Source organism: Artibeus jamaicensis, unplaced genomic scaffold, assembly GCF_021234435.1.
Source record: "Artibeus jamaicensis isolate MK-2021 breed Jamaican fruit bat unplaced genomic scaffold, CSHL_Jam_final contig_426, whole genome shotgun sequence".
Classification (NCBI taxonomy): domain Eukaryota; kingdom Metazoa; phylum Chordata; class Mammalia; order Chiroptera; family Phyllostomidae; genus Artibeus; species Artibeus jamaicensis.
In genome coordinates this window covers 9,685,215-9,973,572 of record NW_026521826.1, presented here as the reverse complement: position 1 = coordinate 9,973,572, position 288,358 = coordinate 9,685,215, and the positions used below count along the sequence as shown (strand labels likewise).

General features: G+C 40.9%; 2 protein-coding genes and 1 long non-coding RNA gene across 15 annotated transcripts; 1 reads left to right on the top strand and 2 right to left on the bottom strand.

Annotated features, from left to right (window-relative positions):
* Window positions 1-72,980: 72,980 nt before the first annotated feature.
* BEND7 (BEN domain containing 7) lies at window positions 72,981-162,617 on the bottom strand. 7 transcript variants are annotated; one of them, XM_037143520.2, is made up of 9 exons: window positions 161,925-162,615; window positions 159,629-159,712; window positions 131,102-131,401; window positions 127,901-128,023; window positions 124,207-124,472; window positions 112,356-112,581; window positions 86,718-86,837; window positions 79,002-79,052; window positions 72,981-77,412 (listed from the first exon to the last, which is right to left on the bottom strand). In XM_037143520.2, the coding sequence occupies exons 1-9, from the start codon at window positions 162,577-162,579 to the stop codon at window positions 77,399-77,401; spliced, it is 1,839 nt and encodes a 612-aa protein (XP_036999415.2). In that variant the 5' UTR covers window positions 162,580-162,615; the 3' UTR covers window positions 72,981-77,398. The 7 variants fall into 7 exon arrangements, 5 of the variants coding, with proteins under 5 accessions (XP_036999415.2, XP_036999413.2, XP_036999416.2 ...); XM_037143518.2 differs by having other exon boundaries at window positions 79,002-79,055; window positions 161,925-162,613; XR_005082241.2 differs by lacking the exon at window positions 112,356-112,581 and having other exon boundaries at window positions 79,002-79,055; window positions 161,925-162,614.
* Window positions 161,992-282,679, top strand: LOC128627522 (uncharacterized). Of its 5 annotated transcripts, XR_008391740.1 has the most exons (7): window positions 206,703-206,876; window positions 249,163-249,250; window positions 250,731-250,819; window positions 261,231-261,304; window positions 262,292-262,507; window positions 267,792-267,875; window positions 272,280-274,062. It is a non-coding gene; the product is annotated as an uncharacterized LOC128627522 (long non-coding RNA). The 5 variants fall into 5 exon arrangements; XR_008391739.1 differs by lacking the exons at window positions 206,703-206,876; window positions 272,280-274,062 and adding an exon at window positions 161,992-162,080 and having other exon boundaries at window positions 267,792-270,466; XR_008391742.1 differs by lacking the exons at window positions 267,792-267,875; window positions 272,280-274,062 and adding an exon at window positions 282,093-282,679.
* On the bottom strand, window positions 243,345-282,911 carry LOC119048004 (sperm-associated antigen 6). 3 transcript variants are annotated; one of them, XM_053665840.1, is made up of 11 exons: window positions 282,852-282,911; window positions 282,676-282,771; window positions 269,223-269,389; window positions 265,089-265,272; window positions 262,275-262,480; window positions 261,226-261,399; window positions 259,738-259,890; window positions 255,286-255,477; window positions 250,749-250,865; window positions 247,420-247,565; window positions 243,345-243,495 (listed from the first exon to the last, which is right to left on the bottom strand). In XM_053665840.1, the coding sequence occupies exons 1-11, from the start codon at window positions 282,874-282,876 to the stop codon at window positions 243,426-243,428; spliced, it is 1,530 nt and encodes a 509-aa protein (XP_053521815.1). In that variant the 5' UTR covers window positions 282,877-282,911; the 3' UTR covers window positions 243,345-243,425. The 3 variants fall into 3 exon arrangements, with proteins under 3 accessions (XP_053521815.1, XP_036999407.2, XP_053521816.1); XM_037143512.2 differs by lacking the exon at window positions 250,749-250,865; XM_053665841.1 differs by lacking the exon at window positions 247,420-247,565 and having other exon boundaries at window positions 243,371-243,495.
* Window positions 282,912-288,358: the final 5,447 nt, after the last annotated feature.

The following is a 288,358-nucleotide window of genomic DNA, read 5'->3' as shown; positions in this document are numbered from 1 at the left end:
ACAAGGCCCAGCTATGTCATGAAGTGGAGGCTGTGCTTGGAACTGCTCATTGTGCTGTGGCAGCCAGCATTGTCCTGGTGGGCAGGTTTGGGAAAGGAATAAGACCCCTACGTCAATTTTAGGCTGCATCTGGATCTTGTGGGGTCACTCTGTGTTTTTACCTAGGCCCTTGTCTAAGCTTATTCTCATAACCACACATCTTTCCCAAGGACTAAGATTCCAGATCCTGGTCTATAAAGAGAAACTGTCTCATTTTCATGCTGTGGAATTTCCAGGTTATTCACATCCCAGTAAAAATGGAAGCAGCTGGAAAGGCCAATACATTTTGTTTTCTTGAACAACATAAACATGCTTTCTCTCTTCCTCTAGGTATCATTTCTTTCCTGCCATCACTGTTGCCTACAAAGTTGTGTTAGCAAGACTTTTGAACAACTGGAGTTTTCAGGTGCTGTGCTCAGTATTGGGACCCTGTAAACAGGTCCGAACCCCAGCCAATGAAAGGGAATTGCCATAATACCAAGTGCTAGGTCAAGGTCCCAGGGTTTTTTCTTTTTATTTCTTTTTTCTTGAGGGGAGGAAAGGAATCTATGAATCTTTTGAAGTTATAGGCAAAATTGTGTCGACTTGTACATTTCTGGCAAGAGAGTTCCTAGTTTTTACTGGATCCTCAAAGGGGTCTGTGACCCCAAAAGTGAGTGATACAGTGGCAAATGCTCTGTGAGGACAGAATTTGAATTTGGAGGAGAAAATGTGAAATGCAGGGGGTGCATTTTTATTCCATTAATTTATTAATGCTTCAGTAATTTCAATAATAATTTATTTTCAATAGTGGTATTTTACTTTGATAAAAATTATAGCTTTTTGGCAAGGAAAAAAAGTGAGTCCCAATAATGGCAATGCAATGTTTGATTTCAGAAGGGTTGAATTTTTCTAAATGAAGGACACTCAGTGAATGAAGGACACTCAGTGTTGACCATAGAGACTTGCAGGTCTTTTTTTTTTTTTTTAAAGATTTTATTTATTTATCTTTAGATGGGAAGGAGAGAAGGAGAGAAACATCAATGTATGGTTGCCTTTCATGGCCTGCAGGGAACTGATCTGCAACCCCGGTATGTGCCCTGACTGGGAATTGCACCGTGATTGTCTGATTTGCAAACCTGTGCTCAATCCACTGAGCTGCACAAGCCAGGGCTGAGACTTGCAGGTCTTTCCTAGGGTGTTCCTCCTCCCCACCAAACCTGGGCTCCTTCTGAGGCCTGCTTCTTGCAGCATCCCCCAAATGTGGCTCTATGGTTGGGCTCAGGTGGTGGCAGAATGAGACTCTTCCAATTCAGTCAAAGCAGTAAGTCAAAGGGTCGTGTGCTAATGAAGCTAAACAGAAACGCCCTCGTGTGGTCAGTTGAGGGTGGTACTCTCCATTGAGCCACTGTCCAAATTCTGGCTCTGCACCTCCCCAAATGTAACCACATTCCACAAGATCCCACCATGCTGCGCGATTTACCACAAAAGTGATTAATTTGGTGCTATAAAGTGAAGAGAATATCAAAGGCTACAAAATTATCATTCCCGTTTGTCTTTTTGGTACATGAAAGATAGCAGCAGGAAAAACACCTGGTTTATTTTCTCTACTGCGTTTTCACATCCCTTGTTCTTCTTGTCTTTAAAAAGAGTAAAGTTTTACACATAATTTTTTAAAATGCAGACTACCCCCTCCCAAATCCTGTGACCTGTATATCCATCCACTCCTGATTACTTATCCTGTTCTCGAACATTCCATGTTCTCTCTTAAGGGAGGCTGGTCTTGCCTTCCAGCCAAAGATCCTGTCCCAGCCATTTCCAGCTTCCTGTCCTCCAGGGATTCTGCAATATAATAAATGAAGAGTCTTGAGTAACTTGGTTTGGGTACATTCTTCACATTTTTCTGAATTATATGTAATTGGCTGTCTGCCCCCCAGTGTTTAAGACCTTCTGCACATGGTCACATTGTAATGAATCATAATTGTTAGGAGCCAAACTCTCCCTAGTATTTGGTGGGAAGAGAAGAAAGGCAGGAGTGAGGAAGGAAGAGGTGCAAAAAAGAGAGATTGGAATGACATGTATATGTGGCTGTATGTTTCAGGCTTACTGTCTTTTTCTTGCTCTAATAATTTATTCAGTAAAAATTGGTCCCAGAACTAAGCCCAAAGTGAACTAGAATTCACTGTTCTCCAAACAAAGGAGCAGCTATTTATTCAGTCTTTGTCCCCACTTCTTAATCCCTTTGTCTCCAAATACACCATATTCCTTAATATCTCTTCCGGTCAGAGTCCACTTAGGAAAGGACTATAAATGGAATCTATCCTTCACACTGGTACTGTTTTTTGTTTGCTGCTGATTCTGTGTTAGCAATGTGCTCAGCATAGGCTGACAATGGCTCAGGAGGGGACCCATCCTCAGAGTGTCCAGACTTGAAACCAGAGAGACAAGGTGTATGATAAAGAATAAGAAATAAGTAACAGCAGAGGCAAAATGGGGTTTATTTGAACTCTCTCAGAGCATCCACATCTGGAACACAGAACCATGCATGTCTGGTCTTGGATGTTATTCAGGTTTGGTCCTCCTTGGCTCGAATTTCTCTGTGTACAGCCAGTCCCCTGTCCTTGCTGGGAATCTGTTTTCCTCAAAGAGAGTGAGTGGGAATGCTTCCATTTCTATGCTTGGCAGGCAGATACAAGCAACACATGGGCGCTTGGACTGGATAAGCGTTAAGATCCTTTTCGCCTGGAGAATCTGGGACTCATTTTGGGGATCACCATGACAGGTGTTGTTGGTGATTTCCTCCGCTCAGTCTGGCCTCAGGTGGATTCTGCTTTTCTGAATGTTGCTGAAACCCATTCATTTTTGTTCTCTACCAGTTCTTCCTAAACTCATTTCATTTGCCTGAATGGCTTACAATGGTTTTTGCTATGGATTGAATGTTCATGACCCATAAAACTCATATGTTGAAACCCAAGTCCCCAATGTGATGGTGTTAGGAGATAGAGCTTTAGAAAGGTGATTATGTTTAGTTGCAGTCTTGAAGGTGGAGCCGCATGATGGGATTAGTGCCCTTATTTAAAAGGAAGAGACCAGAGCCTGCTCACTCTCTGCCATCTGAAGATGCAGCAAGAAGGCAGGCATTGACAGGTAAAAAGAGGGCTTTACTAGACACCAAGTCTGCCAGCACCTTGATCTTGGACTTCCAGCCTCCAGAACTGAGAAATAAGTGTTCGTTTAAGCCACTGGTCTATGGTATTTTGTTGTGGCAGCCTGAGTTGATTAAGACAGTCTCTAAAATAATTTCTTTACTTCCAGAGTTTTGTCCCAACCCTCTTACATATCTGCATATCTCCCCCAACTTCCATCTTGAACACATCCCAGCCTGTAAACCTGGAGGGCCATCCCATTACCCATGGAGTCAAGGCCCGTATCTTTAAACCCAAGTGGCCATGCTTGACCAATGGCAAAGCACTCATTACTGTATTTTGCTGTGTATAATGTGCACCCACGTTTTTAGCCCAAACTTTCAGGAAAAATATTTTTGTTTTAATTTTTAATTCATTTTTATTTATTTATATTTAGATACTTTTTTATATTATAAAGGAATTTTAGCATTTATTTTTGAACATATGGTACAAGAAATTTTTTTAAATATTGCTTTTTGCAGTTGCCTTTTTTCTTTTTTTCCCTTTTCTTATTGTTCTGCAATTACAGTTGTCTCCATTTTCCCCCTATTACTCTCCCCTACCCTAGCCATGCCCACCTCCAACATTCAATCCTTCCCTCCCTGTTGTCTTTGTCCATGGGCCCTTTTTACATATTCCTTGATGACCCTTTTCCTTCTTTGCACTGTTATGCCCCTCCCCTATCCCCTCTGGTTACTGTCATTTTGTTCTTTATTTCAATGTCTTGGGTTATATTTTGCTTGCTTATTTGTTTTGTTGATTGCTTCCACTTTATATGGTATTTGTCTTTTACCACCTGGCTTATTTCAGTTAGCATAATGCTCTCCAGACCCATTCATGCTGTTGTGAAGGGTAGAAGTTGCTTCTTTTTTTCTGCAGCATAGAACTCCACTGTGTAAATGTACCATAGCTTTTTGAACCATTCATTTACTGATGGGCACTTAGGTTTCTCCCAGCACTTGGCTATTGTAAATTGTGCTGCTATGAGCATTGGGGTGCATAGGTTCTTTTGAATTGGTGTTTCAGGATCCTCAGGGTATAATCCCAACAGTGGTATTGCTGGATCAAAAGGCAGTTTGATTTTTAGGGTTTTTTTTTTTTTTGAGGAAATTCCATACTGTTTTCCACAGTGGCTGCACCAGTCTGCATTCCCACTAACAGGGCACTAGGGTTCCCTTTTCTCCACATCCTCTCCAATACTTGTTGGTTGATTTGTAAATGATGGCCACTCTGGCCAGTGTGATTGTGGTTTTAATTTGCATCTCTCTGATGGCTAGTGATGCTGAGCATCTTTTCACATGTTTCTGGGCCCTCTGTATGGGCTGCTTGGAGAAGTGTCTGTTCCAGTTCTTTGCCCATTTTTTAATATTGGGTTGTTTGTCTTCCTGGAGTAGAGTCGTGTGAGTTCTTTATGTATTTTGGAGATCAAACCCTTGTCTGAGGTATCATTGGCAAATATATTTTCCCAAATGGTTGGATCTCTTTTCATTTTGTTGATGTTTTCTTTAGCCGTGCAGAAGCTTTTTATTTTAATGAAATCCCATTTGTTCATTCTTTCCTTTATGTCCCTTGTTCGACATATCAGTGAAAATAATGCTCTGTGGAATATCTGAGATTTTCCTGCCTGTGTCCTCCTCTAGAACTTTTATGATATCATGACTTAAAAATTTAAGTCTTTTATCCATCTTGAGTTTATTTGTATGTATGGTAGAAGTTGATGGTCAAGTTTCATTTTTTTTTGCATGTACTTATGCAGATCTCTCAATACCATTTGTTGAAGAGGGTATTTTTACTCCATTTTATGCTTCTGCTCTCTTTGTCAAATATTAATTGACCATAAACACATGAGTTCATTTCTGGGCTCTCTGTTCTATTCCACTGGTCCATGTGGCTGTTCTTATACCAGTACCAGACTGTTTTGATTACAGTGGCCTTACAGTATAGTTTGATATCAGGTATTGTGATCCCTCCTACTTTGTTCTTTTTTCTCAAAATTACTGAGGCTATTGAAGCTTGTTTAGGGTTATATATAAATTTTTGAAATGTTTGTTCTATATCTGTGAAATATGTCATTGGTATTTTAATAGGGATTGCATTGCATATAAATTGCTTTGGGTAGTATGGACATCTTGGTGATGATAAATGTTCCAATCCATGAACACAGTATATGCTTCCATTTGTTTGTGTCTTCCTTAATTTCTTTCTTCAGTGTTGTGTAATTTTCTGAGTACAGGTCTTTTACATCCTTGGTTAGGTTTATTCTTAGGTACTTTATTTTTCTTTATTTTTAATTAAAAAATTTTTTTATATATTTATCTTTAGAAGGGAAGAGAAGGAGAGAGGGAGAGAAATATCAATGTATGGTTGCTTCTCGTGCATCCCCTGCTGGGAACTGGCCCCTCCTGGGAACTGGCCTCCAACCCAGGCATGTGCTGTGACTGGGAATTGAACCGCAATCCTTTGGTTCACAGGCCTGTGCTCAATCCACTGAGCCACATCAGCCAGGGCTACTTTATTTTTCTTGTTGTTATAGCAAATAAGATTTTTTTCTTGATTTCTGTTTTTGATATTTCATTGTTGGTGTGCAAAAATGCCTTCAATTTCTTAATATTGACTTTATATCCTGCCATTTTGCCAAATTCACTTATTAGGTCAAGTAGGGTTTTGGTGGAGTCTCTAGGGTTTTCTATGTACACTATCATGTCATCCTCAAACAATGACAGTTTTGCTTCCTCCTTTCCAATTTGGATGCCTTTTATTTCTTTTTCTTATCTGATCACTGTATATAGAGCTTCCAGTACTATGTTGACTAGAATTGGTGAAAGCAGATGTCCTTGTCTTGTTCCTGATCTTAGTGGGAAAGCTTTTAGTTTTGCCCATTGAATATGATGTTGGCTCTAGGTTTCTCATATGGCTTTTATTATATTGAGGAATTCTCCCTCTATTCCCACTTTGCGGAGTGTTTCTATTATAAATGGCTACTCTACTTTTTCAAATGCTTTTCTTGCATCTATTGATATGATCATGTGATTTCTGTCTTTGCCTCTTTTTGTGATGTATTCCATTTATTGATTTGTGCATATTGTACTATCCTTGCATCCCTGGGATGTGGTACAAGCACTTTTTTTAAAAAAGATTTTATCTATTAATTTTTAGAGGGGAAGGGGTTAGGGAAAGAAATATCAATGTATGGCTGCCTCTCATGCATCCCCTGCTGGAAACTGGCCCGCAACCCAGGCATGTGCCCTGACTGGGAATCGAACCATGATACTTTGGTTTGCAGTCCTACGCTCAATCCACTGAGCTATACCAGCCAGGGCAGTATAAGCACTTTTATGTAACAAATGATTATAAAACACAAGAAGAGCCCTGGCTGGTATAGCTCAGTGGGTTGAGCATGGGCTGTGAAACAAAAGGTTGCTGGTTTGATTCCCAGTCAGGGCACATGCCTGGATATCAGGACAGGTCCCCAGTGGGGCTGTGTGAGAGACAACCACACAGTGATGTTTCTCTCCCTCTCTTTCTCCTTCCCTTCTCTCTAAAAATAAATAAAATAAAATGATAAAATAAATAAAATACAGATACAAAGTATTTCAGGTATTACCCATGTATAATGCACATCCTCATTTCCCCTCAAAAATTTGAACAAAAGGTGTGCATTGTACATGGCAAAATATGGTAGCTCATAATTATTAATACCAGTGTCAAGACTCTGGCCAACGAAAGAAACCCTGCCCTTGGTGGTATCTCCCTCTTTGAAATTCCTGCACCTGTGCAAGGCGCTTACTTACATGTCCTGCAAACCAAGCCTAGTTATCACACTGTGGCCCATTACGCAGCCAATGCCAGATACTGTTGTCCTCACTCTTGCACGTGAAAAGTGAATGCCAGTGACCCACAGAGGTCAAGAACAGTTAGTTCATCTTCCTTTCTTTTTGAGCTTTAAGTTAAAAAATTAGAAGTGCCAAAAATTACAAACAGAAATAGGATAATTAAAGTGTATATATTAGTACATTAGTACTTTTTACACCCAAATATCAATGCAATGTAATCGTGATAGTGATGAGATAACTAGAAGTTTTATACAGGAAAAGCAAATCTTTACACTCAGAAAAGAAAGTATAAGAGTTTATGTCCTCAAAGCAAGAGGATTTTTTAAAAACAAGATGCCAAAAGCACAGATCAGAAAGGAAATTATCAATAAATTTGGCTATATGAAAGCTTCTGTGTAACAAAAGCTACTTAAACCAAGTTAAAAGACAAGCCACAGACTTAGAATAAATATTTGTAACTCATAATCAACAAAGGAACATTCTGTGGACTATGTAAAAAACTACAAATCAATGAAACCAATTGGATAGAAAACAGGAAAGCTCTGAACAAGGAATTCACAAAAGAAGACCTTTAAGTTGCTTATAAATAAGGGAAAGGATGTTCAACCTACCAGTGATCAGGAGAATGCGAATTAAAACGAGAGGCCATTTTATTTCCACTGGATTGGCAAAAATTAAAAGTCTAGTGAGACCAAATGTCAGGAATGTGAGGAAATTGAGGCTTTCATGTTTCAGGAGCAGAAGGTATTTTGGATGCTCTTTAGTGCAGCTGACAATGCACATGTCCTCTGACTTCCTCCTCTTCTAGATGGATGTGGGCACAATGAGACATATACAGGAATATTTGTAATGGGATAAATTGGAAATAAATGTCTATCAGAAAGGGAGTGGAAAAATAAATTCAGATTGTAGAGTACCATCTAGCAGTTAAAATGATAAAAACTAAATGTCAACATGGAGAAATCCTAAAACACGATGTCAAGGGTGTTACTGTTTAAAGGGTGTGGAGTTTTAACTCAGGAAGATGACAGAGTTCTGGGGATGGGGGTGGTGATGGTTGCACAGCAGTGAATGTACTTATGCCACTAAACCGTATACTTCAAAATGGTTAAAATGGTGAATTTTGTGTACCTTTTACCACAATAAACCCATACAGAACAGAGTAAGTACACCATACAATGGTACGATGCATTCGTGACATGTAAAAACATTAATATTCCTACATACTGAATATCTATTATTGAGTATATGTGGATGCACGTATATACACATATGATAAATGTAAAAAGACAAAGGATGAGGAGGAATCACACCAAATGCAAGATGTGCTGACTTCTAGGAAGGAGGGGAGGAGCCTCTGAGACAGGCGCTGCATAAATTCTGTGACATTTTTCTTGGTCAAAAAAACCCCTAAAAATTCATAAAAATTTTAAGACAAAAATGTGTGTTTGTTACACTAGACTGTACTGAGGCAGGAGCAATCTCTCCCTCCTGTGAACTCATGTAATACAGGACTTTATCTCTCAAGCTATCTGGTGTGCAGTTGTTATAAACAGACCTTATCCATATGTTTCTGGAGGGCCCCCTATGTCTCAGTTATTTTGTGAGGTGCTGGGTACTCTGTGAGAAACAGAACAGCGAAGGGTTCTACTCTTCACATTTTCCTCCAGGGGATGTTCTTGTACAATATTTTTCAAAGAGTGGTCCCTGAACCAAGAGCATCAGGCATCAGCCTCACCCACACCCAAGAACTTAGTGGAAATGCACATTTTTGTCTGTCCCCCCCGCCCCCAGACCTGCTAACTCAGACAATATGGGGTTGGGGTAATCTACTTTCATAATCCCTCCAGGTGGTTTGGGTACACACTCAAATTTGGGAGCCATTGCTTCTGTGTAATGAAGAGAATGCACCCAGTCTGAGGTGGGATGGGGAGGGGTGTCTCTGCAATAGCTGCCTGTGTTCTAAAGTGTCCAGAGAGGAAGAGAATACTCTTGGGATGCTGTGCACGGTTGCATGTGCCACCTCACAATGAGCCCTGCTGTGCTCACTGCCCTGGGGGACCCCTCTCCCTTCCTTATGCACAGACTTAAAGTTCTGCCTGGTTCACCAAGTCACCTCCATGGATTGTCTCTCAAAGCTGCCCACCCAGATCATATGTCTGTATGCCCCAATTCCAGGAACAGTCTTTTTCCCAGAAGTACTATAGCTTTCATGGAGAAGTGGGACACAACTGGATACCTGGTGTCTGTGCTCCCCTGGCCCACAGATGCTCCACCCCAGTTTCTGTCTAGTCAAGATACCATACTATCCTCCTTATTTGGCTTTTAATGCCCTCAGTGTCCTGACCCCATCTGCATTCGTCCCTAAAAGCACCTTAGGCTCTGGAAATAATAGCACTTCTCCTTGTTCATAGAAGATACACTTCCCTGTCTCAGAGGCCTGTATTTGATCTTATTTGTATTTCTTCTCCCTGGAATAATGTCATATATAACACCCCCATCCCCCAATATACATAGCTTATCACTTCAGATCAGTCTCAAGACTCCATTTCCTCCTCTAGGCGGAGGCCATTGCTTCTTTGTTTCTTTGTGTTTGTGGCTTTATCGGCTCTGCAACCTGCCATTTATCTCTCACCTTCCACCTTGTGTTCCAGTTGTTCATGCCTGTGTCTTATTAGGTCATAAACCTCTGATTCAAACATCGTAGTCAAGATGGTTCCTTTTATAATGCTGAGCATATTTTCAAACTCAAGTGATATAAACATGTGTGTTGTTTTAAAATGTCTATGACCTGGCCTTGCTTTCTTAAATTGCTGGAGGGCTAGGGAGTGAGACAGACACCTATAAAGGTGACAGCAGTTACCATCGAGCCAAGGACAGGGTGACGTGGTCGCCTGGAGGAGAGAGCGGCTGCTTTTGCTTGTGAGGAGGTGGAGGCGGAGGAGTGTATGGAGGTGATACTGGAAGCTGTCGGAGTGAGGAGATCTCAAAACAAGGGAGCGGCAAAGGGCAGAACACTGAGCCAGCGAAAATATCCGTTTGGGGGGAGGGGCACAGGGGAGACAGAAATGCAAATAAGGCGAGGAAGAGAGATACGTACAGTTTCACAGAAACTAAGGCACGAGTATGTTTCTGTAAGAATGGCCTGATAAACAGCACCAAAATTAAGGAGAGAGGTCCCTGACAAAGGGTCTGCATTACTGCAAGATTTGTTTGGTGACCGCAGGAGGCACCTGATCTCGAGAACAAAGGGGACGTGGGTGCTTTGCAGGCTGTCCCACAGGCATGTAAACCACCTCTTAGGATGTAACGCTAGTTGATGTTTGAACTTCCCCACTTGTGTGATTTAGAGCGGTGTTTTTCTATCTGGGGATTGCGGATATGTTTAAGAGATTATTCGCCCCTTTAAAACGAGTCCGGGTGTTGAGGTGAGAAGCACTGAATTACAATTTTCCTGCCTGTGGGTTTTGTGCACACTCTCATTCTGGCCAGTAGGAGGCAGCAGAACCTAATGCTCTGAGGATCCTCGCCGGAGTCAGCTCTGGCCCAGGGGAGGAGAAGATGCTCATCAGTTCTGTAAGTAGCAACTACTAATAGCCAAACATCTTCAAACATTAACTTCTATGGGGGTGCCAGGCATCACTGCAGAAATCACAGTTGAATATAACACCAGCCATTCTCTCTGACTGGGCCCTGAAAGCTGAAAAGCTCAAAGCTTTCTCCAGGTGAGTCTTGTTCCCATTTCTGCAAATGGAAAGTCTAGTATGTAAATTCCCAGGAGACATAAAACGTACAGTCTGGTAAAGATGCCTGGCAGGTGTCCAGTGTGTCTTCGTAACTAAAATTAACATCACAGCAAACTTCCACCTGTAGGTATGAAAAAAATGGCAAAGCAAGTGTTTTTCTGGCCATTTCCATTTTCGTATTATGACCTTAGTGCTCTAAACTTGTTTAAAATAACTATATGACTCTTTTGAATACGTTACGGCAGTCATCTGTCTAGTGCAAACACTACGTATTACCGTTGGCAATGGCTGGAATGGTATGTCTCTCTGCTTGCCAGGGGCAGCAAAGCAAGCCAAGTCTAGTAGCCCCTCCCTCTAGACGTGTGACCTCAGAGAGGTGGTCCAACCTCTCCAGTCTTCCTAGCACCTATGAAATGGGACTGGTCATAATAGTGCTAACTTGGTAAGCTTGTTGGTGAGGATGAAACGAGTGCCTGGTACAGAGTGGACACAAGAGATGTTTGGTGTATTAATTAGCAGCTGGATATTTGCTCTCTAATCACAGAACTGGATGAGATATCTTCCAAATATTAGTTCTGTGATTCTATGAGATTTGGTGAAATGATAAAATGGACTCTCATTTTGCTTTTAATTTTTTAAAGATTTTATTTATTTATTTTTAGAGAGAGGGGACGGGAAGGAGAAAGAGAGGGAGAGAAACATCAGTATGTGGTTGCCTCTTGCACGCCCCTCACTGGGGGCCTGGCCTGCAACCCAGGCATGTGCCCAGACTGGGAATCCAACCAGCAACCCTTAGGTTCACAGGCCTGTGCTCAATCTACGGAGCTGCACCAGCTAGGGCACTGTATGCTTATTTCGGTTTTTGCCCAAACTACTCACACACTGAATGCCCACATGGAAATTGCTCCTGCTGATCTTGACTATGTCAAAGCTGTCAGAATAATAAGGTTTGTCCTCAGAGGGCCTCAGCTGCTTTGCTTCTATCAATTATCGGGTTGGCCAAAAATGCCCGTTTAGTTTTTTCCATAAAATAAAAGACACATTTTTTATTTTCACCAATAACTTTATTGATTTGGATATTTTGGGTATATTGGCTATCTCCTGCTATTATTGGCTTCTAGTGGGTGGAGGCCAGGGTGCTGGTAAACACCTTTCAATGCATTAAATGTTCCCATGGCAAAGAATTATTAAGGTAAAATGTCAACAGGACCAAGAAACTTCTCAAACCACTTTTGACCTGTTCAGTCAGTCACACGTTCTTCATACACTGCACAAATCTTTTATTTGTGTTTCAGTTGTGTTTTAACCTTTCTTTTATGCTAAAATAATATAGCATGATATGCTGAAGATGTGTATTTTCTTCCATCTTCGATAGTAAAATGGCTGCACAAAAATTTACCAATTTTGATAAGATTTTTAAAAATGCACCCTGATGTGATAGCTGTCAATACAATCTAACAAAGTTGTTTTAAATGAAGTCAAAGACAACGAATCATGACTTAGAGCCATTGTATGGAAAAACTAAATGAATTTTTGCCAACCCAATAGTTTCCAGGGGAGTCAGACTTCTTGGCGGAACACTGAAATTATTGCCATTCACTAAATAGACTCTAAACAGCTTGAAGGAATTAATGGACTTGATTTGTGTTTGGACCACACAAGGGAGATAAAGTATATGACTAGAACAGGATGTTTTGTGAAAAATCATTGTGTGGTTGTATGTGTTTGGAAACCATGCCTACTCTTCTTGGTCATAAGGTGCTTTTGTGTATTAAAAGCTCAGTGGCTCCATCCCATAGAAACAGAATGTGAGCCACAGATGTAATTTTAAATTTTATACCAGTCACGTTAAAGTAAAAAAGGGACAAATGAAATTAATTTTAGTAATTTATTTAACCCAATATACCCCAAATGGTATCATTTAAACACGTAACCAATATTTTAAAATTATTTAAAATATATTACTAAATCTTTGAATTACGGTGTGTACTGTACACTTAGAGCACATCTCAGTTTGGATTAGTCACATCTTGAGGGCTTAGTTTATTGGACAGCTGGGGCTCAGAGGATCTGTACCCTAGAGGGAACCACAAGTAGAACCTGGAAAGTTATGGAAAGTTACAGAGGAAATAATGAAAAAAGAATAGAAGATGAATTTAAGTTCATTTAAAGGCCAAGATCTCGGAAGAGAGCCTGTATGGGAAAAGGCTTAAATGACACTAACTTAAGTTAGTGAGTTAAGGCATGTGAGTTAATGGCCACTCTCAGCATTTCTCTAAAACCCTGGGCAGAGATTAGCAGGGGCACCTGTTCCAGAGGCCAGGTGTCAGTATCGCCTTAAGTTTATAAGCTGAATTCTAGTTTTGTCTTATGTGTATCTGCCTCTGGGTGACTATAAGTTGAGGCCGTGAAGTGTTGGGTGATATTTCTAAATTTGAAAATCAGGTATATGAACTGCAACTGCTTCTCAAACTCTTTTGCAAGAGACCGTTCTTGTTGCTGTCTCGTCCCCACTTTCTGTGCCCACACTTTGACGGTGTCTGTGTGCTGACCTTCTCCTCACTCCCTGTCCTGTTTCTGCATCTGTGGTTCCTCTCTGAGCAGCTTTCTTCCTCCAGAGAGAAAGTGACAAACTTGAAATACTTGGTTCCTCCTAACCTGCTCAGAAATACTTCCTTTCACCTGCCTCTGTAAACACTTTTTACGACTGCATTTTTACCCATATGGTTCTTTATCAGTGCTGCATAAATGTTCCATGAGCCTGAATTACAAGTCAAAGACCTTCGCTCAGCTTTTCCCTAGTGGCTGCTCCGGATGGTGTAGGACGTGAGATGGCAGAAGTTTAATCAGACTGGGAGTCTTTCAGGGGGATGTCCAGCCTACCTCAAAAGTCATCCAAAGGATGTTTGCTGTTCCCTCTCAAGTATTTCCCTTGGTCCAAAGTCTGTTAACAATTTAAAAGGCAGATCCTCCTCTAGGGTTACCTAATGGATATCTCCTTTTGTTATGAAAGAAGGTGTGTAACGAGTCTGGCCAGGTTCAGACACCTGATCCAAGGTGGATCTCCTGAGGATATTCCTTGAGCACTAACTTCCTGAGTTACCTTTTCAAGTGGGCAGTGCCAGGTAACTAAGCCTGCTATCCAATTGCCCCTCTTGGAAGGCAACAGACATCTGCCAGACTCGAGGAACCTGTTTTATGTAAACTTGCACAGCTTACTCTATCATCGCGGGACTTGTGTGTCGATCCAGGCTTTGAGTCGAGACCACATGCTTTCGATAAATGTTTTGGCAAGTAACCACTTCCTGTAGCCAGGAGTTCTCATTATCCTTTCCCTTTCTTAGCTGTGAGAAAAATATATACATATTTTGTTGATTGCACTTTTTGCAAGTTACTTGTCTGTTGTTTTGGAGACAGAAATAACTTTTAAGGCAAAGAGTATTGATTTTGGTGAGTTTTTCTTCTGTGGTTGAGGTTATTTATCTTCTACAGTGGAAGAAGAAAGGTGAGCAGGAAAAATGGCCTGTAAACAGAGATTGAGAGAGCAGTTGAGGGCAAGGCGCCCCGGTTGCCGTGTCTGAGCCTGTCTGCACTGCCAGCTGGGGCTCCTGAGACTTCCTGCTGCTTCAGCCTTCCTCTCTCCTCCCAGTTAGCATTTGCTCTCAGAAGCGGGTAGGGGTAACTCCTACCTTGGGATTTTTTTTTTTTAGCTTTAGTACATATCAAAATTTACCCCTTCAAAGTGTTTTTCTGGTATATTCTAAAATTGTGCAACCATTACCATTATCCAATACCAGAACATTATTCTCACCCCAAAATAAACTTCATGTTCATTAGCAATCACTCTCCATTCCACTCACCCCCAGCACTAATCTACTTTCTGTCTGTAAAGATTTTCCTGTCCTGGACATTTTCTGTAAAAGGAATTGTAGGATATGTGACCATTGTGTCTGACTTCTTTTTTTTTTTTTTTTTTTAATTTTATTTATTTACTTTTAGAGAGTGGGGAAAGGGGAGAAAGAGAGGGAGAGAAACATCAATGTGTGGTTGCCTCTTGCACACCCCATACTCAGGGCCTGGCCTGCAACCCAGGCATGTGCCCTGACTGGGAATTGAATTGGTGATCCTTTGGTTCGCAGCCTGCACTCAATCCACTGAGCTACACCAGCCAGGGCTGACTTCTTTCACTTAGAATAATGTTTTCAAGGTTTGTCCCTGTTGTGGTGTGTCAGTGCTCTGTCCTTTTTATGCCTGACCAGTGTTCCGTTGTCTGGATGTACCTCATTTTATTTACTCTTTCGTCAGTTGATGGCCATTTGTGTTGTTCCCACCTTTTGGCTATTACGAATAATGCTGTTGTGAACATTCCTCTACAGGTTTCTGTGTGGACATATGTTTTCATTTCTTTCGATCATATTTTCACTTTCTCAACAGCTTTCTTGGAAGCACAAAAGTTTTTTGTTTTGATGAAGCCTGACTTATCTAGTGGGTTGGCCAAAAAATTTATATGATTTTCCCATAAAATGAAAAACACATTTTTCATTTTCACCATAACTTCCTTTGATTTGGGTAGTCTGAGTGTGTCAGTGCTCTCCCACCTGGCATCACGTTGACTGTTCTCAGTTAATGCCCCGCTTTGATCACTATCACCTTCAGTGGGTCTACTGGCCCGTGGAGCATCATCCAGCAAAAAATCTGTGGCACGAAACCTCGCAAACCACTTTTGCCAAGTTCAGTCAGTCACAGCACCTTCTCCACACACTTCACAAATATTTTTTTTGCATTTTGGTTACATTTTTACCTTTCTTGAAATAATAAAACATAATATGCCAAAAATATCACATGTTTTCTTCTATTTTCAATATTAAAATGGCTATATAAAAATTCACCAGTTTTGACCAGTATTTTTAAATGCATGCTGGTATGACAGCTGTCGCAATACAATCTAACAAAATTGTTTTAAATGAAGTTAAAGACAATGAAATGCTAATAGAGCCATCTTACAGAAAAAAACAAATGAACTTTTTGGCCAACCCAATGTTTTTTATTTGGTGCCTCATATTTAGGATATTTTTAAGCTATGTCACCTTTTTCAGTGCACTTATGTTCTAAATCTTAGCTTCAACTGTAGGATGGCAGCCTTTGCCTTTGGTTAATATGATATAGGCATAAGGATTAAGTCAGCAAGGATTTTGGGAGTCAGGAGAATGCTCAAACTACCTGTATGTTAGAGGTCACTAGGTCACAGGTCAGTACCGAGATGAGGGCCTCAGTGTGTGTGTGTGTACCTATGTGTATATGCAAAGAGGCATTGCTTGAGGGCCTAAGGAATATACTGTGGGGCTGAAAAGAAAGTGGACCACAGACTAGAAATGAAATGAGAGTGGAGAGGGAAAACACTGCTCTTCATACCTGTGTAGTTCACCCCATTTCCAGTTCTTCCTGTCCAGATTGGAGATGATGCCCCTAAACACGGTCTCCTGTCCCTCCCACAAATTTATCAAGTTACTTCTCCCTTTCTCCACTGCAGAGTTCCTCCTGTCCTCCCAGACCTGTCTCCTGTGCAGCCCCTACAGAGGGGCACGGAGGCCAAGACCCTCAGTAGGGCCATGTTCACACTCTTATCTGCACATTTACTACATCCTGCTGTGTGCACTCCTGTGCCCGTACGCTCCTTGGGAATGCCAGGTGTGGAGGGCTGGGCCATGTGTTTCTGCTGCTGATGCTGGGCATCAGGCCTTGAACACTGTGGGCTCTCAGTTAATACCAGGGACCTGGACCTGAATGTCATCTGCTGATTTGCTCTTAGCTTAGAGACACTTTGTTTTTAACATTTTGTGAGTCATATAAACTCGATACTTTGGTCAAATATGACTTTAACCTTTATGATCTTCTGGTTATTTTTAAATCACACATACATACATACGTGCACACATGTATATGTACACACAAATGCTTTTAAGTCATGGCAACTGTTTTAGATCATACACCACTTGGACCCATTAAAGATCAAAATTAGAATAGATGGTTACTAGGAGACCAATATGATAACCACACACTGGAGAGAAAAGGGCTGGGTTAAGTATAGCCACGATGAGTACACAGAATTCATCATTTGGCTTGTAGTAGGCACTCAGTAAGTAGTTATTGCAGACATGAGCTCAAGGACCAAGGTAATTATTATTTTGGTCAAAGTAGTGGAAAGAGGAGCAGTCCTGAATTTGGAAGGCCAGGGTTCTAGTTTGATTGGTTGACCCTGGTAGAATATATTCTGTCCAGCCCTCACATCCCTCATTGATAAAGGGATATGGGTATTGGCATGTACCCGTGCATCCGACACGTAGATTGGAGGCCAAATAAGATCCATCAGACATGGAGATGCACTCTCATTCCCTCTGTCCATCTGTCTCTCTATGTTATTTCAACTGAAGTAAAATTCATGTAACATAAAAGTAACCATTTTGCAGTGTACAATTCAGTGCCAGTTAGTACATTCTTAATTCAGAGCTAACACCATCTCTGTCTCATTCCAAAGCATTGCCATCACTCCCAACAGAAACCCCACACCCACTAAGCTGTCGTTCCCCATTTCCTTCTCCTCAGCCCCCGGCAACCACGGATCTGCCAGCCTTCTCTGTAGATTTTCCTAGTGTAGACATTTCCTGTAAGTGAAATCATACAATATATGACCTTCCGCATCTGGCTTCTTTTCACCTAGCATAATATTTCAAAGTTCATCTATGTGGTGGGCTATATCAGTACTACATTCCTTTTCATGACAGAATAATATTCCATTGTGTTGTCCTAATATTTTTAAAACAATATTAAAGTTAATTACTTGCTATCTGGAAATGAATAGACCAACAGTCTCGGCTGGCCTTTTAAAGTGTTATATAACCACAGCTTGATGGACAGAATGTTACTGCAACAGGATCGGACCTATTAGTCACGGTAGTCACAGCCATCGCTAATTCATCTGGTAATGTAAGCGGTTCCAATTTAATTCCACTCAAATAACACCATGAAATTTGGGCACTATGAAGGATCACTGGCAGAAGGAAATAGATGTGAGTAAAGCCTCTGATTCTGTTTTGAGACATGTCCCATACCACCATTTTGAACTGTCAGTCAACATAAAACCAGTAAAAACAGTCACACAGCCTTCACACTGTTCTGGTGGGAAAAAAATATCCTCTTCCCTATAGCTATTCCATCTCTAAAAATTGTGATTCTGCAGGTCCTTGGTTTACTTATGCCTAAAAGTGCTCAAATTTCCTCACAGCAGAGTGTTTGGGGAAAATCTTAATTGTGTGAAACCAGTCAGCTGGAACATCAGCTCCAAAGCACCGCTCAAGGAAATGATGATGGGCTTGCTTCCATTCTGAGGAATATTTGCAACTAATACAGGAGAGCATCACAAAAGCAACCTTAGGTTAAATCTGGGACTCGGGGATCTGTAGTACAACTGGTGCAGGTTCCAGTCACTGACTGCAAGAGCTGAACTTCCTTTGGGTCTCTCCTTGCTTCACTTTCTTTTGTTCTCCTGCGCAGAAATAATGGGAGAAGTCAGGGAGAGGAAACCAAGGGGCCCCATGATGAAAGTAAGAAGCAGAACAGACCTTCAGTGGCAGATACGTGAATGAGCAGGAGAGGGAAGAAAACTGAGATTACAGAACTGCACAAGGTTCATTTGAATGGAGTCATTTGGAGATCAGATTCAAGAAGGGAGAGGATGTGTCTCTCAAAGCCGTAGCTTACTCCACCTCGGTGGAGCCATCGAACGGGATCGGGAGGTGCAGAAGTGTGCCGTTTTGGCATAGGGATCATTTTGAGCTGAAGGCAACTGAGGATCAGCAGATTCAGGAAGAGTTCTTTGAACCACCCCCCACCCCTTATCGACCTAAAAGCAGGGCCTACATTTTCCTACGTGACAGTGTCCCTCTTTCCTGTACCAGGAAGAGGGGGCGACTCATGTCACTGGAGACAGTGAGTCAGCACTGAGATGAGTCTGCACCCAGGCCTTCCTAAAATAACCCTTATCTTCCATTAGCTCCCCCATACATATCCTACCCACCTCCCATGGTTACCATCTTTTAGAGCCCAAACCCCCTTTCCTTTGTTAAAATGGTATATAAGCCCCCCAGTCTAATCACCTCTTCGAGTTTCACTACATTTCTATGAATTCCTGTGGTTGTAAAATATTAATAACAATTGTGTCCTTTTTTTGTTGTTAATCTGTCTTTTTTTTTAAAATTTGCAGGCCTCCATGTACACTCCATGTACAGAATTTAGGAAGGTAGAGGAAACGTTTCTCTTCCCTGAGACCATGCCTACAGCATGGGTGGAAGACCAGAGGGTTGCTCTGCATTTTGCCCTTGGAGACCAGGGTGCGTCCTCACAACATGCTTCAATGCCTTCACACTGCAGGAATTTGCCAAGGCCATTTTTTAAAAGATTTTATTTATTTATCTTTAGAGGGGAAGGGAAGGAGAGAGGGAGAGAATATCAATGTATGGTTGTGTTACCGAACAAGCAGTCCAAGGGAGGGGGCAATATTTGGCCCACCTAGGGATGCCAAAAACTGCTATACAACAGGGGCCCCTCCCAAGGACAAAATACTAATATCTACTGGGCTCTTCTGTCCACCACCAATTGGAAAGACATCTCTCAATGCCAGAGATTTGTGAAAAGGAAACGAACTGTTTATTTAATGCTATTTAGGCTTAATGCCTCCACTAAAATATCAAAGTCCTTTAGGTTGTACGCCTACACCCACACAGCTCTCCCTTCTCCCACTGTCCCAACTCCGGGTACCGTAAATCAGGAAAAGAGCACACGTCTGTTGCAGGCTGCTGGCACCGGCAGCTGTGTCACCGTGCAGGCAGGATCTCTCTCGAGTTAATCCAAAGTACTGTAGTACCCTCTCATGGTCCACTGGCAAGAGTCCTTTGTACCCAGTTCCAGTCAAAGTCTCTCCTGCTTTCCAGGCCACGCGGCCAAAGGAAGCATCCCAAAGCCACGTGGGCCTCTTCTACCAAAGCTACAGGGGTCTGCACTCCACCAAAAGCATGTGGCTTTCTTCTTCACCTGGCTGCAGGGATCTCCATTCTGGCAAAGCTGCATGGTTTTCCCTTTCAACTTGGAAAGAGAGGGTCTGCACCAATGGCTCCTTCCCCCTGGGGGGGTTGGTGAGGACATCTGATATGTCTCTCCAATATTCCCATAAACTTTGAATTCTGGTCACCATTCCAAATCTTTTTTTTTTTTTTGCCCCCCCTCCTTGGCTGCACCCTGTATCATACCTGTTGACCTCGCATGCTAGCAGGAGTTAGCAGAGAACAGACTTTTTTTCTAATCAATTTCAGTCATAGACTCAGAATAGAAAAGGGAGAGGAGGCAGTGAGATAGATGATCAGGTGGGACCTGGGAGAAGGGAAGGAAAGCTGTGCTTACTGAAGAGAGTACAGGGAGGTACTGCTGGAAGTACAAGGTGGTACTGTAATTATTTTCTCTCATTTTCCTTATGAACAAAGGAAGCTTTCCCACCAACAAAGGGAAAAGGGAGTTATACAAGTTGATTGATTTGAAGAGAACCGATCTCCCAGTCATTTGGAAAGGCTGTTTTTTCATCTGAAAAATATTCCAAAGCAGGAATTTTGCTTAGAGAATTTAGAGTACAGAATCTTTCGACTGTAATCCCAAAAGGCACATTAGCGAAACATAGTTTCCTAGAATAAGTGTGTTACTACGCCTTTGGAGAAGGACAATACTGACACATCTTAAAACATGTTTAGGGGTACAAATGGGAGCCTCTGATTGAATTTTTCAATTGCACTTCACCAACCAGGACAAAAACCAAATGCTTTTACGTCTTTGGTGCGAAATAACATATTTACAGAGGCTGCTGTTTCAGTATGGCTAACAAGCAGCTACGATGCCAGTCAGAATAAAACTCTGAGCCAGACTGAGGTGGGAACAGAGGGCAGCTGCACGTGGCAAGGAGGTGGAACAGTCCTTCCACCTCTGAGAGCAAAGCCAGGTTACCAGAGCCCGGGGAGTGGCACAGCCTGTAAATACAGGTTTGATGGAGCATTTAAACTTGGGGCTCCCACAACCGACTGGCTAAGTGTGCAGGCTGCAGGAAGTTCTTCCTTGAAGTGGGGAAATAATCTCTCTGTACCCTGTGGGATTAAAGGGCATTTTAGTTTGTCCGGGATCAGAATAGAAGAGATGGGGGAGGTGGGGAAGTAGCTCACACAGTGGAGATCAAAGAGCCAGGAAAAAACAGCACTGGATTATGAGTACAGACAACTGGATTATGGGTCCAGACGTAAAAGGAGAAGTTTGGTTACCAAAAAGAAAGGAGAGGACCGGGGAAAAAAAAACCCACAGCGTGACATGTCATTGTGTTCCACAGTGAGAAAGGACTAAGGATCAGTGAAAACTGGTTATTCTTATTCTCCCTGGGCAGAAGTTCCAGTCAAGCCAAGGAATCCAAGGCTGATTGCCAAAGACCGGAGGTAAAAGACTCAAGAAGAGTTCAGAAGTTCAGGAAAATAAAGGAGGATTATCATTCAAGTGCCTGTGAGCCAGAGAAAAGGTGACGTGACAGAAGGAAGCCCTGGTAGTGGCTGGGGGTGGGGCAGTTGTGGGGGCACCGAGAGTGTGGGAGGGGAGAGGGGCCCTCACTAGGCTGAGGTCCACACGGAGGTGCAGACAGATAGGGAGACGGCAAGGAACCTAAGTGACCAGAGAGGCGGGCCAGCCCTGCTTCTCACAAAGCACCTAATCAACCAAATGAGCTCCTACGAACAGGTAAGAGAGGACAGTGGGAGCCAGTTTCTGGGCAGTTATACCTTCAAAGAGAAATCCCTGCCAAGGCATTTCAATTTTTTGGTTAAAAACTTTTAAGTGCAGTACACACACATACACACACATGCACACAGTTGCATTTTTAAGGAAAATGATGCCAGGTTTTAAAAGGAGAGACCTAGATGCGAGGAAGGAAGGCAGAGAGGTGGGAAGGTAGCAGGGAGTGCCCCATTTCCAGGGAGTGCAGGGCGATAGGTGATAATGAAAAAGCTGAAGAGGTAATGAGAAGTGTGGTGAAGGCAAGGCAAATTAGAGAACTAAATTACTGCCCAGGACAGGAGACAAATCTGCAGGAACACACTGTCAGCCAGGGCGGAGGAGGGAAATGTATGGAACGATGGGGTGAATGAAGACCAACACACACTAAGGAGCAAGTGTAAGGAGCAGAGGCAAGGCAGGTCCTGCTTAAAACCTGAAATGTGGAGGGCGGTTGAGGGAAGGGAAGGGAGTCAAAGTGTTGCCTAAAATGAGGATAAGTAAAACTAATGAAAAGAATTCTTAAAAGATACAATTTTTAGTATGCTCAGAAGTTTTAGACTTTGTTAAGATGTTACATATGGGACAGGATATTTAGATTTAAAGGCCAAAATTAGAGCTTGAAAGGTTAAAGAAAAAGATTTTAAAATGTGTTTCTTGTTCAGATAGACTTACTGTTGATTTAAAATATTTTTTCAAAAGATTTGGATACATTTTAGAAAATTTAAATGACAGCAAAAAGCGGATTCAGCAATCATTTTTAAAAATGTGTATTTGCTCTGTTTCTCGTTCTACGCACACACACCCAAAATCACTTATTCTCTTGCCAAACATTGGCAGCCATCATACTTCAGTATGCATTTCCTATGAGTAACGTTTTACATGCCACAAAACCACTATCAGGCTTAAGAAAACTAATTCCAGAATATCTAACAGGCAGTGATATTTAAATATCAGCAAAGCCAAGAATGTTTTTTATTGTAGCTGATTGTTTTTTCTAAGTAAGAATTACTTTAGGTTCTAATTAAGGTTCACCCGTTGCATTTGATTGTTTTATCTCTTGGGAGTCTATAGTCTTTTTAGCTCCACCTTATCATTTATGACCACTCCTCTCCTAGTGGTACGGAGCGCCCAGAGTGTGTCCGCGAGTATACCAGACCTTCGCATCCCTGTGATGCTTGTGCCTTCGGAGCCTCCGCGGTGCCTGTCTCCAAGGGGAAGCTCACAGCGGTCGGCCAGTCTGCCCCAGGTCAGGCAGCTGGCTGAGGACCCAGAGGGACTCTGCTGGGCCTTTCTACCACCCCACTGCCCTGATACTCAGGTGTACCCACACATGCCATCTCTGAGTGTATTTTCAGACATTATATTTGTAAGCTGTTTGTAACTTTTAGAAGGAAGTTTTAAAAACAGATGGTACACTCTCACCTCACAGTAGTTCTAGTGGTTTGCACTGAGAGGAAATCAGATGCCACTTTGGAGAAAATAGAAAGGCAAGGTAGAATCTTTAGCCTTTGATGTTTTGGCCAACCGACTGATGGGAGTCCTAGACCACATTTTGAAGCTAAAAAGAGACTGTAGACCACTTAGGGTCTCAATGGTACAAGAAAGAACAACCATGCAAGTGAGAAATACTGATTGTGCTACCAAGTGAACCTAGATTAAGAGTAGAATTAACAAAAGTGGATCTTTCTTTCTGCTTTATTATTTTTTGTAAACTATGTGAAGATGCCAGAAAGGTTGGGGTAGATACTATACTTCATTTACCCTTGCGTTCCCAGGGCTAGTGCATAATTCAGAATGGACAGAGTGTTAGGATGATACATTATTTCCTGAGTGCATTCTCTGTGCCAGGGGCTGTGCTGGTCCCTGTCCTGAGGCAAGAATCAGACAGACAGGCAGTTTCCACTCTGCTGGATAAGCTGGAGGGAAGGTTGGGGGAAGAACCTAGTGTCCAGAGCCTGAAGGAGGGTCACCTGACACAGGCTGGGGAGGGACAGGAAAGGCTTCCAGGAGGAAGTGCCATTTTAGTGACACTGAGTGGAATAGCAATTCGAGCAGGCTGAATTGAATGGGACAGTTTTCCTTTAAGTAGCCTAAAGCCACAGGGAAAACTAAAGTATTTACACAGACCTGTTTCAGTTGACAAATGGTATTAACAGTTTGGAACTGCAAAACTATGGTGGCAGTAGTAGCCTTTATGTAGGAAACTGAGTGACTGGGACAGGGAGGAATACCCTTTTACACATTTGAATTATCTACTATTTTTTTGAGTAATTAAAAGTGAATGTATGAGGGGGAACCCAAAAACCCCAGAATTTATTTATAAAAAATTGTGTATTCTTATATATCAAACTTAAGTCACTTTCAAAGTACTCTCTATTTGATGCAGTCTACCTGGGTAAATACTTCTCACTGACCTGCCAACGGCAATCAAGATTCAACTATAAGAGGAGGGTGTACTCAGCCCACATGAAGGGTATACCTCAAGTACTCAGCTTGGGCGATAGGGGAGGCCGAGCCACTGGACCCTATATGACATTGACTGCACTAGGCCACACTACCAAGACAGGGAGTCAAAGCAGCTCCTTCTAATACATAGAAACAAACACAGGGAGGCTGCCAAAATGAGGAGACAAAGAAACATGGCCCAAATGAAAGAACAGAACTCCAGAAAAAGAACTAAACAAAATGGAGACAAGCAATCTATTAGATGCAGAGTTCAAAACACTGGTTATAAGGATGCTCAAGGAACTTAGTGAGGACCTCAGCAGCATAAAAAAAAAAATCCAGTCAGAAATGAAGGATTCATTAATTGAAATGAAGAACAATTTACAGGGAAATAACAATAAAGTGGATGAAGCTAAGAATCAAAACAATGATCTGGAATATAAGGAAGCAAAAAACAACCAATCAGAACAACAAGAAGAAAAAGAAATCCAAAAAAAAACAAGAATAGGCTAAGGAGCCTCTGGGACAACTTCAAACATACCAATATTCGCATCACAGGGTTACCAGAAGGAGAAGAGAAAGAGCAAGAAATTGGAAATCTATTTGAAAAAATAATGAAAGAAAACTTCCCTATTTGGTGAAAGAAATAGACATGCAAGTTCAGGAAGCAGAGTCCTAAACAAGATGAATCAAAAGAGGCCCACTCCAAGACACATCATAATTAAAATGCCAAAAGTTAAAGATAAAGAACCTTAACAATAACAAGAGAAAAAAGTTGTTCTCTACAGGGGAGTTCCCATAAGACTGTCAGCTGATTTTTCAAAAGAAACTTTGGAGTGTAGAAGGGATTGACAAGAAATACTCAAAGTGATGGAAAGCGGGGTCCTACAGCCAAGACTGTTCTACCCAGCAAAGCTATCATTTAAAATGGAAGGGCAGATAAAGAGTTTCCTGGACAAGAAAAAACTAAAGGAGTTCATCATTACCAAACTATTATTATATGAAATGTTAAAGGGACTTATTTAAGAAAAAGAAAATCAGAACTATAAACAATAAAATGGCAATAAATATCTATCAACAACTGAATCTAAAAAAAAAAAAAACCTAAGCAAACAAGAAAAACAGACAACACCATAGTTATGGAGAGAGTTTTGATGATTGCTACACGGGACAGGATATAGGGGAATGAGTGAAGAGGTGAGGGTATTAAGAAGTACACATAGGTAGCCTAGCTAGTATAGCTCAGTGGATTGAGCACAGGCCTGTGAACCAAAGGGTCGCAGGTTTGATTCCTAGTCAGGACGCATTCCTGGGTTGCAGGTCAGGTCCCCAGTGGGGACCACATGAGAGGCAACCACACATTGATGTTTCTCTCCCTCTCTTTCTCCCTCCCTTCCCCTCTCTACAAATAAATAAGAATCTTTTTTTAAAGGAAGTGAGCAATGAATGCATAAATAAGTGGAACAACAAGTGGATATTTCTATCTCTCCCTTCTGTTCACTCTCAAAAATCAGTCAATAAAAATTTAAAAAAAAGAAGTACAAATAGGTAGTTATGGAATAGCCATGGGCCGTAATGTACAGTACAGGAAATGGCTTAGCCAAAGAACTTATACCCGTGACCCATGGATGTGAACAATGGTGCAAGGATTGCATGAGGGAGTGGGGGATGCTGGGTGGAAGGGGCCAAAAGGGAAAACGCTGGGGCAACTGTAACAGAATAATCAATAAAATACAATTTTTAAAAAAGAGTCTTCAAAAAAAAATCCACTGAAGCCGAATGAACACATCCTCTCACAACAACACCAGCTGGTACACTGATACAAATGGGTTCCTAGAACACTTACCTAGCAGTGGAAGCCTGTGCTACAAGAGTCCTCTCCAGAAGATAATTCTGGGCTTCTTTGTGTCCCCCCTTGAAGGGAACAGACAGGGAAGGGCATAAACACGCCATCCTTCAGTTTATAAAACTTGAGGATGCTGTGAAGTTGTCATTTATTTACGGGAAAGAACTGTGCTTTCCAATTGGTGGTCACTCTGTGGGCTCTTAAGAAAGAGGGAATGGAAATTAATGGATTCATTTAAAAATCTTGGCAATTTTTGAAAGAAAACATCTCTAGAAGCAGAAGTGGGGAGAAAAATCTGGGAAACAGAGTAGGAAAGAACACTGTAGGAAATATGGCAAATGTATCACTGAAATAATATTTTCAATCCTTAACCAAACAAAGGATAATTTAATGAAGAATTTCTGTTAAGGCCACACATCTAATATGTTTATAAGACAGCCTTCACATGTAGATTTTTTAATGGAGCTGTTTATTTTTGCTTTAAAATATTTGTGTCCGGGAAACACATTAAAGACAGTGTAAGTCTTCTAACCCAGTGTGAAATATGAAGGTGCTCTGTAGCATCTGGTGGCTGCCCCTGGAGAAGCAGAGGGGTTTGAGAGGGGACTTTTCAGCTGTCAGGATGAGCTGATGGACAGGAAAGGACCGAGATATGAGAGTAAGAGCTGGTGAAGAAGGCCTGGTGCTGGAGACCTTCTTGCTCTCTCCAGACTGGTGGTTTATCCCATCGTGGTTCAGGTCTAAGTTCATGATAAATCAGAAGCACTGCTCTGTATTGCCTCACCGTGGCCATCACTGTGCTAAAGGCAGATTTAGAAGGAACAGAATGAGTGAGGCAACACATTGCAGCAAGTTCACAGAACATTCCTTAGCACTTACTATATTCAAATATACTAAAAAATATTGGCAATGGCAATGTCCACTCCCACTTTACCACAGTCGATGGTGGGTAGGACCATTGAGCTTTCACTCCAGATCAGCTTTGTTTGCATCTATAAAAGGTCTTCTGCAGAAAAACTTTTGTGTTATGTTTCAGCCCATGTTTTTCAACCATCTCGCTAAAGTTCTGACCCAGTATGTTTAATACTTTTGTTCTAATTTACTGGTTTAGAAAGAAATGTACTTCATCTTACATTAACACAATTGTAGCTTAAAAAGATTAATTTGTCATCAATCTCTAGTTTGTATTAGAAAGTTGGACAGGGCCCTGGCTGGTGTAGGGGACTCATGAGAGGCAACCATACATTGATGTTTCTCTCCTTCTCTCCTTCCCTTCCTATCTAAAGATAAATAAATAAAATATTTAAAAAAAAAAAAAAAGAAAGTTGGACAGGGAGGTGAGGAAGGAAGTTTAAGGAGATTGTAATTGCCAGTAGTTGCGTAGTTGACAATGGCAGTTGACTGTGTAAGGTGCTACAGGCAGGTGGAGAAGGATGAGGTGAGGGAAAGTTTTCAAATAGAGCAGCTAGAATGTCATTGCCAGTCTTGGGGTTGAGGCGGAAGCTGGACTAAGTGTGGTTAAGGAAAGAGCGGGTGGGGAGAAGATAGAGACAACAGGTATAATCTTCTCTGTCAATCAGGTCGATATGAAGAGAAGGGAAGACACAGAATGGCGGTGTGGGGAGAAGGATTTTTTAGGATTGGGTAGTTCGAAAACAGTCATAAAAAGAGAAGGAATTAATACATCAGGAAAAACGGAAGATATGAGCAGAGAGGAAATAACTGATGAAGTAGAATCCTAGGGAGTTTGGAAGGGGGCACCATTAACAGCACAAGCACAAAGGGGAAGGAATTCTGAAAGGAAGGAGGATTTTTGCTTTCGAGAAGAGGAGAAAGATGACAATATAGACAGAAAGTCACAAATATGTTAATATGTAGTGAAAGTGTGTTGAAATAGGTCACTTCAGATGCTCTCAAATTTTTTAAAGCAAGGCAATCTGAGGATGAGGAACAGAGTGAACAGGAGAGTCCATTAACCACCCGTTCCGATGTCTTAATTGTGCACACACTTTCTGGTGCCCTCACACCCTTCACTGCCCACTGTGTTCTGCTGAACTCTACCTCTGGGTACATCCAGTGACCATTTGTGTCTATCTGTGCACACACTAGCAGCTGGATGACACTAAAAGAGAAAATTACATACTCGTGTCGGGCATACATTTTAAAGGCTTCTAGTCCTAGCTGGAATATCAGCATTACCATCCACTCTCCAGGGCCCATTCCCCGAAGCTTTGGAAGTCACTGAGAGAAAAACGAACCTGTCGTTGAATCAAGTGGGGACCTACTTTTCAAATCATTGAGTGTTTTAGATATTCTCCTTAGGGCTCTTGGTAATAGAATACTTTTTAAAACTAATAAAAAACAATGCTTAAGAGGCCCTGGCCAGGTTGCTCAGTTGGTTAGAGCATCGTCTTGAAAGCCAAAGGTTGTGGGTTCGATCTCAGTTCAGGGCACGGACAAGAACCAACCAATGAAGGCATGAATAAGTGTAGCATCAAATCAATGTTTCTCTCTCTCTATCTATCCCCCCTCTGCCTCTTTCTAAAAATAAATAAAAACTTTTAAAAATAATGCTTTAAAAATAAAATTTATGTATTTTTTCTAGGAAAAAGAAGACTGGAAGATAATACACTGTTTATTTATTCATCTAACAAATATGTACTGAACACTATTCCTAGTGTCCTGGGAGACAAATTCCCTGCCTTCATGGACTTTAATCTATACTGAAGGAGACAAACAATAAGTCACAATAATAATAATACAGAACTATAAACAAAAACAAGACAGTAAGAATACAAAGGATGTTGGAGAAGGGGGAGTGCTTATCTCAAGACAGTAGTATTACAGATGATTTATAACTTTTCTTTGGGTCTTTTATTTTCCAAATTATGTACAGTAAATATGTGTTTCTTCTGCAAAAAAATAAAAGCATTTTGGAGAGGTGTCCTATTAAGTGGCATGGACAGATTGGCATACTTCCTTTACTTTCTACCTGGTTCTTTTCGGACAAAGTTCTCTTTGGTTTGTTGTTTACTGATCCGCTGTGTATGAGGTGTAATTTTCATGGGAGAACAGGAAGGAAAGGGGCAGGTGGATTTATCACTTTTTCTTTGTTTACCTTACCCTGTAAGCAAAGTGTGAAAAACCGAAGGCTGACCAGCCAGCTCTTGGGAAGAAATAATTTGGCAGCTGCAATCCCACCTGGTCCCACTCCTCCTTGGGTATATGTGTCTCACTACAGCAAAAGAGGGCACGTCTTGGTTTGTCAGAAGAACCATTGACTCAACCCCGGGCCACTGGTTGATGACAGTTTCTTGTACCTGCCTGTGTTACTTACCACCTGAAGGACATCTGCAGCCTCTGGCATGGAGCTCAAGTAACTGAGCCTGCCGCACCTGTCCGTAACTTGATTAGCAGTTATCAAGTTCATGGAGCAAAGTCACATAAGGATTATAAATGAATAAGGAGCCACTTGGGAATTCAGCATAGGGAACCTTAGGGATTGAAATCAACTGTAGGCTGGTGTTTTTAGAGAAACACTGCCTGGATATGCTGAGGAATAAGGATCATGGTGTTAGGAGAGATGTTGGAGAGAGATGCTGGAGCCATTTATGAAAGTTTTGTAGGTTCTTAGAAGTTAATGCTGTTATATCTCTAGATATCACTTACTAGGAAGTGCAGATGCCCTTGGGACATCCTGCTTTTTTTCAATATGTTAGGATACTGTCCAGAACATTATCTGCACACCTAATAGATGATCAAATAGAAAGCTTTTCATTCTATAATCAGAAAGAAGAACAAAAAATGTAAAATCTGTGCTATGGATGTCAAGCTTGATAAGACCTGGTTCCAGCCCAGAAGGGACCAGTGTGATACAGGTTGGGCCTGATGCTTCGGGAGTACAGGAAGGAGCAAGATGTGGGCGGCAGCAAACATAAGATTGTGGTGTCTAAATACAGTCCCACTCATGTCACACAGGTATAATTTTCACAAACTATACAATTCCAATGTGCATGAATTCTCAGGGTTCTTTTCACAACTTTTTATAAAAGGACATCACTGTTTTACAGCCCAAGTCACTCGGTGAATTCCAGCCCGATCACATGGTAGTCTAACACAGAGTGTCAGAGTGGGCCCCTCCTGCCAGCTGTCAGCACTTGTACCCACGCTGGAGGGCTCTTTGATGTGGAGCTTCCGAAGTCATGTGGATCAGCTAGAAGGTGACTTAGTGCCTCATGCTTAGTGAACTATAATAATATAATAAGGTTTTACATCCATGTGTCAGTTTCCAATGGCTGATGTAACACGTTGCACAACCTTAGTAGCTTAAAACAAGACAAATATTATCTTATGGTTCTGGAGGTCGGAAGTCCAAAATGAGCTGTAGAGTTAGAATCAAGATGTTCGCAGAGTAGCATTCCTCCTGAAAGCTCCCAAGGAGAATGTTTCCTTATTTTTCTCAGCCTCTAGAGGCTGCCTGCATTTCTCGGCTTTTGGCCTCTTCCCCCAACTTCACGGTGCATTACTCCACTCTGCGTTCATCCTCTCATCTCTTTCTTCTGACTTTGAACTCCCGCCTCCCTCTTTTTTCAATCATTATAAAATATATATAACATAAAGGTCGTCAATCACTTTTTAAAGTGTACAATTTAGTGGCACTAATTACATTTACAATGTTGTGTGACCATCATCACCATTTTGTCATAAAATATTTATAACACAAAAGTTGTCATTTAATCATTTTTAAAATGTGTAATTCATTGGCATTAATTACATTCACAGCGCTGTACAACCATCACCACTCCTTCCACGACCCTTCATCGCCCAAGCATAAGTTCAGGACCATTCACAGTAAGTCCCCATTCCCTGACTCCCGGCTGACAGTAACCTCAAATCTATCTGCTGTCTGTATGAGTGTGCCTGTTTCACCTGCGTCATATAAATGCAATCTCAGACTACTTGTCTTTTGTGTTTGGTTATTTTACTTTATGGTATTATTATTACTACAACCTATGTTGTAGTATACGTTAGAACTTAGTTCCTCTTATAGCTAAATAATATTCCATTAAATGTTTATGGTACATTTTGTTTATTCATCTGTTGCAGATACTTGGGTGTTTCTGTTTTTTTTGGCTATTGTGAAGAATGCTACAATGAATGTTGCAATACAGTATCTGTTTAAGTTCGTGTTTTCAATTCTTTTGGGTATAAACGTAGGAGTGGAATTGTGGTATATCGTAAGCTATGTTTAGTGTTTTGAGGAATTTCCAAACTGTTTTCCATTGTAGCAGCCTCATTTTATATTTCCACCACCAATATACTTGGGTTCCAATTTCTTTAAATTCTCGCCAACATTTATTACTGCTCGTCTTTCTGATTACAGTTATTCTAGGTGGTATGAGGTGGTTTCTCATTGTGGTTTTGGTTTCCCTAATGGCTAATGATGCTGAGCATCCTCACTTGTTGGATACTGGTGTGTCTTCTTCAGAGAAATGTCTACCCAAGCCCTTTGTTCATTTTTCAGTGGAATTATTTCTTTTTTTTTTGTTAAATTATAGTTTTTATATATTCTTTGGATATTAATTTTTATCAGACATAAGATTTACAGATTTTTTTCTCTCCCATTCTTGGGTTGTTTTTTTATTCTCTTGATAGAGTCTTTTGAGTATAGAAGCTTTGCCTCCCTCTTTTAAGAATCCTTGTTGTTATACCAAATAATCCAGGATAATCCTTGCATCTATAGATTCTTAATTTAATCACATCTGCAAATTCTGTTTTGTGGCCATGTAAGGTAATGTATTCCCAGTTCTGATGATAGGATGTGGACATCTTTGGGGAGCCATTATTCTGTCTGCCACAATCCACTTCAAAAAATGTCAACAAGGTCAGAAAGTTTGAGTGTGTTTAGGCAAAAAGGTAAAAGCAAGCAACTTTGAAAGAAAGCATTCTTCCCTGTGTACAACTTTCATTAGGACTTTTGCCCCGAATCTCCCCTTTTCTCTGCCAGGAATGAGGGTCACTTAACTTCCCTTTTCGTTCTTAAAATGGGCCTCATTTTGCTTCCTCTCTTCCTCATGTGTGTCTTAAAGATAAGAGATAAATGGACCCAGTTTGGTGCTTTTTGTCATCTGTACGAACCAGAAGTCCCAGATATAAAATCCAGGTGTGGAAATGTTGGGAAAATAGAAGCACAGTGAATGCATAAATATAAGCCAAAAAAAATAAGGTCTGTGTTTGGATCTGTATCAGAAGAAAAAATAACAGATCTGTAAAGATTAGTGAGACCATGTCTCTGACAACCCTGGACCTCTTCAGAGGAGAGGTGCTTCATAAATATAAATGTTACTAGGCTACTCTTTACTCTTTTTCCCTACCAGTGGCTGTATTGTCTTTTTATTCCCTGTACCTTTCACAGCGCCCTGCAATTACCTGTAGGAAAAATTGTGCTTGGGTGGAAAAGTGGGCAGGGGGTGAGGATACCCTGGTAATAATATAGGACCAAATGTTAGGCCAGCATCAGGGGGAGAGCTTGAGAGATTATTTCCTGATCTGCAAAGTCGCAGAACCTGAGAGGACAGCTATTCTCCAAAAGCCTTAAAAACAAATGTATGTACATTGGACATAGCCATTTCGCTTATAGGAACCTGACCTAAAGAAATCATCAGAAATGCAGACAAGGATGTATGCTGAAGATGTTTGTCGGCATGGCTTGTAATTGTTAAAAACTGGAAACAACCTAAATGTCCAACAACTGGAAATGGCTAAGTAAATGATGGCATGAAACACCATGTGGTACTATATGCACGGTAGTTCAATATGTCAGTGAATGATTTTTTAGGATATTAGGAAATGAGTATGGTAAAAAGTAGCAAAAAGAAGAAAGACTCTGATTCTAATATAAAGGATGTTCTCACTCGTCATTTCCGCTGGGCGGCATTCGGTGATGCGAGTTGGCGCCACTCCTGAACGGTCTGCCTTCTCTTGCTTACTCTCGCTATTTGCTGCAGATGATGGTAGTATGTTGGGGGTAGCTGTCTTGCTTTGGGGATGGATTGTAGAGCTGAGGTATTAAAAAATAGGATAAACCATAGCTAACCACTGCTGAGATTTGTACTACTATAAATATTGTTTTTGAAATTTTGTTTAAAAGCTATGAGGTGAAGATTTCAAAAACAATGCAGTTTATTTGCCTCCTTTGCTAAAAATTTAGCTATTGGATTGGCCAAAAAGTTCACTAAATTTTTTCAGTAAAATGAAAGACACATGTTTCATTTTCATCAATAACTTTATTGATTTGGATACTTTGGGTATGTTAGCTGTCTTCCATACGGTATAATGTTGATTGTTCTCAGTGTCTCAACAATTAATGTCTCAGTTTGATTGCTATCAGCCTCAACTGGTCTACCTGACTGTGGAGCATCATGCAGTGAGAAACCTCCAGCATGAAACTTCACAAACCACTTTTGACATGTTTGATCAGTCACAGCACCTTCTCCACACAGTGCACAAATTTTTTTTTTGTGGTTCAGTTGCATTTTTACCTTTCTTGAAATAATGAAGCATAATATGCCAAAAATGTTGCTTGTTTTTTTCCATTTTCAACATTAAAACGGCCAGCTCTCACTTTGCTTCATAAATGAGAACTTCCAACTTATTGGTTGTTGACTTTTAACAAGTAGCCACGTAGTTCTCCAGAAAAAGTGGGTTTATTTGGTAACAACAAAGAACTGCAATTCAGAACATGGGGTCTAATGGTAGTCCAGAAACAGGAGAGCGGGCTCCTTTGTGGACTTGGAAGGGGCTGCCATAAACACAGTGGCCACTGGAGGAAACTGGAACTTCAAAGTACAGAAGCTTCTCATTGGCTGAGCTGATACTGGGCAAGGAGGAATCTTTCCTTTCTCCTCCCACTGATGTAATGGAGTAGCGTCACTTCCTGTCCAAGATGCACGTACCTCTCTTCCTGCCGAGGTCAGCTTTGTGTGCTGAGTAAATGCGAGTTCTCTCTTCCAGCTCCCAGCCTTGAGCGTTCTGCAGATGAACGTTCACATGGTTCACCCTCCTCATTGTTCCCAGTTGCAGGCCTGGCGTTTCTAAGGCAGTGGCACTGCTTCTGTCTGAGAGGTTTCATTGAAAGCATAACATGACAACCTAAAAAATAGCGCAGTGATTGCCCTCTCCAACATCAAGGAACTGCAAATCTATGCCCCACCCAGCTTTCCTGTCTGGGGACTGGAGTGCCGTCCTCCTGGCCTTGTGGGCCAGTTGCGCCCCAGCTGGATGCTCCTGAAGGCCAGGAATGAGCTTTGGGGCAATCCTGTCCTTTTCATTCACAGCAGGAGACTGTAGCATGTATTTCCGGGGCTGTGGCGGTGGTGGTCCTTTGGTCATAGAGCACTTTCTCCAGCCATGAGAAAGTGAGATCACTCATAACTGTCCTCCCTCCTGTCTCCCCTGCTGGCTGACTTAGCCCCTGTGCAGTGCCGGGCCCTGTGCTGGGAGCCATGTTGGAATATGGTGAGAGGTCAGCACCTTGCTGCTTGTGGGCTATAATTCAGCCTTTAATTTTAAAAAGATAGTTTTTAAATTATGAAACATGCATCCTTGTAGTATACAATGTAATTTCTATTGATAAACAGTACAGTATGTTTAAAAAATTAAAAGGTTGGGCTCTGGTGTAAGACTACCTGAATGCAAATGCTGGCCCAGCCAGTTAGAAGCTGTGTGAGCTTAGGCTCACTACATAACCTCTCTGGTCTGGTCACTAGTTTCCTTGTTTGGAAAATTGGGTTGATAATATTTGTACCTTAAAGATCGTTAAGAGGGTTATATGGATTTTATTTTATTTTATTATTTTTAAATATTTTATTTATTTATTTTCAGAGAGAGGGGAAGCGAAGGAGAAAGAGAGGGAGAGAAACATCAATGTGTGGTTGCCTCTCATGTGTCCCCCACTGGGAACTGGCCTGCAACCCAGGCATGTGCCCTGACTGGGAATTGAACCGTGGTCGCATGGTTCGCAGGCCCGCGCTCAATCCACTGAGCTATACCAGCCAGGGCAGGGTTATATGGATTTTAAATAAGGAAAGCACTTAGAACAGTGCTGGGCATATAGGAAGTGTTCAATAAATAATAATTTTTATTGTGGTAAAATATACATAACAAATTTTGCAATTTTAAACATTTAAATGTATAGTTCAGTGGCATTAAGTACGTTCATACTGTGATGCAATCATACCCACCATCCATCCCCAGAGCTTTTAAAATTTCCCAAACTGAAACTCTATACCTGTGAAGCAGTGATTCCCCATCATCCTCTCCTCCAAGTTTCTAGCAATCGCCATTCTATGAATTTGACTATTTTAGGTTCTTCATGTGAGGGAAATCGCAGAATATTTTTTTTATTTGTGACTGGCTTATTTCACTCAGCATAATGTCCTCAGAGTTCATCCATGTTGTAAACTGTGTCGGAATTTTCTTCCTTTGTAAGGCTGAGTAACAGTCCATTGCATATTTACATATATCATGTGTTGTCTATCCATTTATCAGTGGACATGCTAGTTGTCTCCACATTTCAGCTATCGTAAATAATGCTGCTATACGTACGAATGCACCAAATCTGCTCAAGTTCCACTTTCACTTTTTTTGGTGGATACCCAGAAGTGAGATTGTTGGATCAGATGGTAATTCTGTGTTTAATTTCTGAGGAACTGTCATACTGCTTTTCACAGCAGTTGCACCATCGTTCTCGTGGCTTTAAATACTCCCTGCAAGCTGATGAATTCCAGCTCTATACCTATGACTTTGTACTCTGTCTGAGCTGTGTATGGGTGTATACAATGGCCTTCTTGGGCTTGTCGATTAGATGTTTCACAGCCCTTATGAGATTAAACATGTTCCACAGTGAATTGTTCACCCACCCCTACTTCTGTCCCTTTTTGGTAAATGGCATTCTAAGCACCTAGTCCCTTAAGCCGGAAAACCTCAAGCAGAGTCAGCTACATAATTTGGCAGGCCTGGGGCAAAATAGCAATGTCGAGCCCCGGCCAGGATCAGGGAAGTTCTACTGCCCCTTCCCACAGGTCTGTTGTTCCAACCCACCATGGACGGTCCGCCCCAAAGGGTCTGGAGCCTCTGTGCTAAGATGTGTTCACTACTCGGACCCAGGGTGCCCCTCACTGAGGTCACTGCCAGCTCAGGGTGAGGACAGCTTTTGCACTGGTCACAAATCCATGAAGCTGGCTGTGCCCTCAGCTTTCACATTCACTTCATTAGCAAGACCTGTGAGTTCTACCTCAAGTAAATCTCAACTCTTTACCTTTCTGTACAGCAAGCCTCCATCACCTCTCTCTACTATAAAAGCCGCCCAGTTGGTCTCTTTGACTGGTACTTGCCCCTTCACACCTCTTTCCCCGCAAAAGCAGGAGTAATCATTTCCACAAATAAATCAGTCCATGCTTACGACCCAGTTTTGAAATACTCATGAGCTCCTCGATGAGGCCTACAAGCCGTGTGGCCTCAGCCTACTTCCCTGACACTCTCCTTTGCCCTGCCCTCACTCCTTTGCCTCTTCTTCTCTGGGTGTGGTGTCCTGCTTTCTGCACCGTGAAGATGCCCAGTCTGTGATTAACATTATTAACAGTTTTTCACTCTGGGCACCATTGCCATTTTGGATAATTCTTTGCATAGAGGTTTATCCTGTGCACTATAGGATGTTTAGCAGCATCCCTGGCCTCTTCCATTAAATACCAGTAGCATTCCCTCTGAACCATCACACGTGACCACCAAAATGTCTGCAGACATTTCCAAATGTTTGCTGGGGGCAACCCCACTCCGTTCTTTGAAACACATCCTTGGAGCCTTAGGGCACACTGGTCCTTCCTTCTGGTAGATTGTTGCCCACACACCCTCTACCACCTTCCTGCTTCTAGCATTTTCTTGTCTTTCAGGTATCAATTTAAATGTCAATTTCTTCAAAAGGCCTTCCCTGACCAATCAATATAAAGCAGTTACTCAGTCATACTCTTGTCTATTTATTTTATTTTATTTTTTAGCGAGGGGGAGGGAGAGAACAAGGGAGAGAAACATCAATGTGTGGTTGCCTCTCATGTGCTCCCTACTAGGGAACCTGGCCAGCAACTCAGGCATGCGCCCTAGACTGGGAATCAAACTGGCAACCCTTTGATTCACAGGCCAGCACTCAACCACTGAGCCATACCAGCCAGGGCCTCTTGTCTCTTTTAACCTGCTTTATAAACACTAGTCCCTTTTGTCTGTCTGTATGTTTGTTTTCTTTTAATTGTTTTTATTGTATTTTTTCCATTACCATTTACCCTCTTACATCATCTTCTACCTCCACTCATCCCCGCTCCCTAATTATTTATTTGTTTATTGTATCGCCTGCCCCCACCAGAATGCAAGCTCTTTGAGAGCAGTAATTTCTATAGTTTTGTTGAGTACTGCATTCCTAATGTTACAGGGAGGATCTGGCCAGATCACTGGGCAGAAGAAAGAGACCCCCAAGGCAGGTCAGGAAGTACCGAAGGCAGTGGGATTGAAATCACAGTCAGCACGTGATAGATTTCCATACCCCTGGGTAAAAAAAGTAGCACGGATCATGACACAGCAGGAGGATGCATGGACTGAAAACGTTGCAGCCTATGTGTGCTGTGGAGGTTCTCTTGGTGGCAGAGGAGGGATGGAGATGTGCAGGCTGATGAGCATGACAAATGCTGGCTGGGATTGGCTGGGAATTTGGGTGCTAAAATCCCAACGCCATGTATGAGATTATAGGCCCAGACTTTTAAATGGAGGGTGAGTGGAGACTTGCCCCTTTTTTCCTTCTCCTTAATCATCTGGTCAGGAGGGTGGAGCACTTGTGGGACCCTACTGGCCCTGGAGACTGCGTGGTCTAACAGGAACCCCAGGCTCCTGCTGGTGCAAGAAGCAGCAGACTCGGAGGTGACTGGTGCTGTGCTGCATGTTCCTGCCCAGGTGGGCCCACAGGCTACACTGTTAAGCTGTAGGCAGGTGCTGGGCTGGTGGGCAGGAGGGAAAAAAAGGGAAGCACAACCACAAGTAGGACTCCAGTGAGTGTGCAGACTCCAGAAAGGTACATGAACGTGAACTGTGACCAGGAACCTGCTAAGCCTCCTGCATTTCCCAAAAGATGTACTTTTAAATGGGGAAGGAACTCTGGGCACAGCCCAGGACTGGTCTGGCCTGGGAAAGGGTGGTAGGGTTATTTTTCTTTGGGAGTTTTAAAGGGAATGGGCTCTAAGGCAGAAGTCTGCCACTCTTCCAAAATTATGTAGCTTTGGAATAAATGATCTCTTTCCCTTTTCACCAAACCTCTGCCTCCAAAATTTGCCTGTTGGGCAGCAGTAGAATCCCACTTGCTCTTTAGTAACGCCAACACCTAGATTGGACCTGGCACACAGTAGATGCTCATCACATATTTGGTGAATGAATGAATTCACAGTACTTTGAACCCTGTATCTTGTTTCTGTGTCCTTATTAGGTCATTGTCATTGATTTCTACTTCTTCCTCTTCTTTCCTTTTTATGGCCTCCACTTTCTCTTCCTTAGCCCCTTCTGCTCCCTTTTGCCTTTTTTTCTCTCTTCATTATACCTCACATGGTATTTCCCTACATTGATTTGATTTAACATCTTTTATAACAGAAACACAGGCTAGACATACCTGACACAGATAAAGTCTTGGTGACGTGGGGCCCAAGCAGGGTCTGCTGGCCTGGGCTCCTGAACTACACGGAACAGGAGGGTCTCCCAGGAAAGAGGGTCCCAGGATTGACCGGAACCAGAGAGGACAGCCCCGGCGGGAGACTGATCAGCAGAACATCTCACCTGTCTCTTGTCTTTCCTCTCCTCTGAGGGTCGGCACCATTCCTCTCTCTTGTTACAGACTGGCCCCCACACCTCTCAGTTCACTGGTAAAAATGCTGCTAGCAACACCTCCATGGGCTTTATCGAAGAAATGAGGCAGATTGAGCTAAAATGTCTTTATCTCAAACTCCAACCACTGGGGGGAGGATTCCTTGGTACATTTAGGGAGGAAGTTGTCATCACTGAGTGTCTGCCAGGAGCTCTCTAGGTGATGAGCGCATGGTGGAGGACAAAACAGAGAAAATGCTGCTGTTATGAAACGCACACTCTGTGACACCGTACTGACTACAGATTCTGACGAAGTACCTAGGAACGACCAGGCCCTAACCTTGTACCAAAGACACAACAGTGAGCAAAACACACATAGACATGCACAGAGCTATTAATCAATTCACTTAGGCAATAGTCTAGACTGCTATATGAACATATAGCAGAGTAGACTTAATCTGGTTTGAGGGGCTGAGGAACTTTTTAAAAATGTGGATTCCATGAACAGTGTTAGATTTATAGGGAAATTGTGAAGATAGTGCAGAGAGTTCCCCCAAATTCCATACCCAGTTTCTCTTATTATTAACATTGGTTGCAATAAATGAAGTAGTATTGATACATCATTATTTTTAATTTATTTTTTTATTGATTATGCCATTACAGTTGTTCTATTTCCCCCTTCATTCCCCTCCACCCTACCTCCCCATCCCCACCATTACCCCCCCTTTAGTTTATGACCACGTGTCTCAAGTTCTTTAGATTTTATATTTCCCATACTATTCTTGCCCCCTATCTATTTTCTATCTACTGTCTATGCTACTTATTTTCTGTACCTTCTCCCCCCTTCTCCTCCTCCCACTCTCCTGTTGCTAACCCTCCTTGAGATCTTCATTTCTATGGTTCTGCTCCTGATCTAGCTGTCCTCCTAGTTTGCTTTCGTTTTAGGTGTGGTTGTTAATAACTGTGAGTTTGTTGTCCTTTCACTGTTCATGTTTCTTTAACTTCTTTTTCTTAGATAAGTCCCTTTAACATTTCATATAATAAGGGCTTGGTGATGATGAACTCCTTGAATTTGATCTTATCTGAGAAGCACTTTATCTGTCCTTCCATTATAAATGAAAGTTTTGTTGGATAGAGCAATCTTGGTTGTAGGTCTTTGGATTTCATGACTTGGAATACCTCTTTCCAGCCCCTTCTTGCCTGTAAGGTCTCTCTTGAGAAATCCGCTGACAGTCTGATGGGGACTCCTTTGTAGGTGACTGTCCCCTTACCTCTTGCTGCTTCTAGGATTCTCTTCTTCATTTTAATCTTGGCTAATGTAATGATGATGTGCCTTGGTATGTTTCTTCTTGGGTCCAACTTGTTTGGGACTCTCTGAGCTTCCTGGATTTCCTGGAAGTCTATTTCCTTTGCCAGATTGGGGAAATTCTCCTTTATTATTTGTTCAAATAAGTTTTCCACTGGTGGCTGTTCCTTTCCCCCTTCTGGTACCCCTATAATTCGGATGTTGGAGCGTTTAAAGATGTCCTGGAGGTTCCTAAGACTCTCCTCATTTGTTTGAATTCTTGCTTCTTCACTCTTTTCTGTTTGGCCATTATTTGCTTTCTTCTGGTCCACTCCATTGATTTGAGTCCCAGTTTCCTTTTCATCGCTATTGCTTTCCTGTGCAATTCCATTCATTTCAATTAGTTTTGCCTTCATATGTTTCTCTAATTTGTGGCTATAATCGACCAGTTCTGTGAGGATCCTGATCACCAGTGTTTTAAACTGTGCATCTGAGAGTTTTGCTATTTCTTCATTGTTAGATTTATAAGCTCTGGGGCTTTGAGATCTTCTTGAGCCATTTTTGGTCTGTTCGTGCCCATTAACTACGAGGAGCGGAGCCTTGGACTCCCAGGTCACTGGGTTGTGATGCTGTATGTGGGGTCGTGGTCAGAGCGGGGAAATGGCGGTGCCCTCCGCTGTCCCTTGTCACAGGGGCCTGCTGGCTCCCATCCAATCGCCCACTCCCTCGCTTGTCTATCTGCGCACAAATGCGCGACCATAGTCAACCCACAGCCCTTCTCCCTCGCTCCTTCCCCGTGGTTGCTGGGTCTCCCACTAGGTCCAACCCTGTGCCTGGATTCCATGCGCCTGAGTCTGACTGAGTTTTCCCGTGCTACCCCGCTCTGCCAGCTGCTGGTTTCGCCCCTCTTACTGGTCAGGCTGAAGAATTTGTTGTTATCAGACTTCCGAAAAGTTCAATTTTTTTGTGTTCTGGCTGTGTTTTCTGTTGCTAACATTTAGTTGTCTCTAAACTTGGTTGTGTAAGAAAGCACAGCATCTCCATCTATGCCTCCATCTTGGCGGAAGTCAAATCATTATTATTAACTAAAGTCCTACTTTATTCAGATTTCTATAGTTTGTACCTGATGTTCTTTTTTGTTCTGGGATCCCATATGGTAGTTGTGCCCTTAGGCTCCTCTTGGCAGTGGAAGTTTCTTGGACTCCCCTAGTTTTCGGTAACCTTGGCAGTTTTGAGGAGTGCTGGTTGGCTGTGTTGTAGGATATGACTCTGCCAGAATATTTCTCATGATTAGACTGGGGTTAGGGTTTCTGGGAGGAAGACCACAGAGGCAAAGTGCCATTTTTATCATGCCATTTCAAGGGTGTGTACACTGTAGCATGACTTGTCATTGTTGATGTTGACCTTGATGCCATGGTCGGTGCAGTTTTGCCAGGGTTCTCCAGTGTAAAGGTACTCCCCCCCTTCTCTGCACCACAGGGCCGCCCACATGGGAGCATTGTGAGTGTGTAATGCTTCATCTCCTTGGCAGTACATTTCGTTTTTAATGGCCTAATTGAGGTATGATTTACACACCACAAAATCCACCTTTTTTAAGTGAAAAGTTTGATGAGTTTGGTAAATTTATATTCTTGTGCTTAAGAAAACTGGTCTTCAAGGTGACATCCAAAGGGTGAGGAGTATTTAATTAGTGGAGAAAGGGAACGTTTCCACGCAGAGGTAACTGCATGCACCGGACCCTGAAGGAAGTGTGGTACATTTAGGAAACTTGGGTTAACCCTGAATCACCTAGAAAAGATAGAACATGTCAGCATTCTTCATTTAATATGCTTCATAAGTATTTTCTTTGAAACATTTTAAAGCCAACAGCATTTTATTGGCTAAGTGTAAAAATTCCAGTTCTGTGAAACACTAGGCTGTCTAGAACAATTCAGTCCCTCCCTGATGTTTTATTCATGGTTTTGCTATAACAATAAGTAATTGTGAAGATAGTAAAATTCAGAATGATCTCTGAAGGGGAATAAAATTGTAATAAAATTTCCTCCTTTTTCAGGTTTTGTTTAAACAAGAATATAAAGTACGTGCACTATTTCCTTTCTGAGAAGCCCAGATTTATTTCCCTTTGGAACAAACACACCACAGGAAAGTGAAAATGAAAATGTAATTCACAGGTAGAAGAAGGGAAAGGAACTAACTTAGAAATAAGTCCTCCTACAAACTTAGAATCTGAAAAATTCCAGTCAGCATTTCCATGGGTGAGGTATCCAAGAGGTGCTCTCAGGACCTCTGTGGGACACGGAAAATCCCTGGCATGTATGAGTGCCACATTCATCAGGATAGACAGGGCCATGGTGAGTGACAGGGACACCCCATATTCTCAGCGGCTTAATACATCAGTCATTGTCTGGTGTGGGTCAAGTTACTCTCATCGGTGGTTCTTCTCCAATAACTGATTCAGGGGTTGAGGCTCCATCTGTCTTGGAATGATTTCATCTTAGTCATATGGCCTCAAAAATTTGCCATAGAAGAGGAAGAGAGAATGTGGATGATGACATGGACATTTTATGGTCATGTCTGGAAGGGGTATACATCATTGCTGTCCACATTTCCTTAGTCAGAACCCAGTTACATAAGCCCAACCTAAGTGCAAGGGAGGCTGGGAAATGTAGTCTTCTTGTGTATGCAGGAAGAAGAAAAGGGGATTTGGTGAACACATAGTATTGTCTTTGCCACAAGCTCTTAATTTTTTTTATGTGATGCTTTTCAAAGTATAAAATAGTACATGCTGCTGTAACAAGTGAAATGGGTATATAAAGGTAAAACTAGTCACTCCCTACCATCCATCTCCCCTCACTTCTCCTTCCTGTGTATCCTGCCACACCTTTCTCCTTGCTCAAATAACTGTATTCCAGGTATATGTATGATTCCAGAGAAATGGACTCAAAGAAAGTTTTGAGTTGGAAGTCTTCATGATAATGCTTCTGAAGTTGCCAAGAAACAACTGAATGAAATGTTCACCCAAGGGGTACCTTGTGTTGACAGAACAGCAATAGAATCTTGTAGAAATTTAAAATCCAGTGCTTTTGTCCATTTTTCTTGGCCGACTGCAGGTCTCTGGCATTCACTCTGCCTATGGGAAGCCTCTCTGGTCTCCTCTTGTCACACTGGTAGGGTCTCCACCTCTGACTGGTGGGACTAGAAGGAGCTCTGGTGTTGGAAAGGTCTGGGTTTGGATCCTGTCTCTGCCTCCTACTATCTCTGTGACTTTGGACAAGTGATAAACTTTTCTAAGCAGAGATCTAATACCTATAGCTTGTGTTATTTGCAGTACTGCAAGATAAAATCTGCTCTTATTTTGCCAGGTTGCTTGCTCTCTATCTATCTATGACCTCTTCATGTCCACAACTACAGACTAAGGCGACTGGAATTTAAAACGTGTACCGTGTGACTGAGAACCTGGGGTAATCCTCTACAAAACACAGTGCCACACGATGGGGAGGAAAGGAAGAGAAAATACAGACTTGCAAGTATTGTGCGCAGAAGAGGGTTTGGAGAAATAATTTTGGAAGGAAAGACATGTAGGGAAACAAAGACTGGGAGATGTGGAAGTTATTAAAAACATGTTTAGACTGGTGAGGCCATTTTGCTACCCATTTTCCTCTTCATTAGTTATGCATGGCTCTCATCCACAGGAGCAGAGCCCTGCTGTGGCGGACTTTTTCTGTTAATGACCTCATGAAACAAAGGGTTCCGTGGAGCCCAGAGGTGTCCCCAGAAGAAGGGATGGGGCCTGTTCCGTGCTTTAGGGCTGTTTTTCAGTTTAATGTAACAGTGGTCTAAAGGTAGAGGAGCCCCCTGAGGGGCAAGCAGCAAATTCTGCCAATGTTGAGAGGGTGGTGGGAAGAAAGAGCTACAGGCACAAAACCAAGACCAGAAATATGTTGTTGAAGAACTCAGCAAAATGAGGACCAAAGACAGGAACCCAAACGCGAAGACTTGGGTATTGACACAAAGGGCCCAAAGAAAAAAACTGAAAAAGGCCCTTCAGTAAGTGTTTGGTCAAAACAAACAAACAAACAAACAAACAAACAAACAAACAAACCAGAGACAGAAACCATTTCAGGTGTTTCAAACGAGGAGGGATTTAATACAGGGGCTTAAGTCAGTGCTGGTGGGAGGGCTGGGAGAGCAAAAAGGCAGACCCTGTGTCACCAGAGACCAGCAATGCAGGGAGCTGGGGACATCCTTCTGGACATTACAAACTCTTTACCACCTGATTCTTTAAGAACAGCTCTACAGCTTCTCTGGTCTTTGTATTGCCAATAAGAATGGGTTAAATTATAACCCACGGTGCTCAAGGCCATGGCAGTGGTAATGTACTAATAGGCTAGGAGAAGTGGCCCATGGTGTCTAAAAACTTTGACCTATCAGTGACCATTTACACAAATGGACTGATAAGTCGCACCCTTGGTTTTGCCTTTATCTGATTCAGGTCAGGGGTGTGTTTGGACAATCGGCTAGTAAAGCAAGGGGTCATGTGGGCTGCCCTCTTAGGTGTGTTTCAGGGGGAGGGTGGACTGTGCTCCACCCAACAGCCAATCTGACAGCAGTGTTGGTGCCCATTTTCATGGACTGTGGGTTTCATGAATTTTTGGAAGGGAACAATTTGGGGGATCATGAAGCTGTACTGAGGGGGCTATTTTGGTTTCTAGAACATTGTGGCATTCTCTCTCCAGGATTTGCCATGCTGCAGTTTGTTTGTCAGGCTCCTCCCTCTTTCCCCTCCTCTCTGCGTTGTCCTTTCCTCCTTTGTGCCCCGGGATCTGCCCTCCTAACACCGTCACTCCAGGCCTAGGGTAGGTGAGCTGCTCTCGCACACTGGCTTACTTCTCCCATGTCGGCTGTTGTTGTGGATGCTCTGGTGTTGCCAGGGAACCGAAAGAGGACCCAGCTGCTCTCCCATTGATAATAGCTCATTTGACAGAGTCTGTGTTCCTGTGACAAGGTACTAAATGATAAAGTTTTCTGTTCTTCAGCTGCTCCTTGCTACTCTGGAGCAGGCAGATTGAGCATTTTCACAGTGATGTATATATATACCTCTTCTCGGGTCACCTAAGGATGGAGTCATTCTAGGCAGCTTCTTAAGAATCTGTTCAGGAAGCCTGGGGCGACTTCTCCTGAGTGTGATCACTGGGAACACCAAGACCCAGGAGCCCCTGCCAGGCCAAAGAAAGGATTATGATTTCTCCCATGCACTGTGATTTACAGTTTGCAGAGCATCTCATACTATAATGCACATTAATTTGGTCCTCACACACATTATTTTTCACAGATGACAAAATAGAAACTCAAGCGTTAGGGAACATATGCCCAGTCACATAAGGAAGAGTTGGGCCAGGAATCAGGCCAAGCTCTTCAGACCTGACCGGTAGGCCTTCCTCCCTGTGCTGGTCTACAAGGCCGTGGAGAGTGTGGCTGTTTATGGCACATTTGTTCTTGCAAGGCCATTTGGAAGATGAATTTACTCTTGGAGCCTGGGAAGGAAGGAAAGGAAGAAGATGGGGTCGAAGATGGAGAGGTTTAAATGTGCCCTGTGTTCACCTCAAATCTTGCTTTTCTGGGGCCTCTGTTTCACTGGCTTCACTGCCCTGAGGACATTCGGGGAGGCTTGTAATGTAGATGGGTAAGTTTGGACTATTGCCAATCTCTTCTTCTTTCTAAGCACTTTGCATCATTCCAGTGAAAGAATCCTATGTATTTTAATGTGTAATTTATTTGTCTCTCTCAGTAAAGATTGAGAGACAAAATAGTCTGATGAAAAAAGCATGGGCTTTGGAGAAATAATAATAGAGCTCACCTTCACTGAGCTCTGGCTATGTGGTAGGGAACACCTAAGTGCCTGCATGCTAAGTCATTGAATTCTTGTAGCACCCCGTGAGGTACATACGGTCATTGTCTTATTGCACAGATGGGGAAATGAGGATATAGAGAGACTAAACAATTTGCCCAAGGTCACATAGCCGAAAGTAGCGGAGTCAGGGTTTCAACTCAGGCAGTGGGATTCCAGAGCCCAAGTTGTCAGTGCCTCCTTTGTCGTGTCAGGAGATCGCCCAAGGTCTCTGAGCCTCAGGATCCTCGAATGGTCAACTGGAAGGACACCTGTAAAGCCCCTGACACATAGTGAATACTCAGACATTGGCCGTTATTATTGCTGATAAGCCCACAGTGATCATGTTTGATGCCTGCCCAATGGTTCTTCTGAGCTAAAACTGGGGTGTGGATCCTGACAGCGTGTAGAGAAATAAGCACCTCGGCCTCACCACTAGGCAGCTCTGTGATGTCGGGGAAGTCACTTAATTTCCCTGCACATGTCCCTCATCTGTAAACTGGAGAGAATAATAATACTACTTCTCTAATAGGGTTGTCATGAGGATCGATGAGATCATGTGACCATGCCTGACACATGATCCAGTATGTCCAGTAAATGTTAGCTTTTCTTTTTAAAGATTTTATTTATTTTATTTTTAGACAGAGGGTACAGGAAGGAGAAAGAGAGGGAGAGAAACATCAATGTGCGGTTGCCTGTTGTACTTCCTTAGCTGGGGACCTGGCCCACATACAACCCAGGCATGTGCCCTGACTGGGAATTGAACAGGTGACCCTTTAGTTCACAGGCCAGCACTCAATCCACTGAGCCATACCAGCCAGGGCAGTAAATGTTAGCTTTTGTTATTAAGGCTACATTTTTGCAAAGGAAGCCTCTTGTGAATGGTGGGGATTTGAAAGCAGGGGCTGGTGAGGTGAGGATCCCTTCCATTGGGGGAGCTATTTCAGCGCATTTTCCAAAGATAGTGTCTTTTGATTTAAAAAATATATATGTATAGAAAAGCAAATTTGTTGTGTGTATAATTGAAAGAATGGTTTGCCCCTAAATCCCCTAAGCCGTCTAACAAAGGTAGTTGGAGCATGGTGCGGTTTTATGCTCCCATCTCCCCAAGCAGGCTCATCCCTCTGATGCTAAAATTTGTGTATGCTCTAGTAGGACAAGGGGAGGAGGGCTGAAAATATGCTGGCACTTCTCTGCTGTGACACTCCCAGGCCCTACCCTTCTAGTGTGTCAGCCACAGCAGACCAAACTTAAATCCCCAGGATTCAGACCTCATCTGGGTTTTCCTGGAGGGCCGGTGAGGCAGATCCTAGGCCTAGCACCAACCCTGAAGTGCAATTAGTAACACAGCAAGGCTGCTTATCACCCTCCCAGACATTCCTCAAAGAATTTAGGAGTGCTCCGGGGCCTACACTATGGCCTGACACTGGGGGGAGGGGAGACTCCCTTTAGTGAGAACACGTCAGCAGCTGGGCTGTGTCCACGTCCAGGCCGTTGCAGAGCAGCCCCTGCTTTGCTGCACGTGGGTGAGTAGGTGACAGGACTGGCGTGGGGTGTCTTCCTGGAGCCACCAGGCCTTCAGAGGTTGGGGTAGCACATATCCTTGCAGAGAGCCAGGGTTCGAGTTGGAGAGAGTAGTGCATGCCACATGGTTGTGAGAGGCTCACCAGTACCCATGAGTTGTCCCCAGAGACATCCCAGAAATGATGACAGAGGATTTGAGGTGGCTAGGGAGTCCTACAGTGTAGGCAGGGTGGGAGCCAGAGGACTACGTACGACTTTAATGAGAAATGTCTAGTTCAGGCTGTGTCCTCTGGCCACAAGCACAGTCCCCCCTGCCCCCGAGGAGTGGCCACCCAGAGCCAGAAGAGCCTAAGTCATTAGTGAGAGGGAACAGCAGACTGTGGCCTCAGGGCTTGGAGAGCTCACCTTGGGACGCCCGTGCTTGGTTTGTCTCACCAGAAAGGCATTCTTGCTGCTCCATAAACCCCAGATGAAGGGGTGGCAACCTAAGGCGTGGGTGGCAAAGGTGGCTAGTGGTCGGACTTGGTTAGGTTTCTTAGGGCGGGGCTGGGCCGTGCTTGTCTTCCTTGCCTTCCCACCCCTCATCGGCACCACGTAGGTTACGCTGTTGGTAGACTCTGCTTGAACTGGACAGACGAGGTCAGACATCCTTCCTGGCTGCTGGTTGGTCCCCAGAGTTGTCTCCGTCCTCCTCTCCCCCATTATCTTTGTTCCCTCTAGTGCTCCCCTGGGGGAGTCCATGGTGCCCCACCCAACAGCTACTGAGCAGAGAGTGAAAAGGAGACCCAGTGAGGGGGAAACAGAAGGAAGGAGGTCATGTGCACAGCGAACGCCGGCCGAGGACCGGGCCTCAGGGATGGTATGTACTGTGGAGAGGTGATTAGACTATATGTGGGGAACTAACAGAAGAGAAGGATTAATTTAGTAAGATCTGTTTATGAACTCATGTCAGTGACGACTCTCTCTCCTCCTGGTACAGGAGAAGGGAGACACTTTCACAAGGGAAATTCCTGTCCTGCTTTTAGGCAGAAGAGGAGGGATGAGAACTCTTTTTGGATCTTGTCGATTCTCAGTGGCCTTCACTTTTTAAAATAATCCTTACGTCAAAATGGCATATTTTTGGGTGGCATGTCCTGATCCCCTTCAACTTGATCTTCAGAAGGCTAGGTAACAAGATGTTCTTAGAATGAGCGTGTAGTCGGAAGGATGACTTGACTCGTCAGTGCTGTGCTTCCTCACCACTAAGGTGCTTCTCATGCCCCAGGGCCGCCCTGAGTAGTCGGTGCCGGGACCGGAAGCCTTGGCCTGAGCCTCCCCAGCATCGCTGCTTTTAAGCCCAGCGCCCAGTGATGAGATGACTCACCATCACGGCACAGACGAGTTCCCAGAGGGATATTTCCTGGATCCGTGATCAGTGGGGGAAGTAAGGGGCCCTCTCCGAGGTTTCACCAAGAGGTAGGACCCGCCACACCGGCGTGTAGACCTGCTTCGGTCACCCAGGGGTAACGGCTGTGGATCTGGATGAACAGAGACCGAACGCTCAAACAATTCTCTCAATGTTTGGGTTGCTTTTAGCTTAAAAAGGGCTCTCACTTTTCTTCCCTTTTTATCTTTTTTTCCGTCTGGTTCTTAAAAATGCTGCAGCCCAGGGTATTTATCTCGTGAGCTTCAGAAGGCTCACGCTCCCCTCCCCCACTCCCTCCTGTGGCTCCTTCCCCATCTGATTACATCTTTCCTCGGTGATGGGGTTTTGACCGGTCTTTTGTGTAATGCTAAGACACAATGGGAGAATATTCGCTCTTATTTTTATTGCTGTGTTTATTTTCTACCTTGTTTTTGTAAGTGTGTCTGTTTCTGATTTTGCTCCTGGTCAGAAAAGGGGCCTGGGATTCAGGGAGAAGATTAGATGCCCTGGTGTGGCGATTGGTCTTTAAAAAAAAGAAGCAGAAGTTGATCACATGCTGAAGCTCAGGGCCAATGCAGAACTGCCTCCCAAGAGGCCAATCAATTTCAATTAAGGAGATTAAAAGCTCCAAGCACAGAGAGGCCCTGTCACGGGTTTCTGAATGCCGGCTCCTCCAGCAGCCTGAAAGCAGACCGTGGGCCCCCAGAAGCACTGGACCTTGTCCTCTGGGCCAATGTCAAGTGAGGGAGTGAATGCAAAAGAAGAAGCTGGCTGAAGGGGCTCAGCAATGCTTCACAGGGTCCTACTGCCATTTGGGGGAGGACTGACCTGTCAGTGTCCTCACCTGCTGTGAGTCTACAGACCAGTCATTAGGCCAACTCAACCCAGCCCGATGGCCCTATATACTTCCTTGGGCCAGAACTGGAGGCCTGGCAGCTGCCTCTGACCTGTTCTCTAAAGGAGAAACAAGGCTTCTGTGGCCCCTGGCTGGATAGCTGGTCCTCCTGGTCTATACCCTCCTCCTCCTGGGGCATCGCCAAGTGTTCCAGGTCCCCACCTTCCCTAACAGCTGAGGCTTCCTAGAGCCCAGACCACCATGGGGCAAGGGTTGGGTCATACCAGGAGGCCTGGTGGAAGAGAGGGGCTGTGGCCTCACACAGGCCCGGGGCTGAGACTGAGTCACCATGTGACCTCTCTGTGCTTGCTTCTTTTTAAGACCAGTTGACTCACCAGGGCATCCAGTCTCCAGCCAGGCATCCAAGTGAGCCTCGCTTTCCATGCTTATAAAAAGGGAGCTACCACCTGCCTCACAGGGGTTGCCAGGCTCACAGGAGACACCGTGTGTACATAAAGCATAAAGCATGTGACGTCCCCTAGCCACTCCCCTCTGACAGTGGCCATGTCAATGACAGTGGCATTGGGAAGACAGAGTGCTTAAATGATATTCAGTTCCCCAGATCTGGTGACTTATTGTTCAGTAGCCAATAAATCAATGGTATTGAGAGGATTCAAGGAACGTACTTTGGCCACTGTAGATACTATGTAAGTATTGAGGATGTGTTGCAGGGGACAGCAGAATGAGGCCATCGGAGAAGGCTGCAGAAATGCAGGGGAGGGACAGGTCAGGAGGAAGGGAGGGAGGCACTCCGGGAAGGGGAGGAGCAGGAGGCTGATGGACACCACAGGTACTTGTTGGACAGGAAGAAGTGGGCTGGGTGGAGGCCACACTCAGCTTTGTGGATGGGAGCAGCTTTGTGGATGGGAGCAGCTTCAAGTGCAGGGATTCTTGGCAAACTCCAGGAGGCTGAAGCCACTGTTCACCTTGCCTGCCCTTGGGGTGGGGGGAAGGCAGGTAGATGAGGCCCTCCTCAGGGACTGGCTATTTCTCACGGTGCCTCTTCTTTCTCTCTGCAGCTTATCTTGTGGCTACTTTTCTATTGACAGGACCATCTGGAGAATGAAGGAGGCAGAGGGAGAGGCTCGACTCCAGCCATCTATCTGGTTGCTTGTTTTGTTGCTTGTGGGACAGGAGGGACATGGATGGAAGTGACTACATCAGGAAGTGTGGGGTCACATAGCTCCAAATTCTACGAAGGGAGACAGCAGGATGGTTCATGGGTTTGACCAAGGTCACCTCAGTTAGTGGCAGAGCCAGGTTCCTGCTGTCCTACTGTGCCCCCAGCCTTGTGGACCTACCACTTCTCCCAATATAATTGAGAAGGAAGGATGAGAGCTGCAGGCCGAGGCTTCTTGTGATGAGCTGGGATGGCCGTTCAACTTTGAAAGCATCTGGATTTTTTTCTAAAACAACAAGTGGATTGCATTATAGAAAAATGATCTCTTCTTTATACAAATTTATTTTACAACTATGGAAAAGTGAAATTTATCATTTATATTGAAGAAGATATAAGGAAATATAGAGTTTTACGTTGTGAAGGAAGGAGTAGAAAAGTGTCTGAAAGGAATCTCCCCTGGAGGGGGCCCAGCTTTGTGGGAGGAAAGGGCCTGTGAGCTCCAGCCCCTCCTGCCCGAGATAGAAGGTTGTGGGCTGGCCAGGCACAAGGAGGCAGGTCTGGAGGCGGGAGGAGAATGCGGTGTGTTGTGCCCTGGGACCTACTTTTAAGCACAGCACCTTGGAGGAGCAGGTTTGTGTCCTGGGAAACTCGCTTTGTCTTGTCATGTCATGGGAACCACAGCTGATTTTGACAAAGACCCGAGGGAAGAAATGCTGCTGGTGGAGCAGCACCAGACAGCAGAAGGCTTTGCCTGAGCCATGGCTCCTTGAGTCGTCAGAAGCAGACAGAACCAGCGTGTCAGTCCTTTCGGGCAGGCGTAACGGAATACCACAGATTGAGGGGCCTAAAGAACAGACGATAGAGGCTGGAAGTCTGAGATCAAGGAGCTGGCCGATTCCATCCCTGGGAAGGACTCTATTCTTGGCTTGCAGGCAGCCACTTTCTCACTGTGGTCTTTTTTCTTCTTCATATAATGACACTAATCCCATCATGAGGGTCTTACCTTCATGACCTTGAGACCGTATAGTAAGAAGCTAGAAAAATTTCTTGACCCATGGAATAGGGAAACTGATTCAGATAGCTGAACAAACAGGCCCAGCAAATTTACAACCAAGTATAGAAGGTCACCTCAGAGATAACATCCAGGCCTCAGTTGTATTACTATTTTAGCTCCAGGCCCAGAGAAGCAGCAGAACCAGGTGGCTGATGCCAGGACAGTTACAGTGACTAATGACCCCCTGCCCTGGCACTGACCAATCAGTTGAGACCATGACCCTGACAGAGCACACCTGGAAAACTGATGAATAATCTGCTGACACCCTTCCCTGAGTTCTCTCCTAAGATTCCTGCCTTCAAGAGAGAAATAAACACTCAAGACAAAAACCCAGCATGGGCTTTGCCTCTGGGGAGCAGCCTCCATCACTCCCTTCCCCCTCTTTTCCCCTCACTCATTCCCCCACAGGCGTGCATCTCCTAAACTCTAAGGGTCGCCGCCAGACTTGCAGTCAGGGGAGTAATGGGCAGTGGCAACTTGGCCCAGGCTCATCTCCTGAACCTGCCCCTTTTCTCTGACTTCCCAGTGAGCTAAGGCAGCCCAGCCTGGGCTCTCTTGTTGCTTCTTCTGTGCTAAGCCCAGCTTTCACAAATGTACCCTCATAGTCATCGTGGCTCGCATTGTGAAGTTTTTCCTCCATGAAGTCAAGAACCCACACACTCCTGGCTGGCTCTAGGCAGACCCACTCAGGGCCAGGCCCTCTGTCCGATAACAACCTCATTCAAACTTAAATTCCTCCCAAAGATCCTACCTCAAAATTTCATCACACCGAAGGCTGAGGCTTGGACAGATACACTCGGGGTGGGGGGTGGACAAACACCCACAGTGCTGGGGCTCTGCCTTTCCGTTATCTTCCTGTCTCCTCAGGCAGTTTATACTGAACTCCGTCCGGGCAGTGCTTCTCAAACTGTCTGTGGCGAAGGACCCGTTTGTTCTTATTTGTAATGGGGTATGATGTGTGATGAGAAAAGTGAAATTACTGTGTGGAAAAAGACTTACAAAACGCAAACTAATTTCTTTTTTAAGATTTTATTTATTTATCTTTAGAGAGGAAGGGAAGGAGAGAGGGAGAGAAACATCAATGTATGGTTGCCTTTTGTGCGTCCCCTGCTGGGAACTGGCCTGCAGGGAACCCACCTGCAACCCTGGTATGTGCCCTGACTGGGAATCGAACCGCGACGCAAACTCATCTTTATTATTTTTTATTTTATTTATTATTTTTTATCTTTAACGCCACAACAGGACTGGTGTTAAATTGGTGTGGATGCTTCTGAATGCTCACCCCCACCTCCGTATTCATCTTGTCATGGAGCTGTGACCGAGCCTTTGAGGGCCTCCTGCATGGACCACCCTTTGGGTGGCATGTTCTGGAGCCCCATGGAAAACGCTCAGCCACTACAGTGATGGAACTCTGAAGCTTCCAGAGACAAGATGTCATGGGCACTAGAGATGTTCCCAGATGCCCATTGGAAGCTTGAAACTGTGGATATACTGAACCTTATATACCAGGTCTGTCCAGAAGGTGTCCAGCCCCGTGATTTGAAAAATAGAGACATTTATTGAAGAAGATACAAGATACAAGAAACATTATGCAAAGGACAATGACGCCTCAGTCCCTTTCAAAGTAGGCACCTTAGGACTTCACACAGTCCTCTCCATGGCCATCAGCTGCCCCATCGTATTTTTCTGAATGTCATTGACAGTCTGAAATCTCTTCCCTTTCAAAGGTGATTTTAGTTTTAGAAAAAGCCAGAAGTCACAGGGCACCAAATCTGGGCTGTAGTGAGGCTGAGTCATCTGGACGATTTGATGTTTCGCCAAAAAACTCTGCACAAGATAGGATGCATGAGTGAGTGTGTTGTGATGAAGCTACCAATTACCAGTTGCCCATAGCTGCAGACTTCTGAATCATCTAAATAGTTTCTGTGGAGGAACGTTCAAGTTTAACACAAAATCTGTTGCAGATTCATTGCTCTACTTGCTCAGTCATTTTGAGTGATGACCACGCAGTACACATACTCAATGGCATCTACTGCCTCCTACTGACCAGTACAGTGAAGTTGTCATTGTTCACACATGCACATTCCAGTCCAGTCACCTTGGCTGCCAGGTTACATTGCTATGGTGCAAGCTGTTCTTGTTACCTTGACAATGGCTGGACTTTTTCCACATAGACCTTGTATACTATGTTTTTGCCTGTACATATGTACCAATGATAAAGTTTAATTTATAAATTAGGCACAGTGAGAGACTAACAACTAATCATGAAATAGAACAATAACAATATACTGTAATAAAGGTTATGTGAATGAGGTCTATCTCCCTCTCTTTCTCTGTCTTTCAGGTCACAGACCTGCTCACTGAGATGGTTACTAAGTGTCTCACCAGCAGGACTCTCCACAGCATGGAGACCCTGGACAGACCTCCGTGTGACACAGAGGGCATATCCCGGGTGTGACAGAGCAGGGCAGCACATGATTTCATCCCTCTACTCAGAATGGAGTACAATTTAAAATTGATCCATTGTTTGTTTCTGGGATTTTCCATTTAATAGTTTTAGACCTCGATGGACTGCAGGCAAGTGCTACCCTGGAAAGTGAAGCCGTGGATAAGGAAGGACAGCTGTAACAGCATTCTATGGTGGCAAAGGTGCTGGCCTTAGAATCAGAGACTGGAAGACAAATCTGTCTCCCCCACTTGTGAGCTGTGTGATTTGGGGGTAAGCTTTAAGCTATACATGCCTCAGTTTCTCCACCTAGCAAATGGAGATGATGATATCTTCCCTCAGGGAAGTGGTAAAACGTAAAGGACACAATGCCCGGCAAGCACTTGGCACAGTGCCTTTTTCTTCTCTGTTCCCCTTCAGAAAAACACTGAGTGAAGTTCCCAGTGAAGAGGCAGGACTGCTTTCCAGGGGAGGTATCATGACCATGGGCTTTACAATGACAAAGGGGCCTTTTCCATAAAATCACTGGATGCCAGAGCAGAGGATCTGGATGGGTGCACCCCCTGGGAATACAGACATGAGAAAAGATTTCCCAGGAGAAACTTTCTCCGGCAAGAGAACTGGAGAGAGATCAGCAGGATGTTAATCCAACCTGGTTGACCAGAAGGCTCAAATTTCAAAACTTTCATTGGGATTTGCTGAAGGAGGTAGCCCTGATGGAGGAGAAGACAGAAGCTTCAGATTCCTCCTGTTCCTCCAAATGTCCAAGATAAACATGACGCTCTTAAGCACCAAACAATTGGTATGTCTCTGGCTCAGTAAGCCTCACAGGCACTGTCCTGGGGTGTGGGGCTACATGTCAGGAGACCTGGGGTCTCTGACTCATCAGTAAAGGCCCCTGTATTAGTCTGCTCAGGTAGCTGTAACAAAGTCCCACAGACTGGGCACCTTAAACAACAGAATTTACTTTCTCACAGGTCTGGTGGCTGGATATTCAAGATCAAGGTGTAGATGGAGTTGGTTCCTTCCGAGGGCTGTGAGAGAAGGATCTATTCCAGGTTCCTCTCCTTGGCTTGTAGATGGTCCTCTTCTCCACATGTCTTCACATCAACTTTCTTCTGTGCATATCTGTGTCCAAATTTCCCCTTGTAATAAGGACACTATTCACGTTGAATTAGGGTGCAGCCTATTGACCTCATTTTAACTTTATTATCCTTTTAAAGACCCTGCCTCCAAATAAAGTCGCTTTCTGCAATACTGGGAGTTAGGGTTTCAACATGAATGTTTGTGTGTGTTGAGGGGGGCAGTTCGGCCCATAACAGCCCTCTACCCAATTGTTATAAATTTCATGAGCATGGAAATGAGGGGTGAGCTGTGACCCCCATAATCCTGATTTTAAGTAGATTAAGGCTCAGAGTAGAACTGTGCATCTACCTTGCAAATGTAGCTAAGTATGTGACTGAGGCCATGTAATCTTCCCAAGTTGAATTTTATTTATAAAGCAGAAGTAATAAAAGTAACATCTATTTATCTCCCCCGCTGTTTGGAGCCTTTGGTTATGATTGAGGTGATGATGCATTGAAAAACCAAACAGATTAGTCCTTGGGACTGATGGCCCACAGGCAAATCAACCACCACCACCACCACCACAACAACAACAAAACAAACACAAGCTTTCACACCACGAGAAGAGAGGATTATGATGCCTTCTAACAATGCTGCTTTACTGATGCCACAAAAGGAAAATGACATTAGATTCTATTGATTCTCTTTGAGATCTAATAATATGCTTTATTTAGGTCTTATTCACACACCACTTTTTCCACGGGTCTTTCTTGGGAGCTGAAATTGGCCAGTTACAAACAGAATTGGTTCTGTGGTCCTTTCAAATCACTGAAGTAGACATGTTTTAGAACACAAAAGATTCCAAGCTTTCTTTGGGAAACAAGGCATAGTTGGAAAAAATATCTCATCTCTAAACAAAATTGAAAGTATGCCTCACTTTAGATTCATTTGATGACATAATCTTCCTTGAGACTAATCTGTTTTAGAATTTGTTTCTATTGGCACCACTGAACCAATAAAAAACCCAGAAGAGAAGAAGCAGTATAACAACAATTCAGAGAAACAAGGTTGTTCAATTTTTTTAAAGCACTGAATTAATGTTTGCACCACCGAGTCAAATTATTTATACACATGCCATCGGTTTTGCATCTGCAGAATTTGTTAGCATTCAGAGTATGATAAATTGTACCTGACTTGCTTGTGAAAATCTTGAGAAAAATTTTTTTTCAGTGGGAAAAGATGTAGATGACACATTGTGAGGCTTTACTGAAACTGTTCTTCAGGTGTGCAGCCAGAAAAACTCAGAAGAGAGGTGGGTTTTTAGATGTCATCATACATGGTGAAGAATTTTGGCTTTGGGGCAGTGTTATAATGCTCATCAAGTGCCTTCCCCTCTGAACCACATTTTGTCCTACTCTAGATAGGCTCCAAACTCAGGGTTTTCTGTGAATATCCAATGGGACAATGCATGCAGAAAGATCTACACGAGCCCTCCCAGGGTTAAGAATCTGGTAGAAGTTAGCTTAGGCATCATTATTATTATAGAGAATCTTTGCATGTTTACATTTCATCTGTGGGGAAAAAATCACAAAAAGGATTAAATTTATTGAGGAAGAAAAGTCTTGGGCCCCCTTCACTCATGTGATCTCTGCTGGTTCTAAGAAAGGATGTTAACAAGCTAGCAAGGATTAGAGAACGTGTGGAGAAACCAGGACCCTTGTACGTACGTTGCTGGTGGGAATGTAAAGTGTTGCAGCCCCTTTAAGAACTGCTTGGTGCTTCCTCTAAAGTTAGAGAGTCACTATATTGCCCAGAAATTCACTCCTAGGTATATACTCGGAGTATTGGAAATGTTCATCCATACAAAAACTCATACACAAATGTTCACTGCAGCATTTTTCACAATTGCCAAAAGATGGAAACAATGCATGTCTGTCAGCTGATGAAAAGATAAATGAAATGTGGTATATCCATGCAGAGGAACGGTACTTGTCAATAAGTGGCAATGAAGTGCTGATTTGTACTGCGATGTGGATAAACCTTGTATGTGTTATGCTAAGTGAAAGAAACCACACATGCAGAGGCCACACATGCACAATTCTGTGTATATGAAATGTCCAGAACAGACAAATCCACATAAACAGAAGGTAAGTAGGGGTAGCCTGGAGCTGGGACGGGGAGCGACTGCTAAGTGGTGCAGGGCTCTTTTTGGAATGGTGAACATTTTTTGGAGTTAGTTACTGAGGGTGGTTGTGCAACTTTGTGAATATCCTAACAACCACTGAATGGTACACTCTGAGTGGTGAACTTCATGGTATATGAATTATATGGGGGGGGGAATCAATGAATGCTTAATGTGGAAAATAAGAAAGCAACAAAATTGCGATTGTAGCATCTAGAGGTAAGGACTGCAAATGTCTTGATGTACATCCTCCCAGATGGTTATGAAAATACATACACCTTTAAAAAATAAAGTGGGATCATGTAGAACATCCTGTTTAGTGAAACCTTTGTTTTATATTACTGTGACTTTTTCTTTCTATATTAAGAAATCGCCCCTCTACACACTGGTGACATCCAACTCTAAGTCTTCTCAAAAGTCTTGCTCTCCACATTTCTCTGCCAAGCTATGTTCCTTCTCTTTCCAAAGGTCTTCTCAGGAGGACTTTTTAACAAGCCTGTTTACCTCAGGTCACCAGAGAACTTTTGGTGCCTGCTGTCACAGCTTGCCCTACATTATAAGACATTTCATTAATGGTATGATTTCAATGGAATGATTCCTAAATCTCCATCTTTACCTTGACCTCTATCCCATTAACTAGTCCTGGATCACCAAATGCCTCCTGTAAATTTCCACTTGGATATTCATCACTGACATTATTATATGACTAAAATCAAACTCATTTTACATTTCAATGCCACAGAGGAGGATGTGCAGAATTTTGAATCTTGAGATGGGAGTTCATGCCCACACTTACTTAGCCTTAGCCTTTCTGATTCAAGTAAAGCTTCTTGAAAATCGCAGAAAGCTACTCAGGCCAACTGAGACAGTAGAGGCCTGTATGGGGGGGGACGAGGAGTAGCACAGAGCACACCATAGGCAGGAAGGAAGGCTGTGGAACACGATTTGAAAGAGGAGCAGTAGGCATGGCATTCTAGGGGCTCCACAGCAGTTTCCAGAGCCTCACCGGGTGCAGTCTGGGCAGGATCTGCTGCTGCCCGGGGTTGCTGACACACCTGTTTGGAGGGAGGCAGGACATTGTCCCATTAGCAGTCCCCGAGAGTGAAAAGAGGAGTTGGCTGAGGGATAGCACCAAAGAAAAGCAGCACCTGTCCACTTCTCTCAGCCTTGGTTTCCTTATACTGAGAAAACAGTGATGATAATTTTCTGACCCATCTTATGGGATTGCGAGGAAGACAGAGCTGGGATTTTGGACGATTCTTTGTAAATCATGAGCTGTTTCACAGGTGTATGTTGTTTCTATTATAAAATGAGGCTTTTCTTTTCATCTCCGTCCTGTTCTTGACCATTTGTATCTCTGTTCCCCTCAGTGCTCTTGTATCCCTGTAGTACCTACACATCTCAGTGCTTCCATATCCAAGCCATACGGTCTTGGTCATTTTTCTTGCACCTTTTTTTACTGTTTTTCTGTTCCTATCCCCACTGGCATTTTAGAAGTCAGCTACAACAATGGAAACCAATCATTCCCAACCTTGATAACACCTGGACTCACCTGGCGAGTCCACTCAAGTGGACTCACCTGGGCAGTAATTGGGCTTCAGAAGGCATGTAATACCATTGGAAGCTGTATTCTTACCAGGCTGCTGAGGAGATTACAACTGACCTACCAACTGAAATGTACAAACTGAGTTCGTTACCTGGAGCAAAAGCCTGGAAAGGGGTTTCTGTATTGAAATAAGTTTGGAACATACAGCAGGCAACATCTGCCACTTGGAGATCCATAATTCAAGAATTTCTACAGGAAAGACCTGTGAAACTGTCCAACCCAGGACATCTAAGACCTTGTAATGTAACTTATAGTAAGTACACACATGCCTTGTTTTATTGTGCTTTGCTTTATTGCACTTCACACATACTGTGTTTTTATAAATTGAAGGTAAGATCCTTCACCAGCAAAAAGGTTACAACTTGCTGAAGGCTGAGGTGATGGTTAGCATTTTTTAGCAATATTTTTGTATAGCTTGATGAATTTTTATGTATGTTAAAGTATTTTGAATTAAGGTATGTACTTTAAAACATTTAAAAATATTTATATATTTTAGAGAGAGGGAGAGGAAGGGAGGAAGAGAGGGAGAGAAACATGGACTGGTTGCCTGCTGCACTGCCCCCGACCAAGGACCCGGCACACAACCCAGGCATGTGCCCGGACCCAGGGCTAAGGTAAGTACTTTTTAAAGACAGTGCTATTGCACACTTAATAGACTACAGTATAGTGTAAATGACTTTTAAATGCACTGGGAAACAAAAAACATTCCTGTGATTTGCTTTATTGCGATATTCGATTTATTGCACTCTTCTGGAACCAAACCCACAATATCTGAGGTATGCCTGTATATATTTAGTTTTTGTTCAATTGCTGGGTCAGAACTCCCCAAACCCTTTGGAATTTCCCAAGTGTTGGGAACAATAAAGCTGTTGTTTGTTGTGCTAACACGTTGGATTTTGGAAAGCACTTAAGGATCGGAGCTGGTTGCCAGGAGAACCAGCCATGTGACTAGAGGGTTGGAACTTTCAATCCTGCACCCTGAACTTCTGGTAGGGGAGAGGTGCTGAGCTTAAGTCAATCATCAATGGCCAATGATTTAATCAATCATGCCTTTGTAAGGTGGCCTCCACAAAACCCCAGAAGTACAGGGTTTGAAGAATAAACTGCTGGGCTGAGGAACATGTAGAGACTGGGGAAGGTGGTGCAGCTGGAGAGAAAATGGAAGCTCCTCACCCTTTCCCCATACCTTGCCCCAGGCATCTATCGCCTTTGTCTGGCTGTTTCTGATTTATAATCAGTAATCTAGTAAGTAAAACATTTCTCTGAGGTCTGTGAGCCACTCGAGCATATTAATTCAATGCAAGGAGGGAGCCTTAGGAATCTGTGATTTATAACTGGTCAGTCAGAAGCACAGGGGACAACCTGGGCTTGCAATTGGTATCTGAAGTGAGGGGTTGGGGGTCAGTCTCATAGGACTGAGCCCTTGATCAGTGGGATCTGATGCCATCTCTATGTAGCCAGTGTTGCAACTGAGCTGACTGGTAGGACACCCAGCTGGTGTCTGAGAATTGCTTGTCGGTTTGCAGAAATCCTCTCCCTGTGTTGGAACTGGTACCAGGCTCCATTGAGTCCCATAATATCTATTAAAATTCTATCAAGAGAATACTCTGAGAAATATACTTACACTTTGGGAAACCCTGGTCTATAGAATAAATTTCAGAATTTCATACTCCAGTTTTCAAGGTTTTGACCAATTGGCTGAACGCTTCAGTTCATCTCTTCCCATGCACCCACACATACCTACAACTTCGCCAAACTTCCTGCCCTTTGAGGTAGCAGACTTCTGAGATCTGAGCACTTGCCCTTTCTCATGTCTAGCCTTCTCCTTCTACTGGCCGCTTTGTTAAAGTGACTGCTACCCCTCTTCTCTATCTGTGCACATTCTCTTTATCCTCCAAGACTCAGTTTAAGTCCCTCCTCCTCCACAAAGCCTTCCAATGTGAGCCCACCCTCTGAACTCCTAATTTTGTTGCTTGTCTGGTCATCCTTTTGGCTAGATGTCATGTGGTACCTTGTGGCCTCTTGTTGAACAGAGTTCATGGAGCTTGTGTTCCTGCTGTAACTGTGATGGTTTTCACCTTGTCTCCTCACTGACCCTTTAAAAGCAGTGACCACATGTAGGTTCCTTCAGTCCTGGTACAAGTCCTTCTGCACAGCAGGTGCCCCATGAACTGTTGTCAATTTGTTTAATGTCTTTTGTGGTCTTGATTTCTTCTGCATCTGGTGCAGCCTGACCTCCTGGAGTGTAAGGGTCATGGGACTCTGGGCCATTCTGGAGGGTGGAATGCTGGTCAAGACCGCTGAGTGGGCTATGTGACTTTCTAGGCAACACAGCCACTGAGAAGAACTTGGGGAAGGGAGTGACAGGCTGATGGTGTGGCTTAGGGAGTGTAGGATAGCTGAAGATACAGCTCCTCCACCTCAGAGAACAGCTGGCTGCCTGGCCAGCAGTCAGAAGGAGCGAGGAAAACAGCCTGTGTCTGGAATCCCAGCCTTGTCAAGGCCCCTGTGTTTATCACAACCCTGTAGCATTTCACATGCTACTGAGGTTCCCTCCCGCTGCTACTGCTCCCTCCCTAACCCTGTGGGTAGCAACAAGGCTGGCAGCTGAAGGGTTGCTCTACACTGATCCACCACCATGGGCGCACTCCCCTATGATGTGAGTAAGAGACCTCATGTCCAGAGCATGTTCACATCTGCTGGTCCTCTGGGTGGTTTCTTATTTGGAATGTCATGAACACAAGTGCAGTGTAGCACTCTGGTGTGGAGCTCGTGAGTCAGAGTGTGTGAGAAAATTTGCGTCTGCCTCTGCCTCTTAACTCCTCTCTGCCCTCTAGAGACCTCATCCCAGCAGTCAAGAAAAGAGGGGCTGGGTCTCAACCTTTCTCCACAGCCAACACCAACTGTCCATGTTTCCGAATTTCCCCAGCTTCCACGAGTCACACGCTTACTAGAATTTTCAGTACTTCTTAATGCCCCTCCCCCTCCCCTTCTCCATTCAGAATGTAGGGAAGTGATGCTATCACAGGTAAATCTTTGAATCTGCTCTGATTCATTAAAGAAGCGAATTCACACATCGTTCACACATAAGTAACTCAGAATCCACTTCAGGGCCCCCGAGGTTGGGGCCGTGCCGACATCACATCTCGCAAGTGTTCAAAGGTTCTGGGTCTCAACCTTCACTGTGGGTCAGGCTGGCCTGCAGAGCTTAAAAGACCCACATCCCACCTCAGAGCTTCTGGGTCTGCAGGTCCAGGGCAGGGCAAGGGATTCTGTAGCTCTAACAAGTTGCCAGGTGATGCCGGTGTTGCTGGTCTGGGGACCACACTTTGAGGACCACTGGTTTTGACATCTTCAGCTCTGCTACCTGCAGCAAATCCCACCCCCCCCCCCCCGTTCCCCCACTGAAATGGGGCTTCCCCCACTGAAATGGGGCTTCCCAGTGAGTTCAGTGGCTTTCATCATTCTGTGGGTAGTTAGACTTCATTTGAGTCTGCTCTAATTCTTTTGGTGGACTGACAAACAATGGAAGGTGAGAGGGAATCAGGGCTAAACAAATACCAGAGCTAAGTAAATGGTAGAGCCAGTATTTAAACTCTTCATGTTGCAGAACGCCATCTTTTACACTCTTCTATGTTCTCTTGGAAACATTTTAATAAAAACCCATTGTCAGGTGGAAGATACCAGCTACTTCCCAGCCTCTCTGTGGCAGTCATTGGGAATATTTCAGGTGAGGTAATTAAAGTAGAACACTTACTAGGCCTGACATAGAGCAAGCACCCAGCACATGCACACGGAAGGACGTCCCGTTGCACAGAGATTAGCAGAACAGGTTCTAGGTCAGGGTGCCTGGGCGTGAGTCCTGGCTCTGCCACTTATTAGCTATGTGACTTTGAGCAAGTGAGTTAAACTCTCTGGGCCTCAGTCTCCTCATCGGTCAAGTGGTGCTGATCATGGGTTCAACTGAATTACTATCTGTCCCACACCTCTGACAGTTCCTGGCTCACAGGAGGCACTCAATAAATACGTGCTGTGATCCCTGGCTCAACGCTTTTGTGCAAACTAGGTAGAAACAGCCTTGTAAGGCCAAGCCCTCATTGGGGTTATTGTGAATGCTTCTCCCCACTGAATATGAGGGCTGGGATCACACCTCCTGGGTTCTGATCTGTCTAAAAACTCTCCTTAGTTACGTGAGCTGGAAGAAGTTGCCTCTTTTTTTTCCCATCTGTTAAATGGGGACTATAGTATCTGCTTTTTAGGGTATTTTGAAAATTGTATGAGTTAAACTGTATGTTCAGGCATCAGACTGTGCCTGGCACACATGTGTCCCACACGTGTTAGTGGGTATCCTCACTGAGCTGGTGCAGCACGTGGGCTCGACAACCACAGATCTGCTTCTCTGACGCCCATCACCTGGTGAGGGCAGTGCAGCAACGTGCTGGTGAGGACGCCTGTGAGGGACACCCTGTCATGGCCTGACTGCTTGGGTTCTTGCCCTCATGTGTTACAGCACCCCAGCCTGCGCTTTATGTTTCTTAGGCAGTCGTCCTCTCCACATCCCAGAGGCCCTGACAGAATTGTGTTTTGAACTGATGTGTTGAATACACTGATATCTCAGATGGGTTTCTTCTTGTCTTGCAACTAATACATTTTTTATAAAGCACCGTCTCTGGTTTCCTTTCAAGCTACAGAGTGGATAGATATCCTTTTTCTGTCAAGCTTCAGAATGATTTTTTTCTTTTGCTTCAAAGTAAAGCTTCAGTTTCCAGAGTACTGTAAATAGGTTCCAGGTATATATTATTGGAGTAACAAGGATGTTTACATATTAGTGAAGTAAAAAGGAGTCACATGTTAGTGGAGTAACAAGGAAGTGCATGTTATCAGGGTGATGAGGAGGTGCATGTTATCGGAGTAACAAGCTAGTTTTCACCAGGACTTACGGGATATTTCAGAAGCCTGTATCATGAGTTTACATTGATGTTTTAAGTATTCCTAACAGTATCCAAGTGGTGAGCACTACACGTATGCAAATATTAGACCACTGGAATTTTTTCTTCCTTTACATTTACTTCTTTATTTTGAAAATGGTATATGTTCATTTTAGAAAACTTACATGAATATAATCTTTTAAAATCACATGTGCCCTGGCCAGGTGGCTCAGTTGGTTGGAGCATCACTCTATACACCAAAAGTTTGCGAGTTCGATCCCCGCTTCAACGTACCTGAAGTTGTGTGTTCTCTCTCTCTTTCTCTCTCCCTTCCTTCTTCTCTCTCTCTCTAGAATCAGTAAACATATCCTTGGGTAAGGATTAAAAAAATCACATGTAACTCTATTATTAGAGATAAAAACAACTTCTTTCTATTCTTTTTCTGCACGTGCATATGAATATTTTACCAACTTGATGAGGCTTATGATTGACACATCATTTATACCTTTTTAAAGTTGTTAGTGGCTGTTGGTATGTATTTTCTTGACATGCAGTTTGTTGGTGTTTGTAGTTATACACAATTACAATTAAATCTAACTTTATAAAAATAAATGTATTTCTGAAATAAAAAAATCTGATTGGGTTGAACATACTATTTAGCAGTAAATATATCCTGAACATTTCTCTATGTCATTAAATATTTTTCTACATCATTAAAAACTTAAAAATAACTTCCTCATTGCAAAAGCAGTACATGTTCATTACAAAAAATTAATTTGGGTAAACAACAAGAAAAAAATTTTGAAGTACCGAGAAGTAGCTCACTGTCTAGAAGTAGCTATCATCAAACATTCGGGTGAATGTCCTCCTGGACTCTTCTTTTTTAAAAAGATGTATTTTATTGATTATGCTATTGCAGTTGTCCCATTTTCTCCTCTTTATTCCCCTCTGCCCTGCACACTTCCTCCCACCCATATTCCCCCGCTTTAGTTCATGTCCATGGGTCATATATATGTTTTTTTTGGCTTCTACATTGCCTATACTATTCTTAACCTCCCCATCTATCCTCTACCTACCATTTATGATACTTATTCTCTGTACCTTTTCCCCCTCTCTCCCTACTCATTCCCCTGCTGATAACCCTCCATGTGATCCTTATTTCTGTGATTCTCTTCCAGTTCTATTGTTTGATTAGTTTGTTTGTGTTTTTATTTTCCTTTAAGGTTTCGTTGTTGTTAGTTGTGAGTTTGTTGTCATTTTACTCTTTATACATTTGATCCTGTTCTTCTTCTTAGTTAACATTTCATTTGATAAGGGCTTGGTGATGATGACCTCCTTTAACTTGACTTTACCTGGGAAATACTTGATCTGCCCTTCCATTCTAAACTAAAGCTTTGCTGCACAGAGTAATCTTCGATGTAAGTCCTTGCCTATCATGACTTGGAATATGTCTTTCCAGCCCCTTCCTGCCTGCAAGGGTTCTTTTGAGAAATCAGCTGACAGTCTTATGGGCACTCCTTTGTAGGTATCTGTCTCCTTTTCTCTTGCTGCTTTTAAGATTCTCCCCTTATCTTTAATCTTGGGTAATGTTATTATGATGTGCCTTGGTGTGTTTCTCCTTTGGTCCAACTTCTTTGGGGACCTCTGAGCTTCTTGGACTTCCTGAAAGTCTATTTCCTTAGCCAGATTGAAGAAGCTCTCCTTCATTATTTGTTCAAATAAGTTTTCAATTTCTTGCTCTTCTTCTTCTGGCACCCCTATAATTCAGATGCTGGAATGTTTAAAGATATCCTGGAGGTTCCTAAGCCTCCACTCATTTTTTTGAATTTTTGTTTCTTGATTCTGTTCTGGTTGTATGTTTATTTCTTCCTTGTGCTCCTAAACCACTGATCTGAGTCCCAGTTTCCTTTCCATCACTGTTGGTTCCCTGTACATTTTCCTTTGCTTCACTTAGCATAGCCTTCCTTTTTTTAAAAATCTAATTTGCAACCATATTCAACCAATTCTGTGAGCATCCTGATTACCAGTATTTTGAACTGTGCATCTGATAGGTTCACTATCTCTTTATTGCTTAGTTGTATTTTTTCTGGAGCTTTGATTTCTTCTTTCATTTGGGACATTTTTTTTTGTTTGTTTGGAACACCTGTTACATATAAAAGGCGAGCCTTAGATGTTTACCAGGGTGGGGCAACCAGTCACTGTGTTGTAATGCTGTATGTGGGGCAAGAGTCCAAAAGGGAACAATGCTACATGCTCTGCTCTCTGCCAGTTTTCAGTCACTTCCCCCACTACCCACAATGAAGTTGGGCCCTTCTGGTGCTGATTCCTGGGTGGGTGGGCTTGTGTATGTTCTAGGACCTAGTGGGTATCTCCAGGGAACTCTCCTGTGAGGCTGAGAGTTTTTCCCATTGCTGCCTCAACCCCCACAGGTGTTTTCAATCAGAGGTTTGAGGCTTTATTTCCCCACACTGGGACCCTGGGTTTCGAGGTCTGTCTTGCTCCCCATTTGTTCCTCCCCATTTATCTGCACGTGAATGTGGGACCGCAGGTCTGCAATCCATTGCCTCGCTGGGTCTTCCAGCTACTGCCTTGCTGTGAGTCCTCTCTGACCTGCTGCCCATCTCTGCCTCTCTTACCAGTCTGGATGAATGTTTCTTCTTCAACTCCTTGGTTGTCAGACTTCCATACAGTTTGATTTTCTGTCAGTTCTGATTTTCTTAATTTTTAAATTTGTTTTCCTCGTTTTAGTTGTGTGAGGAGGCACAGTGTGTCTACCTACACCTCCATTGTGGTTGAAAGTCAGACTTTTTTCTATGAGTTTGTATATTTAAAAAAAGATCTTGTAGTATTTATTATTCTGTGACATGCTTTTTCCAATTAATTGACTGTGGATCTCTAGGTACAGCAATTAAAGTAGCTGCATGGTACTCAATTTCAAGGATGTATTATAATTTAAAATATTATTGGATGTACACATTAATTTTTAAAAACTGTTTAAATATGTTGTGATGAACATCCTATAGCTTAATCTTTGGACAAGTCTTTATTTCTTTCAGATAAATTCCTTCGAGTAGAATTGCTGGGTCAAAAGTTTTAAGTTTCATTTGTGTTGCCAAACTGCCCTCAGAAATACTGTTCCACTAACACGTCTATTAGTAATGTTCATCACAAGAAACACTGTTTCTACTTTTCTTTCAACTTTGGCCAATTAAATAAGCAAAATATTTCATGCTACTTTCAATATGTTTATTGATTTTAGAGAGAGGAAGGGGAGGAGAGAGAAAGAGACAGAGAGAGAGAGAGAGAGAAAGAAATATTTATTGGTTGCCTCTCACACATACCCTGACCTGGGACTGAACCAGCAACCAAGGTATATGCCCTGATCAGAAACTGAAAAAAAATAAAGAAATTGAACCCATGACCTTTTGGTTCATGGGGTGATGCTCCAACCAACTGAGCCACACTGGCCAGGTCTAATACTGCTTTTTAAATGAGCATTTTGATTTAATTTTAGCCTTTTAATGTTTATTGGCCATGTGATTTATGAGTTGGATAAGTATGTAGTAAGGCATATGCCTTCTTAAAAACCTTTTTTCTACAAATATTTTTCTCATTTTTGTTATTTTCTGTTTAATTTTGTAAATTTTTTTAAACTGAAGTTTAAAATTTTTAGTTAATAAAATGAATGAATTTTTACTTGATAATCTCTTCCCATGGCCTTATGTTTGGGAAATCCTTTATCTTATCAAACTTACTATAAATATGAATTTAAACATTTCTAGTATTTTTATGACTTATTTTACTTAAATCTTTTGAACATCTGGAATCAATTGCCAGATATAGAGTAAGGTAGTAGGGTCTAACTCTAATGTTATTTGTTAATAACCACATTATTGAGATATAATTCACATACTATATACCCTTTTAAAGTGTACAGTTCACTGGATGTTCATAATATAGTCATGGAATCATGCAACCATCACCACTGCCTACTTTTTGGACATTTCTTCCTTCCAAAAAGAAACTCTGCTCCAATTTACAGCCACTCCCCATTGGTCCTAGGCACCTATATTAATTACCTTTGTCTCTATGGATTTACCTATTCCAAACAGTTCATAGAAATAGGTTCATAGATTAGAACCTATTTCTAATAGATTCATGACCTTTGTGTTGTTTCTTTCATTTAGCATGTTTTGGTTCATCCATGTCAGCACGTATCAGCACGCCATTCCTTTTTATTGCTGAATAGTATTCTATTGCATGACTATCTCACGTTTGTTTACCATTCATCAGTTGATGGGTATTCAAGTTGTTTCCACTTTTTGGCTATTGTGAATAATGCTGCTCTGGACATTTGTGTACACGTCTTTGTGTATAGATGTGTTTTCAGTTCTCTTGGAGTGTAATTGTTCAATCATCTCGTAACTCTATGTTTAACCTTTGGGGGAGCTGTCAATCTTTTCCAAAGAGCCTGGGCCATAGCACATTCCCAACAGCAATATCCCAAGCTCCAATCTCTCCCCATTGTCACCAACATTGCTTATTGTCTGTCATTTTGATTACAGCCATCTTTGTGGGTTTGAAGTGATACCTCAATGTGGTTTTGATTTTTCCCTAATGATTCATGATGTTGAGTATATTTTCATATGCTTGTCAGCCCATTGGCCATTTTTATATCTTTGAAGAAAGGTATAAAAAAAGATTCCCATCTTTTTCCCATTTTTATGTTGGGTTATTTGTTTATTTCTGAGTTATAAAAGTTCTTTATATATTTTGGCTTTTCTCCTACATTCAGTCTTTCAAATAAATCCAAACTAATTTTATCAACTTCACTACCTCCTCTTCACCTCCTAAATTGCTGAATATTTTCCAACTGAAAGTCATTTCTTGGGCCCTGGCTGGTGTGGTTCAGTTGGCTGGAGCATTGTCCTGCACACACTGAAAGGTTGCAGGTTTGATTCTCGGTCACAGCATGTACCTAGGTCATGGGTGTGATCCCTGGTTAGGGTGTGTATTAGAGGCAACTAATCAATGTTTCTCTCTCTCTAAAACAATGAAAAAATTCTCAGGTGAGGATAAAAAAATGAAAAATGTCTATTCTCAGTCTTCGAGAGTTTTGTTCATTTTCTAAAGCTGTGTGTTATAATGCAAGCCTAGGCATGATCAAGGTGCATTTTGGCTCCTGTTTCTTAGTGTGATCAGCAGCCAGTGTGACATTTCAGATCTACACACTCCGCCATGACTGGTGAGCCAGTCCCGCCAGGACAAAGGGAAAGACCGAGTGTGGTTATCACTCCCAGGGGACATCCACTCAGAGGGGGAGGAAAAACATACTTCAGTAGTTCATGACACAATTCACAGAAACAGACACAGTCTTAATGGGGGTCCAAGGCTGTCATGTTACAGGGAGCATCAGTGACAGGGGCGGAGGAAGGCGGCATTGCTTCCCACCAGTGAAACATCCCTCCTAAGGATGGGGCAGTGTTACTGTGCTCATCACAGGATGGGAGTGGGGGTAGCATGGGGGCTGTTAATCCACTCACTTCTGACTTTCCCTATCTAGTGGCTAGAAGTACATCACTTTTGGAGGATGCTTAATTCAGTAATATACAGAGTGAGTGACATTTATTATGATGTATTCTCTTTCTCCCTCCATTGCCAGAGTACAGCAGAAAGTAGTTTTTTTTTTTTTACCAGAATATGCAATTGGTCCTCCACTTCATTGAACCAATTTAGGATGCTCAATTTCCTTTGTAAAATTGATTTTTCTCTCCTCAGCCACATTAAGGGCCCTCCACATTTTTTAGAAAAATATTTTATTTATTTATTTTTAGAGAGAGGGGAAGGGAAGGAGAAAGAGTGGGAGAGAAACATCAGTGTGTGGTTGCCTCTCATGTGCCCCCCTACTGGGAACCTGGCCTGTAACCCAGGCATGTGCCCTAACTGGGAATCAAATGGCAACCCTTTGTTTCACAGGCCTGTGCTCAATCCACTGAGCTACAGCAGCCAGGGCAACCCCTCCACGTTTTTAATCTGTCGTGGCATCGTGGTGGAGAGTAGGCACAACTGGAAGGCAAGAGAGTTAGTTTTGACCAGCTCCCCCATTTACCATGCTCATATCAGCTTCATCTTTGGAAAGTATTTTAAAGGAATTATCTAAACTCATTTTCAAAATTCAGGTTTAAAACATCCTCCAACTTCTCAGCATTAACAGATTAAAAATAGTACCCCCACCCCCATTTAAAAAGGCCCTCAAATACCCAGTCTGTCTGGAACATCAGTATGTGCAAAGCACAGCATACTGTGGGGTTTCCTGCTGGGCTCCAGTTCTAGACCAATCTTTGGCTTTTTCATTGATTCTTTACATGCTTCTAATTTCACTGATAACAAAAATGGACATAAATAAATAACAAATGAATACATACACATATATATCTATTTTAGAAGGAATGATCAATTTCATGCTTTTGAGAGCACAAAATACAGAATTGATTTGTGTCAATTCAAAGTGTTGCTCTAAATGATCAGTTATCAAATTCTCATGGAGCACATGGAGTACGCCCAGCATCTCTTCAGTGTTTGCTGACACAATTTCACCACCATTTTTGACAAGTGGTGGCAATATGGGGACAAAGGAAGTGCACGTGATCAAAGGCCACGGGACAGGGAAGAAGGAAGAGTGCTCCCCATCTGCCCCAGTCCACGCTTTCAGGGTGGGTTTTCCCTGAAAATGGGTATTCACCAGGGCCTGACATCTTAATGGCCTTACAGATAAGATCCCTGACGTCATCATGAGGCTTAGGTTCCAGAGGGAAAGTGATGATAAAAACCACGTAAGTAAGCAAGACAATTTCAGAGAATGACAAGGGACACTGTGACTCGGTAGAGACTGGTGGTTCCTTGAGAGCTGATAGTCATGCATCCCTGTGTGATGGGGACTTAAGTTGAGACTTGAATTATGTGGAATGAATAGTACTTCAAATCTTGATTGCCTTTAGTTTGGGACAAAGCTACCACGTTTAAGTTACCTTCTCTAGTTCATGACACAATGTGCCTTATACGATGGTGTTTCCTGGGTCACATGTCATGAATGATCACCAGAATGAGCTCCACGATCCCTGTACCCAGCCCCAAGCACAGTGCCAGGCCCACCCCAAGTGTTCAGCAAACATTTGCTGAGTGAACGAATGGAAGAGCATCTGAACCTGAACTCACGTGTCATCCTCCACATCGCTCCTCTCAGTTTTCCAGTCTCACTGAGCCAAGTAACACCCTCATGGTTCCCCCGGCAGAGGCCTGCGTGCCAGCTCTGACACTCCCTCCCCTTTCCCGAAAGCTACATTCCCGTTCTGCACCCGAAGGTGGCCTGTCACCAAGTCCCATTTGTTCTCTTTCTTTTGCTTGGGCATTTGGGGTTTTGTCCTCTTGGGTTCTCTTGATCTCTCTCTAGCTACTCCAACAGCTTCTTAATGGGGTTCCTGGCTTAGCCTTGCCCCTCTCCAGCTAATGGTCCATACTTCAGCCATATAGAGAAATATAGCCTGTGTGATCAAACACCTTACTTAGGGTGTTTCCACCGTCCCCCACAACTTCCCAGCTTCTTGGGAGGGTCCACAAGGCCTGGTGTGGTTGGGACCGGGCCAACTTCCCCAGCCATGGCTGGCTCTTACTGCTTTCTCTTGCATCCAAACCCTGGTAAGGACCGGAACCTCACCAGCAGAGCTGGGCCTGTAGGAGGGGAGATGAATGAGGCAGGTGTACGGGCTTTTACTCTATGAGAATACCCTTCCGGTGGAGCCTCCTGTGGTGGAACCGGGTCCCCACACTCTGCATTAGAAAGCCCCTTAGGACACAGTGGGGACAAAGGCATCCCAGGGGCCTTGGGCCAAATAACATGAAGTGGGCCCCTTGCAAATAATTTCATGGCACCAAGGGCTACATGAAGACTGTGGGGGTGCATTGTGGCAGGAGGGGCAGACTGGTGCCAGCCTCCCAGCTTCCAACAGGTGCAGGTATGAGAAAGGCTGGCTGTGGTTTAGATTTCCTTTTTTTGCAAGCAGGTCACCCTGTCACCTTCTCTCCCACAATCCAACTGCTCTCCTAGGGAGCTGTAACTCCCCAGCACCCCACACCCACCACCCCTTGCAGCTGTGAAACAGGTCAGGGCCCTCTGAAATGGGAGCCACCGAACTAGACCCTGAGCAGAAGCCCCAACAGTGCTGACCAGCTGGGGGTGCTGTCGGCCGGGGGGCTGGGAAAGCCTGTTGGACGTAGGAGGGGCAGGTACCCAGTGAGGGGTGGCGTCCTCCTGTGTTCAGAGAGGAGAATAAAGCAATTCTGTTATAACAGGCATTCCGCATTAGAGAAGATTGATTTGTCCTTCTGATGTGTTGTTTCCATAGAAGCAGGGCTTAACCTTTTAAGTGAAGATTATAAAGCTACCTAATTCATGTAAAAGTAGGCTGCAAGCACATCAGTGCTTAATGCTTAAGTGTTTCTGGGGGACTTGCCATGGCCATTGATCTGAGTGCCAGGCACAGCCTGGGACTTTCTACGTTTGAAGATGCTCTTACTGGTAGCAATCTAGTTTATTTATTTTAACAAATTTATCTCCTTCATAGAGGGATAGAACTTCTTGGGTAAGATCACTAGAGTATTAATAAATACCTTTTAATCAACGGCTAGCAAGGACTCTTCTTCATAAACATGGGGGGGGACCAGCACACAGGCATAAAACAAGCACTTTCAGTTAAAGTAATTTATTGCGTTCTTCCAGAACGGACACAGAGAGCATCTTGGGGACTGATATCACAACACAATGTCATACACCATTTTCACAACTAGTCTTGTGTTGAGTTTTTTTAAAAGAACATAGTAATTTTTAAAAAATCTAAATATTTACATATTAATAAAACATACAGAAGATTGAGACATTATTCATAGATACAGAATAATTTGTTTTTGCTAAGAAAGCCTATAGAAAGGATTTCTGAATAAAGTCTGAACAGTAGTCACAGTAAGTAAGCACAAATACAGTTCTAATTTACAAAGTATCACTTCACTCTTGCAGCTTTACGGCATGTATTTCCAATGTGGGGATCCATTGCACACCCCTGCGAGTCGGACAGCGCCCACCCCTCCTGCAGCGGTGGGAGTGCCACGCTGTTGCCCGGCTTGGAGGGATGTGCTTCGAACACTCGTGCTTTATAGTTAACAGACGTCACAGTGGGAAGGTGAAATTTTCTACCTTTATTAGCAACATATTCATCTTATTGTAACAGAGTTGAAAGGTCACTAATTAATCTTTTCAATTCCCTTGAGACATGTTTTCTTCTGAGAGGCAGAAGACAAGTTTTAACGTGTGTTGCAGGAAAACAAAAACCCTGGTTCATAGTATCTCACCAGACACTCGCTGAGCAGGGGGACTGGTTTCAGGGGAGGGATCACTAGCTGGCCTCCAATGTAAATGGCCAACTAAGGAGTGATGCAAACAACCATTCCAAACCTCCTGGGAGCTTCAAAAAGAAGACAAATAAAAGACACACATATATGAGATGTAGCTGTCTAGCAGTTGGGTAGATTCCACAGGCCAAACCTAGCACCAGCTTCCTGTCACTGTTGGTTGATGAGCTGGTCTTCAGTGGAAAACTGATTCATCCCAGAGCTCCCTTCCTCCCTCAGGCTTAGCCGTTCAGTGTTCTGTGGCACAAGTACCTTGGACAGGGGAGTACAGCATTTAGGTGCTGGGCCTGGCCAGGCCGCTGACGGTTACTGGCCCTGGTGGTTACTCCTCAGCTGCCTCACTTGCAAAACGAGGGGGTGGGACTAAGGGACACAATTCTGAGCTCTAACACTCTCTGACTTGGTCAGTGCTAGGGACATGCATTAAACAGAAGCACAACAGTTTTTCCCCCTGGGGTCTGGTGTTTCTGGTTCACCTTTGTTTCAAGACAAATTTTGGCCTTTGGGTCAAGTGTCAAAGATTCAAGGTAATTTGCTTTATGCAATAAATGAGGTGTAAGTGCAATGTTTCTAAATAGGATTTTAAAGTCACCATCTTATTAGAGAAAGGAATTCAGACATAAATGTTTCTGTAAAATATCCACATGGCATAATATCTCTTTAAATGAATCCAGATTTTCATTTGTTGGTTTTCTATAGTGGAATGTATGTGTACTAGGGACCAGATAAAATATATAGCATTAATTAAATATATTTGTGTCTGGTTTTCATACAACACCAAAACACTGAACCACTCACGCAGCTAAAACCATCTGTCAAAATAGTTGTTAGGTTATCATGTAGATAACCACTTACTTTGAGTGCCTTGCCTTTCAGTGAGTTATTTTGTCACCGTGCTGACACAATCTACACGGAAGGTTTTTCCTTCCCAAGAATTCATATGTCATTTGCACTTACTCAGTTACAAATGGTTATTTTAGGGAAACCGATGTCACAAATGATTTCATCTAAATAGAGCATGGATATCCTGTCTCCCAAAACATCTTTAAAAAAATTTGATTGATTTTTGAGAGAGAGAAAACCATCAATTTGTTGTCCCACTTATTTATGAATTCATTGGTTGATTCTTGTTTGTGCCCCAACCAGGCACTGAACCTGCAACCTTGGAAGATCATGATACTCCAATCAATTGAGCTACCCATCCAGGGCCTCTTTTTCATCTTTTAAGCTGATGAAGATCTAATTAATTTTGGCCTTAACAATTACTCCCTCAGGACTGGAAAGTGCCATTCTCCTTTACATAGCAACTAAGCAATTTATGTTAAAATAAATATGCTTTAAAACTCCATATATTCACATTGAAGTTCTGAAAAAAAAAAAAAAAAACAAGGAAGAGAGCTGCTTTTTTTTAATGGACAATGAACTAACTGGATCAGACACTGGACTTCAAGGGTGATGAATCAACTGTAAGAATGATTTTTAAAAATCTTATACCAAACTGGAGGCTGGCTTCTTACAGATGGTCAAAGACAGTAGGTGGAAACCATTCAAACAGGACAGCTAAACTTCACAGGACACTCACACTTTGCAGCAAACTGAAATGCTGATGTGGAGCTTTAAGGAAATTCTAAGGGAGGAGGTGCATATGCTAATGAACACCGGCACTAAATGAAAGTCTAGGCAGTGAAATCTGGCTCTGTGTCTTCCATGTTTTCTTTCCTGGTGTCAAATATATTACCTACAACATAGACACGAAATGAAGGGGGATGTTCCCCAAAGGAGAGTTGCACACTTTCCTACAGTGTGGCTAGAGGTAGCTTGGATACGTGAAGTATGATGTGGGTGAGGTGTCTGTGTCATGTTTAAATCATGAATTTTTAGCCAAGGCTTTTGTTGTGCTAAGTGAACAATTTTAGCCATTAGAAATCTGTAATGATTATTTTTGCAAAAGAGCCCTCGAATGTGTGTTACTAATAGAGTGTTATTGTGGTCCAGGAATAGAAAATGGCTAAATATGATTTACCTGTAAGGTAGAATATCATGCAGCTATTAAAATAATGTGTATGAAGATTTGTAATAAAAATGGAAAATGCTTGTTAGGTGAAAGAAAAACAACTCAGGGAAACAAAATTTTATGTATTTGATCTCCATTGGATAAATCAAGTATGGAGAAAAGTCTGGGAAAATGAAACCCAATAATGATTGTCTCTGGGTGGTAAAATTAATTTATGTTTTCTTCCTTACACTTTTATCAGTTTTTTAAAGAGATTTTATTTATTTGTTTTTAGAGAGGCGAAGGGAGAGAGAAACATCAATGTTTCTCTTGTGGTTGCCTCCTGAGCGCCCCCTACTGGGGACCTGGCCCACAACCCAGGCATGTGCCAGGACTGGGAATTGAACCAGTGACCCTTTGGCTCAGTCTGGCATTCAATCCACTGAGACACACAAGCCAGGGCTCTTTATTAATTTTTAAAGCATATGTAAAAGAATGCCAATTTACAACAAAGATTGCTAAGCCCAGGTGAGCTCCGTACTCCTCTATTTCAAATTCAGAAGCCTCCTTTTTAAGTTTTAGAAAGCACTGTTATGATTTTCCTTTCCCCTCACCACAAGCTGTTCCCAGACCCTGGATGTTTTTGTCATTACCAGGGCACTCTGCCCACACCTGGCTGCAGGGTGTCTTGGCCTCTGCCTCTCTCACCAGTCCGGGCTCTCTCAGGGCGGGCATTTGTTCACCAGAACCTAGCACGGTGCTAGCTCCTGGGAGTTGCTCAAAAATGCTCACCAACAGGGTTGAGGACAAAGAAACGAGGAAAATGTTTTTCCACTGTAAAATGTGCATCCGTTTTTGTTAAGACTAGATGCAAAAGTTTGCTTAAATGTAATGGATTCAGACAAATGTCATTTGACTGCCAGACTGTAGCCCTGACCTGTCTGATTCTGGTTCATAGAAACACTACGGAGTCACTCCTCTCCCCCACCCTCCTAAATACACATGAATTTGGAAGGGAAAAATGACCTGAAGTTGATCAAGGCATTGTTAAATCTTTAGAGAGGACCAACTGTTGCCAGCTCAGATAAATGTACAAAGAAAGTCTGGCCAGTGAGTCTCAAATCCCAGGATGAAGCTTCTTGTACAAGAAAGGTGAGGTTCCCCTTCTAGTCCTCCTGGGGTGCACGCAAGGAGGGAGGGGTCAGTAGTAGCCTAGAGTCCAGAGGAGCCACCTGATTGGGCAACAATCAAGAGACCGGCTAGTCTAATCAAGATTTCATTTCATTATTGCAAATTTGGGGCACCAACCTGGAAATCTTTTCCCCTTTTCTAACTGATAAATGGTATTAGCACGCTGTTTAGTCATTTGTGTCAAATATCTATCAGAAGTCTAGTGAAGAAACCTGCAGGGCTATTCTACTCCTGTCTTCATTACGACCTCACGGCCTTGGGCAACATTCGAGAAAGAATTCCATGAGTTCAGTGGACTTCAGGGGTTCGTACGATGGGCATTCCAGTCATGGAGACTGTGAGACAATGAGATGGAATCCTAAAGGGATTAGTACATCATCAGCTCTTGGGATCTTTAAGAAACATGCAGAGAAAAGCTGGCTTTGGCTTAGGTGTAAGAAAGCTACTCGGTGTAATGACAGGCAGGCGAGAGGCCGGGCCTCTGGGCAGGCCACCAACCAGCTGTGAGACCTTGAGAAAGTCATGTAGCGTTTCTGGGCCTCAGGCTTTTTTACCTGTAAAATAAAAGGACCGGATAAAAAGAAGGTATGGGACGAGATGATCTGTAATGTTCCTTCATACTCAGCTTCCTTGACATTCTTTTCAGTTCCACGAGGTTGTCCTACCATCCTGCGTTCAATTTTCTCATCTGAAACATCTCTTTGGCTCCATCCTCAGACAGGAAAATGCAAAGGGCAATGTTTTCCACTAATAACTTTTAAAAGCCCACTGAGTCAGATGACAGTGTGGACAGGCAGTGCAAATGCCCTGGGGCAACAGGCTGGAGAGGAGTAACCCTGGAGAGCACAACCAGAGCAGCCTGGTACTCCTCCCAGGGGCCTCCTGAAGTGTGCAATTCCAATATTAGTTGTATCTCAGGTGTCTCCTGGGAATGGGCCAGGGGTGACAGGCACACAGCTAATATGAGTCGTCCTGATATTCGGAGGACAGAATGGGAAGGAACAGAGTAGAGATCATACATTTCAATTGTGTGGACACATAGCCAAAGGAGAAGAGAAATCTCTTCTATATGATTATGTAGGGTACAATCAATATAAGCAGATCCTTTTTTTCACTTGCCCCTCAATCTGTTGCTCAGCCCTCAGTGGCAGAAAGCCCTGTATTGTGTACATGGCCGAGCTTTCTCGTTGCTCCGAAGCTCACTGACATGCGTCTGCCCCGCCCCACAGCACTGTGCCTTGCCTGCCGTCTCCGGGTAAGGGCATCGGGGCACACGTGACCCAGGAGCGTGCCTACACAGACTAGCTGCTCCATTCATCTTTGCTTATTTCCACTGAAAACTTAGCAGCCCAAATCTAGAGCAGAAAACACTGAGTTGAGCTTTTTTGCCGAGAAGGTTTTTTGGGCATCTGGGTTTTGAGGGTGGTCAATAGAGAGTCTCAAGGCCGATTGAGGGAATAAACTGTTTGCCACACGGCTCCGCGATCAGAAACCTGTCTCTCTGGCTCTCAGGCAACAACCAAAGCAGAAGCAGGAGGCAAGGGTCAGAAGTATATCACTTGAGAGTTAAACAGTGTGAAGTCAGACCTACTCTATGGCTTAACAGTGTAGCAGATGCTTCACTAAAATGTCGCACTGGGGGGATCTGGTTATAACATTAGTAATGTGCCACCCATGCCAGATGGCTCGCCTTATTCAGTCACTCAACTGAAACAGTGTTCACTGGGCGCCCCCTGTATGAAGGGGGGTGACTGCCTCTCAAAGCCCTTTGGGGCAGGTGGGAAAGGACAGAACGGACATGAATTTCATCATGAAATTGGTGGTCCCTGTTCTAAAAACAAATGTCATGTCACATTAAAATACTTTTTAATGTATAGAGGTTTGGGGAGGCAAAATCTCGTGACACTAAATCCTTAGGACTTGCTATTCTGAGGTTTTAAAGAATATGAAACAGTGTGAGAAAAATGTGGCTTTTCACATTCATTGTGGAAAATACATCGGAACAAAGGGCACCAAGGACCCCTGATGACCCGGGTCTGCTAGGGAAGCCGGCCCAAGCACCTGCATCTCTAATGCCGACATTTTCAATGTAGGTGTTTTCCTGTGCTTTCCGGCCAGAGATGAAAATGTAAATGTGTTTTACCTGTTGGAGGCAGAGAGATGCCGTCCAGTCTTTCGTCACCGTCAGCTGCCTCTGCTGGTTACAAACATAAAACACCAATCTCATTAGTTTCAGGAGCACATCCAGTTTACCAAATACAGCCACACAATTAAACCCCCCCAGTATATATGAGTTTTCACCTTTATTTTCCCTTTTCAGCTCCAGTTGGTTCATATTATAGACCTTAGTACCAATATTTAAATGAAATATTCTAAAGATGATGAAAAATCAATTTTCCTGTGCTAAAATTTTTTATATCTTATGCAGTTTGTTCTATCCATCATTGATGATTGCAGTGCATTTCACTTATTTACATAGGCTTAAATATCCACCCAGATCCTGGGGTGAATTGTTTAAATATAATCATGAAGGCACAGAGGTCAGTGAATTCCTGTGCCAGAAGTTTGCTTGTCATCCCCAGAACCATTCCCGAGGGGCAGGCTTAGGACACCTGAGAATCTTTGCAGGTGACTGGAAATTCAGATCCTAGAGCCACCAGTGCAAGTTGACATCAATTCAGTCATAAAGAAAACCAGAGGGAATAAGCATTCCTTTAAAAGCAATTCTATGTTTTAAAATGCAGACCTTTGCTCATTTCTGATATGTTTCAATCTCCTTTAGAGTTTTCCAGAAAACCTTCCACCAACTGCAAAAAAAGAAGGTGCCCATATGGCTCCTGAGAACTGATGGGCTACAGGACAGGCCAAAACATTTCATTGTGGCCATCAGGGTGATTCCGGTGTGCTCCCGTCACCCGGACCCAGTGGCCCCATGGGAGTTTCCTGCCCAAAGCCGCCACTTGGGTCCTGCAGCTGTGCCTGTGAGGCCAGTCACATGAGTACCATGTGACTGCCATTTGTATCACGTGGTAATGCTAAGTCGGTGGGAAGCAAACTATGTTCTTGTTTTTATTGTGGCTGCTTTACACATAACCAGGGGTCACAGATTTCCACTCTAGTTCACCCTCTCACATCTCGTCCTCAGACTGCTACACACTGACATCACTGAGAGACCCTTTCTCTGCTGACCTGCTCAGTTCACCACAGAGAGAAAGCACTGAAAAAGACAGAAGGGCCAAGATCAATTTGGGCTAAAAAAGGACAGACACCACCAAAAATTATGTTGTAGATGAATACTTAGCAACAAAACCATTCAAGTCAAGTAGTAAGATAAATGGTAAGAATAAAATTTTGCATATAGATTTACAGACAAAATAGAGGACAAACTAAAATGTTAACAGTGTTTCTCTGGATGGAAGACTTATACGTATTTAAATTAAAAAATATTCCATATATTTAAAAAACAACAAACATGTTACTTTTATATTTGAAAGACACTATTTTCTTCCAACTGGTTTGAGTGGATTTGATCAGGTAGCTGAACTCGTCTAGGATTTAAAAAATTCTCCAGCGATAATAGTAATAGCAACGCTACCACCATTTATTAGACGCTTTCAATTTACTGAGCACTTCACCTGCACCGTATCATCTCACCCTTAGGAAACCCCACAAGGCAGGTCTGTTATTACGTCCACTGTAACAGCCGAGGAAACGAAGACAGGGAGTTACGACGTTTACCTAGGTTGATACAGCCAGTAAGTGGCGCTGCCAGGGGTCGACGCAGGTTTCTGCTGGGGCTCTTAGCCTCTTTGCTGTTAATCATGCAAACATGTATCACATTCATCTTGTAGAACTGCTTTGCATTTAGTTATAGCAAAAATCAGTTCTGGGTAGAAGCTGATCTTCCCTTTGTAATTAAGTTATCCTCACTTGTAAAAAGCAGGCCTATGCAATTAGGTACTTTTTAGTAAGAACAGAACATATGGAAGCAAAAAGGTATATGAGTTGGTAAATGCTGGCTGCATGAACAGGGCACAGTGTCATGGAGGCAGAACATGACACTTAAATTTAAGTTATAACATCTTAAATTTAATTATAACATCTGTCTGTAATAACGGGCTCACCATCTTTCTTTCCTGGTGACAGTCAACTTGTAAAATTTGGAAAAGACTGAGCAAGTCCAATAAAAATGTAATAGCAGTGACAGCTTTACTCTTAGCTCCAACACACACACAATTGTGATTTCAGCTCGGAGGAAATAATCTAATGAAAACGATAAAAATCCACACTAGGAACAGCATCGTTCCAGTTATAGAAAAAAACATTGTTACATGTAATGAGAGCCCCAAATGAATTTCTATTTGTATGTACAACCTTTCAGACCTGTGTGAGGCACCTCCTTTTTCTAGAGGCACTGTGAGCTCCCTCAAGCAGTGAGTTATTAGCTTACGCAGGTGGAGCCTGGATCTAATTCCAGGAGCCGAGCCAAATATGATAAATAAAGTTAAAGTTGTGAAATGTCTATGAGACACTTTCTGGATTATCACTTGGAACCAACGTAGGACAAAAGACAGGGGAGCACGCAGTATTATGGAGAGGCCTCAGTTCTACCAGCATGACAATGGGAATATAAGTGGCTCTGGTTTCAATTTGCTGGGATCCCACTTGTGTTGCTTGGGGAGAAGGCAGCGCAGTGGGATGTGACAGAATCAGGAGACAAAACCTATCTGGCAGGCCACTGCTGGAGCACTGTCATTCTGGTCTGGTCTGTACGTGAGGGCTGGTTCTGCAGGTGCCGTCCACTTTTCAGACACTAGCAGACCGTGCTAGAAGGGCAGAGAGGTGTCACGGTGCCAATCCCAAACATCTAGGTGGTAATCTAAACCCAGTGGTCAAAGTCAAATACGAAGATGACTACGGAACAGGGCCCACAACTTGGGAGGCTCCCGCCGGAAGGGAAGAGTGTGTGAGCAGTCGACCTCAGAATGGGTTTGGGTCCCATTCTGCGGAAACAGGTGTGGCCGTGCGGAAGTGAGCATGTGCCATGTGATTTACTGACACACATGCTGGGTGGTTCAGAGACGTGTTCACTGGCCAGTCTGTCTGTGGGAAAGAGAAACAGCAATGTGGAAAAAAGTCCCCACTGTGTGCATGTGTGTTTGTTGGGGAAAGCAGGGAAGGGAATGGGAGCAGGACTCATTATAATTGGTCTTAGCATCTGAAATAGAAAAAAGGGTGTGTTTATGTATAAAGTATTCATATATAGTATGGGGAAACAGAATTTAAACTGAACTTCCTATTTCAGTCACATGGCCCAATTGCCAGAAAGGCTGTTTCTGTATCTCTGAGAAGAGGCCTCTCCCGTACACTCAGTAGGCACACAACATCCTCCCCACCCTGAATCTCCAATGCTTCAGGTCCTTTAGGGACTCGGAATCACCTCCAGCTGGGGACACACATTCTGACACTGATTTCTCCCCCTACATCAGTAATATCAGCATCCTGGATTTAGAGTTCTCTCCCCTCGAGCTCCCAAGGAGCTTCAAGTATTTCTCACATTTTCCTTTTACTCCTACCAGCCCCTGTGGAAAAGGAAGGGGCCAGCACGCTTCTGTGCATTCTGAGGGGAGGCATTTGCTAGAAGTTGGTGGCACAGTTGGGACACTGTGTGAAGAATCAAAGGGTGGCTGGTTTCTGAGCTACTTTGGCCCTTGCTTTTCCTTTGGGGTGAGTATTAAATTTAGGTCTCTCCACCATGACAAACTTTAGATCTCTCTCAAGTATTTAGCACTTTTTTGGGGGGGCGGTTAACAATTTTCCCCTGCAAATCAACAGGCAAATGGAAGCTCTCACATAGCTAAATGGTCAAGATCGCCAAGGCAGAATTTAGGCAACGCAAGACCAACTGAATAGTAGTAGCAAGCACACCACTCAGGAGTCATACTTGAAATTTAATTTGGGATATAAAACCTATGAGACATAGCACCCAACATGATACCAGTGTTCAAAAATGTGTTACTGTGTAAGACGACTGGGAAGTTGTCTTTGATAACACCTGTTACTATCTATAAAATATTTTTTCACCCCAATTCTTTCCTGGAGTCTGAAATCTAAATAAAGGGGCTAAAGTAATACAAGGGGCTTTTGTGAGGTGATTCCAAGCTGGGGCAGGAGACCTTTAGGATGAGAAGCGATACAAGACTCTGCTGGCAGGACTGAATCTTTGTAGTGTTACTCAGTTAACCTACCCTGAGTGAGGTCGGGCGCTATGATGTAAGACTCTTGACCTTTGGGGGCGGAAGAGAGAAGACAGGAAATTGGGAGGGAACTAAGGAGATGGGGGTGCAGAGAAGGAGGTAAGAGAAAGGGCTTGAGGAGGGAGAAAGGGCACTCTGTGATGGCCACGTAGCAGCAAGGAGCCCCAGGAGCCCTGAGGATCTTGTTCCCGAGGGCAGAGCTCAGGGACATTGCTGCCCTGTGGGTTTTGGGATAAGAATTTGAACCTCAAGGAAGGAACTGATGGAAGATATTCTCCAAGATCTCACGTGCCCTAGATGAGCTAAACAATGAGCTTTTTGTTGTGGACTGTTGGCTCTCCTTTTCCATGGACTGAGTTGGTTCGTCCGTTGGTCCCACACTGTGCCACACAGTTCTAGGTACTTGGGACAGAAACGTGACTCCGATTCCATCTCTGCTCCTTGGCTCTCATGGCCATTGGAGCACACAGGTGGGCGACTATCCTGCTGGGAGAAGACCAAAGTGCTGTGGCCGCCAAGTGGGGACCCAGGAAAAGGAACCTCAGTGCTGTGATGGGAGGAGGCGTTGTTTTCCAGGCAGAGAAAAACATGAGTTTGAAAACCTAGCATATTTCAGAATGGGGAGAGTTTGCAGAAGATGAGGCTGGTCAGGGGGTGGGGCTGACTGTGAAGAACCTTGCCTGCCATACTGGGGAGCAGGCGTGTGTGTAGAAGGGATTTTACTGTGGGGTTGACAGGAAGCTAGCGGAAGTGTCTCACCGGGGTGGGAAAGACCAGATTTCACTGGCTGAGTTACAGAGAGGGAAGTCTCGGGTCTTGGGCCTGGCCATGTCTGGGGCTCCATGCCTGAGAGTCACTGACGACGGGACAGTCCAAGTCAGGAGTGAGCGTGTATAATAACAGCACTGAGGATGGAAACTTGGGAACGCTGGGTTTAGGGGACAGGTGGCGAGAGAAAGGCAGTGAGGGAGACTGAAGTCATTGCCAGAAAAACTGGAGGAGAAACAGAGAGAATGAAGTCATAGAACCCAAGGGAAGAGAGTTTTAAGAAGGATGAGATTCCACAGAGTAAAAAATCAACATGAAGGTCAAGTTGGAGTGTTAATATAAACAGCAAGCGAAATCTGATCTTTGGGATGTGGATGCAGCAAAAGCTCCAGCAGAGGAGTGAGGTCAGAGGGCAAAGTGCAATGGATTCCAAAGTGAACTGGGATGGGGGAGGCACACTGGGATGCAAACCCTTTTGGGAGAATTTTGACCAGCAATGTTAAGAGAAAGAGAAGGTAGTGGTTTTAGGAAATGGCAAGGATAAAGGAGTTGTTTTGCTTTCGGTTGGCAAAGGGGAGGAGGACAAGGTCAAGGATGTTTTTTGAGCATCATTATATATCAGTCTTTGTTAGTGGCAATGCTTACATTGTCTAATTCTAACTACAAAAACACCCATGGGGTAGCTGTTGGCCTCATACAAATGAAGACTGCAAGGCTCAGACACATTGAATAATTTGTCCAGAAGTCCCAGGGATTTATAAATGTCAGCTCAGAGCTAGGAATTTGCACCCATTCTTACCACTATACCATACTGTGTTTGCTCGCAATGATTTGTGATGAAGAAGAAGGCAGGGAACACTGAGAGACCTAGGAGGATGACCAGGCCGTTTCTTCAAGCCTACAATCCTTTGCAAGTGAAAGGGATGTTATTAATTATGCCAGGAAATGGGTAAAGCAGCACTGTCCAGGCACAGCAGGCATGGGGGTCCCCTGGCCTAGGACAGAGGGTCCCACGAGGTTATGATTTCCTCAGTGACCTCCGCCGTGGCCAGGCACCGCTGTGTACAAACGGACATTCTCAGGATACACTAGTGTCATCTATAAAGACATCTGTGTACTGGAGCCTCACCACAACTCTGAGGCGGCTTTATTTTTATGTCCACTTCATGAGAGGGACACTGAGGATGAAAAAGATGGGGCGACCTGCTCAAGGTCAAGAGCTGGTAAGGAGCAGACATAACACTTGCAAACCAGCTCTTCTGACCTCATTATAATTTATTAGCTGAGGTAATAATACATTTTTACTATTAAAAATATAAAAAGAGCATTAGTTAGGTATAACAGAAAGCAAATGGTTAAAAAAGATGAAGAAAAATTTTTTAATAAAACATCATCTAAAGGTAAATATTTTATTTTAGTTGGACATGACCTGGGGACCTAGAGCTTTGTACATGACTTCCACAACTCTGTCACCGTTAGATCAGAGGACGCTCAGGGAGAGCGTACAGAGATGGCCCTGCAGCCATCCGTTGGTGACACAGCCTCACGCTCCTGCCCTGCTGCTCTCTCGGACCCCCGTGACATCCAAGGCTGCAACATTTCAGCGCCTAAGGTCGTCTCCTCCCAGAGCCTCACCTCCAGCTACAGAAGCACAAGAAGGGTCCGAGTAGGCCAGGCAACCGAAGTTTGATCAGGATTAAAAAAACATCTATAGGTGTCTGACCTTCAAGAGATGACTGTTTATTACTTTTTATTTTTATTTTTTAAATACCCCCCCATGGATATGTTTATTGATTTTTAGAGAGAAATGAAGGGCAAGGAAGGGAAGGAAGGAGGGAGAGACCGAGAGAGAGAGAGAGAGAGGGAGAGAGAGAGAGAGAGAGAGAGAGAGAGAGAGAGAGGGAGAGAGAGAGAGAGAGAGAGAGAAACAGACTTCAATCCAGTCTGACTAGGAGTCAAACTGACAACCTACTGGTGCACTGGATGGTGCTCCAACCAACTGAGCCACCTGGCCAGGGCTGTTTAAGTTCTGTATTTACTGATTTTTATAGAAAGAGGAAGGGGCAGTTACAGAAAATGGTTGATTTGTTGTTTCTCTTCTTTATGCCTGCATTGGTTGATTCTTGTATGTGCCCTGACTGGGACTTGAACTTGGAACCTTGATGTATCAGGATGATGCTATAACCAATTGAGCTACTCAACCAGGGCTGAGATGATTATTTTACATGATGACAGAAAACTGACCTCGAAGGGATTCCTCACTGATAAACTGGCCCACTGTCATTTTGGGGAGGTTGAGACTTCGAATGGCTAAATGATCACAATGCAACTAGTGTTCATTTTTCCTGGAAGAAATCCTAGAATCACCAAGTCCAGATTAAAGAAACAAGTCAATTTAAATAAATAAATATTGGACTTAGGATTTCTTTCTATTACACGTGGTGTCTCAGGTAGGATGATGATGATTTTTTTTTTTTTTTTACTGTAAATAGTACTTTCTGTCAGGCAGATCCGAACAAACGGAAATCAATAGGTAATGCAAGCAAATCACAAAAGAGAGACCTGCTTTCAGACATAAGATGTGCAAGCCCGCAGGTGCAGTTAGCAATCTCTCTCCCCTTTTGGCCTGACATGTTTTTCCTATCCAATCTTCAGGTGAATTTCAGAATTCATTTGAATAGAACTCTCACATACAAAACCCTAGCACATTATACAGAACATCTCCTTCAGAAGGCCAAGACGATGGAGCATCCTAGAGCAAAGCCTTGTACTTTGCAATGTCTGAGAATTCAATAAAGGGCTTCTGCAATTATTTTCTTGTAGCTTATTCATACCTGAGCCTCTTTTTAACCTTCTTCTGGCCAGTTTAATTTGATCCTGTAGAATCTGTACCCAGTCTCTCGGGCCAGGAAGTTTATCCACATGATTAGCAGTACAGTACTTTTCTGTGAAGACTGAAAAAAAAACGTGAAATATCATTAAATGCTTTTAACAAATAAAACAGGCAGATCTGAAACAGGAATATATCCCAAGAAGAAAAAAAGTATGTTGCTAAAAGACAACGGTTCTACAGTAGATACCTTCAGTATCCATATTACACCCTCTGGTGAAGGTGGAGCTTGGCACGGCCCTCACCACATAAAATGTACTGTGCTTCAACATGAAACCAGCTATGAACACTTAGCAATGCCTGTGCAAAGTGCCTTTTCTACTAGCTCCGTGTCCATGTATATATGTCTTATGAGCACAGAAAAAGTGCTTCCCGTGGGTCCACTGGCCCCATGACAAAATTCAGCAACTGTATTAAAATATTTCATTTTGTTATTAATTCAAAATCTAATGCAAAATTACACAAAAAGGTGATGTTCTCTTGGTGATTCCCACTAACTCAATCAGTCCTCAGAATAAACAGGATGTAGTTGTATCTTAACGGGAGTCCCCATTCCATGTTGAGTCAACTTCTTACAGTACTCCATTGGCTTCTGGGAAAGAGTTACCTATTTAGCATAAAAGGAGAGTCACAGAAGGCGACAAAAGGGAGGGCAGGCCACTGTCTCACTGAAGCCAGACAGTGTGTGACTGCACACACAGGCGCTGACGCTGGCATTTCTGCCTCGAGGGCCACTTCTGAGCGCTTTTCCACCTGCTCTTCATAAGGTCAAGACCAAGCATGTACTCACATCACACTGCCTTCTTGGTATTTAAAATATTGGGAGTTTTAATGTTTTAGAGGATTTTTTAAAAAGGAAAATGTTCACAGATTCAACTATTGTGTAAAACTATAAAATTTCTATTGAGTGGGAAATAAATATTTCATTGGAATGAGAAACACTACTTGGACTAAATGTGACTTGAAAAGGTTCAGTATCTACCACCATATAAAGCGCTCATTCAAACAAAAGAGCCATTTCAAAAGTCTCTATAGATAATGAACAAAGTGTATTTAGCAAAAACCATCAGGAAAAATATTCATATGTAAACCCCCAAATTGCAAAACACACTTCATACCTACTAAATTAGAAGCACAATGCTCCAAGGTGAACATACTTAATATTGATAAGTTGTGGGGCCCTGGCACAAACATTACTTTTGGCCTAAGCTGGCAAAACCCTTTTGGAAAACAAGATGGTAATATATAATGGGAGGCATAAAATTGTTTTATGTTTCGATTAGTAATTTTATTCCTAGAAACTTATCCTAAGGAAATAATTTGGAAGAAGGACCGCCCCCCCCCCCCCAACAAATGTAGTGAATCCAGTCTGAGTTAGGGCCACGCTAGTGAAGATGGAGGGGTGACCAGATCTGTATCTAGAACGGGCATCGTAACTACAGAAGAACGGGAAGGCGTAAGGGGAGAGGCAGATGTATTCAGCTTGGTTTGGGAGATGAGGAGCTCAGCGTCTGTGGGGCACGCGTATGTAAATGGCTGGCAGATATTTCTGCACAGAAGCTTGCACTTCAGAGAAGGGTCCAGGCTGATACCAGTTTCAGAGGCACAAACATTTAAAATGACAGAAAAAAAATGTTGACCGGGGAGAACATATTGAGTGAACAGAGCGCTGGGCCAAGCACAGAGCTAGAGAGAACCCCAGTGGCTGAGTGATTAAGGCACAGGAGGAGTCCATGAAGGAGCCCAGGACAGGCTACAGAGTCCAGAGATCTGAGAGGGGCCTTGCAAAGGGCGGGGAGTGGTGCTGATAGAGGCGGGGCCCAGTATAAGTGCAGAAGGGCCAGGAAGGCAGGTTCGGAAAGGACCTACTGAAGGTCATCAAAAAGTGGTGGGGATGGCCACAGATGACACTCTCAAAAAACTGAGTTCATTGGGGGAAGGAAAAGAAGGGCTGGGAGGGGAGGAGGGCTGAGGGATGGGAAACCTGAGGGGACAGGCTGGGGGAAGCAGCAACGTTGTGGGGGAGACAGGATCCAGGAAAAAGGAGACATTCCAGGGGACCACCCCAGAAGAACTGCTAGGTGATGAAATGGAGGGCTGCCCTCAAACAGGAGGAACTTCTTTCTTCTAACCCCAGAGGCTGGTGAGACTGGGTCAGGTTGAGAAGTGCTTGTAGGTTGGAGTAATCACTCCTGAGACCTCACTCAACTTTTGGTGTGGGAAAGTCTGGAATTGCCTGTGAGAAGAAAGCAGCAGACTAAGGCTGCAAGGAGAGCCAGCAGGAGTGTGGTGTTGGCAACGATTCGTAGGAGCAGGCTGTTTTCTCCTATGCCACCCTGCAGCCCTTCCTTGGGAGTGGAGACCCTGAATGGTAGGGCTGGTCTTGGGTTAGACATTTTCTGGACAGTTTTGGCAGAAAGACAGGGATAACAAAGCACTTGAAGATGTTGATGAAGATGTCACCTTGAATGAGTTACTTCAACTTTCCTCACTTCCCCTTCCCGCTCAAATCTGAGGAGGAAGTGAAGCCAGGAAAAGGCTCACAGAGTTGGAAAAACCCAGAGACCAGGGAATGCAAATATCAGCAGGGCTGGCAAGGAGCTGCTGTGCAGTGAGGGCAGTGGAGCAGATACTGCTGGAGACGAGACGGTGGTGACAGAGCAGCTCCGGACAGGAATGCTGAGGTGTGATCAGGGGTGGGGCTGAAATGTGGCTGAGGTGGAGGTCACTGTGTCTGAGATCTGGGTGCTACGTGGCCGAGGGGTCAGGTGGATCTTTCCTGTGGACAAAGAAGTTATCCAGGATGACAGCGCAATGAGAGAACAAGAGGAAGACGTGTAGCTGTACTTAGAGCCTTAGAGGAAAGGACCCTTCGCAGCCCAACTGAGTAGAGAAGTGATGGTTAGGAAGCAGAATTAAGGATGGGGGGTGGGAATCAAAGATGTTGCCCAGTATGTGACATGTGGGCCAGGCAAGCAAGGAGCCTCCACTTGGCAGAGATGCAGAGGGAACAATACCTCTGGGGGTCTGGGGTGCTTTTGAATCCCCCACACTCGGTTATAGACACCTCAGGGCCTTCCTTTATTTTGTCTCCCTCAAAGCACCTACAACAGTACTTTGTACTCATTGAGTTCTTATTCCATAAACATTTGATGAATAAATAAACACATTTTCTAGTTTTGTTTCTAATAGAAGCAAATACCACACCTCACAAATGTAGACTAATTCTGGAAGGAAGGCCTATCTGAATTAATAGGAAGCTTTAGTTAATAGACTATAGTTAAGGAAACAAGGTTTTATGACATTCAAATGCCCACAATCATGTTTACTTATCAGAGAACTGCCAAAAGATTCTCAAAGTCCTGTTTTAATGAATATAAAAAATGTGTATTTAGCACCCTATTAGGTTATGTGAAAATGGATACCACCGAGAGGATTCAATATACTGTCTAAGCAGATAAACAGCTCCCTCCTTGTAATATTATTTCTATAATTAACTTCCATAGCAGCCCCTCTTTTCTTAGATTGTGAAATGCAGGTGCCCAAATTGGAACCCATTAGAAAGTAGTGGTTCCAAGATTTGTGTTATGCCCACAGCAAAAATGACCCCCAGCCATGAAAACCAAAAGGAAGGTTCTGGAAGGTTTCTCCTACTCTGTGAGTAGCTTCTAAGCAGATCTTTTGAATCTAATCTTGAGCTCAGGCATTCTGTCACTCACTGAAAAGGCAATTATTTCTGGTTATTTTTTTTCAGTTAAAACCTATCTAGTTTCAATAAAAAGAAGCCAGAGAACTCTCTGCCTCCTGGCCTGTGTCTCAGACCACTGGAAGCATAGCACTAAGCTTCTCAAAAAATATCGATACAAACAAATATTTCCACTGGGTCTGTTTTGACATTCTATTTCATGGACTACATTCACACTCAAAAACAACTTTCAACTAGAATCTGCATCCGAAAGATGAAATCTTACTCTGTTGCACACACAGATGAGGCCTTAGGCCAAAATATTGTGATTGTATTGACCTGAAAACACTCAATATGCGATGTGAATAGAGGTATTGAGTAAGCAGAAATATTTTAGATAATCTGAATCTATGGCTAAAGGTCAAGCTATTATCCTGGTAACGGTTCCATTAGGAGTAACGATGTGAGAAGAGGTACTGCATTAATGCATTGGTTTCCTACCATGTTAATAGTGGCTCATTAAGAATAATAGTAGAACAATTTGCATTCATCCTTAGAATGTAATAGGAAAAAGAAATTTTCTTCCTTTTCTATTTTACATATTAAGGGGAAGCAAGGGCTAATGTTAAGCAAGTCCAAGCAATCTAAATAAGTGGATGAAGGCCAACAATTAAACTAAATAAAAGAGTTAAAGTAACTACATTGCTTAATATAATTTGAGGTCCCAAGGCACAAAGAGTATGTTAAGCCACTGGAGAAATGACAAATGTTCAATTTGATCTGTACATGAATAATGACTTTTCTCAGATGCCTGCATTCATTTGAGCCATGCCCTTTAATTGTATATAAATAATGAATAAGCTAGTGGTGGCTGAGCAGAGCCTTCCTTCCCTAGGAACGTGGCATTTAAAATAATCATCAATGAACACAGCAGTGTGTGGCGTGTCTGAATGCAACACGCTGAGAACAGAGCAGATTGGCCAGGTTCCCCAAAGAGCTGTGTGTTCACACAGTGGTTCCTAGAGGACTCTTCACGTAGATTTTTCTGGCTCTCTATGCTGGGAAAAGCAGAATATGGTATGGATTTTTAAAGAGAGTCACCAGACCATACAGACGTTTGAAGGGGCAAGAGTAGATAGAACAGCTTTAATTTCACTGGGAAATGCTCTAAGAAGGCAAAAACTCTGGCCAGCAGTGAACACCCACTTCTGATCTGATGCCTCAGTTTTAATTTCGGGTCAGACAAGTCCAAGTTAGGTTGCCATCAAGCAGAACTGAAAGCTGGGTCCTCATTAGATCTGCTAAACTCCCAGGGCCTGAGGGGACCAGGGAGGAGGGTGAGCAAGAGAGGTCCACAGAACCACTTGTAGCTGGGAGTGTGCTAAGGGCTGGGAGCCCTCAGACCAGACCACAGGTGCAGGAGGGAAGACCAGGTTCCCTGCAGGCTGATTGATCGAATTATCCCACCTCCTCACATCTGAGGGCATGGAAAACCAGCACCCCTCCCACATTTCCCTCTTTCCTCTTACTTGTTTAAAGCTGTTATTTGAAACTTCCCATGAGCCAAGAGCTTTTTATCTATCTCATTTAGTCTTTGTAGTAATCTGATGAAGCAGGTATTGTGATCCCATGTGACAGATGACAAAATCAAAGTACCAGCAGGGTGTAAAACTGGCCCAAGATAGCACAGCTAATAGGTGTTATTTTCCACATAAGTGAATTTTTAACTTAATGTTGTAAATGAGCATGCAGATTCGGTAAAAGACAAGTGACTGAATTCTAAATGTAAGCAAATCAATAGCTAAGGTAATACTTGCATGTGAAAGGAAGTTGTGAACGTTGGTTGGACTTTCAGTTACGCACAGACAGACGCATGGCAGGAATGGAGAGCAGACCGGGCAGGCCCTGTGAGGTCACCCCTCCCCTCCTGGTAACAGGCTGGCAGGGTGCTAAACAGGTGTTTTAGGCTGACAAGTCATGACTGCGGTCCAATTTTTATATGGTTCTAATATGATATTTTCTTTGATGATATCATGGTGCTTCATCCCCCAATTTCATAGAAAGAGCTTAAAACTACATCTTGTAGGCTTGACATCATTCTGATTATTTATTAAAATGACCATAAACCTGGCACTTGAGTCACTAGAAGAGAAAGGAAAAGAGTTAGAACAAACCTGGCTGCAGTGCCAGGCCTTAAGGTGCTCCAGAGCTTGGCACAGTTGACGCTGATCTAGGGACTGTTTTCAGCTGTGCAGGTTCAGAAATGTGGTTTTATCAGACCACCAGGGGCTCAGGTCTAGAAAGCAGCTCATGATAACTACACCTACAAGAGATTGATGAATAAACTAAGATGACAATGAATTAGTGTGTAATGGGGGTGACTATCTCTCTAGCGTCCGAAACATTTGATGTCTGTACCCAGTTCACCCACTTTTTGGAACCAAGGGACTGGAATGAAGAACTTAACAGAAGGTTGCTCAGTGAGAACCAGAGATTGCGAATGGTGTGGGGCCGGCAAAGCTCCATCCACTCCATTGCCAACGGTGTGAATGCCTACAGGCAAATGCCCATTCCTGGCTTCTGCTGCCACTGTGGGCAGAAATGTGTCATACCAGTACCCCACAAATCAGAGCCTGAGTGGAGCAGAGACAGGCAATTAACCTAAAGAAACCCAAGCTGCAGACTACCCAGAAGAATGAGCAGGACACCCTGGTGTCCCCTCAGAACAGTGAGCAGTGAGGGGATGAGTAAAGCTGTGGCACGATGACATTAGCAGGCCCAACACCCTGCGCAAACCAGAACTGTGAGGGGCAGAGGAAAAAAGGAGGGAGCCAGCTGGTGAGGAGAGGAGGGCGAGGCGGATCTGCGGAGAGCACTAGAGAGCCAGAGAAGCTGCGAGTGGCTGGTGAGGAGGGGATGCGGGGCACAGGCAGGCCTGTGAGCAGCCTCCGTTCCCACTGTTCCACACAGCGGGAATGGAGTGGCCGCCTCACAGTGCACCTGCTTCCTAAGAGAATGAGAGCACTTTGCTGAGGTTGGAGTATAGTCTGATTCTGTTTTTTTAGCCTGATTCTTAATCCACCATCAATGGCCCATCAGTGACCAACATATTCCAATGCCCTTGACTTCTAGTACTGAGTAGGTACCAACAAGTCCCTGTGCTTTCCTGTTGCAGGCCTCTGTGTACAAAGATCTTCAGGGCACATCCTGAGACACAAAGTCACAAATGACCTTTGGAGGTGCAATGACTTCAGTGCACGCTTTATTTCACCTGTGTGTGTTGATTCTTATTAAAGCAATGACAGTGGATGTTTCTGATCTTATACAGAAACTGGGGTGCTTCACACCTATCACCTGAATCCTACTTTTTTATTATAAAAATAAGATGCATTCATTCAAGAAGTATTTACCGCACACCCAGCAGACTACGCTAGGTGCCAGTGAACTGATGGTCCCTTGTCCAAAAAAAAAAAAAAAGGCTCTGAGGGAAATGGATGAAGGCAAATGAAGTCAGAAGGAGTGCAGAGAGAAGCTGCTGTTATGCAAGTGGGCAGGGGCACACAGAGGAGGGGTATTGAGCCCACTCCTGGTGGGGTGGTATCTGGGAAAGCTGTTGGATAAAGTAGAGGCCAAGCTGAAACCCAAGAAAAAGTGGAGGTTAGATGAAGAGTGAGAGAAGGAGGAGAATGTTCCAGACACATGCATTTGCCCTAAGGAGTGGGTACAGAGAGGCAGTCTCAATAGCTGAGAGGCTCAGGTTTATACACCTGTGAAGGAAGCAAGGAGGCGGCCCTGGTCCTAGAACCAAAGCCTCCGTGCGAGGCTGAGTGCCTAGAAAAACTGCCCCGCAATGAAAAGGGGGCCATCTATCCACCAGTACAGAAGCTCTGTCTAGTCTTTGGAGGGGGAAAAGGAGTTTCCTTGGAAAATTCTAATGCTTGGCTTGGACCTCTCATAGGTTTGTAATTTGAAATTACATTACCTGCATAAATGGATATACGGATTGCTGCTGATACCCCTGGGCTATGGACAAAAGGAAATGCAGAATTACTCCTACAATTTGGGCCCCAATGGATTCTTATAGCAAATAAAAAATAAACAAACAAACAAAAAATACAGGCCCAGTACAGAGGGGCTTGTATGTGAAAATAGTGCAACGCATAAGGAAAAAAATCCCCTATAAGCAAGAGTCAGCTAACCCAAGAAGCACAGGATTAAATTGTCAATAACTTAAGGCAATGAAACTACAAAGTATATATGTTTAAAATGATGAAAGATATTAAAGGACGTAAATCATTAAGAAAACAATGAGTCTGATTTCAAAAATAATTTACAGAGATTAAAAGTATGGTAACTTAAACTTAAAAATTCAAAGGACAGGTTAGCTAATACACTAGTAGAAAAGAAAGATAGATCTTGGTACCCAGAATGTAGCACCAAGAGATGAAGACATGGAAAATATAACAGACAAATTAAGAGACATGAACAGAATAAAAATGTCCAGTTAACACTAACAGATGTTTCAGAGGGAGAGAAGAAATGAAGGGAAGGCAAACTTTGAAGAGATAATAGCTGAAAAATTATCAGAATTGCTAAGTCATGAATACTTGGTTTCAAGAAGCACAATAACCAAGTAGATTAATAAAAATAAAGAAATAGCTAAATTTAAATAAAAAAACTGGAGAATGACAAAGGCAGAAATATCTTAAAGGCAGATAGAAAGACAGATTATCTACCAAAAGAAGCAGAGACATAGATTCATAACAGCAACGAAAGCTAAGAGAGAATGGAGTATTTTCACATTACTCTGAAAAAAGACCTCAATCTAGAATAAATACCCAACTAAATTCTACATCATTCAATAGTGAGGGTGAAATTAAGAAATTTTCAGGACAAAATAGAAAAAATATACCACAGAGAACCTCATTCAAAGAATTACTACAAGTCGTACTGACAAAGAAAACTGAAAGCAGAGGAAAGAGTGGTGGCTGAAGAGAAGAAAGGAGAACATGACCTGTAGATATCAAGAATTATTACAGTGCAAAGCTCATAAAAACTGTGTAATATTGGCTCAGAGGGAGAGAGCAGACCAAATGTCAACATGTGAAATGGGAGCTCAATATATGTCAGAAGTGAAATTACAATTCATGTAAAAAAAAAAAAAAGGATGATGTGTTACAATGATTGACTACCCATAGAGACACATAAATTAAATCTCTGCCTCATAGTTTAGGCAAAAGTAAATTCCAGGTGGAAGAATGATCTGATTATAAAAGACAAAGCTTTAAAATAGTTGGAAAAATCCAGTCAAGATGGAAGCATGGGTAGATACACTTTACTTCCTTGCTCAACTAAAAGAAGGACAACAACAACAACATCACCAGCAAAAAAACAAACAGAACTGCTAGAATATCCAACTGTATGGAAGTCTGAAAAACAAGGACTTAAAGAAGAAACATTCATCCAGACCAGCAGAAGGGGCAAAGATAGGCAGATGGGGCAGAGAGGATGCACAGCAAGGTGGAGGCTGACAGATGGGGCGGTCCATAGTGGTATGTGAAAAAACTGGGAAGAACAACAGGGGAGCACAGAGACAGTGCAAACCAGATTTCTAGCATAGGGAAATAAAGCCTCAAAACCTCTGACTATAATAGTCAGTGGGGGTGGCGGGAGAAACTCCCGGTTCCACGGGAGAGTCTGCTGGAGGGACCCGTGGGATACTAGAATGTACACAAACCCACCCACCAGGAAATAAGCACCAGAAAGGCCCAATTATCTTGTGGGTAGCAGGGAAAGTGACCGAAAGACAGCAGAGAGCCAAGCAAGCAGCATCATTCCCTCCCTGACCCCTCTCCCACATATAGCACCATAAGGCAGTGCAGCCAAGTAGGTTGCCTCACCCTAGTGAACACTGAAGCCTCTGCCCCTTATGACCCAACACGTGCACCAAGACAAAGAAATATGGCCCAAATGAAAGAACAGATCAAAACTCCAGAAAAAGAACTAAATGACGAGGAGATAGCCAACCTATCAGATGCAGAGTTCAAAACACTGGTAATCAGGATGCTCACAGAAATGACTGAGTACAGATGCAAAATAGAGGAAGAAGTGAAGGCTATACAAAATGAAATGAAAAGGTATACAGGGAACCAACAGTGAAGGGAAGGAAACTGGGACTCAAATCAACAATTTTAAACAAAAGGAAGAAATAAATATTCAGCTGGTACAGAATGAAAAAACAATTTTAAAAAAATGAGGCGAGGCTTAGGAACCTCCAGGACAACTTTGAACATTTCAATATCCAAATCATAGGGGTGCCAGAAGGAGAAGAACAACAGCAAGAAATTGAAAACTCATTTGAACAAATAATGAAGAAAAACTTCCCCAATCTGGCAAAGGAAATAGACTTCCAGGAAGTCCAGGAAGCTCAGAGAGTCCCAAAGAAGTTGGACCCAGGAAGCACATACCGAGACACATCATAATTACATTACCCAAGATTAAAGACAAGGAGAGAATCTTAAGAGCAGCGAGAGAAAAGGAGACAGTTACCTACAAAGGAGTTCCCATAAGACTGTCAGCTGATTTCTCAAAAGAGACCTTACAGGCAAGAAGGGGCTGGAAAGAAGTATTCCAAGTCATGAAAGACAAGGACCTACATCCAAGATTGCTTTATACAGCAAAACTATCATTTACAATGGAAGGGCAAACAAAGCACTTCCCAGATAAGGTCAAATTAATGGAGTTCATCATCACCAAGCCCTTATTATATGAAATGTTAAAGGGACTTATCTAAGAAGAAGAAGATAAAAAATATGAACAGTAAAATGACAACAAACTCACAACTATCAATAAGTGAACCTAAAAACAAAAGCAAACTAAGCAAGTACCTAGAACAGGAACAGAATCACAGAAATGGAGATCACATAGAGGGTTACCAACAGGGAGGGGGAGAATGGGAGAGAATGGGAGAAAAGGTGCAGGGAATAAGAAGCATAATTGGTAGGTCCAAAATAGACAGGGGGAGGTTAAGAATAGTATAGGAAATGGAGAAGCCAAAGAAGTTATATGTATGACTCATGGAAATGAACTAAGTGAGGGGAAGGCTGGAGTGAGGCAGGAGTGCAGGGCAGAGAGGGATAAAGGGGAGAAAAAAGGGACAACTGTAATACCACAATCAATAAAATATATGTAAAAATTTAAATAAAAGCGTTGGAAAAATTACAAGCATGTCATCACATAATCAGGATTTGGAGACTGTCTTAAAATAAGCATATAGAGAGCATAAAACATAAAATAATCTAACTTTTAAATCTAAACTTTGGTGTGATAAGAGATCATATGCAAAATTTTCACAAATTGAAAGAGATGAGATTTGTAACCCATAGAGCTGATAAAAGAATTTATATAAATCAATAAGAAGACAACAACCTAATGGGAAAATTAGAAAAGGATGCAAATTCAAAGAGGAAACTAACCAAATAGAAATAAATATGAAATGATGCTCAACTTCATTAATAATTGTGAAACCCACCACTGAGAGGCCATTTGAGACCAGTTAGACTGGCAAAAATTAAAGTTTGTTAACACTAGATGTTAGCAAGAATGAGGAAAAATACAATTTCTTACTGCTGGTGGACGCTGAATGACAGTCACCCCCTGGAGGGCCGTTTGGCAATGCTTACTGAAGCTGAAGATGGTTGTACCCCGTGGCTTTGTTCCAGTCCCTGGTGTGTCCCCTAGAGATGCTGTCACACGTGAGCCCAGCAAACACTGAAAAGACGGCACTGCTGCCACGGGTGCTTGTGAAAAAGGAGAAGCAGCCTGACTGCCTCTTCATAGAAGACGAGAAAGAAATTGCTTTATTTACATGAATAAATCTTGATTAAAAGGACACAAAGTTGCAAAAGTACAGTATGAGGCTGTGCATGTAGATTCATCAATTCACAAAATAGTAGTAAGTGGGATTTGTATTTAGTGAAATAGAAATATACAAACGAGAAAGATTCGTACCAACTTCAGGTCACTTGGGAGCAAGAAGGAGAAAGAGAAAGGGAATGGATGGTACAGGAACATTTTGAGTCTTATAAAGCAAAACAAAGGAAGATGGGCATGAAGTAAATAGAACATGTGTTTTAAATCCCAGTGATAAGGCAAAGATAAGATGCGTCTTGAAAAAATGTCTTCAACACACTGAAAAAGGAGAATAGTATAATTTCCACTTCTGACCTAAAGATGACTGCTGATGGGGACGAGTGTCATTCTTTGATCAGTGTCTGAACAAATCAGAAAATTTCTCCTAGGAGGATTCTTTGAGAATGTCAGTACTGACCAGATGTCAAGTAGGTGCCTTAATACACTCTCTGCTGGAATAAGCACCAGGAGCTATCTTTAAGAGAGAGGTGGGATTAACTGGGTGAAGACAAGAGGCCATCATCCCTCAGGTCTCATCTGAAATGTGACCTTCTTTGGCAAGACCTCCCTGAGTTTGCTAACCAGTGTTTTTAAATAATAACAACTACTAATCATCAGCCAGGGGTGTCCAAACTTTTCGTGTTTCTGGGCCACACTGGAAGAAGAGTTGTCTTGGGACACACATTAAATACATTGTGACACATAATCACACACACCAAAAATCTCATAATGTTTTCAGTAAATTTATGATTTTGTGTTGGGCCACATTCCTAGTCATCCTGGGACACATGTGGCCCGTGGGCTGCAGGCTGGAAACCTCTGGACCATCAACCCAACAAGGACAGAAATCCCGGCACTCTTGCTCATGGCTGGCATATAACAGGCAGCACAAATGTACAGTTCATGAAAGAGTAAATCTGAGAATGCTAGAGTTCCAGCCAAGATGAAGGCGTAGGCAGAAACCCTCTGCTTCCTTGCACAACCAAAAGGAGGATACCAACCAATCTAAAATCAATAAACAACCAGATATGCCAGAAAATCAAACTGCATGGAACTCCAACAACCAAGGAATTAAAGAAAAAATCAGCCAGAACAACCAGACCGGTAGGAACCTGCAGCAAGACCATATGGGCAGGGCCAGCTGAAGGCGAAACTGAGACTCAGAGCTGACTGTGGACTATGGCAGGGGTTGCCACAGTGGGAGAAGCTCCCAGTTTCACACAAGAGTTCATCGGAAAGTGTGCTAGAGACAAGCTGGCAAGCTGCATCGTTCCCTCTCTGGCTCCTCCCCCACAGGCAGAGCAAGGAGACTTACCCTGCCCAGGTAAATAACTAAGGCACCGCCCCCTTACAATTTAACAGGTGTGCTGGGACAAAGTAACGTGATCTAAATGAAAGAACAGAGCAAAACCTCAGAAAGAGAGCTAAGCGATGAAGAGATCGCCAACCTCTCTGATGGAGAATTTAAAGCCCTGGTCATCAAAATGCTCACAGAACTGATTGAGCTTGGTTGAAAAATGAAAGAACAAATGAAAGATACCCAAAATGAAATAAAGCAAAATATTCAGGGAACCAACAGTGTCAGGAAGGAAACCAAGACTCAAAGCAACTATTTGGAACAAAAGGAAAAAAAATAAACATCCAACTAGAACAGAATGAAGAAACAAGAATTCAAAAAAGTGAAGAGAGACTTACAAACCTCTGGGGAAACCTGAAACATTCCAATATCTGAATCATAGGGGTGCCAGAAGGAGAAGAACAACAGCAAGAAAATGAAAACTTATTTGAACAAATAATGAAGGGAAATTTCTCCAATTTGGCAAAGGAAATAGAATTCCAGGAAGTCCAGGAAGCCCAGAGAACCCCAAAGAAGTTGGACCTAAAGAGGAACACACCAAGGCACATCATCATTAAGCTACCCAAGATTAAAGGAGAGAATCTTCAAAGCAGCAAGAGAAAAGGAGACAGTTACTTACAAAGGAGTTCCCATAAGGCTATCAGGTGACTTCTCAAAAGAAACCTTGCAGTCAAGAAAAGGCTGGAAAGAAGTATTAGAAATCATGAAAGGCAAGGACCTACATTCAAGATTACTCTATGCAGCAAAGCTTTCATTTAGAATGACGGGCAGATAAAGTGCTTCTCAGATAAGGTCAAGTTAATGGAGTTCATCATCACCAAGCCATTATTATATGAAATGTTAAAGGGGCTTATCTAAGAAAAAGAAGATTAAAAATACGAACAATAAAATGACAATAAACTCCCAACTATCAACAAATGAACCTAAAAGAAAAGAAAAACAACAAAAACAAAAACTAAGCAAACTAGAACAGGAACAGAATCAGAGAAATGGACATCATATGTAGGGAGTTCAGTGGGGAGGGGGAAGGATGGAATGGGGGAAAATATACAGGGAAGAAGCAACATAATTAGTAGGCATAAAACACACAGGAAGAGATAAAATGGTATAGGAAATAGAGAACTCAAAGAAACTTATACATATAACCCATGGACATGAACTAAAGGGTGCGAAATGCTGGAGGGTTGGGGGGGCAGGATGGAGGGGATAAAAGGGGGCAAACTATAATAGCATAATCAATAAAAATACTTTTAAAAGAATAAACCTGAGATACTCTATTTCTCTGAGTTTCTCTGCGTGGAACTCCAACAACCAAGGAATTAAAGAAAAAATCAGCCAGAACAACCAGACCGGTAGGAACCTGCAGCAAGACCATATGGGTAGGGCCAGCTGAAGGCAAAACTGAGACTCAGAGCTGACTGTGGACTATGGCAGGGGTTGCCACAGTGGGAGAAGCTCCCAGTTTCACACAAGAGTTCAAAACAGAAGAATGACTTGAAAAACAGAAGAATTTCTTCAGTAAATAGCCACAGGTCTTGAAATACACAGAGCCCTGAAGCTCATTTCAGGTTTGATTTAACAATAAAATTCAGCAAAATTCATCAACTAATGCACCTAAAACAAAATCTTTAAGTTAAAAGTAAAGCTAAGGAAATACAGTAGTGCACACAGTAAGGTATTACTGATGAAATTAGAATATCCTATTACCAGAAGACTGTAAGGCAGCTGGTCAAGGAGAGTGAAAGCTGACCACGATGATCATCAGAAGCAAGTGCCCATCCCTGCATGGGGCTGTCACTTCCAGCAGTTGTAATGACGAGGGCCCTAAAGATCCATAAAACTGACCACCAGTCATATTTATTTCATTCTGTAGGTTTACTTCTGAGAATTTAGACAAAAATTACTGAACCACAGAAATTTTGAACTGGAAAAGACTTTAAAATTCAGCCAAGACACCCTGGTTTTTTTTTTTTCCCCAAGAGAAGGTGATGTTTCAAGATCTTAAATGGCAAAGTCAGAAGTAAATTCACATCCCATAATGTTCCTTTCACTGTCCCAAAACTGGGTGGGACCTTGAGATTTGAACAATCTTGTTGAGTCACGGCGATTCTGAAATAGTTGAGGCCAGAGCTGTGTGGAGGGAAGGAACAACATCCTTTGTCTTCCTTTATTTATTTGTTTGTTTGTTTTTGCTACAATGGCATCTCTGTCTAAAATAAAGTGCCCTTAGTGGTTTCTCAAATTAAATAAAGTTAATTTTTAATTTGTTTTAAGAAAGCCCACCGCAGAGCTTATTTATAATTCAGCTGTTAGGAAAATGATGGATACTCTACTTTGGCTAGATGAGTTCCAACGTACGTTTGTCTAACTGGTATATTTTAAGGGAATAAATTATGTTTACTAAATATTAAGATCTGGGCAACAAAAAGCTTTGATGTAATGATGCCTTACTATTTACTCCCTTTTTGGGAAAGAAACATATATCAGAATCGTAGATTTCTAGAAATTCTATCTGGAAAGCAACTTGGAAATGGTATGACTCATTTATTTTAGAGATCAGTAACTGAACTTCAAGTAAAAGGAAATTTAAAAGATTGGGAGTCATCAACTCAAACAGTTAGGCAAGTGACCTAAAACCACACTTCCCAAGGATTGTTTCACAGGACAGACAGATCTATGTTTTATCTCATCTTTACATAAACTAATGAGAAAGTACTGAGTTGTTCTGTTTTTAAAGCTGGAGTTTCTTGGTATGTGAACTTTCAAAGTCATTCTGTGAGGTACTGAGTTTACCCACTAGCTGGAAGTCTGGAAGAAACAGCCAGAGTTAATTGTGACACATTCAGGAAGTTCTGGTACCATCCTACCCCTCACAGTCACCCCAACTCCAAGCTGGGCAAGGTGGGATGAAGAAGAATGACAACCTAGGAGAGCAGTGGTGGTGATGAGGGTCTCATCTATGAGGACCAAGTCATCAGGTCAATTCACTGGCCCCATCCCTGCCACCATCAGGATGAAGGTGCTGAGTGTTAGTACAAGGCTGATGGCTTGGAGGAAGGATCTTCTTGTGTTTTTTAATGGTGGCAACTCCCTTCTAATTGAGATCAGCTCTAGGAAAAATTGAGGCTCACATTTTGAGGCTCATTATAAAAAAGTTCTCAAACATTTCTTTTATACTCCCTCTATAAGGAATGTTTTAAAAAACACATGGATGGATGAGAACACTGGTGTATCAAGTCTGGAGATGGTAAAAACAGGAAATGGCACATTAAGCCTGCTTATGGATTTTATTGTTGGTTTTATTTAAATCAAAATCCCACAATGCAATTATTATTCTTCAACAGTTTGAAGATTACTCTCTGGTATGACTAAATGAATGATAAACTATACCTCCCATACTGCATAAAGTGCATATTGCATCTTTAATAATTAACAATGACCACTGCTTTCAGAGCCCCCACTGAATACATTATGTGGGATCCCCTGGATATTTTTAATTGTCAAGATCTGTACCGTCCTTGAATGCTGTGCACCACTTGATTTTTCTGTTGCTGTTGTCTCTTCAAATCTTTAAACTTACATTTTGCCTTCTTGAATCTCAGCTTTCTTCCAACTTGTCATGGAGAAGTCATGTGGCTGTCTTGTTATTTGTGTCCTGCGTACATCAATGTAGAAGTGAGTTCTGACTTTATAAAGCGCCTTTTTTTCAGTGAAGATAAACTCACTGCCTGATTCCCTCATCCTGCTTTCCTTTCTCCCTGTATTTATTAACCATTACTTCTGTGAGTGGCACTGTTTCATATGCCAAGGAATATGCAAATCAGCTAGAGAATGGGGACTCTTCCCCATAGGAGCTTGCAGTCTTGTTGGAAGACAAGACGCCCATACACAACTCAGACAACCATATATCCTGATTTGCCCAGGACAGTCTGAAATGCCTGTTTTCCCAGTGAAATGATTAACAGGATCATTTTCACTCTCAAAAGTGTTCCAGTCTGGGAAACAAATGGTAGTCATCCTCCACATACCATGAATATCAAAGCAAAGCATTAATCAAGATTAATTGCTCAACTATGTAAAGGTAGTATGTGTTATAGGAATTTGGAGAAAGGGAAAATCAATGCATGCTAGGGGCATCTGGAAAAAGTCTCATAGTAGAAGTGATAATACTTGGGCTGGACCATGAAGAATGAGTTGGATTTGTCTACAAAGAGAGATGAGCACTGTAGCCCTGGGAAACACAGCATCACTCCAAGTTCAAAATGAGTATGTGATGCTTCGGGAGTAGTGTCAGTGCTGGGCTGGTTCACCTGGTAGGAGCACTGAGAAATACAGTTGCAAAGAGGGAAATCAAGTCATGGGACGTCTGGAAAAGGCCACAGTCTGGATTTGATTCAATGGGCAAAGAGGGGTTAGGTAGGAAAATGTCACAAAATTTGGTCTTACAAGTGCTATTTGGCTGTTAGTGTGCAGGAAGAACTGGAAGGGGAAAATGAGGAGCAGGGAGGATATTTAGAGCATTTTATGGTGATGGATGTTAACTAGATGTACTGTGGTGATCACTTTGCAATACGTACAAATCATGTCATACACCTGAAACTAATATAATGTCATATGTCACTTATATCTCAAAAAAATAAAGAAAAATAGTGCTTTGCAGAACTTCAAGGACAAGGTGATGCGCAGCTGGACCAGGATGGTGTGAGAGAAGCTGAAGAGTAATGAATGAGCAAGGAAGGACACAGAGAATTGCCTGGCTGGGTTATTAAGCGGGATTAGTGGGAAAGGATGAAAAGGCATTGATTGATGCTACTCCTGAGCTTGCAAACTTGCAAAGTAGGAGAATGTTACTGTCTTTCAAAATAATATGGTTGCAAGGGAGTGTTGGTGCCAGAAGCTGATGCCACCTTTCAAGTGATGCACTGTGTGGATAAGAAAAACCACACCTGATTCTTTAGAAAGAGGTCAGGACAGGCCCCAAGCCCTGTGATTAAGTTAGAATGACCCATACTTCTGTCTCATTTGCTCCTGACTTCTGACCACACTTCTAAGTAAGATGTGTCTCCACTTAGTTGCACCCAACAAGCTGATTTAAAGTAGTGCATGTGGTGATAAAGCTGTGTGGAGAAGGATCTACTTAAAATAACCAATACTGAATTTACTCTGTATCAAAGGGCAGGCCTGATGGGAGATGCTAAGGTTCTGAGTGATACCAGGAGCCGGCCAAGGGGAAGTGTCCAAATTCACCTAAGAGCCAGATGTAAGAAGGAACCTGGAAACACAGTCAGTGCAACAGAAGATCTGACTGTAGGGATCAGTCAGGGGGAAGACCTGACTAATTCCAAGATGCAGCACCTCCCTCTTCTAGGTGCTTTTAACAGGATTGATGCAGCCATGCTCGCTCTTATACAAAGACGTCTTTAAGGCAGCCAAAATCAGTGCATCTGTCAGTTCAATATTAAACAAAGGCCTATGGATTTTTAAGGGGTTTTCCTAATGGAAGCTGACATATATTCTTATTTTTTTTGTGGCTTTACCATTAGCCTATAGTACTACAGTGACTATAAACATTCCCTGATCATTTGCATATGCACCTTCAGAGCAAAAATATAAGCAAAGTTCAGTTCTTGAATCTCTCAGATTTTTCATGCCTTCCTTGTGTGAAACAGTCAATAACTGTTCATGGAATTGAAGCATTTGCCAAATTACAGAAGAAAAGCTACAAGGAATATAATTTGGCCAATTCTGGGTGTGTTAAAAAATTCTGCTTCCCTGCAATGGAAAAGAAAATAGGAGAGATATGGCATTACCTTAAGATGCTGGTGAGCATCTTAGAGCAGCCGAACAATTCAGGGACTCAGAGGAAATGAAGAAGGGCTGTGAGGAAACACTGCTTTCTATGATCAGGGCCATGGCTAGGCCACATGGTGCCACTGTGCCATCAGAAAGGTGCCCCTTCCTCGGGGCATTTGCCTGGCATCAGCCAGAAGGCAGTTATGATTAATGACAATGTCAACAACGGGAAGGGTGCCCGTAATGTGGTGCAGTGCACAGTCATGCTGTAGTGGCTCTGTCCGTGCTACAGAAACTCTCTCTTTGGACAGGAAGCTGTTTTTGTAAACCTTAACAGTGGTGTTAAAATGTAGGTTTTGTAAGAATTCAGTCACTAGGAGTTAGTTGAATCCTTGCAAGTTAATCCACAACTGGTTCCTGTCCATATGACAGGCTAAAGCAAGATCAAGAAAAGCTACAACCTTTTTCTTCTCAAATTTCTCCACATTTCCACTTGCTTGTTCTGTACCAAGATGGATCTGTAATACTGGGGAACATAAGATTACTTTTTTTGAGCTTAGGGAAGCCAGTAACAATGCAGGAATAGCCTGTTGACTAGCCGTGGCCCTGACTCCAAGGGTTCTGATTCATTAGGTCTGGGATGGGGCCTAGGAAGCTCAGTAGCAACTTGAAGCAACACAGCTCTGGTTGAAAATCCCTGGGAGTAAACTGTATTTGAGTCCACTTTATTGGTATTCATATTCACGAAGTTAAACACCCAAAGGTAGACAAGTTGCTGAGGACTCAAGCTCCATCACTTAGAACAGACTTTAAACAATTCTGGAGGCAATAAGCTTTTGCTCAATGCTTTATTTAAGCTTCATTAAACTTATTCTGTGTGTAAGCCCCTTTCCATTCTCTTTGCCTTTGATACACTGCTCATCCTTCAAGATCTGGTTCAGATGTCTCCTATTCCTCTGTCTTCCGTCAGAGGGATTTACATCCTCTGTGGTTCCCCCCTCCATTTGGTGACGGGCACCTGACATTTATTTTTTTCCTGCCTGGGAGTATGCTTCTCTATTACAGTCTCCTGTTCAAGTGTCTAGAGAATGCACATCCTTAAGGTCAGGGGCCACATCTTACTCATCTTTATGTTACCCGTTCCGGATTCACAGTGGGTGGACAATAAGCACTCGGGTTTTGAACAGAAAGTTCATGCCTGCTGATGATCTGTAAGTTTGCAAGGTCCGTGAAAATACTTGCGAACACTTTGGTGTTCTCATGACTCATCCAGTATCGGAAAAGCAGCAAAGACCCTGTCTTCCGTATCACACTGTTTGGTGAAGAGAGTTGGCTGATCAAGGGTTTCAAATTCACAATCAGGGAGACTGGCTGAGAGCTGGCCCAGAATGGAGATTGTATTTTTTTCAATGCTCCAATGATAAGGCTATAAGGAAAATGAAATGGCATTTGTTTGGCGATGCGTGGAGTTGGATCCAACTCCAACTTGTTTAAATTGCAACGATGTCTGGAGCTCCTTCCTTCCACCCTGGTCAACTAGGCAGTTACCCAGTCAAGTCCTGGTCAGGCACTGCAGGCACATCGGAAACCAGGCCCCTTGTGTGACACGAGAGAAGATCGTTTTAAGCCCCAGTGGCTCGAAGGACAAGGGCTGCTGACACAAGCTATCATACCATTTGCTCCAGAAGAAGTAGGGCAGCCTTCAGGAAATGGGGTGCCTTTAAGGAAGAGTGTAAGGAAGAGTTTTGCTGGAGGGCTGCCACGTGGTGCCCATGCAGACCGTGACCCTTTAGAACGGGCTGTTAGGATCAGGAGCCGGGGTGGCACCGCTTCTTAAGGGCAGTCTGAAAACCACCTGTGTCGGTCACCTGCAGTCCCTTGTTCAAAAGTCAGATTTCTGGGACTACCCTGCACCTATGAAATTACTCTCTGAGGGGGAACCCCAAAAATCTGAATTTTGAACCAATACCTCAGGTAATTCTGATGTACACTGGAATCTGAGAAGTGTTGGGGAAAAGACTGAATGTACAGTGCTCTTCATACGGAATGGCCAAGATTCAGCACCTCTTCTCTATCACTGGCTACCGTAAAAAGTGGGAATATAAAAATCATGACCATTAGGTAATAGTTACAAACAGAGCTGAGACAAGCTAGGTTTCTGATGTCATGACATAGTTGTTACATATTATTTTGTTTTTATATATTGCATAGTTCTATCCTGTTTTAAGCTGATCTGATACATAAAACCATGAACAGATAAGTTGATAATGATTATTCATCTTCCCAAAGGATTTCTGAATTAAAGCATTCATCAGTGGGTTCCAACTACCAAACAATTACATTAGAATCTACACCCTTTGAAAGACTACTTACATGTGGTGCGACTTCTAAGCTCTTTCTTTGTGGTTCTGTGTCCTGGAGGAGTCTCAGAAGTGTTTCCTTCCTACGGAAGGGGTCGCACTTCTGTTTTCCTCTCTGGCATCATGGGATCGAGCCTCACTGTCTGCACAGGAAGATGTGCCCTCGCAGCCAGTAAATAAACTAAGGCATGGCTGTACTTTACCCCCAGATTCACTCTGTATATGCTTTGCATATACAACAAATGACTGGTTGTTTTAAGTAGTTAGTATGACAGCCTGCTAGGGAAATTCATAAAGAATCCAAAAATGCTAAATTTTCAGATAGAAATTTGAACTTGGGATACCTGTCACCCTCTCTTTTTGAACATTCCTGATAAAAGGACTGAAGCAGCTAGATGGTGGCTTTGAGGTGAGAGAGGCCTGGGGTTAAACGCTGGCTCTACTGCTTACTAGCTGTTTAAGTTAATTTAAGTAAGTTTAATTTCTCATAGCCTGAGTTTCTTCTCCTCTAAGTGAAAATGAAATAAACGTTGTCAAGATATTCAAAAGCAAGCTGATGCTTCAGCCTTGTTCTCAAAGAGTTCTGAGAAAACCCAGAAGTTAACTATCAAGAAATAACAAATCATATGTAAATCACACTCGAACCAAATTAATTTAAGTCTATGTGAGATAAGATAGAAAAGAGCTATTTACTTTTCTTGATTAGATCCAAGGAAATGAACAATGATAGGCAGTAAAAATAGGAAAGAAAGTTATTCTAAAATGACAAATACGGACCCCAGAAGTCTTGAGAGTTGATGAAATGAAATGAGAGGTTTTGGTGGTCTGTTCAGCAGAGGAAGGGGGTTTCAGATGTAGTCAGGGCTTTCTACTCTGGTAAGAAGCACGGTTAGGTTTTGGGGGCACCACCAACCAAGGAGTGTTGCCTCCCAGGGCTGTTCTGACCCCTGATGTCTGTGTGCCTTGACAGACCACCACACGGATGACCCCCCAGGACAACAGGTCCCGCAAGCCTGCATTGCCTAGAGTAAAACTGAGAGCAGTTTTACTGATCAGTTCTTTCACGTGACAAGCATATATGATTTCCTTTGAATGTAAGGATTCAAGAATCTTGTGTAGTTTGATACTAATAAAACTTTCAGCTGATGTCTATAAAGCTGAATTTAAAAATCATAATCCAGGTTCTAAACACTGCTTTGCCATAACTCTATTTTCTGAAGAGCACTCAGACAGCCAATGATTCTATCACTGTTTAGCTGGCTGTCACTCAAACTCTTGGTCTCCTGGACAAGATATGCAGAATCAGATGGTCTTCAGCAGGTACAGCATGAAGCGAGTGGAACATAACTGGGTACACTAACCTCTACTGTGTTCTGGCTGTGAAATCAATTTCGAATCAGATCCAAGATGCTAAACTATCCTCAGGACTGAGACCTCACACTCCAGTTAATAAAGGAATATATTGCTTCTTCCTAGTTGAACTTAAAATGTTTGGCAGTGTTTCTTATTAAGGATCCCTGGGCCCTACCTATAAATGAAATTTTTAATGAGTTACCCATAACTGTTACCTACCATATAACAGATGAGACTCTGAAAAATGTGATCTCTACAAAGGTGATTATATTTTATTTTCAAAGTACTGTCATGGGGAATATTAATTACCATCACAGAGAGCTCTGTCTTTATTGCACATAAACTATTTTCTTTTTCAGTCCCTTTTTGTTCCTATTTATAAGCATTTTACAAGTTTTCCTTCACCATTTTCTGCGTTGTTATCTTAGCTAACCTATCATAGTCATTTTGAAACAAAATCCAGCCTCCACTGTTATTTTCACTGTAGATTTTATAAAATCTGCCCGATTTCACATATTCCTAGGTTGCAGAACTTTTCGCACTACTACAGTCTCGGTGTGCTATCTCAAAGGCCAGAGAAAGAGAGACTGAATGTTTAATATTTGTAAAATCTTTCAAAAGTATGTGGTAGACAGCAGTAGTAACGCAAGCAGCCTTGCCACTATTATGTAGAAAGAAACTATTTTATCATTTTCCAAGTTTGCTCAGATTCAAAAGGCTTGGGTTAGGGAAATAAATGTTTCTTTTTATCTCTACTAATAGCAACAAAAACTGAATATAGTTATTCTAAAAGACCTTCAATAAATAGCTACTTCTAAAAATCACTGTATATTGCAATATGTGGGTTAATAAACTTTTCAAGTATAATATGTAAAGAAAAAGTTTTAGGGAATTAAAAGATGTGCATTAAAATTTATATTCAACTTTGGTTTCCTTTATTTTTCTTTCATGGCATTTTATTAACTGGTAAAAATTTATAACTGTTTTGATGTTAATCACTACAAATCAGCTGTGAGAAGACATGAGGATTCATGTTCAGTACTAGACCCTTACTTAGGTCAATAAATTAAGACTGAAGTCAAGATGAAAACTAAGAACCTATGTGCATGCATTCAATCACCCAACATACATTTACAGAAACCCTACTCTGTATAAAACTTTCAAGGAAGTGCAACAAGTAATAAAAATATGTAAGACAAAACTTGTCTTCAAAGTGCTTACAAGAAATTATCAGAATAAGTCAGGTAAAAATATACAATACTTGTTGACTTAGGTTGTTAGTGGCTTATGGGGAGATATCTGTCTTATTTCATAGTTATTTTGTTGTTCTGAAAGAACTTTAATGCTGACTGAATTCAACAATATAAGAAGGGTCTCTATAAGACCCTTTAAGTTCTTTGATTTGAATGATTTGTTTTATTACACATTGGGAGCAGAAGCCTCATTGCCATATTTATTTCTTGGTAAAGAGTAGGGCTGTGAAGAAAATTAAGGCATTTTCTCTATTTGTTTGTAATACATTTTTTCAAACTATTGTATAATGTCCAGTCTAGATTGAAAATGATGGAGTAAACCCATATTAGTCTACTTATAAGAATATATTTCATTACCATCTATTATTAGGGCAATTTTTCTATTATTATTAAATTGGAACATGGTCATTTATGATTCCCCAATTTCCAAACACTTTTGTAATCTTAATATACCATCCTGAAAAAAAAATTCAAGCAAATACCAACTACCTTTCAGCTGTTTAAAAGCTTCAGCAATGAAAAGCATCATCAGCCTTGACCTTCATGTTCCAGAAGGCCCCAGCCATACTAAATCGAGACGGGACTGTCTTCACTTCAGCAGGTCCTAGTTACATCACTGACCATTTTTCAAGTTCTGTAATCTTGTTTTTAGTGTCACTTCAGGCTGAATCATTCTTTTCAGAAATGCCACTGACTTTGATACCTCTGTAGCTTTTCTTACTTAGTAGAACTCCACTGTTACTTTTAAGTAGAAAATATTCTGTTGGAGAATGAAAATTTTTCTGTTAATGAAGGCTTCTGTCCTTCTGGACATGAACAAAGAGTGTCTGGAGCTTGCTGACTCCATTTAAAAATTGTATTATTTTGTAAAGTTAGTTGGGGGTTTCCCAGTATCCTTTAAGTACTATTACATTATTTACTCATTCCACAGAGTGATGGGGAACAGGGGTCAGGAGAAAAGGACCTCTGCATCCAGGCCCGGTCCACAAGCCATAATGGAGGCACTGAGGCGGTGACTCTGGTATTAAGGCCTGATCCACAATTTCATTTTCATGGTAGTTGTATTTATATTTGAGAATTTATTTACAGTCATTTAAAAACAACATTTATATACTTCTATTACCTATAATAACATTTATCAGAGACCTAAGTGAGAACATTTTAAAATTAAAAAGAGGTCTAGGACAGGGAACTAGATGTAAGTGAGTATCTACTCACACATGCACCTGCATGGCTACTGTAATGCAGCAGAACTTACATACATTTCACAGGTGGGAGGGAAGAGACCCATGGTCTTCTTTGCATGTAACTGGCATGACTTCATGTCGCCAGGCCAGGAGAGCGGAGGAGCCCAGGAGAGCGTAGAGATGCACAGGGTTCATTTCACAGTGGGGTCACTTACATTTAAAATGTCTTTAGAAGCAGCGACCTTCTAAAAGCAACTTCTGACCTTTGGTGAGAACTATTTATCTTTACTTTCAAAAGAAGCATCATAGCCTTATTCTTATTTACAATTAAAAATTTAAGTTGAAATCATATTTGATGAAGTTCTTGGCTAGAAATTACTGAGAGGAAAAATACTTTCATTTTTAAAACCAATTATGAAATGGCTTCTTTCAGGTTTTGCAACAGATCAAACTAGCTCTCAAATTATGATTTTAACAGATGAACATCACCTTGATTTATCAAATTCTAGCGGTAACTGGGGTGGTGAGTCACAGAGCTCACACTCAAAAGCCATGCCAGTGGGTAGACTGCCAAGGGCCCATTAAACGAGCCTCCACTCAGTCTGCTACAATTGCAGCTGCATCTTTATGGAATGAAGCAAAGCTCAACAAAGAACCCACAAAATGAAATGATGCAGACCAACCTTTTATTGCACCCACAATATTTTGGTCTAGTCCTTTCCGGTTGTCATTCAGTCCTCTTTTCCTCTTCCCATTGGGTAAGGAGTTAGCCAAAGTCTTGTCATCAAAAAATGCACACACCAGTTTTCTAAACAGAAGGCTTCCTGAGCGAGTGTAGTTTGACAATATAGAGTCCAGCTGAGATTTAGGCATAAACACATCAAAGCCTTCAGCAAGTTGCACTTCTGGCTACCAAAAGAACATAAATATTTTATTAAAAGCAAGATTTGAAGCATTCGACTTTGGGCATATGTGCAACAAAAAAACATTACTAGCTATTTCAATGTCCACAGCCTGCAAACCACACAGTCTCAGCTTTGTGTGTCAGTATTTGCAACCTCCAAAACCAACGACTAGTTATAATTCACAAAACAAGATGCTCCAATTTCAGTGTTAAGTCTTGTCAAAAGCACAGGAAAGTAGTACACTGTAAAAGCATTCTTGTCTTTAGAAATAGTCAAGGGAAAGCTGGATAATGACAAAATCATATAATTCCAGAGCTACAGGGGACTTGAGACTTCTGGGTGAAACACTCTAATTTTTTAAATGAAGGAAGTTAGTCCCAAATGATTTAAAAATAATTTAAATGTGCTCAGTGCATTACAGTGGACAGATCAATTTCTCCTACATTAAACATTTTAATTTCATTTGCCTAAGGACACAGATATGGGGCTCTCCCACAGGACCCATGCCCTCTGTCGTGGACCAGTGGGTTTTAGCTGTGGAACTGTATTATTTTTCCCCAGTGAAAACCTATGTAAACTAATATACAAAATAGATATAAATGATGGACAGGTGCCCTAGGCAGTTTAAACCCATGCTGACCCCTGCTTTGGGGGGGAATCTGATGCTGTGCCCCAGTCACATTGTGTGAAATCCCCTGTCAGGGATTTCATGTCTGGGACACTGGGTCAGAAGACCTGTAAGGTACCTTTCAACTTGGACTCAACTGTATATGCTCAAACATCAATAGTACATTCTCTGTCATAACACCTTGGATGTTTACAACTCACCTCTTCATCTTTCCACACAGCTCACATCACTTCCTTTTCAAGGCCTTCCCTAACTCCTTCATTCCAAGGAGGCAACAGTGCATTCTTTGTCACTGCTAATTATTGGAAATGTTTACGTGAGTGTATTTACTATACCGTATTAGAATTATTTATCAGATTATGGCCCTTCCTGATACCTAGAACGCCACCTTGGTATCTCTAGAGCCTGGCACATAGTAGGTACTCAATAAATTCTTATCCAATAGATAAAAGTTAATTAATCATAATCTAAACTAGTAAGTAATCCTGTTGGCACTGTTGTTTGCTGTAGTAATGGTATTTTGTCCAACAGATAAAAGTTAATCATCATCTAAACTAGTAAGTAATTCACTGTTGGTCACGGCATGACTTTAAAACAATAACTTTAATATGAAAAAATGTAACCGGTAAGCTTTCATTAAAAAAAAGTTCAGAAGGAAACCTCACTTAAGTAAGAGGTATTATAAAAGCTTATTCTCAGTTATCCCATTTATCACTTTGCAAACCTGGCACCACTTTAGATTTTCTAAATCATTTTGGAAACGTGAGGATTCAGGATTAGCTTTTTCTCCTGGAGAAGAAAATAGAAATTATTATTTTTGTATTATTGCTTTTCAAAATGCCTAGCACATTATGGTCAGAGTAAAGAGGGCTCAGAGAAGGGCTTAAATTATTCAGATGATGTGGGAAGGAGTCTGGGCCCTGCCCCTCCCAAAAGGAATTCCCTACTGGATTGTCCAGAAAGACATCTCATTTCTCTGCTTCACTCAGCCGTTCCACTTTTGGTCTCTGAATGCTTGGTAAATATCACTGTGAAAACAGTGCTGTCAGGCTCTTTCCCGACTTTTGCATCTTGCTTCTCATAAAGGTCAGTAGAGGAGGCTGATGGGCGTTGGGGGCTGGACTCCCAACTCCCAGAGCAAGTGCTGGCACACCCCGGGCACTCAGTGCATATTGAAGTGATTCAATGTAGAAATATCAGGATTGAGAGAATTTTACCATCATAATCTCAGATGGAGTTTCATTGATAACGAGAATTTTACTTTGCACATTCTGTGGCCGAGTTTAAATGTTTTGTTCTAAATGAACTGATTGCAGATTTTTGCCAAGTGCTTCTATATCATTTGAAAGTCATGAAAAAAGAATCCCTGTGTGCTTTGTAGAAAGTTACTCACAGCTAGTTGAGAGTCTAGGGAGAAAGAGAAGGTCTTCAATTTGCAAGAGAGGGAAGGGAAAGATACTGACTTGTCTTATTCACATATCTCTGGTGTCATCACACAGGCTCTGCACACTCAGCCTCCTGACCTCTGAGGGTCCCAGAACCTCCCTTGGGACTCACCTTGTAGGACTGGGTCCCCTGACCTGAACTAGCCATCAGACAGAACCAGTCACTCCCTTCTTGATGCACTGTATTTGCTATGAGCTATGTTTACAGCCCTTTCCACACTGGATTCATCTAGTTGGGAGACTGTGTTTCTCATTAGAATGCGCACTTTTGTATTCAGTGTATTCAGAGTGCAAACTGCCGGTTAGTGCCCAGCAGTATTTGTCAGAATACACAAGATGGCTATGTAGGAATCCATTCAACATGGCTAGTATTGATTTAGCGATCTTTTTATCCCTGTATAAATGAGGAAGCGGGTTTGAAAGTCTGAGCGCCGTGATTCAGCACCCGGGTCTTCTCATAACAGTACTGCGCTGCCTCAGAGCAGAGCACCCAGAGAACACAGACCTGCCTGAATCAATACACATTACTGAGCACCCTCCGTGTGTAAGGAGTTTAAAGTCGGGCTCAGTGGATGAGACACATACATAAATACCTAACATACAAAAAGTAAGAAGTGATAAATGGTACCTATAAGAGAGCTACAGGGCACGAAGCAGCATTTGGCTGATGAGGGGTAAAGGGGTTCAGGAGGGAACAGGACAGCATTTTATCAGGGCCCTGGAGGTAGGATTTAGGAAACAGGGATGCAGTTGCTGTTTCTGGCATCTGCTGTGAGTCCTAAAACTAAATATCTAGAAGTTTCTGTGGAGCCAAGAGACTCCCTAAGTTTGGATGCCTTAGCACTGATTTCTGGGACACTATCCCAAACCAGAAGTTGTCAATGCTTCCTGTTCCACTTCCTGTTGCCAGGAAGATATTATTCTGAAGCATTCTTTCCAGATCAAGGAACACGAACTTGCCCAGTTACAGGCCCCTTACAGAGGAGTCAGTTTTGTTAGTTGAGGGAGCAGCCAGCAGCAGCAAAAGCAAAGGTAACAAATCTCTGCCCTCTTCTTGCTCTTCATGTCCTTCCACTTACGCAGAGTCTTAGTTGGCAGCGAATGGGCACTAACATTATATCTACAAGGTGCCATGAAGCAAACTAATTTATTTTTTAAAAAATAGGATAGCTTTACTTTCTGAGATGTAAAGAAAACATAATGAGTTAATTTAACTAATCACAAATTTTCACTGGAAACATTTTTATTTCCTCCATTGTATAAATATAACCACAGTGGATTACTACCATGTAATGATCTACATCATCTTTGTATGTATATTTAAAAACAGGATAAAATTCTTTAATTATATCTTTGAATCTCTTTTTCATTTACTGTCTCTAGTTTAAATGAGATCTCTCTGCCTATTAATCATGGCTATGATAGAACCACCATTCCAAATGAATATCCCCTTAAAAACCAGATTTCCTTTGACAGAATCACTATTTGGTGCTTGAATGAAGACAGCTAGCATACTAATTTACAGATTCTGTTGGTTACTGAAGTAATAATATATTGAAAAAATTCTACTGAATATTTGAGATCTTTGAATGCTGACACCCAAAGTAGAGGCAGGATTTATGACATTTATAGTTACCATCTTAAGAGCTAAGAGTCTAAATTCCCACTATAAATTTGGATTTTCATGTATGTCTTGCCTATTCCAGGTACCTCAGCCACTTAGCATAATAATGTCTCAAATGCTGATTTTTCCTTACCCAGTGGCATTATATCTTACTGAGTGAAGTTCTGGAGGCAAAAACTCTTACGGACTCAAAAACTGTTCCTGTACCCAGGCTTGCGAACATTAAATTATCTTGTCTTTCTTTCCATTTCAGTTGTGGTCTCCTTTTGCTTAGATGTAAGTTGACCTTTGAATATTACAAATTTGAAACTGCGTGGGTCAACTTGTGGATTGTTTTCATAAATTCCTGTCCCGTTTCTGATCTATGGGGGAGGTCCGAGGATGTGAGGGACCTACTGTACGTGCTGTTCTGTGCCATTTTACATGGCAGGCTCGTGCATCTGTGGGGCTGGGCATTCACAGGGGGCCCTAGAACCAATCCGCCCCCTAGGTTCTGAGGGATAATCCTGTAGTTAAGTTCCCGAGGAGTCAGAAGTTTTATGTAGATTTTTGACTGTTGTGGTGGGCACCCCTACCTGCCATGTTTTTAAGGGTCAACGGTAGATGGGGTCAAGACCTAGCTTGGGTGGAAGATCTCCTAATCAGGTAAATTCAAAAATTTCTCCCCTAAGTCCCTATGGGAATTCAATTCATGTGACTCCCGTGTATAATCTAAAGAAAAATATGTAAAACAATTGGAAAGAGATGACACAAATTAATCCCAGAGGGAACTTTCGTGATACAGGCTTTTTACATAAGGTGTTATTAATGCCAAATTTTAGTTAGACATAAAAAGCTGTATGTGGTCATAGGTTGAGAGAGTAACAACTGCATGAATATTCATACTGGGCACTGGCCCCAGATTTTCCATTGTAAATGAATAAATTAGACACAATAGTTTGTATACGTGGCAGGCCAGCTAGTCAAGTTTCAAACTGGCTCAAGCCTGAAACCTAGAAGAAAACTGTGACTGAAGAGGCAGGATTTTGTCGTATAACACTGATTGTTTTTGGACTGAAAACATGTAACAGAATTTATAAGGATATCTAAAGGCTGTGAACTTAGTCTTTCAATTCACAATATTATCACATACATTGATCCTTATTCTCACTTAATATTTACTTAGCATTATATTAGATATGTTTCTAGAAAAATAAACTTTAGTTTATAAAAAAAATTTTAAAAAAACATAAAACCCCCTATAATTGACTTGCTTTTGCTCACAAACATGATCTGTTTCTGTCTGGGGAAAAAAATGGTTTCCTATAAGCCAGGTCTGTTCCAAGTGGATTTAGCAAGAGCCACTATTACCATTCATTAAATGCTATTCCAAAATCATGGCCACAAGCAAGGCTCATCTGTGCTAGTTGATCCAGCTGGCACAGCTGCTACCAGCTCAAAACAGGTGTGACACAGGGAGGTGGCAGAGCAGAGACTCGGTGTTGGCGGGGCAGAGGCTCCACATTGGATGTGCTACACCAAGACTAACACTGTAAGGTGGCCACTCGGTAGTGAGTAAAAAATGCTCAGGCGAAAGTTCTATCAAAAAGTATGTGTAATCTATATACTAGCATGTATTTAATTTTGAATAGGACAAAAATTACAAGAAATCATTAAAGAGCCAATTCTTTATAGGTTTTTTTATTTGACAAAATCTTGGTAGAACTAAGAATTTAATGTTAGAAAAGACAATACAATTGGGCTCCTTGACAATTTCTTCATGCATGTGCATAAGGAGACACTCCCAACGCCTTTCAGCAATGTTTAGCTTTTTTCTTTGTCAGGTGGTAAGTTAATGACTCTAAAACTACAGCTTGATTTATGCTAAGAATATCTGAGCCAAGTGTTTAAAACACAGAAGACTTTGACCACTTCGGTCTAGCTTCTTCCATCGTAACTCCACCGAAATTGCTCCTCCAAGGAGACGTCCGCCTTTGAGAGCTGTCCTTGCCCCTCCAGGCTGAGGAGAGGTCTACTCTTGCAGGCCCCATGCTGCTCTGACAGCCTGCGCTAGGTCCTCTTATCACCTAATCATCGTGATGTCTTCCTCACATGCTCCTTCAAGGGCAAGAACTATTTCATTCAATTCAGCACGTCCTGGAAAATGGTGCTATCACTGACGTGATTTGCTACTTACTATACCAGGCCCCAGTAACACACATTATATGGGTTTTTGAATTTAACTCTCAACCTACAAAGTGGCTACTATTATTATCCCCAATTTTCAGATGTAAAAACTAAACTTTAAAGGTATTAAGTAACTTTTTAAGATTACCCAGCTAATAAGTGATGAGGTAAGGATTTGAACCCAGCCAGTCTAGGCTGGAACTTAACACTAACAAACATATACCATAATTAAATGTGTTAATGAATATATTTAAAAATAGCTTACATGCTTGATTTACTTTACTAGTTCCCAGAGGATTACTTTATTTATTGGGCTAACAAGAAGTTAAGAAAATGAATTCTGAATTCAGAAGCTACTTATGTTGAGAGCACCAATGCATTTTAAATTATTTAAGAATGAGCCCTGGCTGGCATAGCTCAGTGGATTGAGCACGGGCCTAGGAATCAAGCAACCATGGTTCGATTCCCAGTCAGGGCACATGCCTGGGTTGCAGGTTAGTTCCCAGCAGGGGACACACAGGAGGCAACCATACATTGACATTTCTCTCCCTCTCTCCTTCCCTTCCCCTCTAAAGATAAATAAAATATTTTTAAAAATGATAAAATAAATTATTTAAGAATGACATAAAAGAAACATTGACAGAATTATCTGAAGTTGATAGAAGCACTGATAGAAGTTGATGAATATCCATAGATTTATCCTCTGATAACTTTTGTGTCATTTGGATTATTGGAAAATATTCATAGTCATTACAATATATAGAAAAATGTTTTTAAAAAGCATTTGAAAAAACCAATCCTAGTGGTTCACCAAAGCCAAAAATCAAGACAAACAAGAAGCAACAATTAAGAAACAGACCTAAGCCATGTATATCTGCCCTGAAAAACACAAACCAATGTACCCAACTAAGTAGGAAAAAAACAGTCACTGTAAAAATTTCACAGCTGTCTCGTCTGAGTACTAGTTGAGTTTGGGTTGTGTACTCATGAAGAAGGGGTGAAAATTTTATTTAAATCTAAAATTGGGTTTTGAGTTTCTGCCTTTATGTCTGTGTAATTTAGGTTTCAATTTTATTTAATGTGCTAATTAAAAATGGGTCAAATAATCCTACCCCAAAAGAGAACATTTCTGGCCATTCTTTCATTTTTTTAAAACCCACTATTTTGTTCAGGTCTATTTTTTTCATTTATATGTACACATAAGTTTACTTAACAAATGCTTATAGTCATCCCTATAAAGGTGCTTAGCCAGGTCTGCTAAGATTTAAAAAGAATCAATATTTATTGAGCACTTACAATTCACTAGCTACTATTCAAAGTACTTTACATAGCCTACTTTAACTCTTCCAGTGGCCAACCCTATAAGGTCAGCACTGTCACTATCCCCATTTTATGGAGAGAGAGCTGAGGAAGGTGAGGGTAGGTGCACTTGCTCAGGGTCATACAGCTGAGCTTCTGGCCCAGGCAGCCTGACTTCAGAGTCTGTACACCTAACCATTCAGTTCTGCTACCCAGAAACTTCTGAGAGCAAGCACAGCCACAGCCCCACCTTTCAGTTCTCTTCTGTGTAACAATCACCCCATAAACAGTTACTGAGTGTTGGGCATGTACAAGGACTGTGATAGGACAGTGCCCGAGTCTTGCGCTCAGAGAAGGACTCACTGCCAACCTGGGTTTGAGAACCAACTCCATCCTTCTGGCTGTGTGAACATGTGCCTTAAGCCTTTTATGCCATGGTTTCTTTATTTATAAAATGACAATAATAATCATGCCACAGAGTAAGCATGAAATGTGATAACTATTTAGCGAAGGATAGTAAACAAACATTACAGACCAGTATAGAAAGTTCTATAAGGAAGATCTTTTGAAATTATATTGGTGCTTTGGGGGAGGTGGTAACAAGAGTGAGAAAATGGGAGTTAAATTGAGAGGAGGGTTCTAAATTAAAGCCAAGTCCTAGACCCAAAGTTTCGTAAGTTTATTTTGTGTATTAAACTTAATGCAAATACATGTAACCTGTATTGAGTACCTTCTATGTGCAAGGCACTGCAACAGGAGTTTCCCACATTCTCTGTATTATCTAGTGTTTACAAGCCTCCGAGGTGTCGACGCTGCAGTTGGATGTGATGAGAGCTCACTGTTGTTTCTCCTTTAAGCACAGATAACCATTATCTGTGTGCTCCCTGCAACCACCTACAGTCCCAGGGTGCTTATGTTTGTGTTTGTGCATAGATGAACAAATCTGTATTTGGGTGACTTTAAAAGGCATAGCATAAAAAAGGTAATACCTTGTGAATTTTTAAGACTGTATACTATTTTTTTACATTTAAAAAAGGTAATAAAATACCCTGGCTGGTGTGGCTCAGTGGATTGAGTGCCAGCCCGTGAACCAAAGTGTTGCCAGTTCAATTCCCGGTCAGGGCACATGCCTGGGTTGTGGGCCAGGTCCCTGGTAGGGGTCACATGAGAGGCAACCACACATTGATGTTTCTCTCCCTCTCTTTTTCCCCGTCTTCCCCTCTCCATAAAAATAAATAAATAAAATATTTATTAACAAATAATTAAAACTGATTTTTTAAAAAGTTATAAAGCATAGATTTTATGTTATTTTTTTCATTGCTTCTACCTCTAATCTTTCTCCTGTGCTCCAAATATCTAATCAGCCTTCTGAGGATACTAAACCTACTTTTACTTCCCACCCAGAGTTGAAGGCTGCTTCTGTCCTTCCTTTCCCAATCTCAGTTGAAGAAGTCAGGACAATCTAGTGACCAACCTAGTTTTCCAAGTTAGAAATTTGGAGGTTCTTTCCTTCTGAGTCACCAAGTTCTCTGCACAGGTACCTCCCAAAGGTCTCTCATCTCTTCAGGCTCACTGCATGAGCACAGACCCTCCCAGCCTCTGGCTGACTGCATCTTCCTTTGGTTTGTGTGTCTCTGTTATCTTCTTCCATCTATCATCCACAACATTGTTCCTGTTTCCATTCTAAAACAAAGGTGTGATTATTTCTCTACTTGAAACTTGCAATGGTTCCATAGTGCCCACGAGGTAAAGGCCAAGGGCACTTGCAAGTCATTCCACAGCTTTCACCGACTCGCCCCGCCCTGCTTTCATATCATCATCTGCTACCAATGCCGGCCAGACAGCTGTTCTGGCAACATTGGAACGCTTGTCAATCATACAACTTTGGACCTAATCCTCCCAGTGTTGGGTACTGTTCAGAGTCCAGCTTCAATCACACAATTCCCATCTAATCTGTTTTATAAAAAATTCCTATAATATTATTATATATTTTGTTTTCTCCTCTGCACTTCCAGCAAAGTTTAAAGAGCTCATGGCTAAGTAATAAGGAGACTAAAAGGCACCTAAGTTTGGATGCCTTAGCACTGATGGTCCTGTCACCTACCGGAGTCAGTGTCCTCCACCAGAGACTTCACAGCCCAGTCTCATTAATGCCAATGCACCATCCATGGACAAAATGTCTTTGCCCAATGATGGGACACACTGGACAGTCCCCTAGCTGCAGTGAGTTTCCGTTGAAGAGATGAATGAAATAGCTTGTCAGTTGAATAATGTATGGATAATATCCACATATATATTTTGCTTTTCTTTGCAAGTATGTTACTCTTCCATCAAGGTAATAAGCACCTAACTGAGTTTTCATAAAAAGCAATTTCATTTTGGACAATTATGAATGTGCATTAATAAATTTAGTAGCTCTTGTTAGCAAAAAATAATCATGAATAAAAAGCAAATTATATTTATTTGGTATATAAATAAAATTATATTATTGATACTAGTAAAGATAAAAAATTCTATTTCACTAAAATACATAAGGCCTTTTATCAGCTATTTCTCAATTTATCTTTGGAGTACATCTGGAGCTTAAAAAATTAAAAAGAGAATAATTCAGTTATTAGCATTAGATCAACCCATTTAAGAGATGTTTTACACAACTCAAATGATCGCTCCTGATGCATCAATGCCTATCAAAAAAGAGTGCTAAGGAAAATGTTAAAGTATTAAGAAAATTGTTTAGGATTGAAAGTACTTTGTGTTATGGAGTAATTTCCCTCTGTTTCCAAACATGTGATCTACATGGGTTTCAAAGCCAGAGCCTCAGTTGCAATAACAATATAATTGAATCAAAGGTGCTGACTGGCCCAGGGTAAAACATTATCATCATTAATGATTTTTTAAAATTAAGCTTTAAGCCCTGGCTGGTGTAGCTCAGTGGATTGAGCACGGGCCTGCGAACCAAAAGATCGCAGTTTGATTTCCCGTCAGGGCACATGCCTGGGTTGCAGGCCAGTTCCCAGCAGGGGCCAGTTCCTAGCAGAAGATGCACCAGAAGCAACCACACACTGATATTTCTCTCCTTCTCTCCCTCCCTTCCCTTCTAAAGACAAATAAAATTTAAAAATATTTTTAAAGTATTTTTTAAAAAATTCTCTCTAAAAAAATTAAGCTTTAGTCTAGAACTTCTTAACAACTATAGCATATGTTCATAAATAAAAACTAAAACAGCCCTGGCTCAAGTAGCTCAGTGGATTGAATGTTGCCCTACAAACTGAAGTGTCGCCAGTTCAGTTCCCAGTCAGGACACATGCCTGGGTTTAGGGCCAACTTCCCAGCAGGAGGTGTGCAAGGCAACCACACACTGATGTTTCTCTCCCTCTTCCTCCCTTCCCCTCTCTCTAAAAATAAATAAATAAATACAATCTTAAAAAAAAACCAAAACCTAAAACAAAAAATCTTTGACACTAAGGATTAAATAAAAGTTCAAATGGTTTTCTGGTCTAAAAAAGTCACAAGATGATTATTTTTGTTGCCTCCCTTTCTTAAGGACCCGAAGTGGATACATGCTAGCAAACTGTCTTCCTGTGCAATGTGAAAGGGAGCACTTTATTAAAACAGCGATTTATTTCTTATTTAAAAGGTAGGGCCAAACTCCAATCCCCTATAGGCCTGTGGGAGTTCTCAGCAAGATTCTCATTCTGTGCAATTTGATAATAATAGATCACTCATTCTTATTTAAGAACTCTCCCAACTAGTTGGGGTTTACAACATCAAGGTGCTTAGATACTATAAAGAGAGTATGCAATTGCACATACAGCACACTATTAGCAAAATTAGTGCATGGTCATTGAATATAAAGTGGCAAGTCAGATGGATATTGCAGACATCATCCAACATCTTGGACTTGAAACAAAATTCTGGCTATGATATTAAAATAGAAAAATCTTTGCAGAGCATTAACCTATCATTACACAGAGTAAATGACATGACACTGCAGCCTAATTAGCAGTGTAGTTCACATCTATAAAAGAGAATTAGCATTACTGCTCCTTTTTTATTATTAGTTTATGTTTCCAGAAAGGTATGACTTTATCTGTAGGGTTCAGTTCATTTACGTTCCTTTACAAAGGATTTAATTATGTTCTTTTAGCTCACTATACTGAGGAAATTGAAAATGGCCACTTCAAAATTAAAAATGTTAGAGAAATTAGTGAGTAGATTACTTACACCATAACCTTTCTTCTTTCAGAGATACAGAATGGAAGCATGCTTAAATAAATAAGGCATAAGATTTTCAGAAGAGGAAATTCTAGGCAAGCAAATTATTCATTGTCTTCCTTTCTTATTTCCCACATGTACTCTGCAAGTTTTTCCAGTTTGCCTGGGCAGCATGAGTTAAGAGGAAAGTGTAGCAATATGATAAAATTCCTGACAGTTACATCACTTTAGCGTCAGAAAAAATCAACTTACATCTGAGGAAGGCGATTCCAGAACAATGCCAAATCCCAGGACGTGGTTCTCCGAGGCGGAGGTGTGCTCAGCCGCCTGGAGGGCGGGCTGCTCCAAGGCCACAGCTGTCTTCTTCTCAGTCTCTAACACACTGGGCTTCTGTTTCACAGTAAGAGGTTCAACAGTCTTAGGGGGCACTTTTTTCTTTTTATTTCTCTTGCGTGAAACAGCAGTTCGCTGGGAGCATATAAGGGAAATCGGGGGTTGTTGTCTGTTTTGGGTTCCAACTGTGAACAATAAACAAAAATATGGTACAGGCACCCGTGCCAATTTAGAAAAAACTTAGCACCCATCTATCTGCAGACTCCACAAGCTGAGACTGCCATGGGGCTCACTCAAGGACAAAGCATGCCAGAACAAAATAAAGCATGCTGGACCTGGCTTTACCAAATGTGGGCTCTGGAGCACCTTAAAGTTCTACCGGCAGAAAAACACCCAAGGGAGAACTCTGCTGTAGATGCTGGTGAATAATTGATTGTACTGCTACTGCTGGGTTCAGTGAAAGAAAAGGATGATGAGCTATGAGAAAGCACCTGAGCGTCATTTTACAAATCATGTGACATTTTTATATCAGTGAGAACTCTGAACTTAAATTGAGGTATAGATGTCCATGCTTTCGGGTAAGCCAGTTTCAGGAATATTCCAAATGCCATTTGGAGTTAAACTGATCAGTTAGTTGCTAGCACTGAAACTGACAAAGACTGGACGAAGACGATCATTTGGGTAAGACTGAGCAGCTGAGCAAATGAACCCGTCTGGAATGACCAGTGTGTGTGCACTAGGGAGCATGTGGGCAAGGCCTGCTAGTCACTTGTCAGGTCCAGTAACTCCTTCCTCACAAACCAGTACTGTCTGCACATCAACTGTCTCCGCAGCACTACACTGCTGGTTCAGACTAGGCTGCTTCTCTGCACCTCAGTTTTATGTGGCTGAAAAGTAGAAATAATATAGTTCTATACAAGTCGAGCAAATGAGTAATATCCAGAAAAGATGAAAAGCACTGAATAAGAACTAAGTACTAATACTGAAAATTTGCTTAAAGAAACAAGGATGGTAATTATAATTTTCACAGGTGCAGTCTGAAAAGTAGTATTTGTTAATATTTACGAATGCTCTCATGGAAAGTTTAATAGGAAAATATGGCCTTGTTACTTAAATTTTCATGTGTTGATATGGCTTACTAAATGTGACCACAGGGTATGCTTGCCTTTTTACAGTCACATACCTATAAATATGTTAAATGAAAATTGAAGATCTTTAACTGCAAATAAATGTAGATTGCAAATAAAGAACAGTCATACTCTAAACCTGGTATTTTCATCTCCAGGCTGAGAGAAATTTATAACCAAGTGTTAGAAATGAACTATTGTACTTGCACTGCATGTAAACTGAAGCGTTTTTCATCACCAGTACAGGAATTCCCTGAGCTCACTGGGTTCTGAGTTCACCTGGCTGTACACTGGAATCACCCTGGAGCTTAAAAAAAGCTTCAGCACTTCAGCCTCACCCCGGACTAATTGAAATGGAATTCCATCCAGGGTTGGTGCCCAGGCACTGAGATTTTTCTAAAGCTCCTCAAGTGCTGGAGTGCAGAGCTTTTCTCTGTTCTCTCCAAAATTTCACCCAAGGCAACAAAGTATCTTTTTTGAGTATCCCCAAAGTCCAGCGGACAGCTGAAGCAACTGTCAAGTGTAGAACACACAATTCTCCAAGCCTCACTATTCTAAATTACAAGTGAAAATGTTTTTGGTTTCAAAAATACAAGGGACTGAGTTTTCTTCTCCTTTTGCAAGTCTAGACATAGCTAAAGTTTCTTGCATCCAGATCTTATCGCTCGATCCTACTTCTTGTCTTCTTAAAAATAAAACTTTCTAAATATATATATAAACTGAATTGAACCTTAAAGGCAATAAACCCTAACCACACAACAAATTCTTAAGTTAAAGAAGAGTAATTTATTCAGTTGATCCTTTCTGCCCTTCTATACACCATTGGACTCACTACTGCCCTAATCTGCAAAGGTTCAGAAAAGAAAACATTGCAACAAAGTGGCATTTACTTAAAAGTTTCTAAAACCACTTTTATAGTTGCCATTTCAGTGGTAAGGAGCTTAAGTAACAAAATAAATCATTACAATTGCCTATGCATATTTTCTTAGGTGCTAACAAATTTTTCCTCTGAAAACAGAATCTGTACACAGGGAAGTAACTTTTCTTTCTGAGTTCCTTATTTAGGAGATGTGAGCCTTTCCAGCTGGGTTAGTAAGAACACAGGTCATCATGGTGGAACAAGGTGAGGTAAATGCTTACTGACCTGACCAAAATGCTTTTCCCCCTTGCAGTCAAACCAAATTCAGCACGTAAAATTAGATGCTGCCCTTCAGAGAGCCTTTTGTTCACCTTACTTTCTTTCATGTGATCTTGGGCGACTGAGATGTCTTAAGTATTTAACTTCTTAGTATCAAAAGCACATGACTCATATTAAAATTTTACTAGAAGTCACCAAAAGGCATCACGTATAATTTCCGAACACTGACCTTTGTGAATGCCTTTACAAGGGGAGGGAGGAAATGCTCGTCATATAGGCTGGTGCTGCTTCAGGCCAGGGTCCAGAAGCAGTTTTCTCTGACAAGAGGGAAGGCTTAATAAAACGACTGCTTATTTTCTGTACCTGTAACAAGAAAGTTCTTTTCCCCCTCTAACTTTGAGGATTAGAGCCGATATCATGAAGACCTAGACTTCCAGATTTCTAGGAAATGCCCAGTGGTTTTTAGGACAACACCTACAAAATAGCTTACGCTCGTGTCATGCTTTACAGAGCTCATTTACTACTTCATTCTCTTTTGAAAACAACCCTGAGAGTGAGACAGTAATACTCCAGTAAGAGGAGAAATCTGAGGCTCAGAGAAGTCGCTCAGGTAGAGGAGGAAAAACTGAACTCCGACCCCAAACTGCAAATTTACTGCTCTTCTTTCTTCATCTTGTCTAACAGGAGTGAGGACAAAGAAAAAGGTGTCATGTAAACAAAGATGACAAGACATGTCTTTGAGCTTCTCTGTCCTGAATGCTAGGGAGAAAGGTCACCAGCAGAGAGTGAGGGCCAGCACCTCTTGTCAGTTTACGCTCTTCAGCACTGGAGCCCAGGCTTCCTAAAGGGCCCGTCCACACCCTCGTAGCCTCCCTACTGCCACGCGGCCCGATGGGGACTCGAGCAGGAGTGGCGCTGTCCAGCTGCAGGCAGCCCCAAACTGAGCGTCAGCGATGAGGCAGCCTCATTTTCTTTCCTGATCGGAATGGAACCTCTTTGTCAATTCACATCCAGGCAATGAGCTGAAGAACTTGGCCAACCTGCCTGTTTAACTGTCTCAAAATACAATGAACTGATATTTGTAAGGTGTTAGCAGATCAGGGGGTAAGATATACAGGGCACATGTACCTAAGTAGAGTAGTAGTAGTATTAACAATAAAAAACTCGATAGATTTCCTAAAGGGAAAATGGGTTGAAGAAAAAGCTGAGAAAACAGACCCTTGAAAAATCACAGCAAGACAGCACAGAGGGAAGAACTCCACAATAAAAGCCCTCTAAACATCCCAGCTCTAGATGTCAGATATGCATTAAGAATCAGAGGGCGCGATCTGAGGTGTAATCTTTGTACCTGCTTGAATTTGCATTAATTTCCGCATGGTCTTGAGTTCTTGGAGAATGGCCTGCAATGTCGACTGGCAGTTACAGGTACAGCAGTTTGATCCAGCTGACGAATTCAACACTGGAAGTTCTCCTAAGCATGAAAGAAAAGAATGACATACTCCAAATAACACCAAAATTATAAAGAGGAAAAAAAGATACCATGACAGGACTCGAAGCTGGTGCAATTATTATGAGACTGTGCCTACGGAAAATGTACCCAATATTCTTCACATCTTGAATCTGGGCATCTGACTTTATCTAATTATCTAGGTTTCTGTGTTTATTATGAGGTGTGTGTATTTCATGGGGTGGTGGAGCCTGCAAGAAAGTCCCCAAACAATGCACTGCCACGGCAGGCCTTCCTTTTGTCACGCCAGTTCATCTCGGATAACAATAGCTTAAAAATCCACTGGAAATACGCTCACGTTATTTTGCACAAAAAAAAAAAAACTAGATCTGAGAACAGCCTTACAAAAAACTGGCAACTGCATGTGTTATAAGAGTTCATATTAGGAATTAAATGGGTCTAAGTATGAAAAATAGTCTTAGTATTAAGCATGTTATCTCAAAAATTAAGAACTGTCAACCCACTAAAACTTTTAGGGTGCTCTCTGGGTGCAGGGTGGGGAAGAGTGGGGAGACAGGGTATGTATGGGAGGATACAGCTGATCTTGATGGGTCAGAAGGTGTTGATGCGCTGGCTTTTCTCCAACTTAATAAAGCAATCAGCCTATATCTTTTTTCCATTCCCAATTCTTATAGTTCCATCATTTTAGTCTCTTTTTCACTGTTTCAATCCAACATATTTTCCTTAAAATAAGTATCCTGTTCTTTTTCCCTTATAAGCATACAAACATCTCCCTACCGTCCTTAGAATAAAAGGGAATACTTGGAAAACCACGCTTTCCCGGCGCCCCCGCTAGCATCGGCACCCAACCCCACTCCCATAAAGTGAGTCACTGCCACCACTTAGGTTTTTTCATAGGTGGAAGAGGTAAGGTAAGGTTTTGGTCCAGTCACATCTTCTATTTTACATTGTATATAATCTAAATCCTATAATATTCATTAGTTGTGGATGCTATAGAAAAATTCACCACAGCAAAACTATGGAATACTTAGATAACAGTGTTTGGGGGAGCATAATTATTTACATTCAAAATTGTAGCAAACTGAGGTGTTATAACACCTAAAAGTTGCAAATAATTTCAGTGACATACCAGTCAGTTATATATGATAAATTTCTTTTGAAAAGATGAAACAAACACAAAAAAGATCTATTTTCAAATGAATACCAAGGAATTTATGTTAGTAGCTTTCAACACAACATTTTCCTACAAAGTAAATGCACCTTCCTTGTTGTGTACTGGGAAAGAGAACTCTGTCCACCCAGAACTCCCTGATGTGGGGCTGACCAACGCTACCCACACCTGAGGACAGCTTATTTCTCTTTGAGCCTCTTTCATGGCCAAAGAATCAGGGGGCCCTTGTAGACTATTCCTGATCTCTATTCTAAGTACTGTCTTTATTCTTTCTAATAGAGGATAAAACCAACTCCTTTTGGTTTGTTATAAATCATTTTCTAATTTGAAAGAGAACTGACTTTTTATTTTTATGAAGGAGTCTTTCAAGAGCCATCTCCCTGTAAGCTGGAAGCAGGCCAACCTATGAATCTGATGTTGACTTATGCGGCAGAGAAAGAGAAGACACTGGTACTCCTCCTCGGGTCCCTCGGGTCTCATCAGCAGTGTCCCAGGATGGCTTTTCATGCATCTGAACTGGTTACTGCAAATTGTGTTTAAAAAAATAATAATCAAACCAATTCTCTCAATCTTGAAGGATAACACATGGGAAAAATCCTTTACTTTTCAAGGAAACTGGAAATGAATTTTTACTTTTTTCTTGTGGGAACTATATAGGTATGCACATCTATACATCATTCATAGGACAAGGAACATCCAATGTCACTGGAGGAAACTTAACATGACTGGAAAAAAATCATCCATTTTTCCCGTAAGCTTTGGGAAAAAAAAGTCCCATTTGATTTTTTTTCTAAACAATTAGAAGTTTCAATTAAGGAAATTTTATGCTAAAGAAATACATTTCTACCCTAATGAAGCAAGTTATAAAACATGGATGGTTTGGTTCAGTAGCTGGGATGTGGGGTTAAAACAGGGACTGGGGTGCTAGGTTATCAGTCCCTCCTTTTAACTACGACTCTTCTGATGATGAAGAAAAGCAACAGTGTAAGTGAGAGGATGTATCAATAATACACCACACAACCAGGAATCTTCTTTTAATGACAAAGGGGAGGGCGCTCTTTCTGCCCCAGGGGGTTCAGTCTTTTGTGACAAAATCTGCACCTCAGCTTAGGGCAGCTACAACTTCTTAAAGGACTACAATCTCAAGGAAATCATCAGTTCTACTATAGAACCCCAGTCTTTCCTGATTCTCAAGTCTGATATTTTATATTCTGCAACTTTTTCCTCTATGTCTTTCTTACCTGTCTCTTAAAATAACTCAACTAAGGCAGGCGTTAAGGTAGGGTTTAACAAACAGCGTTAGTGTCATTTTCTTATATCATTGATGAGAAAAGTCAATTCGCGACCAAGGGCACTGTCTGGACTTGGCATGTCTCCCCATGTCTGTCTGGGTTTCCTCCCATATCCCAATGATGTGCACCTGAAGTCCACCGCAGTGTCGCCGTCGTCCCAGTCTGAGTGAGTGTGGGCGTGAGTGGCCCTGGGACGGAAGGGCATCCTGTCCAGGGTGGGTGCACACCTTGCACCCTGAGCTGTTGGGAGGGGCTCTGGACACCCACGATCCTGAACTGGAATCAGTGAGTTGGAAAAGAATTCTCTTACTTATTTTTATTCACCTTTCTTAAATATATAGATAGCTCACATTTACTTCAATGTGTAATATTATAAGTGTTTTGGGTCTTTATTTAGGAGTTTGGTGATGATTCTGTGACCAGAAATAGGCTGCAGGAACAACTGGTCTGTGATAAAATTGGTTTCATTATATATCATTTTGTTTGAAGCCACAGTTTCCAAAGACCTACCTGACAACATTAAGTGAGGACTTACTAAACACAGTGAGCATTTAGGAATAAAACAACATTCAGACAACCCCCCAAAAGAGCATTCTAAATGCCTGATAACGACCATACCGTTGGAGCTCCCAGCAGTGTGGGACTGACTCTGGAAGGTTCTAGCGCGGGGGCCAGACTGCCCTGAGAACTGCCCGCTCTGGGCTGGGAGCTCATTCCAGGCACCCCGAGAAGAAGGGTGGAGGGTCTGTGGGGCCTCAGCAGAGTTCAAACGCTGGGGCCAGACGGAGTCCAAATCCTGGGGTTCTTCTTTTAACTTTTCGCCTTCCTTGCCAACACGCTGATAGATCCTCCCAGTGCTATCATTCAGTAACCTTCTCATTCCTGTGATTTGTTTTTTAATTTCCATGCTTTCACCTCCTAATGGGAACAAGGCCAAAGAGAGCACTGTAAATTAGCAAAAGAAAAAACAATACACTGCCAAAAGATACCACCACCCCTTCTCTGGAAATGGCAAAGATCACTGATTCCAGTTGCAAGTTTCTAGATACTAAGCAGTCCCTAAAAACTAAAGGCAAGGAAACTGGCTATGGTCTAAAGAAACCTATTATATTCCTGGTGCATCTCAGCTTAATTTCTTTCTGGCCAAACTCTTTTATGAAAAAAAAAAAAGGTTTTCTGAGTGAGTTTCATCTGGGACATACTTTAAATTCCCTCCTTGGGAGTGCTTTCTGGGTGAAGGTGTCATAAGAAAACAGGCTGAGGCAGAAGATGGAGGATGGGGCGCCAAGACTGAAACCCCCACTTGGAGCTGCTCCAGCTGACAGCTGCAACAGTGAAGCCTGCAGGGCAGCTCACCCACCTGCTCCAGTCGGGTGCAGATAGCAGGAAGAACGGGTGGGGTGGCACTGGCTGGCATGCAGAGCTTTTTGAGGACTAGCAGTACACTCCAGTACGACACAGTTGGTGTAGGCATCACCGTCAGAGAGGATGGGGCACAGAAACATCAGGGCAAGGGAGGAAGGTCTTGTCTTTCTCAGACCAGCTCACAAGGGAGGTGCCCCTGGGATTGTGACTCAGCCCAGTGGCATCCAGGGGTTCCTGGCTGCACAGGCACCAGAAAGGGAAGTGTGGCCTCCCACCACCACCCTGCCCCAGCTCCATCCTCCTGACTGCCTCACCCTGGCCCTGTCTGGACCAAACTCACCGCCACTTCCACTTGGTAACTATGTGCAAAAGCAAACAGGTTATTTCAAAGACCACCTCACCTATGCATCAAGTTTTTAAAAAATAGTGGTAAAAATCACATCATATAAAATTTAGCATCTTAACTATTTTTGAGTACACAGTTAAGTAATGGCATATATTCACATTGTTGTTCAACTCCAGAAGTTTTACATTGACTTTTTTCTTTAAGATTCTTCTTCTCAGGGGATTTTTTTGAACTAAGGTAACTCCCTACTGCACTGGGGGTACTTAATAAATATTACCTAAAGATGACTATCAAGTTATACAAATATAAAATATTTTCTAGCAATAAGACCAATAAAAGATGCCAATATCTGTTAGGAGCTATTTCAGACATAACATCTTCTTAAACTGTGTATCAGCCAGTATCTTCGTGAAGGTTAAGAAAAGTGGATTTTCCCCCTCTAATATGGGTGTTAAAATAAAAGTATTATGCTAAGATATGTATACATACTCATGCAATCATTCTATTAAATGCTTAAAATTTAAACTATGAGAAAAAACAAAAGCCCCACAGCATGGGGCTTTCTTATCTATTAAGAAAAACAGCCCCTGCAAATAAATCCAGCATGTTTAACATGATGATGTTTCAATGCACTTGGCATCATCATGTCAGCCAGATTTCTCCATAGAACTGGTAACTGCACAACAAATTTGACAGATTTCCAAATTTACAATACTGTTATGTGTTGCTATATGCTTGAGAGGAGAAATATTTTAATTTGTAATAGAACCATTATTACATCAAGCACCTATGAAAATTATAATATAGAAACAATAAATCATACTCTAGATTCTAAGAGAATGACCAAGCACAATTTCAATGATGCAGCCAGGAGAATTTACAACCTCCCCAAGATGGCTAGAACAGGGTGTGTCTGAGGGAGCTGCCAAAGGAATTCTGGAAGATAAAGCTACAGGCGATGTGGTGCTAGTTTCAGCACCAAATGCATACTTTCCTGGCTAGTTAACAGCACAGTTTGGGCAAGAAAAAGCTTCTTTCCTTTAGAGATCTTGTCCTCAATCTCTATCATGGAAGTTGTGCACCCATCAAAGGCTGTGGCACACCCATCTGTGCTGGCAAGGGCTGGTGGCTGCCCCTCCCTCCTGGCTCCCTGGCAAGAGCTGCACCACAAGGCCACACTCTGCTGGCTGAGTCAGTGCCATGGTGCTTCTCCACAGGAACCCAGGCACATCTCAGCAAGAGGGATACTCTCTTTTCAGAGGCTCCATCTCTGCCCTGGAGACTGATGCCATGATGAAGCGCTGCCTTTGGGGGCAGGGAGGAGAAGGTCCCAGGGATTCCGGACCTTTCTAAGTGCAAATCTGCTTTGTCAGGACCTTAGTTCCCTAGTGCCAGAAATTATATCTCTGAAAATCACAGGACTGAAAATACAACTTGAATTTTGCATGCTTTGTACTTTCATGTGGAAGACCAGAATCCTGGGCTGCAGGTTGAGTGCAGGAAAGAAGGGGAAAGTGGAATGGGAAATTCTGGTTGCCAGTTGCCCATGTAATGTTTAAAAATATTTCTTCTAAAGATGAAAAAATGAAGGCTATGCTAAGTGAAATGATAGAAAATGTACGGGGAATGAATAGTGATGGGAAGAAAACTGGGACTCAAATCAATGGAGTGGACCAGAAGGAAGAAAGAAACAACCAAACAGAAAAGAAGAAACAAGAATTCAAAAAACTGAGGAGAGGCTTAGGAATCTCCAGGACATCTTCAAATGTTCCAACATCCAAATTATAGGGGTACCAGAAGGGTGGGAGGAACAGCAACAAGTGGAAAATTTATTTGAACAAATAATAAAGGAGAACTTCCCCAATCTGGAAAAGGAAATAGACTTCCAGGAAGTCCAGGAAGCTCAGAGAGTCCCAAAGAAGGTGGACCCAAGGAGGAACACACCAAGGCACATCATAATCACATTAGCCAAGATTTAAATGAAGGAGAGAATTCTAGAAGCAGCAAGAGATAAGGGGACAGTCACCTACAAAGGAATTCCCATCAGACTGTCAGCAGATTTCTCAAAAGAGACCTTGTAGGCAAGAAGGGGCTGGAAAGAAGTATTCCAAGTCATGAAAGACAAAGACCTACATCCAAGATTGCTCTATCCAGCAAAGCTTTCAATTAAAATGGAAGGGCAGATAAAGTACCTCTCAGATAAGGTCAAGTTCAAGAAGTTCATCATCATCAAGCCCTTATTATATGAAATGTTAAAGGAACTTACCTAAGGAAAAAAAATATGAACAGTGAAAGAACAGCAAACTCACAGTTATTAATGACCACATCTAAAACAAAAACAAAAACAAACTAAGCAGACATCTGAAACAGGAGCAGAGCCATAGAAATGGAGATCACATGGAAGGTTAGCAACAGGGGAGTAGGGGGAGGAGAAGGGGGGAAAAGGTACAGAGAATAAGTAGCATAAATGGCGGGGAGAAAATAGACAGGGGGAGGGCAAGAGTACTGTGGGAAATGTAGAAGCTAAAGAACTTATGACACATGGACATGAACTAAAGGGGGGAATGTGTGTGGGAGAGGGTGTGCAGGGTGGAGGGGAATGAAGGGGGGAAATGGGATAACTGTAATGGCATAATCAATAAAATATATTAAAAAAAGAACACTAGTTTTGAAAAAAGGTTTTGAATGGAGATATTTTACACTTCAACGATACTATAAAAATCATTTTGTCGGTCAATAAATAAAAATTAAAAATTGTAAAAAAGACAACAACCCCAAAGTCAAAACAAAATCCAAACAACAAATGGGGACCTGAGGGACCACGGAGGGGGAAGGAGTGCTGTGGGGAAAGACAGCAGAGGCCAGGGCACACTTGGCCGCACTCAGCAGAGAGCCTGCAGCCCATTTGACCACAGGGACACTTCGAAGGACAGAAAACAGAGAACTGCAGCAGCCAGTGAGAGGAAAGTGAAGGGACTGTAGGGAAAGGCGAAGGAGGGCTGACTGAGGGGACAGCTTCTCGGAGGAGACAGGCTGGGCGACCCTATAGAACAATGGGATGTGTATGAATGAATGGTCTCTGGGGTAACTGAATTGTCCTCCCTTGAGCCAAAGAAGCAGGGAGCCACCCTGAAAATATCGCTTGTGGGGACAGGTACTAGAACCCAATGACACATACAGGTCATGATGGGCTCTGGCAGAGTGAGGGGAAGTGAGTCCTTGCATATTTTTGACAGATGGAGTAGAGGGTCAGCAAGGAGACCTGAAGACTAAAAGTAGGGAAGACAAAAATGCTGAGTCAGCACACTTCGCCTGGGATGGAGTGGGTGCTATCCACAGGTGAGTAGGTGAGCCTGCGGAAGTTCAGCCCCCACAAACTGGTGTGGGGCATGGACAGGCCTGGTGGGTATTCCTGACACTCGGATTCACTTCTTAAATGTGCTAAGTTATTTGATATGAGGCAAGTCACCTCTTCTTCTCAGACTTCAGACCAGACAAACCTGTGCTCTGCACTGAGGGGTGCGCAGCAGCCACAGGGGAGGGAGGTGGGACCTGATGCCTCTGAAAGTCACATGTCCTCTTCAAAAAAAGTGGGCTTATTCTGTCTTCACTATGGAGTCCAAGGTGTGTGTTTTTAACATATTTTATTGATTATGCCATTACAGTTATCCCATTTCCCCCCTTCATTCCCCTCCACCCTGCACACCCTCTCCCACCCATATTCCCCCCTTTAGTTCATGTTTAGCTTCTACATTTCCCACACTACTCTTGCCCTCTCCCTATTTTCTCCCTGCCATTTATGCTTATTCTCTGTACCTTTTCCCCCCTTCTCCTCCCCCTACTCCCCTGTTGCTAACCTTCCATGTGATCTCCATTTCTGTGGCTCTGCTCCTGTTTCAGATGTCTGCTTAGTTTGTTTTTGTTTTAGATGTGGTCGTTAATAACTGTGAGTTTGCTGTCCTTTCACTGTTCATATTTTTTATCTTTTTTTTTCTTAGGTAAGTTCCTTTAACATTTCATATAATAAGGGCTTGGTGATGATGAACTCCTTGAACTTGACCTTATCTGAGAGGCACTTTATCTGCCCTTCCATTCTAAATGAAAGCTTCACTGGATAGAGCAATCTTGGATGTAGGTCCTTGCATTTCATGACTTGGAATACTTCTTTCCAGCCCCTTCTTGTCTACAAGGTCTCTTTTGAGAAATCAGCTGACAGTCTGATGGGAACTCCTTTGTAGGTATCTGTCTCCTTTTCTCTTGCTGCTTTTAAGATTCTCCCCTTATCTTTAATCTTGGGTAATGTTATTATGATGTGCCTTGGTGTGTTTTCTCCTTTGGTCCAACTTCTTTGGGGACCTCTGAGCTTCCTGGACTTCCTGAAAGTCTTTTTCCTTAGCCAGATTGGGGAAGCTCTCCTTCAGTATTTGTTCAGATAACTTTTCCACTTGTTGCTCTTCCTCTTCCCCTCCTGGTACCCTTATAATTTGGATGTTGAAATGTTTAAAGATGTCCTGGAGGTTCCTAAGCCTCTCCTCAGTTTTTTGAATTCTTGTTTCTTCATTCTTTTCTGTTTGGTTGTTTCTTTCTTCCTTCTGGTCTACTCCTTTGATTTGAGTCCCAGTTTTCTTTCTATCACTATTGCTTCCCTATGCATTTTCATTTCTCTTAGTGTAGCCTTCATTTTTTCATCTAATTTGTGACTAAAATCAACCAGTTCTGTGAGCATCCTGATCAGCAGTGTTTTGAACAGTGTATCTGATAGGGTAGCTATCTCTTGGTCACTTAAAAGTACTGTCTCTTAGGCTTTGATTTGTTCTGCTGTTTGAGCCATTTTTGGTCTGGTTGCACCTGTTACATACAAGGGGTGGAGCCTTAGGTGTTCACCAGGGCGGGGCAAACCACATCACTGGGCTGTGATGCTGTATGTGGGGGAGGGGTCAGAGAGGGAACAATGGTGCTTGTTCTGCTCTCTCTCGGATTTCAGTCCTCTCTGCTGCTTCCAAAAAGCAAATTTGGCCCTTCTGGTGCTGGTTCCCGGGTGGGTGGGCTAATGTACATTCTACGACCCTGTGGGTCTCTCCAACAAACTCTCCTGTGAGGCTGGGAGTCTCTCCTGGCACCTTTTCAATTGGTGCTTTTCAGCTTTATTTCCCATCGCTGGGGTCCTGGGTTGCATGGTCTATCTCACTGCCCGTTTTTGCCTATTTATCTGTGTATGAATGTGTGACCAAGGTCAGCCAACCACCTTGCATGCTCTGCTTGTTTCCTCCCCACACCTGGGGTCTGCAGGCGCTCCTGGGTCTGGCAGCCACCGCCTTTTTCTGTTGCGACCCCTCTCCTATGGCCACCAACTCCGCCCCTCTTATGGGTCTGGATGAATGGTTGTTGGACTTCCATACAGTTCAATTTTCTGTCTGTTTTGGTTGCGTTTTTGTTTCTAAATCCCTGTTTTTCTTAATTTTGGTTGTGCAAGGAGGCACAGTATTTCTAACTACACCTCCATCTTGGTCAGAAATCTGTGTGTTTGTTTTTTAATAGAGGGAGCCCATGTTCTTTGACTTTAAAAAAATGGTGCAAAGTATAAAAGAGATTGAGATTTGAAGCATTAGTTACCCTCTGTCTTTCCAGTTCTAATTAGTCAGTGTCTTCTCTTCAGATAAATGCCAGGAAGAGGAAGCTCTTAGGGGCAATGGGCTATCTAAAGAAGCTTGATTACATAGGGAAATGTGTGCACATTCTGATTTCTTTCCAAACTTCTCTATGTCTTCACTTAAACTCAACCCCAAGAGGCAAAGTCTTTTTAGACAAAACAAACAAAAAGAAATCTTACTAAAATGGATCTATGCTATGTGGCTCCCTCCAGGTAAAACAACCTTAACTGTTTAGTAACTACACTCCTTGGACAAGGTCAAAAAAATACAGCAGGCTGAATTCTCCCTTCACTGAACTTCAAGACTTGACCAGATCACTTTCCTTCACACAAAGAATTTACATAATACACACGGGGTCTTGCAACAGGTAAGTCATCACCCAGGATCTCCCGTCACTTGGCCAGGAGAGAAGAATGGGCATACAGAACATGACTGATTCCCGGAACATGTTCCCAGAACATGGTCTGGAATTATAGAAGAAAAAGACAGCAATGTACAAACAGCGACAAGTTGTACATGAAGATCATACATCCGTCTATGTATGTCTTCTTATGAAGGCTCATGAATAACAAATGAATTGTTGCTGATGTACAGCAGATATTAAATAAACCTTTCTTGAATTAATGAAAGAAATAGCTGATCAGACCAAATGAGCCCAGTAAAATTAAATGTAACACTAAGGTTATAAACCAACAATATCTTAATAGAATGAAGTAAAAAAGTACCAGAAATAAATATTTCAACATACAATTATCAAGTGCCTTCTGATTTCTAGTCAAGATGGAGGTGCACGTAGACACACTTCACCTCCTTGAACAACCATAAGAAAGATCACAACTAACTTCAAAACAAAAACACCCAGAATTGCCAGAAAATCAAACTTTACGGAAGTCCGACAACCAAGGATTTAAAGAAGCCATATTCATCCAGATGGAAAGAAGGGGTGAAGATGGGGAGCTGGGACAGAGAGGACAGTGTTTTGGTGGTGGTGAGGTGGCAGTGGCTGGAGGAATGGGTAGTCCCACATTCACGTGATAGATAAAAGTCAGGAGGGATACCTGGGGAGTGAGCGATCCAGCCCCAGGACAGACTGTGCAGCCTGAGTTCCAGTGCCAGGAAGATAAAGCCTCATAACTTTGGCTGTAAAAACCAGTGCAGGTTGGAGTAGTGGAAGAAATCGCTGATCTCCCAGGAGAGTCTATTTAAAGGGCCTGCGTGGTCCTAGAATGTATGCAAACCCACCCACTCTGGGATCCAACACCAGGGCAACAGCCAGAGGGGTGCCAGTCACATACGGAAAGTGGGTGAAGTGTCTGGAAATGGGGCGACTGCCAGGCAAGCCTCTAGCAGACAGGCAGCAGCACTGTCTCCTCTCTGACCTCTCCCCCAATAGAGTGCCATAAAGCACTGAAGCCCCACACTGGCAATTACCTAAGGCTCCGCCCTGTACAACTTAATAGGTTCGCTAAAACAGGGAGTCAAAGCAGCTCTACCTAATACACAGAAACAGGGAGGCTGCCAAATTGAGGAACAAAGCAATATGGCCCAAATGAAAGAACAGAACAAAATCCCAGAAAAAGATCTAAATGATATGGAGATAGCCAACCTATCAAATACAGAGATCAAAACACTGGTGATCAGGATGCTCAGAGAACTCATTAAGTACGGCAAAAGCACGAGGGAAGAAATTAAGGCTACACTAAGAGAAATAAAGAAAAATCCACAGGGAACCAACAGTGAAGGGAAGGAAGCTGGGGTTCAAATCAATGATTGGGAACATAATGAAGAAATACACAGTCAACCAGAAAAGAATGAAGAAACAAGAATTTTTAAAAATCAGGAGAGAGTGAGAAGTCTCTGGGACATCTCCAAAAGTGCCAACATCTCAATCAGAGGGATGCCAGAAGGAAAAGAGGAAGAGCAAGAAACTGAGAACTATTTGAAAAAGTAATTAAAGAAAACTTCCCTAATTTGGCAAAGGAAATAGACATACAAGTCCAGGAAGCACAGAGTTGGACCCAAAGATGGCTGCCCCAAGACACAGCATAATCAAAATGCCAAAGGTTAAAAACAAAGAATCTTAAAAGCAGCAAGAGAAAAGAATTACCTCCAAAGGAGTTCCCATCAGACTGTCAGCTGATTTATCAAAAGGAACCTTACAGGCTAGAAGGGGCTGGAAAGAAGTATTCAAAGTGATGAAAAGCAAGGACCTACAACCTAGATTACTCTATCCAGCAAAGCTTTCATTTAGAATTGAAGGGCAGATAAAAGTGGTTCCCAGACAAGGTAAAGGAGTTCATCAACACCAAACCCTTATTATATGAAATGTTAAAGGGACTTATTTAAGAAGATCAAAACTATGAACATTAAGATGACAACAAACTCACAAAAACTATCAACATCTGAATCTAAAAAACAGAAACAAACCAAGCAAACAACTCGAACAGAAACAGAATCATAAATACGGAGATCATTCATAGGGTTATCAGTGGGGGGTGGGGAATGGGGAGAACGAGGGAAAAGATACAGGGAATAAGAAGCATAAATGGTAGGTACAAAATAGATGAGGGTGGTGCTAAGAATAGTATAGGAAGTGGAGAAGCCGAAGAACTTACATGCATGACCCATGAACATGAATAAGGGGGGGGACTACTGGAGGTAAGGGAGGGATCAGGCAGAGGGGGGCAGACAGGGAAAAACTGGGACAACTATAATAGCATAATCAATAAAATGTACTTTAAAAAAAGTGCCTCCTAGGCCCCAGAGACATAAAGATCATCTGGTCCAAATTAAAAGGCACCCCCCTCCAAATCTCTCAACACCTTTTACCCAAATCCCTTTGTATTAATTCTGAAAAAGTCCTGATTTTTCCCAGTCTAGTAATCCTTACCTCTTTTAACTGGTGCCCCGGAACTCCAGTGAGCAAACTGCACTACTAACTGCAGATGACCCTGCTTCCTTGCTAGAGCGAACGGACCTTCCCTGAGCAGGCTGCCCTCCCCAGCAGCCCCCTGCATGAAAGTTATTCACCTCTTATTCCCACGGGGCTGGCAAGGGTGGCTCCTTAAAATGTCATTCTTTCCACCCCAGGAAGCTCACAGTTGTCTAAGTTGATGCCACGAAGCTGGACCACCTCCCACCCTTCTTCCTGAACAGCAGTTCTGCATGCTGGGAATTTAAGATTCCTAAGGGGAAGTGGCAGGTGATGAAGTTGAAACTTACAGGCAGGTCATCCCATTAAGGGCCTTATCTGCCAGGCTAAGGAAGAGTAATTTCACCCTGGAGATACTGTGTTATTACTCTGGGTAATTTCAAATTCATTATCTCTTTTAATATAAGAATAGTAAATAATCACATCTATTCTTTAGAATAACAATTCTGGCAAAACTATGGTGAAAATGGTGTGGGAAAGAAAACCAGTTTAAGTCTATGAGAAGGATGGTGTGCATCAGGATTTGGAGGGTGGGACTGGAGAGAGAAACTCTTAAGACATTTCATCACACAGACCTGGTGATTAACTGTATGTGGGGGTAGGGGTGGCGCGGTGAAGAAGAATCTATTCAAGCTAACTCTAAGGTTTCTAGCTTGGGTAACTGATATGAATACCAGTCAGAAAATTAGGGGAAAAGGTTGCAGGGGAGTGGGGATATGCTGAGCCTAGTTTTGACAAAGAAAATTTAGAAGAGAAGCAGGCAGTCAAAAAAAAAAATGGCTGTGAGGTGCGTACAGCTGACGATGAGGCAGTACTCCAGAACCATCCTGTCAGTAGTGGTTGCTACCACGACACCAGCAGTAGCTGGTCTCTGGCGAGGCCCTGGGGCTCATTAACAATTCAGTGGGTGAAGAGACACCTCATGTGGAGATAGATACCAGCTTTCCTATTAATCCAATAGGTAGAGAGCTTAAAACCCCTACTTCAACATTAAAAAAGCTGTGACCTTATTTGTTTCCAGGCTGATAAAGAGAGTCAAACGACCACCCCTCCTCCCAGACATCCTCTCTGTGACAAGCAGCAATCACCACAGTCAGGATGGAGTCATCTCCATCTCCTTGCTCTTCCTGTCCCCAACATCAAAGCCATCACCCAGGGGTGCCTCTCTGGGTAACTCACGTCAACAGAAGGACTGACAGAATCTTAAAGCACTGAGGGACAATTCCTCTACTATATTTGGTATTGCTCGACTTTATTACAGTATCAGGTGCAGTTTTGCACCATTTTAAAGAGGCTCCATAGAATCTTAAGGAGATAATGAAAAAGTTAACAAAAAGATTAAGGAAATAAGGCAAGAGTGAAGAAAATGGGTTGTTTCACTGGGAAATATATGGCTATTGAGTAACTGTCTTCAAGTATACGATGGGTTATTACAGGTAGGCCATATCAACAAGGAAAAAATGGATCGAAACTGTGTCTTCCAGGCAGGAGGCTGGGCAATGTACTCTTAAAGACCTGACCCTTCCAGTTCATGAATACTAGAAACCATGCGGAAGCATCCAAGAACATGTGCGCATGAAGAGATGATAAGAAAACCTTTTCTGATTAGGATGATGAAAAAGTCCTGGAAACAGACAGTGGTGATGGCTACACAACCCTGTGAATATACTTAAAAAAAAAAGAGTGCTTTAAAACTCTGCAATTTTCAGGAACGAATACATTAAAGTAAACAGAAAAAGTATCAGTGAGAAATACTACGATGACCAGCATTTGTAAGAAATGGTTCAAATATCTCCTCTCAAATACCAGAAGTTGGTGCGGAGCCTTGTTGTAGAAAACACTGACCTACAGCCTGTCACATGACCGCACGAGAGGAAGGTAGGAGAGGAGAACGGAAACAGGGCCTTCAAGCCTGTGCTGCGGCCCCCACCCCAAACCTAAACCGATGAGTCTCAAAGCAGAGGAAATCGAAGACTCTGTGCCATGAGAGGCCCTGAAGTCGGCATGCTGAATCCAAACCCGTACTGACACACACATGCCACCAAGGACCCACTGGTAACAGCCATGTTTGTGTGGGCCTCGGCAAGACTAGGATTCTAACCCAGAAAAAATGGTCTGAAAAGCATTCGTTTGTGGGAGAGCCATGGTTTCTAAGTGAGTCTTTTTTTCCAATGCAATTTTAAGTGGAACCCCAGTAAATGAAGAGGAGCACAGTTCTTTCTTTTCTTAAAAGATTTTATTTATTTATTTTTAGAGAGAGGGGAAGGAAGAGAGAAAGAGAGGGAAAGAAACATCAATGTGTGGTTGCCTCTTACGTGCCCCCTACTGAGGACCTAGTCGGCAACCCAGGCATGTGCCATGACTGGGAATCAAACCGGCGACTCTTTGCAGTGCGGCTTAATCCACTGAGCCACACCAGCCAGGGCAGGAGCACAGTTCAGTTCAAGAGAAGGTGCCAGAACACACATTCCTGATCAGTGTCTGCACCACGCTGCAGGATTCCAAGAGTGCTACACAACACAGTCTAAATGTCACTGAGAAGGAGAGGGGCCAAAAAGTGGCTGTGAGTCATTAGCTGGTCAGATCAAACACTATGATGAGGAGTACCTGAACTGCAAATTCATTGCCCTGTGTTTGAGGACACTGTTAAACTGAAAGTTACAGGTGGAGAATAATTAAGCAGCACAATGTACATACGACATTGTCATTTAAAGAACAACCATGTTCCTTTCAAATCTACTTAGATAACATCCAGTTCATTCATTCATTCAAGTAACTATTTATTGTAGTACTACTAAATATGAGATACTGGGTGACAAAAAATACATATATATAAGAAACAGATTCTCCCTTTCAGGGCTTTGCAGGCTAACATGGAAGACAAATGAAGCACAGACAATTCTAAGAATTCAATGCCTCTCTTTGAACACATGGGCAGGCTTACCCAGCATGGACCACCTGCTGCCAGGGCAGGATGCTGGACCTCTTTACTCAAGCTGAGAATGTGCAGCCAGGCCAGAACAGGTACTAAGACAGAGTGCCGGGGATCTTAGCTGGAAAGTAGGTCTTCAAAGAGTAAAGGGCTAAAAAAGCTTAAGACAGGTATTAAGGGCAAAGGAGCAGAGAAATATCAGGAAATGAATCAAGGACAGGCAGCTGAAATGGGCTGTCAAGCTGCTTTTCAAATGTGTTCCTCAAAGAATATCTACAGACAAAGAAGAATACACACCCATGTTTTGGAGGCAATGTCCTAAGGGGGGAACAAGGAACAACTTTCTTTGATATCTTTGTTTTATCTTAAAAAATAAATGCAAATATTGTGCTCTGCTCTGCACCCACAGAACTGTGCAGCTTCCCGTAGCCCATGGAAGAACGTGGGGCACCACAGTCACACACCTGCCAGTTACAGATGCACTGGTCTGAGGAGGGGTGGGTTGGCCAGCAAAGGGCGGCTGCTTTTAAGCCAGGCTTTTAAACATCCCCAGCTACACTTTCAAGGAATACCTCTGTAGTGCCCATGGCAGAACAGGCAAATCCAAGAGGGTATATGATAAATGCCCTGGACAGTGCATAAATTATAAGTGTTCCAGAAATGAAAGAGAAAAAGAGAGCACTTAAACTGGGAGGATGAGAGCTGACTTCAGGAAGATAGTGAGATTTGAGCTGGTCAATCAAAGTTGGTCAGCATTTCCACAGGTGCTTTTGGAAAAAGATAATAGCCCTGAGCCAAGCTTGAAGGCAGAGGAAAACAAAGAGGGTGATGGTGAATCAGCTTAGTTAAAGTTAAGGCACTGAACAGGCAAAGTCAAAGAGAGAAGGACCTTGATATTTTCACTTTATCCTGGAAATGACAGGAAATCAATGAAGGTTTTTCATAAGAGAACGGTATGACAAAGCTAGAATTACCCAAACCAATTCACTCTATCTACTTATTTTTCCTCCAAATGTTCTTATATCTTGGGCAACTAACTTTCATTTCATAATAAACATAACATGGCTGCCCTACCAAATGTTCCCTTTTCAAATACTCATCCAAGGACATGTTTTTATTGATTCTAGAGAGAGAGGAAGGGTAGTGGGGGAGAGTCGATGTGAGAGAGAAATATCAATCAGGTGCCTCCCACATGTGCCCAGAACACATGACATCATATGTGCCCTCACGGGGAGTAGAACCCACAGCCTTTTTTCGTGTACGGTGTGTCATTCCCACCAACTGAGCCACCTGGCCAGGGCCCAATGTTCCTCTGATGTGTAAATCCAGTCTTAATTTAACGACTGGGTCAGAAGCCACCACTTCACGTAATGTTCAGGAGTAATGGAAACAAAGAGTTAACATCCCAAATCCAGGGGTGAGGTCCTATAAATCAATGAAAAAGATGAGCTATAGTAATAACAGAAACAAAGGCAAAGAACATGAACATGTTATTTACAAGAGAAGTACGCCGTTTCAATCTCTTAACCTCCTTAATTATTAATGTCATAAAAATTAAATATAATATGAAATTGTTGACTAATCTGACAAAGACCATAGATTCATAAAGCCCATTTTTGGTGGAGGTGTAGAGGCAGAGTCACTCTCATATGCGTTTGGCGGGGAACCTTTATGGAGAGAAATTCAGCAATTCCACTTACGGGAATTTATCCTATGAAAATATCCAAACAAGTACCCATGAGGTATGTACAAAGATATTCGCTGCATTGTTATACTAGGGAAACATTGGGATAATACAAACATTGTTCATTAGAGCATTAGATAAATTACTTATGATATAGCAATATGATTAAGTTATGGTATATCACTACATATCTACGAAGAAAGAAATAGACCCCTTTATTGTCATTTGCAACATATGCAAGATAAACTGTAAACTCCATGATGGTTGAGATCCTGATAATTTCACTCACAATGGGATAACAAGGGCCTAACTGTCTGGCTCAAGGTAGGCACTCAACCTGTGTCTAATAAGTGGAGATGCACTTAAGTGAAAGAAGTTGCAAAGTATGATATATGATTCCACTTTCCTTTTTTGTATTTTTAATAGTGGTTATCACTGGAGAGTGTGATTGGGACAGGATCTTCTACTCTTCACCTTGTTTTCAAGGTTATAAATTCTAACTTTAAAAATGGGTTTTAAAATGAATGTGTATTAGCTTTTCATAAGAAAAAAATGATCTAGAAGAATGATGTATACTTTTTACTCTTTGGTATTCTGAAGCAGGGTCTAAGGCAACTGGTGGTGGAAGCTTTGGACCTACAAACACTGTCTATTATGTTACCCAGGAAAGATGATGTTGGGCGGGAATGAGAATGAGGCGGTTGGAGACAGCAGCAAAACAAAGTCGGGAAAGGAGGCTGCTGGTTGTGCATATTTTGCAGCCCCTGATGTACCTGCCTAAAGTTACTTCCCCCCTGAAGCTCATTACAAGCCACGTATTTTAAAAAGGACTTTGGACATATGTAGGGGAAAAGTGTCAAAGATACCATTTAGGAATGCTTCCTCTGTACAAGACCAGGCCCTCTGGCAAACACTTGGCCTACACGGAATCCTGATAACAAGCTAAAAGGTTCAAATATTGATGAACTCAGGAGAAAAGGACTTTGAGATTACAGGTTTAAGTTGGATGCAGCAAATTCCAAGGTCTAAGCACTTTATTACTCTACCAAACTGCTCAAGGAACTAGCTGAATGACAGGAAGGACTCTTTTCACAAAGCAATGGAGCTGTGTGGTATATCCAGAGTCCACTATGAGGTGCTGGGCGGTGTGCACTAGTCCACACCTTAAGCTCCTAGTTGTGTTCACACACACAGTAGAAGCAATTAAGTAACCGAACTGTCTCTTTGGATTCCAGCTTAGTTGTCCAGTTTCAAACTACAAAGAATAAGGCTCAGATGGTTTCTTTAAAATTGGAACCATGGCTCATGAGACTTCTGGTAGTTCTATTAAAGCCAAATATTAAACTTGGAAAAAGTGGAATAACAATTTGGGTATATGATTTATGTGAAACATACAGCAAAAGTCTTCAAAGCTTGACGATACATATAGGAAAAATATAGCAAACTATAGATTTCAAGAGTGGCTTCCCTATTCCTGCACTAGTATAACCAAAATCTCATTTTCATCCAGTAAGAGATAAAATAAATGTTCATAATCTACTGTTTAGAAAGAGATAATCCTTTGTAGTATAATTTGAAGTGCTGACCCTCTGTTCTCCTGAACAGTAAACTTCTAAAAGAACACTAACACAGAATTACAAATCTCCACTCCTTGCTACTGTGGATCAGTGAAGTAGGAACATGGTTAAATACAGGCTGTATTACATTTTTTCAATTGTTTAAAAATTTTAAACATCTCAACTTAAATACAAGTCCTGTTGTATACTTTCATCTTCAATGTAAAGAATATTAATGATAAATCATTAATTACCAGCACCTTTTTCTTCAAAGAATCTCAAGGAATTCTGACAATTTGGCCCCAAAGGCACTTGGAGAGGGGCAGTCTTCCCTGGGGGAAACTAATGGGAAATCTCCAAGAAAAAGGCAACCATAGCTTCAATCAGTGGCCTCCAAACATTTTTGACCATGGTTCACATCAAAAAATATATGTTTATTGCCCCGGCCGGGTGACTCAATTGGTTAGACTGTGTCCTGTGCACCAAAAGGTTGCGGTTCGATCCCCAGTCAGGGCACATGCCTAGGTTTAAGGTTCCATCCTTGGTCAGGGAGTGTACAGGAGGCAACTGAGCAACATTCCTCTCTCTTTCTCTGCCCCTCCCTCCCTCTCTTTCTCTCTCTCTAAACTCTATAAGCATATTCTCAGGCAAGGATTTAAAAAATATTTTAGAAAGAAGTACATTTTTCCCAATGACCTAAACACACATATATATTTGCCATGCACATAAGTGAAACAAGTCTCATGAATTTATCCTTCCTGCATGTAGTGCACTCTGATATTTTCCAGTCTGTTCTATTTTACCATTATTATTATTATTATTATTATTATTATTATTACTGCTGCTGCTGCTGCTGCTGCTGCTGCTACTAGAACTACTGTTGTGGTCAGTGTTGATGACAATCTGCTTAATTGATTTCATGACCCACTTTTAGGTCACAACCACCAGTGTAAAAAGCACTCCCTTAAGTGTCAAAGTTTTTCAGGACTCTGCCTTCCACACTCTTTCTGGCGCCAACATTCTCTCCCAGCTCCAATGTCTATCTCTCTATGTGAGGACTCAAGTCCTGACCCCACTTCGGGGCTCCAGACCCATACAACCAATTGCCTACTGGACTGCTAACTTTCACATTTCAAGAGCCACCTTAAAATCATGTCCAAAATGTATTTTATGACAACTCTTCACAGGCCTTAATAACCGGCACCTACTCTGCTGTCTAAACCAGAAACATGGGACTTACCTTTCTTCCCCTCCTTCTCACAGACAATTAACCACTGAGTCCTGCTTATTACAACTTCTAAATTACCCCGAATCCTACTTCTCTCCACCCCCATTTCTACTATCAGCTGATGGGGCTACCACCAAAGGCCTTCGGTGTTGCTCCCCGCCAATCCACATGTCCCCCTGAAGCCAGAGTGACCTTTCAAACATGCAAATCTCACGACAGAACTTTCCTCAGCAGGATGCCAACAACTTCAGGGTGGAGCCCAGCTCCCCGCCCGGCTTACCCGTGGGCCTCCACATCTGGCCTCCCTCTCCTCTTTCTCCAGCCACATCCTGCCTTAGTCCAAATTAGTGGCTCTCCGGTCTGGATGCACATTTGGATCACCGGGACCACTTTAAAAATGCCAGTGCCCAGGCCTCACTTCAGGACAATTAAATCTGAATCTACATAATGGACCACCAAGGGGTCCTCTGCTTTGGACGTAATGAAGGTCTTGGAAGCGCTGTCACCGCCCGGATTCACACATCCTCAGCTCCGACCCCGTACTTACCCAAGACTCAGCTTAAGTGTCATCTTCTCAAGGGTCCCATTCATTAACCCCCGGGCCCGGGGAAGCCCTCCATTCCATGTTCCCACAGAATCCTTAATTTCCTTTGTCACAATCTAGTAGGCTTTAAACTTTCCTAGCCTTTCCTAGTCATTCATGGCTACTCAATGAATACCTACAAATGAATATAATAAGTAAATTCTACTATCAAATAGGACAGAAAGCCGCAGTCGAGGAAAGCTGGAAAAAAAGAACTATGTGCAAAAAACAGATGTGCAGGACATAAACCAACACCTATGACATCTCTGAAAGAATTTCTCCTCATTTCTGTGGAGTGCGCGGTACTGGCCAGCAAAGGCCACTTGGTACCTATAATCAATCATGTCTTCTTATGAAAGTGTTCCCAAAGGCACATATCTCATTGTCATTGTCTTCCTAATTCATCAAAGATAAGCAGGAAGTTGTGTCTCCCATTTGAGAAATGAGAAGACTAAGCTGCTTTCACAAAATGACCAAAGTAAACCAGAAGCAGACACCCCAGATCCGAGCCACACACCTGCTGCTGTTGCAGGCACCAGGCTCTCTTTTCCAGCGTGAACCGTGGCAGAGCGGACTTGTCAATGCCGAAGCTAACATTCCTGCAGCAACTCCTTCTGAACTGCATTTCACGCGGTACTTATTAAGGTGCCCATTAAAGTCTTGCTAGTAATTGAAAAAATTATGTATGCGCAATGAGAATGAGTTAATGTTAACAGAAGAACTTTAACTTTTGCATCTCTTGATTTTTTTGCTTTTGTGTTGTACTTTGACCTGGCATTTTTTGTGGGGTTCTTTACATTTTATATGTAGGTATAAAGTCGTATTTGAGATATAATTCCATTAACCATCCAAGCAACCTCATAAGCTATTATGTTGCATCAACTTTTTCTGTAGAAATAAATTGTTAAGGATATTATTCCTGGAACAGAATAAATTCTTGGAATTACTGAGTAACTTATGTGCGTACCACTGTTCCAAGAACACATTACTTATTTTATCATGACAAACTAAAGTTATTAATCTTCTGCCTTCCATTTCAACAATGAGAAATGCTGGGAGATGCACGAGCACCTGCATTACATTTCGGTTCAACTTTATATCATCCATAAACATCTCTGTTTGGACACCTCGTCCAAACAAATGCTCACAGAATACCCTATGTAGCATTCAATTTTATGAAACTATAAAAGTTCCTTGCTGTTAATTACAGAGACAAATGTCTCATCACACATTTGGTTACCAGATAGCATAATTAGTTTTCTCCATTAACCTTTCAGATATAAAATTTGATTTCCAAGTAAAAAAAAAAAACATTGTAAAACCCTTGGAATTCAAATAGCACAGTATATTTGTACATGTTTGGAAAAAATATGCAATACTAAGAAAACAATTTTATGAATTATTATTTATAAGGACACTGATTGTCTAGAATACTGAAAGAAAATCTGTCTCAACTTCTTAATGATTTTATAATATATGATCAAATATGCATGTAATAAGCTGTCCTTTGTATAGAAAGGAGACACAACAACCTGACCATGAATGGAATGTGCCCTTTGAGCTCTCTTCTGGGGATGGTGACGTGGCCCCGTTGAGCCACCACGGCGTTTCCTTTGTTCCCCAGTCAGATGGCATCTGACAGACATCCCATGAGGGAAGGGTCTCAGGTCTACGGCGATGCCACAGTTTTTCTATCCAAAGCTAAATGACCCCATAGCCTTGGGTTGCTAAGGACCAGCTCTAGCTCATATATACAGGGGTGGGGATTTTTGTTCATTTTTTAAATTTTATTTTCTTTTATTTTACATCTTTTAAACTGTTTTTCAAGTACAGTTTTCTGCCTTTTCCCCCACCCCTCCCCACCACACCAGCCCTCCCTGCCTCCCTCCCTCCCACATTTCCACCCCCCTGTTGTTGTCCGGGTGTCCTTTATAATTGTTCCTGTAAAGCCCTTCACCCCTTTTCCCCATTATCTCCTCCCCTGCAGGGGTGTTTTTGATTGTCACAGTGACTAGATGGATGGGTGCTCCCAACATTATGTATATATTTATGCTGCCAATGTTCAGAGGCTTGAATCCAGACTTTCAATGTGTCGGACAGTCCTGCATAAGACTGTCCTGATTCATCAGACCAACCCACTCAAATCAGCTAACTGGTGGCAAATTACACTTTAACATGTTTTAAATGGCATTCATTCATTTATTTAAAATCATTTATTGTGTATCTACTCTGGGCCAAGTATTATACACTACAAACACAGAAAACTCCAGGTCTTGTCCTGCAGGAATTCAAGCTGGGACCTGAGGAGATGTAAAGGATCACACAGACAAGGGTGGCAAAAGTCATTCTAGGCAGAAACCAGCACAGCAGACGCCAAGGCCACAGTACCACAATATTCCAGAGGGGCCTTCGTGTGGTGCGGTGAGTCTGCTAGGCCTCAGGGGGCCGGCGCCCACACAGGGGCAGAGGGGTGCATCCTATTTTGGAGTTTGATATACAGGGGCCTGTCATTAACCTAATGAAAAAGAAAAATACATAATGAAAAATAAACATTCCCTTGTCAGTGCTGACATATTTTACTCCTGATTTGTGAGGTCCAGTTAGCTACTTGGAGGGTGTATAAATTTTCACCATGAAAGCCAGGGCTGGAGCTTATAGGTAAAATAGTTGAAAAATAAAGTTTCAAAGTGACCAATTTTACCACTCTATTTTGAATTTAAAATTTGACTTCTCATTCATTCATTGAGCATCTATTGACGTTTGTTCCATCACCAGCGTGGCACTGGGCTAGGGAGACACTGAGATGATCTCTGGGGAGTTTCCAACCCCGTGGCAGAGACACAGAAGTGAACTTTGGTAGAGACATGCTCAGGATGCTGTGGAAGGGCAGAGGGAGGAGGAATTAGTGAAGACCACCTGGAGGAAGTTAGGTCAACTTAGAGTCTTCATGGATAATAGAAAGCCATGCAAAGAAGAGGGAGCAGGGTGCCACTGTGGTATTCCAAGCAGAGGTGGCACGTGCAGCCACTGAAGTTAGAAAGTGACTGGCCTAAAAAGACAGGAAATAGGGCCCGGTGCAGGCAAGAAAAATGGTTAGGTGTGGCAAAAGCCTGGGAGGTAGGAAGTGTCAGGAAGAAGGGTAAAGTAGACAGGTGGCAGTGTGTGCAGGGTCATGCTTACAAGTCTGAGCCGTAACCGGAGAGCCATAGACAATGAAGATGCTCAGGCGGGCGAGTCACCCTCAGAGCTGTGCACAATCCTCCAAGAAGCTTAAAGGCAGCCCCTGGGTAAATCACTGTAGGCTCCTCGTGGGCTCCCTTCCCCAGCCCATGGCCCAACCCCTGCTACTGCTGTTACATTCCTTTCCAGGTAATCTCTCCAATAATTTGTTAACTTAAAAGAATAACAGACTTGCCGAGTAAACTCCTAGATCTATTTTTAATCTTGAAAAGCAAAACACACTGTTCCAAAATCTTTATTTTATCTTCTAGATGGCCAAGTTACTCTCTTCCAAAAGTAAAAATCTATATTCCCATGGGAACCAGAGAGGCTAAATTGTTCATATATTGCCTTAGATTCTGTCCGTTGAGGGCATTTTTTGAAAATGATTTGCTTAGAGTTAGAGCAGGGTAGGAAAAGCAAACTATCACACACGTCAGTTATAGGGTGGTGGCTGAACCCACCGAGCCTTTATGCAAAGCAGAAGAGGCAGCTTTCCCTCAAGACCCAGGCCTTGGGAAGCAGGCCCAGCTCCAGCTGTATTCAGGGCTGCGCCCTCCCGAATGTGACTTCTGCCAGTCTGCTGCTGTTTAATGCATCGCTTTGTTTTCTTAAATTAAGGTGGGAAAAGTTGCCTTGTGGACCTGAGCACTAGACAATGCCGAAATCAATTTATGCACAGGTCAATATTACCTTAAGCGCTTCAATGTTACAGCAGAATTCCGAGCCAGCAGAGCATATGCTACTTTTCAGTTTTGTGTTTCAACATGTAGCTGGCTTTCAAAAAGATTTCAAGTTAAATCTCACAAATCACTACCAGACACCCCAAGTTCCTGTGCTAGTTTAGTATATTTAAAAGGCTTCTTTCAGTCAAATGAGGCATATTTTTGTTAGGGTCACTAAACATCTCTGAAGTCTCAACAAAGCAGTATATTTTAAAACAAATATTCAGAGCCCTACACATCCGTGTCCAATATGTCCACGCATTTAGATAACAAGTATCTGAAGTTTTTCTTGAGATACCTTCCAATTCAGAAGAAGAGGGAGAAGGGGATAATAACAATAAGAATACAGCATTTTCTATTTTGAAAAACTGTTTTACCACATAAAATTTTCTATATGTTGTAGGGGAACCTAATGAGGAGGTAGAGCCAATGCTGCTATTCTATCATAGAAGACAAAACCCTCAAGAGTTTTGTCCAAGGTGTTATTAACTGTTCACCTGAGACCCCAACCAAGGTTTTCTAACTTTAAACCTATCTTCTTTCTACTACGCTTTATAAACTGAAAAGGCTCCTGGCTAATGTTTGAATAGCGCTTTAAAGGCTGATAGGAGAGACGGGATTATAATAATATATGGAGCGTGGACAGGGGTAAGACATGGGAGGAGACAGAATACTGGCATGAAGAACCTGGATGGTGAAAGGAACCAAAGTGAAAGCAGGAAAGGTACTTCAGAAAAAATAATGAGAGACCAGTTAGACACAAGCAAATGTTTTTGTAAGGGGGAGGAAGGAGATAAGGCTGGACAGGTAAATTAGAAAAAGTCAGCCCACAGCAAAGGAGGGAGAGTGGGCCTCACTTCCTCAGAGGCCGCATGGCCAAGCGCAAAGAATGTGGCAAGCCAAGCCCCAATCCAGGCTCTTATCTAAAAGCTATACCACTTTATGCAAACTGACATTTCCAAAGGCCTATTTTTTTTTAATCTAAAAAGGACATAACAATACCCTCTCAGAACTGGCATGAGGGTTAAGTGAGATACAGTATGACAAGTGCCCAGTGGACAGTAGATGTTAAGCAAACCTCAGTTCTTTTCTTCCCAAATGGGCCCCGGGGCTGTCCCATGTTGAAGTTTTTGCCCACCTTTCTCCTACCTATGGCTCCCCCTTCACACGGGGAAGTCCCACTCTGCTGGGGAGAGTGATGTGGGCACATTGGGAGGGGGAGTGCACTGTGCTCTGACATAGTCGAGAGTGCAGAACTCGATGTCCCTGCTACTCACTGTGTGACCTTGGGCCAATCACTCCCATCTCTGAGCTCCGCTTCCTGTTTGTGTAACAGATATAAATACCAACCTAAGATGCAGTTGTGATATTAACTAAGTGATGAAAAAGTGTGAGATAGTGTGTCTGTGTGTGTGAGAGAGATGAGAGAGCGCTTCATTTTTTTACTGCATTAATATAAAAATTATGAATTAAATGTTTTCTTATCTCCTGCATCCAGGAGTAAATCCATGAAATTCTCAGACAGTAATGGAAAACAATAGGTCCTATTCTTAAAAACAGCCAAAGTGAAAGGGACTGAAGCCAGTCTGTCTGTGGTCTTGAAGAACATCCAAGGGACTTTCAGGTTGTCTCATAACGAAGAGCACAGCAATTTTATGGTATTAGTCACAATTTAAAACAACAATGCACACAAAAATCATCTTGAAGCCCTAAATACCTTTTAAATAACTAAAATGAAAATTGTAAGTGGTTGCCTCACAGCACCAAACTTATAAATCAAAACTAATTAAAATTCAGGGTTATCATGACTTCTCATTTACATGGTAACTAGTTGGTAAATTAACAGATGGGGTAAAAATTATGCCTTACATTATTTTTTTAAAGGACAGAAAGTATGATAACCAGGGAATACAGAAAATTCAATGTATTTTACAATAAAACAACTGTTTAAACCTCTGCCCCTGAAATTATTTTTGAAGCCATGTTTTGGACCTACAGCATAACCAGATACACTTTTAGTGCTGCAGGAAATCTTAGAAACAATCTAGATGGAGGTGTTCAAGTGGAGGGTAACCTAAAGATCTGCAAAGACCCACAGAGTGGGGGTGGGGCGGAGGAATGTGGGGTGTGGGACAAGGTGCTCTGGGTCTCCTCCACCTGCCTCCAGCAGCCCCATCCCCTTTCGACTGTTAGAGATGCTGGGGGTTCCACATGGGAGTGGACTGAACAAAGCATTTCATGGGGTCAAGGGCCTGGTTCTGCAGACAGAGCTTGGTTTTCTCCTGGTTCTGTCTCGGAGTAACTTTGTGAACTCCCCAAATTCCTTATCCATAGACTGGGAATGATAATACTTTTCTTGGGACAATTAATGGAACAACATACACAGAGTCAGTAGCATGGTGTCTGACACACAGCCAGCTCTCCATAAATGACACCTACTATTATTGGCCACATTCTTAACCCCAAGAGCCACTCTTAGTGCTCTGTCCCCTTCCTTCCACCACCAAAAAAGGGGAGAACGAACATGAAAAAGGTCAGGGACATGAGGCCATAGTGGGGCCATGGTGCTGAGGGCAGAGCTTCAGAAAGAGAAGAAGAGATGAAACATTCTTATTTCCAAACAATGTGCGTTTGGGGGAGGAGGGCTTTCTTTTCCTGTCTCTTGGACCTTCATTTTATTTGAGGTTGCTTCTCACTCTTGGAACTCTAGACACTGATACAGTGAAACATCAGAACTTGGAAGAAGGCCAGCTTCCGAGTGCTTTGGGGCCAAACAAGAACAGGGCAGGACCCAGGCCACTGGACTCTGGGGGAGGAGCCCTCCCATCTCACACATGGACCCGTCCACTTCTCAGGAAAAAGAATTAGACTGTAGTCTGGGCGTAACTCTCTCACTTGGAAAAGTGGGAAGGACTTTTTTGAGCATGTCATCTTTGAGGTGTCTCTGGGGACTCTGGCGGGGACAGCTGTCATCAGGAGAGAGACTGAACGATTCAGAGATGGAAATCCTGATCACTCGGCATGGCCACTACACCTGTGCTTCATTTTCTGACAGTTGTATGGCCGGACCAAGTATTCAAAAGAACCTCAGGGTCTGGCACATAACTGGAACCCAATAAATATTTGTTAAAAGAATGCATAATTGATGTCGAACACCTGAAAAACAGACATGTGTCAAATCCATATACTATAATAGTAAATCTAAATCAACATGCAATGTATACAAAGAGACTTTAAGTGTCTGTGTTATTGTTCTGAATAAAAAATTAATTAACTGCCTCATTAAAATACTTTCCAAAAGTGCCTTGTTCCCAGTTAAGGTTTCTTTGATGATCCTTGAACTTGCGTGGCTCAACTTGTTAGAGGGAACAGATCTTTGGACAGGAGATTTGAATTTACTCTGGGTTCTACTGTTTGTGAGCAAGTCACTTAATTCAGAGCTTGTTTCCTCCTCTGGCCAGTGGGGTTGATAACAGCCACCTTAATGACCTCACAGGAATACTGTAAAAATGATGAGATGTCAGATGTGAAGGCACATTCTGAACTACACAGTGTAGCCCTCACGTAAAGTCTGATTATATTGACCCTCTTATCTGCTGCTGTGGCTCTCGCCAGCCCTCCCACCTGCAATCTCCTCCAACTGCCCCCATCTATTCAAATCTTTCCCTAGTTCAAGGTCTAGCCTCTCCAGAGCTCTCCACCGGACCCTGAACTGGGTCCTTCCTTCCAACTCTGCTTTTGCCCGCTGCCCTAAATGGTTCACAATGGTCATTTAATTACTGCTCACACAGAGAGGCAGTACAGGGGTGTTTACAGCTCAGGCAGACCTGAAGGGGACCCCAGCAGTGGCATTTGCTATCTAAGACCTCTGGCAGGCTACCTAGCATCTCTAAGTCTCATCTCCAAGACTGGGGTGATAATGATTCTTACCGATTTGCTCTCAGAATAAATGAGATCATTCCCCCAAAAGAACTCAGTTCAAGACCGTGCATACAGTAAGCACTCAAACAACTGTAACTGTTTTGACTACTGAATCTCGTTCCTTCACTGTGTCCTGAATTTGTCCCATCTCCTCAACTGGGTTTTCATCCTTGAGAGCAAATGTATAGGACCCTGTTCTATACATTTATTTCATTACTCTCAGTCCTCCTCCATTCCAGAAAACCCACTTTCATTCCAGAAAAGTGCTGAGTTCACAGCCTCTTCCCCACAAACATCTGTTGAATTGATTAAAAGGAGTTAAGTAGTTTTTCTCTAAACAGCACTCAAATCTTCACACCAGTCCATCGCAGCCAGCCTGACAAAGTCAGCGTGCACAGGGCAAAGTAACCTCTGCTGGCCCTGTTATCACTGAAAATGTGCGACTCCCAGAGCACACAGCCATGCTGTTCCCGCTGTGGAGCTGCCCTCCCGTGCTGGACGCCCTACATAGTCAACAGCCTAAAAATATTGCAGAGAAACAGATTTCCCGTGGGGACTTCTGCCAAATTCTGGAGCACTCTCTTTCCCCAAGACACGAACTTGAATCTTATAGGTGCAGGTAGTGTCAAGGGTAACACACGTGGGAACATATAAAATCCCAGACAATAACACAAGGGTCATGTTTTAGGCTGCATGATAGGTAAAACAGTTCTTCTGGTGCTCTGTTAACAAATTTCCTTGGATGTCATACCCCTCACACCATTTTCTACACAGTAATAAGTAATATTATAGATACATGTTGGTGACTTAGAAAACAAACATGATTTAAATCTATGTTTTAGAAGAGTAATTACAAAGTCAAAAAATGTCCATTTTATAACATCATCCACAACAAAACTCTCAATTTTATATGCTATCCGTAACTATTCCCAATTGCCCTAGAAATTATGTTTGTGTAATTACTTGCTCTTCCACTGGAGATTGCAAAATAAAATGTTTTTTAGGAACCACATCAAACCTTGCCCACAATGAGCAAAAGATTGAGAAGTAACCCAGGCACACTTCATACCACTCAGTCTTTTGTCTCTTAGTGTCTAAGGCCTTCTTGCCCAATTTGGAAAGCTTATCCCAACCCTAGTCTTTCACTGATGTTCTCTTACTGCCCTGGACTTGAGTGGGGAAAAAATAAAAGCAGCAATTTCTGCCTCTTTGAGAGTGTGCATTGTACTGCATTTTGCGTACTAGTATCTTCCCATTCTTCATCCTCCACGCTCTCATACTCCGAATCAACCTACGGTACAGCATCCTTCTTCCTTTTCAAGTACACAGCAGAAGGGAGTGCGGGGGGGACCGCTTCACTGCAGAATACTAAACCAAAGACATGATGTTCTATTTTTATGACAAATGTAAATTTTCTACTACTAATAGACAAATTCTTCATTTCAAATGGATAAATTGAGTGGCACCTAGATACAGAATTCCAACCAGTTGAGTTTAGGGAACTGAAAATATAGAATTCCAGCTGATTAAGGAACTGAGAAGAGTACAATCTGAGAATATTCTCCTTCTGTGTCATACCATTTCACTTGACTATTAACATTTTGGTTTTTAGTTTTCTTAACAATAAACAGGTGTTGAGAGCAGTGCTGGCCTCAGTAATATTCTCTCCCTCAATGGGAAGACTCATGTGCCTTCAACGATCGCTTGTGTAAGAAATGCTATGTCCCTCCTATTTTCTATTCATCTCTGTTTGACTTCTTAGTCATTTGCCACCCACACTTTCTCTTTCTCAAAGCAAAGAGAGATGTTGGGGACAGATCACTACATGCATCTGGCTTTCACATTGTTTTAAGTTGTAGCAATACATACCTGGTCTGAGCAGCAACCTGCTTCCTGCAGCCCTGTCAATTCTCCCCAGGGAGATGGCAATTCTGGCCCTTGCTTTTAATCACTCTTGCCCAGACTTTCTCCCCTTCTCTGCTTCCTTGTTGTACAGTATCCAGCCTTCCCCCTACTACCAGCAGTGGAGAGGCATCCAGGATCGGCAAGGTTATAGCCAAATGCCACCATTTACTCTCCATTATGATTTTATGGGCCCTTCACTCCTAGAGGCAAATTCCTAATTTTGGGCTGATGGTCTTCAGATAACAAACTGCACATGTAAGTTACCAGAGACTGTACATAAGAGCAGCAACATTTTGGGGCTACCTATTCATTTATCTTGCAACTACATTTGTCAGAAGGTCTCAGAGATGCTGCTTTTGCTCTGTGTCTCTGAGCTGAGCTAGGAATGAGGACAGTGAGAGCAAAGCATGGCTAGTCTCTGACTCCAAACGTTGGCATGAAATGAACACAAAGCCAGGAAAACGAGGAGCTGTGCTGTGATAACTGGTACTAACTATCAAGAGGGGGTTAGGCAGACAATCACACTTGTATTTTCCTTACGCTTTTTGACTGTAGATTTAATTTAATTTTGTCATGGCAGGATTAGCAACCAGGCCACAAAGGTGAAGGGACATAATAATAAGACAGCGTATTAATCCTCTATCCCACCCAAGGCAGAGAGGTAAAACCAAACAAATGGCAGCTTCCTGGAAATTGAATTTCTGTTATCCAGATGTCAAAGATGTAATACCCCAATTACACAAACTATTGCCAGTGAAGCGTGCCAGCGAATATGCAATGTAAATGGGGTGAGCACAGAGCGACAAAACTGCCCCGTCAGCATCTGGCTCTGGGAGTGAGTGATAATTAGCACTGTGTGTAGACACTAATAAACATTTATGTCTGAAATTACAACTTTTACCAATGTTAATAAGGAATATATTGGCAATCTGTAAAATGAAAGGTCTTCAAAAGAGTGTCATACACTAAGCAATGGCAGACATTTCCCTCTCTGGCACAATCTACCCGCCCGTCCCCGCCCCCCCCCCCCACAGCTCCCCGCCTAATTGCGAATGGCCACATTGTTTTGCTGAGAAATTAACTGACATAGGAACCTACCTAAAAAAATGGGGTGTGTCTCTTTGGCCTCCCCATTGACATCATTGCTGAATTCTGACAGCTTATATAGCTCATGGTGATAATCTGGGATGAGAAAACAACCAAAAATTAGAATTCTAATGACCTGCACCATATGCATAAGCAGTGAAAACTAGAGTCTCATTCTATACAGTATGGATAATCTATACGTTAATTTATAAATGTCATTTTCCATAACTTGATCAACCACAGACTTTGTAGTTACTAATAACCCCTAAAACTTTGCTTGCTCTGGAGCACACAAACTTGAAATGTTACTTTGACTTTAGAAATAGTTTTGCTTGACCACATGGTTTTCACAGGAAATTTAGCCACAGATGCCAATTATTGGGCTTCTTTTCTTTCAAATGACAAGGATTTTTATAAGAAAAATAAAACCTTGCCCAATCGTAGGCCAAGGGAGGATTCCAAATATATCTCCACAACCTGTTTTCATAAGCGTATGAATAATGTATGCTTTAGAGTTACCTGGTACACTTAGTTTACCTAGAAAAATCCCCTCCTTTAAGCAGCTTTTAGGCAATAACACTGCAAAAATACTGACTTATTATTTCACATCTAGTATAATTAGGATAAGAAAGATTCCCATCTTTCACACGTGAGTCCTCTGCATTCAGCTGCTGAACTCTAACATGCAATAGTTTATTTTCTAAAAAGCACCTGCAGAGCAGAGAGAAGAATCAGACCCATAATTTAGGGAGAAAAAGAAGAAGAAAAACTTGCCATGTCAGTCAAACTTCAGAATACAGTATTTTACAAGCTTCTCTACAGAGGCTGCTGTGCTTTGGCGATTTGTTTCTAAAAAATAGGATTGCCTAGGTAAGTAAACAGAAGTTTCTTCTTAACAGCTATTCATTTTTTTTTTGCACTGGGGGGGGTGCGGTAGTGGTGGTGGGGGCTTGGACCTCAAAAAACAAGATCTATAGAAGTATTCTCACTTTTGAGATAAAGTAGTAAGTTCCCTGAGGTCACAAATTAGAAAGTAGCCTACATTCCTGAATGAATCAGATAGACAAACAGGCCAGTCACAGGAGGAGAGATTTTTGAACTAAATGACTGAGTAATCAACACTGCTGGGGGGAAAATGTACATAGAAAGAGGAAAGAGCCAAATATTTTGAATTCATAAAATTACTTCAGACCTCTTTCATTAAACAGTGTCAAATGAAAGCAGAGGAAACGTAGGAGCAGATCTTCAAACTGTAAGAAAACCATTTTCAGACCAACTGAAAGCAGGCTTTATTGACTCTGCATCATAGTTAGCTTAGCATGAAAATATCTATTACTTGCAATGGCCCTCTAATTTTCATCAGCTTCTATGTGACTTCTTCAGGTTGTTAAGACGATTGCCTTGCTCTTTACTCTGGTGTTAAAGCAACCAAGGAAAAATGGACAGGCTCTGTGGTTTGGTTTTGATCTCAAGTTTATTCAAAGGTAAACTCAATATTAGGACTTGTGACACTGCCATGAAAAAAAGTCACCTCTCATTCAAATCGACACAATGCGTTTCCATAGACATTTTCATCTGTTCTTACCTTAAGTTCTGACCGTTTTTTTTAAAAAGTCAAATCAGAAAAAATAAATTAACAAGTAACTGCACACAAAACGTTCACCTGATGACACTACTCAACTTTCCCCTCCCCTGACAGAATCAACCCAAGCCCAGAGACTCTGGTGTACACCTGTTAAGTCGTCAGGAACTGGCTAGATTTTTTTAAAATGATACTCAAGTGAACTGAACTGATAAGTAATCTATTCTAAGACACCTCAGCAACCCAAACAACACATCTAGAAAAGACTTCGGATATCAACAATTCTTGCATGGGCTTGCACGGCTCATGAGCTTCTTTCTCGTTCTTAAAAGAACCACTACCACTCTTTCCCTTCTCTTTGGGGGAAAAAATCCCCAAGCCCATAACCAGTGGTCGGGATCGGTGTCCGCACGGCCTGATGGAAAGGCAGTTCTCCCCCAGCCCCCAACCTGGACGCAGGAGTGGAATACCAAAGAGGGCTCTCGGCTCCCCAAGTGTCATTGTTTGCTAATTTCCTTAGTGTCCTCCGACTTGTTTACGCGGAACAACCACCGCCTGCCTCTCCCCCGCAGAACTTTGCTCGCCTCCCGGAGCGCAGCTGCGGCCCCCCTCGGGAGGGAACTCGGGGTCCCGGAGCCCGGAACGGGGCGCGGGCCGCGCGCGGAGCTGTTTACGCGGCGCCACGTCCTTGCCCGCCGCCTGCACGCCCGGGCCGGCGCCGCTTACCTCCGCTCACCAGTTTGAAGCTCTGGGATTTCCTGCTCCTTTTCCTCTCGGAGAACTCCATGGTGCTGTAGGCAGGGCTGCGGCCGGGGGCAGCCGAGGCGGTGGCTGCGGCGGCTTGTGCTCTTGTCACCCAGCAGCGGGAGCGCCGGGACCAAGGTCCGTCTGTGGAATCCGCAGGGGGGAGGCCAAGGGAAGGGAAGAACCACCTCGAACCCTCTCGGGGGCTGCGGCGCGCCGAGCTCGGCAGGAGGCGCTTTCCCGGGAGAAGTTGCCCCCTCCCGGCCGCCCCCCGGGTCCCCTCCACAAGCCCCCCGACCCTGGCTCCTTCCCGGCTTCTGGGAAAACCCGGCCGGAGCCGAACTTTCCGTTGGGGAGCGAGTTGGGGGTGGGAAGAGCGGGCCGGAGCGGCGGGCGCCCCGGGATGTCGCCGCTGGCCGGCCTGGGCGCAGCTCGGGACGCGGCAGTGGCGGCGGCGAGCGCGGCCCTGGGGACGCGGCGGTCGGGCAGGGGGCGGGTTGAAGGCGGCGGCGGCAGCGACGGGGTGCGAGCCAGGTCGGGGCGCTGACCGCCCCCGCGGGAGGAGGGGCGCAGGGAGGAGGCGGTGCCGCCGCCGGGACCCCGGGGCCACCTGCTGGCGGAGCGCAGCCGCGGCCATCCCCGGGGGCCCGGGCCGCCGCCACCCACTAACCTGGCGGCGCGCGCGCCCCGAGGAAGAGCCGGAGGCCGCAGCGCCCTCGTTCGGCCTGGCCGGCCTTCCCCCGGGGGTCCTTAGGCCAGCGCCTCGAGGCTGCAGCTCGTTGGCCTCTAGGCACTCCCTGGGGCGGATCTTGTTATAAATAGTCTTGAGCGTCCCGGACCCTCCTGGCCAGCCCCTCCTTGCCTTGAGATCCAGGATGTCCAAGGGCCAGACTCACTGGTTTTAGGCAAGTTTTAGGCAAAACAAATGCTAAAAACTTACCCACCTGCGCTCTTCAAGGAAACGAAGAGATTTTAGAATTTATTGGTAAGAGGGGTATAGTAAGAGTGAACTATTCTTCACCCCAATACAAGGAGGGAGGGAGGAAGATCCGAAGTTATATTTAAGGAGGGAACTTGGAATGTGGGACTTGGAGCAGGTGGAAGGGTGAGGGGTGCAATGTCGGGTGCTTGATTGCTCTGACACTTAGGGAAGAAATGGGCAAGGCAGGTGCAGGAGATTCAGCCACTTGATGTAATAGTGCCAAAACCATTGATGTAAAAAGCACCCCATTTCTTTCTCACAGCATCTTTAAGGTAGGAATGGAAAAGAAATTTACACCACCTAGGAATGGCTGTAAAGCAGGATCTGACAGGCTTTAAAGTACCTGGCCAAACTGGATCATTTCTAGACCCATTTCTAGAGAGTAAAGAGGTAGACAACACATCCAGCGCTGTGGCAAATTTGGGTGGCCCCAAAAGAGTATATAGAAATAAGAGAGGGGTATGTTGATAAATGTGGTAAGTTCTACTGTGAGTCTCACTCAGATAAGGACACACAGCCACTCAGCATCCACTCTTACTAAATAGAGATATTCAGAGTGGGACAACTAGGAGGAAGGGGGAAATTGGAGGCAACCAGCATAAACATATACACGCTGAGGAGCAAAACCAAGGAACAAGGTAGCCAACCAAGTAGTGAGTGGAAGGAGGGCCTGGTACACATCCTGAGGTCTTAAGTATTATGCAGCAAGCAGGAATGCAATTATACTTAGCCAAGGTGAGGGGGGACTGATCCTTTCCTTAAGCCCTAAAACAAAAGGTTCTTAACTGTTTTGGTCACTGTCTCCTTGGAGATTATTTTCGAAGCTCAGGTCCCTTTCCCCAGAAAGTATATATAGGACAAAAAAATTTTGTATAGATTTCTTAGAGTTCTTAGACCCCTTGGAGTTCCAAAAGGGGGCAGAAGGGATTAAAGTGACCGCAGGAATTAAATCAGTTGTCCTATCAGGTTCTCTTCCATGTCCCCCCTACCCACGCTTGCTTTCTTTAAAACCAGGCAGTTAAAACCTCAAAGAGGTTTTGAATGTTTCTAAAGAAACATAGGATTTTGTTCCCCAGGCTTGGACCCTTTCCTTTTTCATTTTGTAATATTTTAAAAAATGTTCATCCTTAAGGCACAAGGTTGAGTACTATACTGACTGACGAACATTTAGGACCATTCATGCCTTGGAGCATAAGTGAAATTTCATTATGCTTAAGCTATGATGAAATGATTGAAGGTGCATCCCCAGAAGCAAATGCCTAGGGGAGATGTTAACAACTTAGCATCTTCAGTTCAAGTAGGAATATGAATTCCCATTACCGAAGAAACTATTTTTGATATAGTGAAGGAACTATTTTAAACTACTAATGTTTTGAAGTAATAATCATTTTCATTGAGCCTTTTTTCTGTCTCTTTAAAGATGGTCTATGAGCCAGCTGGTCTCTAGAGGCCATAGGTCAGGTGTGTCCTATGGACAATGGAGAAAATCAACAGATGTTTATTCTCTGTATTGTGCAAATCACATTACCTTTACATAACAACAATGTATTATATATTTATAATAAGCATTAAATAAATATTAATTTTGATATTTAATACAAAGAGATTGCTTTAAGTGGTAGGCATCTGTGTTAGCTGCTTAAAGTTGCCGTAACAAAACACAATAGACAGCGTGGGTTAAACAATAGAAATTTATTTTCTCATAGTTCTGAAGGTTAGAAGTCCCAGATCAAGCTCTGGCATTATCAGTTTCTGGTGAGGGCTCCCTCCTTGTCTTGTAGATGGCCACCTTCTGGCATTGTCTTCACATGGCAAAGAGAATGGAAAAGAGAGTTATGACCTCTTTATTTTATAAAAACACTAATCCCATTATCAGTGTTCCATACTCATGATCTCCTCTATACCTAATTCCCTCCTAATCATCCCATTTCTAGATACCGTCATATTGGGAATTAGGGTTTCACAATGAATTTTGGGTAGACACAATTCAGTCTATATCGGTATTATTTTTGGTTAATTGAATATAGTTTTTGTGTTGGGGTGTCTTGGGAAGTCCTGTAGAAGATATACTAAGGTCATTTCTCTGCTTCTATAGTTCAAAGTCTTCAAAAGTTTTAGAACTGCAAATTTACATGTTATTGAATACTCATGTGAATATATGTCAAATATTCTATGACCTCATATAAACCATATTTCTTATCATATGACCATTCTAAAAATCAGTTCATTAACATAAAGATTAACTGTAGGTTTTAATCTTGGACAGCAACAGGTAATTTGGCAGAAAGTATTAGGTAACCTTAACCTTAATTCTTAAAACTCTCTTTCTGAAAACTATCTGGAAAGAAATAGCATTTCAAAAATTTCTACCTTTATTTAGAGATCTGCTGTCCAGTAAAAGTATAATCCAAGTCATATATGAAATTTAAAGTTTTCTATTAGCCACATTAAAATGGAGTAAATATAAACAGGTTAAATTCATTTTAACAATATATCTTGCTTAACCCAGTATATTTCAACTACTACCATTTTGACATACAATTAATATAAAAATATTAATGAGATATTTCATATTCTCTTTTTTTGTTATAGAGGTTTGAAAATGGTATGTATTTTATATTTAGAAGATACATCGATTCAAATTGGCCATGTTTCAAGTGTTCAATAACCACAGGTGGCTGGTGACCACCGCATTGGACAGCTCAGATTTAGAGGACTTCTGTGATCTGAACCATGCTGTGTACATACATTTGACTACAGCCAGATTATTGTTTAACTGTTTTTTCAATAACTCTGAAAACAAAGAAGATAAACTGTATGGTGTTATTGGGCTTCAGGTAGTTTACCAATCTTTGACTGGAGTCTCTAGAATTGAAAATCTTGTCACTAAGTGGATTTTAGTATCCTTCAGGAAGAGTCAATAAATATGAACATTGAAGTTTTATGACAATTGTCCATCATAAGGGTCATGGAAAGAATAGGCAGCCCTACTTTAGCTTCAGTTTATCAATTTATTGCTGGCCTAACTCATGTTTCCACTTTCATTTACTTTATGGGTTTTAGTGATTGTATTTCAAAAGAAATGTAGTATTTATGAGGATACTTAAGTGAAAACGAGCTCTTAGAATGCTCCACAAATAATATTACCATATATTTATATTTATAGTTTGTAATTATATTTATATGGGGCTATTCTTAAAGGAACACAAAGATATTTATACATTACCTAATATACTTGGTTGTTATGTGTGTGGTAGACATTAATATTCCAAATTTGTACATGAGGAAAATCAGTTTTCAAAAGATGATTTTCTAGTGAAACTCAAATGGCATGCTGGTTTCTTCACTACCTTAAATATGATGCATTAGAATACCTTTTTGTTCTTTCTTTAACATAAAATTTTAGTGTTCTTTTTTTTATTAAGATCTAATATATACAGTAAAGAACAGAAATCTTAAGTGTGCAGCTCAATCAATTTCTTTTACTTATGTGCATATCCACGTAACCCCTTAGCCCCTAAGAAAGGGAACATTTCCATCAGGCTATCCACCGTAGCTTGGTTTTGCCTATTCTTGAATTTCATATAAATGGAATCATACAGTATGTACCATGTTGTATCAGGCTTCTTTTGCTCAACATTATGTCTGTGAGACTCATTCATATTGTTAGGTATAGTTGTAGTTCATTTTTTTCATTGCCGTCTATTATTTTATTATAGAAATAGACCACAAACTTTCATTCATTCTTTTGGTGGATATTCTTGTACATTTTAGCTCATTTCTCTTGGTGGACATAAGCTCACTTAATCTTGTGTGTATATTCATGAGAGGAGTTTCTGATTATAGCATATATATGTGTTTACCTTTAGTAGATAGATATTGTGAAAGAGTTTTCTTAAGTAGTTATGCCGATTTGTGCTCCCACCCCCACCCCAAGGCTAGGATTCAGTCCTCTTCAGAGAACCTGTGGCTACCAGCGGGACACAGCCTGCTGGTAGCAAAAGAGTTTCCACAAACGGGGTCAGAGCTGGTCTGCAGAAGCAGCAACCAGTGAGGAGAATGTGGCCCAAGATGCAACTAGGACTCTACCAGGCTGGCCTCTGGGCTCCCACATGGAATAAAGACCATGGAGAGTCAGAACATGTAAGGGAGGGTCTTTGGTGGGACTCAACCTTGCAGTGTCCCTCTGGTGCCCTCTGTTGACATAGCCTAATATCCCGCCAGCTCCAGTTTACCAACAGCAAAGAGGGATGGGTTTGGAACTGAGAGACAATACATTGATAACTAAGTTATTTTATTCCCTTATACCTAATGTTCTTTATCTGAAAACTGGGGATCATAACTGTACTCCTCCCATGGAATTATATTCAAAAGCGAACGAATGAATGAGTGAATGAATGCTTAGACTAGTGGCTAGAACAGTCAGCTGTGCCAATTGGCTCTTATTTATTGACTCACACCAGGCCTGTGTCCCAAGCTGACATTGACAAAAAGTTGACAGACTGCCTCAGTGCTCATGGAGCTTCATCTTTAACACCTTTAATTAGATGGTCTTATTTGAGATGCTTCCTAGTCTATATTTTAAGTGTTAATGTTATGTCAAAGCCTGTGTTTAGAAATTTAAAGAACTTGGAACTGACTGACAGCTGTTAGAGGGCCAGGGAGAGCAGGGACTGGATGAAAGAAGGTGAACGGATTAGCCAAAGAACATATATACATAACCCACAACGGTGTGGTGATGGCCAGAGGAAAGGGGGTCTGAGGGCTGGGTGGAGGTGTGCAAAGGAGGAAAAATGGGGACAACTGTAGTAGTGTAAACAACAAAAAGTTAAAAAACAGTTCAGATAGAAATGTGAAGGACTTGTAGTAGTATAACCTTTTTGAGTGGGGAGGTTTAGCTCTTTTTAGCAGAGAAGTATGCATGATATCTTTCTGTTTGAATCTTTATTTTTTTTTTGTCTGAGTCTTTTTTTTTTTAAAGATTTTATGTATTTTTAGGGAGAAGGGAAAGGAGGGACAAAGAGAGGGAGAGAGACATCAATGTGTGGTTGCCTCTTGCACGCCCCCCCTACTGGGGACCTGGCCCACAACCCAGGCATGTGCCCTGACCAGGAATTAAACCGGACCGGGAATCAAAACTGGTTCTTAGGCGGGCACTCAGTCCACTGAGCCACACCAGCCAGGGCTGTTTGGGTCTTTAAATAGAGAAATCAGTACCAAATAAGTTAATTCCTTCAGTGTTTATGAAATACCTACTGTGGGTCCTGAGGATACCGAACAGAACAAGATAAAACATTGCTGTCCTCGTGGAGCTTGGATGCTAGGTGGGGGATACAGACAGTAAACAAAATAAGTGAAAATATAATATAAATGATCAATACCGTGGAGGAAAATAAAACTTGGAATGAGAATAAGCTTGACTCTTTTTCTCGTCTCATTCCTTAAAAAGCATTGTGTGTGCGTGTGTGTGTGTGCACGCATTGATACCCATTCCATGTGCATTCCTGTGGACATCAGAAACTAGAATCCCAGGAGAGCCTGTGCTGGGCATATTTGCCTTTACAGATACAGATTTTGGTTAAATTTGAGGTAGGTTCTCCTTTTTAAAATCTTTCCTTTATACTATAAACATGCTTCCCTTTATACTATAAACTTGCTTCTTCAATCAATTCAGATTCATTGTACAAGCTGCACGTATACTAGGGGTGATAAAGCCCTTTCCAGATTGGCAATAGTCTTAATTCTCTCTGAAGAGCTAGATTGGTAGGGATTATGTCTGGTGAGTTGTTAAACCCAGTCTTTTTCACTAGTATGTCTGAATATCACCATTTTAAGTCTGAGGAGGACTTCGGTGTTAAATTCTCTTTTTAAATTTTTTTTCTCGTTTACATATTCATGGAACTGGCTGATCTCCAAACTATGACATAAAAGAAGTCTTAAACTAATCTCTTACATTTAATTCACTCATTCCAAAGACTTTAGAAACAGGTCTGAAAATTATAGGAACCACAAATTTAAAAAGTGTTAGTTTGATATGTCTGAAATTAAAGGTTTAATTTATTCGACACAGAATGTCTTTACACCTCGCTGTTTTCTGTAATTTATACCATATACTGTCTACTCAAGTGAATGTATGAAGCATGGTTAAATTATGCCTAAGAGGGAATATGAAAACTATCTATGATACAGTGACAGGAAAATTCAAATAAGAGAAGTTGAATAGAAGTTTCAGAAAAACTGCCAGGTATCTAAGATGTGTCTAACTGGAATAAGCTCTTCAGAAAAGACTTTAAAACATGTAGAGGAAGTTTACTGGAAAAGGATTAGACAAAGTTATAGAAAATATTTCCATAGGGAACACACACTGGTACATGTGGCCTAAAATGTAGGTTAGATAATGTAATAGGCTTTTATGTGTCTCGTATCTTCAGTTTTCAGTCTTTGCTTAATCATGTCAAAGAAGGTTTGAGATAAAGATCAAATGCACAATTCTATAGAAAAGAGGGATGGATTTGGTCAAAATGATTTCCTTTGTTCCTTTGGCTAATGTGTATCATATGCTGACAGGACTTTCATTCGTTTTATCATGCCTAATTTAATGCTGGTGAGAGGGGCCAAAGTGCTGGCCCGGAGACTGCGGAGACTGCGGAGACTGCGGTCTGTTCCACACTTCCCTGACCTGCACTTTGGTCTCATCCCAAAGAGGTCTGGCTGAGAACTGTAAAGGCAGGATGGGCTCTACGTCATTCAGGTTTTGATTTGGGGGATTAATAGTGTAATACTAATTAGTGTTCTTAAATATTAGCATTTAATTTGGAGATTGCATTCATTTTTTAAAAAAGACTTCATTTCTAGAGGGAGGGGAAAGGAGGAAGAAAGAGGGACAGAAACATCAGTGCGTGGTTACCTCTCTTGTAACCCCAACCAGGCACCTGGCCCACGGCCTAGGCATGCACCTTGACCAAGAATCGAACTGGTGACCCTTTGGTTTGCAGGTGGGTGTTCAATCTACTGAGCCACACTAACCAGGGCTGGAGATTGCATTCATTAATTCAGTGAAACTTCTATCTATGTGCAAAGCACTTGCTTCTAGGTTGTAGACCCTGGAGGCAACAGATCTGAGTTGCTGCTCCTGCCTTCAATGACTGTACACTTTGGTTAGCTGCTAAAATGAGAAACAGCTGTTGTCTTCACATGGGCCATCACTTCTAAAATATTAAATGAAAAATGGGAAGTGGAGTATAGGTAGGTGAGTATCTGGAGGTAGGAGGAGTTGTTTAGAAGGAAGTTGACAGATTGGCTGAGTATAGGTTGATTTCCATCTATGATGTTCAGTGGACTTGTTTTTACTTTTGTATTACTGTTTCCAGAGAAACAGAACTAATAGAGATTTCGATATAGATATGTAGATATAGACATAAATATAGATAAAGATTTATTTGAGGAATTGTCTCATGTGATTACAGAGGCTGAGAAGTCCACCATCTACAGTCTGCAAGCGGGAGACCCAGGAAAGCTGGTGCTATAATCCAGGCTGAATTGGAAGGCCCGAGAACTAAGGGAGGTGACAGTGTCAGTCCCAGTCTAAGGGCAGAAGACCAATGCCCCAGCTCTCACAGGCAGGTGGAAAGCAAAGGGTTTGGTCCTTCCTCTGCCATTTTGTTCTGTTCAGGCCTTCATTGGGTTGGATGATGCCAGCCCACAATGGGGAGGGTCACTTACTGAGTTCACTGATTCACTGCTAATCTCATCTGGAAACACCATCACCGACACACCCAGAAATAACATATAATCCGGGTGCCCCATAGCCAGTCAACTTGATACATCACAACTCTGATGTCACATTTGAGCAGAATAACATTCCTTTCGAACACAGAGCTCAAGGTGGGAAGTAGTTTTTGGTCTCCTTCAGAAGAGGCATAAGCAGGACAGTCTTATCTGTGACTGCCTGGGCCTTCACTCAAAGCCTCATCTCATCCCATTCCTCTGACTCGCTCTTAGTGCCTCTCCCTGTGTCCCTGCTCTGTTCTCAGGGCAGCTCTGCTTTCACAAGGGCTGAATTGCCTCATGGACACAACCTTCCCACAAATCCCCAAACCACTGGAACAATAGGGAACAGCTGTGGGCACAGGAGGCAGCTCAGCACTCCTCACCCTCCATAGCATCTGCTGCCCCTGAACAGCATATGCTCTGTCCATCCTCATTGGGGTGGCCAAACAGTCTCACTTCATCTGCAGAATCCTTTGTAGTGGAACTTTTGGTCAAGAATGCTTCGATGAGACCTGTGTCTTATGGGGGTAATGCAGTTTTTAAAAACAGCAAAGGAAAATATATAAATTGGACTTCTGTAATGAAACTTAGGTGATTTGGTGACTCATCTGGTTTCATAATTTGATTATTAGTAATTAATCTATATAGGTACATTTATTCACATCTAATAATTTTTAGTACTTTAACTGATATAGTTTATAATTACATAACAAGTAAAATGTAAATATATTTCAGATATTTAGAATAATGAGGTAGTCCCTTGAAGTGATACCACAATGCAGTTGTTTTGATTTCTGAAGAACTAGAGTGAGATTCCTATTTTTTTTTATGAGATTGATCAGGATTGAAGATAAAAAGTAAGAATTACCACTTGGAATTTTCACTTTTCTACTTAGTCTGTATTCATGTTTTTCAAGAAAAAAATTGTGAGTTTTTAAATTAATAAATTTTAAAATTATAGTGACACAACCTTATATTAATATCAGGTGTACAATATAGTGATTAGACTTTTATTTATCACAATAAATCTCGTGACCATCTGTCACTGTATAAAGTGATTGCGATATTATTGATTATACTCCCTATCCTGAACATTACATCCCGTGCCTTTTTTTTGCAGGGGTAGGAGACCACTTTGGTTGATGCCTACCTTCACCCGTCTTTACATTTTCCAGGTAGTGCAGTTACATTTCATTGTGGTACCTTTGATCTATATGTTTTTTTTTCCCAAATTGGCAATGTAGAATTCCTTCAGCATTTTAAACACTCATGTAAACATTTTGCTTTGAAATTCCCAACTCTATTTCCAGGAACTAAAGCATACTTCTAGCTCATTTATAAAGGATGTGCTGACAAGTAAATTTTCATATGGCTAGAGAACCATAGACTCTTCAAGGAGATGTTGACTTGGTCTCTAGCTATAGTAAACCAATAGAACACTTTTGCTACTTAAGCATCTTAATGCTTCAGACTGCTTCTGTCTCATATCGCTGTTTCAGAAACTGCTTTTTTGATTTTTTTGTGTTTTAAGTAAATTGTCTGTGAGTAACTCCATAGGCAGTATGTACGTAAGAATGTCCATTTTTAAGCCTAAGGTATTCACTACTGGTTGATAATCCTCTCACTGATTGTCATCAATTAGGGTTACCAGATCTAGGCAGAAAAATCAAACAGGAAGGCCCAGTAAAAATCAAATTTCACGGAAAGAATGAATGCTTTTTAAAAGAAAAGTGTAAGTACATCCCATCAATATTGGGGATATACTTATACTAAGAAATCATTCATTCTTTTTTAAATATATTTTATTGATTATGATATTACAGTTGTCATATTTTTTTCTCTGCTTTATTCCCCTCCGTCCTGTACCACCCTCACTCCAGCATTCCCCTGCTCTTAGTTCATGTCCATGGGTTATACAGATTAAATTCTTTGGCTTCTCCATTTCCTATACTATTCTAAGCCTCTCCCTGTTTATTTTGTGCCTACTACTTAATGCTTCTTATTCCCGGCACCTTTGCCCCTCATTCTCCCCCCTCCCCTTCTCCACTAATAACCCTCCATGTGATCTTCATTTCTGTGATTCTGTTCCTGTTCTAGTTGTTTGCTTAGCTTTCTTTGTTTGTTTGTTTCAGGTCCAATTGTGGATAGCTGTGAGTTTGTTGTCATTTTACTGTTCATAGTTTTTTATCTTCTTTTTCTTAGATAAGTCCCTTTAACATTTCATATAATATGGGCTTGCTGATGATGAACTCCATTAGCTTGACCTTAGCCAGGAAGCACTTTATTTGCCCTTCCTTTCTAAATAAAAGCTTTGCTGGATAGAGGCATCTTGGATGCAGATCCTTGCCTTTAATGATTTGGAATATTTCTTTCCAGCACCTTCTTGCCTGTAAGGTCTCTTTTGAGAAATCAGCTGACAGTCTGATGGGAACTCCTTTGTAGGTAACTGCCTCCTATCTCTTGCTGCTTTTAAGACTCTCTCCTTATCTTTAATCTTGGGTAACTTAATTATGGTACCCATTGGTTTGTTTCTTTCTGGATCCAAATTCTTTGGGATTCTCTGAGCTTCCTAGACTTGCACATCTAGTTCTTTCGCCAGATTGAGGAAATTTTCCTTTATTATTTGTTCAAATAAGTTTTCACTTTCTTGCTCTTCCTCTTCTCTTTCTGGCACGCCTGTGATTCGGATGTTGGAAGATTTAAAGTTGCCCCAGAGGATCCTCAGCTTCTCCTCATTTTTTTTTTGAATTCTTGTTCCTTTATTCTGTTCCAGTTGGATGTTTATGTCTTCCTTTTGTTTCAAATTGTTTATTTGAATCTCAAATCAACACAGTGCATCCTCAAATAATCCTCAAATTTGAGTCCTTTACTTCGCTGTTGATTCCCTGTATACTTTCCTTTATTTTACTTTGTATAGCCTTCATTTCTTCCTTTATTTTGCTACCATACTTAATAATTTCTGTGAACATCCTGAATACCAGTGTTATGAACTCTGCATCTGATAAGTTGTCTATCTCCTTGTTGCTTGGTTCTTTTTCTAGAGTTTTGATCTGTTCTTTCATTTGGGCCATATTTCATTGTAAGGGGTGCAGCCTTAGGTACTAGCCAGGGCAAGTCCACTTTGGAAGTAGAAGCCCACTTTGCTATTTTTTGCTCCAGTCTGGATGAATATTTCTTCTTTAACTCCTTGGTTGTTGGACTTCCATGCGGTTTGATTTTCTGGCATTTTTGGTTGTGTGTTTTTTTAATTGGTTGTTATCCTTCTTTTGGTTGTACAAGAAAGTGAGGAGTTTTTAGCTGTGCCTCCATCTTGGCCAGCAATACCTCATTGTTTTTTTTTTTTAAGATTTTATTTATTCACTTTTTAGAGAGTGGGGGAAGGAGGGAGATAGGGAGGAAGAGAAGCACCATTGTACAAGAAATTACATAGATTGGTTGCCTCTTACATGCCCCCAACTGGGGAACCTGGCCTGCAACCAGGCATGTGCCCTGACTGGGACTCAAAGTTGTGACCTTTTGGTTCACAGGTTGGCACTCAATCCATTGAGCCACACTAGCCAGGGCAGAAATTATTCATTCTTTATGTGAAATTCAAATTTGACTGGGTGTCCTGTATTTTATTTGGCAACCTTATCATAAATGAGAATTTTTGCTTTTGCAGCTTCCCCACCCTCCAGTCACTCCAGGTTCAGAGTCCAGAGAGAGAGGACCGGGGTGGGGTTACAGGAAGAGATGGTTGACTTTCATTGCCTGGTCCTTGGAAATTACTGGGGCTTTTAACTCCCTTCTGGGCCTAGAAAACTGGTACTTAGGTATCAGGCAAAAGGAGGGCGACCCCAGGAATGAGATATCTCCTTATGGGACTTCACACATCCATTTAAATCAGTACCAATTTACCCAGACCCCAGCAGGGCTGCAGCAATATACTCGTGTATCAGTGACGTGTGTTCCCTGAGCTGTTCATCTGGACCCTATACCTCATGACATCCTAACATGTCTGGCTGCACTGGATAACCGGTGGATATCTGGTTAAGATTACCCGTCATGTTACTGCTGTTTAGTGAAAAGCATTTCTGCTGTAAGATGTTGGTGTGACAAGAAAAAAGTTAATTATTTGAGTATGCACAGCCTGTCCTCCTCCTCACCTTGAACAGGAGAGTCCTGTCTTCACCTGCACTGTGTCCCTGATCCCAGGATTGCATGGGACAAGATGAATGGGAGAGGGAAGGAAGGAAATGCAGCCAAGGTCAGTTTGATTGATCTTAGAAAGTAACTAGATGAAAAAAGAAGAGATTCAGAAGATGAGCGAGGTAGCGCAGAACGAGGACAAGGTGGTGTGGGGCTGGAAGGGGCCACGTGGAGAGGGGTTGGAGGAATATGAGGAAAAGGAAGAGGACCTGGAAGCAGAGCTCCTGCTGCTCCCAGTGAGATATCAGAGAGGAGAAAGAAAATTATTTTCAGGAAGTTTTGCTGTAGCCTGTAAGTTTTGTCCCCTTTTTGACATTTTCTGAGACACTGTAGTTCATATTTATATTTATCTAATGACATTTTTGTTGTCACAGTGATGTTTCCTCTGATGTGAATTATCCTTAAATACGTCTACATACAGCTTAGCTTCTGACATATGCACAAAGTTAGGGAGGAGGAAAAGCAGGGCAGTAAGGGTCCACTAAATTCTGACCAAATGTTGGACAACAAAACTGTAAAAGAAATGTAAAACTAATGTTATATTCTGTCATTATAACATTTCACAGGAAGACTACAAACAGTTATATGCAACAGGAACATTAGAAAAATCAACACTGTTTATGTTTCTGTCACATTATGGATTTTCTTGTTTTCTCTCTTCCCTCATACAGCTAAATATACAGGGGTGGGCAAGAGTAGGTTTACAGTTCTGAGTACATGAAACATAGTTTATTCTTGTATTATTATTTATTAATTGTTGTATTATATATTTGTATTACAACTGTAACCCTACTTTTTAGCACCCCTGTATGTGTGACCTGAAGTGTGACCATAAGATAAATACATTTTTGTCATGCAAAGTAGAAATTATACTTCGAATTAATGGATTTTTTTCTCCCAAAGTTGTCACAATGGATGCTAAAATCCTTGCATCTATGCATCATTGCATTGTTCAAAAACGTTGGGATTTCCTATTTTGGAATTGCCTTCAGAGTTTATGTCAAATTATTTCAGCTATCTCCAGTAATGGAAAAATCTTCACCCTTAAAGATGCATTTGCCTTTTGGAAACAGCCAATTATAATTTGGAACATACTTTAGTGGATAAAAGTATGTAATTATAGTAGGTAATACTTTTGGATAAAAACAAGACAGGGAAATTAATGAAACTTTTTATATAGCTCAACTGAAGATAATTATAAACATGAGTCATTTGAAGTGATTTTTGAGCAATGGATTGAGTTGAATGAAGCTATAAACTTTCAAGAAATTAGTTCAAAATAACTGTTTGTTTAGAACGGTGTTTATTTACTGATTAATTCAGTTGACTGGCTCTGAGGACCCACCCAATCTTAGACATTGGCTCTGAGAATATCAAGATGAAAAGGCTTAGTTCTTGTACTCAGAGAACCTCTAATTTCCTTGAAAAATTGATATATTGATGCACGAGTACAATATTCATATTTTGCCTGAAGCCTGTGATTGGTTTTGGTATTCATAATATTTCACATATTTTGCAAGGTTATGTGATATAATTCCAGTTTTTGTGGTTGAGAATCATTACTCCAAAATTCAGTGCCTAAAAACAACAAAAACATTAATATTTCTCATACATCTGCATTTTGGGCAGGGATTGGTTGCACCAGCTTGCCTTTACTCCACTTGGCCAGCAGTTGGAGTGCCTGAATGCAAAGCACAGGCATCACCTGAAGGCATCACTCAGCTGCACATCAGGCAGTTGATGCTGGCTGGTGATTGATTGATGCTGGCTGGTGGTTGAGACCTTAGCTGGGGCTGTGGGCCAGAACACCTACAGGTGGCCTCATCATGTGGCCAGGCTTCATCACCACGTGGTGACTGGGTTCCCAGAGCAAGCATTTTCAGAGAGAGAAAGAAAAACAGGCATATCACCTTTTATGACGTTGCCTTGAAAGTCATAAAAAGTCATTAAAAACCAATGTCATTCCACTGCTTTTATTCATCAAGGCAATTATAAAATCACCCCAGTTTCAATGGGGACATAGACCTCACCTCTTGATTGAGTAATAAAAATTCTAGAAGTTGTGGGGCTAGAAATGGTGCAGTACCACTTTTGAAATGGACCACAGGTGCATATGCTACATTTAACATAATCCCACCAGTGAGGTCTGAGGCTTTACTCTCAATGGAACCCATTAATATTTCTCCAACAAAATTACTGAACATTCACACAAAGTGGAATAAATTCAAATTTTAATAGTTCAGTTCCATTTTTGCTATCAAGTGAGTTTCCAAATGTATTTTAGTTTTCATACATTTTTCTGGAATTCAGACTCCAGTTAAGTGATTTTTGGTGTGTAATATAATTTGTGCTGATCAAGGCTTTAGTTGCCCAACACATATCTGGAAAAAGAGATGGCAGAAGGACTAGGAGAGTAAGAAATTTTTTATGGAAAAGGTAACCGAAAAAGGGATTAGTGAGGAAGGACATTCCAAGCCAAAAAAACAGGGTATGCCAAGGAGTGGAGGGCTGAGAGAACACAGAGAATATGGAGAAAAGCAAGAGTTTCAGATTATCTGGAATTTTACATGAGAGAGTGTCAGGGGTCAGATCATGAAGAGCCTTGGATACCACATTATGGAATTTAGATTGGATTCGTAAAGACAATATGAGTCCAATTAATGATTTTAAGCAGAAGAGGAATGTGATCATACTTGCCCTTCAGAACAATTATTTTGGTGACAGACAGTAAATCAAGGGAGAGAGAATGTGATTCTCTTCGGAAGCTCTTCAATAGGCAGCTAGAATTGATGATTGCCTGAAATAAGAGTGAGGAAAGAGTGTTCCATTTAGCTGCCACTTCTTTTTGTGCCATAGATGAGAGTAAATCAAGAAAAGCATAATGTGGGGAGTGCAACTGAGTTGTCAGATTAACTCTTCTAATTTAATTTTTTATTTGAGTAGTGCATATATCTTCTTCACAGTGTAAAATAGAACAAGGTGAATAAACACCACATCTTATTATCCCCAGTCTTGCTCCCTAAAGGCTCCCACATTCACTCCTTCAAATGGTCTCTTCTGAGACGTACCTCCAGGAACTAAATAATATATTGCGTTTGTTACAAGTAACAGAAAAACCAATTGAAAAAGACTTAAATAGTAGCATTTATTCTCATGTAATGAGGAGGTCAGATTGGAGAGGCTTCAGACACCTTGTTTGCCTCCATCTCAGCAGGCTCCTCTTGTGGTCACAAGATTCATGCTTCAGTTCCAAGAGTCACATGAAAAAAAAAATCCAGTTGAAGAAGAGGGAACTGTTTTTCTAAGTCTTTGTTTATTTAGCTTATCAGGAAATAAATCTTTAGAAGCTCTCCAGCTCCCTTCCCTTCCTGTGCTCTTGGCTAATTTGGGTCACATGCCCTGTGTCGGATTATCCATTGTCCACTTGGCATCACCACCAGCCCTCCTAAGGTCTCTTTTGCTTTGAAGAGGAAAAGCCAGGAGCTACATTTGCCAGAATCCCTTGTTACATGGTTCCAGGCTAGAGTGTGTTGATGAGAGGCCTGAGCCAGTGTGATGGAAAGATCTTTATTCTCCAGTCAGTTGGAGCCAGAATTGTGAGTGGATGCAACACTCCTAGGGATTTCGGGGTGAATTTTGAGAACAACCTGCTTGAGTGCTTCAGTTTGAGAAGGTCAGTGCTGATTTCTCTGACCATTGCTCCCATAGGCCTTTTCTCTGCTTAAGCCACCAGTTCCCTGTTTTAAAACCCTTTATATCCTGATTGTAAAGAGTAGCTTCTGGTTCCCTGACTGATAGATAAGCTTTCCTAGACATACCATTGGTTCAAGGGAAGTGAATTACAACACTGACATGGGCTAATCAGGATTTACCCCCAGCGATATGCAGGAGGAGGTGGACATTCGAACAAAATTCGTGCTCTGCCACTACCACCAGTAACAGCAACAAAAATGGGATGGAGAAGGAAGCCTGGTTTCAATATGGAGCAAAATACTGGGAAATTTGACTTCTGGCAATGGTGGTATAACTTAGTTGGACTCACCTTCCCATAGATATTAATGATAGAGTATGTATGAAAATATTGTAAGTCAACTCTTTGAACACATTTGATGGAGACTAAAAGCAGGCAGAAATCAGAGAGGAGTCTACACTTAAAAGATTGTACTACACCATTGTGATTTTTGAGTTTATAGTTTTTGTCCAGATATGGTCACCAATCCACTAGGTGGCTCAGGGTACAGTTTCAGCTTTACTAGATGGTGGCGTAAAGGGTTCAGAGTTCAGAACTGGAAGAGAAGCTGGGAAGTAAGGAGGGGATCTTAGACGGAAGGGAGCTATAAAGGTGGTGAGTTCCCAAATCTGCATGTAAACCCTGCTCAAATTCTGGTCTAACCACTGAAATAGGCATCAGTGAGGGAGACCCCAAGTGCCCAGTGGATAAGTGGGAACTAGAAGTGGAAAAAATTGGGGCCTGGCTGGTGTGGCTCAGTGGATAGAGCACCAGCCTATGAACCAAAGGGTCACTGGTTCTGTTCTCAGGGCACATGCCTGGGTTATGGGCCAGGTCTTTGGTGGAGGGCATGTGAGAGGCAACCACACATTGATGTTTCTCTCCCTCTCTTTCTCCTTTCCCCTCTCTTTGAAAATAAATAAATAGAACCTTTAAAAAAATAAAAGAAACTGAAAGAAGTGAGCAGAGATTTCAACTATCGCTCATGGAGAGGGGAGCAGCAAGTGGAAATGAGAGGGGAAATACAAGAGATATGTAGATATTATTATTTAAACACAACCCCTTTACTTTTTACTTTTTAACATATAGCCCCAGTTAACATGCCTGTTTAAACATCGTCCTGTGCAAAGAATGTAAAAATGATTTTTTGCATGAATCCAAGTAGATTACTGTAAAATAATATTTGTTTTAGTGTTGCTTAAAAATCAATTCCTCCTCAACAAATATTAGCAAATCAAATCCAATAATGTATAAAAATTGTACAGTACAACCAAATAAGATTTATTGCAGTTATGCAAGGCTGGTTCAACATTTAAAATCAATTAATGTAATCCATCATTTCAGGAGGCTAAAGAAGAAAAGGTCTTATGAATAGATGCAAAAATAATATTTTTAGAAAATCCAACACTCATTTATGATAAAGTCTCTCAACAAAGTAGGAATGGAGGGAAACTTTCTCAAATTGACAGAGAATACAGGAGTTCCCCCACCTTATTTGTAGTTTCTTTTCACAGTTTTGCTTCCCTTGGTTTCAGTTACCTGTGCTCAATCATGTTACAAAAATATTAAATGGAAAGTTCCATGCTCTGGCTAGGTGGCTCAGTTGGTTGGAGCATTGTCCCATATATCAAAATATTGTGAATTCAGTTCCAGTGCACATACCTAGGTTGTAGGCTCAATCTGTAATCCCTGGTCGGGGTGTGTATGGGAGGCAGCCAGTCAATGTTGCTCTCTCACATCAATTTTTCTCTCTCGAATCAGTAAACATTCTCAAATGAGGATTAAATAAATACATGAATGAAGTACACAATTCAATGGTCTTTTTTAAAAAAAGAAAGAAAATTCCAGAAATAAGCAATTCATATGTTTTAAATTGGGCCCCATTCTGCATGTGTGATGAAATCTTCACTCTCCTAACTCTACCTCATCCAGGACGTGAATCGTCTCTGTACAGCATCTCTATACCATACACACTATCACTTACTGGCCTTCTCGGTTATCAGATTGACTGTTGCAGTATTGCAGTGTCTGTGTTTAAGTTATCCTTATTTTACCTAATAATGGCCACAATAACTTTTATTACAGTGTGTTATAATTCTATATTTTATTCATCTCTCACTGTACTTAATTTATAAATTAAACTTTATCATAGGTATGTATATATAGGAAAGAACACAGTATATATAAGCTTTGGTCCTACCATGATTTCAGGTTTATATGAGTCTTGGAACATATCCCCAATGGTTAGGGGGGCATGACTGTATATTTAAAAAAAACTACAGCTAACACCATACTTAATAGTGAGAAACTAGATACTTTCCTACTTAATTGGGAATATGGCAAGGATGTCCATTCTTACCACTCTTATTCAACATCACCTGAAAGTACTAGCTAATGCAATAAGGTAAGAAAAAGGAAAAATAGAAATACAGGTTGAGGAGGAAGAAATAAAGCTGCAAACACTATCTTTGTTTGCCGGTGACATGATCATTTATGTAGAAAATTCCAAGGTATCAACAATGAAAACTCCTGGAACTGACAAACAATTATAGGAAGGTTGTAGGATACTAGGTTAATATACAAAAATCAATTACTTTCTTTTTTTTATTTATTTTTATTTTTTAATTGATTATGCTGTTGTTCTATTCCCCCTTTCATTCCCCTCCACCCTACCCCCCATCCTCACCATTACCCCCCCTTTAGTTTATGATCATGTGTCTCAAGTTCTTTAGATTCTATATTTCCCATGCTATTCATGCCCCCCCATCTATTTTCTATCTACTGTCTATGCTACTTATTTTCTGTACCTTCTCCCCCCTTCTCCTCCTCCCACTCCCCTGTTGCTAACCCTCCTTGAGATCTTCATTTCTATGTTTCCACTCCTGATCTAGCTGTCCTTTTAGTTTGCTTTTGTTTTAGGTGTGGTTGTTAATAACTGTGAGTTTGCTGTCTTTTCACTGTTCATGATTTTTTAACTTCTTTTTCTTAGATAAGTCCCTTTAACATTTCATATAATAAGGGCTTGGTGATGATGAACTCCTTGAATTTGATCTTATCTGAGAAGCACTTTATCTGTCCTTCCATTCTAAATGAAAGCTTTGCTGGATAGAGCAATCTTGGTTGTAGGTCTTTGGATTTCATGACTTGGAATACCTCTTTCCAGCCCCTTCTTGCCTGTAAGGTCTCTTTTGAGAAATCCACTGACAGTCTGATGGGGACTCCTTTGTAGGTGACTGTCCCCTTAGCTCTTGCTGCTTCTAGGATTCTCTCCTTCATTTTAATTTTGGCTAATGTAATTATGATGTGCCTTGGTGTGTTCCTTCTTGGGTCCAACTTCTTTGGTACTCTCTGAGCTTCCTGGATTTCCTGGAAGTCTATTTCCTTTGCCAGATTGGGGAAATTCTCCTTTATTATTTGTTCAAATAAGTTTTCCACTGGTGGCTGTTCCTTTCCCCCTTCTAGTACCCCTATAATTCGGATGTTGGAGCGTTTAAAGATGTCCTGGAGGTTCCTAAGACTCTCCTCATTTCTTTGAATTCTTGCTTCTTGACTCTTTTCTGTTTGGCCATTATTTGCTTTCTTCTGGTCCACTCCATTGATTTGAGTCCCAGTTTCCTTTTCATTGCTATTGGTGTCCTGTGCAATTCCATTCATTTCAATTAGTTTCACCTTTATATATTTATCTAATTTGTCGGTATAATCAACCAGTTCTGTGAGGATCCTGATGACCAGTGTTTTAAACTGTGCGTCTGAGAGTTTTGCTATTTCTTCATCGCTTAGATCTATGGGCTCTGGGGCTTTGAGATCTTCCTGCGACATTCTTGGTCTGTTCTGGCCCTTTAAGTGTGAGAAGCGGCGCCTTGGACTCCCAGGTCACTGGGTTGTGATGCTGTATGTGGGGTCGTGGTCAGAGCTGGGAAATGGCGACCCCCTCTGCTGTTTCTCACAGCTGGGTGATGATCAGCGCATTAGGTGGTTCACCTGGGCCGGGCCACTCAGAGTCCCTGGGTTATGACGCTGTATGTGGAGGTGGGGTCTGAGCAGGGAAATGGCGGTGCCCTCCACTGCCGCTTGCTGCGGGGACCCACCCGGCCCCGGTCCAACCGCCCACTCCCTCGCCTGTCCACCCGCGCACAAATGCCCGACCCCCGACCACAGTCAACACGCAGCACCGCTCCCCCGCTGTCTCCCCCGCGGTCGCTCGCCTGGTGGCTCGCTCGGTCGCTCACTAGGTCCAACCATGCGCCAGGATTCCGCGCCTGAGTCCCTCCGACCGAGTCCTCCTGTGCAACCCTGCTTCACCAGCCGCTGGTTTCGCCCCTTACCGGTCAGGCTGAAGAATTTGTTGTTAACGGACTTCCGAAAAGTTCAATTTTTCATGTTCTGGCTGTGTTTTCTGTTGCTAATATTTAGTTGTCTCTAAACTTGGTTGTGTGAGAAGGCACGGCACATCCACCTATGCCTCCATCTTGGCGGAAGTCCCAATTACTTTCTTTTTTAAAAAATATTTTATTTATTTTTAGAGAGAGGGGAAGGGAAGGAGAAAGAGTGGGAGAGAAACATTAATGTGTGGTTGCCTCTCATGTGTCCCCTACTGGGGACCTGGCCTGCAACCCAGGCATGTGTCCTGACTGGGAATCAAAACAGCAACCCTTTGCTTCACAGGCCCATGCTCAATCCACTAAGCTACACCAGCCAGGGCAAAAAATCAGTTACTTTCTTGTTGAACAACAGCAAACAGTGAAATTTGAAATTAAGAACACAATACCCTTTACATTCACATCAAAAATGAGTGTCCAGAGGGGAGAGGGGAGGGAATTTCAGGGGAAAAGGGGAAGGGTTTACAGAAACAAGTATAAAAGACACATGGACAAAAACTAGTCGGGGTGGAAATGGGAGGGAGGTGGGGAGAGCTGGGTGGGTGGACCGGGATGGGAGTAAAAGACAGAAAACTATACTTGAACACCAATTAAAATAAAAAAAAAGAACAAGGCAACAATGTTCGTACATTAATAAACATCATACTAGAGGTCTTAGCCTGCAATGAGGCAGGAAAAGGAAATAAAATGTAATCATTTCTATTCACAGATAGCATGATTGTCTTCATAGAAATTCACAAAGAATTTATAACAAAAAAATGAAATACTTGGGTATAAGTGTAAGAAAAAATATAAGAAATCTGTACAAGAAAAATGACAAACTCGTGGGGACACACAAAAGGCAACCATACATTAATGTTTCTCTTTCTCTTTCCTTCCCTTCCCCTCTAAAGATAAATAAATAAAATCGTAAAAAAAAAAAAGTCATCATTCATAAAAAAAATGACAAACTCGGATGAAAGATATCAATGAACATCTAAATAAATGGACAGATATCCCATTTCTATGTATAGGAAGACTCAATATTGCCAAAAAGTCCGTTTTTCCCAACTTGATCTATAGATTCAATGCAATCCCAATCCAAGAATAAAAAGCCGAGAAATAAATCCACACAAATATAATTAAATGATCTTTGGTAATGGAACAAAGGCAACTCAGTGGAGAAAGGATAATTTTTTCAACAAATAGTGCTGGAACAACTGGGCATCCACACACAAAAATGTGAATCTACACACCTTTCACAAAAAGTAACTCAAATAATAAGATTAAATGTACAAAACAATAAAACTCCTAGAATATAAATTCAGAGAAAATTGGAGTGACTTTGGTTTCGACAATGACTTTTCAGATAAAACACTAAAAGCGTAGTCCATGAAAGAAAAAAATGATAAGTAGGACTTCATTAAAATTAAAAGATTTCTGGAAAGGACATTATTCAAAGAATGAATAAAGCCACAAATTGGGAGGAAGTCTTTGCAAAATGTATTTGATAAAGACTGGCATCCACAATCTATAAAGAACTCTTAAAACCCATGATAAGAAAACAACTCAATTTTTAAGGGCAAAAGATCTGAACACACACCTCATCAAAGAAGATACACAAGTAGCAAATAATTATAAGAAAAGGTGCTAAATATCATATATCTTTAAGGAATTGCAAGTTAAAACAAGATACCACTACACATATATTAGAATGGCCGAAATTCAAAACAGTAACAACCTCAAATACTAGTGAGGATGTGGAGCAATGGGAACTCTCATTGTCAATGGGAGTACCAAAAAATACAAGCACTTTGGAAGGCAGTTTGACAGAGTTTTTTTTTTTCAAAAGTAAACATGCTTCTACCTTAAGATTCAGCAATTACGCTCCTTCATATTTAGCCAAATGAATTGAAAAGTGTCCACAGAAACCTGCACACAAATGTTTATAGCAGTTTTAAAGAAATTTTAAATTGTTGTTCAATTACAGTTGTCCTCATTTTTCAGCACCCGAGATGTCCTTCAGTAGGTGAACAGATAAGCAGGCTGGATACATTCATGCAATGAAATATTATTCAGCAAAGAAAAGAAATGAGCTATGAAGCCATGAAAAGACATGGAAGAAGCTTAACTGCATACTGCTAAGTGAAAGAAGCAAACTAGAAAAAGCTATATACTGTACAATTTCAACTGACATTCTGGGAAAGGCAAAACTATGGAGACAATAATAAGATCAGTGGCTTCCAGAGGTCGGGAGGGAGGGAAGGATGAAGAGGTAGAGCACAAGGAATCCTTAGAGCAATGAACTACCCTGCATGATACTGTAATGGTGTACACATGTCAATACACTTGTCAAAACATACAGAATGTACCACACAAGGACTGACGTAAATTTTGGACTTCAGATAATCAGTAGTGGCTCATCAATTGTAACAAAGGCACTGTTCTCATACAACATGTTAATAATAGGGAAAGCTTAGGACAGGGGGTGAAGAAGTATATGGGAACTCTGTACTTTTGCTCATTTTTCTGTATACCTAAAACTGTTCTACAAATGGTCTATTAATTTAAAGGATAAAAAATTAAGAGAGGAAATATAAAAAGTGAATTTCATAAGCAAAGAATTGTAGCAATAGCAATGTCTGTACCTTGACTAAGAAGGTAGTTACATGTGTATACATTACTCAGAGCTCATTTAATTATATACAAGATCTACACATTTAATCGCATGTGAATTTTATCTCAATAATAAAAAATCAACTCTATATTATCATCAGTGCTTATATTGGCAACAGTCAACTAAATATATGGTGCAACACTGAGAAGTATCAAGGAAGTAGGATGCAGCTATAGATAAGTGTTTTTGACCTTGAGAAGATTCTGCAGTGTTCTGGAGTGTCATGAATGATGCCGAATGGCTCTCTCAAATGAGAGAGTAGACCCTCGTAGAGCTGGACTTCTTCAAGTTAACTAATATGCAGAGGGAAAAACTCTAGTTTCAGGTTTCATTCTCTAAACTGGCTGTTTTTGATGCCTCATTACATCTTTTGTTTTGCATTTAGTCATAAGGGAAACACCACTGTTGGTTTGAGTCCACATGTGAAAAAAATTCTTGGTTGTGAAGCACAGTTGTGAGCTCATACTTGAAAGAAGTGGGAGGTGTGGATAGGCAAAGAGCGGGATTCATAGAACAGAGGAGCCGTGGTCCCCAGGTGAGTGGTAGTGACCTAGAAAGAGGCAGAGCTAACCCTGACTACATGAGTGAAGGTTTTATTCAAAAGCCATGAGAAATAAGTCCTTAAGTTCTTAGATATAAAAATAAGATATTTGGGTTTGGTCACAATTTGGGAAGAACTGGGAGAAGATACATTTGTTCTTATTACTTTTCCATGCTCAGTTCAGTGACCTTGATTTGTTTCACTGTGATGCTCAATTTTATGTGACCCATAAAATTATAATTATATAAAATTGAACAGATATATAATAATATAAAATAATAGTACAATATGTAATGAATATATTATATTGTAAATGAAATTATAATTATTATAAAATGTGACTTAGGCTATGGTACCCAACTGTTTGGTCAAAAACCAATTTTGATGTTTTTCACTGTGACTGACATTTAAATCAGCAACTCTATGTACAGCAGATCACCCTCCATAATTTGAGGGACCTTATTCTATCAGATAAAAGCATTAAGAGAATATGATGGAGGTTCCCCAAAGAGGAAAGAGTTCTACCTCCAGGCTGCGGTGGGAGTCAGGAATGCAATATGAACTCTTTCCTGGGTCCAGCCTTTTGGTCTGTCCTGCAGATTTTGGACTTGCCAGCTCCCATAATTGCTTGAACCAGTTCCAGTTTCTTAAATCTCTCTCTCTCCCTCTCCCCACATATGTATGTGTATGTGTGTGTGCACATATGTGTGTATATACACACGTTTATTTCTACATAGCTCTATAAAGTTGTATATATTCCTATATATCCATATAGTCTATTGGTTTTGTTTATCTGGAAAACCCTGGCTGTCTGGCTAATACAATGCCTAATAGTTTACTATCTGTTCTGAATCCCTCTTGCCCCCCTTTGCCCTTGACCTAAATCAGCTTTCAGCTAATTTTCAATTTGTGGAGAAACAGGTAATATACATTAATGTGTTGTTTTTATGAAATTGATAGAGCATTATACATCTTTTCCACAGTGTAGTGTCTTGAAACCCAAAGAACAGAGTGCTATAAGGCAGAGGCACTGTACCGCATGCAAGTATTTGATTATACATATATACATAGATATGTGTTTTACTTATTTTGACTTCGTTGAGGATCTTCCTGGATGTCAGTCTCTACTACCTACAGATAGTGGGCACCTGCAGCAGCAGACTGTCTTCATAGACTCTGAGTAATAGATTTTCTCAGTCCATGGGTAATAGATTAAGAACCCATGTCCATCAGTTCCAAAAGTACTGCTCTCAAGCAGACATTGATTGTGGTGGTCTTCTCAAAATCTGATCGCTTACAAGCCTGCCCACTGCAGCCTTCCCTACTGCTTCCCACAAAGACCTAATTTATACAACTGGGCTTTTGCCCTGGTTCTACTCTAGCAATGTGGTAGTTCAGAACCATGCCACAAACCTAGATCTATTCAGCTGGACTCCAGTCCCCTGTCTAGTTTTTGCTGATTCCTGTGCCCTGAGGTGTCTGACACTGCTCACTCCACGCTAAGTCAAGTTCAACCTGGATTAACTTCTCTTGGACTCTGATTCCTGGTTCTGCTTGACTGTGTGTGTTACAACTACTCAGGGACCATCAGTGCTGTGCCCTCACTACATGAGATCTCCTGGGTGGGTCCAACTTGAAATGGCCCAGTTTTTTCTTGCTCCAGTGGATACTATGGCATGTATCTGGGGGCCAACATTTCTGAGTTGGTGTATCGTAAATGTAGTCCCCCCAGCTCCAGTTTATCTTCTGGTTCTTTCTGTTTAGTCTTTTGGGGGCCCAACCTGCTTCACATTTTGGTCTATAAAAGTGGTCATATCATACTATGTGGAAGACAGGCAAATAAGCATAATTTAAGAAAGTGATATGATGAAAGTGGCATTTTAGGATGACTAATCTTTTAGTGTTAAGCAGGATAAAAGCAGGGGAGACTGGCCAGCACATTAATCCATTAATCGAGGTATGTGGTGCTTAAGATCTGGCGTAGAGTAGCAGTGAACATAAGGGTAATGAATTTAAAACATTTTATGCAAATAGAGTCCTATTTGCATGAAGATGTCCACTGCAGAATAATTTATAATAGCAAAAACTTTCAATGACCTAAATAGCCTACAGCAAGGGAATGATTTAGATAAATTTTGGTAGTAGTCCACTTAATGAAATATTATATAACTAAAAAAAACTATTAGGAAGACTTAATGAAAATGGGAAAGTACATATATAATATTAAGAAAAAGGCAGAATACAAAATAATGTGCACACAATGATAAAGTCTATAGATGTGCACATAAAATATATACACAAATTATATTAAATGAAAACAGTATTGTGCGACAGAGTTGGAATTTTCTGATTGTTATATTCTCTATTTTCCAACTACTATAATATGATTATATTGATTATAAACATTCTGTAATTCTAAATTCTTATTTAACTAACCCCTGCTCTGATATAAATGATTATCTTGATAAGTTAATTGGTATTCTGATGTCTCCTAGATCCTGGAATGAGCCTTCAGTGAATATAAATGTCGCCATGTTAAGCAAGGCATTATTTATCCATTAATAGCAGGTTTGGTCCTGATGAAAAGTAAAAAACAAGCAACAACAAAAACAAAAACATCTATTTCCAGGCACCCCAAGGAAGACCTACTTACTGAAAATCTTTGGATTTAATATATTGATTTGTAGCATAGCTGGGCTTAAGTGCCCTTCTAGACCACTAGGTACCCATAAATTTGTAGTAGTCACTTTCCCTTCTCTTTTGACCATGATGGGAACTAATTTGAAATTATTGAGCTCTAACCATTGGCCTTCAGCTGTGCTTCTCTGTCCCTTAATACTGTTCTTTACCTCTATCTTGACACAGTACTAACGTAGCTGATGAGATCATAGACTTGGAAATAAGGCAGACCTGCATTCAGATCATGTCCTCTGCTCATAACTGTGTGACTGTGTGGAAGTTACTGAATCATGCCATGTCTCTGTTTGCTCAGTAGGTGATGTTATTTACCTTGTGGGATTGGAAGGTGGTTCTAACAAGGCCGAGGAAGAGCTATTGATAGAGCAGTTATTCAAGCCCACCAAGTTATTGCTGAGGTGAGAGTGTGCTGGCCTTTGAGTATATCCTGTACCCCACATTATGAGGAGTTTAAGGCAGGGCTGTGCTCAATGCCTAGTGACCAATGGGCTCTGAAATATTGTCTGCATTAATGACTCTCCTGGGACAGCTTGAAAGTCACCATTGCCCAGCGTCCAGATATTCTTATGCAGCTACAGAATTTATTGAGAACAGCAATATTCAGAGCAGTCTGGGAACATGGCACTCTTTGTCCGCCTAATGACAGCTAAGGTGAACAGATAAGTGAGTAGTTTAGAAATAACCCCTGAACTTACGTATAATAGCTCTCTGAACTCATCTCCCCTGAATACTCCCTTTTGTGGTATTTATGGCTTTACCACCACTTCTTCTTGGTATCATCCAGAACCTCTGTGAACCCAGCAACGGGTCAAATCTCTGACACCTCAGAAACACCTACAGCACAACCTCTAGCACCACAAAGAACATTGCAATACAAAGCTGTCATCATCAAGTACCAAATAGCAAGGGAAATGATTCGTATTGGAGTCTTCTGACCCTCCTTTCATCATTCTTTGCATCTGTCCCTGCCAAAGAATCTAGAGCCCTCTGTTATTACAAAGACCACAGTTCTTATTGGGTTCTGATTAATTCTTCCATATTCAGTTCCTTCTGTACATGCTGTTCCACCTCAAATTTCAGTGCCTTTCCTCTATTACCACTCTAAAGACTCCCCCAGCAACCTTATGTGAGGCTCCAAATAAATAGAGAGATTGGTGTACAACCTACAAGACAATTCCAACTCTGATCCAATGAGAGGGGCACACATTTAAATATCCTTAGGTGGTAATTGTATAGACCTCAAAAAGCAATCCACATTTCATCAAGAAAACCCAGATGGGAAGTGCCATTTTGAATTTTTTGAGGAAATTCCATACTGTTTTCCACAGTGGCTGTACCAGTCTACATTTCCACCAACAGTGTACTAGAGTTCCCTTTTCTCCACATCCTCACCAGCATTTGTTGTTTGGTGATTTATTGATAATAGCCATTCTGGAAGGTGTGAGGTGATATCTCATTGTGGTTTTAATTTGTATTTCTCTGATGATCAGTGATGTTGAGCATCTTTTCATATGTCTATTGGCCATCTGTATGTCCTCCTTGGAGAAGTGTCTGTTCAGGTCATTTGCCCATTTTTAATCAGATTGTTATCTTCCTGGTCTTGAGTTATATGTTATTTATATATTTTGGAAATTAAACCCTTATCAAATGTATCATTGGCAAATATTTTCTCCTGTACAGTGGGTCCCCTTTCTCTTTTCATTTTGTTGATGGTTTCTTTAGCTGTGAAAGCTTTTTAATTTGATATGGTCCCATTTGTTTACATTTCCCCTTCATTTCCCTTGCCCTAGGAGGTACATTAGCAAAAATATTGTTATGTGAGATATCTGAAATTTTACTACCTGTTTTCTTCTAGAATTTTTCTGATTTTGTGCCTTATGTTTAAGTCTTTCATCCTTTTGACCCAGCAATCCCACTTCGAGGGATATATCCTAAGAATCCTGAAACACTGACTAAAAATATATATATGCACTCTATGTTGATAGGAGCATTATTTAGAATAGCCAAGATCCTGGAACAGCCCAAGTGTCCATCAGTAGTACGTTTACATAATGGATACTGCATGGAAGTAAAAAAGAAGGAAGTCCTACCTTTTGCCACAGCATGGTTGGACCTGTAGATTATGATGCTAACTGAATAAGCCAGTCAGTGAATGACAAATACCATACAATCTCACTTATATGTGTAATCTAATAAATAAAATAAACTAATAAACAAAATAGAAACAGAGGCATAGCCCTGACTGGTGTGGCTCAATTGGTTGGGAATCAGCTGCAGAGGAAAAGGTCAGTGGTTCAATTCCTAGTCAGGGCACATGCCTGGGTTGCAGGTTTGGTTCCCGGTTGGGGTGCGGCCAAGAGGCAACTGATCAATGTTTCTCTCTCTTTCTTTTTCCCTCCCTTCCATTCTCTCTAAAAATAAATAAATAAAATCTTTGGGGAAAAAAAGAAACAGAGGTATAGGTACGTGGAGCAGACTGACAGCTGTCAGAAGGGAGGGTAGAGGTACTAGATGATAAAAGGGCAAGGGATTCACCAAAGAACATACATGCCTGACCCATGGACATGGACAATGGTGTGGTGATAGCCTGAGGAGGGTGCAGGGGTTGGGTGGAGGTAGGTGAAGGGGAAAAATGTGGGGATAACTATAATAGCTTAAACAATAAAAATACCAGGAAAAAAGAAAGAAAACCCAAGTGGGCAACTCTGGACCTATCCTGTCTGATAGGAGGACCCACTGAAGGGGATTAACTTGAGCCCATGTTCTTAAACTGGCCCGCTCCCCCAGCAGTGAGTCCAGTGTTTAATGTAAGTGATCAGCTCTGATACATTGCGCACATCCTGGAATTACAATGTTTATTTCATCATTGCACTCTGCTACATGAAAATATTTTGGATCCCTTTGACTCTTGACTCCTGGCCCCCACCTTCTACTTACGGATTTATACTCATCCTCTGATCTCATGCTTGCTGCTGCTCTTGGGGCATGGACTTCTGATTTCTCTTCACAATAACAACTTGCATTTACCCCGAAAATTATCTTTGCTTCTACACCTCAGAGTTGACACTTCTGCCTGGTTCATCTTATTCCCCACAACACCTGACATTGCCTACTCACAGCAGGTATTTATACCCTAGACCTACTAATAGGAACCACATATAGGAAACTAGCATATAGTCTACCATCTACAGTAAGGTTTATAGCTTCATAGCTATTTTCACCTCTTTTACCCCACAAAGTCCCAGTCTGGTAACACTCAGGGGAAAGGTCTAGAGAGAGCAGAGTCAGAAACCATTTAAGTATGAACACTCTAAGACTGACAGGGTACAGCAAAAAAGGAGTGTGGAGTGCTGTGAAAACTAGGAAGCTATAAATACATGTTCATCTAGTTGTCTTGCTAATGGATTCTGATCTCTGCACTGTGTTACCTATGTTTCTTCTCTATTTGTCCCTGATTCTAACTTGTCTGGATCTTGGCAGGATCCTTGAACATGCTGGCTATATTCTTGGCTTACCTTTTCCACTTAGCATTTTTACAAAGGCCCATATTCCCTTTCCCCACCAGCCCCCACCCTGCCTATCCAAATGGAGTGGTCAGGTCCTTCTCCCCCAACTGCCATCATGTGCTCTGTTTCAAGGTCTAGGCCTCTTAGAACATTTCACCAACAATGACTAGAAATGATGCTCCTGACCACCTCAGCTCCCTTCTGTTGACAACTGATTCCTTTGAATAAGGCTAATACCCTCTTTAGAGAATTTACAAGAAAGGTAGTTAAGTGATAGAGGGAAGGAATGGGGCAAAGAGATAGTAGAAAGAACCATGTAGGGAGAGGAAGGATTGTCAAGTCATTCTAGTAATATTCTGGGGATAAAGCACTTGAGAGAATGAGGTTGATTGGTAAATAGAATTCAAGAGAACAAAAATAAGTGTATATGGAGGTGAGAGTTGAAAATAGAAAATAATATTGGTGTGATAGTCAGAGGGGAGGTCATGACAACAGTGACGTCTAAGAAGATGGAATAAAGGGCCATTCCAAAGTGAATTTATAAGGTGGGCAACTAAAACAATTAATGAAGGGCTGGCATTAAAGGGCACTGACTCTGCTTTATGCTTCACAACTTCTGAAATTCTATCAAACAGATAACAGTTGGCCTCAGTGAGCTGAAGGCTAGACACTAGCAGCAGCCATATTAGTTTCACAGTTTGGCGTCACCTGGAAATTCCAAGTCCAGCACAAGTAGCAGCTTTCTTCAGATTGCTTTATAACTCAGGAAGGGCAGCCCTGGCAAAACATAGGTGGGGGTTGACCTTGGTATGCACTACCCAGGAAACCCAAGGGCCAGTGCACTCAGTGAACAGCTACAGACCACTTCAGAGCACCACCACCCTGCCCCTGCAAATCTGATCCTCCACAAGAGGGTGAAACCAATCCTTGCCACTGACTGGCCTGGGTGAATCCCTCCCATTGATCTGCCAACAGCAACCAAGGCTCAATTACAAGAGGAGGGTGTACTCAGCCCACCCACCTTGAGGTATGAAGGGCATACCTCAAATGCCCAGCTTGGGTGACAGGGAAGCTTGTGCCACTGGACCCTATAGGACACATACTACATTGGGCCATACTACCAAGACACGGAGTCAAAGCAGCTCCACCTAATACATAGAAACAATCACAGGGAGGCTGCAAAATGAGGAGACAAAGAAACATGGCACAAATGAAAGAACAGATCAATACTCCAGAAAAAGAACTTAACAAAATGGAGACAAGCAATCTATCAAATGCAGAGTTCAAAACACTGGTTATAAGGATGCTCAAGGAACTTAGTCAGGACCTCACCAGCATAAAAAATATCCAGTTAGAAATGAAAGATACACTAATTAAAATAAAGAACAATTTATAGGGGTAACAAAGTAGAATGGAAGAAGCTGAGGATCAAAGCAATGATTTGGAACACAAGGAAGCAAGAAACAACCAGAAGAAAAAGGAATACAAAAAAATATGGGTAGTACAATCAGTCTCTGGGACAACTTCAAGTAGTCCAACATTTGCATCATAGGGGTGCCAGAAGGAGAAGAGAAAGATTTCGAAATAGGAAATCGATTTGAAAAAATAATGAAGGAGAACTTCCCTAATTTGGCAAAGGAAATAGACATGCAAGCCCAGGAACACAGAGAGTCCCAATCAAGCTGGACCCAAAGAAGACCACCCAAGACACATAATAATTAAAATGCCAAGGGTTAAAGATAAACAAAGAATCTTATAAGCAGCAAGAGAAAAGCAGAGAGTTACCATAAGACTGTCAGCTGATTTCTCAAAAGAAACTGCAGGCAAGAAGGGGCTGGAAAGAAGTATTCAAAGTGAGGAAAAGCAAGGACCTACAACCAATATTTTCTATCCAGCAAAGCTGTCATTTAGAATGGGCAGATACAGTGCTTCCCAGACAAGGTAAAGCTAGAGGAATTCATCATCACTGAGCCATTATTACATGAAATGTTAAAGGGACTTATTTAAGAAAAAAAAGAATATCAAAACTGAATTGTAAAATGACAACAAATTCACAACTACCAACAACTGAATCTGAAAAATAAAAGCAAAAACAAACTAAGCAAACAACCAGAAAGGGAACAGATTCATAGGTATGGGGATCATTTGGAGGGTCATCAGCTGGGAGTGGAAGTGGGGCAGAAAAGGGAGAAATGGTCCAGGGATCAAGAAGCATAATTGGTAGGAACAAAATAGATGGGGATGTTAAGAATAGTATAGGAAAGGGAGAAGCTAAAGAACTTACATGCATGACCCATGGACATGAACTAAGGGGGTGGATTGCTGGAGGGAAGGTGGGTACCAGGCAAGGGGAGCAAAGGAGAAAAAAACTGGGACAACTGTAACAGCATACTCAATAAAATATAAAAAAAAAAGTGTATTGTAACGTGTGATTTTCACATTGCATAGCTGATGTTTAATTCTCTACTAGTGATTCTCAACATTGGATGCACATTAAAATCTTTTGGGAAGCTTATAGAATGACTAGACTCCACATTCAGAGATTCTGGTGCAATTGGTCTGGAATAAGACCTGGGCATTAGTATTTTCCTAAACATCCCAAATAACTCTAGTGAGCAGCCAAGTCTGAGAAACCTCTGGTGTGTATGTAAGTTTTCTCTCTTAAAAGGTCAAGGCCTTAGAATTCAGGGAGAGAAATGCAAATTTGGGAGTAGGAAGTACAGATTCTAGATCTTAACCCTAGTGCCTGCTAATAATCTTGGGTAATTTCCTCTTATCAATGCAATAAAAAATAGTACATAAACTCAGAGTAATATATTATTTCTGTCCCTTATTTCTTGTAGGAATCTGAGACTTAAATTTGGAAATTCTTTCATAGAGAGTTGTTATGTAGTCCTAGTTGGTGTGGCTCAGTGGATTGAGCACTGGCCTGCAAACCAAAGGGTTGCTGGTTCAATTCCTAATCAGGGCACATGCCTGGGTTGCAGACTAGGTCCCCAGTAGGGGGCACATGAGAGGCAACCACACATTGATGTTTCTTTCCCTCTCTTTCTCTCTCCCTTCCCCTCTCTGTAAAAATAAGTAAATATAGTCTTTTTTTAAAGTTACTATGTAAATATACTTAGTTAATAAAAATCTTTACCAAGTAAAAGATAATCTTGTTATTTAATTTGAATTTTTAATTTTCAAAAATTGGGATATAAATAGCAGATAATATATTACTAGTTTCAGGTATACCATGTTATTTTTATAACAAAAATGTATTATAATTTTAAGTCTACTGACAAAATAAATGTATACATTTTGACCTACATCATCTCATTTGTTTCTCTCAAAATCTCTGCCAGTTGAGTACTGTCTTTATACTCAACATCACTAATCATCAGAGCAATGCAAATTAAGCCCACAGTGAACTATCACTTCACACCTGTCAGAATGGCTATCATCAATAAATCAACAAACAACAAATTCTGGTGAGGATGTGGAGAAAAGGGAACCCTATTGCAATCATGGTGAGATTGCAAACTGATGCAGCCACTATGGAAAACAGTATAGAGGTTCCTCAAAAAATTAAAAGTGGAACTACCACATATCCCACCAATTCTACATTTGGATATTTAACTGAAGAAATCGAAGACACTAATTCTATTTTATTTAGTTATTTTTCAAGTACAGTTTTTTTGTCTATTTCTCCCATCCCAGCCCCCCCCCACCGCATGTTCCCCACCTCCCTCCAATTTCCCCCCCCCACCAAGACACTAATTTGAAAAGATTACGCATCCCTGTGTTCATTGCAGCATTGTTTACAATAGGCAAGATAATGGAAGCAGCTGAAGTGTCCATCAATAGATGACTAGATAAAAAAGTGTGGGTATTTGCTCTAGCTGGGTTCAATCCCTGGTGAGGGTACATGCAGGAATCAACCCATGAATGCATAAGTAAGTGGAACAACAAATACATGTTTATCTCTCTTGCATCAATAATTAAAAAATAGAAAAAAGTGATGGTACATATAGACAATGGAATATAAACTTGGCATAAAACGGTGAAATCTTACTATTTGTAACAACATGGATGGATGTAGAGGGAATTATGTTAAGGGAAATAAGATAGAGAAAGACAATTAAGTCAGATAAAGGCAATATTTTTTCACTTATATGTGTAATCTAAAGAACAAAATAAGTGAACAAACAAAACAGACCATAGGTACGGATTAGGGAGCCCCTAAGTGGGGTTAGGGAACATGGTGTAATAGGTGAAGGGATTAAGAAGTGTAAATAGGTGATTACAAAATAGTCATGGCGATGTAAAGTACAGCAATAGGAAATACAGTCGATGATATTGTAATTATTATACATGGTGCCAGGTGGGCACCAGACTTATTGGGGTGATCACTTCACAAATTACATAAATGTCTAGCCAGTATGCTGTACACCTGAAACTATTATAAACTAATATTGAATGTTAACTGTAACTGAAATATAAAAACTAAAAATTGAAAACAAATACAAATTTATAATCTTTATTTTGCAAGGGACTGGCCTACAATCACAGCTCCCTAAGTGACAAAGCCATTTTCTACTTCCCGTTTTTCATTCCTGTGTGATTTTCTAGATCGTCGTCGTCGGCATGGTAACATCAGATATCTTCTATGATGAATGAATAGTATTGGTGTTAATGTAAAGAGTAAAAACTTTTGGCCCTATTTCCAACTAATTGTTTAACTGGCAGGATGATGGGACAGAAAGAAAATATAATGAAGGGGATAAGTAAGAGTTATGAGGAATTGGCATTTGTCACTGGTCATTCCTAGCAGATTAAAAAGACTTAAAGAACAGTGACGAAATATGATAAACCACTCAGCTCGTAGCATTATAACTTCTGAACAAATGTTTTTTGAAGGAATGAATGGATGAATTTTAAAATGTTTATGGAAATGACCATGATGATACATAAAATTATTGGATACATGTTATCTTTTTTTAATCAACACACTCATTCTATTAGGTAGGTATTATTATCCCCCATTTCACAGATGAAGAACTGAAATCCAGAAAGGTTAAGTAACTATAGTACTGAGGCCCTGTTCTATAGTTCAGCAATAGCACTATGACAGGTTCCTTAGTTACCTAATTTCATCATGCATTTAGTTAACAATATTGCTCGCTCCTTGAGCAAGCCGGGCCTAATCCTGTCTGTCTCTGTTTCTGATGCCACCTGCTGGAGGGGACCTGCGTTTGTTACCTTTTCCTACCACTAGCTATTCCAGCAATTTCTATGAGTGATTGGTTCCAAAATCTGTAGCACCACTTTACAGGGTACCTCCTCAGCCTCAACTAAGGGCAGGGATATGTGGGGACAGGGCTGTTAATTTATAATGTTAATTTGGAGACTCTGGCCTAGGCATGGGCTCCAGTCCTCTGGATTATGCCTCAGCTCTCATCTCTGCTCCCTCGTCCACAGCAAAATCCTGGGCATCCTGTGTCCAGCCATTCTACAGTTTGTTGGCTCTGAAAAATTAGACTCAGAATTCTGCCATCAAATCTAAGATGCAATGTTTTAAACTAAAATTGCATGGCGGCATCAGTTGAAAGATGCATCCCTGTTTCAAAGTTAAATGTGGGAAAAAAAGGATTTTAAAATAATGAAATATATAGCACATAAACGTGTTTTGATAGATTTTTCTAACACTTGGGAACTGCTCATAGTCAGCTTTTCTCATGATCATCGCCATTGCTGACTTGCAATGTCTTGTCCCTCCTTTGGGTGCTATGAACTGTAGTAGCTGCTGTCACAAATAGGGCACTCCTCTAAAAACTGGTGGAGTGTGTATTTTGGGTGTGGTGGTTAGCACAGGAGAAGAGGTTTATAGAGGGTGCTAAGGGATGGATGTGTTTGGAGGTGTATGGAATATACCAGATGATAGGACGTTTAAGGAGGGTCTGGAAATGCCTTTTTTTTTCCACTTTATTCTATACCTGGTATATTCCCTTCTTGTGTGAGCTCTGGACATTGCATGGCCCACTGCTCTATGGTGATTCCTAACTCAGCCTGGGGAGTTTCATCCAGACATATGCAAGCTAAGCTTCAGGCAATGATTGGAAAAAAACGCCTTTGCAGATCTCTCAAGATTTCCCCGTGAACATCTCTCTCCTTTCTCATATTCTGCCTCACACATGTAGCTTCCTCAGTCTCCCAGAAATGTAATCTGTTCCCTCAACTTACTGAGCTCTGTGTGGGTTTCCAGAAACTTCCACACAGAAACTTACCCCAGGTATTATCTAGGGCTAGTGCTTACCTCACATGTTTCCTTTCTGCTAGGAGCCATAGCCCATTGCTGCCTGTTGCCCTATGTCTGAAAAATATTTGGTTCATATATTTTGGTTGTTTTTCTAGTTGCTGATGGCAGGGCAGAAGTGCCTGTAGCAGGTACTCCTTCAGGCAGAAGCAACACTCCATACTTTTTCACCATTTCCTAACTATTACTGGAAATATATACTCTCTTGTCCTGTTTAGGATCATTTTCTCCTCTTCCAAAACCCCACTAGAAAAAAATAAAAGTGAAATGTAGAATTTATATTTTACTTTTGGGAAAGTTAACATTTGCACCAAAGGTACAGAAGCAGTGGTGAATTTTCTGATGCACTGGCATGAATCAAAGCAGCAGCACTGGACTGGCCAGCTGTTGCACCCCCCCCCACACACACACACAACAGCCAGTTTCACTTAAAAATTGGTCGTAATAATGAGAAAAAGTATTATTTTTTATTTATTAATTTTTACAGTGGGGGGAGAGAGAGAAAGAAATTTGTTGTTCCACTTATTTATGCATTCACTGGTTGATGCTTGTATGTGCCCTGAACAGGGATCGAAAATGCAGTGTTGGCCTATCTGGATGATGCTGTGACTGACTGAGCTACCTGGCCAGAACTCATGAGTAAAAATTATTAATTCTATCAAATCTTGACACTGGAGTAGGCATCTTTTTAACATTCTGTGGAGTGAAGTAGCAAGTGAACGTAAAAGGTTTGTGCCACACTTTGAAGTGTGATGCTCGGCTTTAGGAAAAGCACTGACTGAACTGCAAGTTGAAGTAACAATCCCCCCTTTTTTATAGGTCGCTACTTTTACTTAAAGAGTGACTAAGAGACAAATTATGGTCATTTGGACTTCAGAATTTGGCAGATGTCTTCTTGCAAATGAACAGAGTGACTGTGTTACTTAAAGAAAATGACTGACAATATTTGTTGCTAGTGATAAAATATAGCTTTCAGTCACAATTAGCATTTTACAGTTAGCGAATTCTATCTCCCACCATGAGCTTCTTATCCTCTCAATAATTGAATAGCTTTTCTGATGAGAGGGAGGGGGTGATATTAATGAATATGATATTTAAAATATTGTGTAATAATGTATGTCAACATTTGGAAGATCTGTATAAATCAGTGAACTAATATTTTCCAAATGACTAATGCATGATGTTACATCAAGCATGAGTAAAAAATCCATTCAAAGTTCAGAGTAGACCAATGGGTTTTTAATGTAGCAGTACGAAAAGTTTAAGTATGTCATTTCAGATTCCACATTGCAACTAACTTTTAGAAAACTACCACATGTGTTTGGATATAGTATCAAAGAAGAATGCCCACAGTTATCTGATTAAGATACTCTTCTCCTTTCCAACTACATATCTATGTGAAACTAGATTTTCTTCATATAGATCAAATAAAATGACATATTGAATGTAGAGGCAAATATGAGAATCTAGATTTCTTGTATTTGGGCTACACATTAAACAGGTTGCAAAAGTGTAAATGAATGCCACTTTTTTCTCTAAATTTTTGGAAAACACCATTTTTAACAATAGTGTATTATTTTCATTGATATGTACTTGATATGTGTTTGTTATTATTTTTAAATCAATTAGTCATTTAAAAATTTTTGTTTTAACTTCCAGTATCTTAAAATTTTTTTAGTATGGTGAATACTGATATTAGCCACAATACAAAACTTTTGAGTCCTCAAGCATTTTTAAGAATAGAAAGGTGTTCTGAGACCAGAAAGTTGGAGTTACATGTTCTTTAAAAATGACATAAATCTCAGTAATAAAAACACCTGGCCCTGGCCTGTGTGGCTCAGTTGGAGCATTGTCCCATAGTCCAAAAGGTCATGGGCTTGATCCCCTGGTTAGGGCATGTACCCAGGTCGTGGGTTTGATCCCTAGTCAGGGTACTTATGAGAAGGCAACTAATTGACCTTTCTCTCATATCAATGTTTATCTCTCTCCTTTTCCCTCTCTAAAAATAATGAAAAAAACTTCTTGGGATAAAAAAATCATAATCTGGATCTGGTGCCTTTTAAATTGAGGCACCTACAATCACCTCTTCTTTCTTTCTGCTATAATTGCTCATTTCAATTTTCTTTTTGTGGAACAATTTTGGTAGCTTAAGGTCTTGTTAGGAAATCATTCATATCTTTTGGGTTTCCAAATTTATTGCTATTGATTCACAGGTGGTATATCTCACATTTCCTTCGGCATTTTTTGTAACTTGGTTATTTCTCCTTTCTAATTCCTCATCTTGATATTTTTCTCCTGAATTCTCACTCTTTATTACTTTCATTTTACACACACCAGTAATAAGCAGTATAAAAACCCTGGGACAAAGAGAATCAAAGGGTACAGCATAGGTGACAAACGTCAAGGGAGAAGGAAAGGGGACTCATGCTGTGAGGGTTGTCTCCCTCATTTGATCACTTTCGAAAGTTCAAGAAAAAAGATGTCAGTGGGAATTGTCAATTGGTCTCTCAGCCTGGGCTTCACAGGGCCATTGATATTTGAAGATTCACCGGGATCCAAGCTCTGTCTCTCAACTTTTAGCATCCTTTTATTCAATTTTGCTTATGTAACCAGGCTTGGAGTAACTCTGGCTAACCATATTCATAAAAATGACTGATGTGAATACCTATGTCTCCCAGTCAAAACATTTCTTTTCTTTGCATGCAAGTGTTTGTGGTTTCCTGGGACTGCTTTCAGAGATACATTTGTAAAAAGATGAGGAAGGCAAGATTCAGCAGAGGGAGAAACTGGACCACAATGAGGTCAAAAGTCAGATCCATTTTTCATTTTTTGAGGAAACGCCATACTGTTTTTCACAGTGGCTGCACCAGTCTGCATTCCCACCAACAGTGTACTAGGATTCCCTTTTCTTCGAAACCTCACCAGCACTTGTCATTTGTTGATTTAGTAACGATAGCCATTTTGACAGTATGAGGTGATATCTCATTGTGGTTTTAATTTGCATCTCTCCGATAGCTAGTGATGTTCAGCATATTTTCATATGTCTATTTCTATGTCCTCCTTGGAGAAGTGTCTATTCAAGTCCTTTGCCCATTTTTTAATTGGATTGTTTGTCTTCCTGGTATTCAATCATATAAGTTTTTAAATATATTTTGGAGATTAAACCCTTGTCTGATGTATCATTGTGGGTATTGACTATGGGGGGAGGGTGGGGTTAAGGGGGGGAAAAGGGGCAAAAATAGGGACAATTATAATAGCATAAACAATAAAATATATTTTTTAAGGTACAAATAGCCCTGGCCAGTGTGGCTCAGGTGAAGTGTTGTCCTGTTCACTGAAAGGTTACCAGTTTGATTCCTGATCAGGGCACATACCTAGTTTGTGGGTTTGATCCCTGGTCAGGGTGCAAATGAGAGGCAGTCAATTGATGTCTCTCTCTCTCTCCCTCTCTTCCCTTCTCTCTAAAAATCAATGACCATGTCCTCAAGTGAGATTTTTTTTTAAAGGTAGAAATATGGTGTGAAGATTCAGTAGTGTTTTTTTGGTATGGAAATGCAAAGTAGACTCCAGGAAGAACCAGAATAGAGGACTGGAAATCCCAAGGGCCTTCGGGGTTATTTGCCATTGTTTGTCATTCTTGATTTTCCTTGTAAACCTATTTTATTCCTCTTTCTTGATATTCCAAATTTCTTTGCTAAATTGTTTAATGAAGCTGACACTAAGGGTTCATAATGGCCAGTGCTGTGCTGGTAAATGTTTAAAAACTGGCTCTCTGAAGGAAAAGAAGTGTGTGCATATATTCCTGTAATTTTTATTGATATAAAAGATATGGAAGACACACTTTATAAATAATGACAATGCAGTAACTTTATTGTAAATTCCATGTAACCAATTGATTCTCACAGAATGCTTTAACTATTTTTTGCAGAACTCATATCCCTAGCCAATCTATGGTTACAACTGATGCATGAGTCCAACTCTAACACAAACACTACTTGGTATTATTGTGTAAATTAATGAATAAGACAAAAGTGAAACAACAAAGACCCATTTTCAAACTTCCCTTGTTTGCCAATGATGTGAGAAACTTCTTTACTCAGATAATAGTTTTTCAGTCCTGGCAGAGTATCTCTTCAAGTCTTTGTCCTCTTTGTTATGTAACAGCTACAGACAACAACACTTGTACATTTAATTTGTATCAGTGATTCTCAAGTGGAGAGAGATTTGGTTCCTCAGAAGACATTTGGCAAGTTCAGAGACATTTCTGGTTGTAAAACTATAGAAGGGGTGTTACTGGCATCTAATGGGTAGAGACAGGGTTACCCCTCCCCTGCAAAATTATCTGGCTCGAGGTTGAAAAAACCTGGCCTGTGTTATTAACATGTTCTCTATCACTTTTTAAAGTTTAGACAATCAACAAAACAATAAATCAGGTCCAGGTTTGCAGCATTTGTCAGTTTCTGTGGCACAAGTATTCTCATTGTGGCTGATTTCAAGCTGCCAGGAGGACATCCTCAGATGAGGAGCCTGCAGCAGATATGCAGGGGCCACATTATACACTATTTCCACTACAAAGATGCAATAGGCATAGCTAACTCCAAGGGCATACATAATAGTAAAATGTAGTGATATAATTATTATAGGCTCTGTATATTTATTACTTGTGTTTATAATATAATATGTTTAATTGTAAATAAATATTTACCTTTTAATAATGACTATGCTGAACAGCTGACTCAGAATTCTTAAAAATTTTGCAGTGGGATCTCGCAGGTCAGAATGAGCTGCTCTGGACCCAGCATGCCACTGACATGGCTCTTCACCACTCTCACACTCACATGTCATGTTTCCTGCGTATTGGAGCCTGAGGCATAACCACACAGAGCAGGCGTGTGACTGGGGCTGGATCTAAAGGGAGCCTGCCGCCTTCCGTTCAGAAATCGATGACAGTGTCACTGGGAGTGGGCGGGCGCCCTGAGAAGCACCCGCTATAGTGCTGCAGACACAGGCTTCGGCCTCTGCTCCTGTTCATCAAGGCTCCATGGAGACTGAGTTTCTGACTCACCCGGTTTTTTTCTCCCAGAGAGATTTCAAAATAATATATTCTTAAAGTGTGGCTTCTGGATGAACAGCAGCCACCTCACTTGGAAACTTGATGAAAAAGCAGACTCCTGGGCCCCACCCCCAAGCTCCTGAATGAGACAGATACTCCGGGGATCAGGGCCAGCATCTGGGTTGCAAAAAGTCCTCCTCGTTATTCTGAAGATTGAGGCCACTGTATTAGATCATATAGTTTTTTTCCTAAAAAGAGAAGAAAATGAAAAAAAAGTTACATTCTATCCTTTAGGATAGCAACAAAACAAACCCAGATCATCTTGATTAAATCTGGTATTTCCTCTAGTCTCCAGAAATGACAAATAATCTCTTAGGATGAGTTACTCCAAAAAGAATAATTTCACCAATCATATATTCTTACTATTTATTCTTTTAGAAAATGACTGGTCTTTAATTTCTACAACTGCTTTATTATAGCTCATACATGCTACTAAATCATATTTATCTTACCTAATTTACCTTTTCAGGATCTATTTCTTGATTCCCAAGTTAGCTGGTAATATCCTAAAGGATAGGACTGTTTTTTCTATTGGGTTTAGGCCACAGAATCTAAGGCAAGTTAGAGCTCATAGAAAATATTCAAATATTGATTGAATAAATTATAAAGATTTAAAAAAATATTCTTTGTCTAATCCTTTGCTTTCTCTTGCTGGCATTATATAAAATTTATTATACACAATTTTTAAAGTAATTATGCTGGAAAACTTATGAAGAATTTTAATAATAATTTAATAAAACAGAAAATGACTGCTATTTGGATATTTTTCCAAATTATGGAATTTGTACCAAATTATGGTATATAGAAGAAAATAAAAATTACCAATGGCACTATTAAAAGATAACAACCTGATATTTTGATGTTTTCTTCCAATCATTTTTCTAAGTTTATATTTTCTTACCAATAGAGACTATATACTATACTTCTACTTTCATTAATTCTAATTTTAACTAAATATTATGTCATAAACACCCTCATGTCATTGAATATTTTTAAAACATAGTTTTTAATGTTTCACATTCAGTTCTATGTATGAACTATAACTTATTTAACCATTTTTCCATTTAAGGCATCTGGGTTGTTCTCAATATCTTACTTTAAATTCTATTGTGATGGGATGGGATACATATTTTAAAAATGAATACATTCTCGCTTAGAGTCAGGATGGATTGGTTCTCTTGACTGTTTCTAAAGTCTCCCAGGCTTCTTTTTCCCCTTCTGTATTGAAAAGTTATCTAATCAATTTGCTTGTTCAAGTGCTCTCCTCCCTTACCATCTTCAACCTCACACCAAGATTTGAGAAGGTCTCAGACCAAGATGGTCTCAGACCATCTCATAGTCAAGATTTAATGTGCATGTTTACATAAACATCAAAATCAACGACAGTCTGAAATTCAGTAGGAGCCTGCTTATGTTTTCTCTGGTTTACACTAATTCTCTCCAAGCTGAACCTTTGCATTCTCTCTAATCTTTTCTTATTGTTACTATCTTTTGTGTCAACAGATTTCAGGGTTTTGTGTTGTAATCTCTAACCCCTAAATCAGGAACACTTTAATAAATTGTATTTGCTTATTGAATTATAAGTGAGACTGAAGAAAGATATTGATGTAATAATGTTGCCATGTTTATTAGTTTGAGGACCTTTTCTTTGTAAAATATCTTAAGTTTTCATAAGCCTCAAAGCTAATTTATTTCTGGCAAAAGTCAGATATGTTTTAGAGGCAGTATAACCAACACACACACATATACAATAAAAAAACTTCTTAAATGGAACTGAACAATTCTCTATCATCTTTTATTTTGATAAACCATCTTACCCATTACCAATTGACTGAATTGAATGATATTTCTTTCCTTTTGAGTGGGAAAAATAATATGTCAAATATTGTTCAGTGATGACTTAAGTAGATTTTTAAAAAATGATTCAATGGAATAGAAACAAAAATAAATGCATCGTAAACAGCTTTTAGGATCTTTTTAAAATTAAAATCTCTGATGTAATTTTTCTTCTCAGTTTATTCTTATTCAGTTAGAATTAAAAAAAAAGAATTTCAGAGTATGTCTCAAATCATACCACTGAAAATCTTGATTGTTGAACACATGACTGAAAAGATTATCTCAGCTTGGCGTTGATGTTCAATTATCACTAAGATACATAAGCAATCTAGAACTGAGAGAGGAAAAACAAATTTACTTCCGAAAAAGACTTAAATGGGTGTAGTTGCTTAAATTTACAGGTAGTTTAAAAGGCTAGCCATGAACATGGCCCTTTTACTTTATTTTTTAAATATGTTATTTATTTATTTTTAGAGAGAGAGGAAGGGAAGGAGAAAGAGGGGGAGAGAAACATCAATGTGTGGTTGCTTCTCATGTGTTCCCTACTGGGGACCTGGCCTACAACCCAGGCATGTGCCCAGGCGCTGGAATCCAACCAGCGACCTTTTGCTTCACAGGCCTGTGCTCAATTCACTGACCTACATTCGCCAGGGCCCTTTTATATTATATTAATGAGATGGTATATTGTTCATGTTTGTCTCACTCTCTATCTAGTACATTAATTTTGGCAAGCAGGTAACTTCAAAAACTCTGATGTGAACTAGTATAGCAAGTAAGGACCTGACCTTATTTAACATAATTGAGGTGTTTTGCGAGGAGGTTTTGGGACCTGAACTAGAAGGTACAAGCAGGTGTAACAACATCATTAAAAATAATGTATGTCGACTTCCACAATTCAGAAGATTCGTGTTTCAGCCCACTTCTCTTGTAGTGGGGAGTACAGGCGCACTGCCGGAGGGCACCGCCAGAGGCCAGGAATGCGCAGCGCCTTCGTCCACGACAGACGCGCTGCAGCGCTCTTGGCTCTCGCCCACCTTAGCTTCCGCCGGAAGCGGCCCGGTCAGTGTTGTCAGCGAGTTCTCGGGTTCGCATTTTGTGGTTGGTTCGGGGACCCTGTGTGTGAGGCTTGGCGGGAGAAGCCGGAGAGGGAAAGGAGCTTGAGCCCGGACAACGTGGGCATTCTGAAGTCCGAGATCCTCTGGAAGCGGCCGCTGGTGGAGGACCGGATCCTGCTGGTGGTGTGCAGTCTTGCGGACGTGGGCGCGGGCGTGTGTGGGGGTCGGCGAACGGGGAGGCTGAGAGTGAAGGGACTGGTACTGGACCTGGGGCTTAGTGAGATCCCCCCGCGGCACTAACCTAGAGCGGGTCCTCCAGGTCCACCCCTTGACACCTTAGGGCGGAAATTGAGGAGTTGCAGGAAAACCCAAGAATTTGGCAGCATTTCCCCCAGCTGCCTGTTATGCCCTCGCAGTTTCCGTAACTGCCCATTATACTCACTCTCATCTGTCGGTAGTCTTCGTAATTCTGCCCCAATTCTGATTTTTCACGTCTGTGGGTTACGAAGGGTTTGTGTCCAACTGAAGCATAGAGGAAGGGCAGGCTCAATTAGTTTTTAAAAGACTAGTTCCTTCCTAGTGGTAGAGTCGGGTTTTTATTACATTCTCTTCCCTACTCCCTCCTTAGCGCCCCCCCTACACATAGAAAAGCCTGATGGTCAGTCTTCACTGATAGGAAGGCTGAAACTGATGGAGAGACATTGGAGAAAGAGGAAAGAATGACCTGATTTAGGAATTTACTAAGTTGATACACACACCAAAAGTTAACAAGGTAAGATGACAGAACAAAGCTAGAAGAATATCACTGTACTACATAAAGTAGAATCCTGAGGAATTTGACAGAGTTTGGCCAGTGGCATTATTATAGGCTTAAGTGAGAGAATTTTCTTTAATTTTTTAAAACACGTGTCCTAAACATCCAGTTCAGTGCATTTTGACAACCACAAACAAGCTTGTAACCACTACCCTTGTGAAAATAAACCACCCAAAACTTAGTAGCCTAAAACAGTTTATTATTTTAAAGTATTTTTTGGTTATCACTACTATAACAAATCATTCTGAACCCTAGTGACTTAAGATAATTCTTATTTCTCACAGTTCTGTGGTTTGTTTCTTTGAGATAAGCTGGGCAGTGTTTGGCTTGGGATCTTGCAGGTAATTGCAGTCAGGTGAATGGCTAAGGCAATCTGAAGGCTCCACTACACGAGTCTTTTAACTTAGCATAATGCCTTGAAGGTTCATCTGTGTTGAAGCATGTGTCAGATTTTTCTTCCTTTTTAACACTGAAATATATTTTATTGTATGCGTGAACTCCATTTTGTTTATTCATTCATTCTCAGTGGATGTGGGGGTTGTTTCTACCTTTTGCCTATTATGAATAAATATCTGTTTTACAGTCCTTTCTCTTTTCTATGTATACTCAGAAGTGGAATTGCTGAATCATTTGATAATTCTGTTTAACTTTTTCCCACAAAGCATAAATGATTTTAGAAAGATTTTCTTCCTTTATATTATTAATGTTAACATCAATTTATTTTTAGTACTAACACTTTCTTAACCTAAATTCTTGTAAAAAGTGTTTTTTTACTTTTATACCGTTTCATTTTACCAAAATTTATTTCTCTTCTATATCCTCATTTTCCTTATTAAAAGATAGAATAAAATACTGCTGTGAACTGTTGTTTTTATCTCATTGAATTTTTATACTACTGTTTCATTACTTGAAAAATTTTCTAGCTTTTTATATTAATTTATTACAACCTACTCTATCCTAATCTTGTTCAAGTCTTTATAAAATCATACAAAATTTCTTATTTGCACATTTAAAATATTCAGGTATAATTGACATTATATTAGTTTCAGGTATGTAGCACAATGATTTGATATTTGTATATATTGCAAAATAATTACCACAGTAAGTCTAATTAACACCCATCACTATATGTAGTTACAGTTTTTCTTATGATGAGAACTTTTAAGAGCTACTCCCTTAGCAACTTTCAAATATGCACTATAGTATTATTAACTGTAGTCACCATGCTGTACATTACATCCTGATGATTTGTTTATTTTCTAACTAGAACAGACTATTTTAAGTTGATAACAACTTAAGTTTGAACATGTTCTAAAGCTCCACATTTTTACTTTACCCAGCCCATGTTTTGTTTTTGATGTCACGTTTTACATATTTTTGTATTGTGTATTCCTTAACTAATTACTCTAGTTATTATTTTTACTATTTTTGTCTTATAAGTGATTAACTCACCACCTTTATATCTACCTTTATCATTGAGATTTGTATGTTCATATTGTTTTCTTGTTACTACTTACTGCCCTTTATTTTCAGCTTAAAAGGTTCCCTTTAGCATTTCTTGTAAGGCCAGGCTAGTGGTGATGGACTCTATTAGCGTTTTGTTTGTCTGGAAAACTCTTTATCTCTCCAATTCTGAATTACAATATTGCGAGGTAGAGTTTTCTTGATTGAAACTTTTTTCTTTTCTTTTAGTACTTTGAATATATTGTGCCACTGCCTTCTGGCCCACAAAATTTCTGTTGAAAAATCTGCCGATTGTCGTATTTGGGTTTCATTGTGTGTAACAGGTTTTTCTGTTGTTCCTTTTAAGAGCCTCTCCTTTTCTTTACCTTTTGACATTTTAATTATAATGTGTCTTGGTATGGATATGTTTAACTCTGGGGTATTGCCAACATTTGAGGTAGCTCCACCACTTTATATTTCCAGCAGTGCCCAAGGGTTCCATTTCTCCATATCCTAGCCACCACTTGGTATTCCCTGGGGGGTTGTCTTTGTTTTGTTTTTGATAATAGCCATCCAAATGGGTATGAAGTGATATTTCATTGTGGTTTTGATTTTTATGTCCCCACTTACTAGTGATGTTGAGCATCTTTTCATTTGCTTATTGTACATTTTTATGTCTTCTATTTGGGTCCTTTGTCCATTTTTAATCATGTTGTTTTTTTGTTGTTAAGTTGTAGGAGTTTCTCTATATTCTGGATATCAGTATTTATCATATGGTTTACAAATTTTTTCTTCCTTTCCATGGTTTATATTTTTACTCTATTGATAGTGTCTTTGATGCACAAACATTTTTAGTTTTTATGCAGTCCCACTTATTTTTGATGTTGATGTTGCCTGTGCTTTTGGTAGTGTATACAAGAAAACATTCCAAAAATCTAATGTCATGAAGCTTTCCCCCGTGTTTTCTTCTAAAAATTTTATATTTTTAGCTCTTACATTTAGGTCTTTGCTTCCTTTTGAGTGAATTTTATATATGCTATAATATTAGGGTCCAGCTTTAAGGCTTCCATTTTTACTAAATGGTCACAAACTGGGTATGAACAGAATGTGGAATTTGCTGGTGTTAGAAATGTAGTGATAGCTGCAGATATAGTTGAGACACTCATTTTATACTATTGACATTAATAAATGTTTCAGGAGTTCAGAGTAGTCTTTACATGGTTCTTAGTAAGGGCAGTTCTATCATTTAGTTGTAATTTTGATGTTTGATGCTTCCTGAGGAAGCAAGAACAGTGTTTACCTATTCTGCCATCTTGGCTGATAGTCCGAGATGAATTGTACTTATCTGTAAAAGATCAAGTGAAATATCACTGAAATTTCATGCTAGGTGTAATTTTTCACCTTTCTCAGGAATTGAGGAATGATCTGAAAACAGCTTTGGATTAGATCAGTCAGTAATACTTCAGTGAACTTTGTGGGTGATCAAGAACCTAGAGAGGCAGACACACAGAATGATGTGAAAGTTCATGAAGAAAACACCACAACTGAAAGTTAGAAGTAATTGCTATATTCATCTTACCTCATTTCACATCACATCTTTCATTCCCTGGAGCAGATGGTTGAGTTCATCCAATTGCTTCGTTTAGAGCACACTGTTTTTGGTTATTACAAAGGCCCTTCTTTCATTTCATGCTTTCATTTATTCCCTCCTTTTTTTCATTCTCCATTCACATTTCCCTACTCCCTGCCCTCAAAAGTAGGCATTCTAATATGTTTGTTGTGCATTGTTTTGTTGGTGGTCTTCTAAAACCAGTAATGTTTTATGTGTATGTTTTTAATTTACATAAATGGCATTGTACTGTGAAATTCTTCACTCTGTTTTTTACTTTTTTTATACTTTGAACTGTTTTTAATATCCATCCTTGATTCCTTATGTACATCTACACCTTTGCTTTTAATTGCTAATAGTTCATACCCTGCCTTTTACCTTTGTTCCCCCATAGTGACAGACAACTAGGTTGCTCCCGGCTCTCTCTCACCACAAACATCTTTGTGATGAATAATCTTGTACATCACCCCTCCGGACTCAGGAGTGGGATTGCTGGGTATATATAATTTAACTTGTCCAAGTACTGCTAGTTGCTCTCCAGAATGTCTGTACCAGTTTGTATCCCAGACTGGTACAGTCCCCTCCAGTGGGGTGTGTCTCACATCCCTAATCCCTGTCAACACTGGGCAATCTTGTGCTTTCTAATTTTTACCATTGTGTTGAATATGGAATGATATATACAGTCTGAATTAATGTCGAATTACTCAAATATCTAGCTTGAGCAAACAATATGGTTTAATTTAAAGCTCTTAATGCTGAATAAAATGTAAACTGTTTTCTTTTTCCTTTCATTCCTGGCTCTTGCACATGTTGATATCGTAGTTGAGGAGGATATCCTTTTAATTGTACCCCCTCTCCTTACCCCAGCATCTGTCTATAAGTTTCATTAGAATAATTGGTATCAGCCACAAATTCTGGGCTTTTGTCCCCCTTTTATTTAACAACTTTAGTGAGAAATTCACATGCCATACAATTTACCAATTTAAAGTGTACAAGTCAGTAATTTTTTAGTATTCATGGTGTAGTACAGTTATCACAATCCAGTTTTGTTCCCCCAAAAAGAAATCCCATGTGCATTAGCAGTAACTCGTTCCCCCTACTCCTTCTTCTGTATTTTGAATCATAAAAATAACATGCTTTTGCAATTTAAGTGGCAGATTTGTGGGATTTTGTTTAATTATCTAAAAATTCCATCAGGTTTTTAAATAGACATTGAATCTGTGTAATAAGCCATGGTTAGACTGGTGTTGAAAATATATCCAGTTGTTGCTGTGTACTAATGAGCAGAAACATTATTTTTCTTCAGGCCTTGGGATGGTCTTTAGGGAAAGGTGATGATCATAAAGACATGGACATAATCACCAAATTCCTTAAGGTATATGCTATAAGTTTAGAAAGGAGGGCATTTTCATTGGTTAGTAACTGTTTTTATAGTTTTACATTGTCAAGGGTTAAAAACTGGGAAGGGAAAGCTCAGTAAACATTTCTGGCATGTGCATTATGATTTGCTATGCACTTGGATATGGAAGTTAATCAAAGGCAGCATATATTTATGTTTTTCTGGCACTTTTTAAAGTTGACTTATTAAATAAACACAAAGAATTGAATTATAGCAGTGGAATAAACATGAAGTTTGGGGAGTTCTACATTTTTTTAAAAAAGACTACAAAGTAGTGCGTTTATGGGAGAGTTCTAGAAGCTTTTATGAGGGGTAATGACAGCAAGGAAAAGAAGATGTTAGTAAAAAAAGCAAACACGTCAGTAACCGTTCAGAGACTGTTCATTTTCTCAGTTCTACAAACAGCTTATTCTTGCTGTGATAGGTTCATTCCATCTCTCTTTGCAGCATTTCTGTCTTTAGTAAATAGTTTTCATAGAGTATGTGCAAATCCCAGATTTATTTCAGCATTTATTTACAAACTATTTGTTTTCAGACCATGAGATTTAAATACAGTAAATACTTTGACTTGCATTTACAGTTTAAGTGTAGCATATCAGTCTCCCAGATTCTGAATCTGATGAAGAAATGATATGGAAGTAGGTAGAGCATGGGAGCTAGTTATGAACTGAAGATTTCTCTTAGAGTGACAGCCTCTCCTTTTATAGTATTGCACAGGGAATGCCCCTGGAGGGGTTGGGGGTATGTTCTCCTCAGCCTTCCCTGTTTATCTGTATCTAGAAGGATGTTCTTTGCACAGGTAAACCCAAGGGGCACTACAGCAGTTCGTAGTTTTCCGGAGTTGGGTGAGGAGAGGGTATGGATCATTGTTCCATTTTTTTTCTGTTTCCTTTAGTTAAGCTTTTCAGTGGGAATTTTTAATTGAATTATTTCTCTTACTGAAAAAGTAGAAAGTCAAAATCGTGGGGGTGACTTTCCTCACAAGTCCCCCCACGTGCCATAGATGAGAGTAAACATGACTGAGACATATTGTGATCTGCTTGGGGAAGAGAGATGGCCAGTTTCCCAGAGGAAAAAGGCCTTGAGCAGTGGCCAGTTTCTCGGGAAAAAGGTGTTGAGCCCCTTCCTCCAAGGGCTTTTATTGGGTTGTAATACACAGGAATACAGGGCGGCAAGGATCAAACAGTAGATAACATTACAAAGAAATCTGAGGGCTTAGTCTGAGTCAGTGTCTGTCAGGAAGAGTTTTAGGGTTTCTTGCTCGAACCCTTAACATATGAATGAAAGCACTCTTAGAGCAGATTTCACAGGTTTATCAGGAAGTCTTTGGGATGCCAGATTTTTCCCCAGGACATGCCTCTAGCAAGGGAAGGAGCTGCACCTCTCCCCAACAGGTATTCAGGCTTAAAGGGATTAGAGCCAGGAAGCGCTTCTCCCAGAGAACATGGGGACTCAGGCTTTGTCAAAGCCCTGGGGGGGGGCGAGAGTCCATTGCTCCCTCTTTGTCGCAGCCTTGCGTGCTTCCATGATGGCCTTTCAGGTGATGGAGTCTGGCTTAGGTTGCCCCCCGCTGTGAGGGGTCTTACCCGTCATTGACATCCGACCAAGTTTTGGGAGCAGGGAGAGGAAACTGAGGCAGCGTTTGCTACCAGAGACAAGCTTTGTCTCCTGCCGCTGTCATTCCACAGAGGTCACTCATTCATCCTCAGCCACAGTGGGTAGAGTTACTGTTCCTAGAACCAGGCAGAGCGGTTCACAACACAAATTACTGCAAAAAATATACTTGGGGGATTGATTAGATATCACACTACATATGGTATTATGGCTGATAATCTAGTAGGGGTGAATTTTATGTAATAGAAAACCTCTATGAAATAGTTACGTAATACGGTAATTCTTTTTAGGGGAAAGTGGATTATCTTTGAGCTAGGAATATATATAGAATAGGGAAGTTAGTTACCAAAGGCGCTACTTTAAAACATACATGACAGAGTGAGGAGGTATAGTTTATTAATTAAATATTGGTGGATGATACTGTAATCAGTTGAGAAACTTACTCTTTTTTTTTGTAATATATTTTATTGATTTTGCCATTACAGTTGTCCCATTCCCCTTCATTCCCCTCCACCCTGAAAACCCCCTCCCACCCACATTCCCCCCTTTAGTTTATGTCCATGTGTCATAAGTTCTTTAGATTCTACATTTCCCACACTACTCTTGCCCTCCCCCTGTCTATTTTCTCTGCACCATCTATGCTATTTATTTTTTGTACCTTCTCCTCACTCTCCTCCAACTCTGCTAACCCATTTCTGTGGCTTCACTCCTGTTCTAGCTGTCTGCTTGCTTTGCTTTTGTTTTAGGTGTGGTTGTTAATAACTGTGAGTTTGCTGTCCTTTCACTGTTCATATTTTTTATCTTCTTTTTCTTAGATAAGTCTCTTTAACATTTCATAGAATAAGGTCTTGGTGATGATGAACTCCTTCAACTTGACCTTATCTGAGAAGCACTTTAGATAAAAGCCCTTCCATTCTAAATGAAAACTTTGCTGGATACAGCAATCTTGGATGTAGGTCCTTGCCTTCATCATGATTTGGAATACTTCTTTCCAGCCCATTCTTGCCTGTAAGGTCTCTTTTGAGAAATCAGTTGACAGTCTGATGGGAAATCCTTTGTAGGTGACTGTGCCCTTATCTCTTGCTGCTTCTAGAATTCTCTCCTTCATTTTAATCTTGGTTAATGTAATTATGATGTGCCTTGGTGTGTTCCTTCTTGGGTCCAACTTCTTCGGGATTCTCTGAGCCTCCTGGACTTCCTGGAAGTCTATTTCCTCTGCTAGATTGGGGAAGTTCTCCTTTATTATTTGTTCAAATAACTTTTCCACTTGTTGCTGTTCTTCTTCCCCTTCTGATACCCCTATAGGGTACAATTATAATTATAAATGTTCCAAAATGTTGGAACATTTAAAGATGTCCTGGAGGTTCCTAAGCCTCTGCTCATTTTTTGAATTCTTGTTTCTTCATTTTTTTCTGTTTGGTTGTTTATTTCTTTTTCTGGTCCACTCCATTGATTTGAGTCCCAGTTTTCTTTCCATCACTGTTGGTTCCCTGTGTATCTTCCTTCATTTCACTTGGTGTAGCCTTCATTTTTTCATCTAATTTGTGACCAAAATCAACCAGTTCTGTGAGCATCCTGATCACGAGTGTTTTGAACTGTGCATCTGATAAGTTTGCTATCTCTTGGTTGCTTATAGTATTGGCTCTGGGGCTTTGATTTGTTCTTCTGTTTGAGCCATAATTTTTTGGTCAGGTTGCACCTGTTATATATGAGGGTCGGACCCTTAGGTGTTCACCAGGGTGAGGCAACCCACATCAAAGGGCTGTGATGATATATGTGGGGGTGGGGTCAGAGAGGGGATAATGGCACTTGTTGTACGCTCTCTCTTGGATTTCAGTCCCCTCTGCTGCTTCCCACAAGCATATTGGGCCCTTCTGATGCTGGTTCCCGGGTGGGTGGGCTTATGTACATTCTAGGACCCTGTGGGTCTCTCCAGCAAACTCTCCTGTGAGGCTGGGAGTCTCTCCTGGCATCTTTTCAATAGCTGCTTTTAGGCTTTATTTCCCATTGCTAGGCCCTGGGTTGTGTGGTCTGTCTGGCTGCCCGTTTTTGCCTGGTATATCTGTGCACGAATGTGTGACTGCGGTCAGTCAACTGCCTTGCATGCCTCACTGGGTCTGCTCGTTTTCTCCCAGGTTCTGCTAGCCCCGCACCGCCTATGCAAGTTTTTTCCTGCCGCGACCCCTCTGTGATGGCTGCCAACTCCATCCCTCTTACCGGTCTGGATGAATGGTTGTCAGACTTCCGTACAGTTCAGTTTTCTGTCTTTTCTGGTTGTGTTTTTGTTTCTAAATCTTTGTTCTTAATTTTGGTTGTGCAAGGAGGCACAATGTTTCCACCTACGCCTTTACTCTTAAGGATGATAGTATACTGTTTTGTGTGTTAGTGAACTTTTAAACTTGTTCAACCACTGGGTGGCATTGTAGTCTAAATTTACCCATTCTCTCTTCAGTTCCTTCTTTGTGTTTGGGCTGAAGAATTAAAAGCAAGAGAAGATTCTGTGAAAAGCACAGTGTGCAGGGTAAACTGAACAGTGCTATGCAGAAACAGACAGTCCTATCTCAGACCCCTTTCCAGAAAGCAACGGAAAAGGGTGAGGTTTCTCAAAAAATGATTTATTAACTGATTTTTTAAAAATAGAATATATAAAATCAGCCCTGGCTGGCGTAGCTCAGTGGATTGGGCGCAGGCCTGCGAACCAGAGGATCACAGTTTGATTCCCAGTCAGGGCACATACCTGGGTTGCAGGCCAGTTCCCTGCAGGCTATTTCCCCCCTAGCAGGGGAAGCACTAGAGGCAACCATACATTGATGTTTCTCTCCCTCTCCCCTTTCCCTCTGAAGATAAATAAATATTTAAAAAAATAGAATATATAAAATCAGAATAAATGTAATAACTACACACAGTAAGTTCCAAAATTAATTAAGCTTTTTCTTCTCTAGAATTTTCCTGCCAATATTAAAGAACCCATAATAGATACTGTTAAGTTCATGTCACAGAGAGAATATGTGAGGCTATGTTACCATGCTGTCCATTGGAACTATGGTTATGAGCCTATCTAGGTTGCATACATAATACATTCATTTAGTGTGGGAGTGTTTTACATAGGAGATTTAAGAATAAATAAATGAATTAGCAGAAAAAAACCCTCCTGTTTATGTATTGTCAGTATTCAGTATTAAAATTTTCAGACCACAGTGTAGTATTTTTTAGTTATCTTTAAAATAGGTGTAAAGATTCTTCACATCATGAACTGGATATAGACAATGTTCATTTCATGAGTGGGGCTGAATCGAAATTTGCAGATTATTGGTTACAGCCTGGAAGAAGTTTTTCCCCAGAAACAATGTTGTGAGATATAAATACGTACTACTCATAATAGAGCTAAACAGTTGTAGTAATGGTGCAGTGGAATCTGACCGCCCTTTGTACTTGTTTCTGTGAGAATGTGTTCCATGTCAGCCTGCCAGTGCTCACCTCTCCCAGTTCAGGACTGCAGCAGCCACAGACCCCTTGTTGGGGAAGACTTACCCCTGGCTCCCTCCTGAATGGGCCCTGGGAGGCAGTGGTATGGGGAGAGAGCTCTGGTGCCCAAGCTCGGATGAGGTAGAGTTTAGAAAGGGGAGAGTGGAGGGCTGTCAGTTGGTGGAGCGGAAGGAGAAGAGAAGGGCCTGGTGCACCAGTGGTGGAGACGGGAAATGGGACGCTGCTTGGTGGGCCCTAAGCTGAGAGTGAGGAGCAGGGCTTCTGGTGGCTGTGCCTCCCTAAAAAGTGGCGGTGGAGAGTTCCAGCAGTTCCCGTGCAGCAGTTCTGAGTCAGTAGGCAGGGCTCCGACAGAAGGGCGGGAATGCTATCGCTTCTCCTGTGCTCTGCAGGTCTGTGCTCAGAAGGGGCCGCTGGCCTTCCCAGGTAACTGGGTGGTCTTGATCAGAGCCTCGTGCTGATAAGGCTAAAGTATTGTTTTTACTCCCTCTGTTTGGGAGCCAGTTAAATTTCTTTTCTTTTTAAGAGGGAGAGAGACGTTGATTTGTTGTTCCACTTAGTTGTGCATTTATTGGTTGGTTCTTATGTGTGCCCTGACCAGGGATCAAACCCACAGTCTTGGCTTGTCAGGACGACACACTAACTGACTGAACTATCCAGTCAGGGCCAAGAGCCAGTTAGTTTTATCAAAGAAAATGGCTTTTGCTTTATGTATATAAACTATATTTTTGGATAGTTTCTGTTAGTTGCATGCTGCTTACCATGGACAGCATTGGAATGGATGGATAAGGCCCCCATCACTGCAGAAGAATTTAGATCACCTGCCTTTCCTCTTGTTATGTTTCTCATTCTCCTGAGAATCAGGTGAAAGTTTATGTTGTATAACTGCAGAAAGAACCAAGAAACTTTATTAATGTATTTGGACAGTTTTATTTGAAAATTTAGGGAAACTAATATTGGGAATTTTATCATTTAATATCCAGAGTTAAAGTTTACATATGGGAATCAGTGATAAAAATGTGTATATACCATTTTAAAATTGAGCTTTGAAAAAATTGAGTAGAACAAATTCAGTTTTCTTTTTAGAGTAAAAATGATATTTCAGTTACCCTATTTGTAGTACCTGATTTTTAAAAAATCAGTTCTACATATCAATCACTTAAGTGTTTGATTTTTAAAATTAAATTGTCTTTCATTTAAAGAGGACTGGCTATACACAGGCTTCTCTGAAACCCTCAGGGTTTTGTAGCATTTTCTTGCTTTCTATTTTGATTTTCTTCTTTTCCTTGCTCACAGGTCACCAGGCTTGGTTTAGAAAAAGCTATCTGTCTTAATTGTTTTCTGTCTTTATGTTTTATAGCTTCTACAATGATTTAAGGTTCTAGGCAGGTGGGAGGTTTGTGGGCCAAAGTAAAGTGATCCTGTCCTCAGGCTGATTCAAGAGTCAGTATTTAATCTCTGTTTACACCCCTACCGTGGGCCTGTGTGTAGCCCCAGTGTGCAGAGCCCCTGCTGCTGTCAGAGGTCTGACTGCTGTGCAGGGAGCAGGCACAGTATCAGGTTGGATTGTGAGGAACTAGTCAGCCTCTGTGTTCTGTGTGACCACCTGTGGGGAAGACCAGGTAGAAGGGGGATCCAAACGAAAGTTTCTGGCAGTACATCAAATTGCCTGCCTGGTAATTCCAGATCAAAATGTAGTGATACTCAGTGCACAAAGGCTGCTGAGGAATGTCCGTCTTTTTCTTACAAGGTTAGCTTTGGTTTCAGTTTTTCCATGGACATTTGTGGTCTGGGCAGGGCACGCAGTCATTCCATATTTTAACTCCTTTTGTTTGAATAAGGGTAATGGTAATAGTTTCAACATGTTTAAGAGATGGCTGAAAATCACTTCATAAAGAACTGAAATACCTGAAGTAGAAATTTGGACCAACACAATATTTCTGCTCTTCTGATTTCTTCTGAGTCTTTCTTTTTAGACTAACGATGCATATCTTCAGATGGCCTTTGGAATGCACCTTGACCTACTGGTGTCACTATGGTTTGTATCTATGCTGAACTGGTAGGGAAGAGATGTTCTCTAAGTACGTTGCACGTGTTTTCAGGTATTTTCAACCTTTTTCATTTCATGGCACACATATACTAATTACTAAAATTCTGCAGCACACCAAAAAATGTATTACATTTTTTTTTCTGATCTGACTTTGATTCATTCACACTGGGTGGTGATCATTGTGTTGATTATTGTGTTGGCTATTGTTATTTTTCTAAAATTTATTCATTGATTTTTTTTCTGGGGCATGGGGAGAGAAACATTGATTTTTTTGTTCCAGTTGTTTATGCATTCATTGGTTGCTTCTTGGGTGTGCCCTAACTGGAGATCGAAGCCTCAATCTTAGCGTATTGGAATGATGCTCTAACCAACTGAGCTATCCTGCCCTGGCTAGCTGTTGTCATTTTTTTTAATTTGACAATCTTAAGAAAAAAGAGGTCAGTGCCCCTGACTAAATGGGTAGTGTATGTTTTAAAAATTGAAGCACACCAATAGAAGAATCACTGTTTTAAATGATGAAACACAGCAGAAATATAATCAAGTAAGCAGTTTGGAGAGAAAAACTTATCTGGAGGTTAACATTCTCCAATTCCAAAACTGTAAATTTTGAGAACAAAAGAGTTCATCACAAATAAGACATAGCATGATAGGATGCAAGTCCACTCCTTACAAATACTTATGTTAAGACATCTTCACTGAATAAAATAAAGAATTCCTCAGCTTCATATATGATGCAAGAAAGTATGATGGGTTGTGTTTTACTTATGTTAGCACTGAAATAAAACTATTGTGTTTGCTTTGGTAGTTTAGTGAAGAGCAGCAAATTCAGAGTATTTTGCAGTGAGTTTCATTTTGTTACTTTTAAGGTAGATGTAACATCTAGGATAAAAAGTATGAATAGTTACAATTTGGCTTTAATAAACATAATTTTTTTATCCTCTTGCAAGGACGTGCTTATTGATTTTAGAGAGGGGGGAAGGGAGGGAGAGAGAAAGGGAGAGAAACATCAGTCCGTTCCATTTTGCATGCCACCAATTAGGGAACCAAACCCGCAACACAGGTATGTACCCCAACCAGGCATTGAATCTGTGACCTTTTGGTTATAGGATGATATTCCACCCAATTGACCCACACCAGCCAGGGCTAATGAACATAATTTTAAGTGATATATAACAACACTTCTCTACACAAATAAGTGTATTGATTAAATTTTTCTTCTTAGTGGGGAAAAAAATCAACTATATATTCTTAGCTTTTGCCAGATTGTCAAGAATCCCAGGCTGTGGCTGTGTAATGACTTTTGCTGGATGCTAATTCTAAAGCTTGAAGATGATACTCCAGAAGTTTACTTAAAATTAAAATTCACTTAAAATGCATAAAGTGTTTCAGATTTTGTGCCAAAGAACAATCATTACCATATTCATGAATCATCTTTTGTTTGTATTTCCATTCCAAGTGGTAGATATTAATTTATGTTAAGCTTTATGCTTTATTTACATATATTAGCATTTTAAAAAGTCATTTCAACCAGAATCCCTGATGTGAACTGTAGAATTTATAGGGTTCAGATATACTTAGGGAAATTTTAGGACATTTCCATTTTATTAATAACCACCAGTGACTGTATTGAAGGCAAAAAGCTTTTAGTTGGGAAAAAGAAAAAAGATGTTTGGCTTTAACAGTAGAAAACCATTTCCAATTATTAATTTGTTGATTGTGTTCAGCTCTACCCTGGTCAAAGCTACAGTATGAAAAGAGTTCATATAATTAGGTAAATTATCTTAATTAAAGAGCATTTCTTTTTTAAATAATGGTACCTCCCCATAAACTGATTTTTTAAAAAGTATACCTCATGTTTATCTCTAAAGCTTTCTGGTTTGTATTGGAAACTATATAGTGTTCTGTCTTCCTTCAGTTGTTCGTCCTTTTTAACTGTTCCTTCCAGACAGTGCAAGCACAGAGTGGAGTGTCGGCCAGTGCTTAGGCTCAGTGTCGTTGGAGTCACTGTAGCTCATTGTTACTTTAAAGGAATATGGTTCCAAAGTGGCTCCATCTTCCTTTTTCTTTTTTGTTATGAACAGCCAAAATCTTGATTTTTTTTTAAGTGGACACTGTATTTTTAAAATATTAGTACCAAATTTTTCAAAATTAACATTGTATAAGGTCAAATAAAATTGCAATTTATCATCTGTGTACAGCTCAAGGCAAAAGAATGCTGCTATTCCCATGTTAGAGTTTTATGACATTTTTGGTTACAGTTAACTGAGCGATTTACTCAGCTGTCCTTTGAATCTCCTTGTTAGTTTTGTATTTAGGTGAGGTTGATTTGAACTGTCCTAGAAAAGGGACAGTTTAAAGATGTTACTTGAAGTTTAAGTCTGGTGTTGGCAAACCTTTCATTGAAGATCATAGGCCTCTGTCACAACTACTCGCCCCTGCAGCTGTTGTGTGGACACTGCCTGTGGCTGAGTTCCCCTAATACCTCCTTTATAACCAAGGCTGGTGGCCTGTAGCCATACTTTGCTGACCCCTGGTAAATGCATAAACCTGAATCTTTTCTATGTTAATGATATTTGCTGTGTGGGTAATTGCAAGTCATTTAATGGGGCAATTGTTTCTTTTTAAATTGACATAGAACATACCAAGAAGCAATGTAGTATGTGAATGTCTGGCCTAAACTGAGCTAAGTTTTATAGGATTGCTGAAGTTAAAGAGAGCCTCGGGCTGATTCCCTTATATGCTCTATTGTTTTGCCCTCTTTAACCCAAATTAAACCAAGGGGAATCCATTCTGGGCCAAAGCTTTGGGGTAATCCAAACAAGAGTAGATTTTTCTGGCTTGAATTATTTCCATAAATGCATCAATTTCCACCCGATGTTAGTGTTAGGCCAGGAGAGTGACTGTAACTGCATTTTAAGTTTGTGAAAGAATAGACTCCTCTCAGTCAGCAGTTCTGAGACAGAAACCACAACTTCAAGATGCAAATCAGTGTCCTCTCATTTAATAAATTGCTTACTATATAAACATAAAATGTTTAAGATACAGGTATTAGAAAAGTGGTCAAATAACAACCCAAACCCAAAATGAAGAAAAACCCAAGCTTCATAAATCTGTCACAGTGGTGTTCTCTTAAACAAACTTCCCTTGCTGATCATATTTTAGTGTTTTAGTAAATAATTTCAAAAGTGACTTTGTGTGAGCAAAATGTCCAGATTCCATCCACAGTTGTTTCTGGGTAATTGCTTGAAATCAGCCACAAAACATTTCAGCCCACATTATTCTGCCCTCTCACAGATATTTTGTAAAAGATTTCATTAATTTTTTTAGAGAGAAGGGAAGGGAAGGATAGAGGGAAACATCAGTGCAAGAGAGAAACATCAGTGGGTTGCCTCTCCCACGCACCCCCAACTGTTGCACCAGAGCTGCAACACTGGCGTGTACCCTCACCAGGAATCAAACCGGTGACCCTTTGCTTTGTGGGACGATGCCCAACTAACTGAGCCACCCTGGTCAGTGCGTAGATATTTTTTAAAACATTCTTTGGCATCCAGAGGAGTTGGTAAATATATCTGATAAATGTCTGAGACACTTGGACATGGATCAAAGTCATTATTTTCTGAGTAAAGACATTATACTAAAGATCGAGAATGAACTGTATTCACATTTTCAAGTTCCCTAAATGTTCTAACATTTGCATATTGCTATGGGTAGCAATACTATTATTTATTATTTCAGTTCTATTTTACTATATGAAACACTTTACAAAAGCTAGCGATAATTCTTAGCTGAAAATGGGTTTATTAATTTAGTAAAGTTGAAGGAGATGATAATGTTTCAATAGTCACATGTCTGTCCCTGTCCTTTTCTACCAGTACCCTTTTAGGAAACCCAAAAGGTTTCTGAACACTGTAGACACTGAACACTGTAGAGAACAGGTGGCTACGGCATAGCTGCTCTTCTGTTTTTTCCCTCACGGTGTTCGATTCTACTTACAAATATTGCTCCATTTACTTTTATTATAGACGCCGACTTATAGGAACTTGTTGGTAGTCTCTCAGAATTAGGATCAGAGTACATGCCCACTGGAGTGCCCTGGAAATTTCTAGAGTACAAAGGGATATCATGGTCCAGCCCTTATTCCCAGACATGCTTACATCTAAGTGAGTCTTAGTGGGACTCAGGCCCAGGTCATCCTTTTCTCCCGTCTTGGAGGATGTGGGAGAAGAGACCGGAAGACTGTAGTCAGGGTTCCTGAGTCTGGGTTCCAATCCTGGGTGTGTCACTAACAGTATTCTTTGGCAACTTCCTGTTTTGGGCCCCATTTTCCTTAGTAAAATGGAGAAACTGAACCAGATGACTTTTACAGGTTCTATCAAATGAAAGGTTTCATGTATAGTAGATTATTTTTGAAGATGGTCACTCCAATTTCCTATCCTTTTTTGCCTAATTATAATAAAATATATATATATATATATATATATATATATATATATATATATATATATATATATCTGTGCATATACCGCCATAATCAAGGTGCAGAACATTTCTGTCATCCCCAAAAGTTCCCTCATGCCCTTTCATCAGTTCCCACCCTCCAGCCCTGAACAATCTGCTTCCTGTCCCTCAAGATTAGTTTGTCTTTTATAGAATTTCATATAAAGAGGATTGTACATAATGTACTCTTTTGTGACAGGCTTCTTTCACTCATAACCATATCCTTTTTGCAGTGTGCCTGTACCATTTTCCCCTTAAGAGTTGAATCTGTTTCCCAATCTCTTGAATCCATCCGTGCTCGCTAGGCCTCTGACTTGCTTTGACCAACAAACAAAGTAGGAGATGGACAGAGACCCTGCTCTGGATCCAGTTGAGGCACCCCAGTCAAGACAACCTGGAGCAAAGTAGAGCCATCCTCACTGAGCTCTGCCTGAATTCCTAACCCAAAGAATCATGAGCAAATAAAATGGTTTTTCTTTAGACCACAAAATTTGGGGACGGCTTATAACAGCAGTAGTTAATTCAAATGATTAACTTTCTCTAAGGTTTAACAGGACTTCTTGCAGGTACTAGAACTTAGTGAAGTGTATAAATGTTTACCTTAAACTTTCCTACTGCTTTTTCTTTTTTTTAATTGCAGTATAATCGACGTTTGTTTAAGGTGTACATGATTCAGTATTTGCATATATTGTGAAATAATCACATTAAGTCTAACATCTGTCACTAGATGTTATGTCTAGACATTCTAGACATAGTTACAGAATTTTTTTGTATAATGAGAACTTTTAAGAGGTAACAACTTTCAAATATGCAATACAGTATTAGCTATGTACGGTTACAATGCCGTATATTACATTCCCATACCTTGTAACTGGAAGATTGTACCTTTTGTTCCCCTTCACCCTCCCCTCCCTCTCACATTCCCCTCCTCCCCCCACACACAATTCCTAGAATGAAGTGGAAAACAAAGTGAGAGCTTACTGATTTTCATTATTTTTCTTTGGAAAAGGCAATGGTGGTGTGACTAGCTCTTGACTATTTATCAATTATTGCCCTAGAATGAAAAGAGCAGGTTTGAAGAGATTAGTTTTCCTTATGTCATGTGGTTTTTGGTTTTGTGCTTCTCTCACAATGGCTTTAAATGATGTGCCATATTTGTTTTTTATTCACTGAGTCCGTAGATAATTTACAAAAACCCCAGGTACTTTGCCAGACACTGTGCTAGGCTCCCCAGGACAACAGTGAACAAACAAGGCAGAGCTCTCTTGGGCCTTCTGTCAAGTGGGGAGAGAAGCCAATAACTAAACACATAAAATATGCAACAGTATGAGACTAGGAGAAGAAATAAACGAGGAGTATGGGAGATTAGCAGTCACAGGCTCTAAACCCAAACTTTACATGGTACTATAAAAAAAAGTCTGCACTCTTCTGTCATAGCAGGTTTTTATATATTTAAACAATAGATGCTTTCTCCACGCATTCCAAGCCACTTTTCTCCAGGTCAGTGGCCCCCCACCTTCTCTAACCAGGCACTTTCTTTAGATACTCATAAAAATCCCAGAATCATGGATCCCCAGAAACGTTACCACCCTCCCCCCCCCAAGGCTCTCAGTCTGTGAGTATCACCCATCGCCACAGTTTTCTGTGAAATCCCATTATTTCTGAGAGGAATGGAAAAGAAAGGTCCAAAGACAACTTGGTTACATGTGAATTTTTAGACTAGCGAGGGAATACAACATTAAAGGAGATGGCGTAAAGATGAGTGATAGCTTTATACCACTGAAGACACTAATTGTAAAATCTGAATAAAAATGTGAGGGAAAATACAGATTTTTCTTCTCTTTAATCGATATGGAAAAATTTGCCAGCTGTTTCCTCCCTGAAGGCGGCTGGCAGCCATTCGGGAGAGATGGTTTCGTTCGCAACAGCTTTTCCTCGAAGCCTTCCCGTAAGTCCGTCCACTGCCCCAATAACCAGGATAGGGATGAGGAAATTGGAGCCGCTGCCGCCCGTCAAACAGCCACAAAAAAGCGGCAGGGAGGCCGCTCTATGCCAGAGGGCCAAACGCCGTCCTACGTTTACACCGCGTCCTTAAGTAAGTCTGTTACTATAAGTAACGAGGAAGGTGCACGGAGGAGAAAACGAAGGCCAACAACTGTCCCCGACCGCTACCTTCCAGCAGGCGGGGACGAGCAGCCGCCTCCGCAAGGGGCAGAGGCAGCAATGCAAACGGCGCTCCCGCCTACGAGTCTCCTTTGGAAGTAGTGCCGCCAGCGCGGAGGGAAACGTCTGGGTGCTGCACCGGGCGCACGCGAGCCCTCTGCAGAAATGAGGCTGCGGTGGCTCCCACCCGCCTCAGTGTAGGAAACGGGCCGCCGCTCTATGTTCGGTACTGAAGTCTCGCTGCGGGGCGCTCAGTCAAGGCAAGAGGCCCGAGGTGGGTGGGTGGGGTGGAGGCAGCGACCCTGACATCTTTGGCCGGAGCCTGCACGCGGCCAGACCCTCTCTGATGCCAGCAGCTGGACAGCAGGTGCTACAGGTTGGGCCACAGCCCGTGGTGCGGTTGGCGGCCAGGCCGAGTGACTGCCAGGACCTGGCTCACGTACCTCCCCAAACTCCTCCGCTGAGCGCCCGAGCCTCCGGCCCCGCGGCTGGAAAACAGTGGTTGTGAGGGTTCCAGCGGAGACAATGCAGGTTAACAAATCCACATGTAGCATACACAGTACTTTCTCCAAAATAGGAGCCAAAAGGGGCACAATATTAACACACCCGGCCACATGCAAGCAACTTAAAACATTGTGCTGGGGGTGGATGAGGTAAACGCAAAAGACCATAGTCAGTCTGTTTCTATGAACTTCTAGAAGAGTCGAAGCTAGTTAGGGGAAGCAGTTCCCTGGGGAGGGGTGAAGATGGAAGAGGATGCAATGCCAGGAGCAGGAAGGAACTTTGGGGTAATAGACAATCACACGTCTTAACAGTGGTAGTTACAAGACAAAGACAGTGGCCAAAATGTATCACACTGTAGTCCTCAAATAGGTGAATTTTAATATATTCCAATTGCCCCTCAAAAGGGGGGGGAGAGTTAAAGTAGTGACTAGGGGTAGTTGAGAAATAAAGGACAGGTTGGTAGAGAAATTTCACGATTTACGAAATCTGAGCGCTAAACGAGTGCTGTCTCTAAACAGTGGCTCCTTGTTTCCTGAGAATCGGTGAACACCAGCACAGGAACAGCTCTGGTTTAAGAAGGAGACTACACCACACCCAGTTTGTGCACCTCCCCAGATTTGGCGGGTCCTACCCCTACTGCTATTCTAGCTTCTTGCTCAGCACAGAGATCTGGCCTTTGCTGCTAGGGTTTCCAGGCAGGACAGCCTCCCCAGGGTGAGGGTCAGGCTTCAGCGTGGCCTCTGTCACACCAAGGCTCTGATGGAGGCTCTGGCCCCTGACGCCAGTTCTAGACTCCTGTGAAAAACCGTGAGGCTAACCCAGCATGACCTTGCTTCCCTGGCAAGTGAAAAGAGGGTTCAGTTGCCACGCCCAGAAGAGCTGGGGCATGAGGGCCCCATGAGACAAACTTGCATCCGAGAGTGCAGAAAGCAAGAAGTAGCCAGCATATAAACTCCTCTCCCTCTCTTTGACACAGGGTCTCAAGCAGTGATGGTTCTGCATGGCTTGTCTGGAAGCTGTCCTTTGGGACTGAGTAATGAGCTGTAGTTTCTTGTGAAGTTGTTTTCAGCTCAGTGCTTCGTCTCGTTGTCTTTTTGCCTTCCTTTCATTTCCCCTTACCCTTACTGCCCTGGGGTTGCCCCTCCTAATAAAATCTTAACAGTTAAACTTGACCTCAGGCTCTGCTTTCTAGGTAATCCTTTAGCAGCATTTGGGCTTTAGGTCTGTGCTTTACTTACAGTTTCACAGCTATAATAACAAACAAAATATTATTTTGGGCTCTGGCTTACTGTCCTGTTAGACCCAAACTGCTATTTTGAAAGACATCCAGTTGAACTCACTGCTAAATACATACATTTATAACTACATTCCTCTGTTTGAAGCTGGTAGGGACAAAAGTTTGATTTTTCCATTTTATGGGTGCCTAGTGATGTTTCCTTTCAAGAATAAATTTCTAGACCACAGGCATGCACATGTTTTAAACATTTGGAAATTTGAAAAACTTGAAAAGCATGTGGTTGCAAAACAAAGCAAATGCTTTTCAATTATGACCGTAAAGCTGTTATTGTTGTGGGGGTCTAGTCATATGTTTTTTATTCATTCATTAAGCCATGTTCTTTCTACCTGTTCTAAAATCTTATTAGGGATGGCTATATTAAAACTTTTTAAAGGGACTTTTGGTCCAGAATGCTTTGCAAATAATTTTTCTTTGTGTTTTTTAAAACACTGAGGACTTCAGTAAGTTTGGGATTTTTGTTTGTTTTATCCTCACCTGAGGACATGCTTATTGATTTTAGAGAGAGGATAAGGGAGGGAGAGAGAGATTTGACCAAGTGGTTATCTTTCACACACAATGTGAGAGGGGCTGGCGGTCTGTAACCCAGGCATGTGCCCTGACCAGGAATTGAACCCTCAACCTTTTGGTTTGTGGGACAACACTCCAACCGAGTCACCTGGCCTGGGCAAGTTTGTGTTTTTAATAATAGCCACTGGCTTTGTGGCCCCCTGTTTATTGCCAGGTTTGTCAGACCTTTTCTTCTCTCCCACCTGATTTGCCAGCCACTTGTAACGTGGTCAACAGTACTTTGAGGTGGATCTGGCAAGGGTAATATGTTAAAAAGGACATTTCCACTTTCTGGACCTCAGAACCCTCACTTTCCTGGCCACTTAAACACTGTTACATAATATACAAACATGGACTGGTGGTTTTCTGAGACATATGCTGGTAAAGTCACATCTGTAAATCTACCTCTCTATTAACATAATATTTTTATTAGAGACTAACTTTTCTTGTGTATAATCTGACCTATCAGAACACTTTTCAAAAAAAGTTTTTAAGGTTTTTTTTTTTTTTAATTTTTAGAGAAGGGGAAAGGAAGGGACAAAGAGAAACATCAATGTGTGAAAAGAAACACATTGGTTGCCTTTCACGCTCCCAAATGGGGTCCTAGCCAGCAGCCAGGAATGTCCCAGAGCTGGGAATGGAACCCTTCACTTCCCAGGCCAGCATTCAGTCCACTGGGCCACACCAGCCAGGGCTAAAAATTATTTTTAAAAGCATGTCCTGCTAACATCTGTATCATTGTAGTGAATTGGTTTTTCAATGCAAATTTTGTCATCCTATCATGTGAACAGTGTTTAATCTTAACACTTGAAAATATTTTATCTGAGGTTAATTCCAATCATGAATCCAGGCTGTACACATAATATACACATAAAAGGTATGTGTATACCTTTTACACATAAAAGGTATGTACACATACCTTTTCACAAAAAGAATAAAATATTTTTAAATATTTTGGGTTACAAACAGGCTGAATCTGAGGACATTCTATTAAGCAGACACAACAGCTTCTCCTTAAATCCTGGCACTTGATTCTTTCCAAATATATGAGGGCAGATAATGTTCTAGCAAACACATAGATTTTATTTATACAAACAGGTATTGACCCATTCAGAATAGGTTGTAAGCTTGCTGCGATTGCACTGCCATTACTCAAACAGTTTTAGAATTCTGAAAAAATTTGCCACAGGAGACTGAGTCACATTCTTTTAAATGTGAGTCACATTCTTTTAAGTTATAGCAATCTTCCTCTCAGAGTAGATTTAATTATTAAAAATATACTCAAAAGTCATTTGAAACCAGACCAAGCTTGGTAACATTGTTTAGCATCAGAAAGTTAAACATGAAAGAATAAAAATAAGTAAAGTGAGTAGTACTTTTTAAAAAATTAAACTGTGGAAAAAGGAGAATTAAGAAAAGATTGAAGCAGAAATTAATAAATTAGAAAACAAAAGCACAATTATTGATGAATTCCAAAAATATTTTTCAGAAAAAAGTAGGAAGAAAGTAGAGAAAGATCTGGCAAATGTATTTAATAGAAGAGATTGACTACATACATAAAATTATAAAGGAGAAAGGAGATAAAACATCTAGAAAATTTGGGGTTTTTAAAAAATTATATGAGAATACTCTATGTAGTTAATGATATGCTAAAACATTTGTTCTCTGGAAAAATATAAATCACCCAAATTGAATCAAGAAGAAATTAAAAATCCATGTAGATCAAAACCAGAGAGGAAATTTTAAAAAGGCTCAGCCCTAGAGATTATATTTGCAAATTCTTGCATAATTTGAAGGATATATAATTGCTTTCTTTTCTTTTGAAGTATATTTTATTGATTATGCTATTACAGTTGTCCCATTTTTTTCTCCCCTTTATTCCTCTCCACTGTGCACCCCCCTGCCACTACAGTATTCCCCACCCTTTGTTCATAACCATGGATCATATATATAAATTCTTTGACTTCTCTATTTCTTATACTATTCTTAACCTCCCCCTGTCTATTTTCTACCTACCATTTATGCTTCTTATTCCCTATACCTTTTCTCCCATTATCCCCCTTCCTTTCTCTGCTAATAAGTCTCCATGTGATCTCCATTTCTGTGATTCTATTCTTGTTCTAGTTGTTTGCTTATTTTGTTTCTGTTTTTGTTTTTCTTTTAGGTTCCATTGTTGTTAGTTGTGAGTTGTTATTTTACTGTTCATATATTTGGTGATCATCTTCTTTGTGGGGGCGACTTTCCTCGCAAGTCCCCCCAGCCTCCACGGATGAGAGTAAATATGACTGAGACATGATGTGATCTGCTTAGGGAGGAGAAGTGGCCATTTTCCCAGAGGAAAAAGGCCGTGAGCAGGGGCCAGTTTCTCTGAAGGAGAAAAAGGCCTCGGGCCTGCTCCTCCAGGGCCCTTTATTGGGTTGCAATACACAGGAACACAGGGTGGCAAGGATCAAACAGTAGATAACAATTCAAAGAAATCTGAGGGTTTGGTATGAGTCAGAGTCTGTCAAGAACAGAGTTTTAGGGTTTCTTGCTGGAACCTTTAACATATGAATGAAAGCACTCTTAGCAGAGCAGATTTCACAGGTTTATCAGCAAGTCTTTTTGATGCCAGATTTTTCCCCAGGACACGTTCTAACAAGGCAAGGAGCTGCACTTCTCCCCATCAGGTATTCAGGCTTAAAGGGATTAGAGCCAGGAAGTGCTTCTCCCAGAGGACATGGGGACTTGGGCTATGTCAAAGCTGGGGGGTGAGAGTCTATTGCTCTCTCTTTGTTGAAGCCCCCCAAGTCCTTCCATGAAGGCCTCCCAAGTGATTGAGTCTGGCTTAGGTTGCCCCCCGCTGTGAGGAGTCTTACCTGTCATTGACTTCTGACCAAGCTTTGGGGGCAGGGAGAGGAAACTGAGGCAGCATTTGCTACCAGAGACAAGCTTTGTCTCCTGTGGCTCGCAGACCCAAAGGTGGTCCCTCACCCTTAGCCACAAGGGATAGAGATACAATTCCTAGAACCAGGCAGAGTAGTCTACCTTCTTAGTTAAGTCTCTTTAACATTTCATATAATAAGGCTTTGGTGATGATGACCTCCTTTAACTTGACCTTACCTGGGAAGCACTTGATCTGCCCTTCCATTCTAAATGATAGCTTTACTGCATAGAGTAATCTTGGATGTAGGTCCTTGCCTTTCATGACTTTGAATACTTCTTTCCAGCCCATTCTTGCCTGCAAGCTTTCTTTTGAGAAATCAGCTGATAGTCTTCTGGGTACTCCTTTGTAGGTAACTGTCTCCTTTTCTCTTGCTGCTTTTAAGATTCTCTCCTTATCTTTCATTTGCGTAATGTAATTATGATGTGCCTTGGTGTGTTCCTCCTTGGGTCCAACTTCTTTGGGACTCTGAGCTTCCTGGGCTTCCTGAAAGTCTATTTCTTTTGTCAGATTGGGGAAGTTCTCCTTTTTAAAAAAAAATTATTTATTTTTAGAGAGAGGGGAAGGGAAGAAGAAAGATTAGGAGAAAGAAGGGAGAGAAACATCAATGTGTGGTTGCCTCTCATGTGTCCACTACTGGGGACCTGGCCTGCAACCCAGGCATGTGCCCTGACTGGGAATCGAACCAGCAACCCTTTGCTTCACAGACCCGTGCTCAATCCACTGAACTACATCAGCCAGGGCTCTCCTTTATTATTTGTTCAAATATGTTATCAATTTCTTTCTCTTTCTCTTCTCCTCCTGGCACCCCTATGATTCAGATATTTAAACACTAATTAAACAAATATTCAGGAATGTTTAAAGATGTCCTGGAGGTTCCTAAGCCTCTCCTCATTTTTTTTGAATTCTTGTTTCTTGATTTTGTTCTGGTTGAATGCTTCTTTCTTCCTTCTGTTCCAAACCCTTGATTTGAGTTCTGGTTTCCTTCCTACCACTGTTGGTGCCCTGTAGATTTTTCTTTATTTCACATAATGTAAGTGTCATTGCTGCCTGTGTCTTTTTTATGCTGTTGAAGTACCCATTGAGTTCCTGGAGTATCCTGATAATCAATGTTTTGAACTGTGCATCTGATAGGTTGGCTATCTCTTCATCACTTAGTTGTACTTTTTCTGGAGCTTAGATCTGTTCTTTCATTTGGCCCCTTTTTTTTTTGGTCTCAGTGTGCCTGTTATGTAATAAGGAGCAGAGCCTTAGATGTTCACCAGGGCAGGGCAACCCACATCACTGCGTTGTGATACTGTATGTTGGGGGGTAGGGTCTGAGAGGGAACAGCGCCACTTGCTCCTCTCTCTGCCAGTTTTCAGTTACTTCCCCCACTTCCCACAAGCAAAGTGGGCCCTTCTGGTGCTGATTCCCAGATGGGTGGGTTTGTATATATTCTTGGACTCTGTGGGTCTCGCCAACAAACTATCCTGTGAGACTGGGAGTTTTTCCTGCTGCTGCCTCAGCCCCCACAGGTGTTTTCAGAGGCTTTGAGGCTTTATTTCCCCACACTGGAACCCTGGGTTGTGTGGTCTGTCTCAGTCCCCAGTTGTTCCTCCTGATTTATCTGCATGCGAATGTGGGACCGACCAGTCCGCCAGCCACCACCTTGCCATGTTGTCCTCTCCACCTGGCTGCCTGTCGTCATCCCTCCTACCAGTCTGGATGAATATTTCTTTAACTCCTTGGTTGTCGAACTTCTATATGGTTCAATTTTCTGTCAGTTCTAGTTGGTTTTTGTTTTTAAGTTTGTTGTTGTCCTTCTTTTGGTTGTGTGAGGAGGCACAGTGTGTCTACCTATACCTCCATCTTGGCCAGAAGTTCAATTTTGTTTATTAATTAATTTAGTCATTCAAAAATATCTGAATGTCTTCTGAATACAAGGGACTCATCCTAGGTCCCCACTCAAGTGGACAGAGTTTAGTTGACTGCAGCAGGACTCAAGCATGAGGCACCCTAAATTTTTTAACCCTTAGTGAATATTAAATCAATAGTAAACATCAGATATTTAGTAAGGTTTTTAAAAATAATAATGTTAATCGTAAGACAGCCAAACTCTAAGGAAGAGAAGAAAGTGTAAAGTTAATTCCTCAACCTCCCAGCACCATTCTTCATTCTCAAATGCTATTTTTTAGTTTATGCAATTATGTATATAGTTACAGTGAGCATTCTTGAATATCTTTGCCTACTGGTGCTGGTGTACTTGTAGGATTAATGACTAGCAATGGAATTGCTGTATCTACTGTATTTTACCATGTATAATGCACTACTGTGTATAATGTGCACCTGTGTTTTTGGCCCAAACTTTCAGGGAAAAAGTCTTTTATTTTCATTTTTTAATTCAGTTATTTATTTATTTATTTATATTTAGATACTTGTTCTTGTATTATAAAGGAATTTTAGCATTTATTTTTAAACATGTTATGGTATAAGAAATTTTATGTAACAAATAATTACAAAATACAAGAATAGATACAAAGTATTTCAGGTACCACCCAGGTATAACGTGCATCCTTATTTTTCCCTGTATAAAAGTTCACATTATACATAGCAAATTATGGGTAATGTGACAGTAGAGGCATTAATAAAATTAGGTTACGAAGATGCCTGCTATTCTTTTCTTTTTTGCCATAGGTTGCCTGTTATTCTTTAAAATTATGCTGAAATAATTTGATAATAAGACAAGAGACAGAAGTAATAACTAAAATATTTAAAAGCTGAAGAAAAAACACCTTTATTTGCAGATGGTACTTTTGCCTAAGAAACTCAATAGAACTGACTGAAAAGGTATTATAAAATAGTTGTTAAAAAAAGCAATAACTTTTCCAGTGACCCAACAATAACTTGGGAAATTACACTTGCACACGTGCAGACACACACACACACACACACACACACACACACACACAGTCTGTCCAGAAAGTATCCTGCCATGTAATATGAAAAATAAAGCCATTTATTGAAGAAGATGCAAGAAACATTGTACATAGGGCAATGATACCTCAGTCCCCTTCAAATTAGGCACCTTGGGACCTCTTTCATCAATGGTCTGAAATCTCTTTCCTTTCAAAGGTGATTTTAGTTTTAAGAAAAGCCAGAAGTCACAGGTGCCAAATCTGGGCTGTAGGGGGCTGAGTCACCTGGGTCATTTGATGTTCCACCAAAAAACTCTACACAAGACATGATGCGTGAGTGGGCACGTGGTCATGGTGCAGCTGCCAATCACCAGTTGCCCAGAGCTGCGACCTTCTGCATCACCCAAATAATTTATTTATTTTATTTTATTTTTTTAACTTTTTAAAATTGATTATGCCATTACATTTGTTCTATTTCCCCTCCTCCGTTCCCCTCCACCCTGCACACCCCTCCCCCACCATTTTCCCTCCTTTAGTTCATGAACATGTGTCTCAAGTTCTTTAGATTCTATATTTCCCCTACTATTCTTACCTTCCCCGCTATCTATTTTCTATCTACCGTCTATGCTACTTATTTTCTGTACCTTCTCCCCCCTTCTCCTTCTCCCATTCCCCTGTTGCTAACCCTCCATGTGATCTTCATTTCTATGGTTCACTCCTGATCTAGCTGTCCTCTTAATTTGCTTTTGTTGTAGGTGTGGTTGTTAATAACTGTGAGTTTGCTGTCCTTTCACTGTTCATCTTTTTTATCTTCTTTTTCTTAGGTAAGTCCCTTTAACATTTCATGTAGTAAGGGCTTGGTGATGATGAACTCCTTGAACTTGACCTTATCTGAGAAGCACTTTATCTGCCCTTCCATTCTAAATGAAAACTTTGCTGGATAGAGCAATCTTGGTTGTAGGTCTTTGGTTTTCATGACTTAGAATACTTCTTTCCAGCCCCTTCTTGCCTGTAATGTCTCTTTTGAGAAATCAGCTGACAGTCTGATGGGCACTCCTTTGTAGGTGACTGTCCCCTTATCTCTTGCTGCTTCTAGAATTCTCTCCTTCATTTAAATCTTGGCTAATGTAATTATGATGTGCCTTGGTGTGTTCCTCCTCGGAGAGTCCACCTTCTTTGGGACTCTCCGAGCTTCCTGGACTTCCTGGAAGTCTATTTCCTTTGCCAGATTGGGGAAATTCTCCTTTATTATTTGTTCAAATAAGTTTTCCACTGGTGGCTGTTCCTCTTCCCCTTCTGGTACCCCTATAATTCAGATGTTGGAGTGTTTAAAGATGTCCTGGAGGTTTCTAAGCCTCTCCTCATTTTTTTGAATTTTTATTTTTTCATCCTTTTCTGTTTGGTAATTTTTTTCCTCTTTCTGGTCCACTCCTTTGATTTGAGTCCCAGTTTCCTTTCCATTACTATTGGTTTCCTGTGCATTTCCCTTCATTTCAATTAGTTTAGCCTTTATATGTTCCTCCAATTTGTGACTAAAATCAACCAGTTCTGTGAGCATCCTGATCACCTGTGTTTGGAACTGTGCATCTAAAAGTTTTGCTATTTCTTCGTCACTCAGATTTATGGGCTCTGGGGCTCTGAGTTGTTCTTGAGCCGTGTTTTTATCTGTTTGTGCCTGTTATGTATGAGGAGCGGAGCCTTAGTTGTTCACCTGGGCGGGGCCACCCAGGTCACTGGTTTGTGAGGCTGTATGTGGGGACGGGGTCAGAGAGGGAGCAATGGCAGTCCTCTCCGCTCGCCCTTTCTGCCTCACCACTCGCCCCCGCCTGCTTATCCAAGCACAAGTGTGGGAGTCTGCCGTCCTGCGCCAGTCACTGGGGCCTGCCAGATCTGTCTCAATGTTCGCCTCTTCACTGGTTTATCTGCGTGCATATGCACGACCGACTGCAGACAGCCAGCAGTGCCTCTTCCCTGGGTTCCGCCCGTAGCTAGCCCACACCTGGCACCGCCTGGATCTTTTTTGCCCGACTTGGTCCGCTTCTGGTTTCGCCCGTCTCACTGGTTTAGCTGAGTGGTCTGTTGTTTCTGGACTCTGTATTTGATTTTCTGTGTGGTTTGGTTATGTTTATTGTTGTTAAAACTTTGTTGTTTTTAGATTTGGTTGTGCGAGGACGAAAAGTGTTCCCACCTATGCCTCCATCTTGGTGGAAGTCCTCCCCAAATAATTTCTATGAAGAAATGTTCAAGCTTAACACAAAATTTGATGCAGATTCATTGCTTTCCTTGCCCAGTGATTTTGAATGTGACAGCCACACAGTACACATGCTTACTCAGTGGTGTCCACCACTCCCACTGACTAGTACAGTGAAGTCATTATTGTTCACACATGCATATTCCAGTCCACTTTCCTTGGCTGACAGTTTACATCAAGGTCATGCAAACCATTCTCATTATATTAACAATAGTTGGACTTTTCCCAAACAGACTATATGTGTATGTGTGTGTGTATTCACATATATAATATGGGCAAGAACTGGAGGGTATGTATTCAAAACAGAGAAAAAAACATGAGAACAAAAATATTTTAATAAATTGAGAAATGTATTATGCACTGAGATACATTTGTCTATTTTTTATTTGTGATTTTAACTGAAATTCCAATGGGGTTTTTTTGGTTTTTGTTCTTTTAAAAATATTTTATTTAATTTTCTAGAGAGAGGGAACAGGAGGGAGAAAGAGAGGGAGAGAAACATCTATGTGTGAGAAAACCATCAGTCAGTTGCCTCTCACACATGCCCAGTTAGGCACTTGGCCCACAACCCAGGCATGTGGCCTGACAAGGAATCAAATTGGCAACCTTTTGGTTCACAGGCTGGCACCCATTCCACTGAGCCACACCCACTAGGGTGGGATTGTTTTTTGAAGTTGAAAAAAAATAATTTCTGTTTGGAGAAAAACAACAGAGCAGAGTAGCCAGAATAGTTTTGGAAAGGAAGAATCATAACAGGAGATTCTCCATACCAGATGTTAATACATATGACAAACCCACATGCAATGATTTTGAATTACTGAGAAAAGATTGGTAAATAGATTAATATTTAAGAACAAATAGTCTTGAGAGAAAATTCAGTATACCAATAAATGAAGCATCACCAATAAGGGGGACATGGCTTATTCAATAACTAGTACTAGGAAAACCAGCCATTCATTTGGGAGGGGAAGAAACAGGTTAGATGCTCACTTTATACTAAATACTGAAGTACATTCCAAATGGACTAAAGAGGCAAATGTAAAAATGAAAAAGATCTCTCTCTCTCTCCCTCTCTCTCTGTCTCTCTCTCTCTATATATATGAAAGATCTCTATATGTATATATGTATGTGTACCTATGTGTGTGTGTATATATATATGTGTGTGTGTGTATATATATATATGTATAGAGAGAGAGATCTAAGTAGTTCTTGGATGGGAAAGAACCATAAAACAGTAGAAGAAATCACATAGCTGTATCTACATAAGCATCTGTTTGTCAAAAAATTATAAATGATATTGAATAATAAGTTGCACAGTTAACATTTTGATGGGTATGATGCTAGGTGGGTATGGACTTATTTTTTGAAAAATAACTGGTATTTTCTTCCCCGTCTGAACCAAATTGATAACTGAGTGAAAATTCTAGCCACATACTCTAACCTCAGATGGGAGCACCCCTCAGAAGAAATTTAACCACTAAAGTTTCCAAAGTGAAGTCAGGAGCTTCTAATTAGGAAGAGCTGCAAAGGCTACAGAGAGTCTACCCAGGATTATCTGTGCCACGTGTCTGGCCCTGATCAGGCAACTCAGTTGCTTAGATTGTTGTCCCACATGCTAAGGTAGCCAGTTTGATCCCCATCCCCCCACCCCACCCCCATCCCCCATCAGGGCACATGCAAGAATCAACCAGTGAATTCATAAATAAGTGGAACAACAAATTGATGTTTCTCTCTCTCCCTTCGTCTCTAAAAATCATTAAAAATTTTTTAAGTATCTGAAAATTTCATTTAGATTTAGATCTGAGAAAATTTGATGTTCTGGTTTAGTTTGCTTCCAATTTGAACTAGTTGCCTAAGAGTTATATTTTTTGGTTAAACTTACAGCATTAAGGATTAGCAAATTGTTAAGGCCCATTCTAGTTGTGGGTGGGTTGAGGATTTAATTCAGTTTGTATCTGTGGTAAGTCTATAAAAGGTGTGACTAGAAAACAGCAGCAGCCGAAGGATGAGTGCATTGACCCTTGGCCCTGAAGAGGAGATGTGCATAGTGGAACATTAGAGTATCACTATGGTTCACCCCCTGTGGTGCTCAGATCCACTTGTTTCTTATAGTAAGTTCTGCCCTCTAGTAACCAGCAACCCTAGGACTCTGGTTGGCCTTTATTGCTAAGAAAACACAAGAAAGTTGGTGGGAAAACTATAGTTGCTGCAGCTGCAATGGATCTCAAGACTAGAGTAATTGATATTTTATTCCCTTCTGCACCACCCATCATAGCTTTGCCTCAGCCTCAGCTAGTAAGTACCCATACTGGTCTAGGCAGATTACACCATAGATGTGAATACTGACATGAACTCAGCACAATAGCGGCAAGACATGGGCATCTGGGCCATTAGCTGATAGAACTTTATTGTGTCCTTTGGCCCTACTCATGCCCGGTCTTATATATGCCACTTCCATTTTGTGGTGGATTGCTGCTGGGCCCACTCAGCTTATGGCTTGCTGGATGTGACAGAACCCAGCTATGAGGGTTATCTCTTGCCATAAAGTTATTTTATGCCCCATGGTCAGATACTCCATTTCAATCAAGGATCATTAGACTGAAACAACATCTGTTTGAAAGGTGTATAGACCTTTACCAGACATCAGGGATAGTATGACTTTGCTTCAGAATCCTAGGAGTCTATGTTGTGGTTCTCCTACTGGGATTACTGGTAACTCGAAATGGCATCTTTTTCCACCACAGGTAACCTTTAACCCCATAGAGTCTGCTGAGTGATACAGCAGGGCTGCTTGCACTGGTGCCTAGACCAGCTTCGGAGCCAGTCTTTTACAAACTCTGTCACCTGCTAAAGGGATTAGAACAATATTCTGAAGTGCGTGGGAAATAACTATGAATATGCTTAATGGAGATTTTCAGGCTCCATTTTTATAGGAACCAGCCTCCCTTCAGTCAATGGGTTCCAGATCCGATAAATGATTCAGGTCTGGAAACTAGGCCAGTGACAGTGTCATTTTTTGGGGGCAGCTGCCCATAGCCTCCTGACAATCCAGTCTTGATTTTTTTAATAAATTGATACCCTTATTGCCTGCCTATCTATTTTGCCTCTAGGAACATTGAGTTCTATAAACCATCAATATAGTTCTCTATAGATACCAAACCAATATTGCAATTCATTGCAATAACTGCACACTTTTAAATTTTTATTTATTTATTTTTAGACAGAGAGAGAAACATCTATTTGATTGCTTCATCTATTCATGCATTCACTGGTTGACTACTGTGTGTGCCCTACTGGGGATTAAACTTGTAACTCTGGTGTTTCAGCACACTTCAACCAACTGAGCTAACCAGCCAGGCCTAATTACTCACACTGCTTCTGACAGTTATGTACTGTCACTTGGTCTCTATTGTGTCTGGATCTTCTCATCCCTATTAAGGAGCCCAGTTCTATAACAGTGTCTTCTCCAGTCAATCCTGGCAAACAAGACTACCACCAAAGAAATTCTCAGTGATCCTTACCCATGCATTGCTTATCACTTTGGTAAGTGGTGTGTTCTCTGAACTTTGAACACAGCCAGTGGGTGGGTTTTCCATCCCTGCATGTGCATACCCACCTCTATGAGCCATCTGACATCGTTTCCCAGTCAACCATGGCCATGGCAGTTGGAGCATTTCCACTTCATTTAGTGTGGGCTGTTGATTTGTCTAAGCTTCTAAGTGCCATTCTTGCACCTGGGGTGCTTCCTAGGGTGCTAAATCTTTATCCTGGGAGAATATTCCCTTTATCAATAAACTCTTCCTAACCCAAATTTAGTCACTCTTCTTCATTACTGTACTGGTATGTTTGAGCTGACTTTTTTCCTTTTGTATGCACAAAAAGGTGTGTAATGGTCTCTGAATAAGCAGTATCTTAACCCATGTTTCAGGACGAAGAAAGGTGAATGGAGCCCCAGCAGAGTTGCTTTCCAAAGATCTGCCATCTTGAAATAATGACAATGTTCTTGATCCAGTCTTAAAAATCAAGATTTAAAGGCTATAGGGATTATTCCAAAATGTGCTTTGCTTTTGCACATTTTTGCACATAAAATGTCACCTGATTTGGTTTTATATTCAGTGTTTATAAATATAAGAGTAATGGCTTAATTAGTATTTCTGACTTAATTGCAGGTTTTATTGTAGGACATACTTCTCCGTGGGGGAAATGGGAAGTGAGGGAAGCAGTAAGGTCAAATGTTTCCAGGTTTTGTAATAAAGTGATGAATGTTTTTATAGAGACTGACTCCTTGATTTTTAAAAATGAATTCCTTCATGCAATAAACACATTATTTGGAATTTTTTCCAAACCCGATTTAGAAAAGTAGAAAGAAGATTAGCAAATTCTACCTACTGAGCACTTACATGCACAGTTGTACAGGCTGTGATTACACAAGGGCACCAACACACCTTAGGGGGTATGGTTCACATTGTAAACATCATTATTTGTATATTTATTAAGAAAAATTTCCAGCAGATGGCAGTAAATTGTCTTACTTGAACAAAATCAGAATATTACAATTTCTGCCAAAGAGATGTAAAGTGTCTTAAGGACTGTGCATATTTTTTTTGTGTAAATAAAAGTATCATGTAGACTAGTGGTGGCACTGCTTATTATGTGCCAGGGCCTATGCTCACTCACCCTTGCTGAATCCTCAGGAACCTATGAAATGGGTGCTATGAGTAACTTGCAGAAAGCCAATGAGTCAGGTTGTAGTTTTGAGAGTCTAATCTGGGTCTCTAACTCAGTTATCAGCCTGCCCTCTTTTGCACTAAGCGATGATATTTCAGCAAACTATGGCCTGGGGAGTTAAGGAGACTTGACCATAGAGAGTCTTCTGCGCGCTGATGCTCAGGCCAACCTGCTACCTGTTCTCCTGCGTGCTTACCACAGGGCTGGGTGCCCTGTGGTACCCAGGGTGGTGTCCCATTAGGGACTGAGGAGCAGGGTACATGTCACTCACCCAAGAAGAAGGCCATACTTGAGTTAGTAAGAAAAAAATAGGAGAGTGATGAGATTCTCTTTGGCATTTTAATTATATTTGTATGGTTTAAATTATACATGCTACAGAAATTCAAAAAAACAAAGCCAATTTAGGTTACAATAGTTTTCAAAGGTCCACCAATAGATGAGTGGATAAGACAACAAGAGACACTATTTTTGTTCTAGTACAAATAGAAAATTTTTTGTTTTAAAAAGTCCATTATGAGTCTAAAAAGTCTATTCAAAGTTTCATAATAGACTTTTTGAAAAAATAAAGCTTCATTTGCTTTAAGTTTTTTATGTCAAGGAATATTTCATAGCATAAATTTTCCAAATTGCTATGATCAAATTGTAGCACCCATCCATACATTATTAAATATCTATTACTTTCTTTGATACTATTTGATAAGTATGAAATGATGTATGAGGTGTAAACCTTCAAGCACAATATAAAATGGCCAGAAATACATAATAGGAAATTCACCATTCCCATAACATCAGAGGAGGTTTTACCCTATATCGACCAATTTCTTCATTACCAACATGGTCATCTGAGAAAAAAAGGTTTTAATGTGAGAAAGATGAAAACTACCTTCATTTTCTGAGATTCTTAAAAGGCCCATAGTACAAGCAGGCAGACACAGGAGAGAGGAATGAAAACTACAAAATTGGGAATGAAAATGATGTTTTCTTATGCAATAAGTTTGAGTTACTGCAAGGAAACAAATTGGGCCCAAGGAGGTATTAAAAAGTAAAACTAGGAAATGGAGGAGCCAAAGAACTTACATACATGACCCATTAACAGAGGCTGGGTTTTGTCTGAGGGAATAGGGGGCATTGGGTGGAGAAGAGCAAAGGGAAAAAACCAGGACAACATTAATAGCATAATCAATAAAATATAACTGAAATAGAAAAAAGAAAACAAATTTAAAAAGTGTGATTAAATAAAATGAAAAAAAAATTTTAAAGTAAATAATGACAGTGAGAACATAAATAAATAAACAAACAAACAAATAAATAAATAAAAAGTAAAACTCCAAGCAATTAAGGCTGATATAAGGCAAAAAGAAATGGGACAATTATGGGTATAATAATGTTTTAAAAGATGCAAAAAGCTATGCACCATTAGGAAATGATCACAGAGATGAATTCAGAGAATACCATAAATAAATGGGAAGGTTCCTTCTGAGAAGGAATAAAAAGAGTCTGAGCCAGAAACCTGAAGTCCGGCCAGATCGGAAGCACTGGCATAGGGGCTCCCTGGTTATCATTCACTTCCTCTCCAGTCTTCCAGGGGAGATCAGTATAAGGACTGTCCCTTTAGATCAAAAGACACACTCATGCCAACTAACCAAGATTCCTAAATCTAAGCACATCTTTCCCAAGGCCAGAAACACCATAGATAGGAAAAATGAAAAGGACAATTCTCATGCTGTTTTTATTTAAAATTTTATTGATACCCTCTCTCACCCCACACTAGCTCCCTAAGTGAATGAAGATGCATGTAAAATAGGAGCCTGATGGTGTTCTTTTCAAATCTCTGCAAAATATGACTTTTGAAACTTGGGAAAGGAAAGGTAGGGTACGAGAACACTGCTGACCCATTTTGCATGCCTGCTTCCTTGTTTATTCATGAGCAGAACTAGACTAAGAAACCTTTCAATGAAAGTAGAAATCATGTCTGCAATTATATAAAACTTCCTGTTGACTTCTGTCCTCTCCAGCACCGTGAAAGGGAAGAAACAGTTTAGGGAGGGCAAGAAAAGTGCTTATAAAACTTCAGATGAAAAGGTTGCCTCTTTCAATTATTTCCCTTCTATAACCCACTGTGGAATTTGCAAGGCCATTTTTACTTGCCTATGCCTATGAAGAACTGAACAAAAGAACTACAAGTTTTTTAATACCACCTTTTCATGTGTCTAATTAGAGGGGTGTGTGTGTATGGTTTTTAATAGAACAATAACAAATGCTTTAAAATTATTTAATGTCTTTCAAAATCTACCTTTAGATTAAATCCTGTTTAATAAATGACCAAGAAAATTTTCTCATAAATTCAAGCCACTAATTTTTAAAGTATTACATAAATTTAGAAAATATTATCTAAAGGTATTTCACATTGAATAAATTCTAGAATGTATTTAATTCAAATGTTTAGAAAGAGGTTAAATAATTGTTATTCATAACTACTCTGCTGTGAATTTGAGTAGAAAAATGTAACTTTGCTTAGTTAATAATTGGTTGATAGCTGTCCACTCTCTGCAAAAGTGTATCTGAATATCCAGGAGAATAATACCTGAAAAAGAATGTTTTTTTATTAGATACTGGTAAAAATTTTCAGCATAGTAGGCACAAAAGATTCAATACAAGGTTTTTATCTGAAATAATACTATAAAATGAAACCTCTGAATAATTATGCTCCAGTAATGCTTTGTGTACAAGGTTAGAGACTATCAAGAAAAAGAACATCAACTCACAAGCCTGTGCTAGATAAATAATAACATTTAAGAGATATCAAAGCAGGGGCAAAGAATGGATATTTTTAAATCCAGTGATTAAAGTGTCTTTGTTTTTATTATGTCAAATGACTGATATTGCTTTAATGATCACAGCTAATAGATTCTTTTCATAAGTTGGACAACACAGCCTATCATTACTAATCAAGTTCTGCATTCTGATTGTCTTAGAGATTATTTTCAAGTTATGTTTTAATCAGATCTGGTCACCCATAAAAAATTTCTGGGAGCATAATTCATGTTAAATAACTATTTCATAAGTGGTTTACAAATAAATATTCTTTTACATAAACATGGGAAATTAATTTCATTTGTTTTTGATCATCTATAGTACTATAAATTTATATTTATAAATAGAATATTTTATGAAAGATTTAGTATAAAAGTATTAAATGTATTGATTAATGCATTGTGGGATGCTTCACATACCATGGAAAGAACTTACATACATATAAAAATATGTCAAATAAAGTTTGGTAGACATCCTAGAATATAATAAAGAACTAAAAAAATCTAAAGGGTAATTAAAAAATTTCCAAGACACTTAAAATAAGTAAGCCTCCTAAGGTGCTTTCTCCAGGTAAAACCTAATGTTCAAGACTTGTTTTGTCCTCTGTTAGTTATCTTTATTCTCAGATGCTTGACTTAAAAATTCATAATTGATAGTATACTAATTTCTTCTACAATCTGTCAAGCTATAGTGGACAAAAGAGAGCTGTATTTTTCTCAATAATGTACTTATTTAGATAGTCATAGTTAAACAGATATATACATATTGTTCAAACATAAAAAGCTACTTTAAAGAATGTTATTCTTCTAAAGGCCTCCTACTCTGGAAAAAAAATTGTCCCTTCAACAGTGGATCTTTTCAAAGTATTCATACACTGAGGAATTCATAGCTGTTTCTCTATGTTAGTCACAAATTTTAAAGTAGGCCTCACCTTCCTAAGCCTTATACAATAAATATGTCAGGTATAAGATAGGTATTTGTTTATGTAAATAGCAAGAATTAGATTTTTTTTAAAGCACCAAACTTTGAAAATTGTGCTGATATATGGTAGGTGCTAACCACATACTCCTCATAAAAGAACTAAAATGAACCTCCAAAAAGGGATAGGAAATTCCTTTTCTCTGCTTGTCAACAATTGCTATCCCAATTTACCTCTATCTGGCCTTTAAGAATATAAATGAATTAGCCCTGGCTAGTGTGGTTCAGTGGATTGAGCACTGGTCTGCAAGTCCAAAGGTTGCTGGCTTGATATCAGGGCACATGCCTGAGTTGTGGGCCAGGACCCCAGTAGGGGTTGTGCGAGAGGCAACCACACATTAATGCTTCCCTCCCCCTCTTTCTCCCTCCTTCCCCCTCTTTCTAAAAATAAATAAATAAAAATTTTAAAATATTAAAAAAAATGTAAAGAATATAGATGAATTAACCTTATTCTAGACCCTGTAGAATCTGGGTTATTATACAGTTACCATATCAGAAAGTGCCAAATAGAAGACTGTATGCATGCCTCCCTCCCAAAATTAAATGTTTCATAAAAGCATTGTCCCCTCTCCAGTTTAGACTGAGATCCAGAAGACATGAGTTCCCAAAACTCTGCTGTGGAATGGACAAGGACTAGAACTTAGGACTTCTAACATGTAGTCCTAGGTCCCTTCTCTCTCATCATACTAACTACCTTTATTAGAAATTTTGAAAGATTACTAAAATTGGAAGGCAATAGGTAGTAAATGTTTAGGGTAATAAGAGCAGAGAGACTGTAACCATTGATAATCTGTCTTATAAAGAATAATAAACTCTGACTGGTGTGGCTCAAAGGATTGAGTACTGGCCTGAGAACTAGGGTGGCTGGCTTGATTCCCAGTCAGGGCACAGGCCTGGGTTGCAGGCCAGGTCCCCAGTAGGGGGCAAGCGAGAGGCAACCACACATTGATGTTTCTCTCTTTCTCCCTCCCTTCCCCTCTCTGAAAGTAAATTATTTATTATTTTTTTAAATAAGTTTTTTAAAGCATTAAAAAATAGTTCTAAAATAGTTACCAAGTGATTCTTGAGAATATGTTTGTAAAAATAAAACCATAATTTTAAGATTGTATTTGTCCCTTCTCATAGAAAGATAATATTTCAAAGATATCTATAAAACACCATTTTATAGAACCTAGTCTTTCAAAAATATATCAGAAACTTGAAAAGGTCAGCTAACCAAAATTCTTAATGATAATTAATCAATTTTTAAAATAAAATTCAAGATTACAGGATGTTAGAAGTCAAAAATTTACAATGGCATTTTGACAAATCACCAAATTAGATTCTATATAACATGTTAGAGTTTTTTGTTTCCCCTTGTGCTCTGTAAAATAATCCTAGGAAGGAGTAGAAAGAAGATTTCTATTCAAGAAAGTACTTTACTACTGGTTAATTCTAATAGGTCATTCTATTTGGGGAGCCCTTTAGCTTTTTTCATTTTTCTGTATTTTTTGTGTTAGAAAATTGAATTAAGTAATTTAATTTTACACAAAATAGCATTCTTTTTAAAGGGGTGTGTAAATGTATACAAATTAACTTCATCTTTTCTTGAGAAAGGATTTTCATATTTCCTTCATTTGGTGGTTTTCCACAAATGTTTTACACACATATGTTACATAAATATTGGGGTATATTATTATAATTGTAAATTTTATATAGTATATACTTTATGATATACCATTTCTTTGGTATATTTTATATGTATTAATATTTTCAAAGTTAACTTATTTGAACTCTTGGTCAAGGAGTTCTCATAAACCTCCCAAAAGTGCATAGACTTAAATGTGCAAGTAAAGAGTTTACTTGCAGAATATATGTAAACAGAAAACACATTATAATCTTAAAAAATTATTTTTATGTTTTTAAAATTAGTGTTTCCATATGTATGAAAACCCACTGATATAAAATAGGAAGAATAGTTTATATAACTTTTATAAGTTTTCAAATTAAAATTTATATTCTCCAATATTAGAGAAAATAAGAAATAAGTGTAGGATTAGAAAAATATGGCCTTTAATTCTGCATGTGTTGTGCGAATTTTTCACACAATAAAAGGAAAGTTACTTCCCTGGTAACTTCAAGTTTGGTGGTATGGTACTATTTTAGGCTTACAAGGTTTGAGGCTTAGGTTTAATGCTCTTCAAATAAACCTCATTTTAAAAAATTAATCTTGAAAGTAGCTTCCCGCTGCATTACTATGGAGCATCTGCATATCATAAACATTACTTATTTAATTTCCTCTTAAATATAGTTTGTAACTTTTTCTGATACTAAACATGTCTTTTCTATTTGTAACACTCCTATTAATATAAAGGTGAGCTTAATAATAAGCAGGGTATTACAAAAATCAGAATCTATAGGCTTTTTCTAAACCAGGTTCACATTAAAGATTAATTTAATTTGAACTGTGTATTTGAGTAATCTTTTGTAAAGCATGTCTTAAATTAGTACAGAAATGTTTTAAATGACATTGCAGTTTGACTTGGAAATGTGCGTGTCATTCGGAACATTATTTAACTTGAGGGAAATAAAGTGATCAAGAGCAGAGGTAAAGGTCTACATTGGTCTCATGTAGTATTTCAAAGTACACATTTTGACAGAGTAAATATAGAAATCTAGACTTGAAAACAGAAAAAACACATTATAATTTGACCTTCTAATAGTCTGTTTTTCCCACCTTACTATTTCCTCTGGGTAGCAGTTATTAATACTGTTGATGTATTCCTGAAGAAGAGATCCAGGTTCTGCTTTAATCTCTTGAACCTTTTTAAGTCCACCACTTGTTACAAAAAGTCGTCGAGCTTTGCTATCATGTGGCAGCACCTTGAAAAATGAAGCACATTAAAATGTCAGCTTTTCTTTTCCAAGTTGGATTGTTACTACTGAAAAGCAACGGTATACCTGAGGAAGTGTAAAAGAGTATTCATGTCCCATATGCCTTTAATACAATGAACCTAAATTTGCTGAGATTAGAAGTAAAATTCAATCCTTTTAGAAATGTATGAACTTTCTGTGTTGTGCAGATGGAATAAAGGCATTGAACATGAGCGAAGGCAGTGGAGACCCAATCACATACATAAAACATAAAGTGGTGTCCCTCCATTGCTGACATCCATTTAAAATCTTTCTACTACCTACAAAATTAAAGGCAACCGCCTTAACTGGGCCCAGAAGGCTTTCTGCGACCCAGCAACTAATTACCTCTCCAGCTTCCTTTCCCACCAATCTCTGTCCCAAATGTGCATGCTGGGGCAGAGTTTCTTGCCTTTGCCCATGCTGTTCCCTCTCCTAGAATGTCCTTCCACCTTCCATGTACCCCCCCACCCCCGTGTGCTTGGATAACTCTTGCTTATCTTCTAAAATTCAGCTCAGGTGTTATCTCCTTTAAGAAACTTTCTTGGGAACTCCCCTATTCTCTTATCCTAGGATGAGTTAGGTACTTTTCTTCTTTCCTAGCATTCTGTTAAACCCCACTGGTATACCTGCCACATAATATTTTAATTATCAATGTATGTGTCTGTCATACATAAATGTCATGAAGGCAGAAACTGTACATTATTCATTCATTTTTTTCCCTAGTGTTCGGTGCCTAATAGATGCTCAATTACTATTTAACAAATGAATGAACATACTAAGGAGTAGGCAGAAAAAGGAAATTGAGATGTCAAAGAGATAGAAAAAGAATCGGGAAAGTAAGGAATCCACAAATCCAAGAGATTTTAAGAAGCAACCAGTGAGAACTAAAGAAAGTCCCCGTATTTGACAATGGATGTTTGTGTACTGAGAGGAAAGAGCCAGTGTAGAAATTAATGATGCAAGGCCACAACTGACCAGACAAGGAGGGAGGTTCACAGTGTGGGAATTTCCACTCTCTTCTTGGTCATTGCTACTATTCCCTCTGACAGAAACGCCCCTTCTTTCCCCCACCATCCTTACTCTTTCTTCAAAACCATCTCTTTTCACTTGTACTTTCTGTATTGAAGCCCTCTCTGAATGCCTCAAACTGTATTCACTTATTTCTTCTTTTTAAAAAGATTTATTATGCAGTCTAGCACATTGAAATAATTTCTAATTGTTTCTTCTAGCCTCCCCAGATAGATTATGAAGTTACTTGAAGAACTTTGTCTTTTTTTTTTTTTTTTGTCTATTACTCCAGGCTTTACAGGGTACATGTTGGCATTTAACAAATACTTAAAACTTCAAAAAGGATGTGGCTAATAGAATGTTAATATACATCATCTGGACAAAAAAAAGAGATTACACTAGACTATATTTGAAAAAATGGAATAGTCTACAGATATATCAGTTTTAAGTATATATTTTTTTTGTCTGGAGAGTCTTCATACCTATTATGTCTGTCCCCAGCCACATTAAACTGCTATCTTCTTACCTTCTGTTTTGCTTCCCTATCTCTTTCTAGTGCTCTGGGACCCTTAGATGAAGAACACGCAAAATTCTGCTGAAGCAAATATTCTTGAAGGCACAATTCTAAGAGTACATATTATGAGGTACTGTCTGTATTTTATCTTGGCTATCTAACCTTTCACCAATCTGATTTATTTTTATTTTCTTTAATGACTTTTTATAATTCTTAAATTGGATTAGTGTTCATTTTTAATAGCAAGTTCAATAAAACTAGACCATTTCGGTAGCCTAAAAGATTTAAAATAAAACTTTCAGAAATAATGTCAACTTCTTATTTCCAAGAGCTGATAAGTCAGTCTATAGATGATCCACTCAGCTCCTTACTGTACCCCCTTAGGTAGCTGCTCAGTTTCTTACTTAGCTGTGGTGGGGGAGAGTTTAATTATTTTCTTCATGCATTTATCTGAAAGAACATAGGTGTTGGTGTACAGAATTGCATCCCGAAGAAGCTTCAGCAGTGTGAGCCCACTATCCAGTGGCTACGGTGTCTGAGTGTTGGCCAATCGGTTGGAGATTATGGAAAGAGTTCAGAGAAGTAAAGACTGGTAGCATCTTTCAGATGAGCACCTAAAATTGGACCTATTTAATTGTGAAGACCAGTTTATAACTCATAATAATATAGTTTTATTCTTTATTTGCAGAAATAGTGAACTTAATAATTAAATCAAATCCCCTGAGCACAATTTAACCAGTCCCTGATGGTACAATTTAACCAATCCCTGATGGCTTAGGGTCACCATCCTGGCCACCAATGGCTGCGGCCATGCAATTACTCTCTCTCAGCCTTTGCTATCAATTGTCAGTCCTGCTGGCTGCTGCCCGCTGCTAGCAGCTTGACCTTCCTACTTTACTATTCTAATATGCAATAACCTAAGTAATGCAGGGTCCGGCAGAAGTAAGGTCTGTTTGAGTGTATTTGGTAGGGTAATAATATGGTTGTAATAATTTGTAGTTTTAATTTGAACATTTCACCTAAAATGTCATATGGTGTGCTTGAGTGTGATATTGTTATGTTACAGAATTACATACTTATGATTTTATGATAAAAGATTTTGTAATTAAAAAGGGGTGTCGTTTGTGCCACACCTCTGTATTTAACAGCTACATTTGTTAAAATTGTTCATAAAATAAGTCAATGAACTTCAAATGACTGTCTGAGAGCACCTCCAGTAAGTGCATGAACTTTGTGGAAAATATTTTAGTGGCTCAGAGACCCTTTTCCTTTTCTTTTAAAGATCTCTGCAGTGTTCCCAGATGAGGGGACTAACAGACACCAGAAAAATTACCAGAAGTTACTTATTGATATAAATTATCTACATAAATTATAGGTATATTATGAGGTTTTTATGTGTTGACATACTGTTTACTCTCCAAGAACACTAAAAAGATGGCACAGCAATTATGAGGAAGAAGGAAGTATGAATTTTATTAATGTACGTTTACATCCCTGTCGACGTGATCAGTGAGTTAAACAGGAGAACCCTGCCCCATCTTACAGAAGAAAACACTGACCCAACAGAAGGAACAAGTTGATTCATTTTCATTTTCTTCCCCCACATCCAGGCTAAGAGCACTTCTTACCTTACTGAACTGTCCAACCACATACTTCAGGATATTGGGAGGAGCATCATACAGAAATGGCTCTAGGGCTGGTAAATATGTGCATTTTTGTAAGATATTCTTTATGGCTTTTTTACTCTATTGAAATACAAAGCAAAATACATACCAAAGTAAGCAATCAATGAAATCTTCACAAAAATTCATGACTCATGTTCCAGGAATTTGAAAATAAAAACAATTTCCTGGTCTAAGCAGCAGTTGTTTCGTATTTTAAATGCACAATGAAAAATTTAAATTTTAATCTACTTATACCCAGTGGATCTAAAATATATAAATAGTCAAACGTATTATTCATTGTGAGTGAACTCAACTCCAAATACTTTAAATTGGAGGCTAGTGCTCTGTGAAGTTTCTTTTTTTAAATTTAATCTTTATTGTATTTTTTTCTGTTAAGAGTTAGTCCCCTGTACTCCACTTCCCCAGCAATGACAACAGTTGTTTTATTTTTAAAAAGTTGTCAGAAAAACTCCTATCTTTTATTATTTTTATAATAGAATACCCTACCAGTTCTCTTTGTGTCAAATTTTAAAATTAGAATGTATTATTGAGCTCTTAAAATACTTATGAGGAAACTGAAATTATAAATCATAAAGCTCTAGATTAAAATTAATAGTGTAAAAATTTGTATATAGAAACCATGAGAGCTAATGTCTCATTCTTTCCTTCAAATCAACAAAAATGCAAAAATACTTAGTTTACTGCAGGAAGCCATTATCAGGCATCCTGTTCTCCAAAAGGCTTCATGGCTTATAGGTATGTAGTCAGAAATATTCTGTATGCATTATTCAATGAGCATTTGTAGATACACTGCTATAGGTCATGGGTAGAAATTATCCCACTCACAGAGAGAAGCAAAACAGAATCTACTCAACCACAGAGGACAGCTGGACGACAGAGAGTGTATTACCTGCAGGTGCGTTTCCCACTCTGCCCCAGCACTCTATTTCATGGTGACACCGTGTCATGCTGCCCAGAGTGTAGCTGAAGAAGGGCTCTAATGTGACTGCAGCTCACTCCTGCAGCCAGCTTCAGAGCCATGGCTGGTTTTGATTCTCTTTCTTTGTATTATAGCCTGTCCCCTTCACTTTGGAAGGCTTCATGATTGGGTTTATCTACAGCTGTTTTCCGCTAGAAATCCACATCTGCTTGTATGTGTGTGGTTTATGCTTCAGTACATCCCTATAGCCTTTTGTCTCATCATCTGTCCTCTCTCTGAGGCCTTAGCTGACCTGGTCTTCTGGGATCTTGCTCTTCAACATTTAGCAATGCTCTTGAATGTCAAGGAACATTTTTACTTTCACATCATTAATTTTATAGTTGATAAATGTATTCTGCAAAAATTTTCATCACATTTGTGCTAATCAAGGAACTCTTGAATTTACAATTTCCCAGAATTATAGGCTAAAGCAGTCTTGTAATCTCTTATCTCTTGACACACTTGTCCTCAAATACTGGTTTATAAACTAGATTAAATAAAACAACAAATTTAGTAATACAATCCGAATTTTGCCCACAAGTAGTATAACACAAATTGTACTTAAACTCTCAATTCTCAACATAGCTAGTCATATTTTTGTGAACCATCTTAGGGCCATGGCGACTAAGCAAGTCAATCCATTTCTTTAAGATTTTTTATTTTTATTTATTTCTTTATCTTTAGAGGGGAAGGGAAGGAGAGAGGGAGAGAAACATCAATGTATGGTTGCCTTTCATGCGTCCCCTGCTGGGAACTGGCCTGCAGGGAACCAGCCTGCAACCCCGGCATGTGCCCTGACTGGGAATCTAACTGCGATTGTCTGGTTCGCAGGCCCGCGCTCAATCCTCTGAGCTACACCAGCCAGGGTCGCAAGTCAATAAATTTGATTTAGCTGGTGACAAGGTCTACTGATAGTGCAGCAGAGATCACATGCATTGTATCATGCAGACAGACTTACTCTAACAGCGCCAAATTGGTCATGTACTGTCAAGCTATTAATCAAGAACCCTAGAGGAACAGAACTTCTAATGACCCTAGAAATTCATTGAGCTTTACTATCCTTTGCCAAGAAATACACTAGATTTATGATTATATGAACACATATATTGCTACTTCTAGATAGGAATGTATGTCCTGATTAATAATCAGCTGTATTTCCAGCATGAAAGGAATATTCATATATTAATTAAGATTTTGTTCACTTGTCAATTTCTGGGCTTAAGTTTTTAACAACTTTATTGAGATACAACTTACATACCATTAATTCATTCATTTTAAATGCACAATTCAGTGGATTTTTAGTAAGTTTATAGAGTTGTGCACCATCAACACAATCTAATTTTAGATCATTTTCATCATCCCAGAATGAAACTTCATACCCATTTGTAGTCATTCTTTATTCCCTCACCCCACTTAACCCCAACATTCCTAGGCAACTACTATTCTAATTTCTGTCTATAAATTTGACTTTTCTGAACAATTCATATAAATGAAATCATATGATATATGAACTTTTGAGTCTGGCCTTCTTCACTAAGTACAATATTGTTGAGGCTCATCCATGTTATAGTGTGTATTAGTACTTCATTCCTTTTATTGTTAATAGTATTCCATTATACACACTTATCACATTTTGTTCATTCATTCACCAGCTGATGGGCACTGGATTGTTTCCACCTTTGGGTATTATGGATAATGCTGCTATGAAGATTTATATACAAGTCTTTGTACAGACAAATGCTTTCATTTCTCTTGGGAAGATAACTAGGAATGGAGTTGTTGGGTGCTGATGATAAATTTATATTTAACATTTTGAGAAACTGCTGACTTGTTTTACAATATAACTATGACAGTTCACTTTCCCAGTAGTAATGTAAGAAGGTTCAAGATTCTCTACATGATGGTCAGTACTTGTTACTATCCATTTTATGAATTATAGCCATTCGTATGGGTATAAAGTATTATCTCATTATGGTTTTGATTTGCATTTCCCTAGTGATTAATGATTTTTCACATCTCTTCATGTGCCGATTGGCCATTTTTATATTTTCTTTGGTGAAATTTGTATTCAAATCTTTGACCAATGTTTGAGTTATTTGTCTTATGATTGAGTTGTAAGAGGTCTTTTGTATATTGTGAATTACAAGTCCTTTCTCAAATATGTGACTTGCAAGTATTTTCCCAACTCTTTTCATCTTCTTCTTAATGGTGTTATTTTGAAGCATACAGGCTTTTAATTTTGATGAAAACCAATTTATCAACATTTTCTCTATTACTTGTGCTTTCTTAGGTGTCACGTCTAAGAAATTAATACCTTATCCAAGGTACAAATATTTATTCCCATGTTTTCCCTAAGAGTTTTATAGTCTTAAACTCATATTTATAACTTTGATCCACTTTAAGTGGCAGTGAAGCCAGCTGGGATTTTAATAGAGATTGTGTTGAATATATAGATAAATTTTTAGAGTATTGCCATCTCAACAATATTGAATCTTCTGATCCATGAACTTGGAATGTCTCTTCATTCAGATAGACAAATACCATATGATCTCACCTGTAAGTGGAACCCAATCAACAAAACAAATAAATGAGCAAAATAAAACCAGAGACATGGAAACAAGGAACAAACTGACAGTGACCAGAAGGGAGTGGGGAGGGGGATAATGGGGTAAAGAAGGGGAAGGGTCTAGTCAAGAAACATTTAAAGGACCCATGGTAATGGACAACAGGGTGGGGATTGACTGAGGGAGTGGGGTTGGGAGGGGCAAGGGAGAGCAATGGGGGGAAATTGGGACTACTGTAATTGAACAACAATAAAAAAAGTTACATGTTTTTCTAACAGTATGATGGGAAACATTTTCTTTCTTTGAAATTCTATAATTATTAAACAACTGGTCCAATTTTATATTCATGTTTTTAAAATCATTTTAGTAGTTTGTAATACTTTTTTTCAGAAAGCTGGATTTTTAAATGCATATTTTAAAATGTTTAATTTAATGAATAGTATGGACATTTTTCTTTCAAGGAACAAATTTAAGACATATAATTAAAAGACAAGGTGGACTTGGAGTTAGGAGAGATAGATCATGGCTTCAGGAACCCCTCTTGCCCAGTAATATTGTATTTCTGAAAGCACCTTAAATTCATGTGGACTCAATTTTTTAATGTAAGAAGGACTACAGTCCTCTGCAGCCAATTCTAACTCTAAAATTTTATCATTCTTCAATCCCTATTTTATAAGAAAAGCCATCAAGGAATGTAGAAGGCAACAACCAGACATTAATTTTACAAAGAACTTTGCATGTGCAGAAAACTTTCTTGAAGATACATCACTGATGTTTAGAGACGAGGGTATCCAGTTTTCAAAGAAGAGTCTCTTCGGTTCTTCTAATAAATGTTATTTCTTGACTCATAAAAGCAATATTGTCCATAATGAAAATTAAACCCTTTTAAATTACATGTTTTTAAGAATGAGTCAAAATCTAACAAATCTTCCTAAAACACTAAGAATTAAGCACTTACTTTTACTTGAAGATCCTCAGAGCTGTCTGCTGACATATACAGAGAAAGTAGAACTGGCAAAGTGTTTGTGACGGCAACAGCCCGCGCGTGCTCCGGAGTGTGTCTCCCAATCTGTCCCAAGGCCCAGGCAGTGGCAGCCTTAATATGGTCTTCTGGTTCTTCTGACAAGCAGACTGACAGCTGGGGCACACCCTGCAGCATTGATCAAAAGAGCAAGCAGGTGTTATGTCTCTAGAGCAGGGAAGTCAAGGGTCTTCCATGTTTCTTAAAGATTAGAAGAAATCATTTTGGCTTTGATCCTTTTATTCCTAGATGGTTCAGTAAGAGAGCACATCACAGGGGCTGTCATTTTTCAAGTCAATAAAATGGCTACAACAAATTTACCTCAACAATCCAACTAAACTAGGACTATCTGTGCTATTACTTATTCCCCAAATACAGAGACACTTAATCAAACAACAGATGCCACAGATTAGTACACTGGAAAAACCAGACTCCACTTTGACAAATTTAAAATGCTTCGATTTCAAAATCTTTTATTTTCTCTTGTTAAGAAAGTTAATTTAGAATCCTTTAAAATTGCCTTTTCACTATATAATAAATCTAACAATAAAGTAACTACTATAGATTTGAAATCCAATTAATAATATGAGCCAGAATTCTATTTAAGTAATTTTTAGATTAAATATATTCACTAAAACCTTTCCTAAAATATTAAATAAATTTTCATTAACTTTGGTCCACTTTTAAATGATAGTTTTGCCCATTTTAACATGATTGAATGGCAAAGTAGAATTACTCTTGTTACACAGATAATGTATGCTTATATTTTGTGCTTTGGATTTCAGTTTTATCTAAATAATCAAAATAATTAACTAAAGAACCCAAAAGACATCATGGTTTCTATATCTAAGGAAGAATCAAATAGCCAAATCAAATTATAATTCCAGATTCTGTATAGGGATAATTTTCTAACTAATTTGAGACTATAATAATGATCACCTTAAATTTAGTACCACAGAAGCCAATGTTATACTGTCATGCTACCATATGGTCATTGACAATGCAATTTGTCATTGCAATAGCAATATGTCATTGTCATGCTACCGTAGCAAAGGCCAAATGATCATATACACTTTTTTCCCCTGTACCTTTAAATTTAGTTAAGAACAATTTTCTGAAGAGACCTGTCATATTGCTTCATTGACTTCTTTCTTCCAAATAAAAATGGTTGTCTGCCAATACAAAAGGTGAGACCTGCCTTCAGAAGAAAACAACTTTCCAGAAAGTCCATATTCTGGGACATACCAAGACTGACGAAGCAGGAGGGATAATTGGCCTCCTCCCTCCCATCCTCCAAACTTTGACTTACTTGCCTTGGTTGTTATGAACAGCAAGTGAAGTAAGAAACATGAATGCACTTTGAAAATTATAAAGTATTATTTAAATGTGAAATGTTGTTATTAGTCCTTACAGTACTATGTAGGAAAAAGAATGACACAGGTAGGTTTGCCTAAAACTTCTGCTGCCACCTTGATCTTCAACTGAGAGACAGCTAGGTGGGAGAGGCCAGCAGCAACACTCATCCAAAGGAGGGAAGCACCTCCTGGTTAGTTTGGGGAGGAAATAAAGGAAGCAAAAGCAATTGCTGCTTCTTTCATCATTGTTCCTATGTGTAAGCTTTCTGACGATCCACAAAAGAGCCAAGAACCAGAAATCCCAATAATATCCCCGCGGCGACCCTTCAGAAAGCAGCACTTCTCTTCTAGTCTCTGTCGTAGTCTTCGGTGATAGAAGAACAAAAAGCAACGTGTAGGATAAAAAGCGAGCAAAGCAAAGAATTATCAAGGAATAAGTAGAAAATAAAGATCTGAAGCTCTCTTTTATTTTGAGGATTAGCAAGGAGGTTAAAATAAAATCCACAGTTCTGTTGAACATACAGCAGTGGGTTTTCTATGCTGGTAAGAAACCCACACCCCAGAGGGTTGCCAGAGACTCTGTAAGCACACAGCCTTCAAGTGTTCTTCAGGAGATCAATATTTATTCATTCAATTGGTATTTTTGAGTACCTACCATGTGTCAGGGCTACATTGTATGGTGGATTAATACCAAGTTATAAACTAAGATGAGACAATATTCCTAGAGAAAAGACATGAAACATCACTAGCTGACATGTCTCTGAATTGCCCTCATCTAAAAAGAGAAATAAGTTCATGAAAGCTGATGGAAAGTAGATAAAAAGGGATGTCCTAGCCATTGTCATCTCCCACCCAGTGACAGGAAAGGGGAGAATGAGTACTGGGCATGTAATGTCTTCTTTTTCTTTTTTTTAAATCATTTTTTAAACTATATTTTATTGATTATGCCATTACAGTTGTTCTATTTCCCCCTTCATTCCCCTCTACCCTGCACACCCCTCCCCCACCATTACCACCTTTAGTTTATGTCCACGTGTCTCAAGTTCTTTAGATTCTGTATTTCCCCTACTATTCTTGCCCTCCCTCCTATTTATTTTCTACCTACTGTCTATGCTACTTATTTTCTGTACCTTCTCCCCCCTTCTCCTCCTCCCACTCCCCTGTTGCTAACCCTCCATGTGATCTTCATTTCTGTGGTTCTGTTCCTGATCTAGCTGTCCTCTTAGTTTGCTTTTGTTTTAGGTGTGGTTCTTAATAACTGTGAGTTTGCCGTCCTTTCACTATTCATCAATTTTGTCTTCTTTTTCTTAGGTAAGTCCCTTTAACATTTCATATAATAAGGGCTTGGTGATGATGAACTCCTTGAATTTGATCTTACCTGAGAAGCACTTTATCTGCCCTTCCATTCTAAATGAAAGCTTTGCTGGATAGAGCAATCTTGGTTGTAGGTCTTTGGATTTCATGACTTGGAATACTTCTTTCCAGCCCCTTCTTGCCTGTAAGGCCTCTTTTGAGAAATCAGCTGACAGTCTGATGGGAACTCCTTTGTAGGTGACTGTCCCCTTATCTCTTGCTGCTTCTAGGATTCTCTCCTTCATTTGAATCTTGGCTAATGTAATGATGATGTGCCTTGGTGTGTTCCTTCTTGGGTCCAACTTCTTTGGGACTCTCTGAGCTTCCTGGATTTCCTGGAAGTCTATTTCCTCTGCCAGATTGGGGAAGTTCTCCTTTATTATTTGTTCAAATAAGTTTTTCACTCGTGGCTGTTCCTCTTCCCCTTCTGGTACCCCTATAATTCAGATATTGGAGTGTTTAAAGATGTCCTGGAGGTTCCCAAGCCTCTTCTCATTTTTTTGAATTCTTGTTTCTTCATTCTTTTCTGTTTGGTCATTTTTTTCTTCCTTCTGGTCCACTCCATTGATTTGAGTCCCAGTTTCCTTTCCATCACTATTGGTTTCCTGTGTATTTCCATTCATTTCAATTAGTTTAGCCTTCACATGTTCCTCTAATTTGTGACTAAAATCAACCAGTTCTGTGAGCATCCTGATCACCAGTGTTTTGAACTGTGCATCTGAAAGTTTAGCTATTTCTTCATTGCTTAGACTTATTGGCTCTGGGGCTCTGAGTTGTTCTTGAGCCGTGTTTTTATCTGTTTGTGCCTTTTATGTATGAGGAGCGAAGCCTTAGTTGTTCACCAGGGCGGGGCCACTCAGGTCACTGGTTTGTGAGGCTGTATGTGGGGGCGGGGTCAGAGAGGGACAATGGCGGTCCCCTCTGCCACTTTCTGCCACTGGGGTCTGCGTGGTCTGTCTCACTGCTAGCTCCTTCACCGGTTTATCTGCGTGCTAATGTGTGACTGTGATCAGGCCTCAGTGGGTCCACCGCCTTGCGCCCTCAGTGGGTCTGCCCGCTTCTCCACACCTGGGATCAACCCACGGCTGCTGGCATACCTGGGTTGCACGCCCGGGTCAGTCTGGTGGATCTTTTCTGCCTGACCTCGCTCTGCTGCTGGCTCTGCCCCTCTTACCGGTTTGGCTGAAGGGTTCGTTGTTGTCAGACTTCCGTGTAGTTCAATTTTCTGTGGTTTGGCTGCGTTTTTGTTGCTAAAACTTTGTTGTTTTTAAACCTAGTTGTGCTAGAAGGCGCAGTGCTTCCACCTATGCCTCCATCTTGGTGGAAATCCTCCATGTAATGTCTTTAATCAAGTATGCTTTACACTTTGTAAATATATTCAGTCAATCCTTCAAGATGAACTACACTGAATATTTCAAAACAGATAATCCTAATACTCAGAGGTATTGATATTTTGTAGCTCTTAAATGCTGAGTAAAACTTAAAACTGCCTACAAAATAAGCCTTATATATTCTAGCACTGCTTTTAGAAACTTACTAATCAACCTTGAACACAAGCTGAAAAATTCTTCAGGTTTCTTTTTCTCTGGTCAGTCACATTTTATAATCTATGGGAGAGTGTTACTGTGATTCTTAGAATATCTCACTACAATAACTAGAAGAAAATCAAGCAAGAGCAAACCTTGGAAATGATCACTGCCATCGCCAGGTTCTCAGAGTGAGCCGCCACATAGCCCAGCATCATGATGCCAGGCAGCCTTATGCTTCCTTTGCAAGACCCAATGCAGTCGATGATGGCAGCAACTCCTCCTGTGTTAACTATCAACTGCGAAAGCTAAGGGAGAGGAAGGATAGCTAGGTAATTGTGGCCAGAAGACATAAAATAATCTTTGAGTATTACTTTAGTATTGCCAAACATTTTTACTCAAGATCTAAAAACACCTGGTAAAATTTGAAATACGATTTAGTGAAACTACTTATTAAAGAAATACATGAGTACAATAATCCTATTTTATTTTATTTTTTTAAAGATTTTATTTATTTTTTAGAGAGAGGGAAAGGAAAGGGAATATCAGTCAGTTGCCCTGAAACCCTGGCATGTGCCCCTGACTGGGAATCAAATCTGGGAAGCAACCTTTTGATTCACAGGCCAGAGCTCAACCCACTGAGCCACACAAGTCAGGGTATAATAATCCTATTTTAAATGTACAAATATATTCACTGTGTGGTGATTCTTCTGTGCTTCAAGTTTTCATGCATTAACGGCACAATTTATATCCCTATTCTAATGGTTGTCAAAATTCCCCACCTGGACACTAAGCTTAGGGCCAGTTCTTAACTAGCTAACTACAGAAAGTCCCAATCATGATGTGTGAGTAGAAGGAGATTCATCACTAAATATTTCAAATGTCAGATTTGAAATATTCTAGCTTAATTATTCCCCCTTTGCAAACAATGATTGCTAGCTGATTCTATCCAATCATAAAAATTTCAACCAAGTAAAGATATTAGGTGAAATTATGAGGACTATATACACAGAAAAAGATTCAACTTCAGAATCCACCCGGGCTTGCTTCATCTCTATGCCTTTGGCATCTAAGAACTCAGAGAGGGAACCACCATGTAAGAGCAGCTACTACAGCAGTTACACGGGGCTGGGGGCCTGGTCTCTCTCACCCTGGAACTGTACATACAACCTCTCACTACTCTCAGCTGACCTGAAATGACAAGAATGGCAAAGGACTATGGTCCCTACAGTCTAGAAATGTAAAAAGGGGAAACAATTAAAAACTGAGATTTTTTTCTCTGACTCCAATGATATAAGCCAGTGGGGTTCTCAACAATGGGCACTTTTGTCCTTTGGTAAACATTTGGCAATATATGGAGACAGTTTTGATCCTCACAGGGTGGGAAGGCATGCTACTGGCAGGGGCCAAGGATGCTGCTAAATGTCCACCCTGCAGCGTACAGAACAGCTCCCCACAACAAAGGATTATCTAGTCCAGAGTGTCCATGGTGCTCAGGATGAGAAGCCATGATCTAACCAAACCATGAGGCAGAGCACCTAGGTCTTTTACACAAATCTATGTTTTACTTAACAATGAAAACGGACTAATATTGTTGTATTTAAAGCTGGTTTGTTTTTTGTTGTTGTTCTGTTTTGTTTTACCTCAGGGGTATGTTTTGCAATCTCTCTAATCAAAGTGGAAGCATTTTTCTTCACGTATTCATCTTTGTCCTTCAGGCAGGTAAGTACAACTGGAAAAATCTCTGCTTCAACCACCATTTCTGCCAGATCCACAGAATGTTTTGCAATCTGCCCAAGAGCAGAAAGGACCTGACGCTGTTAAGCAAAAACCAAAATAAAACAAAATATTAGGTAGAGTCCTGTGCAGAGTTCAGATATGATTTAAACAGCTTTATACAGTCAAATTCCTTTATAAAAAGAAAAAACAATTACATATCCAGCATAACCTAAGATTTCTGAGTCTTGAGACATTCACATCCTAGTCTTATACTTAAATACTCAATTTCTTAAGTCCCCTAATTTCCAATTTAAATGTCTTAGTTCTCTGTGGACTGTTTAAATCTCTATTATAGATGATCAAAGAATATGACCTTTGGATAAATACTGTTTCTTAACTATGTAAAACTTAAATTGTTAATTTACAATACATGTGATGATATAGTACAAAAAGATCAGGCATAACTGACATTTTTGGCATGATGCTGATAACATTTCAAAGAACTTCTCATTGCTCAGTTAACATTAAAAATTTTGAAACCTGGTAGAATATAACTATTAACATATAAAAGTACACTTGGTGACTATTAACTGAAAATCAGATTTTAGAAAGCTACAGGAAAGAAATATGACAATTTTCATAAGGAACTTAAATGTAATAGTGGTGAGCTAGAAAAATTTTAAGTGCCTTCCCACCTTCAGATTCAATCATTATGTGATTTCCTTATTTTAGTGATTAATGTTAATACTGATGCTACTTCTAATTTTTAGCATTGCACATATTTTTCCCAATCATGTCTTTATTGCCTAATCTTTACAGCATAATATTCACTTATTAGAAGACCAAATACATAATATAGTCACATTTGTTTTCAATGATAATTTACAAATTATTTTGAATGTATGATATTAATCTATACACAACTCCATTTTCTTAGATTAACAGAAGTCTGTTTTTTAACATTTTTAAATACCTTCAGTTTTGCATTAGGGTTCAGAATCATCCGGGCTAAGTGAGCAATGGCTCCTGCGTCCACTACTGTCTGTGCTAACTCTGGAGAATGCTCTGAAATATCACTGAGGACCGAAGCAGCAATCCTTTTCAAAGCAATTTCTGGCTCCTGGATACAGAGTATTAGAAGAGGAACTGCTCCCGCATCCACCACAGCTTGTGACAGTTCTGTGGATCCAGGGAAAGTAATTGCAGGTGAGTGACTGACCCTTGTGCAAGCAGCCCATTTTTCACCCTCACGGATACAGCAAAGAAAAAAATGGGAGGGGCATCTGTACCCCTCTTTACTCTCTCGACATCTGTGTTTCAAATCAGCTTTCTTGGTTTCATAAATCATGTGGACCAATCTTGAGCTGAAAAGCATACAGGTCAATAGATGGACCTCTATTTACATGAACACATTTGAAGGAGATTAGACCAAAACAGCTTGTTGTTCTTTTTTTTCCCTTCTACAAGAATAAGCAGATGTCAGCTGTTTAAGCTCTGACAATTCTGCACTTCTCAAAAGGCAAGCATTTTATGCATGGTTTACAATAACAGAAAATTAAAGTACCAAAAATTAACCAACCATACTAATTAGGCAGTATTTTGTACTATTTACATGAGTAAACATTAACATGAATGTTGTGCTAATAAAGTTGATTTTAAATTCCATTCATCTTACAGTATTTTTAAGATTTTGAAAACTTTTTACAAAATAAAAAGGTGCATTATATTGTATATATAAAAACACTTTCAAAATGAGATCTACAACTAAACAGCACACTTTTATATATATAAATGTTAATATTTCTTTAGATAAAGTGGTAAATTAATCTTAACCATTTTACTTGTCAGAAATAAACATCTTCTGAGCTCTGGCTGGTGTGGCTCAGTGAATTGAGTGCCGGCTTTATGAACCAAAGGGTCACAGGTTCTATTCCCAGTCATGGCACATGCCTGATTTGCAGGCCAGGTCCCCAGTAGGGGGTATGTGAGAGGCAACCACACATTGATGTTTCTCTCCCTCTCTTTCTCCCTCCTTCCCCTTCTCTAAAAATAAATAAGTAAAATCTTTTTTAAAAAAGAAAGAGAGAAATATCTTTTGAATATACATGTTGATTTACTTGAGTTTCCAAGAATAACAGCTACAAAAGTAACACATTTTAAATTATATAGACTATGAGAGACAGTCAGGTAGATGCATACAGGGTCCTGCACAAATAATGCCCCTCTTTTATTAAAAAATCCTTATTCCCAAATCTTAAGTATGTAATTCTATAACACGACAATATCCCATTCAAGCACACCATATGACATTTTAGGTGAAATGAGCAAATTGCTGTCCACCTCATGTGAGACACACACCCCACCAACCACGCTCAAGTAGGCCTTACTTTCTGCTGGACCTTGTATAATCTGCATGTAAAAAAATGTCTCTTGAGAAGCCTAAAGCATAATCCATAGTTCTCTTTGGAAAACCCTTAAGTATCCACCCAGCCATCGTCCCCAAAACCAGTTTCAATAAACTTTTGTCCATTTCCAAATAAAACATTAAAAAAACAATGCTACAATAACATTTTTATGAGTATAGTTTTTTTATTCTGTGGAATTCTTTACTTAGGATGAATTCCCAAAGCAGGCCTTCTAGAGTAACTATAAACCATTTCGTGACTTAGATTAGTTCTACCAAACAACTTTGCTCAAGTTTATACAATTTGTCGTGCCTCCACCAACAGGCATAAACATTATCAAGTCCTCTCTAACCTTCAGTATCAATACTGATACCTTTCATTTTCTGAATATTTACCATATGCCAAGCACTCTCCTAAATGCTTCACATGCAGCATCTCATCATCCTCACAACGTATCTCAGTGGTAGCTCCCGTGAACATCCTACAACAAATCCTGAAGTAACTCTGAAGTGATTACCCTCTTTTTGCAGATAAGGAAGTAAAGGTTCTGAAAGTTTAAAACTCATATCCAATGTCATATAGCAACTAAGTGGTAGAACTTGGACTCAAACTCTGGTCCAGTCTGACGCCACGGTGCTCTTAGCCACTCAGCTCTATTTCTGCCTTACTCTCCCCCCGCCCCAAGTAATAAAAGAGGGAAAGATATTTGCACTAATGTTTTAATACACAGTTCTTGATTACTAGCAAAGCTGATCATTTTTACATATGTTTGTTAAACTGTTTATTCTTGTTGTATTATTTATTCATATAATTTAGCAGTTTTGTTCTCTATGTACTTTTTACTGACCAGGTGTATCAGCACAACTTTACGCAGGAGGTCCTGGCACCGAATTGTTATTTTCTAAGAAAAGGTGGTCCTTCTCTTTCTCCTCCTTCCTTCCTGCCCAATACAGACTGAATACAAAATGTTCTAGAAAGTTATGTCCATATCTTTTTAACGTTACTCACTCATATGATATGGCCCCTGGATGATTTAGAATGCCCTATACTATGAGTAAGAGTGATGACTCAATGTACCCTGAAGGATGACAAACTAAAGGCATTTCTTAAATGAGAATTTGAGAATTAATATCTCATTTGCCCCATTTTCTGCCCCTCCTTTCCCTCTATAAATTTCCCCTCTCCTAACAGATAAAAGCTGGGATGTATAGATTTGTGTGTGTGTGAATTTGTAATTCAAACAACTTGGGCATCATTCAAAGCTTATCTTCTACAATGTAAAGAAACATCACTAAAAACTCACCTATGCTTTACTAATCAAAGCCAGATTTGCCTAATAAATATAAACTTTAATAATCCTATTTTAACTTACGCTCCATTACCTGCATTATGTCTTGCAATATTTCCAAGGGCCCAGGCCACCGCCTCTTTAACTCCCGGGTCGAAATCTTCCAGGCATATCACCAGCGTATCCAGAGCTCCACAATCAACTATTGCCTGAGCTAGTTGAGGAGAATGTTTACCAACTGCTCGTAACACAAAGGCAGCTGCTTTCTTGTAGAAACGCTACAAGGATAAAATAGACAAAGTAACTAAAATTCGAAGTGAGTTGAGCACTTATATAACAAAAAGTTAGAAGAAGACAAAAACCAATGTCAAAATAACATTAATGTAATAAAGTTCAACAGCTCTTAAATAGGAAAACATCCCACATCATTTTTTTATGTTCTCTGTTGCTTTTGTTTAGTAACTAAACAAAAACAATGTAAGTCTTAAATTACATTCCAAATATTTTATTCTAAAAGATGATTTTATAAATAAAATATATTTCCTGCAAAATTTATATCCTACAAATTCATAAAATAATGAGATTTTTACATATCTGTGTTACACTAAAAGTATTTGACCCCGAGGAACTCAGATTGTCCACATGACAACTAAACTGTCAAACTCATTTCCTTTACCTGCCCTCAGTCTTTAAGCCTGGTAGGCTTCTCATGGCCTTAACTAGGTGTTCTTTCTAGTGTTCTAAGTTATCCTGAAATAGCCAAAATGCAATTATCAATCACTGAATAAACACAAAGGCAAAACATTTATGATACATTTTAAAACTTTTCCTGGCACAGAAACTATCCAAACAATGAGATACAATATTTATCCCTTTTTAGAAGTGCTTTTTTAAAAAGGCACTTTAAAAAGAAATACAGGCCCTGGCTGGTGTAGCTCAGTGGATTGAACGCAGGCCTGGAAACCAGAGGATTGTGGTTCAATTCCCAGTCAGGGCACATGCCTGGGTTGCAAGCCAGTTCCCTGCAGGCCAGTTCCCAGTAGGGGACGCACTAGAGGCAACCATACATTGATGTTTCTCTCCCTCTCTCCTTCCCCTCTAAAGATAAATAAATAATTAAAAGATAATTAGAGCAAAACCCTTTAAAAAATAAAAAAATAAAAAGAAATACAAATGTGAATTTTTATCACATACAAATGTGATACATCATCTTACCATGATGTGAATTTTAAGTAATGCTTCACATGTATAATATTTTCTACATATAAATTTTATTAGATTAAGACATAAAAACTGAAATATGATTTTCTTCATGTAGCCAAGAAAATTAAATGTTTAGAAAGCATTTAGCTCGAAGTCTCACTGTGGTTGTATGGTTCACATAATGATACAGTAATGGTCTCCTAACTCTTCCTTTTATTAACAGAACCCAGTTAACCCTCTACTTTAAATTCTGTTTCTATTTCCATTCAGTGACTACTAAAAAGCAACTGGGAGTCATAACAGCTGTTTTGAAAGTATTCTATTTACTTAGACTAAAATATTAAGATACAAAAAATTTATAGGAGAAAATATATCAAGTATATTTTTAACATTAAATCTTAAAACCTAGTATGTATTGATGATATAAGAAATATGCTATTTGGTAAAGATATTTTAATTTTATATATTTCTTTGGTTTCTTAAATGTAACATATGTAGATATTAAAACATGTGTTGTAAAGTTTAATTTTATGTCAGTAACCAAATAGCTACTAATTTATTGCAAAGATGATAATAGAGTTTTAAAGTAGCTTTCCACAGATTTTCTTGTAATTGTGGAAAAATAATGGTGATACATTTCTTATCATTACCGTAAGCTAACTTGACTTTTTATATTGTAGAATTTTCAAACTTACAATTTCTTTGCTGTTAATAGTCACTACTAACTACAGTGCCTATAATTTACATTTTCTGACCTCCTTCTCTCTTTATTCTAATACCTGCTTCCTTGAATTCCTCTCTTCTCTCCCACTTCTCATCAAAGAAATTTCCTTTCAAAAAAAAGCAAAAGAACTTTGCTCCCCATAAAGACAGATTAAATCTCCTGTGAGAAATGAGTTAAAGGACTGGCAGGTGAAGAAGACAGAAGCTTTTGAATTTTGCTTACATTCTTACATTCTCATACTTTCCTGACTTAATACTCTCTATCTCTTTATAACTAACAGACATCATTTACATGGAAAACTTCTATTAAGAACCTTCTAAAAAAAACCTTCTATGTGGGATACCAAAATACACACTCTGCCATCAAAAGATGGAGGTAAGAGTCCAGAAAGAAGAAAGTCTAACATTATTTGATAATAGAAGGAATACCTGCAACAAAAATAAAGTTTCTGTCACTCCTTGTAGAGATAAAACAGTCATTAGTGAATAACTCTCCAATTTATAAAAATGAGGCAAATTTTCAACAAAAGAATTTGTTTACTTTTAAAAATGCCGGCAAAATACACATGACATAAAATTTACCATTTCAATCATTTTAAAGTATACAATTCAGTGGCGTTTAGTGCCTTCACAATATTGTGCATTCACAATATTCTGGAACCTCTGTAGTTCCAGAATATTTTTTAAAAGATTTTACTATATTTTTAGAGAGAGGGAGAAGGGAGGCAGAAAGAGAGGGAGATATTGGTGTGAGTGAGATACATCCATCTATGGCCTCTTGCAAGCTCCCCAACCAGGGACCCGACCTGGTCTGCAACCCAGGCATGTAACCTAACTGGGAATCTAACCTATGACCTTTCTCCCTTTGCAGGACAATGCCCAACCAACTGAGCCACACCAGTCAGAGCTGTAGTTCCAGAATATTTTTATCAACCCAACAAGGAACCCCATATGTGTTAAGTAGCCACTCCTCATTCCCCTCTCCCCTAGCCCTGGGTAACCACTAATCTGCTTCTGTCTCTGTGGATTTTATATATTGGGGATATTTCATATAAATGGAATCATATAATATATAGCTTTTGTGTCTGGCTAAGCATAACGTTTTCAAGGTTCATCCATGTTGTAGCATTTATCATTACTTGATCCTTTTTATGGCTGATAATATTCCACTGTATGGACATATAACATTTTGTTTATCCTGTAATGCTTTTGGCTATTATGAATAATGCTGCTATGAACATTTGTGTACAAGTTTTGTTTGAACACCTGTCTTCAGTCCTTTTGGAAACATAACTAGAGCAGAATTCCTAGGCCATATGGTAATTATGTTTAACTTACTGAGGAACCGCCAAGCCGTCGGAAGCAGCCGCACCATTTCACACTTCTGCCAGCAAAGTACAAGGGGTCAAGCATCTCCACATCCTCATTACCACTTGTTGTTTTCCTTTATTTTTCTCTATTATTATGGCCAACCCAGTAGGTAATGTGCTATCTCGTGGCTTTGATTTGCATTTCCTAATGACTAAAGCTGTTGAACATCTTTTCATGTTTATGGGCCACAGGTACATCTTCCTTGAATAATTGTCTATTCAAGTCCTTTGCCCATTTTTAATTGGATTGTTTGTCCTTTGGTTACACAAGTAGGAATGCAATCTTAAAGATTTGTCAAGAAAGATATATCCCTAGTTAAGATAAACTAACAGAATGGAATGAACAGTCCAAGACCCTACCTACAGGAAGGTCCTTTACTGCTATTAGGTACTGGTAGGTGGCGTGTACAGAGACATGGAGTGGGACCAGGCAGAAGGAGAAACGGATATTGGGGCACTCTTAGGTGACCCGTAAAAGGCCTGACATCCTTGCATACTGGTAAAATGCTTTATAAAACCTTCCATTAAACAGTCTTCTCCCTTTTGGATGCTTCTCTCCCCTTTGCTCCAAAGCAATCTGTTATAGTTGCCATCAACCTGTATATAATTTTACCTGTATATAAAGATTTCTGTAAACAACTTTTTGTTTGCCCAAGGCTTTATATCCTAAGCCTTAGTCTATAATTTTAATACTCTGATACACAGAAATACTGCTTTATGTATACCTCCATTACATTTTTAAATCTGTTAATACAATAATGGAAAATAGCTGCATACCAACCTCAAAGTAGAATACCTTCCTGATGCTATGTTCAGTTTAGAGAAGTGAAGGTGTGTTAACAGCTTAATAATTCTAAGGCCTGTAACCTTGCAAATGCATCCAAACTATCAAAATTTTTAAGTGAAAAACATAACATTAAAAAAATTCTTACATTCTGTTCTGCCAATGAATAAACAAGCTGTGGAAGGATGTCGCCCTTCACAACTGCTTCTGCTAGGTCATCATTATAATTAGCCAGTCTCCCAAGAGCCAAAACAGCAGTCTGTTGAATTGTTGGGACCACATCCAGAAGAAGAGGCCTCAGCAAAGACATTACACCTGAATTAAATTATGAAGGAACAGAATTAGCAAAATTTAAATTTAAAAACAAACATACAGTTCGGCACATAAGCAAGTAAGAAAATGAAGGGGAAACCAGCAAAAACAAAAAATTAGCCACTATAAACTAATGGGATATTTAGAAGTATATAACTGTCCAAGACACAGAATAATATAACCTATAATTATCAAAGCAGCGTAGTGTGGAAATGAGAACAGCTTTGGGTTTAGAGAAGAGTTTAAACCCCCGATTTGTTAGATACTAGCTATGTGACCTGCCAGGGCTGCCACGACGAATGTAAAGAAAGGTTGTGAAGCACATAGTATAATGCCTGGCACTATACTATGTGCTAGGGATTCCTCCCCCCGCCCCTCCCCTTTGAAAATCCTATCTTTCAGGGCTCAGCTCAGATCCTTCCCTCTCAATGAAGTCTTTCTTTCTTTCTTTTTTTCTCTGATTCCAAATGAAAGAGTTTATTACAGAAATTTTGTCAGGATCTATCTCAGAACCAGAGGAGCTTGCAGTGCCATTTGTCCAGGCTGCCTTCATGAAGGGCTGCAAATCAGAATTCTGACATTATCTCCAAATAAGTAAATTATTTGATATAAAAAAGTATATCAGCTCTCGTAAAATTCATTTGAGGGTTGAATGGGTAGTAGGTATCTCATCCTCACAACAATGATAAAAGTAGCTTATATTTATGGAGCATTTATATGCATGCATTGTTTTAAGAATTTGTTTTGCATATTATTAATTTACTGAACTTTCATGACAAACCTATGATGCGGGCCCTATTATTATGTCTATTTTACAGATGAGGAAATTGAGGCTGAGAAAGCTTAAAAATTTTGTCACACAATTAATAAATGGTGGAGCAAGGTTAGAAATTCTGACATTCTTGCCCTGACCAGTGTGGCTCAATTGGTTGGGCATCATCTCGCAATCGAAAGGGTGCTGGTTCTATCCCAGGTCAGGGTACATGCCTGGGTTGCAGGCCTGGTCCCTGGTTGGGGCAGTTGCAAGAGGTGACCGATTGATGTTCCTCTCCCTTTCTTTCTCCCTACCTTTCTCTCTCTCTAAAATAAGTAAGTAAACACTTTTAAAAAAAGAAATTCTGCTATTTTATTAATTTATTTTATTTTATTAATAACTGCTAAATAAATAATAATATGTATTTAAAACTGAGGAAGTAGGGGAAGGGAGACAAATAATTGCATTTTGGTCATCTTATTGGATATTCCAACTCTTTATATTAGCTTTGCCTTACTAGAAAATCTGTAAAATACTTAAAGCTTTTGTGCTTTAATGATGGTATATCAGTCTAAGGTTATAAGAAAGGTAATGTAGTTCAAACCAAATGAAGTACCCCTTGACTTTCTAAACTTTATATAATTTACAGCAGGCTATTCAACTGATGTTGCTGTATCTTCTCTATAAAAACATATTCCAGTGATCTATAAAAGCATATATTACCATAATCTTTTATAATGTTATATCTAGAAACATTTTATTTTTTATTTAAAGTATTTTATTTATTTATTTTTTTAGAGAGAGAGGAAGGGAGGGAGAAAGAGAGGGAGAGAAACATCCATGTGTGGTTGCCTCTTGCGTGCCACCTACTGGGGACCTGGCCCAAAACCCAGGCATGTGCCTCAGACTGTGAATCAAACCTGGGACCCTTTGGTTTATAGGCGGGCACTCAATCCACTGAGCCACACCAGTCAGGGCCAGAAACATTTTAAATAGAATAAAAGGAAAACACTTACAGTAACTTTTAGGATTGGGCTAAAGTATGATACATAGTACTCCCAAATAACATAAACAAAGAATGATGCTTATCTCAGACACATTTAATGATGTGACCTGTGGCTTTCCACAGTTTCCAATTTCATTTAGTGGTCATTTTTATGTCTAAGTTCGCTCAGTTACATCATCATATACAAGGCCACAAGTGCACGTTTGAATACCACGCAAGCTAATTAACTTGCAGACACAAAGCACTCCTGCTCAAGCTGAGGTCATAGCTCCTGTTAGACAAACCAACGTGTCTGCTCATAAGTGCTCTTTAAACTATTATCTATACTTTTTTTATAGCGATATTTCAGAAATATCTCCCAACAAAGTTTAAAGCACAGAGCAAGGTATTAGAATTACTACCAAGTATTAACATAGGTTCTTTCTAAAAAGTTGGGTTTCAAACAACTTGTCAATCTCTTCTTTGTAGTTTGCTTTATTACTTGTTTATTTTTTAATTGTGGTAAAATACACATAACATAGAAATTACCACTTAAACCATTTTTAGTGTACAATTCAGTGGTACCTAGTACATTTCCAATGATATGTAATCATCTCCACTATTTAGAAAATGTTATGCTGTTTTCTACAGAAGCTTCACAATTTCACATTCCCACCAGCAAAATTTAAGGCCTCAATGTCTCCACATCTTCATCAACATCTATTTTCCATGTTTTTTTAAAAATAATAGCCATCCCAATCAGCATGAAGTGATATCTCATTGTGGTTTTGATTTTTATTTCCCTAGCATTAGTGATGGTGAATGTCTTTTTATGTGCTTGTTGGCCATTTGTATATCTTCTTTATTGAAATGTCTGTTCAAATCCCTTTCCCATTTTAATTGGGTTGTTATTAATTGTTGAATATAGCTTGTCATTTTTTATAATAAATATCCACCACTTAAAAAAGAAAGGCTGCCCGGACTGGTGTGGCTCAGCTGGTTGGGTGTTGCCCCACAAAGCGAAAGGTCACTGCTTCCAGGGCTCACGCCTGAGTTGCAGGCCTGCCTCAGTAGGGGTGCATGTGAGATGCAATTGACGGATGTTTCTCTCCCTTTCTTTCTCCCTCCCTTCCTCTCTCTCTAAAAAAATAAAGTCTTTTTAGAGGACTTCCGCCAAGATGGAGGCGTAGGTGGAAGCACTATGCCTCCTCCCACAACCGAGTTTAAAAACAACAAAGTTTTAGCAACAAAAACACAGCGAAAACCACAGAAAATTGAACTTCACAGAAGTCTGACAACAACGAACCCTTCAGCCAAACCGGTAAGAGGGGCAGAGCTAGTAGCAGAGCGGGATCGGGCAGGAAAGATCCACTGGACTGACCCAGGCGCATGACCCAGGTGCACAGGCAGCCGTAGGTGGATCCCAGGTGTGGCGAAGTGGGCAGACCCACTGAGGGCGCAAGGCGGTGGACTCACTGAAGGCTGACCACAGTCACACATTCGCGCGCAGATAAACCAGTGAAGGAGGGAGTGGTGAGACAGACTGTGCAGGCCCCAGTGGCAGAAAGTGGCAGAGGGGACTGCCATTGTCCTCTCTGACCCCACCCCCACCTACAGCATCGCAAACCAGTGACCTGGCTGGCCCCGCCCTGGTGAACAACTAAGGCTCTGCTCCTCATACCTAACAGGCACAAACAGATCAAAACATGGCTCAAGAAGAACTTAGAGCCCCAGAGCCAATAAATCTAAGCAATGAAGAAATAGCCAAACTTTCAGATGCACAGTTCAAAACACTGGTGATCAGGATGCTCACAGAACTGGCTGATTTGAGTCACAAATTAGAGGAACATATGAAGGCTAAACTAATTAAAATGAATGGAAATGCACAGGAAACCAATAGTGATAAAAAGGAAACTGGGACTCAAATCAAGGGAGTGGACCAGAAGGAAGAAAAAAATGACCAAACAGAAAAGAAGGAAGAAACAACAATTCAAAAAAATGAGAAAAGGCTTGGGAACTTCCAGGACATCTTTAAACACTCCAATATCTGAATTATAGGGGTACCAGAAGGGGGAAGGGAACATCCACCAGTGGAAAACTTATTTGAACAAATAATAAAGGAGAATTTCCCCAATCTGGCAAAGGCAGTAGACTTCCAGGAAATCCAGGAAGCTCAGAGAGTCCCAAAGAAGTTGGACCCAAGGAGGAACACACCAAGGCACATCATCATTACATTAGCCAAGATTCAAATGAAGGAGAGAATCCTAGAAGCAGCAAGAGATAAGGGGACAGTCACCTACAAAGGAGTTCCCATCAGACTGTCAGCTGATTTCTCAAAAGAGTCCTTACAGGCAAGAAGGGGCTGGAAAGAAGTATTCCAAGTCATGAATTCCAAAGACCTACATCCAAGATTGCTCTATCCAGCAAAACTTTCATTTAGAATGGAAAGGGCAGATAAAGTGCTTCTCAGATAAGATCAAATTCAAGGAGTTCATCATCACCAAGCCCTTATTACATGAAATGTTAAAGGGACTTAATGGAAAAATAATGTCAATAAAATGACACACAAGAATAGAAGGAGAGGCTTTCCTTCTATTCTTATGTTCAGTGTCCGTGTTAGGCTTCTGCGTGGAAACTTCTGCTCTATTGTGCTTTCCCTATATTCATTAGTTCAGAAAGTCACACAAGAAGGATTTCAAAAGTTTTAAATCTCTGAACCTATAAAAGTAAAAGCTGAAGTTTCCATTAAAATATATTTGTTTGGGGGATAGAGGCAGGTAGAGAGAAAAAAGGGGGAATAAATGGTGATGGAAGCAGACGACTTTGGGTGGTGAACACACAATACAATATACAGATGATGCATTATAGAAGCTTACCCTTGAAGTGTATATAATTTTGTTAGCCAATGTAACCCCAATAAATTCAATAAAAATAAATAATATATCTGTGTTTGAATAAGAGTGTTCTTTTAGAGAAAATAACTGCCCCAGATTTCTAGTCCTTAAATTGCTTCTTAGTACTTTATAATCATTAGCCCCCAGCAACATGATTTTTTTTATCTCTTACACAGATTAAACATGGAGACTGTGATATTTAATGACACATTTGTCCTAAAAATACAATAATGATGCAAGAGACATTGAGTTGGGGGGGGAGGGGAGGAGAGAAGAGCAGAGGGAAAAGTAGTATATATAACATAAAAAGAAATTTTTTCCTTACTTGCCTGTCCATGAGGAATCCATAGTGATTGATTCTTGGTGAGAGAATGCACAAAAATGTATAGTTCATAAACTGCAGCAGTCTGAATAGTTGCTGTAATATCTGATATACAAGGTCTCTAGGAAACAACTAAGGGCCTCATTGTGGTGTCCACTGGAGGAACCAACAAGAGCTATCTAATTTCTAATATTAAAAATAATTCATGTATTATATGGTAATATCTCTAAAATAATTCAATCTATACAAACTGATAAAATAGTGTAAAACTATTTTTGAAATTTATAGGATCTTTACAATTCTCCCCCTCTCCCAACTTTATGGCTTTGAGTTCCTCTTCTAGTTTTCTTTTTCCAGTGCCATACCTGAGACATTGCTGCTGATACCTACATTGCAGCCCAGTTATGCCCCAAACAAAAATAACTTTGCTGATCCTGCCACAATTGTTCATTCAAAAAAACAGACTGGGGTTTACTAAGTGGCAAGGAGTAGAACTACATGTACAAGTTAAGGAGGCTCCTATTCTCAAGAAACTAATAATCAGGTGGATGCAATTGTAAAGTAGCCTCAAAATAATCACAGCTCTTTCCTTTAATTCCTTTTAGTGCAACATAGGCCTAATTATTTTGATGGTGCATGCTAAAAGCATATGTAAATTAGGAAGGAAATGTCAAATATTTCCAAAGACAAGAAATTTCTTATGCATTCTCCTATTACATATATATACATATATACCCCCCAAACTGGAATTCATTTATAAAAAATTTTATATATACTCTTACATGTTTAAACTTCAGTCACCTTCATAGTACTCTCCATTTGATGCAAAACACTTATTAAGACATTTTTCCGCTGCTCAAAACAGGTTTTGAACTCCTCAATTTTCACTCCTTTTAGTGCTTCTACCTTTTTTGTTTCACCTCTTTCACATTAGCATAATGTTTCCCTTTGAGGACTTTTTTCATCCAAGGAAACAAACAAAAAAATGTCACCCAGGGTGAGATTGGCTGAACGGGAATGATGGGGCACAGGGTTCGTGCCATTTTTGGTCAAAAACTGCTGAACACTCAGCTTGACGTGGGCAGGTGCACCTGTAAATCATTCGTTATGAAGTGGGCAAATGTGTTGAGTCTGTAAATAAAATTCACCGAAGCCAAACACAGCCTCTCACAACAAAGCCAGCTGGTACACTGATACAGATCGGTTCCCAGAACACCCACTTAGTGGGGGAAGCCTGTGCTACAAGGGTCCCGTCCTCCAGAAGATAATTCTGATTTTGGGGGTCTCACCTATAATGTATATACATACTACCTCAATCTTCTGTTTAAAAAGATATTCAGCAACTTTGTTTCTTTAAAAACAATAGTCTATAAGTAGGGCCTTTGGGCTCATGTAAGTCATAGTAAAGATATCTGGTTGCCTTGGTTACTTACTTATCTTCCTTGTCTTACTCAATTTTTTAAAAATTCAATTTATTTTTATTGTGGTAAAATATACATAACAAAATTTATTATTTTAACCATTTTAGATCACAATTTAATGGCACTAAGTACAGTTACAATGTTGTGTAACCATCACCCACTATCATTTCCAGAACTTACTCATAATTTCTAACAGATACTCTATATAAACTAACACTAACTCCCCATTTCTCCCTACCCCCAGCCCCCAGTATCCTCTATTCTACTTTCTGTCTCTGAATTTGTCTACTGTAGACATCTCATATAAATGGCCTCATATAATATTTGTCCTTTTTTGTCTGGCTTATTTCATATTAACATATTTTCAAAGTTCATCTACTATAGCATGTTTCAGAATTTCCTTAGCTTTGTAAGATGAAAAATATTCTATTGTATGTAGATGTAACATTTTGTTTCTCCACTCACCTGTTAATGGACATTTAGGTTGTTTCCACCTTTTGGATATTGTGAATAGTGCTGCTATGCACAGTGGTGTGCTCCATTTGAGTCCCAGGTTTCAATGCTTTTTAGTGCATCCCTTGGAGCGGAATTGTTCGTTTTTGAGAAACCACCAAACTATTTTCCACAATGGCTGCACCATTTTGCATTCCTACCAGCAAAGCACACAGGTTCCAATTTCTCCACATTCTCAACGACCCGTTATTTTTTGTTGTTTTTTTAATAATAGCCACCCTAAGGGATATGAAATGGTATCTCACTGTGGTTTGATTTGCATTTCCCTAAAGACTAGTGATATTGAGCATCCTTTCATGTGCTTATTGGCCACTTCTACAACTTCTTTGGAGAAATGTCTATTCAAATTCTTTGGCCAGTTTTAATCAAGTTGTTGCAGTTTTTGTTGACTATTAGGAGTTCTCTGTATATTGTAGACATGAATCTCTTATCAGACATATGCTAGGCAAATATATTCTTTCTTTCTTTCTTTCTTCCTTTCTTTCTTTCTTTCTTTCTTTCTTTCTTTCTTTCTTTCTTTCTTTCTTTCTTTTTCTTTTCTTTTCTTTTTTTTTCTTTCTTTCTTTCTTTCTTTCTTTCTTTCTTTCTTTCTTTCTTTCTTTCTTTCTTTCTTTTTAGCAAGAGGAGGAGGGACTAAAGAGAGACACATCCATCAGTTGCCTCTCTCACACACACACACACACACACACACACACCCCACTGGGGACCTAGCCCACAACCCAGGCATTTGCCCTGGCTGGGAATTGAACTGGTGTCCCTTTTGTTCACAGGCCAGCAGCACTCAATCCACTGAGCAACACCAGCTAGTGCCCTGTTCTCCCATTCTGAAGCCATCTTCTTAATTTTCTTGGTAGTATTTTTTACTTAAAATGAAATGATGTACTGTATATATTCTTTATTTTCTAATTTTATTCAAAATTACCATTAACTTATATGTTAAAGACATTATTGTAAATTTTGCAAAGCTTTAAAAATGTAAAGTCCAACAAATGTTTTTTTTCAACAAATGTTTTATTTTTATTTAAAACTACTTTTTATATGAGCATTTAACATGAAATTGCTACTATAGTTCATTCAAGTTTTAGAAGAAGTGATTACATTATACAATTATCCAGTACACAGCAAAGCATTCACCACCGACTGTCAGTGTTGCTATCTGACTCAGGCATTCTGTTTGGAGTCCAATGAGGAAATTAAAAAAACTTCATCCTTTAAGAACAGAAAGAATCATTTTCCCAGCTTGTTACATGACTGCTTATGTTGAGAGACAACAGACTGAGCTAATTGAAAGTTTGTCTCTTGGAGGCAGACTGACTGGGTTCAAATCTGGGTGCTGTCACTTCCCAGCTGTGGGGCCCAGCAAGGTTACTTAACGTCTCTGTGTCTCACTCTCCTTGTATGTAAAATAGTGGTAAACTCCAGGGCTACCTCATAAAATTGTTGTGAGAATTACAATAAGTAAAATTTCTAAAGTGTTAGGAAGATGGGTTGAGACAAAGTAGATACAAGTACTTGATAAATAAAAGTGCTAACTAAAGGGATCAATTCCCTATGTTGACCTTATTTTTCATTAACATTTTATTATTATTACTGTATGTGACTCATTAACCAATACTTTCCATTCTGATGAAGAAATATTTAAGATGCTGTGGCCCCACAGACTGAATCTTTTCTACAGTATCTTTTAGAGTTATAATGGAATGACTAATTCATTTAAGAAATATCTGTTAGAGATACTTCTCCAAGGAGGACATACAGAGGGTGTAGAGACATATGAAAAGATGGTCAGTATCCCTAGCTATCAAAGAGATCTAAATTTACAGCACAATGAGATACCACCTCACACTGGTCAGAATGGCCATCATTAACAAAGCAACAAACAAGTGTTGGAGAGGTTTTAGAGAAAAGGGAACCCTAATGCATTGTTGGTGGGAATGTGAACTGGTGCAACCACTATGGAAATAAATCAGTATGGAATTTCCTCAGAAAACTAAAAATGGATCTGTCTTTTGACCCAGCAATTCCACTGCTAAGAACCCTAAAACACTAATCAAAAGAACCTATGCACCCCCGTGTTCATAGCAGCACAATTTACAATAGCCAAGTGCTGGAAGCAACCTAAGTGCTCATCAGTAAATGAGTGGATCAAAAAAACTATGGTACATTTACACTATGGAATTCTATGCGGCAGAAATAAAGAAGGAGCTCCTACCCTTTGTGACAGCATAGATGGAACTGCAAAGCATTATGCTAAGCGAAATAAGCCAGGCAGTGAAAGACAAGTGCCATGTGCTCTCACCTTTAACAGGAACCTAATGAACAAAACAAACAAGCAAGCAAAATATAACCAAAGACACTGAAATTGGGAACAGGCTGACAGTGACCTGAGGGGAGAGGGGAGGGAATTTCAGGGGAGAAGGGTGAAGGGTTTGCAGGAACAATTATAAAGGACACATGGATAATAACAACGGAGAGTGGAAACAGGGGAGGGAGGTGGGTAAGGCTGGGGTGTTGGGCTGGGGTGGGGGGAAAAGGCATAAAACTGTACTTGAACAACAACAAAAAAGAAAAAATATCTGTTAGGATTCAACACAATTCCTATCAATATACCAATGGCATAATTCACAGAACTAGAACAAACAATCCAAAATTTATATGAAAACACAAAAGACCCCAATTAACAACAGAAATCTTGAAAAAGAACACAGTGGGAGGTATCACACTACCTGATATCAAACTATACTACAAGGCTATAGCAATCAAAACAGCATGGTACTGACATAAAAACAGACACATAGATCAATGAAAAACAATAGAGAGTCCAGAAATAAACCCACAACTATATAGTCAATTAATCTATGACTAAGGAAGCAAGAAAATAAAGCAGGGTAAAGACAGTCTATTTAATAAATGATTGTGGGAAAATTAGACAGATAAATGCAAAAGGGACTGGTGAGGGACCAGCCCCTTCCGCTTCTGTACCCCTCCTACCAGCAACTATTCTGAGAAGGCAAGGATGGATGTGGTTTCTTTAATTCCATAGTTCTCAGACTTCCAACTCAATTTCTGATGGTTCTGAGTGATGGTTGTTCTATACTTTAATTGTAATTTTGATGTGGTCGTGTGAAGAGGCGAGCCATGACTGCTTATGCTGCCATCTTGATTAGAAGTATGGGTGGCTATTTAAAATTTCATATTTAAAGCACTTATACTTTGCTGATCACTTAGCCTAACAGTTTGAACTGATTAAATTCCACAACATACTCTATATTTATGGGAAGAAAAACCCTGCCATTATTATACTAAAACATGTTATTCTGTATCTTTAATGTTATTATTTCTATATTTCAGTATCAAAATTTTAATATGTCAATCATTTTTTCTTTAAAAAATGGTTTAGTTTAGGTGTATATTATCAAAAAATTACATACTTATAATTTGCAGGTGTCCATTCACAAAAGCCATTGAATAGAAATGAGAGGGGAAGAAAAACTAAAAATTAAGCATTTAAAAATGCAATATGCTCTAATAAACTTTAATTAGTGTATATGAAACACTGTGTGACCAGCACTGTTCTGAGTACTTTGAGGAATAAGCCTACAGGCATAAAAACATGCACAGATGTAGAGGAAAGTAAATTAATCTACAAGAAACAACTACAGAACAGAAGATTATCAACTTTGAAAGAACAAAATGTTTATTTTTAAATAATTAGCTCCAAATTCTTTTATTTATTTCCCTTCCCTCCTTTCTCCCCTTCTTTTCTTCCTTCAAGGGAAAAGGAGAGAATTACTTACAAAGGAGTTCCCATAAGACTGCCAGCTGATTTTTCAAAAGAAACCTTGCAGGCAAGGAGGAGCTAGAAAAAAGTATTCAAAGTCATGAAAGGCAAGGACTTACAACCAAGATTACTCTATCCAGCAAAGCTATCATTTAGAATGGAAGGGCAGATGAAGTGCTTCCCAGATAAGGTCAAGTTAAAGGAGGTCATCATCACCAAGCCGTTAGTATATGAAATGTTAAAGGGACTTTTCTTATTTAAGAAAAAGAAGATCAAAACCATGAACAGTAAAATGACAACAAACTCATAGCTATTCACAACTTAATCTAAAACAAAAACAAACTATGCAAACTAGAATAGGAACATCATAGAAATGGAGAGTCACCAGCTGGGAGGGGGGAGGTTAGGGGGAAAGGTACAGGGAATAAGAAGCATAAATGGTAGGGACCAAATAGACAGGGGGAGGTTAAGAATAGTATCAGAAATGGAGAAGGTAAAGAACCTACATGTATGACCCAGGGACATGAACTAAGGAGGGGGATGCTGGAGAGAATAGGGGCACTGGGAGGAAGGGAATAAAGGGGAGGGAAAAGGGGACAACTGTAATAGCATAATCAATAAAATATACTTAAAATTTGTTTAAAGAAAGAAATAGGAAAAAAGACTTTTTATATTTAATGTTTGGCATTTTAATTATGATGTGTCTCCTGGTGTGGTCCTCTTTGGGTCCAACTTGTTTGGGACTCTCTGTGCTTTCTGGCCTTGTATGTCTATTTCCTTTGCAAAATTAGGGAAGTTTTCTTTCATTATTTTTCAACTAAGTTTTCAATTTCTTGCTCCTCCTCTTCTCCTTCTGGCATTCTTATGATTTGGATGTTGGTGCATTTGGAGTCTTCTTAGACTGGTCCCAGAGTCTTCTTATTCTCTCCTCATTTTTTTAAATTCTTGTTCTTCAAGAATTATGTAGTGGTTGACTGTTTATTTCTTCCTTATGTTCAAAATTGTTGATTTGACCTCTGGCTTTGTTCCCTGTTGGTTCCCTGTGGGTTTGTCTTTATTTTACTTAGTGCAGCTTTCATTTCTTCCTTTATGCATTTGCCATACACATTGAGATCTCTAAGCATCCTTATCATCACTGTTTTGAACTCTGCACCCGATAGGTTGGCTATCTCCACTTCACTTAATTCTTTATTGGACTTTCGATACATTCTTTCATTTGGGCCATGTTTCTTTGTCTCCTCAATTTGGCAGTCTCCCTGTGTTTGTTTCTGTGTATTGAGTAGAGCTGCATTAACTCCATCTTGATCTGAACAAGTCTTTTGGATGCCAGTATTGCTTAGGTTTACTCCATTATCCCCTATCACACTTTGTTGAGGGCCCAGAAAAGTCTTGAGGAAGAAAAGTCATCTGTATTAAGTCTATGCCTTTACATTTGTGTCAGTTATATGAGAAAACTGTGGCAAAGCAAATATAGAAATGATAATTTTTTTAATAGAAAACAGATTAGTGATTTCCCAGGGGTTGGGGACAAGGGGGAGGTGTGTGTGGTTATAAAAATATCTCTTTATTTAAAAAATATATATATATAGAGAGAGATTTTTATTGATTTTCTAGGGGCAATAGAAATTCCCCTAAAAAACTCAGAGTTAATATTATTTCTAAACATTCTTGACCTGTCTATATGTACTTAATTTTTTAAATTCCATGTTACTTTAAATGTTTTAAATATTATGTCCTATAAATTGAAGGTTTTTCATGACACAGCAGTGATAAAATGCTATCTTATTTTGAGTTCAGATGGTGGTGGGATAATGCTTAGTGAGAGAGAGTGCCCCCATTATTTTATCTTTATGTTAATAGACAAGTGTATCACACACACACACACACACACACACACTCACACACTCTTCCTCTCTATAGTCTCTATTAGTTCAGGCTGAGGGTGAAATGAGAACACCGTAAGGATTTTTCGAAACTAGGTCTTTATCGACTTTGAATGTCCTGGACACTATCCAAGCACATCATTGCTCTTTCAGCAAAGCCAAACCAAAACCAATGTGTCGGCCGCTCTGGAATTCCTCTGCCGTGAAGAAGTCCACGAAGGCTGGGTGCCCTGCACAGGCGCCCAGGTAAAACGCGTCTGATTAGGGTAAGTTCGCATTCACGTAAAAGAGCTTCCAGGCAAGTCCTTTGGCTTTGCCTTCTAAGCAGTCACTTGCCTGGTGGCGCTGAGACGGAAACAGGGACGTCGGGCCTGTCACACGCCACGCGGGTCACTGAGCATCGCCCTCTCCGCCTCCCTCCCCGAGGCCCGTTAAAGAGTCTGTCCGCGCGTCCAGGTGAGTCCGAGGAGTTTGGGGCCGCCCTCCAGCCCCCACCGTCCTCCTTCCCCAAGCTCAGCCGGCAGGGAAGGGGATGGGAAAGGAGACCCGGGCAAGGACGGGGTTGAGGCGGGGAGGCGGGGACCCGGGGACTCGGGCGGCGAGAGGCCAGAGGGCCCCTGGCAGCGACTGGCCGGCACGCGGCTGACGCGAGGCGGGATGGAGGTCTCGGGGCCCGAGGGCTCCGGGCGGCACAGCCCCGCAGGTCAGGGCGGCGCGGGCTCAGCGGGGAGCTCACCGGCATTCTGCAGGGTCTCGATGTTCTTGGGCCTGGTCGCCAGCTCCGCCACCGTCTGCACGAACTGGGTCCGGGCTTTCTGGTACTGCTCGAACACTGCGGGGAGAGGCACCGTGACGCCGCCGCCCCGCGGCCCCGCTCCCGCCGCAGGCCTGGGGCGCTGGCCCAGCCCCTACCTTGCAGCACATGCTTCTGACTCATGGCGTCCGCGGCTCTGCGCCCCGCCAAGGCCCCGTCGGCGTCTGTTGCCAGTCCTCTCTGTGTATCCGCGTCTCCTGGTCAACACACCGGAACCGGAACGCGGCCGTTTTGCTGCAACGGCCAGTCCCCGGAGTGACGTTACGGCCGAGGGCCCCGCGCCCGCGACCAAGGCCAAGTGCGGGGTGGCCTCCGCGGGCGGGAGTCGCGCCTCCGAGCGTCTCCACCCGCGTGCGGGGCGCGTTGCCCGGACGAGAGCAAGCTCTGCGCAAACCATCCCCAGACCCGCGTGGCAGCCTGGCCGCACGCGCGACTCCTCGGGCCAGGAAGCCCGACCGCCAGGGAGAACCGCTGTGAGCGCTGGGAGGCCAGGAGACAAGGCCTCGCGTGGCATGGTGTAATCTGATAAATATGTCATTGTCAATGCAGCCTTGAAGTCAAACCCCTTCAGGCCAGTTTTTATGTACCTGACATTTCAGTTTTCAGAATTCCTGGTGGGTCGAGACGATGATGTTCGTACACTTAATTCTGTTGTATTGCAAGCATTTGGTAAGCACTCCTAAATATTCGAGGAGAAAAGCAGATGAGAACAGTGTGATCGATGTCCCTGCCTTCCACGACTTTCTCCTACTCCTACTAGCTTTTCTGTTTTCTCACTTTTGTGTGATTTTTAAACACTTAGGCTTTGTCTTTTACATTTAGGCTTCATTTGTTGCTGAATGTAGAGGGAGGGAGGGGAGAGAGAGAAAATGAGAACGAGAAACTTAATTCCAATGATCTTAACCAGACTTCTCTAGCTTGAGCCACTTTAACTCTTTACAAAGTCTCTTTTAACAAAAACTGGATACTTAGTCTATTACTACTTTCTAGCTTCTCTAAAAACTGTAGACCACATGTTTCTATCACAGGTGTCAACTGAAGATGTTTCTCCATCAGAAACTGCAGTTGCACCAGGTGTCAAGTGAGCAGATAGCCACAGCTGCCGCAGAGTAGCGCCAAGGCAGGAAACCTCTTGATATCCCTTCTTCAACAGAGGGACCCGTGCCAACGTGGTTGGATCTGCGAGGTCTGGTTCCGACTTGCGCTCTCTGGTGAAGTCCAGGGATTGTGTGGAGCCCGGAACAGCTGGGAATGAAGACCAGCAGTCAGAGACAGCAGCAAGCGTCTGCACTCAGACAGGTGCCTGTTTTTTGCTCTGCACTTCAGGAGCCAGTGATACCCACAACCCCTTTACTTAACTCTAAGGCATAAGTTTCACTAAGGAAACAGATCCTTTAAAATGAAAGCCTTTAACCGTGACCGGGGCGGCTCAGTGAGTTGAGCGCCAGCCTGTGAATGGAAAGCTTGTCTGTACAATTCCTGAGATTAGGGCACATGCCTAGGTTGTGGGCCAGGTCCCCGGTTGGGGGCGTGCAGAAACCGATCCATGTCTTAAGTGTTAAGTTTCTTTTAGTTTAAGGTCAATAAAATATTAAGATGACAGTGATTTAGCTGGCCCCAAAGTTCTAAAGATGCACCTGTAACTTTTCCACTAATGCAGTGGAGGCAGAGATTTCTCCTAAAGTAAAACCATCGTTAGGTGGGCTGCATACCAGACTAGTCGTGTCTCCAAGGCACCATATAGCACAAAGTGATTGATACTTAAAATTGATGCTTCGACTGTAGAAGTCTGTAATACAGCACGACATAGTCTAAAACAATGAGCCATGCATAAAAAATCATGTTAAGGCTGCTTGTTGCGTGTGTTTGTTTCATCTTACTGAAGACTTACATGGGTGTTCTTTAAAAACTGTTCCCGAACCCCTACCCCCCGCAGAAATCCGTAAGCGCCCCTTTAAAATCTCGGCGTCGTTGAACTTCTCCCGGAGGAGGTAGGTGTTACTGCTTGCCCACATTTTTGTTAGTACAGGACACGAGACAAAGACGGGAGGTGGCACCGGTGGAGAGACCTCGGGGGCCCACTGCGCCCGCTCGGAGCCACGAGGCGGGAGGACGCAGCTCGCGCCTCCTGTAGGTGCCGTTACTGCCGACGCTTCTGCGAAGCTGGACACGGGAGTGTCCCTGCGCGGCGCTGGCCAGGCGGAGACGCCTGCGTTGGGTGTGGGCGGGTTTGTTGGGGCTGGAGAAGAGGGAAGGATGTAGACGTCCCCCACCTCCAAGGCTTTTCCTAGGTCCCTAAGTTTCTAGAAGGCCAACGAGCCCCTCCGCGCACTCTCCACGCTGTTTCTAACGAGGAAGAGGCGCCAGGTGTCTATTGGCGGCGGTCGGGCTGTCGTTCCGCGTAGAGCCAGCCCAGCGCGGCCCCCGCCGGGAGTCCCCGGGCCGGGGCCTAAAGGGGGTGCGGGTGCGAGGGCCGGCGGTGAGGCGGGAGTGCAGAAGAGAGGCTCGGGCTCCCCGGCGGCGGGCTCCGGAGCACAGGCCCGGGTGGGGGAGATCCCTCTCTCCAGCTTCCTCGCAGCCCCACGGGCACCAGTGTGAGGACTGGGACCTAGGGGCTCTGGGTCTCGCAGAGCCGGCTTCGGCAGAGTGGGGCTGAAGGGTCGGGGAGGAGAGATGGACGAGGCCTCTCTTCTTTGGCTTTGCTGCCAGGGCCGAGCCTCCAGCCCTGCAGTGCGGGCTCTCCCGGACGGGTCCTGCTTGAACTTGCTTGTGAACCCCTGGGCTCGGGGGTTCCGAGAGAACCCCTGGGTAGCCGAGAACCGAGGCCTCGAAGCGCCCGCGGACCTGGAACAGCTCACCGCGGCCGGCCGCTGGGCTTCCCGCTCACGTTCTGCCCTGGGGACTTACAGAGTCCTGTTTGGGAAGAGAGGGTGTGGGGTCTCCAGACTCCTGGTGACCGAAATGGGGTGCAGGAACCCTGCCCCATCTTCCATCAGCCCGCTCCTTAGACCCTGGATCACGATGCAGGGCACCGATGACGTTTTACTGATCTGTACACTTGAAACCCTTATGGTCTGGCGAACCCGTGTCACCCCAATAAATTCAATTTTTTTTTTTTAAAGATGTAAACGGTGTCGGGGGGAAAAAAAGGATATTTCAAGATGCATTGCCTTAGTAGTTTTGCAATATCCAATACTAGCCCCGAAGCGTTCCTGGTGAACTATAAAGATAGGTAATGCCAGTCTGTGCTCTGTGAAAGTGTGCAGTGATTTTAAAATCGCACCTTCCCCACGGCTACTGAATCAGTGTTCAGACACTATTGGTGGGAAAATAGCAAAGCTACAACTTCTTACGTACGATTTATCATTCTCCTTAGAATTCTGGAAACATCTGTCAGGTATTTTCAGTACAATTCCACATTTGAAATATAATTAGGTAAAAAAAACAAAACAAAACAGTGAATGAGGATATCTGATTAATGCCACTAGCCTGGAAAATGTTTAGCATTCCATTCAGTTCATTCAAGAAATCAAAGCTTTATATCTTAAAAGCTTTGTTTTTCTAATAGGGGCTGCTGAACTTCTGGAATCCTCTGGAAATTCAACAGTTTGCTGAGTTATGTTAAAAGGGCTCTGGGGCATACAAAGGTAAACAGATGCTTGACCTCAAGGAGCTTTGAACTTAGAAATTTCATCACAAATGAAACTTCAATCAAATCCATGGAAAACACTCAACTAACTTAGTAACTATTTAAAGCCAGGACAATTAAACTAAGAGCAAAGAAATTTAGCAGTGCATACATTTCCTGAGGAACTCAATAAGTAAAAGACTGCTAGATACTTTGGAAATTTTTCTTCAATAAGTTTAAAACAGTAACAAAAGTTCTATTAATAATCAGTCAGTGTCCTACAACCACAGAAAATAGAAAAGGCAGAAAAATCTGGAAAGATTAATGTCAGTCATTTTCTTTATGCATCAGACCACCCAGTCCACATGGCCAGTGGGTGATGTGGTTCGTCAAATGGAACGAGCCAATCACATCTGGATGACAAGTATGTGGGTATAACGTGTAAGCTAACAGGAGTGGTTATATTATGAATTTCGTGCAAAGTATTCGTGGCAGACAAAGACAGGAGACAGCAGTGGTTGCCTGTGGCTCTAAGCCAGAGGAAGGCCACCATTCCCGGGAGCAGACACTGCTGTAATAAGCTTTTGTTTTTGTCCATATTACTAGAAAGGGAGTGGGCATCTGGTGTTGACTTCTTTCTTCACCGCCATCCTTATTTCTGATGTCAAGAAAAGCTTTCTAATAAAGTGGCCAACGACAAAGAATTCCAGCTCAAGGTGGAGAAGAGGGCGTGTGGGTTGGGACTAAGCAAGGCACCTCTGTGAAATTTATTTAAGTTAACATGCTAAGAATATCACATTTTTTTGTGATTGCTTTCATGGACCAACTTGGAATCTATGGTCTTAGTAAATGAAGCATACTATGTAAAATAAACTATTAACATTCAAAATTATATTGTCGTTAGAATATATATAGTAATTGAAGCCATGGGTATAGAAGAGATTGCTTTGAAAAGCTATGTATAAGGGAAAACGGGGGGGACTTGGAGAATAGGTACATTGAAGTAGCATGTAAGTGAAGCCTGTGAAGGTGAGCAGTGGCAGTAAATAAACCTGAGTATTTGCAGAACTGCCTGACCCAATGAGCCCTATGAGGGATCCCATCTGCCTTTCTTTTCTGTTACAGCAACACCTACCCCAATGCCAGGCTGGTAGGTGCATACATAATTTCCTACACACCGTTGAATGTGGGCAGGGCAGGAAAGCTGCAAGTGCCGGTGACTATGGCAGCTGGATGACTGGAGGTGTGTGCCAGCAGGATGGCGGGCAGTGAGTGAAGAGTGAGTAGGGCGTGAGAAAGAGAAGACAGCAACGGAGGGCGTCTCGTCCCAAACATTTGGCTTGGAAGAGAGATGTGGTGGTAGTTAGAGGGAGATAGAATACTAGGGTTTTTTATTTTAGGATGAAAAAAGGGAGCATATTTATATGTTAAAGAGTAAGAAGTAATGAGTAAAAAAAGGATGAAGTTAGAGGAGAAGGGAGAATGACGGAGGGAGGCCCCCAAGAAGGCAGAGGTGGGGTGCACTCCAGAGCAGGGATGGATTAGCTTCGGGAAGGTAGAGAAGTGAGGAGAGAGAAAGGACCTGCGTGGCCACTGAGGCACTTCTGGCAGAGGAGAGATTTAGGAAGAGCTCATCTGATGACCTCTATTTTTCTCTATTTTTAAGTCTTCTGCTTGGAAAGCTACTCTGGGAAAGAGGATAATGTGTAGAGAAGTCTACACACTTCCAAAAAGCTCAAAATTCCTAACAAAAAGCAAATAATATCTTTCCTCAAAAGTAGATAGATTGAAGAGAAATTTAAGCAAAATCCGGGGGCTTTACTATAAGTAGGTATATCACAAAAGTAGAAAAGGAGGCTAATTATTCTCCAAATAATTAAAACAAATAGAACAACTTTTTGGAGGAGAGTACAGAAAAAAATTAAGAAAATGACATGCAGTTGCAAAAAGTATGAACATTTACAAACCCTTTAATCA

Excerpts from the sequence above, each read along its gene's own strand:
- BEND7 (XM_037143518.2), bottom strand. The coding sequence starts at position 162,579 with ATGGCCGCGGCTGCGCTCCGCCAGCAGGTGGCCCCGGGGTCCCGGCGG. Across the intron at positions 112,582-124,206 it reads TGGAATCGCCTTCCTCAGAT|CCAGAAGTGCAACTTGCTGA; the intron begins GTAAGTTGATTT and ends TTCTTTTGGTAG. Across the intron at positions 79,056-86,717 it reads AAGGTTAAAAAGAGGCTCAG|CAGAGGCAGCTGACGGTGAC; the intron begins GTATGAATAAGC and ends GTTTGTAACCAG.
- LOC119048004 (XM_053665840.1), bottom strand. The coding sequence starts at position 282,876 with ATGAGTCAGAAGCATGTGCTGCAAG. Across the intron at positions 261,400-262,274 it reads ACCCTAATGCAAAACTGAAG|CGTCAGGTCCTTTCTGCTCT; the intron begins GTATTTAAAAAT and ends TTTGCTTAACAG. Across the intron at positions 250,866-255,285 it reads CTGAGGATCTTCAAGTAAAA|AGTAAAAAAGCCATAAAGAA; the intron begins GTAAGTGCTTAA and ends GTATTTCAATAG.